At 38.4% G+C, this 253,685-nt stretch overlaps 3 protein-coding genes and 1 long non-coding RNA gene across 20 annotated transcripts; all 4 read right to left on the reverse strand.

Annotated features, from left to right (window-relative positions):
• Positions 1–68,844: 68,844 nt before the first annotated feature.
• Positions 68,845–73,586, reverse strand: eif2s1a (eukaryotic translation initiation factor 2, subunit 1 alpha a). The gene is made up of 7 exons (XM_056245640.1): positions 73,434–73,586; positions 72,924–73,171; positions 72,760–72,839; positions 71,671–71,822; positions 71,355–71,559; positions 69,150–69,293; positions 68,845–69,008 (listed from the first exon to the last, which is right to left on the reverse strand). The coding sequence occupies exons 2-7, from the start codon at positions 73,162–73,164 to the stop codon at positions 68,883–68,885; spliced, it is 948 nt and encodes a 315-aa protein (XP_056101615.1). The 5' UTR covers positions 73,165–73,171; positions 73,434–73,586; the 3' UTR covers positions 68,845–68,882.
• A 1,161-nt stretch (positions 73,587–74,747) lies between these two features.
• LOC130080324 (uncharacterized) lies at positions 74,748–75,396 on the reverse strand. The gene is made up of 2 exons (XR_008806665.1): positions 75,237–75,396; positions 74,748–75,185 (listed from the first exon to the last, which is right to left on the reverse strand). It is a non-coding gene; the product is annotated as an uncharacterized LOC130080324 (long non-coding RNA).
• A 998-nt stretch (positions 75,397–76,394) lies between these two features.
• pals1a (protein associated with LIN7 1, MAGUK p55 family member a) lies at positions 76,395–108,910 on the reverse strand. 2 transcript variants are annotated; one of them, XM_056245641.1, is made up of 15 exons: positions 108,755–108,910; positions 91,772–91,897; positions 88,715–89,225; positions 82,985–83,193; positions 80,496–80,573; positions 79,930–80,079; positions 79,673–79,834; positions 79,406–79,483; positions 79,127–79,310; positions 78,942–79,013; positions 78,795–78,866; positions 78,258–78,425; positions 77,958–78,160; positions 77,556–77,666; positions 76,395–76,985 (listed from the first exon to the last, which is right to left on the reverse strand). In XM_056245641.1, exons 3-15 carry the CDS (start codon positions 89,160–89,162, stop codon positions 76,809–76,811), a joined length of 2,112 nt encoding a protein of 703 aa, XP_056101616.1. In that variant the 5' UTR covers positions 89,163–89,225; positions 91,772–91,897; positions 108,755–108,910; the 3' UTR covers positions 76,395–76,808. The 2 variants fall into 2 exon arrangements, with proteins under 2 accessions (XP_056101616.1, XP_056101617.1); XM_056245642.1 differs by lacking the exon at positions 91,772–91,897.
• Positions 108,911–109,510: 600 nt separating this feature from the next.
• On the reverse strand, positions 109,511–217,317 carry gphna (gephyrin a). Of its 16 annotated transcripts, XM_056245643.1 has the most exons (28): positions 217,183–217,317; positions 186,617–186,695; positions 177,065–177,122; positions 175,370–175,462; positions 173,031–173,125; positions 172,833–172,899; positions 168,004–168,276; positions 167,438–167,554; positions 163,182–163,313; positions 150,718–150,759; positions 147,821–147,895; positions 142,202–142,264; positions 140,322–140,364; positions 140,102–140,239; positions 138,000–138,155; positions 126,313–126,405; positions 123,820–123,875; positions 123,169–123,288; positions 121,205–121,263; positions 119,046–119,199; positions 118,844–118,965; positions 116,908–116,995; positions 116,191–116,264; positions 115,065–115,129; positions 114,541–114,642; positions 111,210–111,313; positions 111,021–111,117; positions 109,511–110,928 (listed from the first exon to the last, which is right to left on the reverse strand). In XM_056245643.1, the coding sequence occupies exons 1-28, from the start codon at positions 217,244–217,246 to the stop codon at positions 110,795–110,797; spliced, it is 2,763 nt and encodes a 920-aa protein (XP_056101618.1). In that variant the 5' UTR covers positions 217,247–217,317; the 3' UTR covers positions 109,511–110,794. The 16 variants fall into 16 exon arrangements, with proteins under 16 accessions (XP_056101618.1, XP_056101623.1, XP_056101619.1 ...); XM_056245648.1 differs by lacking the exon at positions 167,438–167,554; XM_056245644.1 differs by lacking the exon at positions 150,718–150,759.
• Positions 217,318–253,685: the final 36,368 nt, after the last annotated feature.

The following is a 253,685-nucleotide window of genomic DNA, read 5'->3' on the forward strand; positions in this document are numbered from 1 at the left end:
CTCAAAAATCGCTAAAAATGGGCTTCAACTGTCTCAACTGAGTTCCAATGAGATGGCTCTGTCCACTTCTTTTACTGTCTATGCGTTTTACCCAAAGTTGAACATTCTTCAACTCTAGCGACCAGTAAAAAACACCGAGCTCTCAGCGCTTCAGCGTGAAAAAAACGCCCAGCGCCTCGTTACGCTCATGGCGTTTAAAATACGCGGCGCTCCCATTGAAAACAATTGAAAAAATATGCCAGGCGCGTGAAAAAACGCTTTAGTGGACACACGGCCTAAGAAAACTTAACATACTGATTTTTTTCCCCCAAATGAGTTAAGAGCAAACCTGGCTCCACAGCCAGTTACATCAGTCATTTCCATCACACAGTTATCTGTCATGAAAAATGAATGGGTTCAGTTCAGAGTTCAGAAAAATCATGTATAGATCCGGTTGTGACAAACAGTTAAGCTATTCATTAGGATGTGCTACCATCGTTATCGTTATTGTCATGTCCAATAAAATATTGGCTGTGGGACAGGATTTGTGCTTAACTGGTTTGGGACTGGTTTAGAAATCTTACACTGTCTACATTTGAATCAAGTTTTTTTTAAATGTAGATGTTTTATGCCCATTTTCATGCATTGTTTTATAACTGTCCAAACATTCATAACATTTCGGAAGCCAATCTAATCTACAGTATTAATGCATCTGAATTTCATTTCCAAAATGATTCAACATCCGTCCTTAATGAGGGCAAAATTTTGTCATCGTCGCTACAAAACTCAGCTAATTATCTTACATGCTGCTGAGAGGGCAGATGATGACATCATTGATCGGAACAACAACTCACTGCACTGTCACTTTGTAGAATATCCCATGGTGTTTTTTTTTTTTTTTTTTTTGCTTTTGTATCACTCACCTTTAGAGGATGTGTGTGAGAAATGACAGATTTGATAGGGCTGTGCTTGTCTTTTTGTCAAGCAGGGCAGACATGACTAATCTAAGCCTGCCATCTGGTTAAAGACATGGCCCCTGCTGTCGCCTGTATTTCCCATGACTCCTCACCGCTCCTCTCCCTGCAGAGACATGTCCGGAGAGGTCAGAGGTCAACCCCGTGACCTGCAGAGAGGCGTTTCTCCTGCTGCTCAGAGGTCAAGTCCCCTCTGTATCCCACCGTAGCCTGAAAGATGTCAAAACACACCTCTGCACGGGTTTTAATATCTTACAAGGAAAGGTGGAGTGCAGATAGATAGATAGATAGATAGATAGATAGATAGATAGATAGATAGATAGATAGATAGATAGATAGATAGATAGATAGATAGATAGATAGATAGATAGATAGATAGATAGATAGATAGATAGATAGATAGATAGATAGATAGATAGATAGATAGATACTGATTGATTGGTTGGTTGATTGATTGATTGATTGATTGATTTATTGATTACATTCAAGGTTTAAGGACAAAGGTTTATAGTAGTCTCAGGAACATGAGGTAACTTTTGGCAATGCCAAGAACGATTACAGACCAAAGTATTTTACAATATTCATACAACATGGCAATGACATCATTTCTTTTCCTTTTTGGCTTGGATGCACATCATTGTATTGCCTCCCACATTCACTATTTACAATGAAATAGAACACAGAACACTGTAAAAGGAATTGTGCATTTAAACATTCTGTCTTTAAACAAAGAATCTGTTCCAATGTTGTTTTAATGTTTCACTGTACAGTCTCGAAGGTCATGTTAATGATAAATAGAGGAGTATTCATTTCACTCCTGCACAGATTCCATTGGCATTGAGCTGTCTTTTGTTAATGTTCATCTCGGGTTCATCAAGATTTTTTTTTGTGCATTCTTCAGAGACTAGAGAAGATTGGTAGGTAGCTTCAAAAGCCTAAAACAATTCTGTAAGGTTTGGTATGCTTTCTGTAATTGTACTTCCAATACAAGCATTATTTACATAATACTTTAATAATAATAATTCATTCATTCATTAAAATGAATTCGAAAAAAAAAAATACAAAAAGCACAAAGGTCCAACGCCAAACATGAGCTTATTTGTCATGGAGTGACTTCCAGAAATAAATGCTAATAAATAACTTTATTTTTAGCGATTCAAAGAACATCACCTACATCTTTACCATGGGGCTCATACGTACATCTTTACGTATGAGTCAGAGCAAGTGTTTGTAAACCATTTGTTGAGTGATTTAGGCATGAGCATGTTTGGGGAATATTCAGTGGATCATCCGTGCTCTCGTAAAGCACTTAAAAATGTAAATGAAAATAGTGCTCTGATCGTGAAAGGTAACATTTGTACTATCCGAAGCTTTTAAACACATTATTGAACAAAAAGGAACTGTGAGAGAAATAGAACAATACCCTGGAGATTTTGTGCGCAATTATGATCATCAGTGATAGACCTCATTCTCTTTCAGTGTTTGCAATTAGGCTCCAGCTGCTGGGAGCTGCCCTGTCCCGGTAAAGAAGCCTGCTATCACCTCCCCCTGGTGCAGTTACCCATTACAACCCCCCATCACATGTGCTAGAGAATCACAAAATGCAAAGAGATGTGGAGAAAGTCTACTCTTTATGCAACTACTTTACACATAAATTAGCTGTTCTTATTGTGAATTATGAACTGAATACAGCATGTTCCCCTGGTATAACATGATTTAGCCAAGTGGGAAATGTTCCTGGATCAACATCTGTTGGTGTTTGAACTTCATTTCTGTTAAATAATCAAAACCATAACACTTTTCCAAACTCAAACCATAACCATAACCTAAAGGCTATTGTAGATTAAATCTGATTTGTTAATCCACTTTCCGGGCAGAGAGTTCTAAAATACATGAACAAAGCTATCCGTTAGCATTTCTATTTTATATACTGAACTATAATGAAATGTTAACAATAAATTTGTTTATAAATGTATTTCGTCAGAACACGCAGCTCATTTTGTAATGGCTGCCAGTGGAGAAACAAGCTGTTTATAGAACCGGTCCTACTCAACTCGCTCCGAACGGGATTCGAACTGGGGTTTCTGGCATGGGAGGCGGGTGTGCTAACAAGGAAGCTAAAGACCGCAGCCGGTAGTGTCAGTCGCTAGTGTGCTTCTTGAGGCCAGGGGAGTGAGGTTTACACACAGCTTTTGTAGTTATAAGAGTTTGTAGTTATAACATATGCCCGGTTTCACACACAAGGCTTAAACCTAGTCTCTGCATGTTTGAGCTGTTTTAACTGAAAGCCACTTTTATTACAGACCAATTAAAATATGTCAATGCCATTGTTTTGTCTCAAGATGCAAACCAGTACTGTTTTTTTTTCAAAAGCACGTTTATAAAAGCTACTTAAATTTCCTAATTTAACTAAGGCCTAATCCTGGCTTAATCTAAGCCCTGTCTGTGAAACCAGGCCATAAAGTACCAGCAGGGGTTAACAAACATGCTTACCTTGACCCCTTGGTTTGATCACGTTATGGGAGTTGCACAAATTTTCACGCCAAAGATTCTGTATTCTCTTTCTTCTGAATTTCATTTTGCTAATTACTTGTTATCTTTGAAAGATAGAATGCATTCATGTGAAAAATATCTCACTAAAAGGATGCCATCTTATTAAAATACTTTCTGCTTTGACTGAACAGCCTTACCCTTTTTTTTACCCCTCACAAACAGGTCTGGCATGTCCTTGGTAACAAGTTGTTGTTATTCTGTATTTGCGGCCCAGGCAAAGAGCCTTCACATGTCTGAAATTCCCAGGTCCGCGTGTTGCCAGGCTTCAGCTGCGTATCGAGCGGCAGGGAGGTGTTCGCTATGGTGACAGGCTCCTCTCTCCTACAGAAACCTGCTCACCGTGGTCGTCCATTAGTCATAATGGCGTGGAGGCACATCGCTCTCATGCGCTATCTTGAAGCGAAATAAAGGAAGCAGGTGTGGGCAGGAAATTAATGTAAATCCATCAGTGTTCAATTAGGCCTGCACACAAAACAAGAAGGGGGGAAGAGCATCCAGCTCCAAACCAACGGCAGCCCCTTTTCTTTGTGCGAACACAGGCCGCCTTTCACTTCATCCGTCTCTTTATGCCGGAGACAAATGGAGCTAACTTTAATTATGAAAAAATAGTTGTATGAATTTTCCAGGTGCAGCTCTTTTCGCGAGCAGCCGCGGTGGAGTTTTTCACCATTTGGCTGTCAGCGTGGTGTCATGTGTAATTCTGTATGTGTGTGTGAGCGTGAGTGTGTGCCTGGAGGGGCAGAGAGCATTGGCCCTCGGTGCACAGCCTGAAAAAGCACTCTAACCTAATTTGTTTCTAATTACAAAAACAGGAAGTGCACCTGCCATATAGCAGGCCTCACTGGCCCCAACCAATGCAGAGAGCACAATGGACTTTTCAACTGTTGTTGTTGTTATTAAATTGGGAGAATTTACTTTAAAGAAACTTTTTGGATGTGTAGCATTCTGATTTCACGGTAACAACACATAGTACATTGATTTATACATGGGGAAAAGGCATCTCTAAAGGCTGATTATGTTATAAACAGGCATCTAGACTACATATTAACATGTTTTTAACATAAATAATAACAAGAAATGTTTCTTGAGCACCAAATCAGCATATTCCAATTTCTGAAAGATCATGTGACACTAATGGTGTGTTCACACCGAACGCGAATTTAATTATTTGCGCGAGTAGATTACATACAAAGTCAATGCAAAGACGCGAATAGACGCATCATTCGCGCCGGGCGTTGCGAATGACGCGAATTGAGCGAAGCGTTTGCCGCGAATGTCTTCCGCGCAAGTTGAAAAATTTGAACTCGAGCGAATGTTCAAGCGTCTAACTAGACGCGTATTTGACGCTCTATTCGCGTTCGGTGTGAACACACCATAAGAGTAATGACTGTTGAAAATTCAGCTTTGCCATCACAGGAATACATTAAGCTATATTTTTTAAATATATTCTATAATTAAACATATTTAAATAGAAAACAGTTATTTTAAATTGTAATAATATTTTACAGTATTACACACATACATGGAACAGATCCTGTGAGGGCTATTGTGCATTAATGTAATTATCATCCACCAGAAGAAAGTTCTGATTCATTGGAATAGCTTAAATGAAGCGTCACAGCTCATGTAGTCTTTGAGAACATTACAAATCTGATGTAACTACACTTTGAAGAAGAGAATAGAAGTGACCTACATCTCACCTGACGACAGAAAGCTTTTTGCCAAGTCTGAGGCAAGAACACGTGAGCCAAAATCGCAGGGTTTTGTTTTGAGATGTTACACTGATTGCTAATTAGCACATGACATCAGCAAAGACCAACGAATCATTTAAACAGATAAACAGACAGTGAAAGTCAACGAACATGAATATATCACGTTTCAATCAGTGTGTTACAGTGATATCAATGAAAACAAACCCAGTTAGGGCTGGCGCAGCCGCACCGCTGAGGTCATTGTTTTTCATCAGCTTATATGAATGATAGTTATGGCTCTACTTGCTCAAGTATTCCTCTGGCATCACCGAATGGATGCTGTTAGAATATAACGGTCGCAGTGACAGCTAATAGCCCTCGCTTCGCACGAAAACAGTTATTCGTCAGTCACGCTAAGGTGATATTGATGAATTAGAAGATTATTAATTCATTCAGCGTTTGAAGAACTCATCAGAGACACGCTGTTAATTCCCACTGTGAGGTAATAGAGTGGAATACAGTTTGTTTTCAGTGGGACCGGGTTGTGGGGACGTTGCCTGAAGGTTGTATCTGGCTTTAATTGCTTACCAAGGGCATATCTGAGCACTGAGAGAAAGCGAGAGCGACTCACCGCTCACATCTATTATCAAAGGCCATGGGAAAAGGGTCGCCAAACAGTCGTGCCTGTCAGGCCTTATCAACAGACAAATCCCCACTGGTGTTAATGGCCTGGCTTTGTCTGCCTTTCATTACATTAACTAACAAGGCAGGAGCTTGTTCCTCTAATGTGTCACTTCCTGTTGCATGCTTCTCTCAGGGCAGGGGGTTAGATGGCCACAGCCGGAAAAATTCCACAGATCAGAGGAAACATTAGCCTGCCTCTTTACTAACCCTAAGGACTGAAGGGCGTGTGCCAGGGAAACGCTGTGCCCTTCTCCGGAATGCACTGTTCCTGAAAAGCTGAGGTTTTGGATACTGTTCCTGCACTAATCCTTAATTAGATTATCCAACGAATAAATTGACACGATATCTTCTTATTCACGCACAAGCACGTTTCTAATTTGGAAAGAGACTATTGCTAGCACAACAGCACAGCGGTTTTCCCCACACGAGTTTTGAGCATGCAACTTTCATCTTAGAGCATTAGAGCCAATACTGGCCTAATGCGATAGCAAATTTAACAGGAGCTTATGGAGGATTCTTGCATTGCAAGCAAGAGGGCTATCTAAGCGGTGACAGAAGCCACGAGAGCTAGCGGCTGCGTCGGTGGTGGGTTGCAGGGGGGGAAAGCCTGTTTGGCAGTCTAGCTGCTCGTAGAAGGAGCAGGTCAAGTTATTGGCGAAGAAAGTGCTGTGTTGCTATGGCGACGGGAGATTTTCTTTCCTAGTGTCCCGGGGTTAGGGCGCCATCAGCAGTGTGAATGTTGCTTAAAAAGCAGCGCAGTTCAGCCCCTAATCGCCCCCCATTTATTTTTGGGCTCTGTAAAGTCTGCCTCGGGCTGCACAACAAGAAATCAGGAAATACAGCTGTGAGGACAGCAAAACCACAGAAGACGCAGCCAGAGTGCATAAATACGTTCCATTCAGCAGTTCCATTAATAATTTACAGCAACTGACAGCACCGAATCGGAGGGGATGTTTATCATTTTCAAATCGTTAAAAAAACAGCAAGTAGTTTGTTGTTTATTGGTTCCTATTATATAATCGTAATAAATTTAATACGACAGGAATTTTGATGAAATTTGGCGATCGTGAAATTTCCTTCCAACCTTGATTAAATCTTTACTGTACTGAAGATAAAGCTCAGTATTTCTTGTCGGACACATTGCGTTCGGCATGAAGGAGGGGGTGGAAGGGGGAGGGTCTACAGTATGGAAAGGAAAAATCCTTTGGCAAGCGCAATTAGCGCATGTGGATTTATGGTGCCAAAACGACTTTATTTATGTTTGAATGGCAGTGCTCAGTTCAGGTTGGCACAGATTGTCAGCCGCACTCGCTGGCTTCTTCCACCCATCACCATGTCCCCTTGGTGTGCCCTCACCTCCTGCTCAGAGTCTGGAAAGCGGGAAGAGGCCTGTTAACCCCCGGTCTGTGCTCCAATAACCAATCATGAACTTATGTTTGAAATACGAAGCATGCACTCAACAAAGTCGGAGAAGGTATTCGCGGTCACTACGTCACACTAAGCAACATGACATCATGACTTTGCGTAAACATACACGCCACTTTCAATTCAAGTGGCGTGTTATCTATACGCATTTTGAGCTATCCGCGTGTATGTCCACGCCGAAATCTTTTGCGTGTATGTCTACGCCATTAAACGTCCGAGTGATTCCGCGTGTATGTGTACGCCGTTAAATGTCCGAGCGAAACGAAGCAAAATCTATATTCTACATCTGTGGAGCGAAATTTCTTTTCCTAGGATGGTAGGAGAAGACTCATAAATGGTATTAACCCCAGTGACGGGTAGGTTTAGGGACGGGGTTGGGGTAGGTCATATATTTATATGTACATAATACAGTAATATAACGTTAAGTCAAAGGCGTTGATAAACACGCTGAAAAGCGATTATGCGTGTTGATAGCACGCCAAAAATGGAAATACGAATTGGCGTGTCATACATACGCCATTTCATGAGATCAGTCTGCACTAAGGATACGCATGAGTCATCCGATAACTTCTTTGGCTCAGTTTTTCTTCTTCTTTCTCGTGTCTGGTCTACTTTCGCCTCCTCTGTGTTGCTTGTTCAGGCGCCTGCCAGGGCGATAAACGTAGTCATTCGGTGCAGGAAGGGTCAAACTGACACATCTGTTATCAGTTGAAAATAGTGTATGAGAGCATGTTCCAGTGTTACCCATTCCAGATCATTCCAACTTGGCATTTGATATATACGTATAATTTATACTAGTATGTTTTTATACATCACGGCTAAGTTTACAGCCTTTAAAGGAAGAAGGCTCTTTTACCGTAGGCCTGTGGAGTGAGGATCTGTAGAGGCTCAACTGAAGATCAGGACCGCCTGGGATCCTTCAGCACGCTGCAGCTGGTGGAGGGGTGAAGGAGGATAGAGCGGCCCAGCCCTGGCAGTCTCAGCAGGAACAGATAACAGCTGATACTGGGACTAATTTGGTAATGTGCAGTACCGCTGGATGACGTGAGTTGCGGGCTGGTGGTGCCGCTGATAAAAAGCATGCCAGCAGAGATGAGTCCTCCTTGGGATGCTGGTCGTGTTTTTGTGAAGTGGATATGTTTATGTCTATCCACAGACAGGGCGGCCATTTATAAACCTACCTCAGGATTGGTCTCTGATGTGTCTTTAAATGTTGACAAGACCTTCCAAATGTTCAGTGTTCCTGCACCTCTGATTTAAAAAAAGGGAAAAATACTGGCAGTTTGTTTATCAATCTGTTTATGTATGCTCCAGTCATTTTTATTTGGTCAATATGGTCACTCTTTAGATTAGGGTCCAATAACTAACTATGACTTTTGCCTCTGTAAACTCCTAATGACTGCTTATTGATAGTTAGTAAGGTAGTTGTTAAGTTATTGGGTAGGATTAAGGGATGTAGAATATGGTCATGCAGAATAAGGCATTAATATGTGCTTTATGAGTACTAATAAACAGCCAATGTCCTATTCATGCTAATAAGAAACTAGTTAATAGTGAGAATTGGACACTAAACTAAAGTGTTACCATATACATTTTTCAATTAACTTATAATTGAATAATATATTAATACATAATTAAAAATTGCATTTTAGTGTGACTCCCTAATTAAAAGCAAATATTTAATAAAAATAAAATAATCAGAATTTTTTCAAATATTACAATATTATTAATTTCAATCAACTATTATAATTTCGATTTGGTGTGTGACTCGCATTTATGTTGCAGTTGTCAACACGCTGGATGTATTAAAGGGTTAGTTCACTCAAAAATGAAAATTCTGTAATTTATTACTCACCCTCATGTCGTTCCAAACCCATAAGACCCATTCATTCATCTTCAGAACACAAATGAAGATCTTTTTAATAAAATCTGAGATATTTCTGTCCCTCTATTGACAGCCTACGCAACTACCACTTTCAAGCCCCAGAAAGGTAGTACAGACATTAAAGTAATCCATGTGACTCCAGTGGTTTAACCCCAGTGTTATGAAGCGACATGAGTGCATTGTTTGTGCAAAAAAAAAAAAAAAATATTAATATTAATTTCCAACGTGCATTCATGCAACATCTGCTCTCACATCAACACAACACGCATGCGTCGTGGTGCTCTCGTGAACCGGAACTGGAGATTAATATTTTGTGAATAAAGTGGTAAATTATGGGGGTTTTTTGTGCAAACAAAGTACTTACGTCACTTCATAAAATTGAGGTTAAACCACCGGAATCACCTGGATTTATTTTTATGATGTCTTTACAACCTTTCTGGGGCTTGAAAGTGTCATTTGCGTAGGCTGTCAATGGAGGGACTTAAAGCTATCAGATTTCATCAAAAAGATCTTCATTTGTGTTCTGAATTTTCTTTTTTGTGTGAACTAACCCTTTAACATTTATTTACATGCATTCTTCAACATTTACAGTATTACATTTTTTTTTAAGTATTCTGTTTCATTCTATGATTTCCTCGACTTTATTCTATGATCTCCTAACAATCTCAGTTTAACCACTGTGAGGTTGCTCACTCACAGGACGTTCATTTGCAGAGCCATTCTAATTCTTTTCTGATGGGCACTGGCTTTGCATTCAGAGCCAGGAAAAGTATTATGTTAATAAATGATACCGCTGGAAGAGTGAGAGTTTGGAAATATACAGGGATAATAATAACAGCATCTGGACTCTGGACAGTGTTATTACCATTTAAATTAAGGCCCTTGAGCTGAGAGCCTCTCAAGTGAACAATCTTACAGTTAACTAAGCACACATGAAACCACGAGGCCTGTTTCTCCCCGTATATTTTTCATTTATTATTTTTTTCACATTGAGGTTCATTTTAGGATTACTCTCAACACAGCACGGCACAGAGTGCCATGATAAAGATTTATATTTTGGATTATTGTACCATATGTTCACATTGCCTGTTTAACCCACAAAAGGGGAAGGCATTATGTAAATACCACGGTTGTCAAGGGTGACAGATTGACATTACCCGACAACAATACGCAACCCCGCTCTTACGGCTGAAAGAGGCCGGCCTGTCTCGATGTAAATAAACCTAAATAAAAACTGCTCTCAGAGCAGTGTTGGAAAAGTCACCCATCACAATGACTGGGAAATGTCTGTGTCACATGTGCTATCCAAAGCAGACAGATACACAGAGCAGCAGTCAGGCTGTAGGCTTGGCCGGCGCACAACAGCAGACATTACTAACGTTCCCTTCAGTCTGTTCAAAAATGCATTGGAAATCAAAGCGCAAGTAAGTCTCGAGTCTCAGATCTTTTCATCAGCGCGAGCTGGTCATGGGCATCCTCCACCAGATGAGACATTATATTAGCAATGCAGTGTAGTTTCATCAAAACACATCCTGATTATTCATCCAAATGATCGGGATGGCTGGGAAAGCGGCGAGGAAAGGTACCTGCTATAACATCCGCTTCTGATTTGTTTCTGAAAGGCTTGAAGTTTTAGATTAAGCCCGGTAAAGACATGTGGCGTGCACCGGCCAATCTACACATGGATCTGTGCTCGCTCTCTGCAAAGCCAACAGGCAGATCTGACAGCAGCTAACTAGCACCCCCTTTTGAAGTGATCGCATCTGGTCGTAGCTGCTGAGCGTCTGAGCGCAGGGGACGAGTCCAAACGGGATGTTTTTCCCTTTTGCGATTGCGATCTTTGAAATATCCATTTTATAAAAAGCCAATAGTTCTGTCATTTAGCATAACAGTCGACGTTTTATTTGTTTCCTTAGACATAAAAAAAAGAAATTGGCTTCTACATTTTCAAATAACAAGCATAACACTTCCTGTTCTTTCCTTTTGAACCACTCTGAAAGTGGAGGAAGTCAAACAACAGACAATTTCATCACTGCACACACTAGTTCAGCACATTGTGTGGTCAGATAGCGTTCCCATGGGTGTAACTCCTCAGCGGACGGCGTGTAATTAATCCCACGCAAACACTCATAACCCTTCTCTCCGAGGGTCTGGGATCAGAGCAGGAGCGCGGCAGCTATCAGCCCGCTCTCCAGGAGCCGCTTTAGAGAGCGGCCTGCCGGGGTGCGGATGGAGCCGGGGCCCCTGGGCCACCGAAGAGCAGTATGGGAGAGTTCAGATAAACAGCTCAGACAGGATCATGGGTGAACCGTGGGGAAAGGACTCGTTTTCGTCTCTCTTTCTATCCTCTCTCCACTTGTCTGAGCACCGGAGCTCCACACTATAGGGCTCGTGTGTGTGTGTGTGTGTGTGTGTGTTTTCACAGAGTTTGGAGCTGCTGTAGGTCAAAGAGGAGACTGGCGGGCCGGGGGTGCAGACGGGCTGGGCGAGCGTTAAGCTGGTCAGGTGCAGCGCCACCAGTGATCATTAGGGTTACAGCTGCTAGGGCCAGATTGTCTGCTGCCTGTGCCGGGCGAGATGTCTCACCCTGGGAAAAAGAGTGAGCATCTGTCTGTCCTTCCCCGTAGACACGAACCTCCTACCAGCCTGTCCAACTCAGCCCGACTGGTAACAAGGTCACCTATCTTTTTTTTTTCTCTTTCTCTCACTCTCTATCTCACTTTTTCTCACTGTGAATGCTGTTAACCGTTGCTTCACTGCCTAGTTATCAGGTCAGAGAGGCACAGTTGCTTTAAATCCATTTCTTTGACAGAAATGATTGCATGAGATTAAGGAACAAAAAATTAAGTACTGGAAATAATAATAAAAATTAACGCTGTCAAAAATTTGAATTGCAATTAATCTCTCTAATTAAAAAAGTTTTTTTTTTGGAGTTAGCACATTGCGTTTCGAGGAAACCAAATAATATTCCTACTAATGTTTAGCAAAGACCCTGCTTATAGCATACTTAGGTTTATATAAGCTGAATTTTCAGCATCATTACTCCAGTCTTCAGTGTCACATGATCCTTCAGAAGTCATTCTAATGATGATTTGGTTTATTTGAAAACAGTAATAAATTTGTGGAAAATTTCAGGATTCGTTGACCAATAGTTCAAAAGAACAGCATAGGTTTCAAAGGTTAAGACCTTTTGTGAAATCAAAAATGTCTTTACTGACACTTTTGATCAATTTAATGTGTCCTTGCTGAATAAAAACATTAATTAAAGTTTTTTTTTAATTACTGTCCCCAAATTTTAACGAAATGTAAATGACTATGGATGATGTGTTTCAATCATAGGTGATATTTCACTTTAATGAATGATTAAATTACATTTATCCGTTTAGCAGACGCTTTTATCCAAATATTACAATTGAGGAATACAAATGATTCATCTTAAGGAGGCAATAACACAAGAAGTGCTAATACAAAGTTTCAAATATCATTCAGAGTTGTACAAGCTAGAACGGGAAGAGATTAAGAAATAGTGAAAGCATAAAAGTTTTTTTTTTTTTTTTTTTTTCAGCGGGATGCAGTTAAGTGCTCACGGAATAGATGAGTTTTTAGTAGGATAAGGTTGGGAAGATCATTCCACCAGCAAGGAACAGTGAATAAAAACGTTCTATAAAGTGATTTTGTGGCTCTCTGTGATGGTTCTACGAGTTGCTGCTCACCTACTGAACGCAGGGTTACATACAAGTGGATACTTTTGTTAAATGGATTTACTTTTGTCTGGGTTTGATTTCTAAATAACTTACCTGTTAAGTGGGTATTTTTCCATGATTTACTGATAAACAGGTGCAAGGGACTTTTATGTGCATCACATAGAATGGAATAAAATGAAATAAAAAATTGATTACCGTTGTTAAAAATGCTTTAAAACTGAAATGATTGCATGCATTAATACGTTAACTTTGACAGACCTAAAACACGGTGATACATTTCTTTAAACAAAAAAAAACAGAATGTCTCTATTAATGAGGCTTTCGAAAAGTTATTAGAAAACATTGTTTCTGTTATAAATAAATACCTCGTGTATTTAGTCAGAGGCAACAAAACAAGCAAGGTTATAACCCTGGAAATGAACAAACATCACTGTCACTGGGCCAAAAACCTGAGAATCCTCAAAACAAGTGCTAGGATTTGCTCCTAATAATCCTCTCAGCATATGAACACATCTCCATTGTTGATTATTTTAAGATTAACTGGACTCATAATCTCAACTAAAGTGCATGAATTGATGGATTTTAATCAATGTGATTGAGTAGAATGTCATAATGAAAATCACATCACAGCCTCAATAAGCCACAAATAGCATATGGCCGGCTATTAATCTGTCAAATGCAAGATTCTGCAAACATACTGGGGAGCGATTAATCAACATCGTCAAAATATGCTTTTAAGTCAAATGATGATTTTAATGGACAGCAGATTAAAGCAGAGGTCATCCCTGCTGCTCTGGTGGCAAGAAGTCAAACACCAGCTCTTGAACTACTGAGAACACAGTCTGAACTTATGAAGAAAACTGCTGTTTATCACCTGGATTTGAGCGAGAGCTGTTTGAAGGGATATTTTGGAGAGTATAAATTGCTTGGGCTTTTATGAAACAACGACCTGTAGGCACAGGGCAATGTACAATATAGCAAACTGTGTTAGACATGCACATATGTACTACATTAAATAAAGAGACAGAAAGTGAATAAAGACGAACCCCAATAGAAAATACTTTGCATTAACTTGGAGTACAGTAAATACCATGGCAATTGTTTACCATGGAAAATGCCAAAATACCATGGTATTACTATTTAGACCATCCTTGTGCCATGGTACAACCAGTGCTTTTTTGTAAGGGATGCAAAGCGAGTGGCAGAGAGAGGGAAAGAGAGTGAGAGGGAACACAAGACCAAACAGGTGTGACTCCAACTTTCTGCCTCACAGGAGAAAATGAAGCGCTGTCAAGGACACTGCACCTGTGCTATTGTCTGCAACAAATGGCTTTTAAGTGCAAATTTCTGCCAGGCTTAAAGGAGGGCTGTGGCCTTTGCACTTATATTCCCCATCTGAACTCAGACAATCTGCATAATGGGGTGGGAATCAAAATGAGGCTCCACAATGATTCTTCAGTGCTATGAGAGGAACACACGACACATCATCCCATCCTCAAACACTTACTGCCATACATACTGCATCTGTTTCCACACTCTTATTTCAGGCATAGAGGCATAACATTAGACATATGAATAGTTTGACCAAAAATGACTTTCTTTCACCTTACCTTGTAGAATCTCCAAGCTGTTTCCCTTACATATTGTGATGTTGGATGGTTTATACTGTCAGCATCTACAAAAAAACGACAAAAAACACCTTGAAAGTACCATAAAAATTGGCAAATATCATTGATGTTGTTGCCTAACACAGTCTCATCCCAAGACGTCATATGACTGACGCTTTTGACCATACGTCAACATCCGACGTTTTAGGGTACCCTTTAACGTCAGTTAGATGACGATCCTAGGGCGTCATCTCACTGACGCTTTACCTTTAGCGTCAGTTAGATGACGCGGGTAGGGTTAGGTCTGGGGTAGGGTTAGGACATGGGCGGCGCTAGGGAGGGGCTAGCAGGTGCTTCAGCACCCCCAAGAAAGACCAAAGCACCCCGATAGCACCCCCTAAAATAATGTCTGGAATCAATTATATTCAAATATATGTTATTTCGAGATATTAAGTCGTTATTTCAATATAATATCTCGGTATTTCGACATAATAACGGCACATTTCTGTCCCGCCAAAGCCTTTTTTGATCGGTGAGTGATGTAGAATAGAATGACTGCTGCGCTTGACAGGGCGCATCACGAGCAGAGAGAGAGAGAGAGAGCCCCGCCGCGCGCGCGCACTCTCACGTCTTCAAACACTTCTCGCGCATATTAATCTAAATCAATTGACACTATAGTAAAAGGTCGGAAGGCCGCAGTTTCACGTGTAGCATTTGGAGATTTGTTCTCCTGAATTACCGCGGTGTGTGAATTGTGCTTAAAAAAAAAAACACGTTGCCTAGCTTATCGTCTCTAAAAAGCGTTCCGCCCATTCAGCTGACCTAAACTCCAGTGATTAAATGTTTTCTGTATTGACGTCAAATCTTGTGTGATGTCCTAAACTGCCGAGATAATCACAAGCGTGCCGTCGACGTCCACTAATGACACGTCCGATACGCAAACGAATGACTCATTTTAACCATTCACTTTAATGAATAGTTAAAACAACTGACATGTCCAACACTGAACTCACGAGACCTCTGAATCGGTGTATAAAAAATCGGTAACACTTAATTAGATTAGTTAACATTTACTATTAATTAACTGCACTTCAGCATTGTTAATGTTAATTGTTTCAATATTTAGAGAGTCAGGCCCACTATATGTGTGTTGTAGCCATTAAATAAGCGCATTTAATTTCATTTTTGTTAAAATATTATAATGTTTTTTTGTTGTTTTTTACATATGCTGATTATGAAAATTGAACAGCATGAGTAAGATGCGCGATATATCGGAAGATATGATGGGTCAGACATGATTTTGACCACTAAATTTACATTTACACATTTACATTTAGTCATTTATTTTAGCAGACGCTTTTATCCAAAGCGACTCAACTGAGGACTAAATCAAGCGAGTCATCGTGAAAAGGCAAAAACAACGCAAGAAGTGCATGCTCAAAATACCAAGTTCGGACATTGCTCAGAGTAGCATAAGTGAGGATTTAAAGGAAAAAGTTTTTTATTTTTATTTTTTTATGTTAAGTATAAATTAAGTTTTGTTTTGTAGAAAGCCTTTTTTAAAGTGAATTTCGTTTTGTATTAATTGTATCTTAATTTTAATCAATTTTTCATCAACCAATTGAGTGGGTATAGCCTAAATAAGAAGCACATATAGCAGACAATATGATAAAGATAAGGAGGCGCGGGCGCGATTGCATTGCACGTGAACTGGAGCACATCTCATCATAAATTTTGCTCATTTAAATAATAGTGTGTGTGTGAGTGCGTGTGTATATATATATATATATATATAGGCTAATTGCGCAGCTCCCCCTGTCAATGATCTAGCACCCCCTCAGCACCTGTGTTAAAAATTACCTGGCGCCGCCCCTGGGTTAGGATTAGATAGCGTCATCTAACTGACGTTAAAGGGTACCCTAAAACGTCGGATGTTGACGTATGGTCATATGACGTCTTGGGATGAGACTGGGCTGTGTTGCCATACGTCTTGTGGACAGTGGTGACGATGTTTTAATGTTTTGCACTGAACGCATTAGTAAATGATGACAGAATTTTATTCTCCTCTTTATGGGGTGAACTAAACCAATGTAATTTCTAGTGTAGTTTAGTAGAAGTGCAACTAAAAGTGTGGTAGTATATGCAGATGTCTATAATTTGAGGGTATACGAGATATTATAGCTATCATAAAATGGAGCAATAAAATACATGTTTTTGTCCATAGATAAACAATACACAGGAGAACATATTAACAGAGACAGTATAAGGACAGTAACTCCATGGAAGTATTCGCAATACACAACATGACAGCTGAGGCAGGAAGAGCCAAATGTTGACAAAAATTCAGCTCTTTTTGAATAACACACTATTAATGCCACTACTTCTGAAGTATGTATTGTATGCAGTATGTGACTTTCTGTATATATGGAAGACATAGGCAAACATGTCTAGGATATGACCCAGCCCTTAATACATGTGCTAAAATGTGCAGTACTGTATTCCACAATGTAGTGAGCTAGGCTTGACTTCATTTTGAGTGTAATGAATGATCCAATGTCAATGTTAGTCGTGATTTGAAACATCTCCTTAAAATTGAATTGAGACATGGCCTGTAGTGCAAGCGGTGAGCGAACATCTACACCACCTGACCACCTAGAAGGCGATCGCGAATGAACCAATGGGGCAAGGGGGACACACTATTAACACACACACATGTTTGAGACGGCCCTGTGCATGTGCGAATTCAAATCTGGCTTAGATCATTATCCGATGGTGTATTTTCCATTTGCAATGTTGTGTCATTTGTAAGGCTTAATGCATCAGCTGACAGTTGACGGATACAAATTAACATATTACATGAACAAACAAAGGCTGTTGAATAAATAAATTGATGCTCACCTCTGCTATCAGATTCAGTTCATAGATAAATAGTGTATGGAAGTGCTGATGCAAACTCCTCTTGCGTAGCTCAGAAAGTTTAACTGAGAAAGGCGGAGAACGAACGTAGCAATCTCTGAAATTGGAATGAACCTGTGATGCCCCAGGATATTTGAAATAATAAGGTTACGTCTTAGAGGTGGGACATGAATGGAAGAGGTTCTACTAATGGCGTATTCTCTCTTTAATGTGTTGCTAACGTGTTGCATCAGTTTTCACTGCGCAGGTTTGTTTGCTAAACTGCGGGATTTGTACCTTGATGAAATTCTGCTGAACGAAATCATGCATGAGCCTGTGTTGTTTGTTTGGTAGTTCAGATGAAGAACAGATTCAGTCTCAAAAACATGTTATGGTGGTCCAGCCCTTTTATGAATTAGAAAGAAGTAGAATTGCTGTGTTGTTTTTGAGAACTGAAGTAGCTGTGTACTTACTGAAGTACTGTGATTCTATGTGGTCTATATTAAGTTATTGTAATGTTGAACCTTTTTTTGGAGGGGTCTGGATAGCAAGATTTTTTTTCAAAGGGCTTAGAAGAGGTTTTCATCAACACAGACTCGACTTTATCTGCATCTTGTTGAATGCCGGTGTATCTAGAAGAGTCTGAGTCTGGCTTCACTGTATTGGGTGACTCAGCCCTAGTATGATGCTAATGGTTTTCCTGCGGCGGTCGCATCAACACCTATGTGCTGCAACCAGACTGCAACAATGACACGACGCCGAGAGCTTCACCTGAGCTCACTGTGAATTTTCTTCTTACATACCACCTATGAGTCATTTCTGCCATTCCTGTGGCTTTCCATATAGCAAGTGAAGCTTATATTGAGAACACTAATTCATTTTTTTTTTTGTCATCGTGTTGAATCACTTGAGATGTCAGGTGGCTGCCAAAAATATCATGCACATTATTCACTATACAGGTACATAATTTAGTTATATAATGATTAATGAATTTTATTTTTTATTTCCACAGTTCTCTAACATTTAAAGAAATTGTAATTTGGTTATTTGACAAACTATATACAGTCAGTATCCAACTTTTTTTTCTCACCACCAAGATTTTAGGTTACAATAGGGGTAACTAGGGCTTGTTGTCACACATTTAAAAAAATTATTTGTCAGGATAGGTTTATTTTTAAGAAAAAAAGCCAGCTTCTGTATAGACACGTACCTTGAAGTCTTACAAGAAATACATTTGAATAAATTCACATTATTTGGGGTAGTTACACTCTAACTATGTCAAAGCTGTTTGTTTTCAACAGTTTTTATTTTACACAAACTGGGTTTTAACACAGTGTGTGTGTGAGAGATGTTTTGTTTATCCTTAATGTGTTGAGTATTATAAATGGAAGGACCTGTACAAGTATGTAGCCATGAATTGTAGATGTGTCACCGCATGTCAAGGACCCTTCCCAGAGTATTTGGATCTTGTTTTCTTTGTAATGTCTTTCAGATCCAAATGAAAGCATTCGTGTGTGTGTGTGTGTGTGTGTGCGTGTGTGTGTGTGTGTGTGTGTGTGTGTGTGTGTGTGTGTGTGTGTGTGTGTGTGTGTGTGTGTGTGTGTGTGTGTGTGTGTGCCTTTTGAAAATTAAAAAATGCAGAAAGTTTTCTGTGATGTCAAGGTTTAGGGGTAGGGTTAGTGTTAGTGTAGGGGGATAGAATATACAGTTTGTACAGTATAAAAACCATTACGTCTATGAAAAGTCCCCATAAAACATGAAAACCTGTGTGTGTCAATTAAAAAAACACAGAAATACGAAATTTAAAACATCATCTTGATTTTATGTGTTTTTTTTGAATTTTAATTTAGATTATAGTTAGATTATTTTAATATACTAATAATAATTTATTTATTGAAATATTTTAAGTCATTCTGTGCCCCCCTTGGGACTTTGAATAGCACAACTTTTAATTTACTTTATTTATTATTTGTACCCTTTTTTATTAAATTTTTATTAAATCCATTTGAAGTTCACTTAGTCCTGTGGTGATTCTGAAACTTACAAATATTAATGTAGTCTTTTAATTAATACGATGCATGTATAATAATAATAATAATAATAATAAACCTCCCTTAAAATACCTTGATGAACACAGCATGATACACTGCAGGCTGCTTCTGAACCAGCAATCAATTCTCAACTTCCATTTTTACTCTGAATGAATTCATTAAAAAGCCTACAAGTTCTTGTGTTAAGCAGTAGTGGCTCTGTAGCAACTGTCACACTGACTAAGCCTGCATTTCTACATCTATTCAGCACTCGAGAATTAGTTAGGCTTATCTACTTGAACTTTCAAACTCTATAAAGATTTTCACACAAATACTTACACTGGCAAGACAAATAACGACGCAAACCCTGAAGTCTTGTTCTCAGCTAAGGTAGATTATGTGCTGCTGCTGTGTGGAGCGTCTCCTGGGATACTTTGGATGCAGAGTAATAAAACTCTTTGCGTGATTGTGCCAAGTTGGGACATCTGCTCACCTTATCACAGATAAGTGGGGGTTTGTCCCAGCATCTGTTAGAATTAATCCATTTTGCAAACACAGTTATCCTAATCTCCTAAATATGCCCCTTGCACATCAGCGATGCACAAGTTTTGCTCTTTTTTGGTGTTTTTTTTTTTTTGGCCTATTTCATGTTAGGCTAAAAGCGAACGAAACAGTAAGCCGGTGTCCAAAATGGCTCAAGTGTGCGGAGGCCTTTCAGCGTACCTACAATCTCTGTATGCATATTTATGAGGCGCCCTCTTCCTTTTGTTGCCTGCCTAGTCAGCAGTCACAAAACACATGGTGAGGGTTGGCAGTGCCTTGCCTAGGTAGAGAGGGGCGGTGGACGGAGGCAATGGCAAGAACCGGGACCTGTGAGGGCTGACTGACGTTTCCATCTGTGGCGAAGGCTGGTAATTATCGGGAAGAGGAGCGCCCGCAGCAGCGCGCCATCTGCTAAGGGGGAAACGGCTCAATGAGGTATGATCGGGCTCCGCAGCGCCGCCGTGCCATTGCCTGATTCTGACATGAGGGCCTCGCATCTGCTGCAGACGGGCCGCGGCCATGCCACACACACATCCACACACATACACGTCTGGGTGCGAGCATCTGAGGAGAGCAGCCAAATGCCCTCTGTGACCCAAAACTCCATCTCCTTTTCACCTCTCAATGCCTACCCAGCCTGTGCACCCCACCACTTAAACACATTGAAGTTTCCACACAGCTGTGGGATTTTGTTTGTGGCTGGTTCGACTCCAAATGCTGTTAGCAAGTGCATCAAAAAGTACCCCAAAAAATAAAAAAAACTCTCTAATCGTGTTCATTTCAACCTGGTGTACCATAATGCACTTTCAATTGCATGCAAACAAAGAAGTTTACTTTTAGGCATTTGGCAGACTCTTTTACCTAAAATAACTATCGTTGCATGCAATACATACATTCTATCAGTTCATGCATTCCTTGGGAATCACACTCATGTCATTGGCATTCAAACGCGCATACCTATAGACTGAACACGTAATATGCATGTGCACGCCGTCAGCGTTTTCACAGATTCACGTTTTTGAAGTTTACGCAGAGAAAAGGTTTTCAAAATGTTTCAAGGTTTGCGTTCTTGAGCCACCAGGCACTGTTGTTGTGCAAATGAGCGGGCCGGAGCGCATTAAGGGTTTTCTGTTAGAACGGTGTCATGTACGCGGGCGGCCCCTAAGTAAATAACTAATGATCTTTGCAACGGAAGTCAATCAATCAAAAACTTACTTTAGCTGGATAATAACTTTATTCTAGAGCTGCTGTAAAGCCAAAACAATCTGTTACTTTAATTTCCTATTATCACTGTAAAGCTGCTTTGAAACAATCTATATTGTTAAAAGTGCTATATAAATGAAGGTCACTTGACTTGGGTTTGTACATTCTACTTTTTTAGCTACAGAAAATGAATACAACAAGGTCAGTTAATGCAATAATTGTCAGTGTGTAAGTTCTTATTTTTTGGGACATTCCTCACCAAAAAATACTGACAAAAGTCTACACATTGCCACAGGTGTAACAGAAGCCAGCTAGTAAGAACTGTAGGTAAACCTCACTCCCCTGCCTTCAAGATGTGGGTTGGCACTGGTTCAAATCCCACTCAGAGCAGTTACGAGTAGGACCAGTCACATTGGTGCCATGACCAGAATTGAAGTGAGGTTAAGGGGGGTGGGTGTAATGGAAGCCAGCTTGTAAGGGTTGTGCAGGTAAACATCAAGAGGAACGCACACTTGCCACTAACACTAGAGGTTGTGGTCATTAGTGTTCTTATTAGATGACTTCTCATGCAGGTTGATGCTGGTTTCAATCTCTCTCAGAGCAGTGCGAGTAGCACCAGAGACATTGTTGTCGTGACCCGGATGGGGTGAAGTTTAGGGGGTGAGTGTGACAGTGGCCAGCTTGCAAGAGTTGTGCAGGTAAACCTCACTCCCTTGGCCTCAAGAGCACTATTAATTGATGCAAGAGGTTGTGGTCTTTAGCGTCCTTGTAAGCATGCCCACTTCCAATTGACGCTGATTTGATTCCCGCACAGAGGGGTGTGAGTAGGGCCAGTTACACAGCCAAAGATTGCATAGTGCCTTTAATGAGTGCACTTGTGAACGCCTTAAAATGACATGGGAAACTCTGTGGTCTTCAGGACTACATTAATGCACCAAAACAACACATGCATTGTTACTGTTCCTGGAGGCACACCAACAGTGCACATTTTGGATTAATTATATGACCCTTCCATTTCAGGAATTGGAGTCTCTACTAAAGAGTTGAATCAGGTGTGTTTGATAAGGAAGACTTCAGAGATGTGTACTGTTGACATTCTTCCAGGAACAGGGTTGGGGAAAACTGACATAGACTACTTTTTAATGTATTTTCTTGCACTTTTTGTCCATTTTAGAGCTGGACGCCCCAGTTCCTATTCACTTTCATCGCATGGAAAATAGCAGTCTGGATGTTCTTCTAGCTAACTCTTTTTGTGTTCAACAGAAAAAGAAGGTTAAATGATTTTCAAATCACATGAGGGTGAGAAAACAATCCCTCTATAGTCTGAAACATGCATGAAATTGGTCATGACTAAATAGAAGAGCAGAGATGAAGATGTGGATGTATGTCTGTCCTCCAGTAATACAATACATATGTAATAGAATGCTCATCTGTGGAGCACAGCATTGTGGGGCTCATGGATCCTGGTGATGGAGCTTTACAACACTTCTCCACCTGGCAGGTGCAAACTCCCCCCTCTCTGTCCAACTCTGATCGCTTTCCCCACACTGCCTGCAGACTCACTAACATCCCCATTAACAATGAGCATGCTGTACCGGCCTCCTCAGGGGGCCGCAAACCCATGATGAGGATCCATGATGTCCCAATGCTATTATCTATAAAAACAGCTGCATGTGTGCGTAAAACCCAGCATTTTCTATGATTTTATAGAACTTGCATAACACAGTAAAGGTTTTCAGTGTTAAAATACAATTTAATATGGAGAGAAATTGTAAGTTATTTGTGTGTTTATTTCACCACAAAAGTATAAACACTGTTACTATTAAAACATTGCTCTGTTTGTTTGATCAGCCAAATACAGTATTATTGGCTCAACCAATGGTGTGATATTGGGGCCGTGGCTATCTGTTTGACTGACCAATAGTAACAATTTCTGGGGAATCCTGTTTGATAAAAATTTACAATTCAAATGTGTTGCCACTAATGGTTCACAAATAACAGACTTCAGCTTAAAAATATATATTTCCTTGTCGCTTTATATTGTACGTTTTGATGTCTTTCCTGGAGACGGGGACGGATGTTTGTGTTAAGTTCAAGTCACATCATTTTCAAGAACAAAAAAATTCCTAAAACATATTTTTGCCTTGTCTTCCAGTCAAAATATCTAAACATCTTTTCTAAATATTTTAGACTTAAAACTTGTTTGTTAAATGTATGATTAAAATGATGATTTTTCAATAGGATAACAACAATAAACTCTTATTTTAAGGATGACAACAAGACTAAAATCCTGGAAGAAAATTATTTTTTTTAATGGAAAATACTAAAGCTAACTTCAAAATGACACTATGCATATTTCTTTAAAACATTATTCGTTTCAAATGCACACTGGTCTTCATGTCTCTCTTTTTCAGAAATCTCTTTTGTTGTGCCTTGTTAAAATATAACTTTTCTAAACTTACACCATGTTTTCTCTTTCTTCCAGGCTGCTACTTCCCTCTAAAATCTCTCAATATTGCAGAAGCTCTTTTCACCTTTGTGAGTCTGTGTTTTCACGCTGCACTTTAGTACTTCTGGTCCCATCTGTGGCTGAATAAAAGAGGAGGAAATAACCTAACTCTCTATCACAGGAATTTGTCAGACTGTTTGGACAGATTGGTAGAATACAAAATGCAGTGGGGAGCTCTGATGTGGTGATAAAGCGCTCCCCTTTGATCGAGCTTTGCCTCCCCCCTCCGCAACGCACATGTGCATGTCAAAGTCAGTTACATCATATACCGAGAGACGGGATGCTAACCACGAAATTGACAGGATTTTTGTCCTGGTGTAGCTTTGAAATCGTTTCCCCTCATTTTTGTCATTGTGAGAAAAGACAAGTTTTGCTTCTGATCAATGCAGAGAGGTTTTTTTGTGCCTGCCTGTACGTCAAAGTGAAGAGAGAGAAAGAGAGAGAGAGACAACACATGTAGTGTGGTGAGCAATACAAAACTACCGTTGAAAAACTATTTCCACATGTAACATTATTTCATAATTAACGTCTAAAACATTTGCTTGCGAGAAAAAATTGGAAATGTGACTTTTCTCTTTTTGTTGGAGTGGCTTTTTAGATGTTGCCAGCACTTAGGAGAAATTCACGACAGCATCAACAACGGCCGTCTCCCCATTCAAAAGCATTAACTCTGTGCCATGTGTCTAACAAACAGAGGCCATTCTACAGCCCTTAATGACAAGGCAGGCGCTCCTCTTGCCTCCCTCTCCGCTGTTCAAATTGCTCTCCAAATGAAGTACAGCTGTGCCGACCAGGTGCTGCCATGCCTTTCAGAGAACAGGAAATTATCAAATCCCCAAATTCCTCAAACACAGCAAATGCCGGCTGCCTCTTCGTATCTGTGGGCTCTTATTTGAGGCGGGTAGCGCGTGTTGCCATGCGTGCACTATGCATAGATTACTGCAGCTCTTGTGAGTGCTTTCGGTTCAGATTAGGAAGACTTTCCTTGGAAACCGTAGAGCAGAGGTTGGCAACCTTTTTCACCATGAAATACCATTGTTTTAATTTTCTTGTTTATTGATCTCGTTAATTAGGGGCCAAGTATTGAAGGTGCGGCACCTGTTGTATCTGTTAGTGTTCTTATTAGGGGCCAAGTACCGAAGTTGCGTAGGCACCTATTGTAATCATTAGTGTTCTTCATCTTCTTTTTCCTCTCTTGGAAGCCCATAGAATTAAAAGAAACAAAATTCAGTTATCCTCTTATTTCTTGGCTCAAAACAATTGGCCAAAAAGTACCAATAGTTCCAAAAAAACTACTTTTTCGAACTCCTCCTAGACCGTTTGTAAGATTTCCATGAAAATTGAAGCAGATCTTTTTCAGACCATACAGACAAAAAAAAAAAAAAAAAAAGTTGATTAGCCAAACCATTCTCAAATAACTCTCAAACAAATTCTACTCTACGAATTCTAGAGCACACCAAAATGGAAATGAGGCCATATCTCTGAAACGATTAACTGTGTTCCAAGGTCCTGCCAATATCCAGCAACTTCACACAGCCATTGAAGAGGAGTGGACCAACATTCCACAGGCCACAATCAAATAATTTTTTTTTTCTTTTTTCGGGGGGATACCCCCCGAACCCCAAGACTGGTTGCCCACTGAAGCTAAGCAGGGTTGAGCTTGGTTAGTACCTGGATGGGAGTCCTCCTGGGAAAACGTGGTTGGTGCTGGAAGAGGTGTTAGTGAGGCCAGCAGGGGGCGCTCACCCTGTGGTCTGTGTGGGTCCTAACGCCCCAGTATAGTGATGGGAACACTATTGTAACAAGCACCGTCCTTCGGATGAGACGTTAAACCGAGACCCTGACTCTCTGTGGTCATTAAAAATCCCAGGATGTCCTTTGAAAAAAAGAGTAGGGGTTTAACCCCAGCATCCTGGCCAAATTTGCCCATTGGCTTCTGTCCATCATCATGGCCTCCTAATCATCCCCATATACTGACTGGCTTCATCACTCTGTCTCCTCTCGACCAATAAGCTGGTGTGTGGTGGGTGTTCTGGCACAATATGGCTGCCGTCGCATTATCCAGGTTGATGCTGCACATTGGTGGTGGTTGAGGAGATTCCCCCTTCCATGTAAAGCGCTTTGAGTGCAGAGAAAAACTTCCTTTCTGCCATTTTGATTTTCTTTCATTTCGAACTCCAGACTGTTTGTCCGATTTTCACCAAATTCAAGTCGGATCATCTTCAGACCATTTTTTGGACCGTTTTCGTATCCCGCATCACCGAATTTGATAGCATAATGCCAAACTGCTTCTGAGGCTTTATCTCTGAAAATAGTTGACATATTGACACCAAACTTTATGTGTGTAATTGTCACCCAACACTGACCACACCAGATCAGTTTGGTGCCAGTGCCACCTATTGGTCAAAAGTAATAAGCAATTATGTCACGTTGCAAGTGATTGGCTGTCCGAAATCGCATACTCTCTTGAGTAGGTAATTATTTTGACTAATAACTTCACGACCGCTAAAAAAGTATGTTCTATATAGTATGAATGTGTGTAGTATAAATGTAATCCAGACGTACAACATTCGCCATATTGTCATTATTATGTGACCTACCAGCATCAGTTACGTAGCTTCACTGCCATTCATAAATCCTCTCCCGTGGCCTCATGGGAAAGTAAAGTGCCCAATGTATACTCACTTAAGCATCTCGCCAGTAGAAGTAAGTCATCCGAGTACTTTTTGCCTACTCTTTTATGAGTACTGTGAATTCGGACATACTTATTTTGTCACTTACTGTTTTTCGCCTACTATATAGTATGCGATTTCGGATGCAGCCATTGTATTTATGGGCTTTCAACCATTTTGCTTAAAATTGTCTCCTAATGTCTACTGATTTTTGCAGTTGGTCTGATGCTCGCTGCCTTGATTTTTAGCTCCTCATTCTTCCTCTGTGGTGCTTGGCCCCTTGATTGCTCCTTGCAGATATATTTAATATTTGGTTCATCATTTGTACTTGCTTTTTCTTTGATTTTTTCATTCTGTGGTAATAACTTTAAGTGCATGTCTTCCCTAAATTATGCAATTTTGAGCATAATTGTATTTTGCATGTAGAACGATTTTTTATTATATTCATCATATTTGTTCTGCATTGTGAAACACCGTTCATGGTAATATCTCACTTATACGAAGTATTATTTTTTCAGCACAAAGCAGCAAAAATGCAGACTAAGCTACAACACTAGCGTGTGACCATCCTGCAGTTTACTTTTCCATTGTGTTGTGCAAATAGTTTATCTGTGCTGCACAGTTCAGTGGAAGCATTTAAGCTCATAACTGTATGAAACAGACTGTGTTACTTAGGGAGGACCAATTAATCTAATATTAACTTTTAGTGCTTATTTGCCAGTGATGACCCTAAGGTTGTTGACCCCTTTCCTTCAACAGAGGTTTACAAACTAGGGTCAGGGGACATCTAGGGGTGTCACAAGGGGGTGCTAGGGGATTCACATGTATGTTTAGGCTTTTCAAAGTTAATGTGTGCACTTAATATTATTAGTGAAATGGCTTTATTTATATCTGATTATGAACAAATAATTTTGTTGTCTTTATAATATCACAATTAATATTTTTCTCACATAGTATAAAAGGGTTTACATGAAAACAGACAACTTCCTCAATATATAAGCTATCGTCATATTTAGGGGGTTTTGACATCAAAAGTTTGAATACTCCTGTTCTTAGAATACAGAATCTCAGATTCTACAGTGACTGAATTTGAAAAAAAAAAGCTAAATAAAGTTAATTAGCTATCAAATCTACACAATAACCAATGTGGCATTGACAAGTTTCATACACACTGCAACAGATTATCTATTATAAACTGTATTTTGTTTATCACATCACTCAAAAACACATCTGCATATGTGTTAAAAGTTTTTTATCTCATTATCTTGTGCTTTACCGGTAGGACCAGCTTTTTCAAGTGCGCACTGCACTTTTCACTACGCCTGTGCTTGAAATGTCGAGAGCAAACATCACTTCCCCCTTTTCATCCATCCGATGTGTATGCTCAGCTGTTCCAAAGGTAGAAAAAGTGCATGGCCTTGTGCGCAGGAGAAGTACAGCTGTCAGTGTCTCCATTAAAGTCCTTATTCATAATACACAAAGCATTTCCACAGCCTGGCTTCATATGTGCACCCCCAGCTGGTCTCCCACCTCAGGCAAATCCCATTCAGGCATTGTTCCAGCCAGATGTGCACTGCACATCATGGCTTCTGGGTCAACAGATGTTAAAGGTATACAGGGAGACCATCATATGCAATAGAAAGATGAAAATCAGTGTGTTACAACTGTCATGTTATCATAAAGCAGAAAATAAACTCATTAACTCTTTCCCCGTCATTGTTCTCCCACCATTGATGGAATTTCATGGCAATCAATGTAGGGGGCACTATTACGCTTCATCTGAAAGAGTACAGAATCTCCGTCCAGATCAAACCACAGGAGAAGAAGCAGAAACAAGCGATAGAAGAAGCATTAATGCACATGTAAAATAAATAACACGATCACCAAACGTTAAACAGCATATAAATCAAAACTGCCTAACGTTACTTAATCAAATGTCGAACCAGGAAGAGGTATAGGGCTGTGCAAGCTGTGATGGTGTTGAGGGACATGATCTACTCGGTCTGTTTTGATTCTCTCAGCTTCTTGTTCAAAATGTAGTTTTATTTTAAATTTTATGAAACTTACCCACATTCAAGTGTTGATTAAAAAAAATAAGGCATGAAGTTAGTTAGTTTTTTTTTTTTTTTTTAAGCAGAGGCTCTTCTTTTGATTTATACTACTTTTGAATGCTTGAATCTGATTGGTTGGCAAACGTTCTAAGATGTGCAATTATTTTCAGGGAAACGCATGGCTAAAGTAGTTTCAGACCGCATTACAGTTCTATATCACTTACATTGTTGTCTTTACAGCCTTCAACAGCTGCAAAATAACCAAAACCCAACGACACTGACCAAGCAAATAAATATAGTAAACAATAGAATAAAAAAATACAATTTCTCACTAGCGAGGTAATAACAGCGCTGTTCTTGGAGCAGATAAACATATAGTTTCGCTATTAGAGACGCTGCTGTTGATAGACAGACTCAGGTAATTCACATTCGCATTCGCATTAATAACTGCATAATAGTCTGCTATCAATGGCTCAAGCCTTCGTTACTAGCTCTAAAATGACGTTTGAAATTAGCAACGGGGTCTTGGGATGAGATGCGTAAGAAATTAGTCCTATACACAAGAGTGCTTTAAGGACAAAAACCTGACAAACGTCTTGAAATACATCATCTGAACAATGTTTTGAGGTGTGTTAACCGTATAGAAGTGAATTTAATTGACTCCAGCCCGTTGAATTATTGAAAAATAATGCACAGCCAAGCTGTAACAGCATTACCACCTCGGAAATATATCAGCTAATTTGACCTTTTTAGGATACGCCAAGGTTAGTTCAGGATGCTAAATGTCATGAGGTGTGACTGCCAAAAATCATTCTAAATGAATAATTAATTACATTTGTAAAAAATACTTTGGTAAATATATTTTAAAATATATTTAATGTTTTTAATAATTAAGATGTGTAGACATTACACATTCAAGTAAGGAAAATATACACCACATGACATTTGACACGACGAGTCATTAATTAAATTAAATTAATGACTATAAATAAATAAAAATTACAATGCTATACATTTTTCCAAAACCGTCATGTTCCGAGTACATTTCTATGACCTTGGCACATGTGTTTTTAAAATATATTTTTAAAATATTCTTCCTTAACTGTACCATAGACAGACATTTGTCAGATCTTGCACTTTCTCTACTCTCAAGCGCTGAGCTCATGCACATGTTTCCTTCTTTGGCATTTATATGCCTTTCTGGCACTCGTGCCAGGGTCAGACAATCCAGGTGGATGCCCGACTGATCAAGCTTTTTAACAGCCAGGCTTACTGGGATCACAAGATGCGCCCATGCTGGCTTTCATGTCCCCTTGTGCAGTTGAGGACGACCTGAATTGGAGATGAGCAAACCCCTGCTGAAACCAGATAACCTCAGATGGGCAGTCTCATTCGAAGACTTGGCCTGCGCTGTGCCTCTGAAAAAGAACGCAAACTCTTTGAAATGCAGAGCTCCATAAAGAATTGAAAAGTAGGAGAAGAATCAAAGGATTGCGATTGGAAAGCAGGGAGCGAAAGTGATTCCTGAATTAAAGATGAGGAGGAAATGTGTCAGGTTCTAAATGCCAGATGAGAAAGAGGAAATCAATATGTTTTCACACAAACAGAGACCATAATTCCTCTGGACGTTATATTAGATTTATGAGCAGGAGTGTATGATGCATGTAGAATCTGATATGGAGAATCTCGTATTCAAAATCGTTCGGCTGGTACACGAGTAATCAAACTTTCAGAAACGCATCTTGCTTATCGGAAGTCTTTCTCTCTTCTCTTTCATCCCAGCCAGAAAAGGACAGACAATGGCAGCAGTCCTTGTGAAATAAATAAAGGGGGGGAATATTGTAATGCGGTGCCGACAAAGCGTTCTGGTGATGGTGGCAGCTGATGGCTATTATGTCCAGGTGGCCAGGGTTGCGCCAAGGCTCACAGAAAAAGCCTCCCAGCTGCTGGGATTCTTCGCATGTCAATTAGGGGAAAAGGGAATGTGTGTTTGCAGGTTTCACAAGGACACGCGGCACTCCATTAGTCATATTTGGCGAAAATGCAGAAAATCGCCATTGTGATCCTCAAACTATGGAAGGGGCTTTAAAGTAATGCAGGTGCTGCAAGATATTTTTTTAATGGAATGCACTCAGAAAATATCACTATTACCTGACGGATCATTGGGTTAGTGATTTAGAGGGCTGTGGTCGGATGTTTGTTGAGCTACTTTCAGCCTGTCAATCATTTAGCTTGGAAACCCTACATGGGAAGCAGGAAGTTTAATGCTATAAGTAACTTCATAAGCAGGTGTCTATAATAAGTTGGTCATTTGAACACCGTTTTGCCAATGTTGCTTTTGTTTTGACAACTTTGAACATACTGAGAAGACGTGCTGTAGCTCTCGCTCCATCTTCGGTATCTTTGTAGGGTGGCATTTTGGAAAGAGGGTCGAATTCGGTGGCTGGATCTGGTGGAAGCTATTTTATGTTCTACAGCTCTTATATGTTCATCAAGGACATTGTGAGTATTATGAGTATGAGTTTGTATGTCATAGCAAAATATTTCAACTCCCATTAATAAGTTGACCAATTCAATCTCAACTGACCTTCAATAAGCTTTGCCCCCCTTGGTTACTGCTGCTAATTTTTATAGAACATCCTATTTCAATCTGAAATGTTCATGAATAGCATGATTTTTAGTAAGATGCTCATAAAAATTGGATAGTATTCTTTTTGTTCCTTAAATTAATTGAAAGAATTGTACCTGTTGTTTTTTATTTTTTTAAAGAAATCAGTCAATTATGCAGTGACCTGATTAAAAACTGCAGAGACTATGACTGTTCATGTTTGTGTCGACCCTTTGTGGTTGTATAAAAAATGAAAAAAGGAATCTATACCGGTACATTTATTAATATTGCTGTACCCTTTATATATTCCAATTAAAATATATATATATATATATATATATAAATATATATGTATATAAAGAAAACTGCAGGGACTATAAATCAGGCAACTGAAAAGAAGCATTATTTTAAAGCAAACATAAATGAACAGAACTGTACCTAATGTTCTTAATGAGTAAAGGCTCAATTACAGTAAGCTACTGTTCTATAGATGATCAAACTTATCTTTGTTGAGGAAGGAAAGCGGTCAATCCAGTGTTTCTTACTGAATCCTCTTTACACAGCAAGGGAGCAAGATTCATTTGACTGCTTCAAATTAATCACTTTGAGCGATTCATTATGTGATCTGGCTCACAAAAGTGTGATTTATAAAAACACAATTACAAGAAACAGTCACAATTTGGAGATATAAATTCTGAGAAATAAAGGGACAATCATGATCAGTAAAGTCACAGTATTTTTTCTCACATACAGACTAAATACAAACCAAGCCATGAAATGAGTTTAATGCAGTAAGAATGTGAGCAGGAATTTGCTATGCATTTGTTTTTGCATGTGGATAAAATACCATTTCTTTCCTTATGGCACTGTAGATTCAACTGTAGGAAATGATGGGAAAATCACAGAATCCTGCGCACTATCTTACAACATCAAACTCATTTCAATGGCTTGCTTTCCCAAAGACCGTACAATGCAAGTTCTCTTTCACCCTTGGATATCTGGTAAAGGTCGAAGTATGCGTGGATGTTAGCCGTTACCCTGCTATGCCTGCCATTTTAATAGCATGCGATGGGGTCAGAGGGCAGCGAGCGTGATTCAGTTTTCATACTCCGTATCGCACAGCCGGGTCTGTCGGTGTCTGTACGCGAGCTGCTCTTCGCATTCAGCCCTGACAGGCCTGGTGTAATTGGCTCAGGGAGGTGAATCCATAATCTCGTGAGTGGCACGTTCTTCGCTACATTTTGACATCAAAGGTGAGGGAGAGGGTGTGTGTCACAAGTTGCCATAAGGAGTAACCTTGCTAGAGGCCAGAACCGCACATGCGAGGTGTTTCTATTTTTGCCTTCAAATTGCGTATAGCACTATAAAACAAGAATATTTGGGGGACTTAAATTTCTGGCTGCGTCTATTAATTTGTTGTATGAAAACACAAGCCGTTGACATGGGAAGTGAGCGGGTAGTTTTGCATATAGAAAAGCCCACACAGAAAGCGTATAGTTCCATATGGCGAAGCTGGACTTGTCTTTCTCCTGGCCAAGACATTTGAAAAGAAACGCGTCATTCCTCGGAAATTCAGTCTCCACTGCAGCACACAGATGGTTATTATGGAGATCCACATAAATTGATTATGTTGGAAATTAACTGTTGCTGTCAAAGTCAGCCGCCAAACCTGTCCCAGTGTGTCCCTCTGCCCGCTGATGCATAGGATCCAGCTGATGAACCAGATGTTGCGTCGAGCTCTTCATTTTAAGGTCAGCGCAGACGTGTTGTGGCGGTCCTTACTCCTCATCTTGCTTTGTTTGGTAGGCTTGTTAGCATTGTGTGTTTGTCAGAAATAGCTATATGTTTCACTGTGAAAGAGTCAAGATTGAAGAGCAATCTGATGTCTATTCTAGCAGATGTGAATCTATAGTGCATATTAAGAGTATGCAAACATATCATCCCATCACTACTGTCTGTCATTAATTGCTCTTGATACCATAAATGATTGCCATGCCTGCACATTTGAAATTAATTTACACCAATCACTCAGAAGCTTCTTTAAGTTGAGTAGGCATGCTGTTTTTGTACTAGTCTAACTTGTGGACCAACTAACTATGCGGTTTACAAGCAAAGGATTCTGGTCAACCTGCATGATCTTTGTGGAAGGTAGTAGACCAAATATCTCTTGCTGTTTAAACTAGTTGAGAAGTTTGTTGGGGGACATCGGCACATTAGGGTCACTGTGATTTTGCCAAAAACATGTTCTTGGATCAACATATTTTGTTGAAATACACACACACACACACGATTTTACCATGTCATAGAATGTGTGCTAACTGCTAATTTTAACTACAAATATTTTTGACACTTCAGTCAACCATTACGAAGAAGTTTATTCAAGTGTGCTATTAGTATACTTCTTTTAAACTAAAAATAAGAAAGCATACTTTCAGTCTACATTTTATATACTCTCAAAAATATACTTTATGTACTTCTCAGAAATATACTTAAAATTACACTTAAGTGTACTTGACTTATACTGAGAGAAAAGTCCAAGTATATTTGGCCTGTAATTGTACTCAATCTTTTGATCGAGATATACTTAAACGTATAATTAAGTATTCAAAGTATACTTGGCTTGTAGTTGTGTTAACTCTTTTGATCGAGTAGCCTATTAAATAGTTTTACATAGTTTTTCATATACACTCACCTAAAGGATTATTAGGAACACCATACTAATACTGTGTTTGACCCCCTTTCGCCTTCAGAACTGCCTTAATTCTACGTGGCATTGATTCAACAAGGTGCTGAAAGCATTCTTTAGAAATGTTGGCCCATATTGATAGGATAGCATCTTGCAGTTGATGGAGATTTGTGGGATGCACATCCAGGGCACGAAGCTCCCGTTCCACCACATCCCAAAGATGCTCTATTGGGTTGAGATCTGGTGACTGTGGGGGCCATTTTAGTACAGTGAACTCATTGTCATGTTCAAGAAACCAATTTGAAATGATTCGAGCTTTGTGACATGTTGCATTATCCTGCTGGAAGTAGCCATCAGAGGATGGGTACATGGTGGCCATAAAGGGATGGACATGGTCAGAAACAATGCTCAGGTAGGCCGTGGCATTTAAACGATGCCCAATTGGCACTAAGGGGCCTAAAGTGTGCCAAGAAAACATCCCCCACACCATTACACCACCACCACCAGCCTGCACAGTGGTAACAAGGCATGATGGATCCATGTTCTCATTCTGTTTACGCCAAATTCTGACTCTATATACCATCTGAATGTCTCAACAGAAATCGAGACTCATCAGACCAGGCAACATTTTTCCAGTCTTCAACTGTTCAATTTTGGTGAGCTCTTGCAAATTGTAGCCTCTTTTTCCTATTTGTAGTGGAGATGAGTGGTACCCGGTGGGGTCTTCTGCTGTTGTAGCCCATCCGCCTCAAGGTTGTGCGTGTTGTGGCTTCACAAATGCTTTGCTGCATACCTCGGTTGTAACGAGTGGTTATTTCGGTCAAAGTTGCTCTTCTATCAGCTTGAATCAGTCGGCCCATTCTCCTCTGACCTCTAGCATCAACAAGGCATTTTCGCCCACAGGACTGCCGCACACTGGATGTTTTTCCCTTTTCACACCACTCTTTGTAAACCCTAGAAATGGTTGTGCGTGAAAATCCCAGTAACTGAGCAGATTGTGAAATACTCAGACCGGCCCGGCCCGTCTTGCACCAACAACCATGCCACGCTCAAAATTGCTTAAATCACCTTTCTTTCCCATTCTGACATTCAGTTTGGACCACACCCCTAAATGCATTGAAGCAACTGCCATGTGATTGGTTGATTAGATAGTTGCATTAATGAGAAATTGAATAGGTGTTCCTAATAATCCTTTAGGTGAGTGTATAGTCTTATGAAACTTACATTGTTTGAAAATATTGATTAGAATATTGAATATCTAATTCTGCGTATCTGAATTTTTGTGTAGGTTAGTCCACTGGTAGTGTAAATAAGAATTTACTTGAATTCTACTTTACTCTTTCCCCACCATTAACAACATTTTTCAGCTTTTCACTGTTATAGGGGGCGGTATGACACATCTTCTAGTACAGAATCTCCGGATCAAAACACAGAAGAAAAAGCTGAAACAAGTGATAGAAGATTGCTCACTCAAATGTAAAATAATGTGATCATCAAACATTAAACAGCATGTAAATCAAAATTGCTTAATGTTTCCAAATGAAATGAAGCATAACCCATGAAGAGAAAACGACTGTGAAGCTTTGGGGGTGTTGGACTCGATCTACTCCATCTGTGTTTTGATCATCGTTCTAAAACTGATCAAGGCGTAATCTTTGACACAAATGAGATTTTCTCAACTTTTTTGTTTAAAATGTTGCCTTTCTTTATGAAACTTACCAACATTCAAGTGTTGATAAAAAGGATGAATGAAGCTAATAAAATGTTTTTAAAATTAAAGTACAGTTAAAGGTATTTTTTCAAGTATAAAAAATAACATTTGAACATAGTATAATAGGCATACTGCAAGTGCAAAAATAATATATAAATAGTAAACTATAAGTATAATGTTAAGTTCACTTAAAAAAAAACTAGTAGTTTACTGAGAGTATACTTCAAAGTGTACTTTCATAAACTAAAAATTTGCTACAAGTATTAAAATAGTAAACTACTAGTATACCCATAAGTTCACTTGCAGTACAAATGAGAAACGTAATTATAAACTAGTTGTGCTCTTAAAGTTTACTACTGTTACACTTATAGTACAATTAAATGTATACTTTTATATACTAAAAGTGGGCCAATTTAGTCCCAAGTGGTATTAAAATAGTACACTTACAAGTTTACGACTAGTACATATTGACATTTGTATACTTACTACATAATGTATACCTAAAAATATACTTGAAAATTACTTAATAAAATGAACTTGAAGTATACTTCTTTTTCGTAAGGGAAAGCTTCATTTCTTTAAGTTTATATTTGCCAGAACAAAAATTGAGTGCTGCTTGGTTCAGTTAGAACAGGGATTCCCAAACTTTTTTGTCAGACGACAAAAAAGTACCCTCTAAGATTTCAAGTTAATATTTCAATTATATATGAACGTTGATATTACTGCCATAAAAAAAAAAGTATAACAAGTGTGGGATTTGACGTTTAACGGTCACTGCTGAGAATGGAGATACAGATCACTGAATAAAGGTTTGAATTTGGGTCTGTTCCTTGCAGTCGAATGGATTCTGTAGATTTAGATCACAGTGCACAAATAAAAATTTTGGTGTATTTTATGGTTCTATTGTCAGTCACAGCATCGGACTATACTGAGAAAACGCCATTTGTGTCCCACAGAAAAAAATATATGTATTACATGATAAATAATGATTCAACGATTACATAAATGGAATTCATTTTAAAGTGTATCTTGTTCAACATTATGTAATCCTTCAAAACGAGTTTGCAGCAGCAGTCACACAGAACAGAGCGAAATGTTATAATTTCATATTAAGTAGACGAGTATGCTGCGTTTTTAACAAATGCGACTGAAAACATAATGTCATTGATATGACAATTGAATGCAATAGAATCAAGATATTAATGTCACAATTTTAATATTCATAAAAAAGGATTCGTACACATTTGTACATCTGTAAAATTTTACCTTTTAGTGCTGTCAATACGTCAATATTGTAAGTTTGCATGTGTATGAAAACGTAAGTAAATGTATGTGTGATAGAACCACACTTTACATTAAAAATACATACAAATACACATGAGATTACTTAGGGTTTGGACATACTGGCAGTCCCTAACCTCATGGAATTGGTTTAGCTAATAATGGCATGTTGGACCACTCAAAGAAACAAGTTTCATACATCAGTGGAGGAAAATACCTTTAAAACACTGAGTCTGTCATGAAAAGAAAATGTTTCTTGTCAGTGTTTCTCCTCCAAACACCTAAAATATCACAGCAAAGCAGCCATCTGCAGAACGCATTCCAGCCTTTTAGTGAGCATGCCTTTATCTCTGATTGGGGAGCGCAGGCTACACTCGCCACGTCTGGCAAAAGATGGAGTTCGGGCGCATGAATATGGATGCTGTCAGGTGTAAAAGAGTGGGGCTCTGTGATGCAGTGCTGTCTGTGACACATCCTCTGCTCAGCTCCCTGCTCCAATCACACCCCAGATGTACCAGGACTGCTGCTGCTGTCACTCAATCTGCGGCCCACGGAGTCTGCCAGCAGCAGGAACCTCGGTCCATACAGCCCAGCTCTGATAGAAGAAGACACAAAAGAGCCTTACTCAGTTTGGGCTTCCAAGAGCTACAGGGGTCCCCTTTTAAATTAATTAGAGGGAGATGATGATAAAATTAAGCTTTAGTCATCATGGAAAATCATACCGTGTTTGTTGTCACAATATATTTAATATAAAAGATCTTTTTTTCTGTAGTTTGTGGATAGGAAATGATTGGGAGTAATTTCATTAGTATTTACTCAGTGTTAGTTTTATAAATAAGAACTATGTACAGATGAAATGAATACAGTATAAGCCTGTTTCTCCCGCAAAGTAAAGAAAACAAGAAGGTAATTGCAACATTATTTATTGTAATGGCAGCGGATTTTGCTCGATCTGAGTGCGGCCTTTGATACAATCTCACATTACATCCTTCTAGACAGACTGGCCTCCCTTAGAGTTATGGGCACCTGCCTGTCTTGGTTTAGATCATATCTTTCTGGTCGCACTCAGTTTTTACAACTCAAAAACTTTAGATCTAAGCCATTGCAAGTTACCACTAGTGTTCCCCAAGGCTCATTGTTGGGCCCTATTTTATTTATTATTTATTTACTGCCCCTTGGACACATTTTCATGAAGTACGGTATTTATTTCCACTGCTATGCTGACAACACCCAGCTTTACCTACATACTATACAGTCTTGCTGCTTAGGTGAAATTAAAAACTGGTTTTCATCAAATTTCCTTAAAATCAATAGTGGTAAAACTGAAATTCTCCTGGTAGGTACAAAATCTAATTCTCTGTGACTTGACCAGTCTATAGTTTTTCCATCCATGCAGGTTAAAAGCCTGAGTTTCGTCCTTGATAGCATCCCTATATTTTTCGTCACGCATCACACACATGACCAGCGTCGGCCAATAGTGAGCCTGCGTGTGACGTGCAACCTAGAAGCTTTGCGCAATATCACTACTTGAAATATCACGGCCCACAGAGAAGGAAATGATTAGTTGAATAAAGTCGTTATTTTTGTTTGTTTTTTTGCGCACAAAAAGTATTCTCGTCGCTTGATAAACTTAAGATTGAGCCACTGTAGTCACTTGGACTATTTTAACGATGTCTTTCATAACTTTTGGGCCGGTCAGTTTCGATCCCTTAAGAAGCCTATATGGAGGAGTGATCCAGCTCTCAGATTTAATCAAAAATATCTTAATTTGTGTTCCGAAGATGAACGAAAGTCTTACGGGGTTGGAACAACATGAGGGTGAGTAATTACTGACAGAATTTTCATTTTTGGGTGAACTAACCCTTTAAGTGTCTAATGTAGCCTATATTATAATATGCTTTGTCTATTGTTGTTATACTGATGTTTTTAGAAAGATTTTTAAGATGACCTTGAGTGTTGTGAAAGGCGCCTATAAATAAAATGTATTATTATTATTTATTAAACTTATTATTAAATCTTTGTTTCTCATAATTGCGACTTTATACTTTATATTTTGCAAGACTCTGTTTCCTCATAACACGGCTTACAATTGTCAAAATTGAGATTTTATACTTGCAACTGCGATTTTATACCTCTTTGTGTGACTTTATCAAACTTTTTTCACATAACTGCGACTTTATTTCTTATTTTAAACTTTATCTCATAACCTTTTTTTATTTTACCCTGAGATGAAAATGGGCTTTGATACCAACAGTCACCAAGCATATTGAAAGTACACTTTTCTTTTACCGCTAACCCTACTCCTCTGCAGCGACTTTTCACATAAAAAAAACAATTTATGAACTCAAGTTTCTTTCACTTTGCTTGCAGAGATCTCAAAATATGACCTTCTTCAGTGTGCAAGTAATATAATTTTCACTAGACATCTGCAGAAGTCACCTTGTTGTGACATTGTCATTATTTAGTCTTCTGAAAACTTCTTCAGTTTTTGTCTGTTTTTGCAACATCCTTAATCATGTAAATGTATTTCTTATTTTAAACGTTGCCATAAAAATGTTTTTATTTTTTACTCTGAGGTGAAAATAGCCTTCGATAACATCAGCCACCAAGACATATTAAAAGTACACTTTTCACTTACCACCAACACATTAACATTTAAATACCTCTGCTGTGAATCTTTTCATCAAAACCAATTTATGTACTCAAGTTCTTTTACTTTTGATTGCAAAGATCTCAAAAGATGCCCTTCTTCTTTTAGCGCAAGTAATATAATTTTAACTTGACAGAGAATGTATCATGACCTTGATTACGACTTATGAAAGCAACTTCTCTTCTTACAGTTTTTTTTTTTTTTTTTTGTGCCTAACATCCTTGACAACAATTCTGGAATAAGTTAAGTCTAATTTGTGGCTTTCTCAAAAGTTTGAAAAGCCATTTTAACACAGTTTACAGAAGTTGATCTCACCCATAATCCCTTTGGGTTTTTTTTTTTTCACACTGCTTTGTGAATCACCACCGAGGATACGGACGTCTATTTATTGTGTGAATAAAAAGATTAGAAAAAGAAGCTTTCTTTTCTTTTTTTTAATGCGATGTTAATGGGATGCGACACAAAATATGAAACATAAGTAGATGATGCTCTGCAAACCCAGATGGGGCCATTTAGCCTCTTTAAAATATATGAGAAATTAAACATGCTTGTAGGGGAAAGAAATGTGCTTATCTCATTTTACAAAGCACTCCTGTAGAATATCTGCTAGTATCCAGACGAAAGGAAACAGAAGTGAAACAATGTCGAGATTTTGGAGCAATGTGCACTCATTGTTGCCTGAGTTAGATTAAAAATGAGAGGGGGATGAGGGCCGTGGGGGGGGGGGAGGGGGGGCGTGTGCTTTTTCTCCGTGATTCATACCCCGCTGTAAAAGGCAAAACTCTCAATTCCAGTATATCAGAACCAAACACCTTGGCTGATAGACGCTGTGAGGTGGAAAATAACGAAATGAAATTTTCTGTGCTTAAACGGCGAGAAAAGAGGAAAAAATAGAAGAGGGGATATTCTCCAATCACTGCGCCACCATCCCTCTTTGTCCTGAGAGGCCTGTTTGCCATTCTGCACGATTAACAATATTATCTGTACCTGCCCGCGTCTGCCGGCAGGCTGCATGCCATTGTGTTCTCGTCAGGGGTGAGCGCCTCGGGCCTGGCGTGACACTGACGCTGGCCCGTCAGGTGCCACAGGGTTGGCTTCTCCCAGGTGGGACCGAGCTGGCATTTTGACCGACTCCTCGCAGGGAGGGGGTGTAGAGACCCCCGGCAGGACAGACTACAGGGGCAGCAACTCCTTCACCACCTGCCCAAAAAAAGGTGTATGTGTTTGGGCAGTGGTCCCAAAGGGTGTAGCATTTGTACAGTGTGTACAGAGCTCCATCTGGCTCTTCTGTCTGGAACAGAAAAGTGTGCAACGAGCCACTCCTTTTGTGTTTTATAAGCATTCGGATTCATTTATAGGTATTTCTGTTGAACATAGTTTCAGCCTTGGATGCCTGACAGTCCGTTCACTGATGGTCAGATGCATATCACACACAAACACATCGCAAGTTCCAAGCTTGGCTGCCAGCTATGCATTTTCCGCCAGTCAGGTAGATTTATATCAATGTGCCAGGAAAAAAAAGGTATACTGAGCTGGTGTGATCAGCGCTTCTGATGAGGAACATCTGCTTCAAATTTCAACGTCAAATTTCTTAACATTTAACATTTTAAGTGTATAGTAGCCAGAATATGTGACATGCTCCATCAGATTGTCGCTTTCAGTTGTTTTTTGTTTTTTTTGGGAGTGATTTTGTGTTTTATGCAACGTGTCTTTTTTGAATTATTCTGTATTGCTTAGATATCAATATTGGCTGTCATAAAACATTGTTCACAAACTCTAAAGATTCTCAGATAATCATTAAAAATGATTTTCAGAAATAGGAGATTTTAGATATCACTTACAGGTTCCATTCAAAAGTTTGAAATTGGGACAAATTTTAAGGTTTTGAAAGTCTCTTATTCTCATAAGCTGCATTTAATTGGTAAAAAAATAATATTGTGAAATATTACTATTTTAAAATGTAATTTATTTCTGCAATGGCAAAGCTGAATTTTCAGTATCATTACTCCAGTCTTCAGTGTCACATGATCCTTCAGAAATCATTCTAATATGCTGATTTGATGCTTAAGAAACATTTCTTATTATTATTTTTTTTAAAATTGTGTGTGGACTATGATACTTTTTTCAGGATTCTGCAGCTCCAATGCAACACTGCAAGATAAAATGTGCTGTTAAAACAAATCTCAAGCTCTCTCTTTTAAAACTTGGGCAACACGGATCCCTCTAAAAGTACTTTGATCAATTTAAAAAACAATGCTCTTTCTCTGTTTCTACCTTTCCACTCTCTTTCTTTGCCCACTCTTCTATTCACACAGAATAATTGACTCAGCTGCAGTCTTTGTGATATAATAACCAGTTCACCTCACTGAATAACATTTCAGAAGCTCAGCCCCAGCATAAAGCTAATTGTTCCTGAAAGAAAAAGAGAGAGCCGTGTGTGTGTGTGTGTAAGCAGTGATAAGAGTAGACGCGACACACTCTCACTGCAGGCCTGTGTGTGTGCTGAAAATGACATTTATCTTCACAGTGAGGCCTGGCCCTCCCTGTATGCCCATATAAAAGGAATAGGCTCCAAGCCACACTGTATTTTTTCTTTTTATTATTACTTTTCAATAACTACAAGGTTTCTTTTTCTCTCCCTGCAGGCCCAGTCTGGGATCCTGCTGAGCTCAGATAGGCAGTGTAATATTCACAGAACCTCCATTTTCTTTCTTCCCCATGAGCACTAGGGTTATTTCGCCAGACAACTTTTCATTGTCTTTCTGAACTGTATTTTATTTTTTTCAAAGCATGCTTGATGGATATACAGTTAAAAGGCCTTTATAAACCCTTGATCATTAAACCATTCTGGAACATATATGTTGTGCCTACATGGTCTTTAATAACCCACCAGTAATATTTTTAAACAACATTTATTTTTCATGGGTTTAAATGGTCTTAAAAGAGTTGAATTACTGACTATAAATGAAAGAGCAGATGCATATTATAAATGACATTTTACAGCCACCATATTTAGGACATTATATTATATTATATTATATTATATTATATTATATTATATTATATTATAAAACATGCATTGGGAAATTTCCTTCCCTTTTTTCAATTAATGACAAAGACAGGAAGCGTATTGTGCTTTTGGAACTTTATACAACAAAATGAAGGTCAAAGAACATTCAATCTGTAACTGATGCTATATCAATACAATCTATTCAAAAATGAATCTTATTTGTCAATGTTGAAAAGAATTGTGCTGCTTAATATGTTTGAGGAACACTGGTCATTTTTTCAGAATTCTTTGATGAATAGAAAGTCTAAAAATAGCATATTTTATTTGAAACAGAACGTTATATATATATATATGAATGTTTTTGCTGTATTATTTTTTTTCTTCTTTTTTTTACTTTCTGACCCCAAACATTTGAACAGTGTATTTTAGACTGATTTCTATTCTCAGACAGTGATGGGAAATGTGCTTTTGGCTTACAAATCTGTAGCCTCGTAAACCTGCTTAATGAGAAGAATTGTATGGCAAGTTTTATAGCTGTTCTTCATTAACAGCCCAAAGACGAGTACAGACTCAATTTTTGTCAACTTTAACAATTAAAACTTAATTATGGCCCATGCCAATTGGCTTCTGTAATGATTTTTTTTATTGGCACGCCCCCAACTCAAAGAAAATCTTATAATTTGATAATTACGACATTGTGATGGCGTTCATATTTGCTCATCTCGTAAATACTGTCCTTCCAATATTATTGTGTCACAAGTTACAAGAGTCCTTTATTGGGCATACGTCCAAAAATAAATAAATAAATAACATTCACAGCTTTATCACAGAATAAGTTACCTAAGAATATTTAACAACTTCAATAACTCTGAGTGATTCTTTTTAACCTGTCTTTTAATCTGACAAATAAGAGGATAATTAATGTAAAGTCTCTACTTTTGTTTTCCCAGTGTAATACCATCCACATGGACAAGACCAAATTGGTAGTGTTGCACTTTATTAATGTTGCCTGAATTAAAGTATTTGTTTGAACATTTTACAATACTACAGTTGGCTCATCCAGGGTTTTTTTTTCTTCTTCTTTTTTTGATGGGAAATATCTCTGGACTACTTCATCTCAGATATTGGAAGCTCTATTCAAGCCTATGGGGGATTTGGGAAGATGTCCCTGGAGGTGTCATGCTTCAGTTGATTTCCTAATTTTCTTAAATTTTTTTTTTCCTTTTATTGCTTGTCTACTGTATCACACAACAAAACATGTCCAGTTGGAAGGGGCCGTAAGTGTTTTCTTCTTCGGCAGTAGGTCTCTTTTGGCTCAACGATATGCATTTCTTACTCTTCTTAGTTATTAGAGATAAATTCTTCGCTCCATTTCTTATGCCCTCTTGTCTTTGTATCTCGCATCCGTTTTAGTCTTCGGATTTGACCTTGTGGGATGTTCCCAGTTTGAGAATGGATGAAAAAAAAAATCCTCTGGGAAAGTTTTTTTTTTTTCTTATCCCACATTTTGAAGTTTAAGATGTTATAGTTAGCTGTAAAGTAGGTTCTCATTGCCTGGAGGAAGATATGATATTGGGAAAATATGTAATTTACAAAATTAACTCTAAAGGGGGCACTATTTCTGGTCTCAAGTCTAAAAACTGCAAATATCTTATTACTCATTATCTTCCTTACATAGCCTCTTCACACATGCATCTACAGGAGAATATTGTGCAGTCGCCTTGCAGTCTGTGCTGAGATTACAGGTTTATTACATTTGCAAGAACATCAATCTCTGTCTGTATTTGAGGTGTGTGTGTGTGTGTGTATGTGTGTGTGTGTGTGCGCGCATGTGTGTGTGTGTGTGTGTGTGCGTGTGTGTGTGTGTGCGTGTGCGCGTATGTGTGTGGTGTGTGTACGCACGCATGTGTGTGTGTGTGTGTGTGTGTGTGTGTAGTGTAGACAGCTGTGAGTGGGGGAGGGGGTGCTGACACTCATGAGCTCGCTCACAGCAGAGTGGGAGGTGTGAACAGGAAGTACCGCCCAACCTTCTCTCCGCCCAGCAGTCCAACCCCCTCACATCCCAAACTGGATACCATTGGAGAGAGAGTTTCACCGGCAGGGTACCAGTTTTGTCTAAACTTCAGGTTCAAGTAAGGACTGCTTATAGGAGAAGCTTCAAAGATAATATAATTGGCAAAACCTCCCTTGTTGACATTGTTCATTTTTATTATCTTTGGCAGAGATGGCATTTGTTAGACTTTAAACCTCACAATTGCAACTTTATTTTAAGCAATTGTGACTTTATATCTTACAATTCCGACTTTATATCTCACAATGTAACTATTTAATAATTGCGACGGTGTTTCTCATAACTGTGACTTCTCCTAACTTTATATCCTACAATTGCGTCTTATAACTTTACATCTTACAATTACAACTTTGCATCTCACAATATGATTGTATTCAATATTGTATTCAAAAGTTGAATCCTATTTCTTAATGACATCTCAATGTGATGTTCTAATGCACAATTGCAATTTTAATTCTCTTTCATTTTTGACTTCAGTTCAAGTAATTGTGACTTTGTATCCAACAAATATGACTTTATAACTCACAATTAGGTATTTATATCTCAATGTTACTATATAAAGGTGAAATATGTAAGATTTGTTATGTTCAAATACATTGTTTATTGTTCATTGACTACTATTAGTATGCCATTCATGTGTCTATCTCCCCCAAAAGTGTAAACATTGAACCTCCCAGGCACCGTCAGAACATTGAGAGCGGTCCGATCACATCCGCCAATCACTTTCCAGCTCAACCTAGCGATAGTTTGGGGCGTGGCTTCTGTAGCAGGCTAAACCAGAGGGTGTTTAGCCGGTGTGGGACCAACCTTTAAGGATTAAACCAGTCATGAACACGTCAAAGCGAATGGGGTATTGGGATGCTACGTGCTACAAATGGACACTTCAGTACCATATAGCATATGTTCCATTCAGAAAGACTAATGTACCAGTTTATAATGTTAACTTAGCCTCAAACAGTTGAGGCACGTCATGTCAAAAAAATGCACCCGGTGCAGATACGTTAGATGGGATTATTATAAGCGAGATGCTCGCGATCACTCTACACAGACTGTTAGCCTACTCAGTTGCTTACTCATGACACACAGACACATAGCTAAAAGTATTCCTAATATGTTGGACCTTTTATTGAAAGTAGCCTACTTTTACCTGTTGAAACATGCCTTTACAAGCAACTGTAACATCTGTATTCGTCATGTTTGAGTTGGGGGAGAAGCGACGTGCGAAAGGAGCATTTGCAAGGTTGTTTGAAAATATACTTTTTGTAATTCCACTGGCTGCCACTAGTGTCGCAGAAACTACATACTGCACCTTTAATAACTGCGACAGTGTTTCTCATAACTGACTTTATATCTCACAATTACGACTATTTCTCGGGAATGCGACTTGAAATATCACAATTGCAGCACTATTTAACAATTGCGGTTCTTTTTCTAGTTAAATCCACTTAATGTCATTCCAAAGAACACTGTGGTGATATTGGATATTTTATTGATTGGATGGGCCTAGTATGACTGCTGTGTGTAAAATAGCATCACATCTTTTACATAGCATTGTAATATCTAACTTTTATGAGCAGGTTTATGGGGTTCTTGGCCTTTACCGATGTGGCATTTTTTGACCATGGAGGTCTGGTGACAGTTCAGAGCAGCGATCTTCCCCTCTGTTTTCCTCTCATCTTTCTCCTTATCTTTCCACACGCCAGAGCTTTTAGGGGCTGCTGGATCTGCATGGCAGATGGGTGCCTTGCTTTTACATCTCACTTGAGGGATGGAAAAAACAGCGCAATCTGCGACCCACAATGCAGCATCAGCGGAGCCGTGCAAACGAAACAGGGAATCGATGCAAGGGCACAGCCCAGATTCTTAACAATCCCTTTGAATCCCCATTTCCCCCTGCCCGGCCCTTCAAAGTGTGCCCAATGTTTTATTTATCCGATGGAGGGAGGAAATAAAGAGCCCGGCACAACAGAGTACCCCTTCTGTTTCCTGAAAAAGTCGGCCGTTATCGAGAACGAGGGGAGGGACGGTGGGGATTCGCACATGTCTTTGAGAAAGAACTACAAATCCCAACAGGCTCGGTGGTGGAAACGGACCAGCTGTCCACGGTTTTGCAGATCAGATCCCGTTGTCTTGATTATGAAATCACAAAATAATGAGGAGTAAAGTGCAGGCATGAGTGTTTTCTCCTTTGTTCTTGCTTTTGACAGAAGTTATTTTTCTCCCGTTGCCTCCAAGCTGTGGTCTGCGGTTGCCAATGTTTGGTGCAGGACTGCATTTGTTCCCGCAGACAGAAGAGAAGACTCGTGGCCTGCCCTGTTTAAAGCTGTCATCCAACTCCCGCCTTGTGTTTTATTCAATTTTGACTGCGGCCCATACGCCTCCCATACCAACTGTCATCATCAAAATTGCAAAAGTCCAAAGCAATTAGACTTTTTGGAGACTCTCGGTAAACTTCTGTTGTGTTCTCGCATTATATGAGATAGATAGATGCACTACTTTATGAAAAAAAAAGACAAAACTTAATAAAAAAAAAGGAATTTGAGTATTGTTCTTGCAAAGATTCATAGTTGACACTTCCAATTCTGTCTAGTCTGAATATGGTATGTTAGTCCCACTTTGCAAAAACTGACTTGGTACAATTTCAGTCTGGCTAAAGCAAATTATTGCTTCAGTCTGACAGAAGTCGAACTTTTATAGTCCGTTTAAACACACTTACTGATGCTCTCACAAGCACCAACCATGACTTCCAAAAAGCATTCCGAGTTGACTGCCATAATGACTGGTTCATTTTCTAGTTTCTAGACAAATTTGAACTTTTTACGACACAGCAAATGAGCAAATCACAGCAGGCACTGAAAGCAGGCAGCATTGTCAAAAAAGATTTAGATATGAACAAAAAAGCTGACAGTGTTAATATGGAACCAAGAAGAGGAGCGCAACCTGGCATTCACTCAAATTTTGCACCTGCACCTTAACAAATGGAGCTCTCCTGTGTGCCTCTCTGGCTTTCTCTGACTCCATCTCTCATTTCTATTCAGCAAAAACTCTCATTCTGCCCTACACCCAGGCTCTGGGCGACATTTTTGGGGTGTTTCTTCTGCTCGGTGTACTGAGCGTGCGTTAATTTGGGCCCATCCCTGAGGAAGCGCAACAATGAAGTGGACCTGTTTGGGAACGCAGTGCCAAGATTGGGGTATGACACAGCGAGGAGTTAGAGACACCTGGTCTGCCTGAAGGGCGAGCGGAAAACTTCTTCCCCTTTCCCTCGCTCTGAGAAAACAGCTGCTGATCAGCATCTCACAGCCATCTTACCATACTGGCTCAACCTAGGCCATCAATCAGCCAACACCTCCTGGGTGAAAGAGAGAGAGAGAGAGAGAGCAATGAGCAATACCTCATTTACTTTGGCATAGATGTTCAGTATTCTTTCACACGAGTCTCACATCAGTTTTGATGGTCTGAGTTTGTTGACAGCTATTCAAGAACTCTTGAAATCGTTTGATAAGCACAGTTCCATCCTGTGTTGACGCAGGACCAGTTTATATATATATATATATATATATATAAACCAGTCTATATAGTGCATATATAAACTAATATTATATAATATTATAATATATATGTTATATTTTGAATAAGCTTTTACATTTTTATAGTTTTAGTTTCAGTTTTAATAATTTTGTTATACTTTTGAAATTTTTATTCATTTTCTTTTAATATTACTATTTGGGTTTAATTAATGTTTATTTCATTTTTAGTTTTTATTTGTTTTTAATTTTAGCACTTTAATTTAAACTTATTCCAGTTAAACATTTCTAATTTTATTCAGTTTAGGTTTTTCATTTAATATTTTTATTTTATTTTATTTCAGCTTTATTTAAGTTAAGAAATTTTTTACAATTTCAGTTTCAGTTTAGTTTTAGTTAATTATATTAATAATAAATAAGTAATAAATAAATAAAATAAAAAAAAGATCAACTTGATTAATAAGCACAAAAACACAGCAAACAAAAATATTTTTTAATATTTTTTATATCTTCACGGTTCCCTGTGAAGGGAACGAGACGCTGTGTCGCGTTGCCAAATTCCAGGCATACCTGCGCGTCTTCCTAGAAATCAAAGTTGATGACGTCTAACGCAGGCACACTTTTATAGTCACTGACTTGGCCAATAGAATTGCCGTGTTTTTACACTTCAGACACCGGCGCACACTAAAGGATTTCCCATAGCATCAGCAACTAATCAGTTGATTACATTAACAATAAATTTAAATTTTTTTTATCAAAACACTCAACGCTTAAAAGTGTGATGATGAACAACAAAACTCCTACTAACACAGCAACTCAAACATACACAGCAGACACAGTGCGAAACCACTTTTATCTCAATTCACATTCTATCCATACTGCAAATCTCTTAAATCACATTAAGTCAAAAATATTATGCCAAAGGTCCTAGGATGGTGGATTATTTCTGGTGGATTTTCAAATTAAGCATGCTATTGGGCTATTTTCAGGCTAAATGAGCTAATGTATGGCACACAACCCCAAATGTGAGGCCAAAGTTGGCACACGAGTTCTTAAATGTATCAAATCATGAAATTTTAGGTAATGAAATTAGCACGGAAAGACTTAACATGCAACTGCAAACACTATGTGATTTGAGTGGTTCATACTTTTAGTGTGTGGTAGGGATGTGAATTGCTGTCACAGTCCTCAACTTCTTTCCATCTGTAGTATGTGCTTTAGAACTTTCAGTCCTCGATGCAAGTGTGCTAAAAGAGGGAACCCTCTAAACGTCTGTCCGTCTTTCTTCTCCTCTGACGTGTTGAATAATGGAAAGTTGCAGGAGGAACGCTTCTAGGCAGAGACGGTGACATACGGACCCAGACACGTACTCCGGCACACAACTTGGTCAGCACAGATGAGTTGTGGGAAAACAAGCAGCTGCGGGAGGAAGAATGGACCATAAGGCTCGACCGCTTGCCAAATTTCATCATCTATTATGGATTGCCTGAGAAGCGTTCTCCACTGCGACCGGGGGCATGTCTGAATCACATGCAATCGCAAATCCGCACCGAGCACAGAGATATTGGAGATGTGCTCTGAGTCTGCCTAGCTTTATGGAATTTAACATGTTACTACAGAATTAAAGGATTTAGATGGTTGAAATGTCTTGTATTGAAATACCCCTGCAATTTCAAATCAGATATAACCCAGATTTACTGACTTACTGAGAGATTTATTGCCTGTTTGCTCAGAATGATAAGTAGAGGATAAATCTGATCAATTTATTAAAATATAATAAAAGCATCAGAGCAAATCCAAATTGATCTGAGCTCTTTGAAAAGATACAAAGCAAAAATTACATGCTACACGATTTGGCGCTGTCCTTTTTTGTTTTAGAATCCTGAAATAAATATGTTTGTCTTTTGCCCCCTAATAAAAACAAATAATGCATCCGTATCATGGTACAGTGATAATATCAGACAGTTATCAGTCATGGTACTTTCATATACATGACTAATATAATACTGATATATATATATAGTTGTTGCACCATTTGACTTTGATTTGGCAAATGTTATTTATATTAATATATTAAACGGTTTTGTTGAAATTTGTTCTCAAGAAATAAAAGAACATTATGCCAAACTGTTTAATAAGGTTAAATATATATAAATATTCAGGAATATGCCAAATGAACACTAATGTGGTACCCTAAATAACTTGGGTTCCAGGTTAATAACTTATGATATAACAATAGTACACGTTCAAAAAAATACCATACCACTTTTTTTTTGTTAGTGCTATTCCAAAGAATATTGCATCATTACATGAAAAGTCTATATATCTCTAAAGTAAAATCCCACTCCATCAAGGCAGATATATCCCTACCGTTCATTATCTACAGCACGCGAGCTCTCTCGTAAGAAGCTGAACTAAAGCAGTGTCGAGAGTTTCTATATCTTTTCTGAGGGACCACTTTGGCAGGCACCATCTCCGCACAGCAGTCAATTGCCTTGTAAATTACGGGGCCGGGGTAATAAAAACTGATTTGTATATCATCAGGAGTGGAGAGTGTGTCTGTCTTGTAAATTTAATTAAACAGCAGGTGCAAAATCAGGTCATATGGCTTTGATGTGCCCCATGTGAGAATGACAACCAGACAAAGATTCTAATATGGGCAGCATTTACATATTTTTGCATGGGCGCTTTTACATTGGAACAGCCATCACCTTGTAGTGCATCGAATCCCCCCCCCCCCCCCCCACCCAAAAAAAAAAATCAAACAGGATTCAAATGAACCGTCACCTCCAATTTTAATAGATCTGCACCAACGTTTAAGCTCTTCTCAACAGCTTTAATGTTGCATAAATGCACCTATTATAGTCAGCTCACCCGTACTGAGACGCTTTAGCTGATACAAGGCAAATGATCAGCTCATCGAATACACAAAATATGTAAATAAAGTCGAAAATATTTAGGTCTGCTATCTGCGCACATACTAGGCTTCCTCTCAGGCTTGCAAAGCAGTGAAGCTAGAAATCATCCTTTTATTGGACGATGTGACCTGTGACATCAGTCCCGCCTCTGTCCCCACAGGACCCCATTGATTTGATTTGACTTGCAAGAGGTGTCAGAGTCTGACCTGATGGCAACACCCATCTTGTGCTTTTACTTTCTACTTTCTTGTCTTTTTTTTCTAGAGGAGGTGCTGGATAATTACCACCTAGGATGTTGCCATCTGTGCCGCCTTTTCACGGTCTGTTAACTTGCCTCTCAAAAACTTTTCTGGTGGCAAGGGCCACACATGTAAGAGAGTGCGCATTCAAGCATCATTAAATCCTATGCTAAAGAGGATAGACTCTACTTATGGCTCAGAGCAGTATGTCACGCCGCCTCAAAAAAGGCCGTTGGAAAATCAAGTCCCAAAAATGTAATAAATTCAATGTGTTTTTGAACATCGAGGTCATGTTAGCGCGATCCAGTCCAGATCGTGCTGGCATGCGCTGTCTTTCCAAAGTCAGTCTGACCTTATCCACCTTATGTCCAGTTAGGCACAAATGTGTGTAATAAATGTTGATATCCGAGAGCCGTAACTTTATTGTTCTGTCTTCTAGAGCGGCGGAGATCAAGTCTGACCCGACCGCCAACAATGGCGGTGTTTTGTTGTGGTGGAAATCTGTTATTAACAAGCTGTCGGGTATTTGTACTGACAGATTCTTTGTGAAAGCCTCACTTAGGAAACCACAGTGTCAAGCTGAGCAAGTTTTTAATGAGAAATGCCAAGCAAAACACGGCACGCTGCTGCAGTAGCGAGGATGGGTACAGGTGCATGGCTGGAAGCGTTAGATGGCTCAATAGCCAAGAGAGAACATATCTGTGTTCAGGATCTCCTCTGATTATTGCCACACATCATCAGAGAAATGAAGCAACATCAACACAGGTGCGTGGCAGAGGGTTATGGGAGCCAGTTTGACACGTTTTGTGAAAGCTCGTGCTGTTTTATTGCTCGGGATGCTTGCTGCGCCACGCAAAAAAATCCAGCAGCGGTACATTATTTGATATGAAGCAGTTCATCAAAGCTATGATGAAAAAAGAAAATATTACACCAGAGAAATAATGATTGTTTTTCTGCTTTGAAGGAAGTATTTAGTTATGCTTTTAGATCACGTGATGTAGTTGATAAAAGCAAACAATCACAATTAACCCTTCGCTAAGCTCCACCCCCTCTGGTTACTCTTGCAATTGCAGAGTTGCAAGAGTAAAAAAAAAGTTTACAAAACATCCCATAGGAATTAACTGGAAATTAAAATCGATTGTATATTATTCTTTCATGAGCTGGAGTGATTTATGGCATTGCAAAGCATTTTTATCTGCTGCTTTTCTTAAAGTGAATGTTGCAATGAAATGAAAGTAGCGGCAGATCGCTTCTTCTGTATTGTGACTTACATCCGAAGTGAAATGGATTACAATAAAAAGAATAAAATGCAGGGCAGGGACTTGGTTTTATGCGTCAGTTGTTGATTGAATGTTGAGATGTGGGCGTGGTGGCACTCAAAAGTAGAGGCAGATGAATGCAAACGGGGAGTGGCGGGGTTTAAGCAGACAAAATGATTGGAGAAGTCCTGCATATGTAACCAGAAAGAAGTCTATTGTTTCACTGGAAGATCCAGTTATGACATTTTGATATAAATAACTTTTTTTTTTAATAAAAATTAACCATGTTGGATGAATCGTTCACAGTTTTTTTCATGACAACTTATTAATCACGCAGTAATACGATTAAAAACTGTGGACACTTCAAAACAGAATCAAGTCAGTCAACTGGCAAGAGAAAATAATTGTGAACAGTGAACAGATCTGTTCCTACCATTCCTATGACACATTCACTATGGTACTGCAAACTCTTTAGTTACTAACTCACTACAATGACCTGAATCAACACATAAAATGAAATTATGTTAAATAAGTCCCATTAATTGACCTTGGAGCAATTTTACAAGTTCTTGCATGTTCATTTAGGAATGAAGAGCTACACATATTACAACACGAACTTCTCAAGACTTGTTTAAAGAATAAGAGAAAACCACTTATATTCTCTCTGGTTACCTTTTCTAAGCAATTTTGCAAGATAAGATAATTCCATAAAACTGTGTACAAAACTATCAAAAAGAGCAAACCCTGCTAAAAGAACTTGATTAAACCAGCTTGAACTGTTTTACTGGTCTTTCAGCATCTGGTTAAGCAAGATGTTTAGCTGGAAAATTACCCAAATCCCCCTAAAACCAATTGTCAATCAGCTAAGAGCTTGAAAATGGCGAAACGGCAATAGTTATTAAGGTATGATTGGTCCGTAACGTTTGAAGGTGTGGCTTTGTGAAGGCTCAGTTCACAAGTGTGAAGGCTCGAAAATAAAGATGAGCTCACATTGATTCATTTTTCTCCATTAAAAAAGATCCAGCTCTAGCATATGCAATAAATTCCTCACCTACGCTCCAGTCCCAGGGTGTGTCCATTGATTTATATGGATACACCTAAACAGTTCTAACCCAAAACACCTACGAGTCCAATAGAAATGTCATGAGCGCAGCTGAGAAATCTCATAAACTCAGGTGAAACACTCCAGGCATCAGCCGTGCAGAGCACCAGAGTCCTGGAAGCAGACCTTTACTATTGACAAACATGACAGTTCCTCCTCATAATGAATATTATCTAGCTGCAGCTGTTGTAGATAACATACAAGAGGGCTTGATGTGTTGGCAGATTTGTACAAACAAGTGAGTGAAAGCTACATTTGGAACGCTCGACTATAAGCAACATGAGGACAACGACTCAAACCTGGATTGTGGGTGAATCGGGCCAACAGCATTAGTGCTGGCAGCACGTTTGCTTGCGTAAGCTGAAGGCTGGAGGGGCAGGTCAGGGGAATGTGTTGTGTCATCTGTAGGCCTGAACGCGTCTACACTGCACTACAGACCTCAATCCATCATCAACCTCATCATCTTCCTAATTAACTTTACTCCCCTGTGGAGACAACCCAGCAGCAACATGCCCTCATCCAATCAATCCCGTCATAGACAAACCCACAGCAATCTATGCACAGGTATGAATGCACAGGTATGAATGAACAAATCAAAGGTTTACTGAACTTATTATGTTCAACACATTCCCAAAAGTGGTTTTGTGAAGCAGCCAACATGGTTCTACAAAGGTTCTTGCTTTAAAAGATGATCAGAATTTATTTTTTGTAAAGATTTTTTTCTTTATTGTGATAGGATAGTATAGAGTGGACAGGAAGCGAGGTGGGAGAGAGATGGGGATCGGGAAAGGTCAACGAGCCGGGATTCGAACTCGGGTCGCCCGAAGCACAACAGCGTTATATGTCTGCGCACTGACCTCGAGGCTATCGGTGCCAACAAAAGATGATCAGAATTGACTTTGTGATGTTTATGGTACTGTGTCGTTCAATGAGTAATTCTAGTGAATGTATTTCATTATTTTAACTATTTTGTGGTGGCAAAAAACTGAGGGATTATTTTATTTGCTTCACTTTCCATACAAGCAAATATTTACAAATATTTAAACATGTTAACAAAATCTTCCAAACGTTTCATGACTTCTGGAGTCTCAGATTTATTCAACCCCTTCATGGCAAGCATCTTTAGAACTTAGTAGAACACCCTTTTGCTGTTATGACCTGCTGCAAATGAGATGTATAACCAGACACCAGCTTCTGGCAGCGTTTCTGAGGAATCTTTGCCCATTCCTCATGTGCAATGGCCTCCAGTTCAGTAATATTCTTGGGTTTGCATGCAGCAACTACCTTCTTCAAATCCCACCAGAGATTTTCTATGGGGTTCAAGTCAGGTGACTGTGATGGCCATTGTAGAATCTTCCAGGACTTCTTCTGCAACCAAACCTTGGTGGAATTTGAGGTATATTGGGATCGTTGTCCTGTTGGAAGGTCCAATGATGCCCAAGTTTCAGCTTCCTCACTGACGGCATGATGTTTTCTCCTAGGATTTTCTGATACTTCAATGAATCCATCTTGCCTTCCACATGCTGCAGGTTTTCAGTGCCAGACGATGCAAAGCAGTCCGAAAGCATCACCGAGCACCACAATGCTTAACTGTAGGCAGAGTGTTCTTTTCAGAATATGCTACATTCTTCTTCCTCCAGACATACCGCTGATCCATAGGGCCCAAAGGTTCCAGTTTTGTTTCATCGCTCCACAGAACAGAATACCAAAACTTCTGTGGCTTATTTATATGATTTTGAGCACTTTTCTTGTGCTTTTTGGTCAGTAGTGGTGTACATCTTGGAGTTCTGGCATGGAAACCACGTGTGTTTAGTACTCGCCTTACTCTGCAAGCTGAAACCTCAGTGCTTGTTGCCACCAAGTCTTGCTGCAGGTCTTTTGCAGTCACTCGAGGGTTTTTCTGAACCTGCCTTCTCAGAAATCTGGTTGCAGCCGTTGATAGCTTCCTTTTCTGCTCCGTCCAGGTAGTGTTACCACTGTTCTTTTAACTTTGAACTTGCGAACTATGCTTCCAACAGTGTCTCTAGGAAGATTTAGTGCCTTTGCTATCTTTTTGTATCCTGTTCCTTGTTTGTGAAGGGCAATGTTAACTTCTCTTAACTTTTTGGACCATTCTTTTGACCTAGCCATATTTTTAACAGTCAAACGTGACACTCAACAAACCAAGCCAGTTCAGATATTTCATGTGTTCTAGCTCAAGCACACCTGGTGCAACTAATGAAGCCCTTGATTAGTTGCATCAGGTGTGCTTGAACACCTGTTTAGCAGATTTATGCTGTTGTGAGGGATTCTATTCAGGGGGTTGAATAATTTTGAGACTGCAGACATCATTAAAAGTTGCATTTTCAGTTGAATTTGGGAAAACCACATGAAATATTTGTTGTGTTGAGCTATTTCATATACTTTTGTTTGATTTGTTCATTGCAAACTGCTGAAAGTCTGTAAATGTTGCCAATAAACCTGATTTGCAGTGGAGTTTTAATAATTTTGATTACAACTGTATTTCTTTACCACAGAGCCCAGCACATGATATGCAGAAGAAAAAAACGATTTTCCTTTGCCACAATTTAAATAAAATGAGTGAGCGAATTAGTATACCGGGGTCACAGTGGTGTAAAGTATTTGAGTAAATGTAATTAGTTACTTAACTTAAGCATTTTTTGACTACTTTGTAGTTTTACTGAGTATCAAAGATATTAGCAACCTTTTCTCTCTATTTGAATACATTTTTGAATAAGTTTATGAACTCTTAACTCCAATAAAATTGTGATGAGTGATGCAATTACTTGTTACATTTTGCATGGCACATAACTTTTTCTGCAGCAGTTTATTTCTGTTATAAACAAACAATATCACCATGTACAGGGCATTGAAGGTACTGTATCTTGTGTGTTTTGTCCTTAACCAGACTTGCCAACAAAGCTACTTTACATGAATGTGAGTACATTAGCAGGTAGTTGCTGAATCACAGGTGTTTGATTTATGAGATGAGGTCATGACTGTAGCCGGTGCTGAGGCAGAAACCAGCACATCCATTGCAAGTAGACTTTGACTAGTTAATTTTACTTAACATTATTTTATTGTTTCCATTATATTGAAGATAACTTTTTGAAGGATATTGGTTTACGTATGGCCTTTTTGAGCACTAGAGCTTGAGACTTCAGTGTTTGTAGATGTTTAAGAGGCTGTTGTGTCGACCTTGATTTATTGCAGCTTGATTTATTAACTGTTTCTTATTTTCACTGGCATGTCTCTTAGGTGTTGATGAGTATTGCATTTATGAGCCTACATTCAGTAAAAGTAAAATATAAGTACTCTTAAAATCAGATACTCTATGACTTTTACTCAAGTGGTATTGAAATTGGTGACCTTTAACTTGTAATGGATTCATTTTCACACTTTTACTCAAGTGTGGTTTTCTGGTACTCTTTACACCTCTGGTTTAAGAGGTGTAAAGAGGTCATGGTTTAAGCAAACAGAGGAACAAATTCTTAATTCGTGACAACGATCTTGTTTTGTTTTTTTCCCAACACATATCTTGCTGGGATCTGTACTTTTCAGTTACATTTCACAATAAAGGACAACTGCAGAAATGAATAAAATCCCCCAATCATTGTTTTTCAGTAAATAATTACCATAGAAAAAAATAGTTTAGCTCTTCTTTCAATTCATCATACAGTGGTATACTTAAAACAGCATGATGTATAGCTTATCAGATGATTATTACACTATATGAAACATTAGGCTCTTGTTACAAACAGAAAGTCAGACACTGCAAAAAATGTAAACACAAATATCAAGTTAAAAGCAAAAGAGTGGAATTGATCTGTTGATTCTGGGAACATGTCAAAATGTAATAGCAATATTTATAATGAATTGAAATAATTTAGTTGTTTATTTACAATGTCAAATATTAAGATAATAAATATAAAATACAATTTTATTACACTAATAATATTAATAAAAAAAGAGAAATATTAGTAGTCTTTTTCTTAGAAATCATCTGACAGGAAAGGCTCGAATCTTTCGTAATGTTATTTATTTAATATTTTTTGACAGTATTGTAGTCAAAAATGAGCATTCCAAACTTGTTTCATATAAATAACTTTTTGAGCCCATTTTGCAGCCAAAGGCCTTCTGAAACTTGAAGACATGTCAAGCTATCTTAGAGCTTCTTTTTTAAACTTTTATCTCAGCAAGTATATTAATTTGTGCAATGTATAGCTGTTACATGTGTGTATTTTTTTGTTGAGTTTCAGGTGTAGAGGCAATAACAGTATAAATAGGTTAAGCAAATCCCATGGTTTTCCGTGGTTACTGATACTTTGGTTCCCTCACTTGGTAGACTCGTGCACTGCAAACACCCCATAAACAGGGAACATCACTTAGTGTTGTGGGTGACATATTTATGCTTTATGTTTTTCTAATCCATCCAAAAATCAAATGATGAAAAAAAAAATTAAATTATAAAAATGAATGAACCCTGAATTACAGCAAAACGAGACAGAATCCACATTCAAAAAAATGAGATGACCTAAAACAATCTTAAGAAGTGATAATCTTACAGAAGGGAGCAAACCCAATGGCTAATTAATATTAAAGGTGATAATGAAGGGATTATTTTTCCAAGACTATAAGCAAATGGCTCTTAATTACTCTCTTTCTCACACACACTTTACGCAGCCTTTGACGCAGCAGTGACAGAAATAACCCCTCATTAGCAGTTAATCATGTTAACCTGACTGAGTGTGCAGTGATGGGGAGCTAACTTGATTTTGCAACAAGAGATTGATTTCTTACAATTAAATGAACAGGTGCGACGCATGTAGATTTTCAAAATTAAGAGTTCGGAACAATCTCTCAAGTTTATTTCAAACAGACATTGCTAAATAGCCATATTTTCCTTCTTTACAAATAAGATGTGAAAATTTCAGTGACTGCACATTTTTTTAATTCAAGTGCGTGAGACCTTTGAGTAAAAAGATCAGCCTCCAAATAAAGTTTCTCTTTAATGTCCTAGCTTAGCACATGACACACTAAATATGAGATCATAAAAGGCTCTGCAACCCTCCACAAATATAATTCTGTTCAGAATTTTTTTTTAACTACAATATTATTGTGAAATATTATTACAATTTAAAATGTTTTCTATTTCGAGATTCATTCCTGTGATAGCAAAGCTGATCCAGTCTTCAGTGTCACATGATCTTTCAGAAATCCTTCTGATATGCTGATTTGGTAGGCTACTCAGGAAACATTTATTTTGTACCACATCACATAATACCACTCCATAGATGATATAAATTCATAAGTGTTCGTTTAGAGTCCTGCATTAGCAGTTAGTCATTAGGCCAGATGAAAACCACCTAAGGGTTAGGCTACTATAAATCACAATCATCAGTCCAGATTCCTAATGTACACTCACCTATAGGATTATTAGGAACACCATACTAATACTGTGTTTGACCCCCTTTCGCCTTCAGAACTGCCTTAATTCTATGTGGCATTGATTCAACAAGGTGCTGAAAGCATTCTTTAGAAATGTTGGCCCATAGATAGCATCTTGCAGTTGATGGAGATTTGTGGGATGCACATCCAGGGCACGAAGCTCCCGTTCCACCACATCCCAAAGATGCTCTATTGGGTTGAGATCTGGTGACTGTGGGGGGCATTTTAGTACAGTGAACTCATTTTCATGTTCAAGAAACCAATTTGAAATGATTCGAGCTTTGTGTCATGGTGCACTATCCTGCTGGAAGTAGCCATCAGAGGATGGGTACATGGTGGCCATAAAGGGATGGACATGGTCAGAAACAATGCTCAGGTAGGCCGTGGCATTTAAACGATGCCCAATTGGCACTAAGGGGCCTAAAGTGTGCCAAGAAAACATCCCCCACACCATGACTGAGTGTCATGGTTATTAAAGAGAAACTTTATTTATATACATTAAAGAGAAACTTTATTTGGAGGCTGATCTTTTTACTCAAAGGTCTCACGCACTTGAATTAAAAAAATGTGCAGTCACTGAAATTTTCACATCTTATTTAGCCAGCAGCCATATCACCCTGTAGCCCAAGACTGGTTGCCCACTGAAGCTAAGCGGGGCTGAGCCTGGTTAGTACCTGGATGGGAGACCTTCTGAGAAAACCAGGTTGCTGCTGGAAGAGGTGTTAGTGAGGCCAGCAGGGGGCGCTCACCCTGTGGTCTGTGTGGGTCCTAACGCCCCAGTATAGTGACGGGGACACTGTACTGTCAAAGAGCACCGCCCTTCGGATGAGACGTTAAACCGAGGCCCTGACTCTCTGTGGTCATTAAAAATCCCAGGATGTCTTTCAAAAGAGTAGGGGTGTAACCCCGGCATCCTGGCCAAATTTGCCCAGTGGCCTCTGTCCATCATGGCCTCCTAATCATCCTCATATACACTAATTGGCTTCATCACTCTGTCTCCTCTCCACCAGTAAGCTGGTGTGCGGTGGGCGTTCTGGCGCACTATGGCTGCCGTCGCATCATCCAAGTGGATGCTGCACATTGGTGGTGGTTGAGGAGATTCCCCCTTCTATGTGAAGCGCTTTGAGTGCCTAGAAAAGCGCTATATAAATGTAATGAATTATTATTATTATATTATTAATTACACCACCACCACCAGCCTGCACAGTGGTAACAAGGCATGATGGATCCATGTTCTCATTCTGTTTACGCCAAATTCTGACTCTACCATCTGAATGTCTCAACAGAAATCGAGACTCATCAGACCAGGCAACATTTTTCCAGTCTTTAACTGTCCAACTTTGGTGAGCTCTTGCAAATTGTAGCCTCTTTTTCCTATTTGTAGTGGAGATGAGTGGTACCCGGTGGGGTCTTCTGCTGTTGTAGCCCATCCACCTCAAGGTTGTGTGTGTTGTGGCTTCACAAATGCTTTGCTGCATACCTCGGTTGTAACGAGTGGTTATTTCAGTCAAGGTTGCTCTTCTATCAGCTTGAATCAGTCGGCCCATTCTCCTCTGACCTCTAGCATCAACAAGGCATTTTTGCCCACAGGACTGCCGCATACTGGATGTTTTTCCCTTTTCACACCATTCTTTGTAAACCCTAGAAATTTTTGTGCGTGAAAATCCCAGTAACTGAGCAGATTGTGAAATACTCAGACCGGGCCGTCTGGCACCAACAACCATGCCACGCTCAAAATTGCTTAAATCACCTTTCTTTCCCATTCTGACATTCAGTTTGGAGTTCAGGAGATTGTCTTGACCAGGACCACACCCCTAAATGCATTGAAGCAACTGCCATGTGATTGGTTGATTAGATAATTGCATTAATGAGAAATTGAACAGGTGTTCCTAATAATCCTTTAGGTGAGTGTACATGAACCCTAACATCAGATGAAATATGCTTTTGAACATTTGACTGAATTTAGGTTTCTAATGATCTTAAAAACCTTTAAATCCTCTTTATATTTAAATGGAAATAAAACACAATACAACGTTCTTTAACGTTCATGCTTCCAAAAGGGCAAAGAAAAACACTAGCACACTACCACACATAAAGCAGCTGAAAATATACAGCACACTTGTACAAAAAGGAGCACATTAAATTAATGACTACACTAAAATAATCATAAAATATACATTTAGCTTTGAGCTCTGAATGGTATAGCTGAGCTGAGTGATTGAAGTGCAGGTTCCAATAAGTATTCTCATGTGAGCACAAAACAAGCTGCTCTCATGGTCTCATTTAGCCAGACAAACTTGTGTACACCCGCACCAATACAATGTACAGAGTCAGCGATATGACTCTCGAGTGGAAATTATGGCAAAGGTACTAAAACAGCTTTATATAAACATAAAACTACAACTACACAGATCTGCAATGTTGCCTTACAAATGCTCAGAGGTTTAAATGTGCATCTTAAAATAAAAATAAAACATTCAGGCTGACCAAATGAAATACATGTTGGATCATCTATAGCTACATGTGCAGCTGGCTCTTTCCTTCAGATGGTGGCACCTTGTCTAATGACATCCACACTTTTTTTTGTTTTTCGATTAAAAAACAACAAAAATGTCTGTTTAATATCGTAGAAGAAGAATAAACGCCCTTATTCTGACTGTAACTATACAGGTAAGCTTTCTAACTATAAGGGTTAAGCCTTCTTACAGACTTAAGTGTGATCCAACAGCGCCATCTTTTGGCTGGAGCTATAGTGAGTCTGAGCGTGACATTTACGGTGACCCTAACATCACAGGTTTAAAAAAAGGAAAAAAAGAAGCTGTTTTCACCGTCTATGGTTTCCACTGAGTTTTTGTTGCAACTTGCCAATTTTCTCTGCAGTGGGGAATTAAACAGTGAAATAAACCAGTATGACAGTGACGCACCAGGCGTAATGCAAACTGGTCCTTCCTGCATAGGCTACTGTAGCCTATATCAGCCTTATAAAACACAAAAATTGCGAGAGGAAATATGATTGTGATTTTTAAATGCGTTATTTAATGTTAAAAATAATTTATAAAAATATGCCCCAACCATGATGTTTCACCATTTTCACTATTTGATAGAAAATTAAAAGAAATTAAAAGCTTTCTGGATTTAAAAAAAAAGAAAGTAGGCTACATTTTCTATCATTGCCTGCACGAAATCCAAGATTACCCATGGGTATAAACATTACTGATGACTTTTTACCATGGTTACATCAATATTACTGGATTCATCAAAAGGGCACCATGTAATTTTCGGCCCTCTAGTGGTTAAAAAACATAACTATGCATTCTGCGGAAGAACATTGGTTGTGCTTAGGCTCTGCGTGACTGCGGACGAACATGTACATTTAATTACATTTCATTTTATTACATTTTCCTTAAATTTACATTTAATCATTTAGCAGACGCTTTTTTTTTAACCGCTTTTTATCATTTTACAATTAAGGAGAGCAATAGAAGCAGTTAAACTGATGCGTCTTTCTTGAAAATGACTACGGACTCAGCAGCTCGGGTTGAGTTAGGCAGGCATTCTACCAGCAGGGAAGAGTCAAGGTAAAGCTCATAAACCACTGGCTTAATAGATAGCCTATAACCAGTTTAGATGGAAAGGATTTTAAACTGACTAGAAGAGGTTACTGTAGCTATACCCTTTAATAGACGCTTTATTTTAACTGTCTTCTATACCCATCCTTGGAATTAAATTCCAGCACAGCGCTACAACACATAATGATATCTCACAATAGATTTGACAGTGAACTCTAGAGAGCTAGCCTGACGGCGTCATACTCAGATTCTAGTCAGAATGTGAGTCTGATACTGCTCCATTTGGGCTGTGATTATGGGGTGTGTTGGTCTTTGTGAAAAAAGTGCAGATACACCAAAGTATGATTAGCATACTTGAAAGCAGTTTTTACCAGTATTTGATAGAGATCTACAAACCTTTTCACTCTGCCACTGGAGGCTCCTATGGACGATGCATTATCATGCATACTGTAATTACCATAATAAGAGAGCCATGTTTGCATTTGTGCCACCCTGACATGCAAATTGCTAGACAAAAGTTTTTTTATTATTATCTCAACAGCTTTAAATCTACTGAAATCTATAAAATCTGTTTATATGAAAGGTTAAAATGATGTCATAGAATTTTGTTTTTAATTTTATTATTCTTTAGACACCATTTTAAATAGTTTTTTAGACTGTTCATTTGTGCGGACAGTTGCACAACCTGACATTTTGGGCGGTTTAAGATAACAAAACATAAAATATGTATTATTTAAATGTACTAAAAATGAATTTAAACTAAATAGGTTTTATAGATTAAAGTGATTTATGTCATGAATTTATCAAATTATGTCAAAAGGAAATAATGCACTTGGGCACTTAGGAAATTATGTGTGTTTAAAAAAACCTTTAAATCATGTTTTGTTTTAAAATTAAATATATGTCATGTATCAATTTATATAGTAATAAGTGCATGGGTATTCAAACATTAAGAATAATACAATTTTACTCGTTTGCAATGGATTTTTTAAGACAATCACCTGTTTCCTGCAAGTATACTGTCCTTGTGAAACCATAGTGAACATTACGTGATACCCTTAAATAACATACAAGTTTAAGAACACAAAAATACTTCAAAATAACTGCAACACGGTCTTTAACCAAGGTAAAGTTAGAAATATGTTAACAAAGGCAGGCAATGCTGGTTGACCACAACAAACATTACAGCAGATTTTTATCTTTTAAAAACAACATTGCTGTAACTACATACACATACTACATGTCAATGTATTATATACATAATTGTAAACAATCCATTTATTGACTATAAACTACCAAAAATCACAGTTCTGCTCTCTAATTCCATCGATTTGAATTGGCGCCGAAGCACTTCCTGGAACTATCTGAGGTCTACGCGAATCACGTGACAATTAAGCATTTTGAACTTCCATTGTCGCAACTCTACCTCTGGTTCAGGCAAGGGGGGAATCCACCAGCTGGAAACTGAAGCTTCGCTTGGGGGCCACCATTGTAGCAGACCATCACCTGCTGTTAGCATTCCATTGACTCCCATTCATTTTGGCGTCACTTTGATAGCGAATAACTTTACATCTGAGGCGTCCAAAGACTCCATTTGTCCATTATTTATTTCTAAAGAAACACGACAATGTATAAAAGGCTCCATTACTTTGTATCTTACGTTATGGCCCCGTAGAAGCCGTTTTTGTAAAAATGGGCTAACGATTGCCTCATAACCACGGGACTCTCTGTCGCACAGTAGAGAAATTACCGTATAGACAGAAGGAGAAGCTCGTAGGCAATCTTTTACTGTCTATGATGCAATCGGGTGGACATGGAGGCATAAAGTCAAGGGAGAAGCCCATAGATAAAGAGTCCATAAAAGCAACGGGACAAAATATTTCAACAACAGATTTGTTTCAGATTTCAATTCAGATTTGTCTTGGCACAGCTACTAGAAGACTTACAACTTTCAGAACGGTGGCTCACGTCACATCTACGTCGTCAAGCTCAGTTTGAGCCTCCGCAGTACGCTTGGCTATCAGGAAGTGAGTGCTTCTAATGGGCTTCAATTTTCTCAGTTGAAATCTATGGGGTCTCTATCTGTGTCCATTTCTTTTACTGTCTATGGGTTCAGGGATACCCTCTTTTACTGTCTATGGGGCATACTTGCTTCACAACCAAATGGACACAGCGACCCCATAGACTTCAACAGGGAAAAGTGAAGTCAATTAGAAGCACTCTCTTCCTGATGGCTGAGCGTACTGCACAGGCTCAAACTGAGCTTGATGACGTAGATGTGACGTGAGCAACCTGTCTGACAGTAGCTAGTAGATGTGCCAAGAGGAATCTGAATCATTCCCTTTCGAATCTTGCAGAGACTGAGAGCGAGAGTAGGAGCTGTCCATGAGGTAGCAGCAGGATCAACTTTATGACTCGCTATGGGCTTCTCCCTTGACTTTATGCCTCCACGTCCCCACGATTGCCCGCGAGCTTCTCCTCCTGTCTACACGGGCGATAAGCGATCGTTGGATTTAATCAGCTCGATTTACTGCAATGCTTTTTTCCCCTTAGTTGGTCAGAACAAAAGTGGATGTTACTTACTTGTTCAGATGACATTTTCCGGTGAAAATTATTATGTTGGTCATACTTCCAAAAAGTATAATCTGTGATTCCGAATGACAGTATCCACACTGGCACGGTGACTGACAGCCGCACATTCTTCTCAAAACATTGGATTCATCTGTGCTGTGCCGAGACACAACCCACGTAAAGTTGATAAATCCGTGAATAACTGCAATTGCAGATTTGGCGATCAGAGATGGCGACAAAGAGGAAAAACTACGGATTGCAGCTTTAATATCACCTTAATTGTATGTATAGCATATAGGGTTACCATCTTTTTTCCAGACATAGAACAAACTGTTACAAATCTGGTCGGGATTTCTAAAATGTCTTGGCACACACATGAAGAATAACAGCATCTTCAACAGGTTTGATAACATACACTTTGACATGGAAGCGAGTGAAAGTGTCCACGTTTAATCACATTCACTTTAATCACAGTAACGTCCAAAAAACAATGTTGACAGCAACAGAAACAAACTTTTCTATTAAGAGGTGATGTTTCCCCCTATACATTGATTTCCTGGGGCATTTTTTCAAACCTTATTAAACAAGCATCATCAGAATTTCTAATTTTCCCGAAATGAATCGCTGCTTATTTCCAAAATGAGTCGCAACTTTTTTCCAAAATGAATCGCTACTTTTGTCCAAAATGAATCGCAACTTTTTTCCAAAAAGAATTGCGACCTTTTCAAAAGTGAATTGATCCTTTACTTAAAATGAATCGCTACTTTTACCAAAAATGAATTGCTAGTTTTTCTCGAAAGTATCGCTACTTTTTCAAAAAGAATCGCTACTTTCCCAAAAGTATTGCTACTTTTTCAAAAAGAATCGCTACTTTTCCCAAAAGTATCGCTACTTTTTCAAAAATAATCGCTACTTTTTCAAAAAGGAATCACTACTTTTTCAAAAAGAATCCCTACTTTTTTCCAAAATGAATCGCTACTTTTTTTTCAAAAAGAATTGCTACCTTTTCAAAAGTGAATTGATCCTTTCCTTAAAATGAATTTATTTTTTACCAAAAATAAATTGCTAGTTTTCAAATTGCTAGTATCGCTACTTTTTCAAAAAGAATCGCTACTTTTCCCAAAAGTATCACTACTTTTTCAAAAATGAATTGCTACTTTTTAAAAAAGACTCGCTACTTTAAAAAAAGAATCGCTACTTTGAAAAAAATAATTGCCACTTTTTCAAAAAGAATCGCTACATTTATCGAAAAAAATTCGCTACTTTTTCAAAAATATTAATGTAACAAAATAATAATGTAACAAATGTATAATAATAATAATGTAACAAATGTATAATTACATTGTAATAAACGTTTAATTACATTGTAATAAACGTTTAATTACATTGTAATAAACGTTTAATTACATTGTAATAAACGTTTAATTACATTGTAATAAACGTTTAATTACATTGTAATAAACGTTTAATTACATTGTAATAAACGTATAATTACATTGTAATAAATGTATAATAAGACTGTAACAAATGTATAATTACAACCTTGAAAAGAATCGCTACATTTTTCAAAAAGAATCACTACTTTTTTCTAAAAGAATTGTTACTTTTCTCGAAAATAATCACTACTTTTTCAAAAAAGAATCGCTACTTTTTCAAAAAAGAATCGCTACTTTTTCAAAAAGAATCGCTATTTTTTTAAAAAGAATCGCTACATTTTCAAAAAAGACTCACTACTTTTTCAAAAAAGACTGGCTACTTTTTCAAAAAAGACTCGCTACTTTTTCAAAAAGAATCACTACTTTTCAAAAAGAATCGCTGCTTTTTCAAAAAAGAATCGCTACTTTGAAAAAAATAATTGCCACTTTTTCAAAAAGACTCGCTACTTTTCAAAAAGAATAAAGTAACAAATGTTTAATTACATTGTAATAAATGTATAATTACATTGTAGTAAACATATTAATATGTAATATTACATTGTAATAAATTTGTAATAAGACTTTAACAAATGTATAATTACAACCTTGAAAAGAATCGCTACATTTTTCAAAAAGAATCACTACTTTTCAAAAAGAATCGCTGCTTTTTCAAAAAAGAATCGCTACTTTGAAAAAAATAATTGCCACTTTTTCAAAAAGAATCACTACATTTATCGAAAAGAATCGCTACTTTTTCAAAAAGATTAATGTAACAAAATAATAATGTAACAAATGTATAATAATAATGTAATAAATGTATAATTACATTGTAATAAACGTATAATTACAATGTAAAAAACGTATAATTACATTGTAATAAACGTTTAATTACATTGTAATAATGTATAATAAGACTGTAGCAAATGTATAATTACAACCTTGAAAAGAATCTCTACTTTTTTCTAAAAGAATCGCTACTTTTCTCGAAAAGAATCGCTACTTTTTCATAAAGACTCGCTACTTTTAAAAAAAAGACTCGTTACTTTTTCAAAAATTAAATCATAGATCACATTTCTTATGGCTTCCCAGTTAGTATCAGGGTCTGGTGTGTCAGGAATGCTCTGCAACTTTTCTTCAAGCCTGCTGCAGTATCTTTCTCTTGAGATTTGGAAGCTTAGTTTTGTGAAGGTCTTATCATTTGGGACTGTTTCACATGACAGTGTAAAAGGCTTTGGTTCAATTTATATGGATGACAACTAGACTGTGATCAGTGTCAGTCAGCTCTGTGGTATGTACGAGTGTTCATGACTTTTCTATGTTTCTGCTTCACAATGACAAAGTCCCCACAGAAATTAATGTATAAATAAATGTGGGAATAAATAAATGTAGCCAAATACATAAATAAATGAAAAATACATGTGGATAAAAATACAATTATGCATAAGGATATAAAAGTATAAATACTTATTTTTGCATTTCTGTGTACATTTATTTTCTTATCGTCATCTTTGGCATTCCATACATATGGCGATTTATCTGTTCAATAAAATAATTACTCATCAGCTGAGTAATAAAAACTTCTTGTCCGCATCACTTTTACATTTCAAATCCCCCAGTTTTTGGCATCTCCAAAAAAACATTACCAGGAGACTCTCCTCTGTTCTGCATTTTTTAATTCAAGTGATTCCCAGGAGGTTCAACCTTTCTCACTTGCTGTGACAAGTAACCTATGCCACTCACACGCCATAGTCACACACGTCTAAGTAGCCTGAGTAACTTTTCTCTATTTACAGATATGAAGAGACACACACAAACAAGTGACGTATATATGCAATTTCCCTCGAAAACCATTCTGACAGGTCTATAAAATAAATTTAGCCAGGACAGTTATCCTTTGTAAGATATCTAAATGTTCATATTACATGTAGCAAAATAACACAGGACAAACGCTTTGGGAAAAAGAAGATGCTTGTTTTTATTAGTTCTGCATCCACAACAGAGGGCTCTGATAAAGAAGTAAACTGGTTGGTTGTCTATATTTTGTCAAGAATTACAGAGGCTCTTGATCACGAACAGCATCTTTCTTGAATAAGGCTGGAGACAGAAAGGTCACTTAAAACAACCACAATGTTGAAATAGTATCTATATTAATACATCCAAAGCAAAACTCTAGTGTTCATGGAAGGAATTCCTGCAACAACTCATAAGATAAGCAAATGTCCATGAACATAATCCACTTTCACTGCCTGCTACAAGTGGAACATAAAATTCACCCTTAATCTGCTTGTTATCATGGAAGCAGCGCTTTCCATCAATGCCTTTTCAGTCCTTTTGGTGCGATAAACAAATCACTGTAAAACTCAAGTCTCCTGAATGATTATGGAAATGCTAAGTTTATTGTCCATCTTCAAGCTAGTCATCGGTCTTGGCCTCCATCTCCTCTGCATCATCGTCTCCGTCCACCTCGGCATTCTCTCTCTCCAGCCGCTCTAACTGCCGAGCCAGTTCTGTCTCATCTGTGTCCGTCACGACTTTTGGCTGCGGGGATATTGAAACAGGTCAAAGTCAAATGCTACATTCAAGACAGCAAGATTTACAGCAGCATACTGAACTATATCTTCAGCTAGCAAAGTCTCCGGGCCAGAATAATGGGAAATCGTGACCCGTATAATTTCTCACCTCCATCTGAATGTTGAAGACGCCTCTCTTCTCTTCGATCTTCTCTTTAATGACAGCCATGGCTTGATTGAGCACAGAAAGGCCCTCTGTGCGCTCCAGTGTGGTTGTGGTCATAACGTAACGCGGAGGGGCAATCAAGTTGATCTGCAACAAAAGCAATGCAATAGTGAGCAAGTATGGATCACTAGGAGGGTTTACTGGAAGGTTTCATTTGTTTTTTTGTTTTTAAAAAGTTTGCATTTAAAAACTAAGATGTAGGGAAATATGTACTTTTTACTTGATTTTTAAAGACCTATATCTAAAATATTATACCAAACTACTTCAGATTTTTTATTCTTTTAATTAGAGATGCACCGATTGATCGGCTGGTGACCGGAATCGGCCGATTTTCATGTGATCGGCGACCGGCCGGTCAGTCTGACATAATCCGATTTTATGCCGGTCAAATGCACCGCATGATTAACATCGCGCAACATCAGCATCACACGTGCACACGGAACGCGCACATGTAGGAAATCTCGTGAATTACGGCCGTTTCACACCGCAAGTGGGAGCAGCGCGTTTTTTTCTTGTTCGGCGTGCTTGTAACTCAACGATTGCAGTCACACCGGGAGCCGGAGCCGTGCGTGAGCGTGAGCGTCGAGCAGGAGCGTCGCGTGAGCAACAGTTAAGCGCGGGTTTCGGCGCCGAGTCTATTTTAGCTGCCCTCAATTTAAGTGAAAGCACTCTTTTGATGGACAAAATTAATATGATTTCATCCAAAAAGTGCCCAAAATGCACAGAATTTGCATGACTGGTGTGTTTTAACAAGAACTGAAGTAGGCTAGACTATGTCAGAAAAGAAAATGAAGACTAAAAAATATTTATAGAAAATGTACCCATTTAAACTCGTTTTTATTATTTCCCAATCGTTTCCCTGCACATGCTCCACTTGTCCTCTTTAGTCAGATGAGAGAAGAACTGTTTGAGATATAACTTGCCATTGATGTACATGATTGCAATAGGCCTGTGTGTGTGTGTGTGTGTGTGTGTGTGTGTGTGTGTGTGTGTGTGTGTGTGTGTGAGAGAGAGAGAAATATCTTTATACTGCAAGGCTATATTTATATATTATTTTATTGCCATTACCTGTTTTCATACAGAAGTTTAGTTTGCTAAATATATCAAATAAAACGGCAAATAAAACTTATATCTATATCTATCTATATATCAAATTTTTTTAGTTGGATATTGGATGTGAAAAGGAAATGGTTCCATAACACTGCACTTTAGATGTGTGTGAATTTCCTAGCCTAGATATCTAGACGTACCCTAGCGGCAGCGAAAATTATTTCGCAGCCAGTGTGGTCTAGCAACTCTCCATAGGCTTTTGAGCTGGAAAAACCAAAAACTGGTCGGGCCAATCACATAGTGTATAGAGTCGGCGGGCGGGCTTAACACAATGACGGCACAGTTCATGACGTTCCGAGTGCGTGATTTCCCTGCTACTTGAAAACAATGAAGATGCAGCGGTCTTTCGAATCGGCTTCGGCCGCGACTCTGGATGACTTGGAGTTAAGAGAACGTCACTTAAGTCATTCCTAAAAAAGGAAGATGTGTTCGGAGTTTTGACGACCTGATATGGCAAAAGTTTAATATATCAATTAGCTCCGCTGGTGGAAGAACGCATGGGACTCACTCATCCACAACCGTTCGTTGCTCTGGTTGGTTGTAGCGCTGTCCTATTGCGTGCCGAGGGATTTTGAAAGGTAACCGTTTATCCCGCCCCTCGGATTGAGACATGTCAATGGAGAGTTCCCAGACCTAACATCTTGATGTAGGTCTGGCATGCCAGGCTATGAATTTCCCACACCAGGAGTAATTTATATAGTTCTATTTTATAGCGATTATCTGTTCAAAAAATGTTCTATGCAAAATGTTCTATTAAAGAGAAGATAAATAAATATTTGTGTGTGCTGTAAAGTGGTTTGAAAAAATGAAATCGGAATCGGCTAAAATCGGTATCGGCAGGTCAAACTCAAGGAAAATCGGAAATCGGGATCGGCCTAGAAAATTGTAATCGGTGCATCTCTACTTTTAATGAGCCATTTTTACACCCCACCCTAAAAATATCTAAAAAATGTAGAAATTAAAAACAATAACAAGGTGTATTCAAGTCTCTGTATGTATGAATTGCATTTTTGAATAAATGAATATATCAGTTTTTACCTTGATTGGCATGCACTCTGTTGAACACGTCAGTCCAGCCCTCAAAGCTTCTTTCACTGCATCGATGCCCTCATAGCCATAGCAGGCCACCTCAATGTCCGCTCTTATTTTGACAGCCTGCGGAGTGAGTCGTCTGTTGATGTTGTCAATCAGGACGGCCCTTTCCTCCTCCGTCAAATCCAGACAATCTAAAATGGATGGGTCCCTACACAGAAAAAGAAACCACATCTTTATACAGACGTTTTAAAGTTAAAAACCTCTTTACAGAAACAAGGTCGTTTCATAGCCAATGGTTGATAGATGCATGCATACTTACGACACAGCCTGCTTAAAGATGTCATAGGCTCCGTATCCAGGCCGCTTGTACTTCTCATCGAACACCCAAGCAGTTCGCTGGTACAGACTCTCGAGCTGCTCATCTTTGGTGTACTCTAGGACTTCAGCTACGTGCCTCAAAATGCTGTAAACCTATAACAAACATTCGGCATCTATGAAACCACTTTCTCAAGTGAGCAGCTGGTCAAGGTAAGCCGCCTTTGATTATGTAGAGCTTTATACAATACAGATTGTTTCAAAACAGCTTCACAATAATAAACAGGATAATAATGTAAACTTCAAATATAAGACAAATATAAAACTGCTGCAAGACAGAATTACAGAAGACAATAATGTCATTATTCAGTTCAAGACAGTGTTGATTCAATTCAGTTCAATATTTGTGTTAATCAATAATGAAACTAGTTCAGTTCAGATATAAGCAGCTCTACAGAAGGCAATAGAGTCATTATGCAGCTCAAGTCAATTCAGTGTTGATTCAATTCAGTTCAATAACAATATATCATGTCACAATATATCACAATACAAAAACAAAACAATCTGTATCGAGTAGTTAACCCAAAATAAAAATAGCTGTGTGAGTATATAATGTATAATAATGCAATGGGGGAATATCTGTGGATCCTGATAATGCCAAATGTCTCATGTTACTAGTAAAAAGTGGCCTACATTATTTTAACTATATAGGCAGTGACAGAGTGCAAGCATATTCGTCTAAAATATTTCTGTATATTTCCAGCTTCAGAATCATGAACATTCATATTCTCATGTCACCATTGTCCTGTGCATTGGGTTACCAGCACCAAGTCCAACTCTATTAATTTAAATCAACAGTACATTGTTTTGTTAACCTTTACCATATGTCTTGGAGTATTACAATAATATCACATTGTGAGTTCAGTATCGTGATATGTATCGAATCGTGACGTGAGGGTATCGTTACACCCCTAGTCATTATCCATCTATCTCAATTCAGTTCAAGGTGGATAATACTAAATATTAAGAGTCTTTTAAACCTGGTCAAAGTGATCAAAGCATATTCACCATTAAACAGGTAAGGCATACTCACAGTTTTAGATTTTGTGAACTTGTCTTCGCATTTAATGGCCTCTTCAGGTGAAACTCTTCTTTTGGATAAATCAATGTAGCCTGTGGAAATGTGGATATCACAGGTTAAAAATAGAAGATGAATGGAAAAAAAGCAAGAAACTTACATTTCAAACACAGTCCCACCTTTCTCCTTATCCACACGAATGACAACCACACATTCATTGCGTCCGATCCGGATGAGTTTGTTGATGGATCTGATTCGTCTCCTGGAGAGCTCGCTGAGCAGGATCATTCCCTCGATGTTGTTGTACTCCAGCAGGCTCACATAGGCGCCCATCTCTGCTATTGACCTGACATTGACCATCACCACATCTTCCACCTCTGGAAACCTGTGCTGGTAGAATCTACAGCTGAGTCCTGGCATCTTGAACCTGGAGGAGCGAAAAGGTCTCATGTGAGAATGCTGTCTATGTAGAACGCTCACTAGGTTTTAAAACACAACCAGAGGATGTAGAATGAGAAAAGCTTCTTAGTTAGACGGCTTTTTATATGGAAAACTTCAAAGTGTGAAGACTGGAGGCTTTAACCATTATTTTAAACATACGGTAAACTATACAATATAACTGACAGACTAACTGATATGAGAACAATTTAGCACAAACCACACTACTTTCTGCCACAACAACCACTTACCGATAAACAGGAGAAATGTGTACAGGAATTTAGTCAACGTCCTTTATTTGATGATGATAATCTAAGTGCATAAATACAAAATAAGAAGTAAGAGAAACGGAAAAGCGGCGTCTCTGCTCGCTATTTCATCAGCATGTTGAAAAGCAGGCGGAAGAGGAAGTCATTACTTTTGTTCGCGGCTTGTTAAGTTGCTCTGTACCGCCATCCAGTGATTCGGAGGCGCACTTTCTTTTGGTGATAACGCGTCAGAAAATATTTGATTTTTTTTTTCATTACATTTTTCACAGTAAATATTTACATTATGTAAACACCTGTTATTCATAACGAAACTATTCATGACATCACACAATGTTACTTATACTTAAAATTAATATCTTGGTACTTATCGAGAGTGGTTTATGGCTGATATCCAGGTCACATTGTTTGGATTTGGAATTTTCTTATAGGCTACTTAGTTATCATCAAAGCCAGATTTTTTGTCAAAATAGCAAAACAGTTTTGAAATATTATTACACTTTAAAATAACAGTAATATGGAGGCTACTTTATTTCATGACAAATCATTACTCCAGTCTTTAGTGTCATGATCATTCAGAAATTATTCTAATATGCTGATTTGGTGCTCAAGAAACATTTCTGATTATCAATGTTGAAAACAGTTGTGCTGCTTACTATTTTTTGTGGAAACTGTGATAGCCTATTCAGGATTCTTTGGTGCATAGAAAGTTCAAAAGCATTGGTTTAAAATATATATATTTTTGTAAATATGTAGAAATCTTTATTGTCACTTTTGATTCATTTAATGTATCATTTCTGAACAAATGTATTAATTTCCTTCAAAAACACTTTATTTTAAGATGTCCTTGTTACAGTGTAAGTGTACGCCTAGTGCTGAGTAATATTTATTAACAACACAGACTTACTAAATTATTATTTTTTTTTTTTTTCATGACAATTAAGCACAATTTCCTCACCAATTCCAATTTCCTTCCTGGATATTTTACTTTTGAGTTTGTAATTCTTATTACTGTAGCCTCATAAGCATAGTCCAATGAAATTAATCTTGGCAGAAAAGTACAAAAATGTGGAATACAGTAGAACCGTGAAAGACTACTTCACAATTTTACGTGGTATTTTAATTCAGTTTGTTTTCCAACACTGTTCTCCTCTAGGAATGAACAGTTGAGGCATAACACCTTCGATTTTTTAAAATATTTTTTATTACTGGAAAGCTGATGTTCTGAATTTAAATAAAATGTTAGCACTGAATCTTCATGCACTAATACAGCTACCATCACAAACAACAAAAGACGAACACTATTAATCTGGGCTTTAATTCACTTGTATAATTCATACAAAAACAGTTGAGAAGGAAAGGTGATTCTTCTTTTACATTCATTAATTCTACTTCCAGTTGACTGGCATGTAACTAGATCACATGAGACACAGCGGGTTACCGGCTTCGTCCACACTCAACACAAACCAAACTGTAGTGCACAAGAGTAAAAACCTCAACGGTGTGTTTTCCTAGTGTCTGAGCTATTCTGTACATTAAAAAAATATTTAGGTTGTTTTCTAAATACACACTGATTATCTCAAGAAAAAAAAAAAAGTAAAAACAGTTCTGCAGAACAAATCTCAGTAAAGCTGCTTGCAGTGTGTGCTTGAATCAGCTATGGAGATAATACTTGCCTGCAATAACCAACAGTCCTTCCTTTAAAAGAGTTGTTATCAATCACACACACACACCCTTCTGTCCATCAAGATCAAGAGTTCTACACTTCCAGCATTTGCACTCACACACCCCAAAATCCTGCATTCACAAGCATACCATCAACACACACACACACACACACCTCACCTCAACACAGAGCTGATGTTTCATACTTTTGATCATCCAAAGTCTAATGGGAGAATCTCATGAAACTCGTCCAGGTGAGATTACGCTCACAAAAAAAAAAAAAAAAAAAAAAAAAAAATTTGTATAAAGAAAATGGAGCCTTTGTAACCATATTATTGCCACAAAAATTAAGCCGTATTTTTTTTTTCATAAAAAAGTCGGATCATTTTATTAATTATTTTCAAAAGCGATTCAGAGAGTGAACAGTATTTTGACAATAACAATACACACCATATGATTTTATAAGCGCAAATTAAGGGTACAAGAAATATTTCATGAGAATTTGGAGGAAAATGCTTAATTGTTAATATCACAACCTAAAAAGATTTGAATGCTTAATGCTTTTCTTAAAAAGAATGAAGCCTGTTTTTCTTTCTGATGTAGGGTGAACTATGACCAGGACATGTTCTTCACAAGTTTCATGAGACCCTAATAAATGTAGAGCATCACCACAAGTTAAAACACAAACCCTTTGCTCATGTTGAAATGGGTAAAACACAACACAGAACATTCAAATCCAATCAAAAACAAATCACAAAGGAAACATTTTAAATTGTGCAGAAGCATTGACTAAGACTAGGCCGTGCTGACGCTCAGATGGTGAACCTCATAGTATTGCTGTCAAATACTGTTTACAATACTGGTTACACTTCTGAGTGCTGGAAGTGCATGTGAATACTGAGACAGAGAGCATAGACTTAAATGTAGCCACTTACATATTGCAGCTATGTTCAGATGTGGCCTGGCAAACTCTCAAAAAACCTGAAGTTTACTATTAAACTGTCATAATCACAGTGCTGCTTGCCATAGGAACATTGAGGCAGCGCCACAGGGATAGAAGGCATCAGTCGCTTCAAGAGTTATCCCTTTTGGTGTCTTGTAAGGTTAAAAGAGTTGTTCAGACACAATGGGCACTGAACTCACTGCTGGAAGTTCTGGTCACATCGGACATCAAAGGTTAAGGGTGAAAAGAGGAGGAAACAGAGTGCACAAATGTCATTGTCCACTAATAATGTCAGGGAGCCCAACGTGTTCTGGAGTCTGAATATCTCACTGGACTTTTAGTACAGTTGCTTTCCCGCAATGCAAACCCATCTCTACATTTGTCCAAAAACTTCTTTAAAAATACATATAGAATATTTACAATCATAAATAGTTATCAAAAGCAGTATAGAAGCCCTAATTCTACTGCTGCACCAAGTGCTGGTAACTCTCTCACTGGAATGTGGCTAAACGGACTCAAAAACACACCACAAATTATGACATAAAAACTCATTCCCCCAGCCTGCCGACAGTGCAGTGCAGACAGACACTTCTGTCCAGGTCTGAGGGGGCGTGGTGTCCTTATCTAGTGTCCAATCCTGGGGTGTGAAAACAGCGGTATTCAGTCAACTCTATGAAACCCGAGAGTGTGTGATTCTATCTGCTCTTCATTTACATCCGTCTGTGGAGGGGTCGCTGTGAGTGGGGGTCATCTCAGCGCAGCCAGGATGAGGGGACCCACTGAGGTTCAGTGTCTAGTTTATTGATGAGACGCAGCAGCTCCTGGTAGGCCTTGTCCAGGTCAGTGTTAACAATGGCGGCGTCAAACAGGTGGCCGTAGTTCTGCTCCATCTCCCGGGCCTTCTCGATGATGTCTCTCAGCTCCTCAGGCTAAAACAAGAGAGAACAACAACAAAAGTGTGAAACCAAGAGTATGGGAGTGGATTTGTAGTCTAAAGGTGGGTTCACATAGAACATGTTTTTGTGTTTAAAAACGCGAGACAACGGGCAGGAGAATGGAAAAAAGCACAAGGGCCGCATCCGAAAGCTTAGGCAGCTGACTTATTCCCTCACTGCCATATCAGGCAATGACTTTGAAGGCAGCGTTTGCACACAAAGGTACCACACGAGCATTACAGTTTAATTACGTACAACTAAATAGAGGGAGCTTTGGAGCGAATATTTAATCACTACAATACTAATTTCTTTATTTTTCAAGCTCAACTGTCATCAAATGGATGAATCGATCAGATGAAGGTTGACAGAATGTGACGTGATCATTGGATTCAGACATGCCTTGTTGCGCCTCTACCTTTGTATGCAGCATTTTTCAGCTTTTAAATGCAGCCAAAGTCTCAAGATGATGCAAGCACAATGGTCAAAAGCATCTGACTGGAATGAGCACGGTGGAATGCTATAACACATTCTGTTAAGAGTTGATCCTTCAGGGTCGATGTTTACCTTTGGGTTTTTGTTGTCTTTAGCTAAGAGGGCTCTCAATCGCTCCTGGGATGGAGGAGCAATAAAGATGATGTAGGGCTTGAGGTCCGAGCTGCGCAACACTTTTAAAGACTAAAAAGAGAGAAGAAAATAGTGAGTAACAAGATTTCTAAAGGAAATGCATGTGGTACTTGCTTTGCAAAAATGGCAAAATGCTAGGAAAGGGTGCTCCTGGAGGGCCATCTCCCAGCAGAGTTTAGCTCCAATCTTAATTAAACACAACCTAAGCCAGCTAAGGTCTTCAAGATCACTAGAAACATCCAGGCAGTTGTGCTGTAGCTCAACTCTGCAGGATTGGACGTTTTAGGAGATCACCAGGCATTGTTGCACTGTTTCTAAAGTGTTCTGAGTGCTCCATCTCACCTGAGTGTGTACACACAGTAGGCAGATTTTGCCCGTGTTGATGACTTGTCGGACCGAGTCTGTGCTGGTACCGTAGAGGTTCTTTTCAAACTCTCCAGACTCTATGAACTTCCCTGCTGCAGAGTCCATCTCAAAAACCTGACGGGACACAAAGTGGTAGTCGCGGCCATTCACCTCAATATCACGGCGGCTTCGTGTAGTGTCTGTGGCAAAGAGAGTTTCTTGTTCAGGACTTTACAATAAAATAGGCTGATAAACAATAATAAAAAAAACAACAATAAAATGTTTTCAGACACTTACGAGGAACAGCTCCAGCAAACCTGTCCGGCTCACTGGAGAGGAGTCTTTGTCTGAGCTCATTTTGCCCACAGTTCGGTGGGCCGATTAGAGCAATGGGCCGTTTGCGATTGGCTGGCTGGTGGTATAGTGCCATCTCTTCATATGTGAGAATCTCCTCATTATCAAAATCTGCAAAGCGAGAGGAAACACATTAAGCCCAAAGTATACTTCGGTTTTTATGCACACAATAGGGGTGCAACGTAAATTTCATCATCAGCACAATAGACGCATACTGCACGTGCACCTCGCGCTTCTGCAAACTCTGTGCACTCAGCTCGCACATACACCTTGGTTTTTTGCACTAATTGCATATTTGTCAACATGGACAGTTGTTACACAGTCGAAAAAGAAAAGGATGCGACAGAACAGCAACAACAAACTACTGGAGAGGGTACCAACGAGCACCTGATTAAAAAAAAACCTTTTCATGGTTTATAGGGGTCTAGAGACCCCTCAGTACGTTCACTTTCATTCCAATATTTGTCTGAAAAGACTCACCATCATTTTTGTTAGCATTGTATTGCATCTTCTTTCGCTTCTTCTTGTTCTTTTTAGCACACCAAAGTTTTCCTGACAACAGAAGATGAGTGTTAATAAGAATTAAGAGCTGTGCACGTATGCGTTTAGGAGTGTTACAACCCTAACCTGATTTCTCAGGCTCTTTATCCTCCTCTATGGTTTGCTTCATTGCCTCTCTCTGCTGCTGGAAACTTTTGCCTGGACGATCAAATGAGAAGACATGCAAGTATTAAAGTTAATGTAAAAAAAAACTAGATCGAATTATTTAAACACAGATCTGGATCCACAGAATAGTATGTGATATAGGGTACCAGGGACCAGGCCAGCAAGAGGCTGGTTGTCTTCGTCCCCGTCTCTGTAGGCCTGCCACCAGTTGGGGTCGTCTTGGCTGATTATGTGGAGGATGTCTCCCTTCTGAAAGCACAGGCCGAGCTCTCGGCACGGCACGTAGGGGTCATCTGAGGGGTCGTAGTCAAAATGCGCCTTCACATGCGTCTGGGTGAATATGGAGATATGGGTTTAATCATTAATTAGTTTTTGCACTGCTTCATTTAAACAGCAATTCATTTAGTTCTGAGTGAAGGCCTCACCACAGTCTCTTTAATGGGAGGTGGTTTGATCTGCGCGCTGGGGATGAGGACGAAACTGAGTACGCCATGCATGTCCGCCTGTGAACACAGCAAAAACAACCTAAAACATTCAGAAAACCTTTATTTTGTAAGCAAGGGTATAACAAAAATGTTCCGTGGCCAAAAAAAAAAGCATTTGGATACTTAAGTAATATTTTAAAAAATGATTTTAGAACAGACTTTTATGTATTTTTGTTCTTCCTGCCATCTTTCTTTAAAATTAATTACCAGGATATCGAAGACCTCGTTGACGTCTTTGCCACGGATTTCCACACCGTTGATCTCCAGGACCTCGTCTCCTTCGTGCAGGAGGCCACTGCGTTCTGCCGCCCCTCCTTTCACAATGCGGCTGATGACCACGCTGTCCATATCGTTTCTAACTGTCGCTCCCTGTATAAATACGCATGTGCACATTAAGTCAAAATGTGTCAAAAGTCAAGAAGTGCATAATATGGTGAGAAGAGGCAGTGAAAGAACGTCCTCACCAATGGGACGTCCTTGGCTTTCTCGATCCGCACGATTTTGACAGTCTCCCCGCCCCACTGGGTGAGTGTCTCACTTGCATTGAGAGAAGGAACAAGAGGCTCCAGCTGCATCTCTTGTTCAGCCACACTGTCATGGGCCATCATAAGCGCCTGGAGGATATAGAGAGCCAGAGATGATGGGTTATATTCAGGATGAAAGCCACTGAGTTCTGCAGAGTAGACATGAGCCGGACCTAAACGTCATGTTGAGTTCAAAGAGCTCAGGCTCTCGGACAGGGATTGTGATTACAGCTGTGAGCATCTGCACAGCAGCATAGAGCAGTGGTTCTCAAACCTGTCCTGGAGTACCACCAGCCCTGCACATTTTGTCTCCCTTATCTATCACACACGATTCAACTCATGAGCACATTAGTAGAGACTGCACGACCTGAAATGGGTGTGTCAGATATAGAAAGACATACAAAATAAGCAGGGCTGGTGGTACTCCAGGACAGGTTTGAGAACCACTGGCATAGAGGATACATGGGGGAATGTGAGGGATGTGTGTACATGTGATGGTGACAGACCTGCATGTGAGATGTGGTGAGCAGGCTGCTTAGCTCAAGTCCATCCTTCTGTGAGCTGTTGTGCATCATGACCTCGACCTGTGAGGACAGATTCAAAAACATCAGATCATTAAATAAATACAACTGCTACATTAATCATGCTTTAAAGTACCTTGTACAGTGATGTTGTTACCAACAAAGTACCAGAAATTAGGGCTCCTGATTTCAGCAGGTTTTCTTGGTAACGCTTCCTTTTACAGTCCTGTTACCCATGTACATACTATGTACGTATTATAGTAATTACAATTACTGGGTAATAACTAGGTACTAACCCTAAACCTACCCCTAACCCATGTACTTACCTTATATTAGCCAGTACTTTCTAGGTAAGTACACTGTAAGTACACGTAAGTACTGTACTGTAAAAGGAAGCGTTACCGTTTTCTTTAGGTTTTTGTAAACACAGTACAGCTTTGTATCATGGGTTAACTTTAGAGAAACCGGGGCCTCTGAGAGGTTTTTGAAATTATCCTACAGATACAAGTCATTGTAGTCTGCTACCATGTTCAAAAAGTATAAAGGGACATTTTTGGAGAACTTTGAGAAACACAGTATTTATGAGACAATGAGATCATATTTAAGATCTTGATAAGCTCTGGATGAGATGTGCCCACATTTGAATAGACAGTCCACTGCCTCTATCCCATGAGAGAGAGTGTTACTGTGAGAGAAGAGCACAGGTCAGTGGATCAGGGTCTTAATGACTGTGAAGGACAGAGCAGCTCTCTGTCTGTTATTGTCCTGAGAGAACCAAAAACAACAACCATGAGTTTATCAGGCTCTCATTAGCACTTTCCACAACAGTGATTCCAACTAAAGAGCCTTTTTACCAAACATCAGCTTCATTTGTGCACATACTCAATCATTTGGGTAACTATTAATGTCAGATCATCCGAACAGTCCTTTAATCAGGGTTATGATTATGAATTATGCGTGGTGCCATCAGGCAATGACACTGTCATTACGTCATTTTCCTATGATTAATCAAATGCCATTGACACAACTTGATTATACCTTTATTATACCAACGAACAGACAAAACAAAAGTTGCCAATGTGCATGTTTTATTTTTGTACACTGGCTACAGGTATTTTGGTAATATGGCACAGGGGCGGTTAACCAGGAGCCTGAGAATGGTGTAATCACTTTATTTTTTTAGAGAAAAGAGTTGGGTGGGGTGTGTTAAGTAATCACTTATGTTCCATCAGCTTTACTAACCACTTGTTGACACCAACAACATACACGCAATACAGAAATGCACTGACAGCTTGTGACTGTATGATTATAATACTGAACTGAATCTGACCGTGTTGATGACTGTGATGATCATTCAATACAACAGGAAACAAATAGTCTGAAATTGTTCTTTGATGCGAATTGATTTCCAGGCTGTGTTCAATCAATGTAATGGAAGCATCAATAAATGAATAGTTAACAATAGAACACACATTTTGCAATGTGTCATTTCACCTCTCTCTTTGTAAAAGTGCTTCGAAAAAAAAGGTCTGAAGCTGTTGTGCTTCACAGATACAGAGAGTTTCTGTGGGTCAAAATACACTATTGATCAAAAGTTTGGGGTCGGTAAAAGTTGTGCGCAAAGTGGAATTATCAATTTAATGCTTGCTGAATAAAATTATTACTTTCTGTATGTGAAATATTTGTCCAGTGAAAATATTCTGGATTTGTATGTTTTATGATGGGACCTTGAACCTTTTATGGACTTGAAAGGACCATTACAAATATTCTCCTGATCATTTTTCCCCCCCTCTCTTCTCCTCTCTGTAACCCCTGATATGGCGTTAACAGTATATGAACATAATTGTATGTGATACCCCTAGTGACCTGTTTGTTCTGTTCTTTTGAATGTGTTCAACTAAAAGCATATATATATATATAAAGTATTACTTTCTTTAAAAAAAAATCTTGCTGACCCCAATTGTTTTGAATGGTAATGTAATTCTCCATCTACATCCTGTTCATCTCAGTCAAAACACAAGACCTACATTAGACATGGAGTTATAGGTTTGGTCATTTTTCATGAGGTCCCTAATTGCGATAATGAATCAACTATCCCACAAACACTTTTTCAAAAGCTCCTTCACCAGGTGGAGGGTGGTCACAATCATGTGGCTCTCTGCACAAATTATGACATTATGTCCACAGACTGCAGGATTTAACCAAGAGTAATTTGACGAAGCAGATGCAGGCCTTGTCTTTTATGTTTTCAAGCATCTATCCTTTTTGGCCGTCAGAGAGGAAAAACCCTCACATTTTTTGTTTGTCTGGCTGCTTTTTAGAAGTAGTAGAGATATTCTAAAGCCATAAGTGTCAGAGCACTTCTTATAATTGCAGCATCCATATTTACAATTCATGCATGTTTCCTGCTCATCCTAACACTTTGACTTTGTAAGGCACTCCTCGATCCATGTATGTAACAAAGTGGCGCTCACCTCTTGTGCGAGGCTTTGTGCGTGATCCGTCAGGGGGTAGGGAGGGCTGGGCCGGTTCATATTGTGGGCCACGGCGTTGTGAATGTTGAAGGCTTTCTGGAAGTCAGGCTTCTGGACCAGCTGTAGAACCAGCTCCACGTCCTCTTGACTCTGAGAGTCATTTAAACTATGCTGCACCTGCTTGAGGGACATCAACAGGTCCTCCAGCTCTGAAAGTATAACACCAACCATAAATTCAGTCTCAGGTATGCTTACAGATCACTCATGTACTTGAAAACACCCTGCCACTAAAAACAGAAGAAACAGTGACTTGACCCAGGAACAACAGTACATACCTCTGAATCATTCACCCGGAAAACTGGTGACATGGCCTCTCACAAAGACTCCCCCCACTGAGCATTTTTACTGTTCGTCATCCACACTGCACAACGTTTGAGTAAATCACAGATGTAATTCAGCTATTCTAATGTTGTCCTTGACGAACCAAGTTTTAGCTATGCTGTAATTCTCCTTTATAGCGTCTAATGCCATAATGAGAGAATGGCAAGACACAATAGGAGTGAGAAGTGGGTGTGTTTTCTTTGTGTGGTGTGTAATGTCTAAGTGGGTGGCTAATAGAGGTATTAGTGTGGACAAATCAAATATTTTAAGTGTTGCCTTTGCTTTGTCCTTGACGGGATGTATTTTAGAGACAATTTAGTGCCACAAAGAGTTTTGGATAGTCCAAAAAACGCATAGAGAGAGCGTGACAAACAATGCAGAGATGAACTGGAATACAAACTAAAAGGAAAACCGAAGAAAAACAAGAGTGGTCTGGGTCAGAATGTTTCATAAAAGGCTTTTTAATTAACCTCCCCCTCTGAGGGTCCTCTTCTCCCTCCCTGAGGAATTCCACTCACACATCCCTCAGCCATGACTTTCAGCAGCAACTCCAAGTGCCCCTCTCATTTGCACAGTAACTCATTTTGTTCTTCCTTGCCATGCATGCTGGACTTCCCCTAATGGAGATCTATTCAAAACCAAGAATTCACTAGAAGAGCTGAACATGTGTGTCTGTCCAATCTAAAGAATTAAACTCCAGTGAGAGGCTTCATGCAGAGAGAAGCTAAAGAGAAGGAATATGAGCTTGTCTTGTGAGGAAAGCAAAGAAAGGTGAAAAACAGATTTAGAAAATTCGGCTAAAAGGATATTAAAATAGTGGGGCATATAAATGGACTTTTGTCTTCATTTAGTTTCAAGTCCAGTGGCTCTTTGGCTCTTGAACACTCTTAGTCATCAGAAACACGGCGCTTTGCCTCCTCCGAGAATGACTTCACTTATGCATGCTGATTTTAGCAGTCAAGAGCCCTTCAGTAACTCCGATTCAGATTCAACCTCTCATTTCCATAAATGTTACTTGCTTTTTGTCACTTTTTTGATGAGATTGTGGAGGGCAATGGATGACTTATCTTTCCTGGACACTGTTTGGCTTTTATAAAAAGTCTGAATGTCATTGTAAATAATACAAAAAACCCCAGCATGATATGCAGACTATTATAGTATTTAATAATATTTTGAATTAACTTTTAATATTACATCTTCAATTTTGATTTTAGTAATTAACTTTTTCATTTCTATTTAGCTTTGTTTTGGTTTTAGCATTTCTAATTTTCCATAAAGTTTTTCATCTAATATCGATATTTTATTTTATTTCAATTAATGAAAATGACTGATGATTTTTAATAGGTTTAGTTAACATTAACAACAATGATATTGCCTGATTTGTCAGTCTTAACACTAATGAACAGTAGGGATGTGATGGTGAGGAAATTTTCCCACTAGTTAATTGACGTGTGACAACACCGGTAATACCGGTATTGCTTTTAAAGCGCTTATGGTGCATGACCACTGTCGCGGAGCAGAGCGAATGTTTCAGTTAATTTCTATGGAAGTTGAGCCTCACATTCAGGCCATCCTTAAAAATATTTTGGTTTGCAGTAAAAAAAAAAAAAAAAAAAAAAAAAGGGTCGGTAGGTAGGTCTATATTTTTTTTTTTCAAGATTCAATGTAAAAAAAAAAAAGGATAATTTTGGTCATGGTGATTACGTCGGTATGAATTTAAACAAATTTGCATATTTTGACGTCACTGACTGGGTCTTCAACCCATGCCTTCAGGCGCACCATTGCGAACCTCATTCTGATACATGTTATAGACCACAAACAATTTGAAATCTTTGTAAAAAAAAAAACATATTTATTGCATTAATTCCAGCTGCATTAATTTGGAAAAAAATAGGCAGAATCAAAAAAAGAAAAGAAAAAGGAGCCACTAGATTTCAATGAAAGTGGATTTTCAGAGGGAAACAAATAAATTAAAATGACTTATCTCACCAGCGCCGCGCTGACCAATAAAACAGCGCGTTTGGCACCATTCGTTTACATTTGACCCATACAAGCCCCCTTTCTGGTCTAGGGGCAGGAAAGGAGGGTAACAAAAAGTTGCAGGGAGAGAGTGAGAGATTTGACCCATAAACATCTGCTATTATTAACGGAAATCAGTGAGGTCAAATGGCTAGGCGCATTGTAGGAAACTATAGGCCGATTAAGTAGTCCTAACATATTATGGAATGGTCGATATTCTTTTGTGCTATTTAGTACATTTCGGTATGGGATGTGCTGTTTTATTGGTCAGCGCGGCGCTGGTGAGATTAATTCGCGCCGCTCTGACCATTGGCTGGCGCAAGCAAACACTTCTCCCTGCGCTGTCGAGTCTGTCGCGCTCGCGCGTCTCGGTCCATTGAGCCACGCAGATTACAAGTCAGCGCAGCGCGAACTCTGTAACTCACCGCGCCGTTTCGTCCCCCTTTCGGTGTGTTTGGCTTCCCATACTTATGTGTGTTTGTTTGTCAGAGCCTGCAGTTGCTGTGTGACGCGCGTTCGCGGTGGGCATATCGTGACGAGCTGAACGCGCTCCGAGAAAAGGCCGTTAACATCGATTCCCTAATTCTCCTATTCCCTATTTGACCATTAAGAATTTCGAATAATGAGCGTAGGCTCATTATATAAATGTAGGCTCATACAGACGTATTTCAAAAGCAGCCGCGCCGCAGCCATCATCACCGAGCGCGAACCATTGACAGTGAATGAAACGAAGCGAACGCACAGGCCATAGTGTGACATGCGTAAACCAATGGTGTAAACATAATCATAATAGATGACGCCACGGGTTTTTATTTTAAAGAAAGAACGTAGCCTACGCAATTTATATTCACAATACTTACTATAATAAATTTATATTATTTTATTGCATTTGTATTAGTTGTTTGAAGAGTAAAAAAAAAATCGGTCGGTCTTAATGCAAGTTTACAACCGGCAAGTCGGTCGGACTAAAGGGAAAAATAAATAAATAATTTGGTCGGTCCTAATTTGACAGGGTCGGTCGGGTTACGGCAAACAAGAATATTTTTAAGGATGGCCTCACGCACGAGCGTGAAGCTCAACTTCCGTATGAATGAACTGAAAACACTCGCTCTGCTCCGCGCCAGTGGACATGCACCATTATGAATGGCTGTGCGCATTTTACTTTCGCTTTCGAATTAGCGGCAATTCAGGGGCGGCAATTACTTGAATGGTGGGTTCTTTATTATTCATAATAATGAAAAACACAACAACAAAACAGTACAATGACAAACTCGCTTATATTAAACTTAGAAAGTTTATTAACAAAACGAATAAGCACGGCATACACCATGCAGATAAATGAAATCTGACTCCTGCTGCTTATCTGTGCTGCGACTCTTGTTTGGGTCACGCTGCATTGAGCAGTCGCGTTCAGTTTTTAATTGTAGTGTCTGTTCCCTAACTGAACTAATTGATTTTTATTACAATAAAAAAATCTAAATGACGGTGCCGCGGTGGGCAAGTGATGTAACCGGTATTGCAGCTGAAAACCGGTAACTAGTGATCGACAGATATATCGGCCAGCCGATATATCGGGCCGATATTTGCGGTTTTTACGTGTATCGGAATCGACCGATACGCGGCTGCTGCGTTCGCCGATAGTTTTTTCCCGGCATTATTTATAGACAGGCGTCCACAGGCAGCTCTGTGCTGCTGGAGACGCTGCAGTTCACGTGCAGACCCTGCACTGTCCCTCCCCCACTAGCAGAGTGCAACCTGCGCTTCAAGATAACGGTAACTTTTAAACTTTCAAAGCATCTTTTAACTGTTTGACTGCTGAAATATTGTCAAACACTTTGAAAATGGAAACACGTTGCTCTATAACTGTTATGTGGTTGCAACTATATAGCTAAGCAAGTTTGTGGGTCCAAATGGAAAACGCGAATGACTCGTCTATAAAACTGCTTGCTTGCCATTGTATTTAGGGAGCTGCAAATAGCTGTAGGCTATCCGTTCAGTATGCATTAGGGCTGTCAATGAATATTCTAAATACGAATATATATTCGAATAGTTTAAAAAAACTGAATTTTGAAGGTGAAAATTAATATTCGAATGTGGAAAAAAACCGGTATGCGAGGAGAGCGTGAGGGTGAGTGCGAGAGCGAGAGAGAGAGTGCGCCTGCGAGTCCGGGCGAGCCAGAGTGAGCTCTGCGGTCTTGGCCATTAGTTGATTTACTCGTTTTTTTTTGTAGTAATACGTTGTCAAATATGTTTAAACTCAAATAAGCTACTTAATACTAGTAGTTATGTCTCTTTGTATTAATTTGTCCTGTTATTGACGTAATGCGCGTCATTGACCAAATGCACGACGATATGTTCAAATATGTTTTTTAGAGGGAATATACAAACGCCATTTGAGCAAATTTGACAGCCCTAGTATGCGTACGGTAGCTGTTACGAACACTGGTCATAGGATTAAGTAATACCAACGTTGTTCCGTGCTTTTTGTGGGAGATTTATTCAGCGACCACCTGGCTGAGGTTTGGACGCGTGTGGTGTGTGTCTCCCTCGCCATCGCAGTGATATTAGAGACTAGACATGCTCATTTTATTTTATGTAGAAAAATTTAAACCATGGCAGTAAATAGTTTGTTACTTTTAAAATGAAGTACATTGTGCACTGTGCACTTTATTATGCTGGTTGCTACTGTGTGCAATAGTGTAATTATTTTATTTATGCTTAAATATTTATTTTCAGCAGTGAACTTTTTTTTGTTCTACCTCATGTTTTTAATATTTGTTAAATATTGTTTATCTACTTGTTCTTGTTCTACCTGACATGTTTTTACTATTTGTGAAATATTGATTTTTTTACGTTAAATAAATGTTACTTTTATTAAATTGAGACCTGTAACATTTGTTAACATCATGTCATTTTTATGATGTAAATTGAGGGAGCAAAATGTATCGGCTCCAAATATCGGCTCAAGAAAATCAGCAGCCCGTATCGGTCATCGGCTAAGGCTGATGGGGAAAAAAATCGGTATCGGCACTAAAAAATCCATATCGGTCGATCCCTACCGGTCACACCAACTATCGCAGCAAGCCTAATGGACAGATGACAGAAACAAGGAGGAGAACAAAGGGGATTGAAAACTGGAAATGTTGCAAGCCAGATTCGAACTTGTATCACCCACATAGGCACCATGAATCAGTATGTATGCTTAGTACACTAAACGCTAGGCCACGGCTCAACCCACAAACAATACCGCTGCTTGCTCTGCATGTCATGGGTGGATTTATAGTAGCAATCTTTGGAAACAAATGCTTATTAGCAGTTTATTACACCCACCTAGTAAAGCTGGTGGTGCGGTGAGGCTCTGCAGACCACCTATGGAGCCACCGGGACCTTCCATTTGCTCAAAGGTGGGGTTATCGATGCCCACCTTGGGATTCTGGGAAAGTTTCTTGAGGCGCATGGACGAGTTAAGGTCGAGTTCCTGCCGGTTGCGGCCCTCTTCCTCTCGCCTCCTGCGGTCCTCCTGTTGCTGGCGAATCCTTTCCAGCTGGGCGCTGCGTCTGATGGGCAGGGTACGAGCACCCAGCTCACTGGGACAGTCCACCGCCATCTCCCTGTGCCTCTGCACCACCTCCTCCAGCATGTCAGTGCCTCCCCCGCCATCTGACTCAGTCACATATCCGTTCATGTGGGAGGTGGTCATCATGGCTGTGTGTGTGTGTGGTGAAGTGTGGTGTGAGTGTGTGTGAGGTATGAGGGTTAGGAGGGGTGCTTTCTGCATGGTGTGAGGGCTGATGCCATGACAGCAGGGCTGAGGTCAGTAGCTCCGGACAGAGAGCCACACCTGGAAGAAAGGGAACTGCGGTTAGAGGAGTCTTCCACAACCAAGGATATTTTATGTATATTTAAAAATATTTGTATTCACAACATGTATATTATGCATTATCTATTAATTTACAATAACACCAAACATTTTTATGGACAAACTAAGTATTAAACCTAATTCATAATTTCTTTCAGAACTGTTTGTGCTACAGACATGAATGATTCATCAAATCATGTGGCTTGAGGAGAGAGCTTCTATTACTAAGGGATTAGAATTATGATTTTCTTTTGGCATACAATGAAACAAAACAAAACAAAAAAATCCCATACACTTGCATAGAAGTAGGGACTGATGTAATATCTAGAGACTAGACACATGTGGCTGAATGATTAATTGAAATGAAATCAAAATGGCAATATGGATTAGTCCAATTATCAAGTGACAAAGTCTGTGATTTAATTAAATAAATATATGTGCAGTGCATCTATCTAGATGTTTAGTCATTTAATAGCCTGGTTGACACCAGACCCTTCTCAGTTGTAACAGAGTGGGTCTGGGGAAGGTTCAATCACAGCCCATTTCCAAAGGGGCGTCCCCAACGGTCACTCAAAAGCCTCTGGGCTCAATTGGATAGACCTAAAACCAATCAGAGCGATCGTCATCGTGTAAAGCCCGCCTCAACGTTTGTGATTGGTACCTCAAATTGGAAAAATTGGAAATGGGCTACAATGGGCTCTTGGCCAGAAGGACTTGCAGAGCAAATCTCAAATTTGCCGTAAGTTTGTCAGGGTTTTCCCAGGCTAGTAATTTAATTTTGTTTTTTTCTGGACAGTGGAGATTTGATAGGAAGTGGAGGAAGAGAAAGGGGGAATGGGTTTGGGACAAGACTCAGACTGGACTCAAACACGGGTCCCATGAACAAAACAGCCATGATGAGCAAAGCAATGATGATTAGGAGTACTTGATTATCCACTAAAACACAATGCATTTACAGAACACAAAAACCTCTATGCGGTCACAGCAGAAATTTCTCTTTTCTTTATTATTGTACCCTCATTCAACACAGCTGATTAATTACAGTGCTATTTATGGCATTCAGTCCAGTATGAGTGTACAGTTATTTAAAAAGCTGTGTCAAAAAACTGCACAATACGATGACGAAACAAACAAGCTGTCCTCACGTTAAAGACTCAGAGCGATAAACAAACAGCCACACGGTCCTCTTCTCCACCGTAGTGGCCTTGTGGTTGTGAGTGCTGTGTCAGCTGTCTGAGACAGGCCAGATCACTGTTATCTGCCCCTTTATCATCCCCATTTCAGACAGCTGACACTTTTCAGAAAACCCCAACTCCCTTTTTCAAACCCCCAACAAGACCTTGCAGATGTGAGCGGCCCTGACCCTTGACCCCTCAAGCCTTTCCTTCCATCTTCTCAGACAGTTTTCAGTAACAAACAGCCCTGAGTCATGGCTCTGTCACTCAGTGAGTCAGGTGATGAGGCGCGCATTTGAGGGAGACGCTGGAAGAAGAGAGTATTCACGGAAGGATTTAGGACTGAAGTGTTTGCAATCGACTAGATACCAATGTTCTACCACTGAATTATGCATGAGACAGTGATACCACGTAAAATGGGAGTCTTCTTCCAGAAAAACCCATCCCATAGGATAAAGAAAAGACTGCACAGTGAGGATAATGGATAACCTTTGTCCCTTCATCTACCCCTCCTCCATTTCACTTTCCTCATTCCTCACTTCTCTATCTACTCCCATTATGGGCACACAATATGAGAACCAGCCCATGCTGTGATGAAATATCATAAATATAATATTATGTATCTGACCTCCTGACAGGTAAGGGTCTTATATGGGTAAGAAAATCTGAATACTGAAGTGACCCACATTAATATTGTATGTTTTTTTAATGAATAACAGTTTTGACCAGCATTTCCATGACTTATTCTAAAATTATTATTATTATTTTTTTACAATAGTGTTCTTGAAGGTTAGTTTTCAATATTCTTAAAGGCCTACGCACTTCACGTGGGCCTGAAGAGCTGCAGGCTAATTTTAGGAGTGCTAAAGGCAATTTAATAACTTTTCAAAGTTCAGCCTGCCCAAACGCATTATCTTATCTCCCATCTTGTTGGAGTCAGTAAATAAAGCAGTGCTGATTACAGAAGTTGTTACAGCATAAGTGGTGATGGCTGAGATGAAATCACTGGAGTTTCTGGGAAACTCTTGATTCACTCTGCCTCTCAGTCTGACCTCAGCGGAGCCTTCTGTCTGATACAGAACCTCTGTTATCTTTAACACTATCCCTCATTTAGTCTAGCTTCACTCCTCACTAATGGACTGCTCCCCTCACTTCTGCCATGCCCTACCTCAGTTTCCCCTCCTCCCGTTAAGACTGCTCTGAGATATCTGTGCCGCACGACTGCCTAACGCATTGCCATGACAACAGCTTTGTCTGTGGGCGGGAGGTCCCAAGGCCTGAGAACCAACGGAGAAAAACACAAAGAGGACACACACACACACACAGGAGGAGAAGCTACACGGGGGTCCTCACCCGTGTTTGCCAGTCAGCCCAGGATAAGCCCTCCAGATTGTAGCAGGGTCTCCTCTCTCGTCAGTTCTGACCCGTCTGCCTCCTCTATTCCCCTGAATGCTAAAAGTCTGTTTCAGTTGACCCCTCCTGAAATAGAGAGAAATTGTGAGTGTAGGTGACAGCATGACCTAATTTACATATGGCATTGAGATCCGTATCTGTGATCCGATCACAAGCTGATGACACTTAAATGCAGGTGACCACAGTGCATTTTTAGAGTAAATGCTAATCTGTCCTGATTTGTCACGGACAAGAGCAAAGGACTGAATAATCTTCAATAAATGCTAATAATACATATAAACATATGCACACACTACCAGTCAAAAGTTTTAAATGTTTTTGAAAAAGTCTCTTAAGCTCAGCAAGGCTACATTATTTTGATCAAAAATAGTAAAAAACAACAACAACAAAAACCCAGTAATATTGTGAAATATTACATTAACAAATTGTTTTCTATCTTAATATATTTTTAAATATAATTTATTACCCTGATTGCAAAGCTGAATTTTCAGCATCATTACTCCAGTCTTCAGTGTCACATGGTTCTTCAGTAATCATTCTTATATGCTGATTTCAAGCTCAAGAAATATTTCTTATTTAGTTCAAAAATATATATTTTGTACCATTATAAATGTCTTTACTGTAACTTTTGATCAATTTAATGTGTCATTGCCGAATAAAACATTCATTTATTTTCGTCCTTTTTTTCAATTTCCAAAGAAATACAGTTGATAATAATAAGAAATGTTTCTTGAGCACCAAATCAGCATATTAGAATGATGTCCGAAGGATCGTGTGACACTAAAGAGTGGAGTAATGACTGGTGAAAAAGCAGCTTTGCCAATATAGATATTTTTGTTTATAGTTCCTGCGTGCCTCCATTATAATTCACACAGCCATCTCTGATATCATCGTTGTGCAGTGATGGAGCAACAATCCCATAATGCACACGGAAGGAATGCAAAACAGCCTGGGAATGACATTCCTCCGCAGACCAGACCAATATAAGAGCTTGTGAACGTCTGCATGCAAACGCTTTCTCATGCAACCTTAATACCTGATTACTAGTGTAAACCGAAGTAAAGGTTACATTAAGACATAAAAGAACAAGAGCTGAAAAGCAGGGCTGCTGTGAACAGAGATTTATTTCATTAAGACCTCTAAGCCACTGTTGTTTGTTTGGATGCAGTTGTGCAGATATCGACAGGAGAAAATCCAATTAATCTTTCCTATAAAAAGATAAGAGGATTGTAGCCTTACACCTACACACAGATGTAGCTTGAAAGTAGCAAACATCCACGTGAGCGCCACACACTCCCTACATTCAGATACTCTTGCTGACGTCATTATGGTCTTTTCCACCCTGCTGGCCACAGATAAGAACAATCTTAAGGCCGCCTACTACACCGCACCAGAGACAATAAGCAATACTGAGCCAAATCAAACAATCCCCCTGACAATGCCAAAAAGCCCCGTACATTTACATAACAGACATCTACCTTTCATGAGAGTGGCTCAGATGGACGACTGAGGTATAGTGCTGCTGTACAGGGTCCAAAATTAACACTCAACAACAGCCAGCTGAAAGGAAAAATTGCCTTTGGCAAGGAAATTTATGGAGTTATTGAAAGGTTGGCCACAGTTTGTGTTTAGAAAATGCAACATGTTTTTAAATGGCAATACAAAAATGATAGTCTGACCTTTGCCATTTTTTTTTAAATCTGGCATCGGTGACGTGAGCAAATCAGGTCTGATCATATCAGAGACATTACATGCACAACTATGTTATCGTATAGGCTACACACACATTGTAAATACCCTATTAGACTATTTTTTTTAGAATCTCTGTATTTTCTATGATGTGGGCTGAATTGTTTCAGGGCAAAATACTTTTGAGTCAAAATCTGCTAAAAAATAACAATTTATCATGTATACTATAAATGTATCATCTTTTATTGGAAAATGTTTTTTAAATCACCTGCCAAGTTTATAATATATTTTAAATCAGCATATGAGAGTCAAATTGGACAACTACAGTGACTCATCTCAAGATCACTCATTTATTTAAAAGTGAATCTATTTCCAAAATTATGAAAAAAAAAAGATCACTCAAGAATAGAAATTGGTGAAAATATTCAAATCAGGAATATCAGAATGCATAATTTGTGCATAAAACGTCCTTCAAAACCAAGGTTTATTTTCTTTAGCGTGCAGTGTGAAGTATTTCACTCGGTTCCCTGATCATTCAGATTCAATTTGCGAGTGAAGAAAAAATGTATACTCACTTGCCAAATTTTATTTTATCTTATTTTGTATTATGCAAGTTAGAAGTTGCAAGTTCTACGTCTCCGTAGAAGCCGCTCATGCCGACAAAATCTCCCTCATCTCAGAGAGCGATGACACATTCAAAACATCCGGTAGTGTGGGGTTTCCAGGAAATGCATGTACTCGCTGGACCTCTGCTTCTCGTAAATACTTATTGTATTGTAAATAATTATTATTTATTTCTTAGTGATTGTGATTGATTGAGTATTATGTACTCGCCGATGTTTTTAGTTCTAATATTCCAAAAGACAGCCAGCCTAAGTTTTTCACGTATGTGATAACATGCATAAGGGGTGAACTATGTTTGATTTTGTGGTAATTATAAAACGTGCTACTTTTTGCATAGTTCATTCATTATAGTTATTTTACGGAATGTTTATTGTTACGTTAAAAGTTATTTTGTGGCTTAAATAAATTACATGTTACACACAGACGGACATGTTTGGCTTTTTACATTTACATATTTCACATTCAGCTGTCGCAAATTCATTTGGTATTCCATTATTACCCAGATTTTGACTCTTTTCTCAAACACCACATAGTATCGGTTTACCTTACAAAGTCAACGCACCACCCAGCCCTAACAGGTTCTTTATACTGTAAATGTGCACTGTCAGGAAAAGGACAGCACTTATTGTCCCAGCCTTGCAGCAAACCACTCTACAAGCACATTATTATTTATTGTTTAATTTTTTTTTTTTTTATGTATATTTATTTAAATGTTCAAGGTTCATTTCAAAGTTACTTAATTTAAAATATTTTTATTTAAAAGGCAAAAAATTTTTTTTTTTTAAACGAACAGACGCTGACCAACGGCAACATACACTTTGTTCAGTTTTGTCAGATCTGCGGTCGGCACTTGTTTTCGCCCATTGAACATGTTAAATCGACGACTGCTGGGTCGTGGAGTGTCTGAGAATTGACATACTGTAATTTGGTGATTGTCTGCATTGGTCACCACCACCTGTGTGTGAATTGGCCTTAAAAAGTAACTTGCAGACTAAAATAATAAAACAACATAGGGCTGGGCGATATGGCTGAAAACTGTATCACGATATCAGTGTTTCATATCGGTCGATATCGATAATTATTGATTTTTTTATGACCCATTTAAAATAAGGACCAGGAGAAAAAATATATTACATTTAAACATTTTTATTTTAAACTTACCCTTCCTCTGATTACAATCCCAAGACAGAAATGTCAACACAACCATGGAAAACTCAAATAATTAGAATGTAAACATAAGTCTAAATTCACAATCAGACCGGCAAACTCCTCAGAGTAAAAAAGGTGACAGTGGCGCGGCGGGACGGGGGTGGTGGGGGGTTGTAATCGTACGTGCCCCCTGCTTGATTTCTTTTTTGAGACATCACGGTTCGGTACGATTTCGGTACAATGGAGTAAAAAGCAAAACAGAAATATATTAGGCATTTTTATAAATGTCTTAAGCCTCGTATTTTTTAAATAAGTTTTATTAATAAAGGCATAGAACCAGTTTATTTATAGTGCACTGATAATAGTTTTATGTAATTGGTTTATTAATTAAACTAATAAAAAGATAGATATGAGATATGTTTGGTAATTGTACCTGAATGAATTCAAAATTAATTTGCTATATTTCAGATCAATATATTTGTTTTCCTTAATTTTAATTAACCCTAACTTTATTCTCATCAGAATTATAAATAATTGATTTCCGTATAAAATAATCTACCAACATATTTCACTTTCTTTTTAATCAATGTGTAACTTAAAAATAAACAGATTAGTGCTCTGTTTTGAGGACAAGAAATAAAAACCAATGCGATATGATGAATGTCCAAAAGATGGAACACACAGACTGTTTTAAAAAGGGTTGGATAAATATGTTTTGCTTTTAAAACGGTGTGTGACAGTTGTAGGTTACAGTTTGACAAGAAATACAGTGTGACAAAAGCACAATGTTGTGTTTTATTGCGAGTATAGGCCTACACAAATATAAGTAAACACTTTGCAGACTGAATGATGTCCTGTATTAACAAAATGACGGAGTATAGCCGCGTTTCCACCGCAGGAACTTTACCCAGGAACTAGGAACTTTGGCCTGGTACTCGGTGTGTTTACACCGCAGGAACCAGGGTCTAAATGAAGTTCCGGGTAGATATTTCCCCCTCCGAAAGTCCCTGCTCGCGAGGTAGTACTTTTTCAAAGTTCAGGAACTTTCGCGGGTGGGGCTTGTGCGCTGAACATGCTGATTGGTTGTGTTCACGCCGCATTATGATTGGATAACTCCGCGCAGCATTTTATTTTAACCGGAATTTTTAGAATCTATTGCAGTTCGTGGCTTCATGCAGTAATGAAGTTCCATGCAGTAAGAGTTGTCTGTCTGCAAATATGGAATTTAATAAAAATAAAAAAGGCAGCTGGACCGACGACGAGATTCAGGCTTTATTAAGCGTATTTGCGGAAGAGAAATTTTCTGCGCGTTCGTCCCAGCCTTCTCACGGTCAATGTCCGCAATAGCTGATAACATACGCTGTCTAATTTTAGATCTAACGTTAGCATTACGAGCTTTCTGAACACGCTTTAGTATCAGTGCTCGTCTCTTTTCTGCCGTTTTGTTAATTACCTGGTTAGTAAACCAATACATCTCAAACAACTGCAGCACAGTGTGAATCTCTTCCATATTTATTATAAATGTGGCGCTCAAAACTGATTACTGTCTTTTACAGTCTACTGTCCGTCACAAGCAAGCAATGAGCAGTCGCGCGCAGTTTACCCGGTACTTTAGACCGCGATGTAAACGCAGAAAGCTACCGGTCTGGGGCAAAAAAAGTTCCTGGGAAAAAAGTTCCTGGGACAAATTGTTCCGGGCAATTGCGGTGGAAACGCGGCTTATGTTTTTATGTCTCCACTGTTCGATCGCGCCCGCGTGTCTCTCTCTCTCTCTCTCTCTCGCGCGCGCGGAGTCGGACACACACACACACACACACACACACACACTCCAGCATTGAAATCTTGACATCGCAGCCTGTTCATTATGCTGTGTTCACATCAAACGCGAATAGAGCGAATTATCCAATAATGTTTCGCAACTCTAGCCTGCATGGCATGCAGATGAAGGGCACTCATTTTCTGCTTATCAATCGCCGGTTACTGAAGAGGAACCCAGCAGCACGAGACAACGATTCTGCAACATGAGTCTGGATATGGCGCAACCAAACTGACACGTTACATGATTGCCTGAGCGTGTCACTCCCTACGTTGCTAGGTTACCAGAGAGCGCGTGCCTTTGATAATGCAACCAAACTTGCTTCGCAACCTGTGGTTTCTTCCGACGAAGAAAAAAAATATCGAACGTTTTATCGAACACATTTTTTATTGATATCGATCACGTGTCTATCGCGATACATATCGTTATCGTTTTATCGCCCAGCCCTAAAACAACAATAATGTTTGTTTATCGCTAAACATCTTTTGCAGTGTTTTGATAATACAAAGATAATAGCTTTCACAATTATCAGGATATAAAAATTCAATACTTCTGCCAGGCATTTGCAGGTGAGCCAATATGAGGTCATTCTGTACCCTGAGGCTGTGCAAGGCGGCTTAATTAATGCTGTTTTACAGATTGTGCACACGTATGAACACAAACACGCTCACACCAATACAGACTGTCTTAACGATGTTTCCCCTTCCCCCCTACTTGATGACACAACACGCAGTGGAGAGCCTTAAGACTGAAAAACATATAAATAAAGCTTTAAACCATCTGCTGTTCAAGAGCTTAAGTAGCCTACTTCAAACCCTCCTGTTCCATTCAGCCACTGGCTGGCCACGACTCAACTACAGCTCGGCCAAGCACACTAAGCCTCTGGCCTCTTACACAGGGAATAGGGACATCTGGGCTCTTACTAAGAATCTGCCCTTTACACTGATGTAGTAAACCAACCCAAATCCAAACATTAGCCTTTATCGGCTAAATAATCAGGCTGATCTCTGATAAATGCCAAAGGGAAGGCTAATATTTCCCAGTGTGGAAGACCAGGGATGAGGCGAGGTAAGAGCACGTTTGTGGTGAATGCAGGTGTTTCTAGCCAGAGCAGGTGCAGCACGGCTGGCCCGAAGGCAGCCAATGAGACGCGAGCATTAGTGGGCACTGTGTCAACAACCCTGTTGTTTTTCATTCCACCTGGGAAACGTTCCCTTACAGATACTGCGGCTGTGAACACACTACGCAATACAGATAATGGCCTCTCACCGGTCACATTCCTGGCAAGATTTTGTGATAGAGTAGTTTCGCTAATGTAAACGAAAAGAGAACGTAAACAAGGATTGTCAAAGTAATCAGATGATACTGATCAACTGACTATTATCATTACACTAGTTCTTCTAATGGCTATCATTTGAGATAATCAGCCACTAATAATAAAAGATTAAAAGCAATGCAAAAAACCCAGACAAAAATGACAGAATGCGGTCATAAAAATGGCTATTAAAGACATAGTACACCCAAAAATTTGAATTATGTAATTATTTAGCTTCATGTCATTTGAAACCCACAAGACTTTTTTTTTTAATTCTAAACACAAATAAAGACATTTTTAATGAAACCTGAGACATTTTTGTTTCTCCATTTAAAGTCCATTCAACCGAAACCCAAACTTTGATGCTTCAAGAACTCCATATGAATCGAGCGGTTTAATCCAAGTCTTCTAAAGAGAGGTTATCACTTTATATGATAAACTATTTAATTTAGGCTTATTTTCACATATAAAAATCGATCAATGTACATACGTAAAGCACAACAAATATGGTAAATGGAAGCTCAAATGTGCTTGCTTAACTCAAGTCGCCATTCCCTAGTAATGGAATTAATTAATGCAAATTTAAAAAATCTCTATAAATCTATAATTGTAAATTTCAAATATTATTAAAGTAAACAATCTGTAATAAAATAAGATCAAACAACAAGCAATAGCACACAAAAATTAAAGATTAGAGTGATTGGTACAGAAATTTAATAAAGCAATCAAATGTAAAATACTGTAAAACGCTGTATTAATTAAATATAGATGAATCCCTATTAAAGTTACAAAAGTTGTTCAGTTAAGAGCAGTTAAAGCTCAGCAGGCAATGAAATTATATCTGCGCTAAACTTATTTTTTGGCTCTAATTCAATAACATCCGAGTGAAATTGTACAATTTACTAGCCATTGGCTAATTGAAGACACATTTAGTCGCCTAGCATGAAATTGTAGAGGGCTGAAGATGGATGAAAGTCTTATGGGTTTGGAACAGCATGAAGGTGAGTAAACAATGACAGAATTTTTTGGGTGAACTATCCCTTTCATCCAATTCAAATTTCAATACTGTCTATTGTGACTATTCTATAATTTTTAAATAATCTGCACATGCTGCTTGCTTCAAAGATGATGAGTGGCAATTCAATCTGTCAGTAAGAGTATGGTGGCTCACTATACGAGTTATATATATAAAGCTCTTATGGCCTGTTAGCTTAAACAAACAGCAAAGAGCTCCACTTAACATACTAAATAAAATGCATTATTCACATGAAGGATGAGACTTGGCCCGGCACAGGATGAACCTGTTACTCTGATAGACATGAAACAGCTCGTCCTGAGGAGTGGCAAGTATGGAAAACAGTACCTGAATTCTGCGACAGGGAGGGACCGGAGCTCCTTTCCCGTCAATAGGTTTTATAACTATCTGACGGTATAACAAAGCTCTGGGGTCCACCACACCTTTACACTGAAATAATAATAACAAACTAACTGACACCTCACAGATACGAATCTTTCTCATCAGAGAACTGGAAAATGCACAAGAGAAAAGCTGATGTCTGCAAAGACATGCAGGAGATAGGGAAGTTGGACAGGCCGACACTTCCATGGCTGTCACCGTAGAGGAGAAACAGACCAGGATCGTTATCTTCTCCAAAGCTCCAGCTCAACATTCCAACACCCAGTGTTTGCATACAAAAAAACAAAAAAATCCAGATTCCAGGCTCCTAAGAATCAGACACGTACCACTTAGTACCAGGAGGGAGAGCAATGCTGGAGAGAGAGTGGAAAAGAGAGGGAAAGAGACAAACAGAGGGAAAATATGTGGATACAGCATGGTATGTAAAGGACAACACCAGCCTGCAGGGATAAATCACTTTTGGCCTTTTTAGTGCAGGAACAGAAAATAAAACCTGCACATGATCTTAATAAGTAAACCATTCTACTTGCCTTCAGTCGAAAACTTCCATAGAAGACATTCAAAAAAAGTCATGTGCATGGAAATGTTTGGAGAATAAATCACCCAATAGACAGACAGGTGGAAACAAGACTGCAAGGCTCCACCTCTCAAACCGTGAGAAAATCAACAACATACACCATTTTCTGAATACTAGGGATGGGTACTGAAACCCGGTACTAAATGGGCCCCGGGGCTAAATTATAAAAGACCACAGTACCAATAAGCTCCGGCCTTACAGGTTCTGCTGTCGGTAGAGAAATTAAGAAAACACACATACTATTTATTATTGCTATATAGATGTTATATCGCATTAGATAAAATTAAACCATTTGTCTGTGATGCATTTTTCCGCAATCTAAACAGAATTCAAAAGTCCCTGCTTAATTAGTGACGATGGCCGAGAGAACTAAACATTCAAACGTCTGGTTACACTTTAGGCCTGTGATATTAATTTAATTTGAGATTTTGGCTTCCCATTTGGTTTCCCAGGTTAAACCATTAAGAACTAGAAAGGTTCTGTCTAGCGCCACTTCCTTCCCTTTCACAGCGGTGCGTTGTCATTTGTCACTAAAACCTAAACTTAACATCAGAATCACCACAATCAGTGATTGGTGTAAAATGCAGTCTCTAGTGTTGTTAAATTGCAGGATGTGTTTGATAATAAATAGAGCTATTAAAAGTACAATAATCCACGCAAGAGAGAGACACTGTTTCCAACTTCAAGACGGCTTTCTCTGTGTGTGCTCCGATACGGAACACAACTACACAAGCAAATTATACTTTAGGCTATGTGTGCACGTTTAAACTATCAAATACACACAAAATATGACAAAAAACTGCTTGGAGAGTATGTCTTAAATGGGCGTAAATAGTTGGGAGAATATATATGATGTGTATTATTAGATCTGCATTCTGGCCGCAGTCTATAAACATGCTGACGACTGCGACATTAATGTGAATCAAACAATTAAAGGCAAAGAGAACATTACTCACAGCTCTTGAATGAATAGCTTTAATAAGCATTAATCTATCAATTTATACAGTGAAAACTATGCAGTGATATTTTACATTGTATTACTTTATTAGATTTCTTTTGTAGGCCATATTACTTACCTGAACAGTATGTAGATCATCCTGAAATTAAAGCACTATTTATTGCTTTTTTGTATATTTGTTTTATTGTATTTGTTTGTTTGCACTTCGTTTCTTTGTTCTTGTTCTTATTGTGTTATCTTGTGTATTTAAAACACAAAAAATGCCTGCACACTGGTCCATTTAAAAATAGATGTTTTATTTTCGTTTAGTTCAAACATTGCTGTTTCTTTTGCTATAGATATTAATTTTACATTTCAGAATATAAAGCGATGTTAATTATGTTCTTAATTTGTTTCTTTTCTCTTTATTTTAATAAAAAGAATATAACAGAAGAACCGATTAACAATACCTTTAAAGTACCAGATCGATAAGCATTATCGGTAAGAATAGTAATACCGTTAAAACATTAAAGATACCCATCCCTGACGCCTGTGCTCAACTGTCTATACCGGCATGAATGTCCGCATGTGATTTGTCTGTCAGAGATGCACCGGTCGACTGGCCATAAATAGTAACCGGCTGGGTTTTTCGCTTTATTTTGGCCAATCTCAATTCCGGACTTGTGCACAAACAGCAATGCAATCATTTCCCAAAATGTAATTTGTGTGGAAAATTACAAAGTCTATAAACAGGATGTTAGCACAGGCCAGAGACGGAACACGCTGAAGACGGATGCAAAGAGGAGAAGCTCCCTGTTCTCATCGCAATGCCCTAAATATTGGAAGAAGAATATAAATATTGAATTGGGGGTGGGAGTTTATATGAATGTATCTCTAAAGGGAACTGACTGTCTTCAGAAAAGTTTCGATAGCAATTTATTTTCCTTTTACCTCTGTATAATGCCTGTCTATAAGCACAGCACTGCTTTGTGTGTACAGTGGTAACAAAGGAAACACTATTTTGCTGCTGTTCCATAAGAGTCACTGTCGGAGAGTGAATTTGCATGGTCTGCCAATTTGCTTGTAAAACAAAATCGCAATCGGCAATAAAAATGGTGATCAGAGCATTCCTAGTATTAGGAGTCATATATTTTTAATCACACCACATTTTTGCACCAAACATTTGTCCAGACCTTAAGACTGGATTCACCCAACTTTTAACAGGATTTTTGATTGTTTGTAGGGTCCTGGCATTGCAACTTTAAAAGATATTAAAGAACTCTGTTTAAGGTGGTCTCACATAGCCAGACCTTCAGCTTACAGCAGAAGTAGACAGTCCATCGATGAGCTGATGGTGACAGAGTACCTGCCCCTAAACTACACTATGGAAATAAGTGTATTGTGGTTGGTAATTTTACATGTCAACCAGACGGTATCTTCCTGTCCAAGTAGGCAGCTCTTGACAAGAATAAGCTGTGAAGAGGTCCAGACATTCTGCCGAGAGTCAGAGGTCTGGCTACACACTAACATGATCCTATACAGCCTAATAATACAAAGCTTCATTAAGTTCACCAGTCAATCAGACAACCTGACTTGTTGTCTGTCTGTATTTATATTATATGTTATTTTGGAATCCATAGTGAGAACAAAATTATCAACAAAAAAGGCAGCAGAAAAATATTTGCAATTTTGCAAGCTTTAAAGTGTGCTGATGTGTTGCAATTTATAGCACTGAAAGCCTATTAGGCACAGTGCTGGTGATCGGTGGCTCATCCACTCTTGACTGGTTGCTGCACCTGGACCAGCCTGCAATGACTGAGAGATCTGACCGACCCCAAACGGAATCAAGAGATTAATAAGGATTCCTCACAGCTAGCACTAGCCAGGTGACAAACAGTCAAAACAAACATTTCACACAACTGATAAGTTTTCAAGTCGATAATTTGAGAGCCATATGCTTTCTTTTCAGGGGTCATTCGTTAAAACACTCAGGGACCAACGTGTTGTTATTGTTCTTTACAGGCCCCCTGAAAAGTACTGGGAAAATCCAGGTCTAGACAGAACAGTAGCCCCGCGGCATTTTGTGTGTGCACTCTAGGAGAGTTTTTGGCTGGTTTATTCTTAACCGTGGCAGTCCATCAGAGGTGGTGCTTGAGAATTCCCCAGGGGACACAGACGGGATACAGCAGTTCTGTACACTGCTGCCAAAGGTACCAGCCTCTTCCCGAATACCACAGTCCATGAGATAAAAAGTCCTGTCTAAAGCGACTCAAACTCGCAGTGCTTTCAGATGCAGCATTTACTACTGATCACAGAGACACTCTTCACTTAGAGTGTATATATTTATTGAATTAAAATATATTTAAAAATAGGTTAGGGTTTATTTCATAATCGCACTAAACCAAATCGTGATTTCGGGTTCATTTTAATTAATCGTGCAGCCCTACTGTCTACACCTTCATACCTCTCTTCCCACATCAATGCATCACACATATCTGAGGCCCTGTTAAACTTTACACCTGGTATTAAGATGCGTTTTGGTCGATCGGATCACAAGTAGACGAGGGAGACAAGTACCTGTTTACAACTGGTGTTTTAATCCGTCTCTTTTGTCCACTTTCAACCACTTCTGTCCTGATTTCTTTGACAGGAGAGTCTATGTGCAGTTAAATGCACGGGCTTTTACAGATCTTTTGATCTTGGCTAATGGATGAAATAAGCTCATGCAATTTACATGCAGAGAGCAGCAGCTTTCGTTTCTGCTCTGATATCCATTAGGGATGTGCGAGACTATTCGACTATTAAACGAAACTGCTGCTGCTGCTAGTCGACTTTGCTTTATATTTTTTACAAAGGCTATGTTTAAATTACCATCATGTTAATGTTACATTTTAAAGTTAAAATATTATCTTGAAAAGTTTACTATATCTGGAGCGGAAAATAAAATAATTTAATTTAACCTCAGATTTTGAAAGCGTTCGTTTTCTCTGTGGCACTCGCGGCGGCGGGTTCAGAGAAATGTCCACTCGGAAGATGAGCAAAGTGCGGGAGTATTTTGAAAGCTTACACAAAACCTTTCCGTTTTCTTCTATGTCATCTATACATATTCTATGCTTTCTAAGAGGCTATACTACCGGTTATGAGGGGCAATACGGTATGATATTTTATATCGGATTAAAGGAGAAACATTATGACTAGGTTTAGTCTATTCGACTAATCGGTTGCAAAATTTTCGTTTAAACGTTAATGAAATTAGTCATTGCAAATATCCCTAATAGTCGCAAGACCAGTGTGTGCGAGATAGAAATCAGGAATGGTGAGAGAACATTGTGCTTGCTGCTTGGTAAGTTCTTTTTTCTTTAAACCAAACTTGGGTCTTCAGCCGACAAAGTTTAGCTAAATCCCGTCTGGCTAGCACACTTCCCATAATGTTTACGCATTAGATCAGAAGGCGGAGAGCAAGCGGTCTTTTGTTTACACTATCAAAGCAATCCGGTCAAATGCGTTTTCGACTACCTCTGGAACTGGTCGAAAGTGGACAAGCTCAAAACGTTTTAGACCCTGTTAACACCTGTATTTAGCGTTGTCCACTTAGCATCTTAATACCAGGGGCCAGACCAGTTGCACAAACTTAGCCACTATGTTAAAGGGGTCATATAATGCCATTTTTGTACAAGCTAATATGATTCTTTAGGGTCTTACTTAAAAGTTTGTAATATACTTTAATTACAAATTCTCATTAGTATTGTAAGAAAACACTTATTTTACTTGGTCAAAAACAGCTCTGTTTTCAGCACGCCGTTTCAGTGCATATGACTTTAAATGATAATGAGCTTCGCTCACCCCGCCTCTCTGTTCTGTGCATACACCGTTTGTAACACAATAACACAATAACCATAACGCGTTGTTCAGTATAAACGTGGGATTATGAATTATATTGAGAACATCATACATAGAAAACATGCCGTAATGTACCCTAAGTGTAAACCTTAGACGCATTCATTGTGAAGCGTGCAGCTAGCGATTTGCAAAGATTAATATAAATATTAATATAAAGTTTAATAAAACGTTACACTCACATCAGTTGTTCTAGAGGTTCAGCAGGAACACGAATATCTGGTACCGATCCTTTTTTCATGAGCAGCTTCTTAGCAAAACCAGCTTTATACTGATCCTCCTTATAAAGCAGTCTGCTGAGAAATGATTCGCGCAAACATGAGAGCATTGACGTTGCTCGTGGGGAATATTCCCTTCGAAAACAAACTCAGCCACTGCGTCTTCAGCGGTTCGGATTTAGGAACATTAAAATGACTGCTGTGTTTCGTTATTACACCCAAGAACAGAACACCACAATCGCTTAGACGCCATTCTGCTCATAGACAGTGCTCCAGCATATCAACAATGACCGCGCCGGTCCGCGCAGACTATGATCGCAGACTACGAGCGAGGGCGGGTCAGTGTTGAAACGTTGCTGTCAATCAACAATCGTGGGAGGGGCTTCCGAGCGTGTGACGTCACAAGGTCGAACGGCTTGATTTGAGACAGGGGAAAACATATAAGGAGATTAAAACAAAAACACTGGATGGATTTTTATCATTTTATGATGGTTGTGTACAGGCACTGCCAACACACATTTCAGTACAATCAACTTGTAAAAGTGCATGTACCATTATATGACCCCTTTAAGACTGTATCTTAAGAGCAGTTTATGTAACCAGGCCACAGATGTAGCCTAAACAGAACCTGAGAATGAGGCTGAAACACTTGAGACTATCAGCCTACTTGCTAGTTCCACACAGAACTGTAAAACATTTGCTGATAACATTTGATGCTGGTGTTTGTCACTAGCGTGGATATTAACTTAGTGCATGACCAACACAGGTATTTCGATGGTTAATGCAATCCAACAAAATAAGGCTGAACACATACAATACCATTCAAATATTTGAGGTCAGTATAAGCTTATTTTACTTTTATTCAGCAGGATGCATTAAATTAAATAAAAATTTAGATTACAAACATTTATAATATTACAAGTTAAAAAAAATGCTGTTCTTTTGAACATTCTATTCATCAAAGAAAAGAAAAAAATCCTGGGAAAAAACATTGATAATTATAAATGTTTTTTTAAGCACCAAATGAGCATATTAGATTGATTTGTGAAGAATCTTGTGACACTGAAGACTGGAGTTGGCTGCTAAAAGTTCACTGTTGCCATTACAGGAATAAATTATATAAAAATAATTTTAAAAATGTAATAATTTTTAAATTGTACAACAAACAAATGCAACAACAACAAATGAAAAAGTTATTTTACACATTTGTTTTACACTATAATAATAAGAATAGAAATTAATTACTACATTTAATAATTATTTGGATATAAATGTAATTATTCTGGATATAAATATTTAAATCCATTGATAATATCTTCAAACCGTCTCTGAAGAGTCGCACCGTTCTCTATGTTCTATATATCCAGCAGGCCATCAGATTTCATCAGTCTGACAGGCCAGACTCACTGAAGGAACGTGGCAGTGAGGTAATATGATTCTAGAGCGTGCTGGCATTAACACCTCTCGCTCTACTCTGAAAACAGATACTGTCTCCTTGAAAGAAAGCCCATCTGATCCAGAGCCAAAATCCTCCATCATCCGTTATAACATCATTTATTTGTGCAGTAACTCCACACCTGTACCAAGACTGCCTGCCATAATAACCTACTATTATTTATTGTCATCAACAGCACTGAATAATTTTATGGAACAATTGATCTTCGACTTAAGTACGCGCATCAAGAGCAGGGAAGGTTATCTCTGTGACTGTGCTGCTGATAGAGGTTACCTACGGCCACCTCTGAGCTGAATTATATCACAGCATGCAGTGAACACTTATCTTTAAACAACACAGAACAGCCAGCTGACTCGCAGCTTGTGATCTGAGGAAATGATAAGATTGTCAATTGTGCTCCTAATAATGGAATCACATCCAGCCCTGGCTGGGATTGTACTTTTGGTGACTTGGCAACATAAAAAGGTAGGCTACATCTACAACAAACAAAGCCAAGCCAAAATGTGTTGACACAGTGAAGCACTTACAAAGTCTATGGGTCAACTGTCACACCCCCATATTTCACATTATGTAGGCCTACATTAGTCAACACACACACACACACACACACACACACACACACACACACACACGTCGTCACAAATACTGTCAAGAGCATATTTAATCCAGAATATTAATTGAAACTCACTCCATAAACAAGTAATTAAGGTGATATGATGCTCTCCAAGTGAGGTAAAATGATTTGAGTCTATAATAAAATATAAACATCAAAAGTGTAGACAAGTTACACATAAGTTACTATAGTCACTTTGTGTAAACTTTTGCAGCTAGGAACACAAGAATAGATCAATAATTGAAAACTCGCGCTTTATTTCATCTCCTTTACTAGCTCATCAAACTGTCAGAGTCCATTGAAAATTCAAAAAGGAGGTTGATAAAATAAACCAGAACACTTAACAGTCAATTTTATTAGCACATAAACACTTTTAATATGCCTAGTAAACAGCCCAGTGTGTCTAGAGTCCGAGACCATTTTCATCAATGACACAGGCTCTTAATAATCCACAAATTATCAACATAAACTATAGATGTCTGTAATATGACTGGTGAAATACATCATTCCCCTTCACTTCCCTTAGGCAATTCAGTCGTAAAATAAAACGATAACGCCCTTTCCATGTCAGCTTTGATCCATGGTATCTCAGTAATCACACCAGAGAGTATGACGAGTTCGCGCTATCAGATTTCTGAACCTTCCCGAAGGCAACAATGCGACATTTGTGCCCTAATGGCTGTAATGAAGGTAACGTTAGATGGACAATGGCAGTCCGTGTATCGATCAAAGAAACTTCTAGGCAATTTCAACAGGTTGTTTAAATCCATAGTTTTGCCATTTTAAACATGTAGCTTCATAATCATTATTACTTAATCCAAACCAGCAGGGCATCTATCTCAAGACCTAAGTGAACTGCCACTTTTTGGGCGTAGAAAGCGCTTGATGCCTACAAATGCTGTCTAGGTAGGCAGCTCATTAGGTTTTGAGAGACAGCCGTTGTATGAGCTTGGCGTGCCCTCAAAACTAAACAAACAGTGAAACATAGAACTTTTAAATCTTATAAACTGTCTCTTGAATGTCTATAGAGCTTTATTTGATACAAATGAGAGTGTGTTTTAGGGCTATGCTGAATATTTGCATTGCTAACACAGCTAGCTGGCCACTTCCCGAAGTGCAGCGCTGCTTTCTTTCCCAGGCAACCTGTTGCAAACAACACTTAACTTACGCCGCGTTTTAACGGCCAAAACAACTTGAAAGTGTCGCTTAGCTTACCTCTTCAGTAAGATGTGCCGTTCTTTTAGTCCAATTAATGTAAAAATACTCCAACAAAAGCGGTTTTGTTCACAGAATATCACATTAGATTGTTGTCATGTTGTGTGACGGGTCGCTGTGGCTAGAGACTCGAGTCTCGGTATTGTGTGTGTGAGACTGACGGAGAGCGGCTCAACAGCGCCTCCGGCAACTGCATGAGACGACGCTTCTGATTGGACAGATCCACCATGCTTAAACTCCACCGTCCAATCAGGTGTGGTTTTCCTTGAGAACGTAGAGTCGATTACAAACCGGTCGGTTTCAATTGAACCGAAAGGATTGGAATTTTTTAAGGCTTGTTCAGGTTTTAGATTGTAACCACTTTCAATGTTGTCGTTTTGGATCTACAATAATATTGTAGATCCAAAACGTTAAGTAAAAAAAAAAGAAGCATAGACTTATGGTATAGCAAATTGTCCACTGTGAATAGTGTACATTCAGGTATTCACCTATTTTTTTATTATTTATTTTTACAGTCTATGGTAATCACCTAACTTGACAAACTGCTTTTTGCCTGCTATATTGCCTAGTATGTCGATCTTTAATAATGCTAAAAGTAAATAGCTTATATTTCAAGAGAGTATCAAAAAATATATTATTGAATATTTATTAAGTTAGTACATATTTAAAAAAAGAATATTTAAAAAAATATATTTAGTAAATAATAAACATAAATCATACATGCATGAAAATAAATGACAGATATGGAGAACTCAATCAGCTTTCAGAGTTTATTTAAAAAAAGAAACTGAACCACATCTTTACATAATGATCAAGAATTTTAATTCTCGCATTAGATCAGTATTACAGAAAATGATATTATAGTACAGAGTTTTTCAATATCTTTTCAATACCATAGTATATTCCTTAGGAGTGCTGGTCACTTGTCTGTACAATATCACTCTTGCATTTTTTTGACTGTACATTTTATGTAATTTGTTTAAAAAGGCTGTCAGCACTTAAATAAGCTGTCTTCATCTTCGAAGTTAACAAATAAAAGTTTCCAGGGAGCTCAGCCTCTAGGATTGGGCTGGGCGAGTTTAAATGTAAGGGTAGTGGGTAAAATAGAGAGTAATAAGGGCAGAGCTATGAGGGCCAGTTTATTATGAAGTATGTTTCAGACTGAGGTAGCCTGTAACACAGGACATGCCTCTGTGTGTGCTGAAGTAGCACAGACTTTACACAGACCCTCACCCATCATCGTTTTGCAAAAACGATCCGTACAAAGTCTGTGATATCGGCGACACCCGCTGCTTTTCGGCGTCATGACCACAAGACCCACCCCCCCCCACCCCCCCCACAGCCCTGGCTTTTGGCACTGCGCACATAAACACGACTCACAAGATAAACGACAAGCAAAGCGGTTTTGTAAACCCTTTATGAAGCATAATGAAGTATTTATGGAGCATATAATACTAAAGGGAAAGAAGCTGGGTCACCTTGGTGCACTTTGAGGAGAGATGAAAAGATCCAGCTCCCGTCGGGGATCCAAAGGGGTCCCCGCTGTCATTTTGAAGAGCTTTTCATTCCTCAGTGACACATTTTCTACCGATGAGAAAATAAGCTTTCTGATGTAAGTGTGACAGGCGCCAACAGCTGTCTATTAAAATGCTACGGCTATCTATAAGTTCTAGCATTGAACACACAAAGCAATTGCAATGAAAGAGAACAGAGTTGCTTAATATGATAATATTCATCATTATATTAATAATCATAATAATTATAACAATATATTACAGAATAAATCTCTTATATTTCATATATATATATATATTATCACTTTAAAAGGTATAATATTTTCTGTCTTTGAAATACTATGTCTTCGAAGTCGTATTTTCATAAATTTCACATATTCGTCTGTTCGAAATGTTGATTATACTGGATCAACTTCTCCCAAATCAATAAAAACTAGCTGTGCCGTTGCATATTACAGAATAGTAATGATATGTGGACATGCACCACTTTCTTGCTCTATACTTGGTCTGTCCCCTTAAGATGACATCATAGCCGTCCTATGACCATGACGTCCACGACTTCACCCTTGTGCAACTCCACGTATTGCTCTGTTTTCGGAGGCAACATCAGAAGGCCGTTGGCACTTCGCATGCTCATTAGCCGACTACTCATTTGGTTTCCTGAGAAACAGAGCAGGGAATTGCTATTTAGCATACTGATAAGTTACTTATAGCATGTGTCTGTGAATATACACATAACTAATTATGTATACCTGTGCTCTGTGCCCAGGGAAGTGGTTCCTGGTGGTGCCATGTCAGTATACAGCGATGATATTCTGGACGTGGATCCAACTTTACATCACATGACAGCTGCGAAGAAAAGGACACACACTGATGACATCCCAGAAGTACAGAAACACAATGCAAGTCACAAAAACTTGAGCTTTTCTGGCTGTGCTCACCCTGGCTTTGATGATGGTGGGCCGTGGGTCCAGTATCCCCTGCATCTTTCTTAATGCAGGAATGACAAAGAGGTTACAGGTTACAACAGCTGACACTGGGTTACCTGAGAGAGAAAGGAGAGATGACTGTTGAGGTGAAGACTATGGCTGTGACTGTGGGGTGCAGAATCTAAACTGTGGATCAGTAGTAGATAGGAAATCAGTTCTGTCTCCTGATAAAGCACCACTGATGTCTATAAAGCAATTTAAATTTTGTCATTTATTTACCCTCATGTCGTTCCAAACTAGCAGAATGTTTGTGCTGCTCTTTTCCATTCATTTCATGTATACAATGATCAGTGGCAGTCAAGCTCTACAAACAACAAAACAGCATAAAAGTACCACTAAAAAATGTCTAAAGTCATGCAATAGGTTTCCAAGAGGAACTGACAGCAATTTTAATCATTATTTGCTGAAAATATACCAATATCTGCCATCTCAAATCTAATTATTGTAAACTGCATTCATACGTTTGGGTTTGGTAAGATTTATTTTATGTTTCTGAAATAAGTCTGTTATGCTCGCCAAGGCTGCATTTATTTGATCAAAAACACAGTAAAAACAGTAATACTATCTATTTTAAAATGTAATGTATTCCTGAGATGGAAAAGCTAAATTTTCAGCAGCCATGATTTGGTGCATTTCTTATCATTAACTACGTTGAAAATGGTTGTGCTAAGTAATATTTTATTCGAAACTATATTAATATATATACAGTTGTGGTCCGAATTAATGCCACCCCTGGTAAATATGGGGAATCACAATATGAAATAAATGTTTTTTCTCCAAAACACGTTGGCCACAATTATTGGCACCCCTAGAATTTTTTACGAGTAAAATATCTCTGAAGTATATTCCCATTAATATTTACCTTTTTTTTTTAGCACACCAGGGTGACTAGGAACATGAAATTGTCTAGCTATGACTTCTTGTTTCACAGGAGTTTAAATATGAGGAAACACAAGCTAAATTCCCTTAATCATCCATTACAATGAGTAAAACCAAAGATTATAGTTCTGATGTGCATCAAAAGATTGTTGAGCTTCACAAAATAGAAAGTGGCTGTAAGAAAATAGCTAAAGAATTGAAAATCCCCATTTTGACCATCAGGGCAATAATTAAGAAGTTCCAATCAACTGAAGATGTTACGAATCTGCCAGGAAGAGGACGTGTGTCTATATTGTCTTAATGCACGGTGAGGAGGAGAGTTTGAGTGGCCAAAGACTCTTCAAGGATCACAGATGGAGAATTGTAGAGATTAGTTGAGTCTTGGGGTCAGAAGCCTACCCAAAAAAAAAAAAAAAAAAAAAAAAACCTACATCCCCAGATGTTGTTTGGGAGGGTTTCAAGAAAAATCCACCTCGCTCGTCCAAAAACAAACTCCAGCAAATTCAGTTGGCAGACATGACTGGAACTTCAAGTGGCACAGGATTCTGTGGTCAGATGAAACTAAAAAAAGAGCTTTTTGGCAGCAAACACGCTAGATGGGTTTGGTGCATACAAGGATAAAAAGTACCCCATGTGTACAATTTAATATACTGTTGGATCTTTAATGTTGTGGGCATATTTTTCTGCTGGAGGTCCTGGACTTCTTGTTCAGATACATGGCATCATGGATTCTATCAAATATCAACAGATAAAAAATCTAAATCTGACGCCTTCTGCTAGAAATCTTATAATGGGCCGTGGTCGGATCTTCCATCAGGACAACGATCCAAAACAAACATCAAAATCAACACAAAAATGTGTTACGGAGCACAAAATGAAGCTTCTGCCATGGCCGTCCCAGTTCCCTGACCTGATGAGTGGAGTGAACTGAAGAGAAGAAGCACCAACATGGATCTGGGAATCTGAAGGATCTGGAGAGGTTCTGTATGGAGGAATGGTCTCTGATCTCTTGTCAGGTGTTCTCCAAACTCATCAGGCATTATAGGAGAAAACTCAGAGCTGGTATCTTGGCAAAAGGAGATTGCAAAAAGTATTTAATAAAAGGGTGCCAATAGTTGTGGCCAACGTGTTTTGGAGAAAATAATGCGATTTACCCCCCACTTTCAATTCTTTTACCTCACTGAAAGATTCCATTTTTGCAAATTTTTTTTAATGAAAGATCAAAAGGATAAACAATGCAGATTTATTTTTTACAGCCATTGTTGATCATATTTACCAGGGGTGCCATTATTTCTCACCACAACTGTATATTAATTATATTACATTCATATAAATATATATATATATATATATATATGAATATATTTATTTTTCAGGATACTTTGATTATTTTAAAGTTCAAAATAACAGCATTTATTTGAAATAGAAATCTTTTGTAACACTTAATATATCATTGCTGAAAAAAAAAAAAAAATTTTTTTCAAAATAAGGTCATTCAAATTAAAAAGAGCAGAATAAAGATTTTACTAAGCTTATTTTGTGTTCTTTGGAAAAAGGAAAGTCATACGAGTTTGTGACGAGACGAGGGTGAGTAGACGATAACAAAATCTTCATTTCTGGGTCAACTGCCCATTTAAAGAGTCTTTTTTTATGTCAGAGTTCAGTTTGTCAGGTTGGTGTGAAAGCTACACTCATGTTGATGATGCAAATGTACATTTGTATTCGTGTAGATTGCGGAGCCCAGTAATACTGGGGCTGGGGGAAGGAATTGAACTCTGGTTCGGACCAAACCAATCAAATAAAGTAACCCAAGACTCTCTGATAAGACAAATGTGTAGCACACTACTGAAATCAGTCAAAGAAGAGTGTGTCGAGTGCAGAGGTGCTGCACCACATCAACAGGAAGGGAAGAGGGGCATTGAAAGCAAAAGGAGGACAGGACTATTTCAGACAAATAGCAATTTCAAGACACTAAGCCACATCACGGTACACAAACGGAAGGGCTTTGAGAGGTTGCAAAAGAACTAATAACTACAAGGAGTGCCATGGACGCAAAAAAAAGAAAAAGCAAAAACACAAAGCTTCTCTCAGAAAACAGAACAGAAAGCGTCACATTGGAAAATCAGAACAAAAATATTATTTCCTATGTTTCATTTCATTGTGTTTTAGAGGTTGTTAGATTAGACAAGGCTTTTTCATGTTTTATTAATATCTTGTGTCCGTAATAATTATATCATACTGGTCCCAAATGAGCCCAAGTGCACTAAAAAGAGATTTCGTGTTAAATCCTGTTCTGATTTCGAAAACCAGTTAATTAGGGTTTTGTGTCAAAATTTCAAGTCCATTTCCGTTTTCTGAGCGCGGGCTGAAGACAGGGCTTATTTCCTGAATTAAGAGCACCTACTTCCTCGTGGGGGAGGAGGCACAGGCAGTCTGCTGGCCTCGCTGTCACTCAGGGGCACAGTCTCCAGAAGAGTCGCCCCTGTGTCTCTGTAGGTGAAATTACCTTTAAAGGGGAATATAGAAATTGCCACTGTCACCACTGCCTCGACCACCTGGTTTTTGAAGGCACAAGGTGGGAGCACAGTGGGCTCGGGATGGGGGCAAGCCTGGGGAAGCTGATCGGGCCAGTGGGCAAGAAGGGAAATGTAGGTTTGCAGAAGGGTACATAAGTGGGTAACCGTGGGCTGATTATATTTAATGGAGAAGGGACCATTTAGTTTGGAGATGGTACTATATAGATATGTAGGTTTATGTATATACTTAGAATAAGGGAAATTGTTCTAATTGGTACAATACATACATGGGGAAAACAGGAAACTCAGTCACCTGGGTTTGTGTATGTACGTGTTCTCATTTGTGTAAAATGAGAACATTTTTCCTGTCAATACTTCTCTGTTCGCATGTCGAATAGATGGCGTATTGTACCTGGAAGGGCGAAGATCAGCTTTCTTGTACCGTCAATGTCTAAGGTGGCAAACGTAGTAGGCAAACTGAAACAGAAATAGAATAAAGCTTTAATATTCGGAATTCCAGGGAAAACCAAAATCATTAAAAACAAAAAGGGTTATTATCACAAATTATTACACGACTCTCTAAAACACTTAATTCTGATTGATCATTTAGGGCATTCGGCGATCAGAGATCACACTATAGACTCAAGCTCTTTTGGTTTATACTAACGCCACTGGCATCATCTTGTATCTCAGTCATCAATTGTAGTGAAATCAAACTCAAATGAGATGAATGCCACAAATGACCAATCAGAATCAAATATTCTAGAGAGCCATGCAATCAAAACTGGTGTTATTAACTAAATCTATTAAAAAAAAACAATTACACAAGTCAACAAAATATACAACATTGTTCTAGTGGTTTTTGGATATTTGAATCCAAAAATCTTACATATTGTGCCTTTAAGCTGAAATAAAATAAAATATAAATGTAAAAATAAAATAAAATATAAATATGAGATGAAAGACAAACAAAAATTAAAATGTTGACTATTTTATTTAACTGAAATAAAAATACATTTCTATAAATAAATGACTAAATACATGTATTACTAAAAATACAACTGAAATAAAAATATTTTTTTAAACTAATAAAATGACAAAAGCACATTTACAAATTACTAAAACAAACAAAAATAAAAACTGAAAAAACAAACAAAAATAAAAGTAAATGTAACATAAAACTATAGAACTATATAAATAATACTAAAAGAACACTGATATAAACAACATGTAGCTCTTTTTCTGTTTATTTTGCTTTGTCTTTGAATCAGATTACATGCCAATGTTCAAAAACCATCTGATGCATATTGCACACAAAAATAGCAAGAGCTGAAGAAAAATGATTGGCAGGGTACTTTGCAACTTTTGGGAGTCAGGGTGCAGTGGTTCTTATCAATATTTTAGCTTTGCCAAAATTTTGGAGTTCATGGCGTTAAACACTTGTAAGAGTTTTTCGGCAGAGCACAACCAAATGCCTCCCCTCATGTCAGTTTACGCAAGTCTAGCTCTGTATGACTAACACTGCTTCTCTCACTCACCCTGGCTTCATAAACACTCGACCGAAGTGGATCTGGGCATGGAGGTCTATATCCAGCACTTGCTTCAGGTAGTCCTAAGTAGGGAAAAAAGAAAAAGAAAACAGACGTTAGTGGCGCGTGTGTGTTTGCATTTCTCCTCTTATGTAGTACAACAACACATCTATCCCCGCCTGGTGAAGTGAAACATTGGGTAATTAAAGAGCTCTAATTAATAGGGCGGAAAATCAAGAGCAAGAGGCGGTCAGTGCACTGCTGCCTGGGCAAAGACCCAAAATAAAAGGTCAGATTAACAAGTGTTGCTTTGTGGCAAAAAACAAGCAGTAACACTAGATGGCAGTAAAACACACGGTGACCTGTGGCATAAGCTCTTAAAGGGTTAGTTCACCCCAAAATGAAAATTCTGAAGCCTATCGAGGAGTGAGACAGCTCTCAGATTTAATCAAAAATATCTTAATTTGTGTTCCGAAGATGAACAAAAGTCTTACGGGGTTGGAACAACATGAGGGTGAGTAATTACTCACAGAATTTTCATTTTTGGGTGAACTAACCCTTTAAAGTGTTTTGATCTGAGATCTCTTGGCCTTTGGGTAAGCCAATGGAATCCTCTCCTTGACATGAAGCAGATTGATCTGTGAGGCCGCATTCCTTTATTGAAAAGCTCAGACATTTCAAGCATGTGACCTTGCATACACTTCCAGACAACTCCAATCAACTGACCTTCTCACCCATGGACACGCCCCCGGAGGTGATGATGACATCAGCACGACTAATGCCCTCGTTTAGGGCGTTCAGCAGGTCGTCTGGGCTGCAGGGAGAGTTAGAAAACATGTTCATGCCAAATGACTTCCATTTTCTCTTTGCCACATCCATTACTGGCATATTGGTTGAAAGTGTCAAATGTTTGCTTACGCCAGGTTCACACATACTTTATTTCCCGTGCCCTTGTTAACAGATTATAGCATTCACACCGCACACGGATGCGGTCCGGCAATGTGTTCCAGGAGTAGTGCGTATTGTTTCCGCACTGTCTATTAAAGTGACAGTGTATTGTTCACATAAAAATGAACACAAGGCTTTTTGCCCAGAGTAAAGCAAGGGAAACTACACCTTACCTCATATTTAGATAAAACAAGTCGTCTCTTCGTAGAGGTGGAAAAACAAACTTCTTTATGACCCGCATTTCTTGTATGTAGATTTAAATCCCCAAAAAAGGCATGAGTCACTTGTTTAGTCAAAGTGCAAGTTTCACTTTAAAAGAAAAGTATGTTTAAATGTTATCCCACTTTCTTGAGCAACCAATGTATAAAACTAGAAGTAATGAATTGAATAATATATTGTTTAAATTTAGTGTACTTAAACGTGAATAAGTCTATGAAACGTTGCATAACTGTAATGTGTACAAAGAGAATGACAATGCTGAAAAAGCATTTTCAGTAACAACTTCTTGATTTGAAATAAAAATTACAAATAAATGTTGTGTTTGTGGTATACAGAAAAGGATCAGTTGCACACTGCAAACGTGTCATATGTGAAAGCACATGAACCCGTGCTGCTTCTGCACTGCGTACTGCAAACGGAGTATGTGTGAACCCGGCGTTACACTGTTGCTAGTGCAAATTGAATGCAAGAAATAACCTGAATTTAATATTTTTATTCATCAAGGACACATTTAATTGATCAAAAGTGACAGTAAAGACTTTTACATTGTTGCAAAAGATTTATTTGAATCTTTTTTACATCGTCACAAAAGATTCAAATAAATGTTGTTCTTTTGAAATTTGTATTCATATAAGAATCCTGAAAAAAAAGCATGTATTACAGTTTCCACAAAAAAATTAAGCAGCACAACTGTTTTTAGTATTGATGATAAGAAATGTGTCTTAAAAACAAATCAGCATAATAAAATGATTTCTGAAGGATCATGTGACACTGAAAATAGGAGCAATGGCTGCTTTGTCATCACAGGAATTAATTACTTTTTAAATTATATCAAAAGAGTAAAGTTATTTTAAATTGCAATAATATTTCACAATATTACCGTTTTTACTATATTTTTGATCAAATAAATGCAGCCTTGGTGAGCATAAATCTTACTGACCCCAAACCTTTGAACTTTTTTTTGTTTATTATTAATATTTAACCGGCAATACTTCAACTGAAAAAATAAAATAAAACACCTGTTCTTCTGTCCTTCCTTTTTTTTCTTTTTTTTTTTGATAGACTTCATTGGATATGTCAGCAGAATTACATAAAGCAATAAATAATACATTTCAAAATACACAATATCTTGTTATATTTTATATTTATACTAAATGCATTAAATACTTCAGTCAAACTCGTTTTTAATCACTTATCACTGAAACTTTCAATGTAAACCTATTTGTAGTTGCTCCTTATACATGTTTTTGTAAACATCCTTACAGTATATGTATGTGAATACAAATAATGGTGGAAAAATACTTCAGAGGACTGCAGGAAGTGCTGTCGTTCGGTAAATTCTGCTGAGACGTTGTATGATCCTGTATCGATTCTAATATATGAGCTGGAGTTTCAGAGGCGTGCTGAGGTTGGAAAGATTTAGATATGTGCAAAGCTGACTGTGTGAGTGTGTGTGCGTGTGCGTGTGTGTGGGCGGTAAAGGAGGGATGCTGACTTGTCTCCGACGATGCCGAGGTTGATGGTGGGATAGCCGTGCTCCTGAATGGTGGCCAACAGTGTGGATCGGTTACTGTCCCTGATCTTGCCTGGGTGGAGGTCATCCTCAGGGTTCAACAACTGCACACATAAGCATATATAAACACGTTCAAACTCGTTTTAAATGACCATGAGCAAAAGAGTAACAAAGCGTGCCCTACCTCATTGCCAGTGGACATGACTGCTACAACTGGGAATTTCTGCACCTCCACCTCTGTGACTCCTACAGTGGCCAAGAGGCCGATCTCAGATGGACCCATGTGAGTGCCCTTTGCCAACACACACTCTCCACGCTTGATATCATGACCTATAGGCCTGTGTGTGACACAAGCAAGTGACTAGACTATAACATCAGCCTTTAAAATACCAGTTTACATTATTCTAAACAAATGAGCCTGATTAAGAATATTCACATCAAGCATCAAACATGATATATGTACACACACACTACCGTTTAAAAAAAAAAAGAAATTAATACTTTTATTCAGCATGGATGCATTAAATTGAATAGAAGTAATAGTAAAAAAAAAAAAATCTTATTTAAATAAATGGTGATTTTAAAATATATCCAACTAGAAAACAGTTATTAGGAGCCAAGCACCGAAGGTCTAAAGGTTAAAATTAACAATAAAAGGTTTTTGATAAAAACCAACAGTTCTCAAAAAACGCACAAACGAATTCGACAAAATAAAAATGGATGTGAGGCTATATCTCTCTGCAACACTTGAGCGTATAGAGACTTGAGACTTGGTACATGTCATCACAAGCATAGATATCCATAATAAAGGCTAGATGTCTCGTCCGCGCTGCTGGCGGCCATCTTGTCACAGGCAGCTCGCTCACTCGTAACATTGTGTTTTAATGGTGCATGTATTTTTTAAATAACCATAACTTGCTCAATTTTCTACCGATTTTCAAACGGTTTGGTTTGTTATAAACGTCAGAGATGTAGTTATGACACTGCACACTTATGAATAATAAGTGTATCAATAAATAATCATCCTGAATTATAGCCACGTTAATAACGTTTGTAAGAAACCAAACCGCTTGTAAATCCGTCAAGATTTCAACGAGATAAGAGTATTTGTGTTCGTGCTGATCACTCATCTTACATCAGGTACCACAGAGCCTGCCAGAAAGCTTGCCTGTGACAAGATGGCCGCCGGTGATGACGATAGAGACTCCGCCATAAGACATCTAGCCTTTATTATGGATATCTAAGATCACAAGCATGAACTGAGGCTATCTGCAGCGTTTTGGCACAGCGCCTCTAACTGGTCAAGAGATATAAAAAAAATAGCTATTTTTGCTTATAACTTCTGAATGGTTTGCCAAAAATCAACAACGTTTGATTCAGTTGAGTAAACAGAGTCGAACAATATCTAATGTTCCTATATCGCCTATTTTGGATGCCGACCATTTTTAATTTTGACGTAAAAAGCTCTATTTTATAAACGTATTGTCGTATGGATACTTACAAGGGAAGTGTCATCGGCACTGTGCCCTGAAGGTACTCAAAAAGTTGAGACAAGGCCACCTTGTGGGCAAAAGTTAAAATGAAAAAAAAAATGCTAATAGCTATTGATTTATTTTAATGTATTTAATGCGTTTTGATGAATTTGATTGCGTTTTGATGATTTTTTTTTAATTCAATTTGACTTGATAGATTCCTTGAGTCATTGCGAGAACAATGATACCAGTTATGCCATTGTTGGTCAAATTTCTTTGAAAACCTTCTTTTTCAAACTCCTCCTAGACCGATGGTCCAATTTTCACCAAAATTGGCTCAGATCATCTTCAGTCCACATTGGCAAAAAGTTATTAAAAGCTTTTTGATAGACAAAACCTTTATCAAATAACACATCAACAAAATTGTTGGCATTATGCCAAGCTGATTCTGAGGCTGTAACTGCACAATACTTTGGCGTATTGACACCAAACTTTGTACGTGTCATTGTCACCTCACACTGACCACACAATATTAATTTGGTAACAGCACCACCTATTGGTCAAAAATGAAAAGCAATTAAATTGTATTACTAGTGATTGTATTTATGCTCTTTCAACCATTTTTCATGTTGTTGTTGTTTAAATGCAGAGGCTCTGTTCTTTCTTTAGATATATTGCATGTTCAAATATTCATACAACAAAATGTTATGAGGATCAAAAACTCTGGAGTTGGCTGGCAACTTTTAAAAAAAAAATGCGGTGAAAGAGCTAAGAAGGGAAAACACAGTAAAAATCAAATTAAAAAGTAAGTATTAGGTTTTTTTTTAAAAAGTCTCTTTTTCTTGAGGAAGCAAACTACAGTCCAACTCACCTGATATCCTGTCCTGGACGGGCCTGAACCAGGATCCTCACTTCCAGCTCCTCTGTACCCTGTAATTCATAACCAACCATGGGTTGGTAATTCATAACCAACCCATAACCAGACACCTGTATACTAATGAAAGACACTGGACTTTCATTTATATGCAAAGTTCCTACACACTTTTTAGAAGGTTGTATGTGTTGTGTTTCTTGTTTTATCCTTATTAAAACCATAACACAAAACATTTTTCCTTAAATATTTACCTTAAAAATCCTGCTGTATAATTTATTGTAATTATATAGTTGTAGATTACTTGTGTTTTTTTTTTATTGTGTTTTTTTAATAAATATATATATATATTTTTTTTATTATTGTCTTTGAACACTTTGAAGTTTCACTCTCGGGTCAAAATACGTGAAAATTGCCCAAAGAAAGTAGCTAATACTAACAAAATGGGCAGCATCCTCAAAAGGTAGAAATTACTCAAAATTAACCATATCCCTAAAATAAAAGCTTTTGTATTTTTAGTAGGGCTGAACGATTAATTGCATTTGCGATAATATCGTGATATGCTGAAACGCGATTTTTAAACCGCAAAGGCTGCGATTACACTCTGGTCACGTGACACGCGAGAGAAAAGCAGTCTGCAGATGTAGCATCAACTTGGCACGCTACGCATATAGGCCTGGCATATACAGGAAAGAACAGTTTATGTTTGATTTTATGTGATATTATGTTGTAATATATATATATATATATATAATTAATATATAATGTATAATAATATATTCAGAGAATTTCAGACTCGAGTCTGAGCTTATAGTTTTTAAACAGATGCGTGATGACGCTGCGTGTGCTTTAGAAACAGCCGTATTCTGCCTCTCTCTCTCTCTCTCTCTCACACACACACACACACACGAAACCGCTCGAACCTTACGAAAAATAATCTTTCATAAAGTTCGGAAAGGTTTAGTTAAGCGAATTACAAGGACATTCGCGGGCTTTATCGCACTGGTGGCCGCTTTGCTTGATGTTACTCTTGCAGTTCGGGGTCTCGCCCGCCGGAATTTTCCTCACAAATGCTCTACTAAGGCATTATTTATGTCTTTTGGAATGCAGTTGGCTTATATATTAAAAATATGAAAATCACTGAGAAGGCTGCTTTCAATTTAAAATACTCACGCGCGCTTTGTGAAGAGCGCTCGCGCATGCGGCTGTGAGCGACTCATTGGTTAATGTACTGGCATCTCAAAATGCTTTTATGATGCGAAATGAATGTAAACACGGTCAGTCATATCTTAAACCAACAGGACAAACCACATCTTATATTTCAAAAGGGATCTGTGCACTAGTGTGAATGCAGCTTATCGTATCTAAACTGAGAAGACAAATCACTCACAGCTCTTGAACGTTCAGACAGCCATACTTTTAAATACTGAAAGCACTCTTTGTTTATTGCTTGTAATATGTTTGTTTTTCCTCTTTATTTACTAGCTTTTATATTTTGAAGCTATATTCGTTTATATAGCCCATTTAAAATTCTTAACATGTTTTTTTAATAATTATTTTTAAAAATACGTATAATTACACAAATAAAGTTTTTAACTGTTATTAATAATATTAATTACGAAAAAAAAGTATATCATGAGGTGCCTAAAGATTCCCATCCCTACTATACAATGATTTATTGCTTGTCTTTGTCGAATAATACAGAAGATAAAGAACTTAAAAAGTAATCGCATATTAAATCGCAATCGCAATATTGGTTAAAAAAATCGCAATTAGATTATTTTCCAAAATCGTTCAGCCCTAATTTTTAGAATACTTTTACTTTTATGAATACTTACTTTTATGAGTAAGTTAAAAGTTATTTATTAGAAGTTTCTATTTATTTATTTACATTTATTTAGAAATATTGTATATTAATTAAAATAGTAACAATTATTTTGTGCTTGAGAATGTGATATACTTACGTCTTCAGACTCTCGTAGCAGTTCTGTGTCTTCTACTTGCACTACAGCGTCTGCACCACATGGGATAGGAGCACCTGTCGTCACCCTCATCACCTGGCCTGGCATAACTGTGAGAGTGGGCTACACACAGAAAAAGACCCTTCACCACTGTATCAAAAAAAAACATACATGTGTACAGCTTTGGTGTGGAAGCAAAACACTGATGTTTTGTCCTTCTGATACTGGGTTAAATTGCATTTATTCACATAAAATAACATATACACATACATAGTACATTGCTATCTGTATGGCATCAGCTGAGAAAGCAACAGTACAACAGAATGACCCAAGACACAAATGCAAACACACACACGCACTCTGTGGACGTCAGCCATGAGCACTGGAGTGCTGGCCTGCACTCTGCTGCACACAGCCCACGGGGATCACCCCCCCCCCCCCTCTCTCTCTCTCTGTGTAATGCACTCATTAAACACGCTCACTGATTCTGAGTTTTCTTGCCATCTGAGCACACAAGTCTCCTGCAGATGCAAGGTGCCAGTGCAAAAGCAGGCATTTCCAGGGTATGTGTAAGGAAGAGAAACTCAGCATGTTCACATCAGGTTTTCATGGCACAACAGTGTAAGAAGACTAGTGAGTGTTAGCTTAACTCACCTGCTCCCCAGCCTGAGACTCCCCGATGATGAAGCGATCACCAGGGCCATCAGCAGCTGAAAAACAGTAACAAGAATAACTCACAGAGTTATTTTCAGCAGGTTTACAGGTTTGGTGAATGAGATTCTAATGGTAATAAGGTTAAGAATAAGGTTGTTATATCCAGTGGTGGAAAGAGTAATAAAATATTCTACTCAAGTAAAAGTACTACTACTTCAATGAAATTTTACTTAAGTACAAGTAACAGTACTGGTCTAAAAATCTACTCAAGTAAAAGTAAAATGTAGCCCATTTAAAATTTACTCAGAGTAAAAGTTACTGAGTTACTTTTTTAACAGCGGGGGTGGGGTGGGGGACTCTCCCGTGTAGGCTTGTAGGAGATTTTCACAGTATGATAATGTCTCAGAAAATATCACGGTTTACAGTATTAATGAATTATTAAATAAACTGAATTATTAAATTATGGTTATTATTATTATTATCATCAGTTAAAATGACAGTTAAATTAATGAAAACAGGGGGTTTTTTTGGTTGAAAAAATGCTTTTTCTATAACAAACTTGAAACCATTTGTTTGTTTTGTTTATTAAAATTTCAATAAAACATGTCTAATCAATTAAATTCAATTATTGATAATGAATTAGATTAACAACTTATTTTTTAACATTAATAATTTATTAAAATGTTTAAGAATAATATAATCCTATGAAATGTATTTTATTCAGAAAATTAATGTTTCTTTTAACGATTTAATCCAAATATATTATCAAAAACGGTGGTAATCAAATGTAAATTTAAACTTGTGTCCTTTTATTTTTTGGAGAAGCGCTGCAAAAACAGATTTACTAAATGAAACCATGGACAAAAAAATATATCCCTTTAAATAATGTTTAAATAAAATGTATTATTATTGTTGTTATTATTATTATTTTGAGAAGTACGTTCTATTGTAGCTATGCCTACAATAGTAATATATTTCGGTTAGAATTTCTCCTAGTAAAACGTACTTTTATTTTGACATGTTGTAGTGAAGACCTGTTTCAAAGTTTATTTGACAATGGTTTTTCTCAATTATGAAAATGCTCATTAGGCGTTCTCTCAGAGCAGCTCTGGAAATGTTCATGAATTCATATCCTCAAATGGTTTGTGAGACGCTGAAAACACCATGAACGTTACGCGTACTTGAGTATGTAGTAGACAAAGCGGCGCAGCTCAGCAGAACAAATAGGTTATATATTTACATGCAGTATTTTTGTGCTTAACTATTCACAGACCATGTCGCGATTGGATTTATTGCACAGTTCTACTTTCCATGTATTTATCCATCCATTATTTTGCGTGTTTTACGTGACATCTGCGTTGTAAATTCCATTTTCATGACTGGATTCCGGGATTCCCTCTGCATCACGTAAGTCATTCGGCCTTAAGTTATACTAATCGGGACATAGCCTAAGTTACCTTTATCTGCAGGAGGGATGGTGTCCTATGTATCCTCCTTTTGTAGCCACTTTGCGTCCACATTTTTTGCAAATTGGATATCTATCCTCGAGGACAACCACGCGTTTTTTCTACAAAGTATTTCCATACTGGCCATAATTCGCTTCACAAGAATTCGAGGGCGCTTCACTTTCAGCTTTCAGCTCAGCTGGGTCTGCGTCACCTTTCTTGCGCGTTTGTTCTCCCGCCCTTCAACCAATGCAGTTGTTTCCGGAGAGTGATTTTTTTTTTCTCCCTTGTATTATTATTTTTTACTCAGTAACGGATATGATTTCAAATGTAGCGAAGTACAATACTTCAGACAAAACGTACTTAAGTAAAAGTAAAAGTACAGATTTGAAAAACTACTTAAAAAAGTAGAAGTACACAAAAAAACGACTCAATTACGTAACGCGAGTAATTGTAATTCGTTACTTTCCACCTCTGGTTATATCTTATTAAGCGTATTATGATAAAGTATTATGGGTAAAAGGGAAATAATCATAAGTTCTAATGAATATGTCAATTACACCTTTTTTATTGGCACAGTGCAGGTGCCAATTTGGCCCTGTTCCAAAAGGTGGCGGACCGGAAAATCTGCTCTTTAAACTTGGTCAACTTGTTGTTGAACTGCAAACATCATATGTGTGAAATGATGTATATAGATTTGATTGGTTGATGTATCTACCTCCTACATATATACATTTAATGGTGGTATAAAATTACCTTGGATGTTAAAACTTTCTCAAAATGTTTGTTTGTGTTTGCAGGCATTTGTTTGGGCAATGTGAACTACCCTGAACACTAAATGTGCAAATGTATGTTTATGGGCAGGTTATATTATATATAATCAGTTATGTGATCGCTCTGCTCTTAAGTCAGTATAAATGCGGTACAGACTGAGAGAGGTTGGAAAATCTCCAGACCGAGCACGGTTCTAGCAAGTAAGAAGCACCATTTGGGTGGAAAAGGGGTAAACGAGACTGATTGTGTGAATTTGGCAGAAACTGGTAATCACCTCGAACAGCATAGCCATCTTTAACTGATGCAGGGAAAGGAGGCAGGTTGTCTTTGGCGTAGACGTCCTGAGCCAGAACTCGACCCATTCCATCTACAAACAAAAAAAAATCTGATGAACTCATACAATCATGAATACAACAACAAAGAAAGATAACTTCCTTGTAAAAGTCAGAAAGGGAAAATGTGCCTAGATCAGAGGCCAGCAAAAGAATGCAAATGCATGAGAAAGCAAATGCACACATGCAGCCAGACAACAGACATGAACAGAGGGATGTAAAAACAAGGACAGTGCATATTATGATGTACACTCTCTTAACTATTTTAATAATACAATGAATGCATGCAAGCTAACAGGTTAGCATATTAGCTTAGCATACTGCTAATTGACAAACATGTCGCTAATTGACAAACCTGCTAGCCTTGCACATACACTCGCAAAAATTATACACCATTATTTGTAGTAGCTACAGTAGGTACTCAACCAGAATGCCTATTACCGCCGCGACTCGTGCCGCGGCAAATCCACCGCGGCAAAAATAAACTAGTCGCATTTCAAAGTCCTTCGCGAAATGACCGCCAGGTGGCGCAAAGGGGCATTTAGCAAAACAGCCGCAATTGCCGCATTTTGAAACGGGCTAATGTCAATTAACAGTAAGGATGAAATAGTTGAGACTGATTGAATATGTAAAAAATAAAATAAAAATAAACAAACGAAAGAGAATAGAACAAACCATTAGAACAAAAAAATAATAAAAATATAAATAGATTAACCTATAGGCTAACAGATTCAGTTAAATTAAACGAAAGCAAAACGTAAAGTAAAAGTAGGCTACATTTAAACAGAATATAACAAACTTTTAGAGCAGAACATTTTATGAATCAAAAGTTAAAATAGGCCTCTCTCGCAATTAGGTGCAATGACGCTAAACTATTGAGGAATGAGAGGATTGAAGAGCGCTTCTCTCGTGTGCGCGCACTGACTGCTGAAATACCGAACTTCTGGGAAATTTTCAGTGAGAAAAGTTGTGGTCGAGTGGTAGAACTTAGGTTTCAATAATTTAGATGACACGGGTTCAAATCCTGTCCAAACAGGGTAGCCTATTTATAAAATACAATTCCATGCATTTCCATTTTACACAAAGGAACAAATATTATCCAACAGATTGACTGAATTTATATCAATCTGTATAATAATTCCAATCGTAATTTCAAAAGCAGTTCTGTAAAAAAAACAGAAAAAAAAAAACTTCATGGGGTTCCATAGGCTACGTTTTTAAAAACATTGTGTAACAAGGTGCTATATGCTGGTGGGGGATTTCCCCCCAGTAATCAATGCTTTGCCTAATTCACCAATAGACCATATCAAATATATATATATATATATATATATATATATATATATATATATATATATATATATATATATATATATATATATATATATATATATATATATATATATATATTTAAAATATGCAACACGCACGTTTAAACAACAAACAATAAAATCTGAACCGGCGCTTCTGCTCCTGTATTGAGAGATAACATGCAGCGCGTTTCAGTTACGATCCTGGTTCCAGTGGCCTTAATACATTCATGGCTTTTCAAAATGTCACAAAGCGTTTTGAGATGTTTTTGAATGAAATATTGAAGTTTATAATTAAGTGTTTTGGCACATCACGCCGAGTGGCGCTACGCATTATTCTAAAGTCGGGTTTTATTCTGGCATGTTGAAATAGAGTTCAACAAACACGGCGGCGCTTTCACTTGAATTTATTTTTTCTCATAACAGCTAAAAGAACTTTCTAGGATAGAAGCTACCCTACTCCGTAATTTTTGGTCATACAGATAAGATATCATCTTTTAAAACAGTAAAAGGTCTACAATATGCTAACGATAAAACGTTAGCCGAGTGGAAGAACTTACGATTCAATCATTTAGATGACACGGGTTCAAATCCCGCACAAACATGGACTTTTGTCAATTTTATATTAGCCTATTAATGCATTTTATATCCTATTATTAATGCAGAGAGATTTGTCTAGTTCTAAAACTCTGTTATGCACCATATAGGCCTAGTTTTTGCTTATATTATAAAATAAAATTGCCATGCATTTCCATTTTACACTGGAACAAATAGTATCCAACAGAATGACTTAACATCTAATACCAATCGTAATTTCAAAAGCAGTTCTGTAAAAAAAAAAAAAAAAATTATATATATATATTAGGGGTGTAACGGTACATGTATTCGTATTGAACCGTTTCGGTTCGATGCTTCCGGTTCGGTACGCATTCAAACCGAACGATTCCTTGGACCATTTTTCCTGCCGACAAAATTCGCGCTGGCGCGATCACCACAACGTTGCGCAACATCAAATGGCAAGCGTAATGAAAGCGGAACGAAACTGCGTTACTCATTATGTGCTTCACGGGTCGTTTATCAGTTCGGACCAGCAACATCTGTGCAGCGCGAGCCGATCGACTCGATCAAGCGACACTGTTACAACACAGCGCTAAGATCCAGTAAAGAAAACATTTGAATTCGCCACTGAAGTAATAACATTGCTGCGAGATCTAGTGAGAAGCATTCACATTTCTCCGTTATTAACCGTAGATCTCTATTAGATCAAACAGCGCTGACGTGGGAACCAGGAGAAACATTGTGCCGTGAATGAACTAGTAATACTTTACGTCCACAGACCAGCAACATTCACCATGGATTTAATATAGTAACACTCACTGTAACCAGTTTGGCTGGAATAGTGAAATGCTTTCAAGTACTTCACACATCTTTTTCCAGCACTTCAAACCTCAAATATTATATAAATAAATATAAGAGTTCAGATGCAAACGCCTCTAAGTGCCATTTGAAATTTTCTTCTAGAATGATCATTTTTATGAAGCTTGTATATTTAAGTTCAGTAATTTCACTCAAATGACAATTAATAGGTAATCTTCATTGCCATTTAAGTGAAATTACTGAACTTAAATATACAAGCTTGATAAAAATGATCATTCTAGAAGAAAATTTCAAATGGCTTTTGCATCTGAACTCTTCATATATTTAAATGTTATTTTTAATGTGATGACCAAAACATTATTTGTTCATCCTTCAAAGATGACCCCCATTTATAAACCTGAAAGTTTCAAGATGTAGGAAAACTCACACTTATTTAAAAAATATTTTTTTCTTTTAACAAATAGGAAATTTCTCTGGCATTTCTTACTTTTTGCTGTATCGAAAACGTACCGAACCGTGACTTTAAAACCGAGGTACGTACCGAACCGTGATTTTTGTGTACCGTTACACCCCTAATATATATATATATATATATATATATATATATATATATATATATGTATATGTATATGTATATATATAGCCTATATAGCCTATTTTTTGGATTCCCTACATTGAGTTTTTATTTAAGCAAGGTGCGATTTGCCAGGGGGGACGGGGATTTCCTTCTGGTCTAAACATCCCTGCTTCTGCTGAATTATTTTAACCCCCCACCCCCTTCCTCCGCAGTAATCAGTGCTAATAGGCTTAGGCTACTTCACCAATAGACCATATAAAATATATAAAATAAAGATATGCAACAGGCACGTTTAAACGACAAACAATAAAATCAAAACCAGCGTTTCAGTTACAGTAGCCTACGTTCGTGGTTCCAGTGGCCTTAATGTAGGCCCTATGCACGGCTTTTCAAAATGTCACAAAGCGTTTTGAGATTATTTTGAATGAAATATTGAAGTTTATAATTAAGTGTTTTGGCACATCACGTCGAGTGTCGCTATTTTTCTAAAGTCGGGTTTTATTATGTTGAATTAGTGTTCGACAAACGCGGCGGCGCGTTCACTTGGATTTATTTTTCTCATAACAGCTAAAATAACTTAATAGGCTACTAGTAAACTTTTATTCATATTAGGCTAACAAAATTTTTGCTGTCGTCTCTGTCTCCGGGAACTGCTCGTCACAAAACTGAACCGAAAGCCGAGGATATACTTAAACATGTTTAACTATGTGAGCGCTTAGAAATGAGGAAAGGACAAGGCAAGGGGAAAATCTCGCTCTAATTAAATAGGCTAAATCGCCCTGAATTAAAATGTAAAAACAAATCAAATAATTTATTTGTCGAAATGTTGCGCTATTGTTTCATTTAAGTTCATAATTATTCTATAAATGTTATTTAGTTTAACAGCAGCACAACTAAGCACTGTGGTTCGAGATTTATTTGAATAAAAAAGAAAAACTTATTGAAATTGAATGAATTATTGAAATTAAATATTTAGTAATAAAGTTTCATGACAGAAATATCACTACATGTAGCTCACATTATTTAATTCCTTCATTATCAACACTTTAATAGCCTAATGCTAATGTCTAATAGCGGTTTAAGTGTGAATTGCGACTTCTTGTTTTAAGTCAGTCTCAGATTCAGAGAGCCTGTGGGGGTTTGGAGGGACAGTGGCTTTATCGTGCGTGCACAATAGGTGTTAATGTTCGTCTTTCATATGGAGATGTCGGATAGCCAGCCCAATGAGCAGGCAAAGGCTAAATTCTTTTAAGGATAAATCTCTCGATGTGTCCAAATGTAGGCCCTATATCTTATTTAATTATAAATATAGTGTATTTTTTTTATTTAAAGTTTTTCACACAAAATTTAAATTAAAGTGTTCAATCCAGTTGTTTCAACTGTTTTTATAAAGTTTTAGAATGTTTGAAGCAGTGAGTATGATTGTCAACAATCTGGCATTATCTAAACGTTAACTGTTGACGAAACGAAGCAGATAAAGAGCTCTTTAATTCAACCTCGTTTTATTGTAAGTGAATACAACAAGGCATGCTGTGTCTTTGAAGCAACAAAGGCAAAATCATTTGTTACTGGTTTTTTTATTATTATTTTTTTGTAGGGAGACAAAATAAACTTTGCTAAAAAGAGATCCAGCGCAAGAGAGAGGCAAAGAAAAACACATGTTCTTAATTTATGTCGTTTTGTTCGTTTTGTACTGTTTTAATTGTTTAATTAAGCTGCAATTTCTTTGGCAATACAAATTTAAAATATTGCAAGAATAAGATTCTGTGTTTCTTATTTTGCATCGCAAAGGAAATAAACTCTAAACTCAATGCAACCAGCTGTTTTAAACAAATAAACTGTCCCACTTTATTTAAACCTTAAAAATGTGCGATGGGGTTTCATACTTAATTAATTTTAGTGTTCTTTTACATTTTCATTTGTTTTTATATTGAAAGCAATACTATTTAGTTAGTCTGTTATTTTGTGTAGCCAAGTCAACAAAATCAGTCTTTTCTGATTTGTTCAATTTATGGATCTGTTTTGAAAAATTTCTTCCGTTGCTATGGCCGGGTATCACTGTCTATCACCTCAATTTCGTGAATGATTCACAAAACAATAATTTAGCAGATTAAAGACAAGCTTCATTATTTTCATTTTCTGACGCGATCAGCTAATCTTCCCTCATCAGTTTTGTCGTGCAGCGGCTCTACTGGAATGTAGCAAATTTATGTTGTAATTTGCCATTGATAATTTAAACAAAACTCTTGACTTTACATAAGTAAACAGTTAATGAACTCAACTCGCTAATAAACAGTTACCTATTTAAGCATCAAGAACGGTAAAACATAAACGAATTCGGCCAACAGCAAATTGGCTCCATGAGATTCGATCTCAGATCGTTTGAAGCGTAGTGTTGTTGCGTTAACCGCTGAGCTATCGTCTGAACGCTGTTAAACAGTGTATTATGCTCTTCCAAACCCTCATTGATAGCCTAATATGTTTCGGTTGCAATGTTTTATGTTGAAATGTTTTCACTATTTATTCAATTTAATTTCAGTAGGCCTATTGTGATTATGAATTCGTTTAACTACAAGTTTCACTTGAAATCATCTGTTACCAGCTTACAATCGCTCTGAATGAGCAGCGGCTCTGCGGCAGATTATGCAATAGAGAGAATAAACTGACACTTTTCAAAGTCTGTAATTGTAGCGCCTCTTAGCGGTAAAAGGCAACAAATACACACCAGAATTTTACCGCCGCGGGAGCGGCGGCGGTAAAAGTATTATTCTGGTTGAGTACCCACTGTAGCACTGCTACAAAATGATAACCCATAATAGTGAAATAACATCCCTAACCCTTGAAAACGTGAGGAAAAGAATTTTAATCTATCTTTATATAAAGTAGATTTTTTTTCCCCTCTTCAAATCTTCTTAAATGACTGAAAAGTTCCTCTAATTGAGAAATCAGCCATCATTTCAGTGAATCAAGCTAACCAGTTTGTATACTATCATAGCATAGCAGTCGTTGAGGCTACTAACTTTGTATTCAGCTAGTCAATAAGCTAGCTAGCTTAGCGTACTGCTAACTGATAAAACTGCTACCCTTGCACATTTGTAGCTAGCATAACCCACAAAAGTCATTCTGATGATTTAAAAGAATATCTTTAATTTGAAAAAGTTATTTTCATTATCTAGAAGATTTTTTTTTTTTTACAACGGGCATTACAAGAGGGGTGTATCTCAACCAGCTCCCTAGTTCAATAGTCAGGGCACTGATCATGAAGGCTGCCATTTTAAGCACTGTGCAATAGTAGCTGTAATATGTACAATAATGTATTTATACTATTCATTAAGAACTTTGTCAGTGGTCGAATTTTACACATTTCATACTCTCACGTGAAAGCACACAAATTCACACATAGCCTAAATTAAGTTGTAGGAAAGGTGGATGAGAGTGTGCCCTGAAACACAGATGTGCCATTTCCTCTGAACACCAAACATACACACTTACACTCACACACAAAGCCTGAGATCTCTTGGGGGAGCAACAAGCGCCCTCCCACACATGAAAAGAAGAAGAGAAAAGAGAGATGACAGACAGAGAGGAAGAAAGAGGGTGAGGAATAAAGAATCGAGAATCGGGGAGAGCCAGAAGGAAAGCAGAGAGAGAGAGAGAGAGAGAGAGAGAGAGAGAGAGAGAGAGAGAGAGAGAGAGAGAGAGAGAGAGAGAGAGAGAATAAAGAGAGACAGAAAAAGAAAGAATGAGAGAGTGCAAAGGTGCTCTTGTAGAGATAAAGCAGGAGAATGAGAGAGGGAGAGCGAGCTGATGCTAATGAGGCCTCTCCTCGGTTGGAGGCTGATTAGAAAAGACTTATTTCTCTAAAACAGCACATCTGACGAGGCTCTAAATATAGCGCGTGTCTGGATTGGGAGATCAAACAGATGGGGTCTGTGTTATCTACACACAGAGATGAGTACTCAAGCGCGCATCACAGAGCCCTGACAACCCAGTCACCGTGAAACTGCAATGATTCCCTGCAGCTACAATACAACAAGCCCAGTTCAACTCAACACAGCCGAGCACAGGCCCGTAAACAGACCACATGTAAGCCTGGAGTCCATACCAAATGCTGTCGTCTTGAAATGAACACTAAAAAAGTGCTCCTAAAACTGAGTTAAAGTTATCTTTGACTCAATTAACATTAAACTTATGATTTTTTTTTTTTAGATAATACTAATAAGCTTGGTAAAGACACTTAATAAACTTCTCGTAACTTCTAACCAAAATATTTTTTTTTGGGAAAAACTTGGTTGTTCTCTAAAGAGCATTATTGAGGATATTTATAATAAATTGTGCACATAAATTCCATATATTATAAATAGAAAATATGATATGAGAATTTGACTATATATATATATATATATATATATATACACTCACCGGCCACTTTATTAGGTACCCCATGCTAGTAACGGGTTGGACCCTCTTTTGCCTTCAGAACTGCCTCAATTCTTCGTGGCATAGATTCAACAAGGTGCTGGAAGCATTCCTCAGGGAGTTTGGTCCATATTGACATGATGGCATCACACAGTTGCCGCAGATTTGTCGGCTGCACATCCATGATGCGAATCTCCCGTTCCACCACATCCCAAAGATGCTCTATTGGGTTGAGATCTGGTGACTGTGGAGGCCATTTTAGTACAGTGAACTCATTGTCATGTTCAAGAAACCAATTTGAAATGATTAGAGCTTTGTGACATGGTGGAAGTAGCCATCAGAGGATGGGTACATGGTGGCCATAAAGGGATGGACATGGTCAGAAACAATGCTCAGGTAGGCCGTGGCATTTAAACGATGCCCAATTGGCACTAAGGGGCCTAAAGTGTGCCAGGAAAACATCCCCCACACCATTACACCACCACCACCAGCCTGCACAGTGGTAACAAGGCATGATGGTTCCATGTTCTCATTCTGTTTACGCCAAATTCTGACTCTAACATCTGAATGTCTCAACAGAAATCGAGACTCATCAGACCAGGCAACATTTTTCCAGTCTTCAACTGTTCAATTTTGGTGAGCTCTTGCAAATTGTAGCCTCTTTTTCCTATTTGTAGTGGAGATGAGTGGTACCCGGTGGAGTCTTCTGCTGTTGTAGCCCATCCGCCTCAAGGTTGTGCGTGTTGTGGCTTCACACATGCTTTGCTGCATACCTCGGTTGTAACGAGTGGTTATTTCAGTCACTGTTGCCCTTCTATCAGCTCGAACCAGTCTGGCCATTCTCCTCTGACCTCTGGCATCAACAAGGCATTTCCGCCCACAGAACTGCCGCTCACTGGATGTTTTTTCTTTTTCGGACCATTCTCTGTAAACCCTAGAGATGGTTGTGCGTGAAAATCCCAGTAGATTAGCAGTTTCTGAAATACTCAGACCAGCCCTTCTGGCACCAACAATCATACCACGTTCAAAGTCACTCAAATCAACTTTCTTCCCCATACTGATGCTCGGTTTGAACTGCAGGAGATTGTCTTGACCATGTCTACATGCCTAAATGCACTGAGTTGCCGCCATGTGATTGGCTGCTTAGAAATTAAGTGTTAACGAGCAGTTGGACAGGTGTACCTAATAAAGTGGCCGGTGAGTGTATATATATATAGAGAGAGAGAGAGAGAGAGAGAGAGAGAGAGAGAGAGAGAGAGAGAGAGAGAGGTAAGAAAAAGAAGTTAAAAAATACATTTTTAAAACTATTTTAATCTATCCTTTAAAACTAGATTGATTAGTTGCTTTTTCTAATTATATATTTTTTCCTCTTTAAATTCATCCTAAGGGGTAAAAAAAAGAATCAGCCATAACATCAGCCAATCGTACACTATAGTTCAAAAGTTTGGGGTCAGTGAGATTTATTTTATTTATTTTTTTGAAAGAAATTATCTAATCTATTTATCAAAGAATTCTGAAAACATGCATCACAGTTTCCACAAAAACATATTAAGGAACACAACTGTTTCCAATTGATAACTATAAGAAATGCTTCTTGAGCACCAAATCATTAAAAACTGGAGTAATGGCTACATTTAATATAATATACATTTTAAATTGTAATAATATTTCACAATATTATCATGTTTTTTCTGTATCTTGGTCAAATTAATGTATAGCCTTGTTGAGGCTTGTTAAGATTTGAAAACCCTTGTTTCCAAATCTTACCAACACCAAACTTTTGAATAGTGGTGTGTGTCGACATAGATGTAGACAGCAATATCTGCAAACCTATTGGTTATTATTGGTAATTTATATCGGTCCATTAGAAACTCTTATACATCAAAATCCAGCAGAACAGGCTCTCACCTCAGCATACTCTAAATAGCCAATCTTCTCCAAGGCTGAGACCATTTATACATTTTAAATTCATTTTATTAACCGAGGTGACAGAAAGAGGTTTTAAAACAGACAGCCGCTCATAACTTACACCCATCTTGTTGTATGAACAACGCATTTCCAAAATTTATGAGTGACATTACTTGGCTGGGTGAGGATATTTCCTCTATTTACGCTGATCTGGACCTGCCCTCCTTGTGCTCGCACTGAGCTGAAAATCAATCACTTTTATCTGTCAGGAAACAGTGAAGCTCTACACACAGTTACTGATAGATTGAAGGCACAATGTTTGAGGTGCTGGTGGGTTTTGTCGGAAAAGCTTGTGTATTGAATGTTTGCTTTAAGTTGTTTTTATTTTTACTGTTGGATTTGTATGCAAGCACACTGACATATCGAACCATTGCGTTCACTGGCTTCAATAGCAGCAGTCATGGACAAATGATCTAGTACGCAAAATGACAACAAAGCTCTTCAAAACTAGGCCATTCTTCATGGATAAAACAAACAGATACAGCCAAACATGGAACATGATTCCGTTGACTATGTATGACAACCATGCCATGTCCAAATCAGTGGAACAAGCTAAAGGAAAACAAAAGATTCCAGTGAATCACTTGCCTCTTATGAGCTGAATCCCAATTCGATATACTATCCGTAATAGTGTCACATTAAAGAAGTATGTCAAAAGGTACTCAAATGGCATACCATTTCTGATTGGATGGATCATTCCATGCAATGCAAGTGGATTTGTTTGCAATGATTCACTGATGTAACATCAAGACACGATTTTTGTCACAATTTTGTACTGGCTTACTTCATACTTAAGAGTATACAATCAATGGCTAAAATTGTCACATTATACTTTGCATACAAGTATACAAAAAGTATGCAAATTGTGATTCAGCAACACTCAGCTCAGTCAAAGAGTATAGAAGAACAAGAGGCGAAACTCTGATGCTTTTTTGGTAACAGCCACTAGGTGGCGCTTCGGTAGCGCGGCCGCCATTTTGGGGTGAAAATTCCAACTGGAGTTACTGGACGATAACAGCTTTTTGAGGTAGTTTTTTCTTGCATTAGTGAGTATTTCCATTGTATGCAACTTTACACATTTACTACTATTATTAGTTACCAACTCCACTAGGTCTGAAATATATTTTGTACGTTTTAATCCCCTGGATCATGCTACAAACATGATGATCGCATAGAACATGATGCATTGCTGTGTCCGTTATCCTATAACTTTAATTGCCACTTTGGACAGTGGCTGTGTTTTTTTGTTTACATGGTCTTGCTTTAACGGTCATTAATATAAGATAGTACTGCAAAAAAACAGTTTACTGTAAAGCTATTCTATTGTTGTTATATATTTCTTGTCCAACATTTACATTTTAGTACAATTACATTTATTTGCTGAATTTATTTATTTCATTGATAACTTATTTTTGTATGTAACGTTATGTGTACCTCCTGGGAAACGGTCTAACGTTATTTTAACTTTATGAACTGATATCACTTTATTCTTACCTGTCACACTAAATGTGGAGAGTAATATAATTAATTAAATCCTTCAACTTCCCTGTCTCAAGTTATGTGGGGGGAAAAGCCTGGTTAAGTAGCGACTTCTTTTTAACTGCTATAACGTTAACTGTTGTGAGTTAAAATAATCACCTAATTATTTCAACCTAAAAATGACCTCTGCACTGTCGCTTTCACCCCAAAATGGCGGACGCGTAGGGCTGCTGCTGGGCGCTGGTGTTGCAATGGAACGTTCTATTGGCTTTCACTTCTTGTCAATATACGTTCTTTGGCTCAGTCCTTGACATGAGTATCTTTTTCCACCCTCTCGTCAGTGGCAGCAAACAACTCTCAACCGCCCCCTGCTGGTCTGGAGGTGAAATGGCACTGAGGCATGGATGACTATTCCACACATTACTGGGGCCGGATGAGCATCAGGCATGCTCGAAGGTGTGCGCCGGACATGAAGGTGCTGGGTAAGGTGCTCACTGACCTGTGTCAAACTTTGGGGCTTGTTCGGCACTGGCCAGGGCTATACTCTCTGCCTCTGCTTCGGCGCCAGTGCAGAGAGGAATTTTCCGCCAACTTGAGCCAGTCTGGCGCCAGACGCCTTTTCGTGCTGGAGGGGCCAAGTCATCTGCATTGGGCCCTGCCAGACGCATTGGGCACATTACACTACCACATGGGCAATCCCACTATCCCCCACCACATGGACCGACATTAACGCCCAGCTCAGACCTGTGTCTTGGTGGCACAATTCACATCCACATGCAAGGGTGGCTGCTCTGTGTTAGTGATGGCCATGAAAAGTCAAAAAAGAGCCATCAAAAAGAATAGCATGGGCTAAACTAAACAGCTTTTGGTGCACTGACCATAAAGTACATCCCATAGTTTTTTTTGTTTTTTGTTTGTTTAATCTAACCAGTGGGACTGGACTGCTCCGGATGTTCATGTGAATTGAGTAACATAGTTTTTCCGAAATTCAGAAAGAAGGCCTTTACGGTTGGATTTGTGTGTAAACTGATCACAGGATCTGTCTTCAGATGATCACAATGGCATCAAAGCTTCAGAGAAGGTCAGCGAGTTAAAAAACAACAGAGGACGGCGAATGGGACGAGCAACAAGATTAAAGCTAGAAAGATGGAGAGATGATGGGGTGAAAGAAAGAACGAACAGATGTGTGACAGATGAGGAGCTACAGGAAGGAAAGATGAAAAAGCTAAAGCTGAAAGCCTGCAAAGCAAAAAGCTTGGTGACTATATGCCTTCAGCACTTACTGGCCTATATACACCACAGTCCAACAGCCAATGAGAACACAGTTTGGTATCATAAGAGGGACAGTACTACATGTTAAAAGGATAGCCCACAAACAATGAAAATTCTTTCATCGTTCATTCATCCTTGCGTCTTTCAAAATCCATTTGACTTTCCTTCTTCCGTGGAGAACAAAAGAACTTATTCATGACAGCATGTTTCTATAACAAAATGCTCTTTACAATAATGAAAGTAGTCATATGGAGTATTTTTAAGATGTTTAAGATGCATGGCTCTTCAAATTACATTGTATGAAAAAGAGTAGCAAGAACATTCTTCAAAACTTACTGTGTGTTCCATGGAAGAAAGAAAGTCATATGGATTTGTAACAACATAAGGGTGAATAAATGATGACAATAATGCTGGTTTTTGGGTGAACTATCCCTTTAAGGCTTATTCACAACATTTTTTTGAATGAGTCTGAATTTTAAATACTAAAATATGCATGACAACATTTTTTTAAATGAAACAATTCATCCTTGTGAACTCCATGCAGAGTCTGAAACACTATAGTGCAATGATCCATTGTTGTTTTTTAATTCTGTTCTGATCATTTTTACTGGTTGTTGAACAAATTAGAAGGCAATCAACAACAAAAAAATTCAGAGAATGACGTAAACAGAAATAGTTTAGACTTTTTTTTACGATAAGTTTGTAAAATGCCAGTAGTTTATAATAATACTAGTAAAATATCATGTTTCTCAATACCAATTTCAACGCAAAAAAAAAAAAAAGCTAGAGAATACATCCCTGTATTTTAAGGTAAACATATATATATATATATATATATATATATATATATACACACACACACACACACACACTTTGCTGTTCATAACAGCTACTAAAGTTATTCAGCCAAGAGCAGACTCTTTCTTGTTTATATTGTTGTTTGATTAATATTAATGACAGTTGCGGGTCTAATAGGCTGAATTTACACTGCAAGTCCTAATGCACATATTTCATATTTGATTTGATCACATTTTTGCCCCACCTGTTCACGTTCACCAATATCTCACCAAGATTGATCAATGACAGTTGCGGGTTTAATAGGTTGAATTTACACTGCAAGTCCTAATGCACAGATTTCATATTTGATTTGATCACATTTGTATCCCACTTGTTCACGTTTACCATTTCACCAAGATTGATCATTTTAAAATACTTTATTAATATTTTTGACATCCCTAGTTTGCGAATATATTCTCTCATCTGGTTTAACTTTGTGGGATCAGGCATTTGGCGTAGTTTAGGGTTGGTATGCGCAAACAAAGAGCTTACCTCTGTAGTTGATGATTTCGGTACCCAGGACAGGAGTCATCTCTAGCACAGTGATGAAGGCCTTGTCCATAGAAGTGAGGGGAAACGGGGACATGCGGTGTCTCCGAGCTACCTTGGTGATGTCCACTGCACTGTGACCTGATACAAAGAGTGAGAATTTACACATGCTCTCAAACGCATGTGCACAAACATTACTGATAATCCACAATCGGTCACCCACTTGCTCTCAGGATGTTCTCCTTGCTGCTGCATCGTGACTGCACCTACAGATATAGAGAGAGAGACGGAATGAGAGGGAATGAGGAAGAGAGAGAGAAAGGAATTGGGAAAAGAAAGACAGAAAGACATGAAGAGAGTTAGCACACAAAAGGAGCCCCATCCTCCGTCCAGGAGAGTTAGCATTCCACTGACAGGGTTCATAAAGATCAGAGTGATCATCTACACATTCAGACAAAACAACCAAAATAAACTAGCTTGAAAACAAACAAACAAACTGAAAATAACATTTTCAGTCCTACTGCCATTATTATCATTATCATCATGGACTTAATGCTGAAAATGCTTAATGCATGGACTGCAAGGCTGAAAATTTAAGTGTTATGTCATGTTAGCACTCTAGTGCCCAAACCAACCCGGTTCCAGAATCGTATCTTATATAACAGACATTAAAGTCAACATGAAACATTTTAATCCTGTAATGTGATGCATTTTAGAGATGCAGTTGTGGGCATTTCCTATCAAAACATTGAAGTGGAAATTTTGATTGGATCCACACAAAACACTATTGTACAGCTTCGGAAGACATAAAATACTACTTTTATGGTACCTTTATTTTTTCATTTTACTGCTCAAGTAATGCCACATGAACAAAAAATGTAGAACTTGCTTTTATCCATCACAAATTGATTGGATCGTGAAAATTGGGTGTAAAAAACAAAATGGGGTTTCTGTCTGCTTTTTGACTGGAACTTGAGGTTAAAGGTCAAGTTTAGCCTTAAAAGCATTTCGACTTATCCCATTGATAATTCTCCTTTTTCAAATCCAATGCTATTTTATATGGTTATGTAATATTTTTGAAAAGTTTAGTTTCCTACAACAGTAGCCTAGATGTGGCCTACTTGATGTCAGATAAGAACAGTCAGTTCAGAGGCCATTCATTATTTATTATTTACATATCTATTAAAATATACATTTATTTCAAAAACAGTCTCAATTTCAAGTTGACTTTAACATCTAGGAAGCTCCATAAAATAACACTACAAACACTCCCTCCCATTCAGTTTAATTTTGACCCCCTTTAAGCTGAATTTCTCTCAAAATTAGCCATGAATGTTTTAAGATAATAATAATAATAGCAAATTTGATTATACATTCAGCTGTAACTGTGGAATCTACCAATACAAAGTATCATAAAGTATGGAGTTCCCTTAGGCCAAGAGTAATGGTATGAGAGGGCAATCAAATTCCATGCAAAAATACACATTGACTTGAGGCTATAGTGGCTGAAGTCTATAGATATTACGTTTTTGATTTACTGCATGAAAGCGTTAAAACAGCCCTTTATGTGTCCTTCGTGCTGAGACGCAATGCCCCTGGCCTATAGGGGGAGACACACAAGCAAGTCCCAAATCCTTTCTACTCACGATCCAGTTACAACAGACTAGCACCAACACGACAAATCAATGATCGACACAGAGCAGAGAGAGAGAGAGAGAGAGAGAGAGAGAGAGAGAGAGAGAGAGAGAGAGAGAGAGAGGAAGAGGAAGAAAACAATGAGGCGCAGCTCACATACAGCAAACAGCAATAAAACACTGCATCTAAATGGAGATAAAACTTAAAAGGAACGGAAAAACAGGAGAAAAAAGATCTAAGAAACAGAACTCAATGTCCACAAGAGACTCCAACACACCAAACGGCTAATAAAACAAAGAGAGCATTAGAAAGAGCAACGTCTACAGACAAGATAATGAAAGAGAGAGGAAAGAAACAAGACAGGGAGAGAGAAGAAGAGTGTAAAGCAAGGAGTTTGGACTCCTGACGCAAAGCAGAGTTTGCGGATGGAAGCAGCTCCTTTTTTTTGCGTGGGTTGGGAATAGTTACTCGCGAGTCGAAGGTCCTATGGTTCCTGCGATCATCTTTGAGCCCCTCCAGCCTAGAGTGGAGCTTTGGCAATGAACAGAAACAAAAGGGTTTACAACAGACAGAGCAAAGGAGAAGCTTTGGGAGACCAAAAAAAGAAAACCGAATGAGTTTTAAAGGCTCTCTGAGACAGCGCTCGCTCAGTTTACACACAACAAGCTGAGATGACAACGAATGAGCACTGAGAGGTGAAGAGAGATCTGACTGGACGTCATTCGCTCCTGTTTCTAATGTTTAGGTGGGCATTATGCCGGCCAGCCGGGAAGGTTGCACAGGTTAGCGAGGAAGAGGGGTGCGGTGAGGCACAATGTCACTCGGCACGCACAGTTAGCGAAATCACATGGCACATACTGCACTTTTGTTCCAGTGAGATTTCAGAGGACACCGGAAAAAGACAGTGGTGTTGATTATCAGTGTGCTAATGGCCACCAGAACAGTTTAGAGTTTGCACAATGGATGGATGGATGGATGGATGGATGGATGGATGGATGGATGGATGGATGGATGGATGGATGGATGGATGGATGGATGGATGGATGGATGGATGGATGGATGGATGGATGGATGGATGGATGGATGGATGGATGGATGGATGGATGGATGGATGGATGGATGGATGGATGGATGGATGGATGGATGGATTGGATTGGATTGGATTGGATGGATGATTTAGTTGCACTTGTTTTCGAAGTACTGAATGCACTAAAACAAAAATTGTCAACTAAAATACAGGCAAGTTTAAGATAATTTGTCATAATTCAAGATACATTTAATTTACTGAAAGCCCTGTTTAAACTTTGTGTAATAATACATTATAATCATTATTTCATAGATCCTAGAAAACCATACACCTAGAGTTACTGCAAATGAATGAATGAAATATGAATAATTTATTTAACACAGTTAATGAAACCGTTTCAGTTTCATTTGTTTTCTTTCTGTAATTCTGTAATCCCATTACTTGATGAATACAATATAACTGAATGCACTACACTAAAAAAAAGTAGCAGTTCAAAGTTTGAGGTTAATCATGTTAACTAAAAAAAATACTATAAGATTAACTGTGATTAATTTGTATCAACTAGCAGCCCTGTATATACTTTAGGTATAATAATACATTATGAGTATTATTTATTAGATTACAAGTTATTGTTTAGGTTATTTAGATTTTAGAGAGTCTAGATTTAGATTTATCATAGTAAGTAAAAGGATCATAATGAAAACACAAAAAAATGCTGCTAAAATGCAGAATAAAATATCAGGCCATAACTCAATGAATTATAAGATGATTAAAATAAAATAATTATTTAAAAAAGTTAATGCACTTAAATAACATTAAACCGGTTCAATCAATTATTTACTTAAATAAAAATCAAATAAATAAATCAAATAAACCTTGTCTTCCCTTAAAAATCCAGTAGTATTAGTTGTATTAAAAAAAATGGGCTAGTTTAACTACAGTATATCAAACACAACAACACAAACATGCAGATCTAAGACTGGTAGCATCCCGTTAACCAGCAATCTTTAACCAAATCCTGTACAGGCAAGGAAGACTGTACATCCGTGGCACTTTTTATTCTTCCCCTCCTCCTATTTGTACATCTAACATCCTTTCATCAAAAAATAGACAGCATGAGCTCATAGTGAAGATGACAGGTAACCAATGATCACAGGACGGTTGAAGGAATGGATGGAGGCAATGAAAGCAATGCAGCGATGTCACGTCTCTTTAAATCAGAGTGGGACCAAAGAACTTAGTGGACTGAAAACACACTCTCACAAACAGACACGTCCTCACACACACATAGGGTGGGGAACGATGTGTCAGCATACGGGCAGATGAGAGTTAATCCCTGACCAGTGAAATGAAGATGGAGTAATTGGGAAATAGCAATGGGGAATGAATTATTAACAAGAGAGTGTCAGGCCCAATAAGAGGAACTCCGCTCTGTGATTAACCAATCAGAAATGATTGATAAGACAGTATGGAAACTAACATCTGTAATGCTGGTGAGCCATTTTATTAGCTCGGAAAGAGGGATGGAGAAAGAGAGAGAGAGAGAGAGAGAGAGAGAGAGAGAGAGAGAGAGAGAGAGAGAGAGAGAGAGAGAGAGAGAGAGTGGTAAAAAGAGATACTGTATTCCAAAACTTAGTGAGCTGCCTAACTAGACAGTATTTTAAGGCATCATAGTAACACTCCTGACATGAAAGTTGCTCCAAAAGGTAGGCAGAATAATTATATAGGGCAATTAATTGATTAAAAACAATAGTCAACCTGATTAATCTCAAACTTTGAATTTGCATAAATTCCGCATCTTATTTTATTTTAAAGTATATTGTATTGTATTGTATAAATTTTTTTGGTATCAGTGTTTTTTTAAAGAGAACCTATATTGCCCTTTTCTAAAATCTTTCATTTGTTTTGGGGGTCTACTAGAACAGGTTTTCATGCTTGAATATTAAACAACACATTATTTTTCAGATATATTAACATTGTTGCAGCACCTCTCTTCCCAGTCTGTCAGTAACGCTCTGTTTAGTTCCTGTCTCTATGAAGCCCTTCCTTCCGAAAAACGCAATGTGTTCGGATTGGTCGGCTGGACCAGTGTGTTGTGATTGGTCAAACGCTTCGAGCATGTTTCGGAAATGTCACGCCCCTCAACATAACCGAGTTTCAACCATAGACTGTAAAAAAATATGGACATAGTGTCCGTGACGTCACCCGTAGGTTTCTGAAGAACATTTATGAAGCCCAAAGTGGGTGGAGCCGGCCTTCGCCATCTTGGTAGCGCGTCACTCCCGGATAAAAAAATGGGCAAAAAAATAATAATTTGGGCAAAAAAACGGGATTAGCTGAGGTGACGTTACGGCAGGGCTAACAGACAGCAGACAAACGGCTATAAATGACAGCAGTGGCAATCCACCTGTCACTCAAGTGGCCACGCCCTTAATTATGCAGAATTTTAAGGCTTAATATTATTTAAACGGATGAGTTATACAAAAATTCACCCTCCTCACAGTTGTCATGAAGGGTAAAATTAGCTATGTAGACAAAAAACACTTTTTGCACCAGGCTGTAAACACTTTTTTTTCTGCTGTAAAGTTGGGCATTTTAACATAGACTGACTCTCTTTTGCAGCCTGTCTCTAGCGGTCAGTCGATGAATTGCAGTTTAACCCTCTGGGGACGGATTGGGCGGTACCGCCCAAAATGGCATACTTTTACAAATGTGTAATTATCTTAAAAACTATTAATGATAGAGAGCTTCGGTCTTTTTTACCGTCTTCCTCAGATTCCACTGAAAACAGTGATACCCGGCTTGTAAATATACACACTTCCTTGTTGCGCAATACCACTATGTAAAAGGCCAATGAAATCGATGTTGTTTGGCAGATTCCGCGAACAACAACCAATTGAAAAATTGCCGATGGAGAAATATTTTTCTTACCCAATCAGAGGAAGGTTACCATGAGGTTTCTAGCAAATCAGAGGACTCTGTAGCCTTGCAAGGGGTGGTACTATATAGTTAGGGATATGATGCAAACAGCGTTGAATGGAGAGAAGGAGAGAGAGCGAACGGAGGCTTACGGAGTGGATTATCAGAGATTTATATGAGAGAGAGACAGAACAATTATAATATATATATATATATATATATACACATACATACAATTATAGCATTATTTATTGTTTTAGCACTTTTATGATGGCAAGCAGTAAACGATTTACGGTGGAACAAGCTCTGGAACAATCACTGGAGAGTGACGAGGAGAAAGCATTGCTTAGAAAATTCTAAGCATTCCTAAGAAAAACGCCTGGGACTATTTGTAAATAAACTTAAATCTTTCATTGTTCTTTACACATTTTATTTAACGATTACACAAGTCTGTCAAGCTAAAGGCCAATTTATACTTCTGCGTCGAGTGTACGCCGTAGTGTACGGCGTACGCTACGCACGTAGGCGACGCCGTCATGAGCATTTATACTTCTGCGTTTAGGTCTGCGTTGCTCTGCAGTACAGCGCCGAAACGCTAGTTGGCGGCGGAGGGTTTTAATGTTCCACTGTGTTTAGATTCCTCGCGGCAAGAAGAAGAAGATTCCTCGCGGCTGTTTTGAGTTTAGGTTACTACAAGCAATGTCGACTGAAAGAGAGCAGATCATGTTGGAGTTGGAGCTTATCGAGGTGGAAAAGGTAATTTTTTAGTTTTTTTAACAGTTTCGCTGTACTTAGAATTTAAAAATGGCGGGCGGTGCAGAAGAACACGCCGGAAATACATAGGAGGAAACGCGATGCTCCCAAGCCGACCAATCACAGATCTTGCGGTCCGCGTCGTCGCGACATGTAGTTACATTTTTGAGGAGGTGCGCGTCAGGTTACGGCGAAGGGTACGGCGTATGGTACGCGTCTGTGCGTATGCTACGCCGTACCTACTGCGCGCACCCGACGCAGAAGTATAAATTGGCCTTAAGGCTTTGACAAATATATTTTTTGTTCAAAAACTGTTCACTATTGTTGTGTGATGTGTGATTTTCAGAAATAAATGACAAAAATCTAATTTCCGTTTTTGAAATTCTCTAGTTTATAGTTCATTTTTCACTCATACTTCCTTTATAAACACATTACATGCATGCGTATGTTATCTTAGGGTCTTCTGAATCCATAGATACCAAACACATAGTGTTCCATCTCCATTACATATTGGTTTATAAGCCCAAATGTAAAAATAGAGAAAACGGACCAAAAAGGGCTTAGTCCCCAGAGGGTTAAGTCAGTTCCGTGTTGGTTTCAAGAGAGAGACAGGAAGGTTGCCGCTTGGTTTCAACACACTACTAACTCAACCAGGCCTCACCCCTTTATTTTGCATGCGTCTGGGGCGGGAATTATTTAAATTAGGAATATTGTGACATGTTCTTTCCCGGAAGAAAACTCAAGACTACAATCAAGGCGTTTCAGGGAGTTCAGAAACAGTGCTTACTAAAATAGAGAATAACTCCCTTTTTAAGTTGTCCTTTGTAACTTTTCAGACCTTTTTTTCATGCTCAAACAGCAACATTACACTCTAAAGAAATTTGTAAAAAAGCATAACAGGTCCTCTTTAAGAAAAGAAACCATTAGCTAGATTAAATTAGCTAAAAGTGTCAACTGCATTAAATTAGGAATATTTAATAATTAATGGGGACTTCCTTCTAAAATAACTAATTTGGCCAAATTGTTAGAAGCGAGAATGCAGAAATACCAAAATGCATTGCAACAAACAATCAAAAATAGCATAAAAGTCAAGAAAGATGTTAATTATAAATATATTTAATTAAATAGCAAAACTTCATGTGAGGAGCGCTAAGATAGCCATCTTTGTAGTCGGTAAAGCAAGGTAGGTTTTGGAACAAAGTTAGAGAGAAAGAGAGATTGTTTAAGACAAGAAGTCAAAGCTATAACAAAAAGTGCCTTGATGCTACATCAGAAGGCTGTGGGCCACGTGCAACACTCTGAGGGAAGACTCTGGTGCATTTTTGTATGTGTGATTGACTGAGTGCTGACTTATGTGAAGATTAGGGGAGAAAGGGATATCTGTTTACCTGGTCCAAGGTAGAGTACCTTGACTTGAGCGTGATGACCTCATCCAGGTGAGCCCTGAACTCTCTCCGTGAGGCCTGGAGGAAGCCACAGGACAGTAACTCACCTGATACAGCCTTGCCCGTCAACAAACACACACACACTTCACAATATACACTGTCACAAACACACACTCTAAGGATCATCTAACACTGATATGAAAAATATGAGGGGGAATCAAGCGAAAAGTCATAACAGCAAAATAATCCTACTACTTCTACTACGCAACCAAAGAGGAGCAAAGCAGCTGCAGCGTGTCTCTGTGTGTTACGCCGATTTTTCATCTGATCTCTAAGAACAAAAGAGGCTTCCGTGGATAATGAGCACTCATGATTGTATTAAAGCTCATTTCTAGAACTCCTCCAACTTTGTGAAGCTGGAAGTGTTGCAGAAAAGTACAATATTATGAGAGATAAAAGTCTTTAGTCTGGAAGGACAAGCGTGTTTTTGGTGGTTTTTAAAGCTGCTGTAAGCAATTCAGAAATCATGCTAACTTCTGCCACCATTCCCCATCCTATTATACACTCTCGACAAAAAGCCGCCCTCCAAGGGGTGAATCTCATCAAATCTTTCAAGAACATGTCTTAATCATATCATATCAAAAAAAGAAAAAATATATTATATTAAAGGGGTCATATAATGATACATGCACTTTTACAAGTTGATTGTACTGAAATGTGTGTTGGCAGTGCCTGTACACAACCATCATATAATGATAAAAATCTATCCAGTGTTTTTTTTTTTTTATCTCCTTATATGTTTTCTTCTGTCTCAAATCAAGCCGTTCGACCGTGTGACGTCACAAGGTCGAACGCCCCTCCCACGATTGTTGATTGACAGCAGCGTTTCAACACAGACCCGCCCTCGCTCGTGAGCGAGCTGTCAATCATAGTCCACGCGGACCGGCGCGGTCATTGTTGATATGCTGGAGCACTGTCTATGAGCAGAATGGCGTCTAAGCGATTGTGGTGTTCTGTTCTTGGGTGTAATAACGAACACAGCAGTCATTTTAATGTTCCTAAATCCGAACCGCTGAAGACGCAGTGGCTGAGTTTGTTTTCGAAGGGAATATTCCCCACGAGCAACGTCAATGCTTTCATGTCTGCGCGAATCATTTCTCAGCAGACTGCTTTATAAACGAGGAGGGTCAGTATAAAGCTGGTTTTGCTAAGAAGCTGCTCCTGAATAAAGGATCGGTACCAACTATTCGTGTTCCTGCTGAACCCCCAGAAGAACTGAAGTGAGTGTAACGTTTTATTAACCTTTATATTAATATTTATATTAATCTTTGCAAATCGCTTGCAGGCTTCACGATGAATGCGTCTAAAGGCCTGTTCACACCGGGACGAATTTCGCGCACGATATTCGCCGACGTTTAACGCCTCGTGACTAAACAAAGGGCGCCAATGTGAGTGTGCACACCGACACGAAAAACGCCACGCGTAAAAGCGTCATTTTTAAAAAAACGCCTCGGGTTCGTTTTTTTGGGTTTGAAGCACCGCGTCAAAAACTATCCGACCAATGAGATTGGCGCTTTTACTCACGTGTCTGGAGCTTCTGAAGTTACAGTAAAACACAACTTGGGGGCGCTCAAACACAAAACAGTCTTGGCGAGCACACATACGCAACGGCGAAGAAGATATACGCCAAGTAGAGTCTACACTGCCGAGGAGAAATAAGACGAGGAAGATGCAAGGCAAGATGAATGTAGAGCTGCTGGTCTCGTTGGTGTCGGAACATAAAGAACTATATGACAAACGCGACAACGACTACAACATAGGACTATTTCTGTTTTACATTAAGCACCATCTAATGTCAGGGAATGAATTGGCATGTTCACTCGGCTCATCGTCAGCGAAAATTGCTTGGGTGTGAACACAAAAAACGCGTTGAAAAACGCTGGCGAATAACGCGCGCCGATATTCGTCCCGGTGTGTACGAGCCTTAAGGTTTACACTCAGGGCACATTACAGCATGTTTTCTATGTACGACGTTCTCAATATAATTCATAATCCCACGTTTATAATGAACAACGCGTTATGGTTATTGTGTTACAAACGGTGTAGCACAGAACAGAGGGGCGGGGTGAGCAAAGCTCATTATCATTTAAAGTCATATGCACTGAAACGGCGTGCTGAACACAGAGCTGTTTTTGACCAGGTAAAATAAGTGTTTTCTTACAATACTAATGAGAATTTTTAATTAAAGTATATTACAAACTTTTAATTTAGACCCTAAAGAATCATATTAGCTTGTACAAAAATGGCATATATGACCCCTTTAAATAATATTTTTGGAAAATTACTGTAATGTGAAAAAAAACAATGATATATTATTTAAATGGTATTATATTATCTCTATATGTTGTACAATTAACAGTATTAATGTATCATGACAACACTTGTTGTCTTTAATATATTAAATAAATAAAAAACTACCTATTAAAGTAATGAGAATCACCATTGAGAATAACAGAAAATACAAAAAAACACTAAAATAATGCAATAATAATTTGATGATTGGTGGTATTTCATAAAAAATTGCTTACAGCAGCTTTAAATATTTTTTTTAATCAATCATAAAATGTTCCACATATTATGCTATACATTTGTCTAATTACTGATCACTTTATCCTTATTTAAAGACAGAAAAGTTCACAATTCACGAGAAACTGATGAATTGAAGCACACACACAAACACACTCTCAAACACACAAAACAAACTATGAGGCATTTTGGGGGTAAATAAATGAACCGATGAGACAGACTTGCTTCACAGGGATGAGTTGTGCACGTGTGAGGTGTGTGAGCAATGATTGGCCGAGTCTCTGAGAGGCGGCGCAGTGTAAAACATGCTGTACCTCTGTGACACTATAAGTGGATGAGCAGGAGGTGAGCCGGGCCTGGTGTAGGGAGAGAGGGAACAGGGAAGAGGAGGGTTAACACTGCAGCCACAAGCAGGGGGAACACATATAAACAGCATTCCCATCATTACAGCGGCTCACAGGCAAGTGCTCTACAGGGAGAGGACACATTCAAGACACAGGTGGCAGCAACCCCACTGCCAGTTTGACTGGACACAACTGCACACGTTTGCCAAGACCTCCAGAGAGAGATTATCTTCAAACACAAAATGAAACATGCAACAAACTAGTTACAATGATAGCTCGCTGACAAAAAAATAAAAAAATAAAAATAAAAAAGTGAATTCTGTCATCAATGACTCAAATGCATATCATTTCAAACCTCACTGACTTTCTTCCTTTAAACACAAAAAGAGAATCTCAATTTACTTACTATCGTTTACTATTATGGCAAATGGCCAGTATTTCTCTTGCAGCATGTCTGCTGTTGTGTCGCATCAGAAGAAGAAAGTCATGTGGGTTGAAAGATATGAGAGTGAATGATGATGGCAGAATTTTCATTTTTTGGAAGAACAATCCCCCAACAATTTTTATATTTTGAAAGAGGATAAACGATGGACAACAGAATCCTTGCTCTTTTAAAATAAAATAGTTTAAACATACTCTAAAACTCACAACACAAAGCTTCATCTCTCCATTTAAGAAAACTAAACTGCTTTAAAAAAAAAGGTAATTCTGAAATAGTCATGGTTATAACATCACAACATAACATGACCGCCAACATTTACATTTATCAACGCCCATTCAGCAACTCAGCCCACTCTGATGAACGACAGTGTGAATTAGGCTAGTATTCTCACATTCAATTAGCCATTCATAACACAAGTCAATTAAATACAGAACTCTTACAGTAGCAGGTACAGTAACAAAAACAGCCTGTTTAATCTCACTGTTTTTGGTACAGTGTAAGATTCTATAGAAATGTAGAACACGGTCACTTTAACACAGACTGCCAATGTAGCTGTATGTGTCAGAAGATAGGTACATGTCTAAAACAGAACTTAAAGAATGAGATTAAGGATGGATTGACGTGTGAATATGAAAAACTGAAACTATGGTAATGGACACACAACTGGACAAACGCATACTTCGAATTAAACAGAACCAGTCAAGTCTATAATGTACCAATACGTGTCCTTGAAAACTTGTACCAGCCTTTAACCCAATAGGCACACACACACAAAAAAAATGAAATGCAGAGGCACTGCCAGATACAATATGTATCTCTTCCACAACTGCCACACACCTGTCACATTCAATGACAGGGATGTGTAATCGCCACGGCAAGCGTGAGGGCCTGTTCTCCCCTTCAGCTGACCTTCAATCTCCTCTCCATTCATCAATGGAAGAGAGAGAGAGGAGGTGGGGGTGGGGTGGGCTCGGGAGCAAAGGGTCATTGGCCTGTCAATGTCCATTTATTACACTTCCAGAGAGGTTAAGCCAGATACGCTGTCTCTCAAACTAACACACGCAACCTAAACATGTTATTAGTGTTTATGTGGCTTAAAGTGCCTTATTTCGGTTACCCCAGTATCCTATATTTAACAATTTCTGTGTGACATTTCTTCTTTTTGATTATTCATAATAAAGGTCCGCCCTGTTTACACCTAATATGATACAAATAACACAAAAGCATAGAATATTGGTCTCTCCAGCACTTTTGAGAGCTATGATAATACATTTTAAAACTGAAACGGGCATTGCAGAACACCTGTCCCACATGCTGACGGGCGAGGTTGCTCCCCTCTTGCTCTCTTTAAAAAGTCAACCCATTTCAAGAGAACAAATGCAATCATACTGACAGCAAACATGCCCAGCGACGCAGCCAGTAACGTATTGCTTTCGATGAAAAACCTTTCATGCCAAACCTCCACTTAAGCAAAAGGGCATGGGAATTTTGTCTTCATGAAAATTATATTATTTTGTCATCATGACTTGTTGAGGTATGATTTTCAATTTGAACAGCCACATAGTTACATAGGCCTATATAGCCAGCGCATAACCCGACTCCTACTACACTTAACATAAAACCAGAAAAAGTGCAGTCACAATAATGTAATGTCATTTTGGTCTTTATTCATATAAAACAGAGCAGAAAGCAAAGGGATGGGATCGGAGAGGAAGTGCGAACATATTAGGCTTGTTCGACTTCATGCAGCTCTGCGCAGACCGATCGCCGGCTGACTTGAAGCAGTGCATGCCGGTTAGAAATTTTGTCCGACTTGATACAGCGCCGACGCCACGTGACTGTGACGTATGCCATCAAAGTAGCGCGAGAGCGATTCGAGAGTAGCCGGAGGACTCAGCCAGCGCAGCTTCTCAAGAGCGGCTGCAAGAGCTCTGATGACGACACAGCTGTTCCACGATTGGCCGGATTCACCGCATGACAACGATCACGTTTGTTTCGTGTTTATTCTCACACCTTTAGTTCCACTAAAGCTCACAAATCAGTTTTTTATAACAGTAAACACTCTTTTCATGTAGTCGCGATGTTATATTGTGTCATGTTTATCAAAATAAAACTGATTAAAAAACGTTGACTCCACTTCATTGATATAGGCTTATTTTGAACTTTATTCTTGTTCAAACAGATGCTGTATGAAGCAGTAGGCCTACATAAAGTATTGAATGAAAATGTCTCTGAAACATCTGTGTATTTTGCAAATATTGCATTTATTTCACTTCAGCTGTGGTAAAGTATACAAACACCACGTGATCTGCCATGATGACTGACGTAATTGCAGCAAACTACGGGAGCCACAACGTGTCCGGCTTCATATCTCCGTTTGCAGCTCCTCCCCGCCTGCACGCGGCAACTCTCGCCGATCAGTTACATCCAGCCGCAGCCGATGTCGAACACACCTAATGTGTTGGAGTGCAACACAAGAGGCTTTTTTTTAGGTTTAGAAATGGTCAGGTTTAGGGTAAAACATAAAAGTAAAAAAAATATATATATAATTTAATAAATTAGAATTAAATGTAATAAATGTCATACTTTTTTTAGACATGCAAATTGATAAAGATATTTGATAAAGACACTATCAACGGTGAAATGAATCTGCAGCAGTCAGGTGGGGTACAGGTCAGTGCTTTTTCAGTTGTTTACGATCATTATTATTGTAATGTTATGTGCTTTGAGACATGCGCTAGTTTAATGCCGTCTCTCATGGCGCTTTTGTTTGCTCCCTGCTGTGTTATGAAGGAGGCGTGGCTTTGGAGACGCTCTGAAGGGAGGGTGGGATCTTATGCTTTCAAAGCTAGCTCGCTATTGCTAGTCTCTCTGAAAATTGCCTACCCCTCCTTTAATTACAGTCTCTTTTTTATGTCTGTTGTTGAAAGCCCCTCCAGGTGGTATCCTTAGTCAACCCTATCCCGCAAGCACACACTAGTGAACACACCACACACTCGCCTCAGTGAACACACACGCTGTCCCTCTGACCATCCAGTGAAGCAAAGGGTGAGCTTCAGTCTGAATCTATCTGTCTATATCTCATATTGCTGTTATCTCAACTTATTATACATCACACACATGATGGGAATCACCAGTGATTAAGAGGTATGATACCATCATGTGTATAGTGTCATAAAGTGTTGTTGTTCTTATCATATATGACACACTGAGTGGGTCAATCTACAATAAGTGTTGCAAACTACATCTGAGCAAATAATATACTATAATAATGTATATTTGTATTATAACATAATATGGTAATTTATTCAATAATATTTGTGAAATGCTGAATAATGAAAGAATATGAAAGAATAAAAGACACATATTGCACAATTAAAGTTAATTCAAATTGCAAAGGTTGAGAACAACCAAGTATTGTAATTTAATTCAGTCATACATTCTTTTTTTTTATCTGACATTTTTAATGCCAAATTTTGAGGCCAAATACTTGGTGTCAGAATTTGTTGCAGGATGTTGTTGGAATTTTTTTAATGACTGTATTGGAACGGAAACATTGCATCCACAGCATCTGTTATAAATCTTAAAGCTCCAGTCCTGGATTCTGATTGGTCAGTATGTTCCAGCTGTGCTAAAATTCATGATATGGTTACAACACCTATAGATGCCATCTTTTAGCATTTGTTTACATGTCATATCTTAAATATTTAATATTTGTATTATATTATATTATAGTTATTGTAATAATATAGTATTTTTGTGTTTACTTGTCAGACTAAATATTCAAGAGCTAACATGTTTTGCATTATATTATATTAAAAACTTAGGATTTTTTGTAATATCTAATTTATAAAATGTTAAAAATGAAAAATAAAAATGCATGTTTTTACATGTCAGACTCGGAGGCCGTTTACACGACACTGTTTTCAACTAAAAATGGAAAACTTTATGCGTTTTGGCCATTCTTTTACAGGACAACAACGTTTTGGGGGCCTGAAAATGCACATTTTAAAAACGGGGTTTAAAGTGCACGTTTTTGAAAACGATTCCGTTATCGTCTCTGTGTAAAATACCGAAACGAGAATTTTTGAAAACCGTGACGTCATGCACATGCATGGGCGGCGCTAGGGAGGGGCTAGCAGGTGCTTCAGCACCCCCAAGAAAGACCAAAGCACCCCGATAGCACCCCCAAAATAATGTCTGGAATCAATTATATTCAAATATATGTTATTTCGAGATATTAAGTCGTTATTTCAATATAATATCTCGGTATTTCGACATAATAACGGCAAATTTTTGTCCCGCCAAAGCCTTTTTTGATCGGTGAGTGATGTAGAATAGAATGACTGCTGCGCTTGACAGGGCGCATCACGAGCAGAGAGAGAGAGAGCCCCGGCCGCGCGCACTCTCACGTCTTCAAACACTTCTCGCGCAGATTAATCAAAATCAATTGACACGATAGTAAAAGGTCGGAAGACCGCAGTTTCACGTGGAGCATTTGGAGATTTGTTCTCCTGAATTACCGCGGTGTGTGAATTGTGCTAAAAAAAAAAACACGTTGCCTAGCTTATCGTCTCTAAAAAGCGTTCCGCCCATTCAGCTGACCTAAACCACATTTCAATAAACGAAAAAACGTATCCAGTGATATGTTTTCTGTATTGACGCAAATCTTGTGTGATGTCCTAAACTGCCGAGATAATCACACAAGCGTGCCGTAGACGTCCTGACACGTCCGATACGCAAACGAATGACTCATTCTAACAATTCACTTTATTGAATAGTTGAAACAACTGACATGTCCAACACTGAACTCACGAGACCTCTGAATCGGTGTATAAAAAATCGGTAATTAGATTAGTTAACATTTACTATTAATTAACTGCACTTCAGTTAATTGTTTCAATATTTAGAGAGTCAGGCCCACGTACATATGTGTGTTGTAGCCATTAAATAAGCGCATTTAATTTCATTTTTGTTAAAATATTATAATGTGTTTTTTTTTTACATCTATGCTGATTATGAAAATTAAACAGCTAAGATGCGCGATATATCGGAAGATATGATGGGTCATTTTGACCACTAAATTTACATTTAGTCATTTATTTTAGCAGACTCTTTTATCCAAAGCGACTCAACTGAGGACTAAACCAAGCGAGTCATCGTGAAAAGGCAAAAACAACGCAAGAAGTGCTCAAAATACCAGGTTCGGACATTGCTCGGAGTAGCATAAGCCAGACAAGAGGATTTAAAGGAAAAGGATTTTTATTTTTTATGTTAAGTAGCTATAAATTAAGTTTTGTTTTGTAGAAAGCCTTTTTTAAAGTGAATTTCGTTTTGTATAAATTGTATCTTAATTTTAATACATTTTTTATCAACCAATTGACTGGGTATAATAGCCTAAATAAAGCAAATATATAACAGACAATATGATAAAGATAAGGAGGCGCGGGCGCGATTGCATTGCACGTGAACTGGAGCACACCTCAACATAAATTTTGTTCATTTAAATAATAGTGTGTGTGTGTGTGTGTGTGTGTGTGTGTGTATATATATATATATATATATATATATATATAGGCTAATTGCGCAGCTCCCCCTGTCAATGATCTAGCACCCCCTCAGCACCTGCGTTAAAAATTATCTGGCGCCGCCCCTGTGCGCATGTGTATTACTTGTTCACTTAGCGTTTCTTTACAAAGATCGCCAACTACTATAAAACTACAAATACATACAACTATATAAATATGCATACAAATACAATCACCAACTACTGGCCTGGCATACAGCGTTTTTAGTTGTTTTCGCAGATTTCTGTGAACGCCGATCGTTTTGACAATGTTGTTTGTCTGTATGCGAAAAACGCAAAGGAAAAACGTTCTTAGTTTTTTTTAGTACATCGTTGTCATGTAAATGTAGCCTAAATATTCTGTCAGAGAGATAGCCTGTTTTTGCTTAATATTACATTACATCACAATACATTACGTTACATTATATTATATTATTACATTATATATTATTTACAATAACATTGTGTTGGAACTTATTCATGAAATGTCTGTTATAAAACTTCTGAGAAAATAGTGTCTTTATAACGAAAAATCCAAAGTGTGTAAAAAAAACAAATTCCCCCTCCCACAAACAAACACACACTATGAACATGAGTGCACATGCACACACAACAAAAACAAGCATACGTACACTTGCCCAACAGGCAAACACGCATAGTTAGTGACAGAAAGAAACAAATATGCACAAGTCATAAAGGAAACGACACAATTCTCCCTGTAAGCACCTGCACCCTGGAACTGTTGTACATTTGTAAATTTGGGAAGCACTGATACTACATCAACTACACTTCCAAACAGTGGCATTCAGAAAGCCACAGTAATGTATCCTGTACGACCACATCAGACCACTGCAGCTGTTACAAAACCAAGTGGCTGCTCCTTACGCTGTAGATCATGCTGCACCCTGAAATCCCCCTGTCCCACGATCCCCCTCGGAGTCTATCTGAAGCCCTACTCACTTACACCCCACACGCACACCAAAACAGACACGTGTATAACAAAACAGAGTGACGCATCAGAGAGGAGAAAGACGGCGCTTACCATGCTTTATCCTGGTACACAGAAGAATGCCGCAAGTCTCCCGTGCACACACTGACACACGCACACACACAGTCACACACACACACTACACGCATGAAGCCAGAGAGAGTGTAGGAGGAGAGAAAGAGGTGGAGTGAGACAGCATGCAAAAGCGGAGGATGAGTAAAAAACCACTGGGATCTAAATTTGGAGGAAGTGCAACCACAGATTTGAGGGATGCACGGCATAACGGGGTTGACGGCTGTGTGTGCGGTTACGGAGTGTTTTCTGAAATCAGATCGGCTCAGACGAAGCATGTGAGTGGGTTAAGAGAGGGAGAGAGAGTGTAAAAACATATTATGCATTATTACCTCTGTGTTTAGTGCGAATGGAGAGCTCACAGCCAAACAGGGTCTTATGTAACAGCTGGACGATGTGCTGAGGGAATGCAGTGAGCATATGTATGTGTGTGTGTGTGTGTGTGTGTGTGTTTGAGTGTCTGTGTTGCCTCTGGCCGTACTGGATGATGTATGCTCGGAAAAGGTTTTTAAATCACACGCTGCTTTCACACTGCACACAAATACAATTTGGCTTCACATCCGATCTTTAGGCCTGATTGTTATTTTGATGAAATAGGAATTGTTTGTTCAGAATGTTAAGTTTCAGTGAATCCTCGTTGTAACGATTTTAGCGTCAGCATGGTTCTAAAAGTCTCTCTCATACAACAAGCTGTCAGCTTGGAAAGAGACGACTGGAAAACTGGAATTTAGCCTCTGCTGATGTCTACTACCCCATTCTGCTGACCAGAACATAAGCTACATTTTATGCATTCATGAATATATTGTGTGCAAAACTGCTGATTTGTTCACTACACAGTGAATGTCACATAGTTCACTATATAAGGAAGGAGTCAAACAAAAAAGAACATATCCAAACAAAGGTTTGGAACGGCATGAGGATGGATTTTTTTTATGTACTATTTAAGCGCCTCTGTCTTGGAAAACAAATGGTTTTGGGAAGTCAAACAATCCAGTATATATAATGTACAGTATAAAGCAGTAGAGCTGCATGAATCGGGATAAATTGAGATTTTTTTTTTTTTAAATAGAGATCAAGATTCTCCCACGATTCTGAATAGACAACGAAACAAAATAACATGTAATTTACTCGAGGTTCTGACAAAATGTTAACTGCTGTGGTCCATTTAAAAATATTTAATTAATTTTAATTAATTATTCAAAAACAAATCTGTTTGAATGAATGATTCAATGACTCACTCAAAAAGGTCACTTATTTTATTACTGGATAAATCTGCATCTTTGAATAAATTTCTCGAATGAATGATTCAATGACAAATAGATTTTTTAACAGTCGCATTTCACCACTTAGACGTGATATACAATCTTTATTTGAAGCGTCGAGTTATGAAAGGTGACAGACATCAGTGTTTATATCCAAACTATAAACTTTTATTCCAGTACTTCTGTGATCATTTGAATTATTGTAAGACAGAATGAATGTGTGGTTGAAAAGACTGTTTGTGAAGCTGTTTTATACCTACACGACAACTGCTCTCTCTGGGTCAGCGGCAGCGTAAACGCAGATTTGAATGTTTGCTGTGATCGTGCTTGTCAAAGGTTTAATAGACACAGGAAAATAGTTGTCAATTAAGAATAAGATCATGTGGGTGTTTGAATCGAGATTGCAATCTTTTAATTTTAGCCTAAAAATGTGAATATTCGAAAGTGATTCACAATGATTAAAAGCCTCATTATCCTAAAAATGTTAGGATGATTTTATGATAATGAGGCTTTTAATCATTGTAAATGTCTGTTCATGGGGTTATTACATGTTAAATGTATTTTTGGTTTCCTATTTTCATAAAACGTATGTCTGTCATCTTGTATTAATTTACTTGCTAAAATAATAAGTATGTTGTATCTTAAATCTAGGTAATGGTATATTTAGTCCAAAGTATACTTCACTTTTACACAAACGCTAGGGTCCACACTGTACATGTGCAGCCCGATTCTTCTAAACGGTTGAGTTATGACATTTTGATTAAGAATTATGAGGTCAAACTTAAATGAAATGCTCAAAATAAGATCAATGCCATGCATTTAGAAAACAGATTTGTATTTGATTACAAATTTAATTTGGCCCCTCTATGAATGTGAGCCCCACCACAGTCTCTGTTTCTCTCTCTCACACACACACACACACACAATATCCACATATAAATTCTCCACATTTGTTAACCTGCGATAACTCTATTTTTCCAGGTCTGGGAATTCCCCAAATGCTCAAGCTGGTAGGTACACTGCTAAACAGCGCATGTAACAGAGTACACACACACACTTCTCTGCACGTTCTTTACTGTGTGTAGCATCTAACTGTTAAGTGCCACCTGACACCCTTGTTCAGCAACTAAAGCCAAACTGCCAGACACTTGTCATAAAAAACAACAGTCAGCAGAATTAAAACCCAGCCTGAGGTCAACACTGAAGCTTAGAGCACTTCATTGGAATTCTGCTTACCACAGGCTTTCACATACATCCTAAAAAAAATATGATATAAAGAGGCCAAAACATTTCCATTATATACTTCAAGCACTTTACAGACCAACTTTCCAGTCTGTTAGACAAATACTTGTATCTATTAAAAGGAAAACACAGTTGTAATACACACTGTGTTCACTAGAGGGAGACAGAGAAACTAGTGCAGCACCACTAATTACTTATTCTTATTATGTTGACAGATTTCACGCACACATGACTTATGTGACCCACTGTCTCATGAGCTAAATGGACACACATACAGTGGTCCTGACGCATGATGTCCACGTCATCAGGGCCAAAATAGGAAACACACACTAATACTATGACACTAAAAAACAATTGAGAAAGAGCTGAAATCAAAGTAACTTGTCATACACTCCACAACAAAATGTAACTTGTTATACACACAAAGAAATGACTACATTCAGAAAACAACTCGATGGTCTACACCAATAGCACTTTCCATTCAAAAGTTGAGATGCGAGTGCATGTTTGATAATGATGTAGCCTGGTTAAAACCAGACCATTCTCAGTTGTAACTGAGTTATGGTCTGGCAAAGCGTCATAGACAAATCATTTCCAGAGGGGCGTCACCAACCGACGTCGCGGATAGACCTAAACCCAATCAGAGCGATGAAGGAGATGACGTATGCAGAGCAGCAGAAACATCTCCGAGTGTTGTTCTTTGCTCGGTTTCTAACTAAATGGAAACGTTCAAATCGCTTAAAACAGACGCGATAGCTGATTCGAACGAGTGATGTTCGACGGCGGCATCCATCTTTGTAATGTAGGCTACAAAATCTGCTTCAAAATCCCAGCGCTGTTGTCATCGTGTAAAGCCCGCCCCAACGTTTCTGATTGGTGCCGCGATTTCGGGCTTGAATGAGCTCTTTGCCAGACTAACTTTCAGAGCAAATTTAAATTAGCCGGAAGTTGTCTGGGTTTTCCCAGGCTAATAATGATGTATAAAGTGACCAAATTCTGACACGCACCGGGTAGTTCTAGGAACTAGCCACCAGGGTGGTTCCCCGAGAACTAATGGTTCCCCTAGGAACGTTTTACTGGTTGCATTCGCACCGCCAGTGGGAACCGGTAGGGACTCTCAAGTGATGTAAGCCGCGCTTGTTGTTGTGACTTTTATTTTGACGGCGCAGCAGACTTTTATTTTGACGTCACTGAGATCGCCAGCCAGATCCTGCCCTGAGCACACAGCGCTCGCATTCTCCGTGTTCATTAGTTTATGGTCTGTCTAACAGTCCTATATAATACTTTATTAGATAGAACTGTTATACATAGAAAGTAGACAGTAATGAAAAGTTATTAGCGTATGCTGTGTGGTTGATGTCCAGTGTTGCTAGCTGAGCAGAAATACATGATCACGTTTCGCTTGGTCCCCTCAAAGTTGTGTTAGATTTTCTCTTCCGCGTAAAGGTTTAGAGGCCCATCTATCACTGTTTTTCATGTTTGTAGAGTTAGTTTGTTGAGTAAATATATAGGCTACAATCTGTGTGTTTACGCAGCCTTTTTAAAAATGGCGGGTACTGACATTCCGTGTGCGTTCGGCTAATCAACACTAACATCACGGATAGTTCCTGTAGTGCTGGTTTAGACCCTACTCTGATGTAAGAGCTAAATTAGTTCCTCCAAAAGAGTTCCTAGAACTAAAATCGTTCCTAGTTCCTTCGGTGCGAACACGTCAAAATCCAGGTACTTCCGCCAATAGTTCTAGGAACTATGAAAAGGTTCCTTCGGTGTGAAAGCCCCTAATGCGAGTTAGGCCCTGTTTACACCTGGTATTAAGATGCGTTTTGGTCGATCGGATCACAAGTAGACGAGGGAGACACATTCCCGTTTACACCTGGTGTTTTAATCCGTCTCTTTTGTCCACTTTCAATCACTTCTGTCCTGATTTTTTCGAGGGGAGGGTCTTTGGCGGGTAAATGTATGTGATTTTGCAGATCTTTCGATCTAATGGGCAAAATAAGCTCGCGCAATTTACAAATGAACGCGCATGGAGACAATGGAAAAAACATACGGAGAGCAAGAGCTTTCGTTTCTGCTCTGATAGCAGCAAGACCACACTGAATTCTGGGAGAGAACATTGTGATTGGTACATTTTTCGTCTTCAAACCAAATTTGGGTCTTCATCCGACAGAGTTTAAATCCAGTTTGGCTAGTGTGCTTCCCATAATGTTTCCGCATTAGGTCAGTAGGTGGAGACCAGGTGGTCCTTTTTGGCTGTTCGAACGCATTCGACAACATGAGCGTTTACAGTAATAAAGCAATCCGGTTGAATGCGTTTTCGACTATCTCTGGAAGTGGTCGAAAGTGGACAAGCTCAAAACGGTTTAGACCCTGTTAACACCTGTACACCATAGACCAGCGTCGTCCACTTGTGATCCGATCGACCATCTTAAACGCATCTTAATACCAGGTGTAAACAGGGCCTTTAAATAACTGTTAATGCTGCAAAAAAAAACAAAAAAACACCCAAAACAGCTCCTGAATATCTTAAAGAAAATAATAACAAATGTTATGAATTAATAGCCCCTTGCAGAATTCATCTAATCATACCGTTGGATCTAAAACAACAAACTGTCAACCGCTACAGGAGGAAAATCAAATTGGCCAAACTTAAAATTCAGCCAGTGAAGAAGCCCCGCTTCTCCTCTCACACGGCCCAATGAGCAAAGTCACTGCTGTCTGGAATGCAAAGCAGTGTGTCAAGCAGCCAATGAGATGGCAGCAGATGAGGATCCAGCCATGGAGGATACTGAGTGCATGACGAAACAGAAAGCTGAGGGGAGAAGGAATGGTGTGAATAAAGGAGAAGGGGCGGAGTCTTACTTTAGGGGTGGGGCAGGAGGCAGTGGAGAGGCGGGACTGCTGAGCACAAGGAGACTCTGAGGGCGTGGTGCTGAGAGAGGCGGTGTCCCGCGGCAACACCTGCACGCCTCGTGAAATGATGGACTCTGGGATCTGGAAATAGAAAACCGTGACAGTCAAATTCAGTAAAGAATTGTCAGAATTAAGCATTTTCACTTAAATAGTATTGTTTACACTACCATTCAAGGGTTTGGAGTCATTCAAAATTCATACTTTTATTCAGCAAGGACACTTTAAATTCCTCAACAGTGACAGTAAAGCAATTTATAATGTTACAAAAGATTTCTATTTCAAATAAATGCTTTTCTTTTGAACTTTCAATTTACCAAAGAATCATAAAAAAAACAAGGTTTTCACAAAAATGTTAAGCGGCACAACTGTTTTCAACATTGATGATAATAAGAAGAAATGCTTCTTGAGCACCAAATCATTATATCAAAATCATGTGAGACTGAAGACCAGAGTAATGGCTGCTGAAAAAAGCAGCTTTGCCATTATAGGAACAAATTGCATTTTAAAACATATTAAAATAGAAATTGGTTCATTGAAATTGTAATCATTTTTCCACAATATTTCTGTTTTTACTGTATTTTTAATCAAATAAATGCAGCCTTGTTGAGCATAAGAGACTTTCAAAAATGTGAAAAAATCTTAATTATTCAAAGCTTTTGAATGGTAGTGTATAATGATGTAAAATGGTTGAGGAGGACTACGATATTTTAGTTAAACTGAAATTAAGTCATTAAATTTAAGTAGAAAAAGTAAATTAAAAAAACTAAATAATTATGTGTATATATACTGTATAATTATTTATTACAAATATAAAAATATATATTAAACAAATTCTATATCATATCTAATAATTTTTAATGACACACATATACATCTTTTTTTATAAATATAAAATATTTATTTTATTTATTTAAAGAAATGAAACCCCTGATCTTTTACAACAATCTAATTTTTAGTCGTTAACATGACCTCCATATGTGTTGGCTGGCACTTTGCAAAGCATTAGCCAATCATAACACTGCTTATTTGCATATAGAACTCTCAAAGGCACAAGAGAGGGGTGGTAAATAATGTAACACAACATTAAACCTTGATTAACATGGATTTTCAAATCCTACAGAAGCGCATAATATGGCCCACTAAATGTCTGCAGAAAGTATCAATGAACATCCACGACGAAGACAAATATTTGAAACGCCATGATCTATCAGAGTGATATTTGTTACTGTATTCAGACTGTGACTCTCTGCCTTTGATCCAGCAGGCGAGTCTTCGTGCAGTAACAAACTGCAGCTATGCTGTCTGGGAGAACCGTGGTGGGATTAAGCAGGAGTCTGATGGGCAGAAGGGCGAAGAGCGCAGGGATCTTCCACAGGAACGCTGGGGCTTAACGGAGCACTAATTAACACTGGGGCTAAATCAAGGCCTCGCAGGAAAGAGCAGCTCCACAAGCGCTTTAATTACCCAGCGCAGAAGCTAACCCTGCGCTAATAATAGCATTCGACTCAACCTCTGCCTTCCCAGGAGACTTGTGCTACGAGCGCTCCCTGTGGAGAACACAATAATGCCAACCTGCATGACCCCATATTAATTACTATATAAAGACAGCTAATACAGGATATACACTCAATCCTCTGCTATCAGGGAAAAAGCTTTACAAGACCAGGCAAAGCTGAACAACAAGACAAATATTGCTTACTAGATAATAAACATGATACAAGGCACTACAGAAAGACAGTGAGACGTGCTTGCCAGAGCAAAACTAAGGTGTTGTGGGTGGTTGCCAGGGTGTTACTTACTGGCAAATTCAAAAAAGCAAGACCTCGAAGTGCCAAGTCTATGATATTTTGGTCTCTAGATATAGCTGTATGTCTAAATAAATAAACAAATAAATAACTATATTACTCATTTACATACATTATATAAAACTTGAACTGAATTAACATTAAAAAGGTTAACGTTCTAAAATAAATTCTCTCATGTTGTTATTGTATTGTGATGCAAAATCATTCAGATTAATGAAAATTAATTAAAAAATACATTTAAAAAAAATAACATTTAAATTATGAATGAAATTAATGTTAAATGCCTGGTTTGCTGAATTTTTTATTATTAAATAATATTAAAAGAGATGGTACAGGTTTACACGTATGTTTATATTACACAATCTACACAAAAGTTAAAGTGCCCCTATAATGCTTTTTCTGATATTTCCTTCCATGTAGCGTTTAATATAGCGGTTTGAGGATGTAAAATGTCTGCAAAGTTTAAAGAGCATGATAATTAAAGTTATTGTCTACCAAAAGAAAGAACCAATTCAGAACTGCCTGAAACGAGTTGCCAGTAATTCCAGCCTTACTTCCTGCTCAAACCTATGTAGATTTGTAAAACAATGACCCCTACTTTGACCCCATCCTTAAACACTACACTATAGCCTGGAAGAGCTTGGTTCATGATGTAGAAATGTCGAGAAGACGCTGTTTTCTGTCGCGGGAGTAAATCCACTTTGCATGCACTTTCAAAGGATGAGGACTTGAATTGATACGGTAAAAACTAACACCATTGTTACTGTTCATATCACTGTGTATTAGGGTTGGGTACCGAAACTCGGTGCCAATAGGGAACCGGTTCCGACGTAAACGGTAGTAACCAGACCGAATAAGAAAGAAAATTTCGGTGCCTGATTTCGGTGCCTAACTTCATTAGGCACACACGCGCACACACACACACACACACACAAGGTCTCTCGCTCTCTCTCTCTCCGCCGTGCGTGTGCTACACAGTTTGGAGCACAGTTTCTTCTGTCTCGCATGCGCGCTCTTTCTCGCAAGGTTTGGCTCCATTTCACGTGTAAAATTACGTGTCAGAACGCCCTCTGGGTGTGCCGATAGTCTGAATCCCATATAGAATCAAGCCAATTCATTGGCTGATGGCGCCGCATCGACGCACTTACGTCGTCATACTATGCTGTCGCGCGCGCGCCATCTGCTCCTCAGATTTCTCTGCCGAAAAAGGAAGCTGGTCGGCAGCGCGAGAAGCTTGGCTGCGTCCCGTTCCCTATTGAGAGATATGTTACACCAACCAGAGATGTTCTCTTTCATAGGTTCTCTCAACGCTGCGTAGCTAAGAAGCAGTGGATTTGTAGGCTGCTGTATCACGTGCCGTTTGAACTGACGCGCTACAGCGATCTGTCACATTTCAAAGAGCCAAAACGTTATTTATTGTGTGAATCTCGTAAAAATATTGACAGAATCTGACAGCTGTGGATTTGTTCCATATCAAAAGTAACCTTCTCTGTCTTGTCTGTCAGTGTCCTCTTTGTCCGCGATTTTTCTGTGTGAAAAGGGTCATTTGCGTGAGTCTCACGGTCAATGCGTGAGAGTTGGCAGCTCTGCCTGCTAGTAATCTCTATTAATCTCCAGTATTATTACATTGTTTGATACAATATTGTTTCATTTGATATTATGTAAATATGAATTTTTATTTTATATTGGTTTTATTATTACCATATGTTACTTGTATTTATATTGTTTAAAGATTTAAGTTAATATTGTGTCCAGTTTGGCCCTGTAAATTAAAGGGTATTATTTTTTTGATAAAGTGTGTGCGGTTTCATTTTCTTAAGTACCGATTTAAGAACCGTTTAAGCACCGGAACCGTTTAAAAAATACCGAGTAGGTACTGGAATCGGATAAAACCCAAACGATACCCAACCCTACTGTGTATACAAGTGCTGAGGAAGCCTTCGGAGCTGAAATTCAGATATGGTAATGGACGTTTGGTTTCTGCAAGACGTAGGCCAATCAGAGCAGAGTTGGCTCTTGGAAAGGAGGGGTTTAGAGAGACAAACTGTTTATTGAACTGCTTTAGACACGGTGAGAAAATAGGTGATGCTGCAATGGAGACCTCCAAATCAAATTTACGAACCTTTAAAATAGCATAATAGGGGCACTTTACATTAATTCAAGACTGCAGTAGATAAGTAGAAGAAAGTAAAAAGACCTGGAGGAGTCAATTATTTAATATTTTGGTCTTTAAATATGGTTTTACGACTATGGAATGTTTTTCCTGTTTTTTCATTGACCAATAGTAATAGTGACAAATCATGACATTTCATTTCTATGATTGGTTGTGAAACTGGATGTTCAAAAGGGCCAATGGAATATCAGGAGAGGTGAATATGGATGGAAAAGTGGGTGTCTTACCGTGTCGCTGCAGGAGCAGGTGAAATGGGAGGGAATGGAGGTGGGCGGGATGAAGCCACTCAAGGGCTGCCCACCTTTCGCCATGAAAACGGCATGGCTGGGATGAGACTTCATGTTCTGATGATGAATATGAGACATATAAACATGACAAAAGACTTGACACATGTACACACAAAACACAAAACATGAATTAATGGAGCATCAAGGGCAAGAGATGATGAAAGAAGGGGTAGAGCGTCATTTTTTCAATGTCAAAATTTCAGTTTTCCTTCTCCTATAGGAAAACCTGTTTGAAAGCAGTTGCTGCCAATCCACTAGTGGCACAGAAATGACACACTTTACCTTTGAATACAATACGAAATTACTTTATTAGCCTATTTAATGCAAGTTTATCTTCATAAAGTGATTAAGAATGATTTCTTTTGGTAATTTTTTATAATTTAAAGAAGAGAAAAAAACAATCTGATACAAAAACATATCAGTGAAATAAGCCAGTCTTAGATATTAAAAGAACAGCTTGAGCCAGTTTGAGTGTTTGAGACCAAATAACCATTAATGGTGCTCACCTTAGCAGCAATAGCAGCTGCTGTGATGTGAGAGGAGCCGCTGTCCTCTGTGGACGCAATGCCACTGTCCTTCTTCTCCTCGTCCTCTTCCTCACACTGCACACCCTTGTCTTCTGTCTGCTTGTGTGGGCTAGTGGTGGGTGGAGGGGAGAGGGGCGGCGGAGGGGATGGCAGGTCCTCTAGAGCGTCGTGTACCTCCTTCACCTTCACTATGGCGTCCCGTAGCAGGTCTATGGCGTGGGGCAGAGCGGGCAGGATGAACTGGAAGCACTCCTGTGAAAAGGGAGAGAAGAAACATGTGAAAGAATGAAACAGCAAGAAGATCTTTCAAACCCAAAACATGTTCCTTTCATATCAATGAGCTCATGAGCAGCTCAATTCTACAATAATGTGACAAGACAGTGGACAAGCAATAGAAATATGAATTATAAACGTACTTATAATTCATTCAATACTGAAAAGAACTTAAAAAATATATAAATATCTTTAAACAATAAATGAAATTTAATAAGTAATATAACTTGCCCAGTATTTGAGTGTGTAATGTATATTTATTATGAGTATCACATTGGTAAATGGCAGTTACTAATAGGCAGTAGGCAGGTTTCAAAGTTGTGGAAAAGAGCCATTAATTTAATTTAATTTAATTTAATTTAATTTAATTTAATTTAATTTAATTTAATTTAATTTAATTTAATTTAATTTAATTTAATTTAATTTTAAAAACAAATCAAACATAACATAAGTAAACAGTACATAATAATTTATATCTTAATTAATTAATTAATTAATTAACATAAATACAGAATATTAAACTTAGATAAATAGAATCAAGGTTAAAAAGGTTAAAATAAATTATTTCATTCTCTTATTATACTGTGTGATGGAAAATCTTATTGTCTGACATTCGGGTGAATAATAAGAAATTATGATTTTAACAATAAAATTTAAATATAAAACATTCCGGGGTTATTATTATTATTATGGTTTGCTGAAAATTACATTATTTTTTAAAAATATTATTACAAGAGATCCAGCTATGGTATCGCATTATACATGTCATTAACGAATCAACACACTAGCTAAAATAAATGCCTGACTGCAGTAGATTAATGATTGACAATAAGTATTTTTCTAATCCATTTGATTTTTCTTATACAATATTTGACATTAATATTTGTATCATACAATATTTAACATGTGCTTAAAAGAGCTTAAATAATATTTAACCTGAGCTACTCCTTTAAAATTTGAACAGTGGAATTATAAAAACAAATTAATCTGTTGTATCTGTGTAGTTCAACTTTCTCCAGCTCCTAAGCGTCAAGTGTACTGTTTAGCAGTAATGCGAGGTCTTTACGGCGTAAATCCCTCTTGTTCTCCTCCAACGTAATGGGCCACTATCTATCCGAATCCCCTAATAGGATGACATACAGGCCCAACCTATTGACACTAACTTAATGGAATTTCTAATACAGTTGGACATCCTCCATTTTGAGGCGATGAAGTCCGATAAGGACACAGCATGTGAACTTAACACAGGTGGCCAAACTCGATTGCTCTTAAACCACATTTCTTAAGTACTTCTGACAAGAGACATTAATAATAATGAAGGAAAGGACGGCAGCGGGGATGGAGACCGGTCCAGGGAGGGTTGATGCGGTGGAGTGTTTCCCCCCGCAGGTCTGATGTGGTTGCATCTCTCCGTTTTGGTGACTCAGAGTTAAAACGAAGATTAATGTGTGGAGACATTAGAAGTCCATAGGCTACTTCATGTCCTCTTGGTGCATGTAGGAATGGTCTATTTTTGTCTTCCTGGTGCAAGGTGAGGCACATGTGTGTGCGCTGCCACTCCAGATCAGAGCGCGCTGCTCTGTAGGAATAATGGCACCTGCGCTCAAAGAAAGAGTGATGGGCAACTCAGACACGCTGACCAGACAGGAACATGCCAATATGGATGTGTGATGTGAAGCCACATCACTGTAAAAGCAGATGGACACATTTCACGTCCAGTTTCCTCGAGACAGCAGTAGAAACCCCAACAATGTAGCCCTTATTCAGAGCGGAGGCATTATACGACATTTTGCCAGTCACTTCACTTGGTTTCTATTTTGTTGTGTTCAACAGATCAACCAAAATCAAGCAAAACAGGATTTAAAAACCAAACAAAATACAAAAGGTACACTGTGTACTTAATGGTTTTCATAAGGGAAATAACTATAGGTCTGTCTTTAAAAGAATTATGTTATCTTTAAAAATCAATTTATGAAATGCGGAGAAAATTAAAAGGATTTGACTGTTCAGGACACCTGACTGTTGACTCTATAATTTTTTATTTTTATTTTAAAGAGAGAAAACAAAAAATCTAAGTATATTGTATAATTTCCAATCAAGCTATCCACCTTATTCCTGACGACCTTACTGCGATTTGAATTATGGGTGGCACTTCCGGTTTGGGGAACCTCCATTCAAAAAGGCTGAAACGAATCATTTCAAATCATAAGGTTGCCCTACAAATAAAGCTGATCCGTCGGTTTGACTGGATGAGCTGTCAATTTTCCTTCATGATTTAATTTCAGACATCATGAGAATAACGTTATACTTGGTATTTTAACGTGACATGCCAAGAGCTCTTTTCAGTCTCTGCTTTCTTTACCTCATGATGATTTTCTTTTTTTCCTTTGCAATCCGCTGTAAAAGTATGAAAAAGGACAACAAATACGGCACATTTGTGGTCTGTTCTCCCGAATTTAATTTACGATATTCCATTAATAATTCACTGGAATGCACGAAGAATCTCTCGTTATTCTCCTAAAATCCTCACGTCTCTTTCCAGGTTTGTTCTCACAGGTAAACGCAATTTATAATCTGTCAAAATGACGGAAATCACTTTGATATAGTGTCACGTAATGTTGAAGTTAATGAACATTTTTGATTAAGGCTTGTTATACAATACAGATATATATTTGCCTACTACAGTGATATTTAACCAAAGACTCGCGCTTTTGGGGGCTATTTTTGGTCTGTTGAAAGTAACTTACCTTGTTGATTCTTTTAAACTTTTAAATTTCATTTTAATGTTCGATGGTTGAAGGATGAGTCGATTAATGTCATCTCATTGTGACACTTTTTTAACGTATTGCTTTCATAGAGCGAGCATTTCACTGATTGTTTACAGCTTAACGGAAGTTACACCCATAATTCGCACAAAGCGTCATGGGGCGTAGGAATAAGGTGGATATAATTTAGTCAAATTACACATAAAGTGGCAACATGTTAGTAAAGGGGTACTTAACCGATGGCAAAATGGGCTTTCAATAAAACTTGGCTGCCTACACAGTAAAAAAGGTGGATTGTTTTTTAAATTGGTGTTATCTGACTAGAGAAAACAAAGAAAAGAAAACTGCCGTTCTGTCAGTTCCCGAAGCAAAACGCCGTCACGTGCAGGTAAGAAAGCTGTTGCCATAGTGTTACATTTTGACCATAATGCATAAAGACATAGTACGATACAGTTTTCAGTGATAAACCTACCACTCTTAGAATAACTGTTTTGTTAATAACCCTCTGTCGATCCGACTGTCTGTGGGCGGGGATACAAAAATGCTGAAGTATAATCAGTTTTTATGAAAACCCTGGAGCTCTCAAAAGTTTCTCTGTCCAGGTAACACAGAGAACGAGTACACATTGTTCATTTACATATACTACTGACATTGTAACAATACAAAGCTGGTGTAAAATCTATGAATTTATACTTTAATTGTGTGTATTTAGAATACATAAAATACTAGCTATCTTAATTAGCAAGGAGTTGGCTATTTCATTCATTTATGTATTCATCACATAATAAAACTCAACAACACATCATATGAGATGTAGTGGAAACATTCAGGACTTTGAGAAAGTGCCCAAGGTTAAAGAAACACCAATTATGTTTATTTTAGCACTTCATGGCCCTTTGAAGGTTGTTTGTGTTTCCCATTCTAGTGCACACTGGGAACACGCATTCCCATTTTCTCAGATGTGCTGAGGTCTGTGGCCCTTCCCCGTTTCAAATTCTCTCAGTTTACTTAAACGGTAACAATTTTCCAGCATCAAAGCTCTTCCTGAGAACATTAGCGATCTAAAGGCGTTGCGGAGTTTCTCTGTGGACCGGTGTCTCTCTCTCTCTAAACCTTTAGCGTTGTGGCCTGGGTCTGTCTCCATTTTAAAAGCAAGAAGGGCAAACTCAGTCCAGAAGCAGAGTCGCTGTCACAGAGGAGGAGCTGGGGATGTGAGGAGGCTGCTTTTATGGGTCGTGGACGTGGGATGGAGGGTGCTTTTATTTAGGAAGGGAGAGGGGGAGTGTAGTCGCTGAGCTGGACTGAGCATAAAGGGGTTCTTCAAAGTTTAATCCCCTTATCGGCTCGGCTTCTGGACTTCAAAGCAGCAGTGACAGCAGAGTTCTCCGTGGCTGGGGCTGATGGGTAATGGAGATTAATACCACGGCCCTATCAGCAGAGCTGCACGGGAAGTAGCTCTAATAGGATTGGCCACAATGTTAACACGGTAAGCGAGGGCGAACGTATATGTGAGAGGTGAAGGAAGGGGAGGGGCGTATACTCATTCTATATAGCTTTTTACATGGCGATTTTTTTATTTAATTTATAATTTTTATTTATGTAATGTATCATGTATATATATGATATAGATTACTCCTACATAAATAAATACAATTTATAAACAATAAAAGCAAGCGCTTATATATTTTATAGATATTTCAGAATAGTTGAAGACAAGGAAGTGATCAGAATACTTATGTACCAAAAGACACACACACACAAATAGCTTACCTGTGAGCCCTTCTTGCTCCCAGGTAAATTAATGATGAGGGTTTTGCCTCTTATTCCACATACGGGTCTACAGGAAGGAGATGATTAGCATTTAATCCAATTAGTATTCAAAACACATCCTTTACACTTGTGTGTTTGAGATTGAAAGGCAGAGAGGAGGAGTGAGATGAGAGGACATGTCTGTGCATGTGCATTCACCTGGACAGCATGCCGAGTGGCGTGACATTTAGGGAGCCCATGAGCATTGCTAGAGCCATCCCTGGAGCTTCACGCTCGATCACCTCTCTGGTGGCCTGCGGACGACAGAACACACACATATATAAGCAACAACAAGTTCATAATCCGATGTCAAAAGCACCAGTTTTTGGAGTCAAGTCTTTCTACAGTACCTAATTGGTAGATGAGTGCTGTTTTTCTTGGTTCCTGAATAATTACTTGGTTTCTTGAATAAAATCATAAATTCAACCTGTTTTCTGACAGAAAGCTCTCAGATTTCATCAAGAAGATCTTCTTTTGTGTTCTAAGGATAAACGAAAGTCGTACGGTTTTGGAACGACATGAGGGTGATTAATTAATGACAGAATTTTCATTTTTAGGTGAACTATCCCTTTAAGAAAAGTGTTACGCTGAATTTTTGTGCCATCTAGTGGTTTAAAAGAGAATAAAGTCAAATGCGCCTTTTACCCCGGTAAACATTTTAAATGCACAGGCTTATTTTTTCAACTTATAGTAATACACCCATGACATCAAGCAGTACACTAGACATGGAAGGCCGGAAAGGAAGAGTTCACCAAAACCTAAAAATTCTGTCATCATTTACACCATCATTTACTGTCATCATAAGATTTTTTTTTTTTAATGTTTCAGTGTCTCAGTGGTTTTTTGACCATTCAATGAAAGTAAAAGGGGTCCAATGTTGTCCAAAACTCTTCAAAATATCTTATGTGTGTTCCTCATGAAAAACAAAGTCATACAGGTTTGATATGACATAAGGATGAGTGAATGATGACAATTATTGTTTCCAGGTTAAAATAAATAGCCTATATATAGGGGGCCTTCAAATATAGTGTCCGATAGTTGCCTTCGAGTCAAAAATGATCATGTAATGACTGCATGTTTTGTCTGTGTAAGTGCCACCAATTTTGATCAGTAAATGTACAATTTTCTTAATTTGGGCTCATACATGCTAACAGGCTAAGCTAATTCATCATTTAGAGCCAATTGTTCTTCACAGCACAGCCCCGTTGCTGAGAATCTTCACTACGAACACAATTCCAGTGGGCCTTTGATGTCTCTACTCTTCCATCTGAAATCCCCGTTCACTGAACCCTTCTCAGCCACCCAAGGGACACATATCCCTCCATCTCCACTGTCCCATCCCGGTGGAACACACACACACCTGCACACAGTCTACTCAAACATACACATTCAAGAACACACGCAAAGTCAGAAGAAAAGTGCACAGGAGGGAAGGAATAAGAGGAAAACGAAAGGGATCTCAGGCTAAAGGAAGGAGATAATTTCTCTCCGACGTGACGCACTGTGCCCTTGGAATTGAATGACACTTCAAACACTCACATTAAAAAGGATAAGGAGTGCAGGGTACATCAAAAAAAAAAAATCTACACAGCATCGTTCCACCAGGCACAATCCCCACCAGACAGACTCCCATATGGATATGCACTGTTTCACTCGTACACATCAATTACAGCACTTTTGTGTGGAGATCTGCAAGTACACTACACACGCATATTTTCTCCTTATGGATCAACTGACTTTTATGAGTCAGTTCACTTTAGTAAATCAAAAACATACTGCGCAACCACAGTGGTTCATCTGCCAAACAAATTACTCTTTTGTATATATAATTGGTGTTGGTAAGATTATTTTGAACGAAGTCACTTATGCTCACCAAGACTGCATTTGTTTGATCAAAAATTTATTATTCTTCTATTACTAGTCTTCACATGATCCTTCAGAAAACATTCTCAAATGCTGATTTGGTGCTCAAAAAACATTTCTTATTATCAATGTTGAAAAAAAAGTTGTGCTGCTTAATATTTTGTGGAAATAATTATACTTTCAGGATTCTCTGATGAATAGAAACAGCATTTATCACAAAGATATCCTTTGTATCATCTCTTTACTGCAACTTTTGATTAAATTAATGCGCCCTTGCTGAATAACAGTATTAATCTCTTCTTTCTTTCTTTAGACTTACTGACACAATTTTGAATGGCAGTGTTTATAATTGTCAATTATATATAAAATTATAAGACCGTATTTATGCCACTTCTAAAAAGACTAGTAAAGCTGTTAAAAAGTCATTAAAAATAAACTTATCGCAAGAACTGTTTTTCATAAGAAAGCATCAACCAAACAGCATGCATGTGAATGTGAAAACACAATGCCCAAATATACAGAAGTCACAATTTCTCTCATTCTCATTCGGACTCAGAAAACAAGGACACATGGGGGTGGGGACAAAAACACACACTCACATGGACACAAACACAAACAGGTGGGCTCCCATGTACCTCAGGCGTGACATCACGGGGTGCAAAACCCGTTCCACCGGTGGTCAGAATCAAGTTGAGCTCCTTCTCATCGCACCAGTCCACCAGTGTCTCCTTTAAAGCGTGCACGCACACACACACACACACACAGAATAGCAACACAAAACATTCAGCAGTAATTCTATATAGTGCAGAAAGATATATTTGTATCCCTCAAACTACTGGTTCAACATCATATCAGCTATTTTGGGCATATAGTCTGGCCTGATAAATAAAACATCCATTTTTATTCTGCTGTTACCAGCAAAAAATATCATATACAGTGGCTCCGAAAAGTATTTGCACATTTAAGCCATTGCATCATTGCAGCAATAGACTTTTAACCAACTAGTCCTCCATGGTGATTTTTAGTGGATGTCTATCTCAGTAACCACATGTGAAGTTCACCACATTGTTTTATCATTTAAAGGGGTCATATAATGGTACATGCACTTTTTCAAGTTGATTGTACTGAAATGTGTGTTGGCAGTGCCTGTACACAACCATCATATAATGATAAAAATCCATCCAGTGGTTTTGTTTTAATCTCCTTAAATGTTTTCCCCTGCCTCAAATCGAGCCGTTCGACCGTGTGACGTCACACGCTCGGAAGCCCCTCCCACGATTGTTGATTGATTTCAACACAGACCCGCCCTCGCTCGTGAGAGCTGTCAATCATAGTCCGCGCGGACCGGCGCGGTCATTGTTGATATGCTGGAGCACTGTCTATGAGCAGAATGGCGTCTAAGCGATTGTGGTGTTCTGTTCTTGGGTGTAATAACGAACACAGCAGTCATTTTAATGTTCCTAAATCCGAACCGCTGAAGACGCAGTGGTTGAGTTTGTTTTCGAAGGGAATATTCCCCACGAGCAACGTCAATACTTTCATGTTTGCGCGAATCATTTCTCAGCAGACTGCTTTATAAACGAGGATCGGTATAAAGCAGGTTTTGCTAAGCAGCTGCTCCTGGATAAAGAATCGGTACCAGATATTCGTGTTCCTGCTGAACCTCTAGAACAACTGAAGTGAGTGTAACGTTTTATTAAACTTTATATTAATATTTATATCTTTGCAAATCGCTTCACGATGAATGAGTCTAAGGTTTACACTCAGGGTACATTACTGCATGTTTTCTTTGTATGACGTTCTCCATATAATTCATAATCCCACGTTTATAATGAACAACACGTTATGGTATTGTGTTACAAACGGTGTACGCACAGAACAGAGGGGCGGGGTGAGCAAAGCTCATGATCATTTAAAGTCATATGCACTGAAACGGCGTGCTGAAAACAGAGCTGTTTTTGACCAGGTAAAATAAGTGTTTTCTTACAATACTAATGAGAATTTTTAATTAAAGTATATTACAAACTTTTAATTTAGACCCTAAAGAATCATATTAGCTTGTACAAAAATGGCATTATATGACCCCTTTAAAACTTCACAAAATTCCTTGATGAAATGTTTTGCTTAAAGTGGATTTAATATTTGTTTTGTAATGCAATGATATTTATACTTTTTTCCATATCTGAGCTCAGATAAAATCCAAGTGGTCCATGTTATGGATAAGAGTGCAGCACTAATACTGGCCTCTAGGGGACAGTAGTGTGCAAAGGTGTGTATGGATGTGCATGTTTGCCTCATGGCCTCACTGAAGGGGTGAGAGGAAGCATTACCTTGATCTCGTCAATCTCATCAGGGACTATTTTGTATGCAGAGATTATGCCTCCGAGCCTGTGGGTGAAACACACAAACGACAACAACCGTTAGTGTATGTTCAGTCCCAACAGCAGGGGAGAAACAGGGAGCGAGAGAGGGGGAAAAAACACAATGTGACAGAGTGCAGGAAAAAGAAAGAGCAACACAATGCCAGAGGTACCAGAAAGCTGTCAAAATACATCCCCACACACTCCACCCACAACCGGAATGACAGTTAAAGAAGAAATTTCTTTCTTTCACAGGGCTCTTGCTGTTTTATTCACTTCTGCATTCACAGGGGTGACGGCTCACTAAGGATCAAATTTTGACAGCGCTGTTTTAGGCCATAAAACAGGTGGATTACCACAATAGCTAGGTTTCAAGTACAAGCCTCCTATATAAACGTAAATTTGCACTCAAAACTTTTGAGCAAACCATGTTCAAATACTGAAGTGCAGCACACACTAGTGGCGGCTCATAGTACTGCAGCTTGCAAAACAGAGACAGGCAGCTCAGAGACAGATAAAAGCACACTTACCATTTTTGATTTCGACAAACAAACTTGTACATTATCCAGCTTAGTGCATGATTATATACAAAACAAATAAACAAATTAATATTTCATGTCCATTTAAGTTTAAATTATGTTATTACGTGAGAAGAAAGGTGATACAAGACGCAAACTATCACAGCTAAGTTGGAAATCAGTTGCCGGATACAATGACCAATTAAACAGTTTAAAGTTCTTTAAATATTAAACAGGACGCTATTAAGGAAACAGGGTGAACGGGATCGGGAGATGATGCAAGTCGGACTCAAACTTGTAACGTCTGTGTGAGCACCACGTCTTGACATGTCTGGACCGCAGAGCTATGTGTCCAACTAAAGAGGCTAAAACTAGGACAAACTGAAAAGATTTAGCAAAAATCTCCTTTTTCAGTTTGGCTCAGGACTGGTTTTCTGGAGCTTATTTGTATATTTGGGGCTCTCTCACGTTGTTGTTTTGTCTCTACATTTTCTCTTGAATCACCTCTATCACTTCATCTAACTACTATGGTGTAATGCCCATAAAAGAGCAAGAAATAGAGAAAAAGAAAGAGAGAGAGAGAGAGAGAGAGAGAGAGAGAGAGAGAGAGAGAGAGAGAGAGAGAGAGAGAGAGAGAGAGAGAGAGAGAGAGAGAGAGAGAGAGAGAGAGAGAGAGAGAGAGAGAGAGAGAGGCAGAGACTAAAAGAAGAATATGCTGAACACAAAGATGCAGAGCTCTTTAATCCGGTTGCCAGGGAAACCGCTGGTGTGTGAAGATTGGGGGTTTGGAAAGAGGTGCTTTAAGACGGAGATGAGTTTGGGATTTCAACCTGGGTATTTTGTTTGTGTAAGTGAGTACACACATGCACATACTCGAACAAAGGAAGGCGAAGAATGCTGAATTTAACTGAAGCGTCTTCTGAATCTGGACGAAACTGTTCGATTGTGGCTTTATTAATGAATGTGTGGGTTGGGCCTGTCAGTGTCAAACCCAACCAAGTGTGTTAACGTGTGTCTTTGTGTGCTGATTTAGTTGAGGTTTCAACCTGAATGAACCCTGAATAAAGCCATCACACACTATTTTCAACTTTAAAATCTCTGTGGTGCAGTACATGGATGCCACGAATAGCCACCCATGCTCAACTAAAGAGACAAGGATTTGGAATATATAGGGATGAATTTACTAACCAGTTGAACCTCTTTTACACAACATTTCAGTGCATAAAACACCACGTTATTCAATTATCATCTGCAATTAAAGGCACAGTATGTGGTTTAAAACAATAACAAGGACATAGCTTGAATGAGCGTGGAATCATGGGAGTTGTCATCTTCTCCTCCACAGCCGATGGAAAGCAATCCGACGGGACTCAGGCAGATATCATGTTCATGGATGACCTAATGTATTAAAGTTTCATTAACGTTACTGTGGTATGAAGCAGGGCGGGACCAATAGCAGAACGAGGACGGTGGCGCGAATGCTAATGAGAGACACCTGCACGACACACCTCCTTCTTTCATGAACTTGTTTGTTACTTTGTTACAGTTACGTTTGATCACTTACATTTCACATTATTTTATTTCATTTTATTTTATTCTAATGAAATAGCCACAAGTGCTTAATTACTACTCCTATGGGACACTTTATTTGACAAAATAAAATTGTGGGGTAATGCAGCACTGTCTTACTAGGTCAAAACAATCATACTAAAAATACATTTAAAGCTGCTGTAGGTAACTTTTGAAAAAATGTATTTGCTAAAACTGTCATTATGTCCTGACAGTAGAATATGAGACAGATAATCTGTGTAAAAATCAAGCTCCTCTGGCTCCTCCCAGTGGTCCTATTGCCATTTGCAAGAAATACACGCTCCCAGTCAGAAACAACCAATCAGAGCCAGGAGGAATGTCTTAGCAGTGTAAATCACGCTCGTGTACGCGCAAGAGCGTACCGTCGTTCAAACTCAAGATTGCCGGCGTGCTGCAGCTGTGCTTATGACGGAGAAACAACCTAAACTGCCAATTCTCGAGTGACACCTGCTCATAAAACAGAGAGGTAAAAGGAAAAAGACTGATGACGATAAACAAGCGAAAAAGAAAGAATTACACAGAGCCCATTGACTCGGTGTCAAAACTGTTGAAAGTTATGTTGATGTGTTCGCTTGTGGCTGGTATGAGACACTTGTTGCACACTGCAGCAAGCTAGATCAATATTACAATGAGTACTTAATGTGATTAATGTATTAAATTTGTGGTGAAAATCAAGTTTTTAAATGTTGGTCTATGTGGTGTTTTTAATATTCTTTAAGAAAAACCATGTGTAAAAGTCAGCACCACTGCTGAGTATTTTCTCCTTAAAACTGCAGTGAACCAAAGACGTCTCAAAAATGCAGTTTGAAATCGCTGGTGTTTCTGTCGTCACAAACTACCTTGTAACCAATCACGTCAACGTGTGATCGTCAACGAGTGGATCTCTGAGCTGGTGTTGAGTGAGTGCAGGCAGGGCTAATTTGCATATTCATAGAACCGTGTATACCAAATGAGGCAAGGGGGTAGAGTTACATTCAAACTATTTTAAAGCTTTTATTCTTATTTTTTTAATTATTTTTAATACCATTTAAATGTCATTTTGGTGATCAAAGAGGAGTTTTAATGGATAAAATTATTGACTACAGGGGGACTTTAAGTAATTTAAAGGTGCTCTATGGAACTTTTAGTGGCCTCTAGTGGTGATGTTTCAGATTGCAACAAGAGCGCTCGTGCTCGTGTGCGTGTGCGATCTCAGGAGCGAGCATTCACTACCGGCCACACGGAGACTTTCAACGCAACGGCGAAAGCATCACACAACATGCTGGAAACTCATGTAAACTCCCACTGCAACGTTACAATAATAGGCTACTTTTATCAGCTTGACGTTGAACTAATGCTCCATGCTCGTACCATGATAACGTTACATTGACTGCATTTAGCCGGCATGTGGTGTTATCTAGTATAGCCTACGGTATTTCACTAACTATTCGTGTATCTTTCACCAGGGGCGTCATGCAAGCCAAAATTCTGGGGGGGCACAATCTGAGACGTTGCAATTGTTTTCTGACGGGTGATATGGATCATGTTAGGAGGGGTCAGGGGGGTTTCTCCCCCTGATTTTTTTTTAATTCTGGCTGCGAAACATACTATTTCAATGCAGTTTGGGAGGGACAGAAATACCTTAACGGAGCTAGCAGCAACCCTCCTCTATCTGAGGACTAAGTTAAAGTATGTGTATCTGTGCATTATAAGATGTTTTGAAGGCCAAAAAAACTGGATACAAACAGCTTTAAAACCATGTCACGCAGCTGATTATTTTTCTCTCCTCATCTCCATCACACTTTTTCTCTTTGTTTTTCTCTTGCCCTGTCTCTTCCCCTCCTAAAGTTGAACTTTGACTGATAGGCTTTCCATTTTTGTCTGTCAGTGAAGAAAGTAAACATAGGGTCAACTGGTTGATTTATGAATCATTTTCTCAGACGAGTTACTGAAAGCTACTAGGAAAGCTAGGTAGCCTAACTAAGTTTATTAAATTCATTCACAGTACATATTCATTATTGATCTTATACCTAATACAGGGCCGTAGACAGGGCTTTATAATCAAAGAGGTCCTAAATTTGAGGTGGGTAGGGGGTTCAAATTTTTATTTCTCTGATATGTGCATTTCAAGACGTTTGAAGGCCAAAAAAAGGATAAGAAATAGCCTTAAAACCATGTCAGCGGACAGTAGATTATTTGTCAATACCTGCTCTCACTTCTTATCCATCACTCTTTATTTTTCTCTCAGTCTCCTGATCTTGCCTTCCCCTCCTAAAGCTGAGCTTTTTTAATTTACTTAAGGCTACAAATTGTACTATATTAATTCTCAATATGTATACATTCATTATTAATCTTGTGCCTGACAAGGAAAACGGCTTTTCCCCTCACAATGACAGTAAACTAATTATTAGCCATTACGAGTCACGTTACATAGGCCTATTTTCAGTTCAAAATGGCGAAATTAGACAAAAGTATATTCGTGTGCCTGATTATTTTCGTCATTCGTTTAACATTTATGAACTAAAAAAACTGTCAAATATGAAATGTTTACTTTAGCAACTTACATCTCGCACTTGACTGTACACTGACTGAAGCGTCGAGTGAGTCTAAAATTCGCGCTAAGCTTCTGTGAGCATAAAGCCCGCCTCCTTTGATTTCATTGGCCATCTCAAATATTCTGACATTGACGAGCAGTGACAGACCAATGAGGCTCAGATGAACACACACGCGCGCACACACACACCCTGTCCTGTGTCCTCTGTTTCTGACGTGCGCTCTGCTCGGCGCCGCTGCGGATTGAAGATGAACAACGTGCTGAATCTGATTATAACAAGTAATTTAAAAAAATTATCAGGGAGGAAAAATCTGAGGGGGCACGTGCCCCCTCACTTTGAATGGGCATGACGCCACTGTCTTTCACAATCAACAATGTCAACATAGGTGAATGTATAATAATGATAATGAAAACGGTTAGTGAACTAGACTGAACAATGTCAGTGTAACAGTAAGACAGTAGGAAGTAACATTACTGTACTGAACGTGTCTGGAAATGTTTATTATAAACAATATGATAGTGGGATGAATTACGTTATAGCGTAACGATCTATAACGTAGATCTAGTACATAAAATAAGTATCCTAAAGCACCTTTTCTTATCCTGGAACAGTCTTTTGTATTCATTCCATGTCTCATGTAGTTTACCTTGCTATTTCATTTGAGTTTACTAATAATTCAAAAGCTCTGCCGATGTTGATCCGTGTTTTCGTCCTGAGCCGATCAGAATCACGTCTGGCCTGACGAGCTTCAGCAGATAAAACTTTGTTTAGTTTTTTATATTTATGTGGAGATAGTGTTGGGAGTGTGTGTTGTGCAGGAGGCAGGTCGTTTTGGGGTGTTATCAGACTCCATATCGTCAGCTGCAGTGCCGTCGCATAGACTGTGTATATAAGGAGAGAGGCTCGGGAGCGCGCATGCACGTCACATCCGATGGATTTCGCGGTAAATCCGACCCGGAGACTTCACATATAAATATGAATATTGGCCTTCAGAGGTAATAGCAAAACCCGACAAGTGGATCATTGTAATGTGTGATTACAACCCCTTCACACACAGGCAATAAAAAAAGGATTCATTTTAGAAGAAAAGTTCCATATAGCACCTTTAATTATTGTAACTGCCTTATTTACAAAACTCAGCACTACTTTCCTAGTGCAGTTACCATTGCGATAAACACGTCTGCGGTAAACGGGAAGTTAAAACAAGTTTTAGTGAGAAGAGACCCAGTAAAGTAGCCTTTACAATGGAGCACTAAGAATTCTGCAACTTGTGTTAAGCACATATATTCTAGACTTGTTTGCGCAGTTACCTGATTTGGATACAGTACGTCATGTATTGAATTTGATGTCCTACTTGCACCCACCGAAAATACAGAACAGGCAGACACTATAAGACATAGGTGCTTTTGCAGGTGATGCAGTTTCAAATATGGTCCCATCCCAATCCTCCCAATTTCCAGTCTCCTCTCTACTGTCATTGATAAGGGTGTCACGATTTCGATTTTAAATCGAAATCGATCGAAATTAATTCACAATCTCGAACTTCGAATTAAAAAATGGAATCGTCGATGCTGCCACGCCCCCATGTCACGTCCGGTCGGCGTGCCAAGCGGAAAAAAAAACACGCGTGTTGAAGTCATAGATGGTTGAAGTGCTGCGAGTCTATGGTCAACCACCTCTAACTTAGCTACAGTCATTCAAAAGATAGTATGGCAACTGCAGATGCAGGAGACCCATCGACAGAACTTGAACCCCCTCCTCTTTCATTGAAGTCGCAGGTGTGGAAGTTTTTTGGATTTCCAGTGAGTTATGTTAACAACGTTCGCGCTTCAAAAAAGCCACAGTTTGCAAGTCTCGCGGAAGTTTCGAGTCTCCTGCATATTGATAGCGGCGCCCTGATGCACGCAAATGAGTTAAAATCTCCCGGAATCTAGAGTGTGCGAGCAAGAGCGCGCATGCAAGACAGAAAAAACTGTGCTCCAAACCGTATAGCGTGCGCACGGCAGAGAACGAGAGAGCGAGAGACCTTGCGTGTGTGCCTCATGAAGCGCATGTAAGACAGAGAGCATCCTGATTGGCTGGTTTCGGCTTTAAAAATAAATAAATGTAAAAATCGAGAATCGAATCGAACCGTGACCTTAGAATCGAAAATTTAATCGAATCGAGGATTTGGAGAATCGTGACACCCCTAGTCATTGATTTAACAAAAACTTATAAACAGACCACTCTGGCGAGTTAATAAATAACTGTCTGCAGGCCCGTTGCAAATAAAAGTCGGTTTCATAAGGAACTATAACCTTGGTGACACTTTTCTGCTCTCAGCTGAAGACACGTTCATTTCTGTTTCTCAGGTGTGCTCAGCTGTCCCTCTCTTAAACGTCTGCATGTTCACCTCTCTGTAGGTGAAGACGTCAGAATCCTCTCTACCCAGAGGACGATGAGCCACGCGTGTCCCCCACTATGATTATTTCAGCTCTATTTTTACCACACCTCGTTAGTAAAACTGACAGCTCTTTCAATGAATCAATTCACCTGAGCTGACAGAGCACTGGAGATGGAGCTCACCAGTCAACAGACAACACACACATTCATTATCCATCAATACTCTCTGAAGTATCTCTACCTTCTGGCGGCACCCCATGCTTCTCTTCCTCTCTGACACCTTTCAGAGACCTACATCCCGCTGTCTCTGTCGCTCCACTGACCTTGTCGGGGTACAAAGATTTGCTCGGTACAAAGCTTTGTTTTTTTATGCTAAAGTAGAAACAGAGGTGGACAGACATTGCAGGTTCTGGTACAATGTAGTCTTCGAACAATTGGAATTTCTTTAATTCCTGATCCATCTATGATGACCCTACTGCTCAATCCTCTTTACCCATAACAGCACCAATAACCACAGATATATCAATTACTAAAATGGGGCATTGTACACTTGCTGTCTGAAACCAAAAGCAGCTTCTTTTAAATGACATAACAGTTAGCGTTTTCTGAAATAAAGTACCTCCCAAGGAGGAAACTAGTCTTTCAAAGGCACTCCAGAAATCAACAGATTGGTGCATCTTTTTAGACAGGTTGTTAGTGAACATTGGATGTGCCTTGAGGCTTTCCAACCTTCGAATTATGCCTAGAGAAGACAGCATTTCCACAGAGGTGGAAGGACAATGAGCTCTTCTTCTTGCTGAAAGTCTGTTAAAGAACGAGAAGGTTTCTCAAAGCTCGAAAGGTCTCCGCTGAAGTATACAAGAAGTAGCTGACATTCGAGAGGCCGATTTAAGTGAAGAGTCCTATCTACACCTATTTGCAAGAGTGCATGCAGACATACTCTGCACTCAAGCACTCATAAATACAGTCTCCAGCAGTTCAATCCTGCATGTGGTCATTTTTGCATGACCTTTGACGCATGACTAAAGAAAGTAAATATGCTACTTTAGCATCTCATATGCACAGTCAAAAGTAGATACACCTTTGATGTAATCGACACTATAATAGACACTTTCACTAACTGCTTACGGTCTACACAAATGACATGAAATAAAAGAAGTCCTGTTTATATATTAGTTAATCTTATGGACCCAGATTTTTGACCACCGACAAAGTCTGGTCCACTTTGAAGCATATTCTGTCCAAAAACGTCCTACCTTGGCCATTTAGAAAGGACAAGTTATTGCTTATTTAGAAACCTCTGCATTCGGTTTCATTCAGACAAGGGACAAGGGCCAAACAGAGTTGCTTTTTTACAAACCGATTAAGGATGCTCAAGAGTCTTACTTACTTGCTAGTCTCAAAGGATGCTCAAGAATCTTACTTACTTGTTAGTCTCAAATAAAAATCTTAAATATCTTTCAAAGATCTGATGCCATAAAACTAACAAACTTAGGCAAACCCAGCAATAAGCTGTTACTCTGAAGCATTTATTATATCAGCTTGATACCCTGTCAAGAAAATCTTGCTTCCTGGAAAACTGATAAAAGTCTGTGCACCTCAATTCCTAGAAATTGTATAGAAGCTTTGCTTCAAATTTGGTCGATTTACAGAATCAATGAAGTTTGCAACAATGCATGAAAGGTAACGCAGACAGACTAAGTAAGAAATTGCAGCTGCTGTCCTCCTTTGTCAGGGATGGATTCTTGGGCCTTGCACCAAATGCTGACCTACTGTAAACACTCGCAGTCTTCTAAGTCCAAACATTGGTCTTGGTCGTTGGGTAGTAGTCCTTATCTGTGTGGGCTCGACATTAGGCCACATTCAAGGGCACAAAGGGACTGTAAAGTAGAGGTCTTCACAGGTCCACTTGAATCCGAAAACCCGAGGTCCGACCCGAGCGGGTTCGGGTCCAAAACTTCGACTAGTGCCTCGGACACGGGTCGAGTTTGGTATTTGTGGCCTCAGGTCTCGGGTAATTTGAAATAAATGTGCTTTTTTCTACTGGACCCGAGAAGACCCAAATTCTTTTAAACTATGTCGGCCATTTAACAAAATTTTATTATTAAAAAAGAAATTCTATTGAAGAACAATTCTTCTATGGTCTCGTCTCCAATTCCACACATTGGTCTGGACCATTGGGTAGTAGTCCGCATCAGTGTGGGCTTAGCATAAGGCAGCATTCAAGGGCACATAAAGGCTGTAAAGAGGGTTACAGTATTGTCTCGTGGACATCACAAACACACTCAGGTGACAGCAATCACATGTCCACAAGACCGCAAATACATCAAGTGCAGAATTTGGGACAACGCCTTTATCTTTAAGAAGGACATCCATCCATTCAGCACAGAAATACAAGGAATGGGAAACCTGTCCGGAAATGTCCTATGATCAACGAGACTTGATGCATGGACAGTAGTATTGTACAAAGCCAATGTGTTTGTGTGTGAATCACTTACAAGGATGGGTCATGGACAAGATCTTTGAGGTTGATTCCACTGCGGTCCTCGGCAAGGTTTCTGAAGCAGCTGTCACTCACTGCAGACAGGAGAGAGATGGAGGAAGGACATGAGACATAGGAAAAGGGAAGAGAAAAGAGGAAAAAAGCACATTATTGCATGGGAATAATATAATGCCCTTTTGCGGACCACAAATGTCTGATTCCTTAAACGTCACGTTAGTCCTGAGGTTTGAGAGAATATGAGTTATGTCAAAACACATTACTCAACAAAAGCACGCAACTACAAGCGTGGAGAATCATACTATCAGGCCTTCGTGTATTCCATGTAATGGAAGCCACACTGTTACACACCAGACAGTATTAACATTACTGTTCTCCTCTGCGTTGTCAACTTCCTCTGTGATTTTACAACCTGTTTGATGGTGAGCAGAATCAGCACCGCTGATAACCATCAGCTCAGCACCAGCAAAAAGCTCCTAGTAGTTACAATTACAACAAAGGGTATGTATTATTGAAAACAGGATTTTTCTTGCTCTTTCCCTGTTCTTTTTGAACTATGTACACATATTCAACATGAACCACTTACAGAAACTGCTGCAAAAAATCTGACATTGAGAAATTGTCATGGTATTGATCCCTAAACCGTAAGCTTATTAGCATATGACCAACCATGCTTACATATCAATGCCAATTTAGAATTCAGTAACGTGACAAACCTTGATGAACATAAGTGAGAACTTGAGTGAGAAAGTGTCGAAAAAGATAATGAAAAACTAAACGATCACTGTTTGTGGTGAAAGATATCTTGGCCAATGTTATTATTGGACTTCAGGGAAGAAAAACCAATACAAAAGTATAGACTATATAAGTGTTTTAGTCGAGACCAGCTCATTAGAGTCGGAAACCAGGGCGATACCTGAGTAGGTTGAGTCCCAGTCAAGACCAAGTCCAGGAAAGAGTAGAGTATGAGTCTGAATAATTCAGACAGTGTAAATATGCTTTCCATTGAGGCAAATGAACCCTAGTTTCACGTCAGTGTCACGCAAACCTCCGCAATGCACACACAGTGTGCTCTGGTCACACAATTCCACAGAGTGGAGTCGGCACAGAGAGACCACAAAACAAGTCAAGACCGAATGCCCTAAAAGCTCAAGGGTCCATGGCAAGACCAAGACCATGAAAATATAGTCAAGATCAAGTCCAGACTCGAGGACTACAACACTGCACACTGTGTTTAAGTCAACATTGAAACCCCATTAAAACCAGGTTTTACTGTGCATGTTATGCCAAAGAACAATATCTTTTTAATGTTTCATCAAAATATAACAACTTGCTCTGCCTCTAAAATGACTTTTTAGGGTCACCAAGCTCTAATTTTTCAACCACCAGCCATATAGAAACGACTATTTATGATCAAGTCCCATTCTAAAAAAAAAAATTCCATTGAATATCATGCTTTACCTAGAAATATGCGCATTACCGAATTAAGAAGGTTGCAAATAATAGTAACAGAAATAATAGTAATTTCAACAGCATTGTGATATAAAAGGGTCCAGTCTAGCTCAAAACATGTCAAAATCTGTGACGAGGGAAGAGAATGACCCGTGTTGTGTAAATAAATGATAAAGTGCTGCCATTCACCGTCACATTCTCCATCACGCACAAGGGCTCGGTGCAACACTTGCTTCATAATTGCAGCATTTTCTCACCCTTCTCTCTTTTCTCCTCATCTCTTGCTCTCTCTGTTCTCTCTCTCCACCCTGCTAACCCTTGATCTATAAATAGGCTGGTGTTCCCTGCAGGAGGCAGGAGAAGTGAGCTCTCCTCAGAAAGGCGGCAAAAAACTTCTTGTCACAGGCACGGAAATGCAATGTCTGTGTGAGCATGAATGAGGGTGAAGGAGGACTGTTCTGCCGATGCATCATATACAAGTGACCGTTTGCTTGTGTGTGTGAGTGAGTGAGTGAGTGAGTGAGTGAGTGAGTGAGTGAGTGAGTGAGTGAGTGAGTGAGTGAGTGAGTGAGTGAGTGAGTGAGTGAGTGAGTGAGTGAGTGAGTGAGTGAGTGAGTGAGTGACTGAGTGACTGAGTGAGTGTGTGTGTGTGTGAGAGAGAGAGAGAGAGAGAGAGAGAGAGAGAGAGAGAGAGAGAGAGAGAGAGAGAGAGAGAGAGAGAGAGAGAGAGAGAGAGAGAGAGAGAGAGAGAGAGAGACACGCAGCAGTTGGACCATTTATCAGAGATGTTAAGGCATCAGAATGTTAATGTCACCAGAGATCTGCCCAGCATGAGTGGAGAGGAGAGTTGTCTATTTTCTCAGAACTGCTAAAGAGCTACACTTCTCAAGTAAAGCATTGTTAAGCATATCAATTCATTGTTAAAGTCATTGTTCCTTTAAAATATTTTTAAAAATCTGGCAGTAACCAATGGTAATACCATAATATATATATATATATATTATATATATATATATATATACACACACTCACCTAAAGGATTATTAGGAACACCATACTAATACTGTGTTTGACCCCCTTTCGCCTTCAGAACTGCCTTAATTCTACGTGGCATTGATTCAACAAGGTGCTGAAAGCATTCTTTAGAAATGTTGGCCCATATTGATAGGATAGCATCTTGCAGTTGATGGAGATTTGTGGAATGCACATCCAGGGCACGAAGCTCCCGTTCCACCACATCCCAAAGATGCTCTATTGGGTTGAGATCGGGTGACTGTGGGGGCCATTTTAGTACAGTGAACTCATTGTCATGTTCAAGAAACCAATTTGAAATGATTCGAGCTTTGTGACATGGTGCATTATCCTGCTGGAAGTAGCCATCAGAGGATGGGTACATGGTGGCCATAAAGGGATGGACATGGTCAGAAACAATGCTCAGGTAGGCCGTGGCATTTAAACGATGCCCAATTGGCACTAAGGGGCCTAAAGTGTGCCAAGAAAACATCCCCCACACCATTACACCACCAGCACCAGCCTGCACAGTGGTAACAAGGCATGATGGATCCATGTTCTCATTCTGTTTATGCCAAATTCTGACTCTACCATCTGAATGTCTCAACAGAAATCGAGACTCATCAGACCAGGCAACATTTTTCCAGTCTTCAACTGTCCAATTTTGGTGAGCTCTTGCAAATTGTAACCTCTTTTTCCTATTTGTAGTGGAGATGAGTGGTACCCGGTGGGGTCTTCTGCTGTTGTAGCCCATCCGCCTCAAGGTTGTGCGTGTTGTGGCTTCACAAATGCTTTGCTGCATACCTCGGTTGTAACGAGTGGTTATTTCAGTCAAAGTTGCTCTTCTATCAGCTTGAATCAGTCGGCCCATTCTCCTCTGACCTCTAGCATCAACAAGGCATTTTCGCCCACAGGACTGCCGCATACTGGATGTTTTTCCCTTTTCACACCACTCTTTGTAAACCCTAGAAATGGTTGTGCGTGAAAATCACAGTAACTGAGCAGATTGTGAAATACTCAGACCGGCCCGTCTGGCACCAACAACCATGCCACGCTCAAAATTGCTTAAATCACCTTTCTTTCCCATTCTGACATTCAGTTTGGAGTTCAGGAGATTGTCTTGACCAGGACCACACCCCTAAATGCATTGAAGCAACTGCCATGTGATTGGTTGATTAGATAATTGCATTAATGAGAAATTGAACAGGTGTTCCTAGACATGTGCCGGTATTCGGTAATGCGATAAATCGCGGTAATGAATATGCACGATATTGTTATCGCGGGCACTTCAAAATACCGTGAAAAATAATAGATTCGAATTTAGACTTTTAGAACGCGCATTAGCTTATTTTCCATCAACCGCTTAAACTGCGTATATGCTGCGCAAAACACGTGCGCACTCTGATGTAAACAATCCCCACATGTATAAGCACTGTATGCATGCGGCGCAGTGCGCACTCTAGTCTAATGTAAACAATCCTCACATGGAGTAGAAGCATGGCGGGAGGAGGAACGCTGCCGACGATTGCAGGGCTGACAACTCTCACGCATTCAGCTTGAGACTCAAGCGCCTTTCAGACAGGACGCGGAACACGCGCGGGGACGTTTTGTTGCTGCGTCGACCAAAGCACGCCTGGGTCAAAGTTCAAAATAGTTCAACTTTTTATTTGCAAAATAGCAAATCGCGTTGTATCTGAAGGGCAACGTTGAACCCAGCGGCCAGCACCGCGCATTCCGCGTCCTGTCTGAAAGGCGCTTTACTCAGTTGACACTTTTCACACGCTCTCACGCAGAGAAAAATCGCGGAGCAAAGAGGACACTGACACCGACAGACTAGACAGAGCAGGTTACATTTGATATATATATATATAAAAAAACATTCAGCTCTTAGGTTCTGTCCATTGTGACAGATCGCTGCGCCTCAGTTCAAGTAAACCGATCATCTGTTACTTTTTATTTAAAGATACAGTACAGCGAGGAGTATTTGGCTAAATATGTGCATATTACATATTTATTATATGTTTACTTGTCATTACATAATTGTTATTATAATGAAAACCGCATTGTATTTCATTTCTCTCTGTATGTTTACAGCATTGTGAGATATTTTTTTTTCTTGAGAAAAATTTACATGCAGACTGTAGCCTACCTAATATTTATCCAAATGAGTCAATATTGAATTAAGATTGAAATAAAATCCAAGAATTTAATTGAATAATACAAACAGTAGCCTACCAGTCATTGTACCATGTAAACATTGTAACATGTTGTCGCTAAACTTAATAAAATTGTTTAGTTACCATATGTTTTGAAAATCACAATTACACATTATGATGCAAGTTGTTTAGATACCCACAATCCATCTGTTTCTCTTGAGCAATTAAAATATCGTAATACTACCGTATACCGTGATAAAAGCTCAATCAATTAACCGCAGCATAAAAATTTGATACCGGCACATGCCTTTAGGTGAGTGTATATATATATATATATATATATATATATATATATATACCATTACACAGATTTAAACATTCACATGGTATTCCAAGGAATTTAAAAAAAATACTACGGTATTTGACAACATATGACTGTTCTATATAGGAGAATAGGAATGATAATTAGTTGACTTAACATTCGCCCAGAAGCTGTAACTGATTTGCTGAAAAGCAAGTAAGTGAATGTGGCCATAAGTCACTGATTCAATAATTACATCGACTGTCAGTTTGCAACCAGTTGACAAAGGCTTCTGCTTGGTTTTAAATGGCTTCGTTTTATATAGCTGGCTGCAATTCTTTTATTTGTACTGTAAAAAGAATATCTCTGAAAATATATTATGTAAATATAAAAAATATATCATTATATTATAAATATTTAATGATTATATAATGACACCTTACAAAAATACTGTAGTGACTGATGGTTGTACCATGGTATTTACATGAATTTCCAAAGGTACCGAAAAATACCATCATTTCATTATGAGTAACATATGGTAATGCATATCGTTCTGAATGAATACACAATTCAAATAGAGTACAATGGTATTTACATGGTACTCCATGTTACTTAAAATAATTATTTAGTATAGTATTACTATAAAATTTTGAGATATGAACTCAATATGTACTATATATACATACCATGGTATTTACATAGTACTCTAAATGTACTTCAGAGAAATTCCAGATCTTATGGTACAGTGATGTAACAATTGTTAATACCACAGAAATCTGTTGAATTCCACAGTACGCAGTGATTAAAAAAACATGCTAATACCATGGTACATGTACAAAAATCAAGAAATTAAAGGGGTGGTTGATTATGATTTCACTTTTTTAACTTTAGTTAGTGTGAAATGTTGCTATTTGAGCATAAACAAAATCTGCAACGTTACGACGCTCAAAGTTCAAAGCAAAGGGAGATATTTGCTTTTAAAGAAATCGTTTATTAAAGGTGGGGTATGTGATTCTCTTTTTTGTACATTTTTTCAAAATAACTTGAAATCCTATTCCTAACCCACTTACAGCCACTGAGTTAGAAGCACTGAAATGAAAATTAAAGGAGAACTCCGGCGCGAAATGAACCTTTGGTCTAATTACACATTGTTACCTAGTCAACCGTTATCTGAGATTTGTTTTCATAATTATCGAATGTAAATAGTTTTATCTCTAAAAACAGTTTAGCCTATAAAGCTAGTATAACGCTAGTATATTGGGCATAGTGTAATGACAAATAAAAATCGCTTGTTAATACCACTAACAAGGCTGAAAATAGCCCCACACTAACACGGTAGCATAATGAGGGTCCCTACCTTCAAACCGAAACATTGAGAACTTTGTAAGTGTCCAGACAGTTTAATAAGAAGATATTTTAAACATACAGTCAACTTCGCGTATACAGGCAGAATCCATCTTTGAAATACAGCCTTTACCAGTCGATCTACGAACGCCGATCCAAGTGCGCTGGTGAGATGTGAACGAGCTATAAGTTGTGATAAGGTGAGCGCGAACAGCAGGCTTGGATCGGCGTTCGTAGATCGACTGGTATATTTCAAAGATGGCTTCTGCCTGTATACGCGAAGTTGACTGTATGTTTAAAATATCTTCTTATTAAACTGTCTGGACACTGACAAAGTTCTCAATGCTTCGGTTTGAAGGTAGGGACCCTCATTATGCTACCGTGTTAGTGTGGGGCTATTTTCAGCCTTGTTAGTGGTATTGACAAGCGATTTTTATTTGTCATTACACTATGCCCAATATACTAGCGTTATACTAGCTTTATAGGCTAAACTGTTTTTAGAGATAAAACTATTTACATTCGATAATCATGAAAACAAATCTCAGATAACGGTTGACTAGGTAACAATGTGTAATTAGACCAAAGGTTCATTTTGCGCCGGAGTTCTCCTTTAAGCAATTTAATCATCTGTGGAACGGGCAGGACTCGAAAAACTCCAGCCAATCATTTCCAAGACCACCAGAATCATTGGACAGTAAGTCCGTCAATCAAACGGTTGTACCACACCCCCCTCCCCCCAGCACGCGTGACCCCCGTCGAGCGCATACTCAAAGTTTGTGACGCATGCGCATCTCGTCAGTAAAGCCGGTTCCATCATTAGTAGTAAATCGTCATTACAATCTCTCGCGCATCTGAGTTTTCGCTCGTGCATGATTGCGCGTCCATGTTCTTCGAATGGGTGGAGTCAGAGCCGGCGTTGGAGGAAAGAAGGTAGAACCATTTGAATTGTATATTTTCAAAATCTGCCGGTCGTTTTCCAAATCACATACCCCACCTTTAAGGACTACAACAAACGGCTGGAAGGGACTACACAAGCTTCCTATCGGGTTAGTGACATCACTAACCCTAAAATTTACATAAACCCTGAGTCCATGGCCCTGTCCCAAATGGCACACTCCTCAGAGTCCACACTTCGGTGACGTCATGTAGTGCAGACCTATAGGGCCCTTAGCGCGAGTCCGCGAGGGCGCATTTAGAGGTATTTTTGGGACAGACTCGATCGCCACGCCGGAAACAGGAAGACGGTCTGATTGTTGTTAAGGACAGGAGCTACAAGTTCGGGGAAATATGCTGCCTATTGTTGTTGTGTTTACATATGACTCAGTAAAGCCCTGACATTCTGTTCTATTTATTTAATGAATCATAATGCGATCGTATTATTAAGCTCGCTATTATTAGCCTATGTTTGAGACATCAACCACTGGTCGATGATCATAATGTTTGTATAAACTTGTCATAAAAACCGTAATGATAATTACACTTAAATATCTTCTTCTCAGCCATGTTAACAATTGTCCGTGAGCGAAATCTCCTCCCATCCGTTGTCTGATTGGCCTTTCGCAAGGATTCCTGGGTAGTTAAAGTGCGTGGAGCCTGCATCTATCCGGGCTTCGCGGAAGACCGCTTCAAGGGTACAAAGGGGGCGCTGCTGAGCACACTTCAGAGCGTTAAAATGCTAAATGGGATGGCCTACGGACTCGTAGACTCGGCGAGCACGCGCAATTTAAGTCCACGAGACCGAAAGTCCGCATAAAGTGCGCCATTTGGGACAGGGCCCATGTAGAGAAGAGGTAATAGGATTTGCTAACACATGAGCAGTTCAAGCTCCGCCCTCTGTGCCGGGGGCAGCAGCTCATTTGCATTTAAAGGGACACACACAAAATTTTAACATGCTATAAAAAATTATCTGTGTGGTATTTTAAGCTAAACCTTCACATACACACTCTGGGGACATCAAAGACTTATTTTAAATCTTGCAAAAAGGGGCATTATACCACCCCTTTAATGTTACATTGAATTCCTTTTTAGTTAATAGTGAAACGAAAATAAAGTATTATATCAAATAATGTAAATATAAAGGAATTGAACACCACCAATTCTAAAGTCACACAGAAACGGCATCTTTCAAGCTCTGTTTGTAGGAAGGCGCGCACACACAGACACACTTGCTCTTTCTTTCTACCTCATGTCTGTGACTCACAGCTCTGCAGACGGAAAAGTCTGTCTGCATGGACACTTTGGTGAGGTGAGAGTTTCCCTCTCAGCGTGAGACTGTGTGTGTGTGTGTGTGTGTGTGTGTGTGTGTGTGTGTGTGTGTGTGTGTGTGTGTGTGTGTGTGTGTGTGTGTGTCTGTGTGTGTTGCCTGTGGCTGTGCGTAGGAGTTAGACTTGCATGAGCTGAGCTGGTGTAAAACCCTGTCTCGTTAACCCCTGCCTACATCCAGAGAAGACATGTGGACCTCAAACACCACAGGTCCAACACCTGGGAGCAGATAAGCCCAGCTTTGAGCAGCAAACCTCGGTGGAGCAGCATTCCCTTTGAAAAACCCTCCTGCTATAAAAGACTACATATAGAAACGTCCGATACTAAAGCTTACAGTACAAGGACAAGTCTGTCTCCGATTGGATGATCAGCTAATCCAGTTGGTTCATTTACTTCCTGGCTTGTTTCATCCCACTTCTAGTTTTTCAAGGTTTATTCTGATACCAAGTAGCAAATAAGGTTGAAACTTCCATTTAAAAACTCTTACACAACTAAAATATTCTTACATTTTCTGAACCATATAGGAGTGGTGTAAAGTTGCTGTAGATTCCGGGGCATTCCTGCGCAGTTGCTAAGGTCTCCTGGGTGGTTACTAGATGTTCTGAGCAAAGGCCCCATTCACACCAAGAACGACAACTATAAAAATAACTATAATGATAACTATGAGTCCACACCTGCGGACAATAACATTGTTTAAAAGCCTGCTGCAGTTATACATGTCATAAAGTCACCATGAAATCAAAATGGACAAACAATTATTGTTTAAAAAATAAAATAGAAAATGATGTGTCATCCTAATATTTAATTTAAATTACTTCCCCTCCCTCTTGCATCTCAACATCTTTTCTCTGATGACGTCTTTACGGGCGCGAGGGCGGGACATCCTGTCACTCACATGTGATCACAGCAACAGCAAACCACAACCATCCAACGATGCAATCCATTCCCGAAGGACAAAACCAAGTAAGTCCTTCTTTTTCTTGGTGGAGAACCCATTTCAGTCAGATATATACTTCACAATAGGGAAGAAATTACTATTGCAACCAACTTTAAATGCTTTAAATGCTCGAGCTTTATAAATTCAGGTGGATTATAATTGGCTGTTTTTTTTTGTTTTGTTTGTTTGTTTGTTTGTTTGTTCATCAACTAGAAAAAAAAAGTAATTCAGATGATTTTGCTTCTCTGTGTCCTTCTCATTACATCTGTGGTGTGGCCTCCGCTATTCTCATAGAATTAGAGAGATTATTAAAACTTTATAGTTACAGTTTTCATCATTGGTGTGAACTGGCCTTTAAAGTCGCGATGAAATGGAAATAGCAACAGATCTTTTCTTCAGCATTGTGACATATATAGTGTGAATGTAGGACACGGACTTAGTTATAGACATTAACTGTTAAATAAATGGAGGCAGATCGACAGAATACGAGCTTGCAATCCATTGTTAAAATGGGTAGGGGGGCTTAAGAGAACTAAATGATTGGGAATATCAAGTAATGATATTCTGATTAAACATTTAAAAAATAAAATATCAATAAAAAATAGATCGGGTGAACTTTTATGTCATGCCATCTTTGAAAAAGCTTTTTTTTTATCATGTCTTTATGATATTCTAATAGCGTTCCTGTGGCCGTGACACTAGCAATGCCAACTTTATGGGTTAAATTCCCAAGAAACACCTTTAATGTAAGTCACTTTGGAGAGTGTGTGATTTTATTCAAGTGTCTAAGTAGAAAAATGGTCCTTGGAGGCTCAACGCTCCACAAAAAAAAAAAAAAAAAAAAATTCACACAATACAAGATCATTCATGTTCTTAGCATAAAATGTTCCAGAACCAGGTATGCACCAGAGTTCAATATCTAGTGTTAGTGGGTACTCTTTTCAAATATGAGCAATAGTAGCTTTCTCAAGCACCACTAGCAACATGACTTAGAGGCGTTTGCTGTCTTCAGATGTGTGTCCAATCAGACTGAAGAATGTGTAACATCCTGCTGACCAATCAGAGAAGCCCCCTAGACCAACTCCCCAAGAGCAACGTTATACATTACTCACTCCTCGCTCTAGATTTAATCAATGACTATCTCTACTGCCCCCTGCCTCCACCTTCATGACTATGCAAAACTGCTCTGGAAACATGTAAAGATGCAGAAAGGAAAAGGACTTTCAAGAAAAGAGAGAGTCTGTGTTGGTTTCAGGTGAACTCCATTAGATCAGTGACAGGAACACGCTGATCCCCAGGCACGTAGTTAAACAAGCTGGACAGGACAAGTTGTGTGTGTGTGTGTGTGTGTGGGGGGGTTGTGATGTTCAGGAGAGACGAAAGAAAAGCACAATGGAATTCAAATCTGTGAGCTGCATTTCAAAGCACCTTTATACACAATGTATCGTATGAGTCTACAAAAGCTCAGTTTCTAGATAAGCATTTCACAAAGGCAAAGGAGGGCATAGAGAAAATGAAAAATATTTTATTTAGGGGGAGGGTGCAGAAGGGAATGTGGACGTGTTCTAGAGAGGAATGAGGAGCATCTAATTAAATCATTGAGAAAACACTAACATCATGCATCAAGATATATATAGAGTCTATATATATATATATATATATATATATATATTATTCACAGGGATGTGACTTTAGCAAGTTTTTTCATCTTTAGCCATGCATGAAAACAGGAATGATCCCTAACATGTTTGAACCTTCCTCATGAGTATTAATTAGGTGGCTTAACATTCACCTGGAAGATAACTGATTTGTTGAAAAGCAGGTGGGTGTGGCCATATTAGGGTAACCACTCAGTGATTGAATATTGGCAGGCAATTTGGCTTACTGCGATTATGAAATTGCAAAGGATGTGATTTTTTTATTTTTTATTATTAAATAAATATATGCAAAGCCTGTTAGTGAAGAGCGGCTCTGTGATCAAATGCTGCTCAAACTCTGAAAGCACTGCGAGCTTGAGTTTCTTTTAACGTGCATTTGAAAGAGCAACAGGCGTCAAACATCTTCCTAAACTTGTAATGCAAAGCATTTATAAACCTGTTGTCCAACAAAAGACATGTAATAACATGTTTTACTCCAAACTCACTTCATAATGTCAGTTGAGTGTTTGAAATAACTTCTTCTTGTAAGCTGATATGGCTTCTTATCATTGAATAAGGCAGACAATATATTATCGTATATTATTCTATAGAGTGATTAAGTCTATGTCGATTAGCATTGCATTATAAATATACTTATTATGCTAAAAAAAATACCAGAGGCTTGAAGAACAGTACTAAAACACTTTTGTATTGTACTGTTTACTGCCTTGACCCCTGTGTTTCCACTGTAAGTGCCTTATTGTGCGTCCCACACTGCTAAAAAAAATTGACAGCTTAAAATAACACAAATATCGGTGTGGAAAAAAGTATATAAGTGCTTTAACAAAATGACAAGCCGCACTGTTCTGGTTTCCCCATAGTAAGTACATTAATGTAAATAAGTCAAGCATTTTCTGTAATTGTATTTAAAAAATGTTCCCTAAACATCAAGCACTTCAACCAGAAGATCATCAGACCTCACTGGACTTCTGCACCAACAGAATGCGCTTTAAACATTCCATCATGACGTTCTGCGAAGTCAGACTTTATAAGAACACCACCCTGATCTAAGTCTGAGTGAAGAGAAAAAAAAAACACGAGTTAAAAGTTGCCCTCGTCGTCTCTCTCTTTCCAGAGCAGATTAATAAAACATCATACACAGCAGCTCCACTGCTAACTTACTTAGTCAGCAAAATGTAGCCCATCTCTCAATACTGAACACACACACACGCATGCAAACAACGGCAAGATCACACAATAACAAAGCAAGCACACACAAAAAGAAAAGAAATCATACTGTGAAGAAGCGAGTGCTTTCAGTCCGTCTTTTAAAAATGTTCAAGTTCACAGCGACGATCAAAGTCAAAAAAAATATTCACAGCAAGACCACACTCGCATCTTAATAAATGATTATGTGAATTATGATATGGGTGAATCCACGAAATGGGGGATTATAAAGCTGGAAAAAATTTGAAAAAAATACTAATTATAAATAGCTGGCAACTTTAATTTGTTTAAACATACCAACAAACAAAAATCATTTCATGTTGTTTTCTTTCATAATTTTTGACCAACTTCTCCTTGTTAAAGTTAACTGTTATTAAAAAAGATTTATCTTGTTATATGACTGTCAGTAGGGGATTACCATGATTTAAAAAGGGTATATATAGATATATAAGCATCAGATTGTCTTTATAAGCAGCGCCTTTTAGTTTCATGACCTTGAGAGGTTTATAACGTCAACTTAAACTAAAACTTACCACCCTGTTATGTTTCTGAAGGCATAATTATTCATCAATGTATATTAAAACTAATCAGCTTAGCAATGCAATTTGGTAAATGCATTATTTGTCTGATAGAATGTTTAAAATCTTACAAAAAAATCTTCACTTTAATCAAACTGCAAACCAACACATTTTATAAATTAATATATTTTTCTTTTCTAGTTGCTCATGATTTCTGGATGAAGTTTTCTAAAACATTTAGGAGAGGCAATATTTAGCCGATTAGATATTTTAGAGACAAGCATTACTAAAAGAAAAAAGTATATTCTCTAGAGAAATACCCATGATTTAAGATTGTATTACTTTCCGTGACTTTTCCAGACCTGGAAATCACAACTATAAAAATTCTGAAAAATTCCCTTATAAACGAGATGAATTAGTCTTTACCGTGAGTTTTTCCATTTTAATTACTGTGAAATAATTCCACATTTTTTTCCCCAATGGCCTTTTTTTATATCTGTGAGATGGGATTGTCCACCATTATTAATATTTCATTTCCAAGCTAATAAATATTAAGGAGAGACTCATTCAGGAAGCCGCTGCACACATAGAGAGGAATCTCAGCACTCGTCTCTTTAACTCCCTCCATCCTGCCACTCCTGTCATCTTCAGCTCTAACACTCGCCAACATTTCTTAAATCAAAAGACACAGATAGTTCATATTGCAGGCTACATAAGGGGGGGGAACTAAAAACCAAGATTCAGAATGACAAACAGAGATGGATAAAGACAGATGGTCAGTCAGGAAGAACAATGGGGAATGATGAAGGGATCTGAAGACTGAAGAAGAGAATAGGGGAGGTGTAGAAGGAGCGACTGAGGAAGAGTTGGATTAGGGAGGAGAGCGAGAGACTGTGGATGAGAAGAAAAGGCATCAGAGTAGATAAATGATGAACAAGATGAAGCATACATCCTGAGAGAGCAAGAAAGAAAGATAGAGAAAAGACATCAAAAAAGAATGAAAGATTTAGATTTACAGGGGTATGACGCAAACCCTTACATCCAAAACACACAAACACACACACACACGGCTATTCCCCTTGTGAACGCTGGTAATTATCTTAAAGCCCACTGCTGATGACCCCTGTGCTTTCATTAGCACTTTTGCCTCATTTCTGCACATACAAGCACACACACATACACATAGAAACTAAACGGTTTACTCTCCTGCAAGACGTTCATTAAGAGCAGAGCGGTCACTGTAACACATATGAAAACAATATTTTGGAGTTCCTCTTAAAGAGATATTACGGCTTTAATATGAGTTAAGGTCTATGGGCAGCATATGTTATCAATTATGAAAAAAAAAATATTTCAACCCTTCCCTTTTTGTGAAAGCAAAGAATAAAACACACAGAAAGTTATGGACTTGCAATGGAAGTCTATGGGACAAATACACCAACTGACCCATATAACTCCATTGTAAGAGCATTTCAGTCTCACTTTTTTTGTTTGTAGAAAAAAAGGCTACCAAAGTGACTGCTTTTTGCTCCAATACTGCTGAAACTTGCATTAAAACGCACAAAGAAAGATTCAAACTTAACATAAATGACCCAATGAAATCAAACAACTTTTGTGGGCCTGGGCCATGTTTGCTTTAAAGCTAAATGCTAATGTACTCATAAAAAGTCAACACAGGTAACATCACACTTTAAAAATGAACAGTTTTTCTTTTCTGGAATAAAATTGTTCTCTGGTTACCAAACAGTTTGGGTGACCACTGCATTCTGTTATATGGACAAATAACATTTCTCAACAAAAAAAAAAGAAAAAAACGTATTTTGTGTTCCACAGAAAAAAAAGAAAGTCCCACTGGTTCGGAACCACATGAGGGGGAGTAACTGACAGAATATTTTAGGAAAACTCTCGCCTCCACCTCATGGCCATGTCAAACTTTATTTCCAATCACATGGTCTCTACTCATGAACATGTCCCTCCTCCTATTACCATCTACCTTATAGCAATAGCAAGTAGCAAATCATGGTTTAAGAGTCTGACAAACTAAATGTTAGTGGCTACTCAGAAAAAAAGAGCTCTTTAATATCTTGCAACACAACTTCCTTTTTTAATAGGAAACAAGGCCCTTTAAAACAGAGAAATGTGTTGGAGACGTGGCCTAGCCAGACGTGCTAATTCAGGATATTGCATGGCTTTCCATGCACTCTCGACTACTTCTAAAAATAAAAGTGGCAAAATCCCAAAAATATAAAGGCACCAGGCTTGAATCACCCTCAGAGTGACGGAGTGTAAAGCTTCTCATTAATTCTCATAAAAAAACATCATACTCCGATCTTTTCTCGATTAAAGGGATAGTTCACCCAAATATTTTAATTCCGTTATCATTTACTCACCCTCATGTCGTTTCAAAGTCATAAGACTTCTGTTCATCTTCAAAATAAAAATTAAGATATTTAATGAAACCTGAGGGATTTCTGTCCTGAGAGATTGGAAAGTCCATGCAAACAAAAATTTGACACCAAATTTATAAAGATATTGTAAAAGCAATCCATATTAACGGAGCGGTTTGATGTGCTCTATGTGTGTTGATTAAAAGCCTAAATTAAATTGGTTTATCATATAAAGCATTCATGTCTCTTCAAAAGACTTGGAAATAACTTGATTTGCTTAATTCATATGGATTACTTTTACTATGAATTTATGAACTTTTTGAATTGTTGAACGTTTTGGGTGAATAGACTTTTGACAGAAATCTGTTTCAAAGATGAATGGAAGACTTATAAGTTTGGCACAACATGAGGGTGAGTAAATGGGTTGAACCAACCCTTCAAACCAGGGGTTCTCAAACTCAAACTCAAGGGGTCCTCAAGGTCAACTTTCCTCAGAGTTTTGCTCCAACCAAACCCCAACCCTCTTTCATGGAAACTATGTACAAACCTTAATTAAACAATTTAATAAATAATTAAAAAGGAATTTATACCTGTATGATAATACACTGTACCCACATTGGACCAGCAGTTTATAAAATGGATGGATGGATTAGCTTCGGGCGCCATCAATTGGCGAGACGTGGGAATTCCTTCGGCGCAACTCTGACAGTGCATTATGGGTATTCTCCAGCCTAGTGTTTCTCAACTGGTGGGTAGCAAGAACGTTTTGAGTGGGTCGTGGACTGTGTGTGCGGTCAAAGAAACAAACGTAAAATTCAGTTTTTTTCAAATCCAAGACTTTTATTTTGATGTTGACACTTCTGTCAGACGCAATTTAAGTAAAGAGTGCCTGTGAAAAACACATTGTCCCGATTCAGTATCTGCGGTCAGATGAGATGTTGTCAGGCTATATGTTAGTGCATTATTCAAACGTTATTTTTGTAACTTGTTACGACATAAAAAGTCTCTCACCTCAGAAAAGCAAACTTTCCTGTCCTATTAGACATTATACTGTTCCCATAGCGTGCACTCTTCATTTGCATGTGCAAATGCGTTGTCGTGCGCTGTATAGTATCAATTCATTCTAAATAAAATGCAAAAGAAATTACGAGCATGCAACGTCATAGTTATATGTTGTCAATTATTACAGACTGATCTCATAAAATGGCGTATGTATGACACGCCAATTCGTATTTCCATTTTTGGCGTGCTATCAACACGCATAATCGCTTTTCAGCGTGTTTATCAACGCCGTTGACTTAACGTTACATTACTGTATATATAAATATATGACCTACCCCAACCCCGTCCCTAAACCTACCCGTCACTGGGGTTAATACCATTTATGAGTCTTCCCCTACCATCCTAGGAAAAAAAATATCGCTCCCCAGATGTAGATCTACATTTTGCTTCGTTTCGCTCGGACATTTAACGGCGTACATACACGCGGAATCACTCGGACATTTAACGGCGTAGACATACACGCAAAAGATGACGGTTCGTTTCGGCGTGGACATACACGCGGATATCTCAAAATGCGTATAGATAACACGCCACTTGACTTGAAAGTGGAGTGTATGTTTACGCAAAGTCGTGATGTCATGTTGATTATTAAGTCATGGAATTACCAAAAAGTACCAATAAATTACGTAAACTGCTACGTCATGTGTAAGCTGGAAAGACTTTTGCATGCAAGTAGGCTATTTATTCAATTCATCAGGAGCCGTTGCCATATGTTTCATTAACAGTTCATGTTAGTATTATGTATTTACCATGGTAACTGTAGTTTCCATAACACCAAAATGCCACTTTAATTTCACTGTGTTATTTTGTATATTTTTTACATTTCTATAGTGGCTCATCCCAACTTACTAACTTTATTGTATTAACAAAAACTAGTTTGCTAAGTGCGGTGCATTATAGGATTAAATGAGTACACTCGATAACGTCCACTATGGTTTTTTACACCAAATGGCTGTCCCTTCAAATAGTGCCCTATTAAAGGTTTAGGGGCCCATTTCAAACACAGCCCAAGACAACAAGAACTTCCTGTAGGCCTAATGTTGCAGACCAATGTGTGAAAATAATTTTTGGGGACTGTGACAGCAGGACTGTCCTTCACTAGACTGACACTGCGGATGAAGACAGTCTGCTCCAAAATGTGAGAACTGTAATCCCCCAATCCAGCTCTGCATCCGAATCGGAAGCTTAATCTGCTGCAGGACGACTCGCAGGGTCTCACACCCCACGCTGACTTAAAGGTGCTCTTTTCATTCACTTTGTGGATTGGTGTGTTTTGTGAAACAATGAAAGTGTGATTGCATCTGATATGTCCAGGTAGTTGGGATCACCCATGATGAACAGGAAGATCTCAAGCATGACTAATGATCCAAAGCTGCCCGTCTACAATCACAAGAAAGACCGAAAATGAAGTAAAGCAAAGAGACGGAGAGATAGCATGAATTAAGAAGATAGAGTTTGACAGAAGTTGAGTTCTTAAGACAGATGTCTGCGGACTCATCTCCGCTCCTGCAGGAGTTTGTGAATCCCGCTCACCAAAACGCATCAGTGCTAAGATCATATCAGAGATCTCATTATGTTATACTACCAAGTTTTGGGGTTTTTTTAATTTACAGAAACTGACACTTTAGACCAGTTAAACTTGTTTCATTATAAGAGAAATAATTAAATCAATAGAATATATTACCATTATCGTCGTACACTAATTTTTCTTTCTAATACAGAATTGCCACTCTGAAGCAAGCCAAGCATCAATGCTTTAATTAGCATTTGTTGTTAAATCAAAACAAATTGCACTGCTTTCGGTTATTTGAGAGCAGTCGAAAGTTATTGTAGTACGGTTGCGCAAACTAAAGACGTCTCATTCTACATATGCACCCAGAGCCTGGATTCATTTCACCTTTAACAGCATTAAAGAGAAACAAAAGCCTGATATGAAAAATGCAATTTTTAAGAGATGCCATATAAAAGCCTTATTGCAGTTTAATAAGTCCTGATGTTCTGTAATACTTTCCGTATTTCTGCATATTAAAGGGGCTGCAACTGTACTGCAATATGACCCGAGAAATATGAAGATTATGACGGTATTGCGGGATCCTTGGGATTCACACCCCAATAATTAATAATAATGGTGGTGGTGGTAGCAAAATGTTTGCAGTTTCAGACCCAAGTAGGTGTGTGACCTAGCTACACTTTATTCACACTGAATGGTTTTTGGAAAGATCTGAGCTTTCTACTCATCAAAGAATGCAGAAAGAAACTTACCACCTTGGCTTTCTCAGGACAGGCACTGCACTCACAGAACTCTGAAGTAATGCCGACACAGAAACACATCACATATGCTCTGAAACACACACTCCAACAGTTAAAAAAACCCGTAAAGAGCAGCATGTCCATTTGATCAGCGGTGCATTCCGGGGGTTCCTTTAGCCGTAGTTGAAGGGGGTCTGTGATTAATGTCTGTATTCTATTATCTAAGACGCTGCAGTCACACTGTGTCCAGATAAGGCTCGAGTTAAATTATTCATCCAGACACGAGCCAACAGAACACAGGCACATTCAGATGGGAAGGCATGTTTAAGAGAAGAGATCATTACTGAGACACTTTGGCAGATTCTCTCTCTCACACAGTCTGTTTCCACCATATGGGCCTCTTGTACTGTTACTGATACAGTTTCTACCTCACTGTGAGAAGTGTTCCCGGAATATAACCAAGCTGTTCAGGCATCAACAATAAGGATTTTTTTTTTCTGCTGGCCCAATCGATTTGTCACTGATGGTTCAAAAATAAATAAATATATAATTCAGATTTAAATGTAAATAAATAATTTATTTTATCATCATTTATATTTGTATTAATCACATTTTATTTACTTTTTATTTAGTTCAATATTATTTAATTCACTTTTTAAATATAGCCTATAAATAATAATAATAATAACACTTTATTTTGTATTCATTTATTTTAAAATGAGTTTTATATGAACTTTAAAAAAAATATTATAATAATAAATTGCAAATGCATTCATGTCATGGTATACTATTCGATATATATATATATTTTTTTTTTTACTTGCCAAGTGTCCTGTGCTAGACTAACAAGGACTAGTCACAGAAAATGCATATTGTTGCCCTATTGTTGGTTTGATTGCTTCTATTGCTCTCCTCACTTGTAAATTGCTTTGGATTAAGTACATGATGGTAAATGGTAAATGGACTGCATTTATATAACGCTTTCGCAGACCCAATGGCCACCAAAGCGCTTTACATTTTTGCCTCACATTCACCCATCCATACACTGACGGCGGTGTCAGCCATACAAGGCGCCATCCAGCTCGTCAGGAGCAGCTAGGGTTAGGTGTCTTGCTCATGGACACCTCGACACTTGGTCAGGAGGTGGAACCGGGGATTGAACCACCAACCTTCCGGTTTGTAGACAACCTACATGAACCACTAAGCCACTGCCGCCCTTAAAGGGTCCTAAAGGGCCCTTGATCTTAAAGGGGTCCTATTATGCTTTTTCCTTTTTTCAGCTTTAGCTGTGTAATGTTGCTGTTAGAGCATAAAAAATATCTGCAAGGTTACAACGCTCAAAGTCCATTTCAAAGGGAGATAATTCACTTCAGCAGAAAACACTTTTCAAGAACTACAACACACTTCTTCTGATCTTGTGAAGTCACAATGTCACTCACTTAAATAATCCCCGCCCACAGAATATAGAAAAAAGGGGGGCGAGGCCTGGATGAGCTGCACTAGAGAAGTCCTGCTTCAGCAGCGTCTTATTGCCATGTCAAAGAGACATTGTTTTTTTCACCCCGGTTCCAAAACCCCTTTGTTTGGCCTTCCTGTGGCAGACGAACTTAGAAAACAGTGGTTAAAATGTATTATTTTATCTGTGTGCTGCACATTTTACGGAGGACAGCTTCCAGAACCTAACTGTGCGTTCACACCACCTCCGGCAAGAGCGTCAAAATGTCCGAAAGTCATTCATTTTCAATGTGAGCCGAGGGCGGTGCAGCGCGTCTTGGACAGTGAGCGCGGCGAGGAGAGTTGAAGTCAGGTCAACTTTATGGTAATGAGCTATGACGCAGTTCGGCGGCAACCAATCGGAATGTAGAAGTCCTCCGCTTGAGAGGATTCCAGAGAACGCAGTCCTGTAAACTTTGGTTCCGACCACATTAGTTCCCAAGCAAAATGGAGGAGAGGTTGATCATGTGTATTCGATAAGAAGGCGCACAACACTATTTATAGGCAACATTTTCGCACTAGAACGCTTGTTTTTCAGCGGGAATGCAAATTAGACTAGCACTTAACCATGAACACAAAAGCCACACCACACAAATGGCTTCTAATTGCATTATTTAGTTAGCAAACATGTCACTAAATTGTTAAGTTCTTTCCATCAATCAATTTATTACTTTCACATTTAAAAGATTTCATGAGGTCAACTTATACCTTACTTGTGGTCAGTCTGCACAAATAACGATCAACATGCTTGTTTGCTTTGCGGCCCCTTTAAATAAAGTTTAAAAAAACTTTACGGGGAGAACGAATTTTGACGCTCTCGCCGGTGGCGGTGTGAACGCGCAGTAAGAGAGTACAATGTCGGCTACGCACAAAAGCTTCTCCTGAAAGACGGAGCAATTCCCATTTTGTTGGTACGATATTTTTTTATTTTTTGTTGTTTGTTGTTTTCTATTAACAGTTCCAATTATAGGTTTTATGTTGTTGATGTAAACAAAGGGCAAACTGTTTGGCTCCACTAGCCTGCTAGCTAACATTACAGTGTTGATGTAGTTTAGCTTTTGCCTGTTCACCAATCCTTAGGAACTTACCACTCTGAAACGTCCTGTAAAATCTGTGCTTGCAAAGGTTCTATATTTACCATTCCATTTACCGTTCCATTGTTAATATTTACACCTGAGCAGATGAAACTTGCGGTTATGATAAGGGGCGTAACATTTCCAGAACACACTAAGCGGTTCGCCAATCACAACACACTGGGCCAGCTAACCAATCAGAGCATATTTCGGAAGGAGGGGCTTCATCGAAACTGGAACTAAACGGGGTGTTTGATACAGAGAGGAGCTGCAATAATGTATGCATGTCTCAACAGGTAAAATTAGGCAACTTTCACTTTTAGCGGTGTTGCTATGTGTCATGAGTAAGCAATTGAGTAGGCTAAAACTAGAGCGACCACGAGCGTCTCTCTTATAATAAACCCATCCAACACGTTGACGTGTTCATGACCCGTTTCATCATGACAGATCTGATCGGACCACTCTCCGTGTTTTGATGAAGCCTAGGAGGCTTACTTTTAACACTTTAATGGGAGAAAAACCCATGACTGGCTTATGATGAATAGTAGTAAATAAACTAAAGAGAATTATTTTAAGAAGTATTTTAACTTGAAAAATCTTACATACTTCACCTTTAAGAAAGGCTAAACAAGAAAGAGTTATCTGTACTTCCTGACTAATGGAACCTTTCGTGCTTCCTGAGACTAAAACTCAGCCCAGGCAGGGGGAACAGTTGCATAAACAACATAGCCGCTATGTTAAGACTGTGTCTAAGAAATAAGTTAGGGTTAATCAGTCTTACTTTTTCGGATTCAAATTAGACCAATCTACCTTTTTCAAGCAACTGACTGATAAAAAAAGTTATGACCAGTCTTAAAGAAAAGAAATTGAGAATGACTAACTTGTAAGACTAGTCTTAAGGCACCCAACACACTACAAGATAACCGAGACGATTTTGGACCCAATTCTCCCCTTCAAAAATCCTAAGTATCTTGATGATCTTTGATTATCTTATCAGATTTTCTTGTAGTGTGATGCGTGTTAAGAGTGATTGAATCTGCTCGGAAAAACGTCGGGCCGCACCGATCTCAAGTCGTAAATATCCAACATGTTGAATTTTTACGATCAGAAATCCTGTTGTGTGAGGGGAACCCCGAAGACAAAGCACTCTTTGTCACATGGAATGAAATTATACCAAATCAGAAAGTGAGCTGACGGAAGCATAACACGACTTTATCCAGACGGAAGCATAACACGACTTTATCCAAACCTTTTACTTTTTTCCGTGAATTTTCTGTAAAAAGCAGTCCAAACACTATTTTCATTTCTTCTTGCCTGTTGTCTGCCATGTTTGTGTACTACAAAGTCACATTTGACCATGAGAGATTTTGCAAGATTTCCCGTGGCATGTTCACAGTTGGGAATCTTGTTGTTTGTGAATGGAATCTGTTAGTGTGTGGTCTGCTGTCTTGGCAGTGGCACTCCACATGCTATAGGAACAAAACTGTTAAACCTATGATTTTTTATTGACATGTTTGCTGTCTCTCACATTTTGAAAATCTGATAAGATTTTTTAAAATCTTTTAGTTTGTGAAAGCCTTAAGCAGTTTATACAACCGGCCACAGGTTCTAAACAAGCTGATAAACGGATAGCCTTTTTCAGTCTAACAAATAATATGGGCATGTATGGCTGTGATATAAGATATGCAAATAGAAAGGCATAATAAACAGCTTAGAGAGCTGGAGCTAAAAATTGATGCGCTTTTTATGGCGATTAAACAGAAAACAATACGAACCGTGTCAGGCCTTGCTCCATGGGGCTGGTGCGGTGAGAATAGCTCCCTGAATACAAACACGTGTACACGTTCACATCACTAGTAACATGCTCACAACCATGAAAATATCTCAAAAAAACTAAAAAAAAATATTTTAATTTTTTTTTTTTATTAAAAAATCACCCAGCATTAAGGAACGATAAAAACTACACAATTAAACCACGTTTGCTCAAACAATCACAAAGCCATGTTCTCAATCTATTCCACAAACACACAGGCTTTCTCTTATGTATTCAGAGTTGTATGTGTCTAGCATTGGACAGAAGTGTGTTTGGAGTGCCGTTGACAGTGGAGGGGTGTAATGAGAGTAATGATTAAAGGCCGATTAAAACTGCATGAGGATTATCATGCTCATTTTCAGCCTCTGCTGTGCTAACTATCAAACACTGCTGTATTTCAGCCACTGCGCTAGAATATCCTTGTGCATGCATTCGTTTTATACACATTCTTATATGTGGAATTTAAATCATTGATTTTTAATTGGTGCGCAACACTGCTTTGTGTGTGTGTGTGTGTGTGTGTGTGTGTGTGTGTGTGTGTGTGTGTGTCTGTCTCGTGATCTGGGCTGGTCTCTGAACTCTAATGGTGGAGCATGATAAATATATGACCAGCCATGAACTCCTTCAGAGATCCATTTAATCAGCAGTCAGGAGGCCAGCGTGAAAAATACACCATTTCAAGGCCAGCACTCAGGGCATCATGGGACAGAGGAGGGCAAAGGTCATTTCTTGATCATTAAGAGCTGAAAGAGGCACGAGTTTGCTGAAATAAAAGTCATAATCGGAAGTGAATTATATCTTGTTAGGCACTTAGGCTGATATATTGTCATACTGAAATGGATCTCTGGAGCATTTGAGCATATAAATATCTTATGAATAAGCAAAATCCGTTTCTCATTTACATAGATGTTTATAGAAGACAAACTATTTTTAGCAGATGCGTTTATATTGAAACAACTTTATAGTGTTTTCTTAAACGTGTAATTGGACCAGTCAATATTTCACTATAGCAAATACTAAAAAAAAAATATGACCAATGATTTATCATCAGGGCTGAGCATTATCCAACAAAACAAAAAACATATATGGTGTGTATATTTCAGAGAGAAAAGCCCTTATAATTCAATAATACAGTAAAAAAAAAATGTAGCAAAGAAATTAGTAAAAAAAGAATTTACAACATTCTTCACTAGGAATTATATTTAATTTAAAACACACACACACACACACACACACACACACACATAAGTTTATCTTTACTCTGAAAAATGCCACAACAAAACTTTATGGAACATGGACATAAATCAAGGTCTATTAGCACTTCTGCTAAAGGACATTAGAGATCCTTTAAATAATAATATAAGAAAGAGAATTCAAAGATTTAAGAGTTTACTTAAAACAAATGAAACGTGGGTGCCTGTGACGTCAGCAAACAGGCCAGTCTGGCTCTATGAGGGTTATATACACTGTGTGTGTGTAAAACACACAATATACCATCTGCAATGAGTTCACACACTCTCCACACACTCTGAGTGTAAGTGGGAAGTGAAGCATAGGCTAGACGGCATGGTATAAATGTCCTGCTGGATCATATTTCCCACTGCTCCAAATCCCCAGCAGGACACAGACACAGAGCCAACACGTTCATGAGCCATTACGCATTTATGAATGAAGCTTGTGGTGTGGTAATAGAGGCAGGCCTCTGAGCCAAGTTAGCCAACCATGCTGGAACACACTGCGAGAGGACAGGAGAGCGGTCAGTCACTATAGGTCAACCAATAGCAGAGTGGGAAATTGCGAGATCTCAGACAGGTGACCTTCTTGAGAAAAAAAGTCTTCAATAAATGTGTAATGAAACAATGTTAAAACCATTTTGGAAATTATACACTGTTAATTTTGTGTGTAATTAGGTGCAAACAAAAAAAAACTAAATAAAAGAATAATTGGTCTTTTTGCGAAAGTATGCTCACATGCACAATTATTCTTTATTTTGGCTCTTAACATTAAACACAGCCAAATAAAGAATAATTTGGCATGCAAGTATGTTTTATGCTAAATAAGAGCCAAAATAAACCATTTTCATGTTAGAATGTTTATGTTTAAGTATGTTTATGCAAAATTATTCAAATTATTATTAATAAATAAATGCTAGCAAGCAAGATTATTCTTTATTTTAGCTCTTACTTGACACACATGAATGCAAAATTATGTAAAATAAGAGCCAAATAATTGGACATGTCAGCATGTTTTATGTAAAATAAAAAAGACATGCTTATATGCAAAACAACTTTTTGCTTTTTATTTGTCAAAAATTGGCGTGTATGCATAATCACGTGAAATAAAAACAAATTAAATTTTATATGCACGCATGTCTTTGTAATATAAGAGCCAAAATAAAAATATGTTTGCATGTCAGAATGTCTTTATGTAAAACATTTGCAAAAATAATGAATCATTTGTAATCATATTGTAATACCCAAGGCAAGCATATATGTAAAATAATAACCAAAATAACTTTGCATGAAAGAGTGTCTTAATGTAAAATAAAAGCCATAAAGAATAATTTCTCAATAATGAGCATCCTAACGTTTAACTGTAAATCTGTGAGTAGTACTTGCTTAGAGAACCTTCCATTTCAATTCTGTCTGTTCTAGTTGGACTAAGTGGGCCCCTTAGGCGTTTCAAAGAATATATCATTGCCATGGGGGTTACACTATAGCCGAGACTTACATTAAGTATATCTCAGCACAAGCTATGGCTCTCTAAACGGCAGAGAGATGCTTCAAAGATAATCCGCTTCAAAAAGAAATTCTTGTGCCCATGCTGAGAGATCTGAGCTCTAAACATATGCAGATAACAACTGCAGTGGATTTATCATGAGCATGCAATTTCATCTCGCCCACATCTGGACAGAAATCCCTCGATGGAATAGATTAATAATCCGCTAAACTGAAGATACCTTCAGCATAATGCAGTTACCAGAAAGAGAACTGCTTTCGATGGGTCTCTCTGGTTGCGCCGTATGACAGCTTTGTTACCAGATACACGTGAAACTTCGTCCGTGAGCATGCAGCTTAGTGCTTTTTATGGCAAAATGCCTCAGGAATGATATAGTATTAAGTCACTGTAGGTCCAAAGACTTTCAACATCCTAATTAACTTTGAAAAAATGACAGTGATCTTTAAAAATACGCATACATATGCTTCTATGGTGACGCCAAACCTAGAATACCATAAATGTATATATCATTCTGAAGACATTTGTCCTCTACGTCCCAAAAGGGTAACTACAGTCAGAAAACGAGGAGCATAAATCCACAAAAATGTCATCCATGTCACCATGGAAAGGAGTATTCGCATAAACCACTACATAAAAGCGCACATTTGCCTTCAGCTTTGATATCTATCTAGCATACGTGCCGTTCTGAGAACAGCAGAACACTGACCAGAATGCTTTGTTATCTGTGTTCTCCGGGGCTGATCTTGTCTGAATTTTTAACACCTGTGAAATTATGCCCCTGTAATTCAATACTGATGGCTTCGAAACGATACCTGGGGACTGACATCTGAACTATCTTTCATTAAGGCTTATTAATGGCAACCGTTGACGTAGAACTGAGATTAGCTCTTGGCAGAGGCCCATGTCTTTCAAATACAAGATCCTCTATTGCCTTTAAGTCTGGCACATGAGTTCCCAATTGCTATTCAAGTGTCTGCTCCCTCACCACTGGAGGGTTTCTGGAGGTGTTAAAGGGACTTGAAGTGTAAACTTTTGGAGAGCTGTTTGAGTGTTAGCACAAAGATACCCTTCACAAGGGTGCTAACATGCTCTGACACCACAATGGCCTTGAGGAACTACATCTGAAGGTGGATCTCAAGACAGGAGCAGCTTACTGGTGACTAGAGATGTAAAAAATGCAACAATTTGATAATAAAAAATTCAATACAACGATTACGGTACTTAAATGATGGCTATAACAGAGTGTTATGACTATAATAGAGTGCTGCAGGGAAAACATTTTTGTATGCCAACCCGGAAGTTAGCATCACCCTGGTTCCCTCGACAAAAAGCCAATCGGATTTTTTCCAATGACTTTTAGACAACTACAGAAAATAAGCTCTGTGCGGCCAACAAAAGTTTATGATACTTGCATGTCTTCACAAATGAATTCAACTTTTAGTCATTTTGAAGCCTTAATGCAATCGCCAGAAGTACAAATCTAAAGTTAGGCTATAAAGAACTACTCCACGATCACATGACTTCAACACCCCCACTTCTGACAACGTTTTGTCTTTATTTAAAATCTACAAGTTAAAAAATATGAGTTACAATGGTTTGTAACACATTGGATATTATAGTAATTTTAAGAATTCTTAATTTGTGGCCACAATATCTATTTTTTCCCGCATGTCTTGCACAGGGATCCATACAAAGTAAAATCCATTTGGATACTAAAAAAAATCCAGAACACAATAATTTCCTGTGTTTGAGGAAATAAAGCCCATCAATGACAGGCATGTACCTGACTTCAGTTTATTCGCTGAAGTACGACAGCTGTTCAGAAGGAGGAGCCCTGCCCACACGGGAGGATCACTCTGAACACCTCAGAGACAAGTCCTGACAGCATCCACAGCCGTGAATGTAACTCTGATGCTGGCACCTTTGAATTGAAAGATGAGAGCTGGAGAGGAAATGATCTAAAAGCTTGGGCTTTCTCTCTATGTGTTATTTCATGTATCCGATATCAAAAAGCAACCAACGACTTACCGATAGATGTGTCTAACCCTCCATAACTACAGCTCAAGCAATCAGAATGAAAAACGCTTGGTTGAGCAAACCTGATGAATGCAGTAAACATATGGCATTTACAACACATCAAATTTGGTCCAAAATCACAAACCCCTTCAGGAGGCGGTTTGAAGGATACACAAATATTTTACCATTTTATAAAAACCAAAAGCAACACCCTTCCAAAAATCCAAGCCTTTGAGCTCAGCATTCAACCAAAACCTTGAGACTCATGAGAATTCTGCATTTGTCTTTTATATGCATTCATTATTTCCCTTTCTCCCCTAAAATGTTCCAGGCTATGAATGTTATATGTAAAACATTCATAATACCAGACAGCATTCGGAACAATGATAACGTTCTGGAAACCACTCGGATATCTGCAGAGCATGTCTCGACTGCCACCCCAAAAATAAACACCAAAACAAATCAACTTTGAATAGCACAAAATCTCTGGTTTCTAACTTAAATTCTTTTTTAATGCCATTTTAATGCATCAGTTTGGAGACCTGTTAATTTGGAAGCCCCTGTTATGAAACTTTCTATTATACCAATTTACAACATCTAAAACAAGGGGTCAAAAGGTTTTTGCCCTGTCAATGCACAACTGTCTAGAAATGGCGATGTGTCACTCGCTCACTATTAAGTATGCACGTTTCGTATTTCTTTGTGTTTGGTCCCATTTTCGTCTCACTCTAAGGCATCTATACTCGCTCTTGCTCCCTCCTTTACACACACACACACACACACACACACACACAGAGCTCCTCATCAATAAGCGTGCGCTTCCACGAAATGCCCCTACACAGTGCAGGCATGCTAACCAATCTCCTAGAAGGGTTTGCCGTGACTGCGACTAATGATGGACTAGATCAGCTGATGTTAGTATAAGAGAAAGGGGAAAAGGGGGGTGCTTATAATGTCCTCAGGAAAATCCCTCTCACCTTTTCAAATATATTTCTGTTACGGCTCCACATAGCTGAGAAAAACGTTGCGACAAGCACAAATATGAGGCTGACAGCATTTCAGCACCAAAAAACAGTGGACAGCACTCTCAGCCAGCAGTCATGCTTATACAGGGGTGCGTGTGTGGTGGGGGGAGGGGGATTCCCACACTGTTTTATGCCATTCCCCCTCGCAACAAGCTCAGAGACTCGTGCTCACAGAATAGGCTTGCGGAAGCACGCCGAAAAGAATGTCATGAACATGTGACACACTGCAAAGTCATTGACATTTGCATTCAGTCAGTGTGTGTGCATTTCATCACTTGTGATCCAAGTCCAATTCATTTCCATGAATCGGTTGCTTTAAGCCGTTTGTTACAAAGAACCAGTTAAAAAAATGATTCAGTGATTCTTTTACATCATCATGTGATCCGTGACATCATTGTGTGGTATTACATGCTCTAAAATGTTCCAATAAAACCATGCAGTTATATAGTTTGATAAAATTGCCATTAAGTTAGTGTTATTAATAAGGGTGATTTTAATAACAATAAATTAATGCGGTCACATTTATTGTTGTTCGCCGAATTTTCAGGACTATATCCAATTATTTTAATTGGAATCAGTGCAAACAGGAATTTCACATGAGCGCAAAAGATTTCCTCACACAGAATTCACAATGGGTTCAAGTTGGTCACACAAGTTTGCAGTGTGGACCAATAGAGAGCTGCTTGGTTTAAAAGCGATTGCTACACTATATATTGAGAATAGATCACACCTGCAAAATTTCGCAGAAATGTCGCAAATGGGACTGCATAATCATGCATGTTGACAAAAACGTTCATATAGGCTAATCAATTTAATTAATTTATTTACGGAACTCTGCACATTATTTATGAGTGGAAAAAACTGTTCTCGAATCAATGAGTTAATGAGTCAGAGTCGCTAAAACAATCGATCAATTCGACTCGTTCTATCCGACTCGCGAACTAATTGTGATTGTGAACAAGTTCATTATAAAGATCTCTGGCTCAAAAAAAAAAAAAACATTCGTTCACGAATCGGACATCGGTATTCATCACTCATCACTTATTCCCTCCTGCTCCCGAGGGGAAGCAACGGCAGCGATATTTAACAGGAAGGCGGCTGCTTCGTTCCCCTAATTTTAGCCAAAATTGGGGTGGCGATCAAAGCAAACGATTCACATGCATACACGAGAATAGGCTACTACTCAATCGCGCGCATAGTACAAGCCATTTTCGTTAACCCTGAAAGTCGTGTTTCAGGTGCATTTCTAAGTGGATCTATCTATTGCACGAGACGCTGTATATATTTAGATATCACCGTGCATGTGTACAAATAAAGACTCGAAGCAAACCAGAAGCTGAGATGCTGCTGTGCAGAAATCCATGAGGAGGGGAAAAAAAACACACTGCGTGACCAACTCCAAATACCAACTCGTATCTACATAACAGCACTATTCAGCAGCCACACACGTTAATATGACCATAAACAGACATATGGCATCGATCGGAATGTTCATTCACAGATATAAGAGGGTTTTCCAGCTATCTGCTTTATGTTATTTGGATGTCTTGCGTACAAGCTATGAATAATTCATCACACAAACTGTTGTCTTGACACTGAGCTGTGCTGCATGACAGACCAAAGGCAGATCTCACAGAGCCGGATACACTATCGCATATGTGTATAAATGAATACGAGAATATATAGATAAATAAACGCACAGCTTTTTACAAATGAGTCGAGGAACGCGAGCGATAGATGGGCAGAACTCGCTGATAGGAATCACCACCAGCACGACTATCAACAGCGGGCAACAGCGTGAACGGACAGACCAGCACGAGCGACGAGGCGTAAAAGGAGCTAGTGTCATTTCTTATTTACCTGTCAATATTCCAACTCGGATTTGGTGGTCGTGGTTGGTTAAAATCATCCCGTCCGACGCCATGTTTAGCAGCGCTCTCGCCCGCACTGACAAGCCTGAGCAGAGCCGAGAGACGAGCGCATCGAACTCGGGGGGAGGAGTCAGGTGAGAGCAGCCGAACTCTGAGCACAACACAGAAGATTTGGCAAAGTTGCTGGTGTTGGTGTACAATCAATAATATAGGCTAGAGTTTACTCTCAAGTCGCTTTTTTCTCCGAATGTAAGAGAAATGACTGGATAGTGATGCTCTACATAGGCTAACTGGTGTTTTAGGCCTACTCAGTCCTCCATGAATGTGATGAAGACCGGAGTGCAGCCTAATCGATTTTGTATAACGTAGCTGCTAACGCTATTATTTTAAAAGTCGTCAAGAAACAGAAGATGCGATAGTCTTTTCTTCCCTATTGTGACTTATATATCCGAGTGAAACGGAGAAAGAAGTTAATGTAGGGTGGGACTTTCTCTTGTGATTGACAGGTTGTCCTGCCCTCCCGCCAGTAAACACGTCATCAGAGAAGAGATGTCAATCAAAGATTACGCGCGCGCGTGTGTGTGTGTGTGTGTGTGTACAAACAAGAAATATAATTTTGGCATAATTTTAAATTCTAAATAATTGTATTCCTCTAGCACCCCATGAATTTCATTTTATATTCAAAATGGTAAACAGGAAATACAATGGAAACGTATTGGTAACCCGTAAATGTATAGGCTATAGCCTAAATGAATATATCTCAAACTACTTTAAATGTTGTTGTTGTCCTGAAAATGTTTAGACAACAATAATACAGTATTAGGCAAAAAGTATAGCCTATAAGCTTGACATGTTTCAAATATGTGTTTCATAGTTCGTAAAAAATGATTTAAATGTATACATACAATGATTTATTAGTGTGGTTTCTTTTGATGCTTTTTGTATGGGTTCACAGTGTGTGGAAAAAGCACACTTGTGCCTTTTTATATACATTTTATTTGTTTGAGCTTGAAGGGGCAAGATAAGGAGTAGGCCTATCCCAACAATATGTCAGTTGCAAAGATTTACAACTCCATTGTTCTGTGGCCTTTGGCATTTGAAAGTTTCAGTAATAGCTCACATTTAGTTTAGTTTAGAAATCTTTTATTATTTATACCCCTTAGCAGTAGTTTGTTCTGCATCGTGGAAGTTTACCACCACAAGACAAACAAATTCACAACATCAATTATACTTTAAAATACAGGAAAAAAATAACTAACTTTTCCTATTTAAATTGAGCAAATTTATAGCACATGGTACAAACGAAAATTTTAATGTGTCTCCTGTTTAGGCCTCCAATTAATGTATAATTTAAATACATTTATTAATTCATTCAGGATATCATTCTGATATATTCTGAGAATCTGATCAGTGCTACAGATCTGCATCAGGACGTTTAGAGTAGGACTAAGGGATCATTAACATGACATGGATTTTTTTTAAATTATTGTAATATGTTCCTTGAGGTTCACTTATAATGTTAATAAAGTTTTTTATGTGGAAAAAATGATTATTTTCAACCTTCATTCTGACCCTCTGTCTGAAAAGATTTGTTTAAAGGGATAGTTCACCCAAACATTATTCCAAACCTGTATGAATTTCTTTTGCTGAACACAAATGTAGATATAGAGTTGATGGGCCCCATTGACTTATAGTATTTTCCCCCCCCCCCACATAAGTCAATGGGGCCTATCAACTGTTTGGCAACTATCTCTTTAAGGCTTGCCAGTAAATGGCCACTGTTATGATTGGCTAACATCATTGCATAGGAAACAGTATCACTATTGCACATGAGTAACATTTTCCTTATAAAACTGAAATTTTTATAAAAGCATTATGAAATCATTTACTTACGGTTTGTGATGCAGCTGCTGTCAATAGAGCTGACTGCTTCATCTTTCAACAAAAGTTTCTATGCAAACTCTCCATTTTCTCTCGCCCCCTTTGTTGCATGTTCCGGAGGCAGTTTATGTAAATTTTAGGATTAGTGATGTCACTAACCCCATAGGAAGTTTGTGTAGTACCTTCCGGCCGTTTGTTGTAGTGCTTAAAAAATGATTTCTTTAAAAGCAAAAATCTCCCTTTGCTCTGAACTTTGAGCATCGTAACTTTGCAGATATTGTTTACGCTCAGACAGCAACATTACACAAAGTTAGATCATAATCAACCACCCCTTTAAGCTTGATTAAATAAATGTTTTGTTTAGAATGAGGATGACATTTTAAGCTATGAAACTTTTTATGGTATGATCTTATATGTCAAAAGATCAAGGCAAATTAAATTTTTCATGTCATGACCCCTTTAAATCTAAAACATCTCTGCTTAAATGTTACTCTGGTACATTATATATTATGAATCCCACTCAAAAATCTCCAATTTTTTTATTGTTTTTATGTCATTCCCCTTTCTTCCTTCCAGCACACAATGACATGATGGTCAATCACCTTTAGCATCCCTATAGAGATCATTTATTAAAAAAATGATTCGGGTTCAGTATAAGCACAATCGACAACATTTTCACGATATGCGTGATTTTTTACGTGAAAAAATCACTTACTAACCTGTCCTGTGTGAAGTTCCTTCGTTGTCATGACAATGCAACTCCATAAACCCTAAATTATTATACAAATTATGATTTAAACAGCTTTACAGCTTAGATAATACACCATTTTCAAGAAAAGAATTAATGTAAGTACTTTTATAATATTATAGGCTTCACATTTCTGCTTTTAAATCCTTGAAAAAATGACCCCATTCACTTTCATTGTAAGTGCCCCAGAGTAGCTTCGATATTCGCTTCTCTCGTTTTTTTAGAAAAGAAGGGAGTCTAAATTATTTAGAATTAGTTCATAAATGCTGTTGATTTTGCTTAACTTGAACTGAGTCTGGAATATTCCTTTAAGGGTTGATGTTTAGTGATGATATTATTGGAGTGTCAGAGCGGGATGGATCCAAGGGAGTTGGTACCTGTATCAGAAATTAATTACACACTTTATTGCATCACAGAATCACAAGCTTAGATCTGGCACTAAGGTGCAAAGCTCCAGAAGAAGCACTCCAGCTTTATTAACATGTGCACACGAGCATTGTGGGGAAAAAACAGGGAAGGCTGTGGGGAGGCTTAGGTCTTGTCCATTAATAGACATGAATGTTTGCAATGGTGTTATTAGAAGAAACCATTTTCTGCTGTTGCAAGGATCATAGGGAGATTTTCAGGCAAGCACAGCTAAATCTAGATCAGCGCTCACCATGTAACCCCAGGATGTCAGACTTTACTGGAGTTGAGTGAAAAGTCAGCACGTCAGCACAGGCCTCCTAGGAGGACAACGGCTCTCTGCGGGTCATTATTTAACCATTCTTATTAGGCAACAAGCTCAAGCCAACAAAATGAGCAGCTGTTTTCTGCTGGCAGAGCACAAAAAAACACAGCACAGAAATCACAATCTATCCTCACATCTCAAAAATATATAAATCAAATGCAAACACCTTTGACTGCATTGAAGTCTGCATGGGGTTGCACACTCCCAAACGAATTGTGCTCTATAGCAGTCTGTGGTGCGAATGACACTGGTGTAAGTTTGTTTGAACATTTTTGGAATAAAAACAATTATTTTGTCTTCATAGTGCCAATTTCACACTGTTTGAATAATTTGAAAAAGTTACAGCTTGGTTAAATTAGATATTTTATGTATTGATAATTACCTTGAAATTTATATTTACCTTGATTGAGGTCTTAAATTTAATCTCAAGCTCTTCACTGACTTGTTAAACAAGTACAGTTAGATAAAAAAAACTTTATTAGGGACAAAATTGACAAATATTGTATATATTTCAAGTTTGGAAGGCTGGTTAAACAACACATAGAACAATACAAAAAAAACTATTTATACATGAGGCATTTCAAAAGTAGCAAGAGTAACTGATGAAATTTAGATAACAAAAAAATGTTGTGAAGAAAGGTGAAACCTGCTAATTGATAATAATTTAAAATAAATAGCAACTCCTTGGATGTAAACAAGTGTCAAAAGTTGAAGAAACACCCATGTAAAGATGTTTTATGGCTCTGACATCACTTTCAGTATATTTCAGTGTCTTCATGCATGACCCTCCTCTGCTTTACAGAACGTGTGTGCATTACTATAGTAACACAGGAAGGTCTTTCACTAGAGCTGACATGAACACTTCCAGCTGTTGGCACTCTGTGAGGAAAGCCTTTGCACTCTTAGATGAGACGGCTCTCCAATTCACACATACTGTATGCAGGCAGAATTTTAACCAACCTGAATTCCAAGTAGGCACTAGCTTGTGAACCCTCTTCCCAAGACCGCTCCACTCGCCCATTCTCTCACCTCCCCCATCCTCTCAATCTCCCTGTCTTCCTCACCAATGTCTTTTCAGCATCCCCCCCCACTCGCCCCCCTCTCTCTCTTGCATTAATTTCCTTGCTGGTCCAGGCTGGTTAGTGCTGGTTTAACTGGTGCCAAACCTGCACAAAAGATGGAGGACAAGGAATGACATTTGGCTAGTTAGGCTAATTAAAGAACCCTTGTGGAAACATTAGCATCCAAAACATTAATAAAAGCTTAGACAGAGTTTGGGTGAATCTCATGAAGATTCAATGAAGATTCTCTGAGAATTTATTTTAATTAAATAATTTAAAAAATATATATATTTAAAATATATTCCTTTTAGTCTACTACTAGGACCGTTGTATTGCATTGTGACATATTTTCAGGACAATTTAAGCTCATTTTACAGTATAACTCCGTTTCCATTACTTTAATGCAAAAGTCTCCGTATATACCGTATATGTAATAAAAACTCAAAGCAATATGAATATGAATATATATATATATACACTACCAGTCAAAAGTTTGTAATAGTTAATTTTTTTAAATGTCTTTGAAAGACGTTTAAGGCTAATAGATCAAAAATGCAACAAAACAGTAATAACAAAATGTTATTACAAATTAAAATTACTCTCTGTTTTATTATATTTTATTATAAAGCTGAATTTTCAGCTGCCATCACTCCTTCAGAGTCACATGATGCTTCATGAACTTTTGACCAGTATAGTGTATAAAAATCGTATGTGAATCATATATTATACAGTGCATTTTATAGAGTTAAATAAGAATATTACTATACAGTATATCTATATGTTTTCTATAAATACTTTAATTGAAACACAATTTAAATTAACTAAATAAATATAAAAAATAGTATTTGCACAATTCGGTTTAAAATTGGCTATTACAATGACAATGACAATCATCAATAATATAATATATAAATAAGAAAGGCCATAATATATACATTAAAGTAGTGAAAACTGGGGGGTGTAAATGTAGTTAAATTAGTCCTGAAAAAAAAAGGGTGATAATATAAAATGATATTTTCTTTTGGTTTTGACCTGGACATTTCTTGACGGCTTTCATTCTAAAAAGCTACTGTAGTATCATGATCATTTTAACATGATGTTCATATAGAGTCAAACTCAAACGGGCCATCTGCATTACCAGAGATGATGGACTGGATAAGGGATTGTGAAGGCTGGTTTAAGTGGGCTGTTGGAGAAATTATACCACAGTCCCAATTTCTAGCAGCACTGCTCATATATTCCAGGAGGTAAATGAGGATGGCTGTGTGGTTACAGAGATTGAAATATATTCATTAACTTTTCCCTTTTTGCTAATATAAGCCTTTTAACGCCACGCATCCCTGAAATTTACATTTAAATTAAATTGACTGGGGGCCAGATGAGGAGGCACCCTAGATCAGGCCCCTGGGGTGACTGTTATTTACTGATCTCCTCTTCTCGTTGGTCAGTCTCCACTGCATGTCCCCCTCCCAAACCCATCCCTTGCTTTTTCCCCCTCTCCCATCGCCCCAGTGATGGGAAGGACACAGGCCTATGCCTTTAAGACAGGCTTTCAAAAATTCCTGTCAAGAACTTGCGAAGACCCGAGCTTAGAGATGTGTCCGCTGACAGCTCGTGAAAGAAGACTACATGTCTGGAAATGGAGCGGATGACATTGTGACACGCGTGTAGTGGTGAGCGGCGTGTTGAAGAGTCGTCGGGGGCAGGAGGGGTCGACCTGAAAGGTCACATCTTCATTACTGTCACGCGCACGCGTGCACACACACCTACACAAGCTCTTCGGTCCACCCCAGATAATTCCACAGGACAGAACTGAAGGTTAACTTCAATGAGAATCGATAACCCATTTATGCTAATGTCAGCGTAATGTGCGTTTCCAGCGAGTATGACCTAACCGAGTTTGTGCTTGAGGATCGGCCTGCCACGCAAAACGCTCTCCAGATTCATTTTTCATCTTAGCGTGTTTCGGCTTAGCGTCGGTTTCTTTGTAATTGGATTTCAGGCGAATTACAGCCAGCGAGACAAACATCCATCGCTGGACATCGCTCTGATTGCAAAAAAAAAAAGAAAAAAAAGTGAGCTTTGGGTTGATCAGAATTCATTTCCCAATTGATTTGTTTGAGCAGGGGAACATAAAAGAGGGGAAGGGGTTTAGATGGAACCAGTGGCTGTCATCATCACATGTCTTGGAGTACCAACATATCATTTTCATATTGTACACGCTTTGCCACAATGAGTGTCATTTTATTCAAGCCACAAGGATAATGCAACTCAATAATCACCAGATCCCAGTGAAAATACATAGATAACTGTCTCACCACGCAATTCAATAGCATCCATCTATCCAAACCACTTTATCCTCTACACGGTTGTGGGAATTCAATAGTATTTAACTTTGAATTTCCTTTTGAATTGCACAGAATCTATGTTTTATGTTTACGTTGCTTAAGTAGGCCTGTTAAAGGTTTGAGTGGCACTGAGCACTGATTGGAAAATATCAAATACCTCGACTTTGTTAAGAATTTTGATTTTGTTTTTTTATTTCTATTTTATTTTCAATGTATCTTTTCAGTTTAGGTTTTGTTAGTTTATTAGTAATTGTTAGTTTTGGCTTCAGCGTTATTTCATTTGTAGTTTCGTATTTATAGGGCTGCCAAAGTAAATGTGTTATCTGGCGATACATTTCTCAACACAGTATGGTGTTATTTAGTGGCATTTTCATTTTCAATTTGGTTACATTGTGGTTTACATACCATATATCAAAAACTAAAATTAATTTGTGGCCATTTATCTTTTGGAGTCATAAAAATGTATCTCAGTTTAGTTTTATTTCTTGTTATTTTTTATTTATGTTTATTTAATTTAGTTTTCATTATGCTCATATAACTGCCTCACAATGCAATTCAATAGCATTTAATTTCAAAATTCCCTTTGAATTGCCCTGAATCTATGTTGTATGCTTTGAAGCATGTTTTGCTTGTGATCTGATAGAAACCAAGGGCGATATTAACACAGAGTGGGACATATCCTCCCAAATATTTAGATTAATGGTAGATCAATATGGCCATTTCTGATTCTCAAATGTTGCCACCACAATTCTGTATTTCATATTACAACCATACACAACTTATCCTTGCCAGGGTTATTATATATATTTTTTTAAGAATTAATTTAAGAATTCATGCTTTTTTAATTTATATTTTATTATTGTCAATTTAATGTTTCATCAATTGTTTCATTTCAGTTTATTTAATAATTTGTGACTATTTCTATTTCTATTAGTTAGTTTTAGAGCTGTGAAAATGTATTCCAGCTTAGCTAAATTAATGAATTAATATTAATATTTACTCATTTTTATTTGATTTCGTTTTCATTAACAATAATAACACTAATCCTCATAGAGATCCCCATTTCCAGCTAGCAAACTGGTAAGTCAATATGACAGATCACACGGTTACATCGGCAGGCTGATCAATGAAGACATCCAGCTCGTTAATATTCCACGTCTCCATGTGACCTGCTCACCTCCGACGCCTCCTAACCTGACAATACTGTGTGACCTGAGCGCCCTTTGAAACGATCAGCAGGGGACAGCTAAAAGGCTCCGTAATCCGATAAATAGAATAAAGGCTCATTATTCAATTCTCAACAATTAAGTGTGTCTATTCTATGTAATCAAGCGCTGAGTAAATGTTTCTCATATGAGGCCCACCTCTCACCTCCACCCAGAGCGCACTCATGCAAATGCACGATTAAAACGAGCCATTACCCTTCCAGAATGCAAAACTGTCATCCTATTATCATGACTAATTGAGGCTTTATAACATGGTGTTGAGGTCTGTTTAGACAGTGACTCTTGTCACAACAGAGAAAAATAAAACGGTGCAACTGTGGAACATGGCGGCAGGGTGTTATTTAAGTAAGCGCAGAGAGAAGATTCATTTTTAAATACAACATCTTATTATTTGGATAAGAGGTTGTGTGTTAAAGGCCTAACTCATGAATATTAATTATGATTTTAAAAAAACTTTTTTTTACTCAAATGAAAAGTCAAGATTTGTTTACTGGAATGCTGTTTACACAGAAGGTTCACACATCACTGAATTGTGCTGTGCTCTCCATCAGTCCTGCAGGCTCATTTTGCAGTGCCACACTGAAATGAACAATATAATTAGCCAGTAGATGGCAGCAGCGTGCTGATAAAAGGTGTTGGGCCTGGAAGGTTACGACTCCGGCATACCTGTTCATGCCAGCCATTTATACACTTATTTGTGTAGCTTCAGCCACCATTTTGGCATAAACTGTGCCACAATCATAAAATGAAAACTGCATGAAAAAAGCACTGGAAAATTAAAAAAAGCCACTCATAAAGGCAAATGAGGCATAAGTTATTTCACAGACTATGGTGATAAAAAAGCAGTGCCAAATAGCCTATAAGTGAGATAAAGATAATCAACCATCCTTGATTAACTCAAGTACATTAAAATCAATTCAGATCTCTGATGGTTTTATGTCGAAATAGTACCATCTACATTTATAAGGTCATGCAAATCTTTATGGCTCAGATCTCAAGTGCTTGATACCAGACGTCCATAACCTGTTGAGCTCGAGATGGGCTACATCTGCAGGGTCGCCAGGGGCACGTTCAAGTTCAAAACGGTGCGCAACGTTTTGCTACGGTTTCCGGGTTGAACGTCATGTTTCCTGGAAACGGCGTGCACCGCGGTGTGCAACGGGGTTTGATGGTTTGATATACGTTTTCTCTTGTTTGGTGGGTGTGTCAGAACTGCAGTCCAATCAGCAGCAACATAAAGCACGCGGTATTAAAGTGAACTTGCACAATGGGTTCAAGGAAAGTAATTTACAAATCTGTTCGATGCAGCTATAGTATACGGAACAACTGAGGATATTAGAAGACATGTTTGTCGTAAGTTTTATTGTAAAAATATAGGATATCAGTATCAACATAATAATGTAGTTGTTTATATGTTTAGCTTCATTGCAAGTGTATGACATTTTTGTATAGAAATAAACAATGGTAATTAAGTGATTTTCCTAAAAATGAGAAAGAAAATGCAGGGTATTAAAACAGTATGAACTACAAATAAAGTCAGTATGAGAGGCTAAATAGATGTGTTTTAGTCTGAATTATGTAAGATGTGTGCTTCCATTTCAGTTTCCACAAATCCCTTCACTCGATTGGGATGTTCTCTTGTGTTCTTGGCGGCAAGTGCAGTAACTGTAACATCGGGCATATTTTGTAGTATTAAACACATATTTATACCGACTTCATCAGGCTCCGAAAATTCTTCACAAAGAATGGCCTTCTCAGCTGCCATTGCAACTCTTGCGTCATCAGAACAGTGTGTTCAACGCATCACCGTTTCTGTTTAAAAAACGTTGTGCAACGTTTTGTCGGGGCTGAACGCAGCCCAGGTTTCACGTAACAAAACCAGTCCAATTGCTATTCAAATCCCCGCCCAAATACGACCAAAACTAGCCCAATCACGTTCCGTGGTGACAAATCAATTCCTCTTCGAAATCGGGTCTCTGTTAGGACCCCAAGTTACTTTTAATAGGTGGGTAGGCCTACTCTCTTTTGCGTCTGATTACAATTCCAACTAAATCATGTTATGGTAAATGAAGTTTGAACTATCTTATAATGACAATAATGTCTGTATTAGTCAGCTTATGTATTAGCACAGCATACAGATACGATATCCAGTTAGCAGGGAAAGTGCAAGTGCGCGTATAAACCTTTTTTTACAGTCTATGGTATAAACTAAGCTATGACACACATGTATTCACAATCATCTTTATTAGGGTGACCAGAAGTCCCGAAAAATTCGGGACAGTCCCGAAATCTAAGCTGTTGTCCCGAATCCCGAAACCGGCCTTAAAGGAACCGTATGTAAGAAATGTATTTCAATTAATCATAAAATGGCCCTGATATGTCACTAGACATTAAGAAATCATGTTCATTTCGAATACTTATATCACTGACAACAGTAGTCCGGCCAGGATATTGTCATTTAAAAAGTGAGGTTGCAGCCCTCAACTAGGGTTGCCAACTGTCCTGAATTAGCCGGAACGTCCCGATTTTTGGGCCTAATTTATTTGTCCCGATCGGGACCTCTCTTGTCCCGATTATTGAGTGCTACGCTGATCTGACTGATACAACAGCAACACGACACGTAAATTAGTTGAAATCTCCTAGAATCTAGAGCTGCGCATGCGAGACAGAACATAGCCTACTGTATGTGCGTCAGCGCCAAACCGTGTAGCGCGGAGAGAGAGGGAGAGAGCGAGACCTTGACCCGTGACCTTGACCCCCCCCCCCCATACCTGTCAAGTTTTGGATTTGAAAATAAGGGAAATTTTCCGGCACCCACCGCGTGCAGTCCCAACACCCCAACCAAGCTCCAGTATCCCTTACATTTTAAGACAGGTGTTATAGCCTAAATGAAAACACACACACACACACACACATATATATATATATATATATATATATATATATATATATATATATATATATATATATGTATGGTATGTATACTATAGGGTATATATTAAGAGCATTATTTAAAGGCTTATTTGCATTTTCTGTTCATTTAACATTGCTTGTCTTTACATTTACATTTTATTTTCATTCCACACATTATTTTCATTTCATATTGCTTTTCTTTTACAGTTTTTCTTTTCATTTGCAGTTTTTCTTTTCATTTCACATAACTTTTCTTTACTCTTTTAGTGAGTTATTGAACAAATTTGTTGCAGACTTTGTATTAACTGTTTTGGAAGGAGTGTATTTGTGGGCTGGGCCAGAGTGGTTAAGTTTACATGAGAGTAGAGCAAACGGTTCTGTTGTCTAACGTCATCCTATTCTCTGTAACAATCTTGCGTGTATGCTAAACACCCTTTCTCGTGCTGATCATTCCTTCCCCGTGTGAGATGCTAAAGTCGCAGTTACAAAACTTACAAAACGCGTGACTGTCCCCCACCCTGCTCCTCCTTCAGAAAAGTAAATTCGCTATCCCATTGATCGCGGTATTTGGTACATGAGGGTTTTGGTTTTTTGGCTGGAGTGCCTTGCTCTGTCTTAGTGTAGATCATCCGATTTGTTTGTTTTTTGTTTCCCCCGCGTTGTCACTCATCATCTGACCTCACACACTAACCTCGCGACAACTGCCACCGACAATACCTGTAGTTATCGCGAGGCTATAGTGACAGAGCTCAGATTGGGATTTTTTTTTTTTTTTTTTTTTTACTCCGCCAGGGGTATTATTATTATTCAATAACGCAGGTTAAAATACGGGAGATTTACGGGAAAATCCTAATACGGGAGGACGGCGGGAAAAAAGGGTAAAATACGGGACTTTCCCGGCCAAAACGGGATACTTGACAGGTATGCCCCCCCCCCCGTCAACAAAACCGAAATCGCCAAAATATAGTAATATGTCCCGCATTTTTCTTTTCGGAAGATGGCAACCCTACCCTCAACTGATGTTGATGTTGTCATGTTGTGTATTGGTCTGATGCGCCACCCTCCACCTATCTATCAATCACGAAGTCAGTAGTGTTGCGGCATCCGGGTTGCCAGCTCTGCTGTAGTTACCACAGCTGCAGCTACAAACATGTCGGATAAACAAATGTCTAACGTTACGAATCCAAAAAAACCTTGTCAGGGCTCCAGACTAACTTTTCCACAGGTTGCACTGGTGCTACCAACTTTCTCAGTTGGTCGCACCAGCATATGATTTGGTCGCACCTTTTTTTTTCTTTTTTTTTTGCTACATGCCATGGGATTAATCAATGCATGCTGATGAATAGTGGTTTTAATGGACCAAGGCTAGCAAAGGCTTTCTGGGTTGCAGCAGAAATACCTGTAATATATTAATTATCATTGCCAAATTTCAGGATTTTCATGGATTTTGGACAGTAATTTTAATCTGTAATTTTAAGCATTTTACATTTGAATTAAATACAATCTATCTATTTACATTTGAATCATATTCTATCTATCTATCTGTCTATTATCATCTTTCTATCTTTTAAAAATCATTAAACATTCAAATGTATGCATTACATTTTAAAAGATTAGAGTATTATAATAAACTGATACAGATTTTTCGTTATCAAAGTTTATAGTTGTAACAAAAAGCAGAAATCTCACACTCCTTACCTTCTGCATTTTATAATAATTTCCTTTTCCTCTGTCGAGCGATCATGAGAGTAATCGCTCGACAGAGGAAAATATAACCGCTGAAAAGACGTAGGAAGGGGCTCGGTGTTTCGTGAGACCATTTTTATCATTTTTATATGCCTTAATTCGTGAATTCGTAATTGGCGCGTTTCACCATCAGTGTGCAATGCGCTTGACGTCTACGTTCGTCAATAAATAAACTGCACGTGTCTTGCGGAAGAACATTGTAGACGGAACTTCTCTCCGTTAATGTCTATGGCGAGTCACGCAGGCACTGGGCTACTCCGCAGCCGAGACGACCCCGGGATAAAACAGTCCGAATATAAACACTTATTATAGGTGTACCGTAGTGATTCAGAATAAGTCAAAAACACGGTTTGGAAAATGGATTCATGATGTAGCCTACTCGTTCATTTTGAACATACGTTACGGACTGCAGCAGCTGATACAACGGCGTTCTGTTGCTCAAGCGTCCACTCGCACAAATGCGACCACATAACATTTTAACTCGCACATTCTCAAAAAATGGTCGCATATGCGACCAATTTGGTCGCAGTCTGGAACCCTGCTTGTAATGATTCCGAAATACTTAGTGACAAAGTCCGAATAAAACAAGGATTTGTATAGGAGATGCCTTTGAAAGATGGAGACGGCTGAAAACGGAGAAGAATCCTGCTGGATCCTGCAGCCTATCTGGCAACCTTGAGTCAGGGGGAGGGGGAGGGGATACACCGCTCTACAGTAATTTGAAAGTGATTGCAGTACCAGTTTTGACCACAATCTTACATACGGTTCCTTTAATTGTCCGAAAATGTACTAAGGCAAAGTCTTGATATAAAACATTAAAAATATTAAAAACTGTCAGTGGAAGTTGAGTCGTCCTGCAGCCAGCCCCCTCAAGTTGCAGCAGCCGCAGCCGCGAGGACAGTGAATGTGCAGGCAGGCAGTCTAAAGGCAGTTTTTTTACGCGCGTCAATTTCGCTCTTGACGCGCGAATGGATTCAAAGTGTTCACGCGTATAACTAGACCTGGGTAGGCGCGAATTTGACGCGCTATTCACGTCTGGTGTGAACGCAGCATTAAAGGAGTGATTGATTGGTCGCGTCACTGTGTGCAAAAAAATACTTCGGCCGGGGCTTAATGTCTGATGTCGGGTTACACTTGAAGCAAATCATCTACACAATTATTTAGTTTTCCTATTTAATGACCGACAATTTAGTTGTAATAATAATTTTGGCATAAGGCTTATTAGTGTTAGGCTATAGCCTAAAAGGTCTGATTTAGGACCTTTTAGGCTATAGGACCTATTTGGTTCAAACCTGAACCAAACACATATTTTTATTCAAAGATCAACAGTCTGTCATTAGTCTTTAGTCTGCCACAAAAAAAAAAAAAAACAACAACATTAAGATCATGAACTCAAATGTCATTGTGAAAAAAAAAATGTGTGGTTCAGGTTTGAACCAAAACATATTTTGAACCAAAACCTGACATATTGAACCAAAACCAATACCCCCGACACCAAAATTTGGTAATTTTTAGTTCTAAATATTAATTATTGAGTTAGGCCAACTTAATTTTGGAAAAATTTAAATTGAGTTGGGCCAACTTAATTTAGGTAATTTTTTATTCTAAATATTAATTATTGAGTTGGGCCAACTTAATTTAATTGAGTTAGGCCAACTTAATTTTAAACTATTTTAATTGAGTTGGGCTAACTCAATTTTGGTCATTTTTAATTCTAAATAATAATTATTGAGTTGGGCCAACTTAATTTAATTGAAATAGGCCAACTTAATTTTGGAAAATTTTAATTCTAAATATTATTTATTGAGTTGGGCCAACTTAATTTTGAACAATTTAAATTGAGTTGGGCCAACTAAATTTTAGAAAATTTTAATTCTAAATATTAATTATTGAGTTGGGCCAACTTAATTTAATTTACTGTAACATGTAGCCAACATATTCAAATTAAAATTAAAATAAAAAGAACATATGCATAGTGCGGCCTTTCTCCTTATTTTCATTTTTTACATCTTCCACTACAGAATCTCCGGATCAAAACACAGGAGAAGAAAAAGCTGAAACAAGTGATGCTCACTCAAATGTGAAATAACGTGATCATCAAACATTAAACAGCATGTAAATCAAAACTGCTTAATGTTTCCAAATGAAATGAAGCGTAACCCATGAAGAGAAAATGACTGTGAAGCTTTGGGGGTGTTGGACTCGATCTACTCCATCTGTGTTTTGATCATCGTTCTAAAACTGATCAAGGCGTAATCTTTGACACAAATTAGATTTTCTCAACTTTTTTGTTTAAAATGTTGCCTTTCTTTATGAAACTTAACAACATTCAAGTGTTGATAAAAAAGGATGTATGAAGCTAATTAAATGTTTTGTAATATTAAAGTAAAAGGTATTTTTTTCCCAAGTATAAAAAATAACATTTGAACATAGTATAGGCCTCCTGCAAGTGCAAAAATAATATATAAACAGTAAACTATAAGTATAATGTTAAGTTCACTTAAAGAAAACTTGTAGTATACAACTACTAAACTAGTACTTTACTGAGAGTACACTAAAAGAAAACTTGCAAGGATACTTGCAGTATAGAACTACTAAACTAGTAGTTTACTGAGAGTATACTTCAAAGTGTACTTTCATAAACTAAAAATTTGCTACAAGTATTAGAATAGTAAACTACTAGTATACCCATAAGTTCACTTGCAATACAAATGAGAAACGTAATTATGAACTAGTTGTGCACTTAAAGTTTTCTACTGTTACACTTATAGTACACTTAAAAATATACTTTTATATACTAAAAGTGGGCCAATTTAGTCCCAAGCGGTATTAAAATAGTACACTTACAAGTTTACTACTAGTACATATTGACATTAGTATACTTACTACATAAAGTATACTTAAAAATATATGTAACCGGTGGCTCGCGACACCAGTTGTAAAATCTGTCTGCGTTGTGTAGCGTTGTTGAGAAAGACACGGGACAACAGGTGGCGGTTTCACTGGATTTACTCTGATATACAAAACATAAGACAGCAGTCTGAGTAAATCGCCCTTAAATTGCTTTCTAAAACAAATGAGATGTACATTCAATCACCATGTGCTTTCCTCTCTACACATATAGGCCAAAGTCAAAAATATAATTTAAATAGGGTAAAGTGATAAAAAATAACCACACAGATAAGTTCAATAACTTAATACACATAAATTGCAGTAAAGATATTGACTCAAAAGCCACAATTAAAATAAAGATTAATTAAGATTCACAGGAGCCATAAATAACTCACCTCTCCAGTGCATTAAAGGAGAACTCCGGCGCAAAATGAACCTTTGGTCTAATTACACATTGTTACCTAGTCAACCGTTATCTGAGATTTGTTTTCATGATTATCGAATGTAAATAGTTTTATCTCTACAAACAGTTTAGCCTATAAAGCTAGTATAACGCTAGTATATTGGGCATAGTGTAATGACAAATAAAAATCGCTTGTTAATACCACTAACAAGGCTCAAAATAGCCCCACACTAGCACGGTAGCATAATGAGGGTCCCTACCTTCAAACCGAAGCATTGAGAACTTTGTCAGTGTCCAGACAGTTTAATAAGAAGATATTTTAAACATACAGTCAACTTCGCGTATACAGGCAGGAGCCATCTTTGAAATACAGCCTTTACCAGTCGATCTACGAACGCCGATCCAAGCCTGCTGTTCGCGCTCACCTTATCACAACTTCTAGCTCGTTCACATTCTCACCAGAGCACTTGGATCGGCGTTCGTAGATCGACTGGTAAAGGCTGTATTTCAAAGATGGCTTCTGCCTGTATACGCGAAGTTGACTGTATGTTTAAAATATCTTCTTATTAAACTGTCTGTACACTTACAAAGTTCTCAATGCTTCGGTTTGAAGGTAGGGACCCTCATTATGCTACCGTGTTAGTGTGGGTCTATTTTCAGCCTTGTTAGTGGTATTAACAAGCGATTTTTATTTGTCATTACACTATGCCCAATATACTAGCGTTATACTAGCTTTATAGGCTAAACTGTTTGTAGAGATAAAACTATTTACATTCGATAATCATGAAAACAAATCTCAGATAACGGTTGACTAGGTAACAATGTGTAATTAGACCAAAGGTTCATTTTGCGCCGGAGTTCTCCTTTAACAATGCCAAGAGGAAGAGGAGGAGACAAAACAGGAAATTGTGTAGGCTCATGATGACATCACAGCAATTAAAGGGGAAAAACACTCATTTCTCAGGCAAGTACCAGATGAAAAAAAACAATTTTGTGTGAATTATAATAAACAATACATAAGTTTTAACAGTACACTTTCTGTACATGCAGGGCCGGCGCTCCGCACACGCACATCACGCGCTGCGCGTAGGGCACCAAGTGCTTGGGGGGGCACCAAAAAATCTGGGTCGTGAAAAATCATCACAATAGGCTACTAGTATAAATAACAAATAAAATATGTCTAAAGCATGTTAATATACAAAAGCAATACAAAAGTAATATAGGCCTAGACCAAATTAGTCGAGAAAAAGGTGAATCTCATTTTTCGTCTCCCTCTGGTGCCCCCCCCTTCCCCACCTCCCAGTGGTCTGTTCGATTATGCCTCAATCAATGTCAAATTTGGCAGACACCGACCTCAGACATGGCCTCGGAAAGGCACCAAGAGTCGGGGGCGAAAAAAGGAAAAAGAATAGACAGCGGGATGATACTCGCGCGTCGCTTTGCAGGTAAGACAATGTTTTAAATAAAAATGTTAGTTTTGTAGCGCGGGCGCCCTTGCGTCGTGTATGCATGTCCAGGGGGGCGTCGCCAGTAGTGCAAATGAAATGATCCGGGGCTTTTTTAGCCCTGCATGTTGAATCTTTTATTTTAACGGGGGTCCGGGGCTTTCTCCCCCAGACATTTTTTAAACTTGGGCTGTTTAAGATGCAGTTAGTTTGTTTGAGAAGAAAAGGAAGACCGCTTAGATACGTTTTTTCGTTGTTGTTTTATGCGGATAATGCGTTCATTTTCAAGAGTTTCACAGGCCAAGGCCCAAGGGCGACATCTGTTGGTGAAACTGCAATTAGAAAAAAAAAAATACCCCACAATCTCAGTGTTTGTATATTTTCATATTCACAGAGTTGTCAAATTATTAGGGCTGGGAAAAGATTAATCGCATACAAAATAAAAGTTTGTGTCTACATGATATGTGTGTATACTGTGTATAATTATTTTGTATATATAAATACACACACATATGCACGTATATATTTAAGAAATATTTGCATGTATATACTGTATATATTTATATATAATTTATATTATATATAAATTTAAATATTTTATATATAAATAACAAATATTTCTTAAATACATACATGCAAATGTGTATTTATATACACTACCGTTCAAAAGTTTGGGGTCAGTGAGAATTTTTTTTTTTTTTTTTTGGAGGAAAGAAATCAATACTTTTATTTATCAAGGAATAGTTAATTTGATTGAAAGTGACAGTAAAGACATTTATAATGTTACAAAAGTCTTTTGAACTTCCTATTCATCAAAGAATCCTAAAAAAAAAAAAAAAAAACTGTACAACTGACAGACCAACAACTGTTTCAACATTTGATAATAATAATAAATGTTTCTTGAGCATCAAATCCTCATATTATACTGATTTGTGAAGGATCATTTGACACTGAAGACACTGACACTGGTGATGCTGAAAATTCAGCTTTGATCACAGGAATAAATTACACTTTACTATATATTCACACAGAAAACAGCTGATTTACACTGGAATAATATTTAATACTATAACTGATTTTTGTTGTATTTTTAATCAAATAAGCGCAGCCATGGTTAGCAGAAGATAATTCTTTTAAAAGTATTTAAAATCGTACCGACCCCAAACTTTTGAACGGTAGTGTATATACAAAATAATTATACACAGTACACACACATATATCATTCATGTAGACACAAACTTTTATTTTGGATGCGATTAATCGCGATTAATCTTTTCCCAGCCCTACAAATTATGTACAGAATTATTATATTGTGCTTCATCAGACTAAGAAATTCTGAATGGTTGTTATTCCTTGGTTGGGTGAGGGGGTGAGTGGGGTGGGGGGGCACCACTAAGCATTTGTGCTTAGGGCACCCAAATGGCTAGCGCCGGCCCTGTGTACATGTTACATATAGTATACTTCTTTTTCGTAAGGGTACTGATAGCAACCCGATATCGAGGGAGTAGGCCTACCGGATTTGTCGTGACACCAGGGAGTAAAAATCGACTTCAACCCGCTGACTAAAAAAACAACCCGCTCAAAAAAACCTGTGGCAACAGTGTAAAGTAGCCCAATGCCGTGGGAAAATCGTGGATGGCAACACTGACATTAGCAAGAAAATACATTTTGAGAGAAAAAAGAGGGGTAGGTTTGCACCGTTTTAGCTAGGAACAGTGCTTGTGAGGTAAAGGATATGCTTGAGGAGGGAGGAAACGAAAGTCTAGTGAAGTGAACAGGGTGCCAGATAAGAGTAAGAGCCATGCTGTGATCTGTGAGCTGTGAAAGCCTAACCTCACTAGTCTGAGTGCTCGCTCTTATGTCCAAATTTATAGCTGCGCCCCAACTTAAAGCGTGATATTCTTGTGCGGTCATGGGATATAGTTGGGTTACAAGTGCAGGTCTCATAACGCACGATGAGCCTCGGCCTGTGAAAACACCCCTCTGATCTTTATTATTGTGTTACTGAGAAAGTGTGAGTGCAACCTGCTGTACTGAGGTAAGCTCTGTAATTATGAACACTATATCTCTGTGTGACTCCAATTATCCCTCAACATGTAATCTCTCTTTCTTTTCCTCCCTTTCACTCACTCTTTAAAGTTACAAGAGTCACAGACTTATAAGAAGGATGAGCAGCGGGAATGGGAGAGTAGATGAAGAAAATATGCTGCTTGCCCATGCAACTCGCCACAGTGTGTTGCTAAGCTGTTTTGAATGTTTTTAGCACACTGCTAAAAACACTCAAATATAGCATGTGGTTGGTTGCCAATGTCCGTATTTTTTGGATTTTGCAATGCGCTACTGTGCTCTTGGTGGCTGCTGGGAATTTCTAAGGTGTTCTGAGTGTTTTTAGCATGTTGCTACGTGATTACTAGGGTGTTCTGGGTGGTTGCCGGGGAATTATTAAGGGGATTTGAGAATAGGCAGTTGCTAGAGGGCTCAGGGTGTTTTCCTGGGCATTGTTTAGGTGTTTCTCTGTGAATGCCAGGGTGTTTCTAAGGTGGTCACAGTGTTTTCACAGTCATGTTCATTTTTTTGTCAGCTATTGTTTTATTTAGTCTTAGTCCTGTGTCAAATGTACTTTTCAATTTTTATCACATTTAGTCAAGTTGCAAGTAAAACACTGTATAGATTTAAAAAATAATAATCTGGCAACCGCATGCATGATGAAAGCTCTTAGCGGCTTGTAAAAAACAGTCTGTAATTTTTTGTCAATTTTTTTTCCCAACAAAAAGAAAAAGTGATTTTGGTCAAATAAAACATTTTTTTAACTACATTTTAGTCTCGTCTTTTTATGTCAACGATATTGCATGTTTATATAGTCACAGTTGTCGTTTAATGACATTGGTGTCGTCGCGTCATCGTCTCATCTTAGTCATGGAAAAAAAGGTTGTCAACGAACATTTTTTGTCATAGATTTCGTTTAACAAAATTAACACTATTGCCATTATTATTAAGGTTTTTGGATGTTGCTAGCATTTTGTTGGTTGTTGTTGGTTGCCAGGGCATCACAGTGTTTTAGTTTTAGTGCATTGTTATGCAGTTGCTTGGCTTTTCTTGGTGGCTGTTGGCCATTGCTAAGGTGTAAGGAGAGTTTTAGCATGTTGTTTTGCAGTTGCTAGGCGTTACTACTGGTGGTGATCATTTAGGGGTGGATCAACAATGAGCCTTGGCACTCATGTGGATTGCAAGCGTTTGAACTTGTGACATTTCCTGATTTTGAGCCCACCTGTTCCCCAAATAATGTAGCTACTGTCATCTCTTCCCTGTCCAACAATCAATTAAAAAAGTAAAACCAAACATTAATTAACCAAATGTCTATAATAGGTGTAAATGATTTAGCATGTGTTCAAATCATATCCATTTATGATTTAGAAGTAAAGTTCTCTGATCTGTAGATTAGCACTCAAACACTTTCATATTTCACAGATGGTGATACTGTATATTACCATGCAACACACACACACACACACACACACACACACACACACACACACACACACACACACACACACACACACACACACACACACACACACACACACACACACACACACACACACACACACACACACACATGGAGAGGATGTCCATCCCATCTTCTTTGATCTTCTGTCTTCTGCAGGCTTACAGAACAGCAAAGGGACCCTCAGTTTTTGCATCTGTAGCGAAGTGGCCAATTACACTTCAAAGTAAAACCAAGGTTTTCTTTTTTTTTTTAAACGCACCCAAAAGGGGTCCCCCTGGCTCTTTTCCCTCTGCTCCCTGTTTTATCACATTCCCACTCTCTCGTTCTCCCACTCAGGTACATAGACACACATCTACTTGGCATGCAGCGGTCTTTTAATACCATCAAACATTAACAAGAAAGCTTGACAGACCAGGTGTTTGAGTATTCTAGACAAGCTCACTGAAGCCTCTTTCCTACTTACTTTCAGGTAACAAATTTCCTGGCAAACTCATTTAACCGACCCAGCTCTGACACTCTGTGGCCAAGTTGCATGGACTTTTTCCAAGCAAGTCGATATGCAAACATGAGAAAGCCAGGAAGCATTCAAATGGAGATGGTACTCCAGAGGCCAAACCATATTTATCAGTTCATCAGAGGAGACAAATGAAAAAAGACAAGCTTTATTTTGCTCCCATTATTTGATACTTGCAAATGGAGCGCTTCCCTCCCATTCTGTCCCTGTCGCAGTGAAACAAAAAAGCTTTTTAGTTGGGAGGAATTATTTGAGATAATGTGTGTTCTCCCAGTGAGACTCACAACTGATTTAACCTGGCTGCGAGTTGCCGTGGAGATACGCGAGGAGGGCGTGCGTGAGCGTGTGGCGTCTCTCTTGGTTGCTGATGGGAATAAAGTGGAGAAATAAAGAACATTGAGTTTCTAATGAATCTGTGCTGCACCTCCTCACAGTGTGTGCAAATGGAAATAATGTCTCCAAACAGCCCAGGTGAAATTCGGCCTTGTTTGACATTGTTGCAATCATATAACATTACTTGAAAATTGGGTGTGGGTTTGTAGGGATGTGTAGGTTTATACTCTTACTCTTATTTGAAGGGGAAAAGTATCTAGTTCACTTTAAATTCATACTGTTTCGGGGCTCAAAAGTGGATTTGGATCTCTTTTTGGTCCATTATAGTTGTGAAGGCCTCATTGGGTTTTTTGAAGCATTCACATTTAAACTAATCGTGCAGACCACTTTCAGACACAAAAATAAGGCAAGTGTGAAAGCACTTAAAGAATCACTTTCATTTCGTTTAATCAGCATCTTTAGTTAGTAGAAATACAGCAACATTTTTCATATTTCCATAAAATTCACAATTTCTTTCAAACCAAAACCGTCATAGATTATTAGAAAGAATCCTAGAATATTATCAACCCTGTCACAATATGTTTGGCATTCATATACTTTTCAATACTATTTGAATAGAGAAGTAAATTAACCCTTAAATGCATACCTCGGGTCTTTAGTGACGTCATTCACTACCCTCTTCCTTATTCATTTTTTAAAGTTAGACATCAACCTTCTTAGTTTTCCTCAATCAATTCATTCTAAGCAATATAAAAAATGATAAAAGATTGCCTGTTTTCGAAAAAAATTATATAGGGTCGCTAACGACCCGAGGTGTGTATCAGTGTAAGTATATTTTTTTCTGCACAACAATAATTGAATCTTTGATGACTGAATAAGTGCAATTCACCTTTATTTATCTGACTTTAATGTCTGATACGTCTGATTAATGAAGTGATGCTTCACTCATAGTTGCCGCAGGCAGAAAACAAAAGAATAGGAAGTATCATCAGCAAAACCTGAAATGGCTCTGTAGCAAATTAGCTCTATGAAATATTAATAATCAATCAAAACTTGTTTTAATTGATTATGAATATTTGGATCAGTTAGTCGGGTTAACTTGATGTAGCTACATTAACATTACAACCAATTACTCGGTTCATAGCGTGAACACTCAATATTGGTTATTCATTTCTGGGGCATGGGAAATGTCTTTCTTACTAAGTACTACTAAGAGCAAGTAGTCAAGATCTATGATTAGTGACTCCAGATATGAGCTTGAGACACGGACAACTTTACGTGTGACATGAACAAGACTTTATTAACTAGACTAAACACTTAAACTACTTATAACATACACATACATACATGCATACAGTTTACCAAGGGAAAGAGAGCTGAAGCAGAATACAGGAAAACAAGTTATAGCATTGTTTGAAGTTCAGCAGATCAACAGCCTTGAGCAAACCATCAGTTTAGTTCTAACACTCCCTTCTTCGAAAGGGGTAAGGATACTTAATGTATCAAATAATGAGACTAAGTTTGAAACTTGCATGTCTCGCCCATTTGAATTAAACTGTCCTGATGCAATGTGTTGAGGCTCCAGTTGATCTTTGCTGATGTGGTCTTGATGAGAGAGAACCAGTGGGAGTCAGAGGATCTTTGGTGAATGGAAAGACAAGGCCACAGCCTGGCGCAAGCTTGGGAGTCCTTGAGGGACTTCTAGTTCAGCATCATCTTCACATTAGGACTTCTCAGGAAGGATCAAGAGAGCAAGAGGCTAAGAGAGAGCAAGAGAGCTAATCTTGTGATCAGTGATTTTTAAAGTGTGAAGATGTCGCACCCTCTGGAGGTGCGTGAGCCAATACGAAGCGGTCCCTTTGGAGGGAGTTTTTACCACCCTTTGTGTTCTAGCAGGGCATTTGAATGTTTAATTTCATTGGGTGTCTACGAAAAGAATCTACAAGATTCTTATAATACTAATGCGTCATAAAGTTAGCAAAATGTAATGTAAATTAACAAATGGGGGGACGAAGATTGGAGTTTATAGAGACTAAACATGCTACACATATGATTTTGGTTAAAGCTGCAGTCCGTAACTTTTTTCAAGTTAAAAATAATCCAAAATAATTATTTTAAAAAAAACATATTCAGCCAGTGTTCAAACCTATCTGGTTGCCGTAGCTCGATTCAAAACGGTTAGCTTGTAATAATGATTTTAATTCCAGTGGTACTGGTGGGTTTCCGCGGGAAATTCGAGCATGTCTTTGTGTCATTACGTCACATCTGTACACATAAAGAAGGAGTTTCGGCTAGCCGGCTATACTGACGTTGAAGGTGTGGAGATGTAGAGATGTATAGCCTTTTCTCGCAGCACTTTACATAATTTAACTTATGGCGGATCCAGAAAGATCCAAACGACAATCATCAGTGTCAACTGGAGATTCACCAGTTATAAAACCCAAAAGACTTCGTACTTCGGATTTAAAGTGGCTAGAGAAAGACAGCAACCGTCTCATGTGAACACAAGGATAAACATCGGCAGGGCTTTTGAAAAGTGCGTGAAGGGGTTCAAAACGGAAGAAGAGACGCTTTTTTCTGCTGGACAAGTAAGACATTTCAATAGTTCAATCGTGTAACAGTACCACAATTGTTTACTTAATTCACACAGTTATGGAGTTTCCTTTGTTGTGCCTTTCTCGTTTAGCTATTATGGAGAATATGAATTCTGAACTACAGGTAACCATAAAACACATTAAATCACGCAATGCTGATGTTGTTAACATTAACAATTTGAGAACAAAGTAGGCCTATAATTTGCACGGTTCGACATGATAATCGATCGTTAGATTTAATCAGCGCGATTTACTGCAGACAGTGCAATGCATTTTTCCCCTTAGTTGATCTGAACAAAAGTGAATGTTACTTACTTGTTCAGAGGACATTTTCCGGTGAAAATTCTTATGTTGGTCATCCTGTACTTCCAAAAAGTAGAATGTGTGATTCTGAATGCCAGTATCCACACCGGCGCTGTGACCGACAGCCGCGACGCGCACTCGCCTCACAACATTGTGTTCATCCGCGCTGTTTCATGCCGATGTACAACTCACGTAAAATTAATAATTCCGCGAATGACTGCAATTGCAGACTTCAAACAGAGATGGCGACAAAGAGGAAAAGCTACGGACTGCAGCTTTAACCATAGTATGCAAGTCATGTTTCAGACCAAAATAGTCTAGAAGAGAGAATGAAGACATAGGCCAAACCACATAAAAGGAAAATCATGAGATGGAAAATTAGATACATGTTAATACATTTATCACATGGTTATATACAGTATATAGAATATATAGGATTAAAAATTGTTAATTTCTCCTTCTCAGCAAGAATTAAGTGAGAGTCACGATTCCCTGCACATTCCTTTTGGTCGTAAACTCTTATCAGTCTTAAGGTGTCCTGTAACAATGGGTTCTGCCAGAGTTGGATTGATTTGGGATGTTAGTTTTTGGGGGAAGTTCCACAGAACTTGGGAGAGTGAGTTTGCTGGATTATTCATTACATATAATGAATAATTTGTGTGTGTCTGATTGGTCCAGACGCTACAGCTCAGTGATTTACTGCAGAGCAAGTACTGAACGCAATCAAATATTAGTGTCTCTGTCACTTGATGGTGGATCTGGTGAAGAAGCTGTCAGCGATCAAAGTAGGCTATTGATTTTGAAGATGTTGAAAATGATAGTTTGAGATGGCGAATATGAGCCAGATGCTGAATGTACTGGGAAATGAGGTCTGATGAGGACAGTGATGATGGTATAAAACATTTGCTGAAACTGAACCCTTCCAAGCTCTAAAAGTTAACAAAATATGCTTTATTTAATTCTTCTGTAATTGTTACTCTAATATCAGGAGAGTTTTATATGATCACGACAGGTAGAGATCCATCCGTGTTAGATATAGATCTGGGCCGCTAAAACCCGAATATGTAATCATGAATTGCGAAATATTCATGTATTTAAGGATTAATATTTAATGTATCAATAATTTTTGACACATTTTTAAATTACACATTTTTGGTGTGTCTTCTAAAAAAATAACATTTATCATAATTATAAAAAATTACGCATATATTAAAAAGGTTTAAAACTATAGCTATAATAAACTAACCACATTAGTATAAATCATTACACATATTATACAATTAATATTGCTGCAAAGAATCTTTTCTATAAAAAAAGATCATTACATGGATTTAATCAAACCTATAAAATGGAAAGATGAACAAGTAAAGGAAAATGGGTAGATGTCATAAGGACACACATTACACCCAAATGCCATTGTATCCTGAGAGTGACCCTATACTGTTCTCAACAGCACTAATCATGTATTTAAATCCGTTTCACCAGAAAAGCTTATTATTACCATATATTGTTACTATATGGATTTTCTTTCTTTCTTATTCCCTCATTTATCCATCCACCCATTCATTCCGCCATTGAACTTCCCCAGGCTATTTTCCGCTGCATTGTTGCAGGTGCTCTTTTGCCGTCTATAGGCGTAATGAGACGGGATCTGCTTTGTTTCTTTTAAGCAGCATTGTATCTACCTGTCCTTCCTAACCTATTATTCCCTTTTGCATTCTCATGTCACACTTTTTCTTTTCTTCCCTACAAACAGACCCACCCAAACACACACACTCACAAGGTCCTTTTATATCTGTCTGTGGACTCCACCCCAGTTTTGTTACGTTTGTCGCTCTCTGGTTTCTTTTTAACTTCTCTGCATCTCTATATTTCATCATCCTTACACCTTATTTCCTCCCTCCCACACGCTCAATTCTCCTATCCCTTTCCTTGTCCTTTATCTTTTCTTTGCTTTGCTTTCATCCCTACTCTCTACTTTTCTCACTCTCATTCCACATCAATCCCTCTTAACTAATCACCGATGATGTGGAGTTAAATATGGAAATGAGGTACATGCAACAGGAGGGGGAACTTACTCCATTTAAAGCTCGCCCGGCCGTCCCATCCATCAGTCTCCCCGGCACGGCCTCTCATCTCTGCCCCGTCTGATTAATCATCACGGTCACATTACAGAGGCAGCGTTATGTGAAATGGGCCTGAGGAATTTTAAAAAGATTCAATTTAGAGTATCACTCCTCATCCGTTCCCAATAAATGCCAACGTGAGCATCATTATGGTGCCCTTGTTAATCAAGATATAGAGAGAGGAAGGATGAATCAGAAAGGTGCTGCTTAATTTAATACTAAAAGACTTTATGGCCAATCCACCAGATTACCCTGTGTCCACCTGAAGGAGTATGTTGGATTTTGGGTAAGATATAAATACAACGATTCAATTATATATAAGCTAAGGTGTTTTTCTCCTACTCTGGCTGCATTTAGCATAAAATAGCTCTGATTTGATGCTCTCATTCTAGTGTCCTGACAGTATTTGTGACATATCAGTCACTTTGTTTTGAAGGACTGTATCTGTCTTTTTGACAGACGGATAGATGGATAGCACTGCATTCTATAGTTTCTATACAGTGCTGTGCACAGTATGCAGATGTTCTTCTGTATGTGTGACTTATATATTAGTCAAAATGTCCAGTATAAAACAGAGCACACTGCATAAAATATTGTCCCACAATGCAGTGTACTCAATTTGAAACTTCAATTTCCAGTGTGACGAATAAACCGGAAGCAATATCAATGTTAAATTATAACATTTCCTTCTTGACCCATGTATTTCATCAGACATGTACTCAAAACTTGATTAAAATGCAAAGGATATTTATTACTCTCTGGAATAATTTGCTTCATGTCTGGGTTCTGAATACTGTCTGGATTTAGTTCAAATGTTCACCTGATCATCCAGTTGTGTCAGAAATTATTAGGCTTTATATATTGAATACATTTATAGGCTATATATTTATGTTATATATACTAGAATTCAAAAGTGATGTCCAGGGGGGTATTTGTTTTTAATGACCCTACAAGTTCGATTAAACATTCAAAATAAGTGGAAAATATTTTATATTTTTGAAAATATTTTAAAAATGAAGGATGAAAAAAACCCCACTGAACTTAGTTAAGGTATTTATCTGACTAAATGGTTTGGCAAAAGGCAAACTACAGATACAGGTTTTATTTTACTATACAAAAACAAAAAGGCATAGAAAAACAAAAAGCTCACAGGAAAAAGCATATACTACACTTGCCTTGTCTTGCCTTACAACTGTTTTTAGCACATACGGTTTTACGGTTAGATGCTGTGAACACACAGTACAAAACAGGGACATCCGAGAACAGGACACCACAAACGGGACGTCTGGCGACCCAGTATTCCAATTGGAGATTTAGCTGGCGGAAACACTCCGTCTGTGCGTGTGTTTTTGTGTGGTGTAATGGAGACCGAGGGAGATAGACAGCTTCATCATCTCCTCACAGTGTCTCTCTGTCCATATGTTCACCAGAACTAACTCAGTTCACTACATCGGGAATGAGACGCTTGGAACAGCTGCTGAAATTGAGTATGTGTGTGTGTGTCCCAATACATATGTCAACTCGGAGGAATTATTCATCAAAGTGAGAGCTTCTGCACACTGAGTGTCAGCATTGGTTAGGTGATTGGATTCCGTCTAAACTTGGCGAAGGAGTTCCTCCCACGGAGGCGAGAGAGACTTTGTTTGTCCTTTCTCTCTAACGGTTGGGGGTGTCATGGATCGTGGTGTTTGTGTCAGCTGAGCAAACAAGTCCATTTAAGCCGCTTCATCAACATTGGACAAACCAAATCGAGCCCAGGCCAGACAAAGAGACACTATTGACTTAAGGTCAATACGTCAAAAATATCTGATAATTTCACCTTTAATGACAAGGCAAGATTAGTTCAGGTTGTAAAATGTCATGTGGTGTATATACACTATAAAGTTTACCTACAAATATTTCGAAAAATTCCCTTAAATATAGTAGATCTGTATCATTAACACGTTCATTCAAAGTGACTTCCAGTACACTTATTACAAGGACAGTCCCAATCAATCATCCTGGAGTTAAGTGCCTCGCTCATTGACACAGCAGCTCATATCTTGCTTCTTGCAAGTCTTGAACCAGCGACCTTCTGATTACCAGCCTTAAGCTGTAGCCACTGCACCGCATAACTAAAACAATAAATCATCTTTAGCAGATGACTCCGTGTCAGTCTGCCACCCTTGAGCCTGCAAATGATCAGCCCAAATTGAACACTGAACATTGTCCGAGGGAAGTTTCAGAAAAGACACGTAGAATGTCTCTGTATATAAATATGGCTAATATGTGACCTTATTTGTGCTCTGTTAGAGTGGTTGTACTCTACTAGATCCATTCTAATCAAATGAGAGTCTGTAATCTGGAAAAGGAGCGTATAGCTCCGTTAATTAGAGCTATAACCCCATTTTCTCTGGTCGTTTGCCCCAGCAGAAATGAACAGACTCAAATCGAATGATTTTATCATGGGAAATGAAGCTTTTGTGCTTGTTGAACAGCTTTGTCTGACATCAGAGTTTAATTGGAAGACACCGCACCGCATTACACATTTCCACTGTGTACTGAGACTAGAGTATAGTTTAAAAGGTGTTTTATTTTTTCTAACAAATTATTTCTTTTTTCTACAGCTTTTTAACATTAGTCAAGGTTATTTGTACCATCAAATTTTAAATGATATAAATTAGTATAACTAGTTTTGACATGACCAGTTTTTACCCTCTTTATTTTGGCTGTTTTGCATAAGCACTGTTTTTCCATGCATTTTGCGTCATATGCCATCGATTTCCAGAAAAGGTGTGTTACATTATAGCTGTGTCATTTCTAAATGTACTTTTTGTAAACTGGTGCTCTTCGCTTGAGGGTCAAAAATGACATTTTTTTTTAATCATTTCAATGAAAGGAATGTACTATATTTTAGTTCGATAATGATTTTTATGTAATATTTTGTATTTTTAGGGGATTTTATGGTACTAAATTATATATATTATTCTTTAAACATGAAAGAAACTGCCAATCCGTCAAAAATACTTATACTTAATACATATAAAAATACTTAGCTTTGCGGTGGGGCCGCAGTGAAAATCTGAACTAAAGAACAACAAAAAAGAAAGAAAAAGAAAATCTTTATCGTTATGTACCAAGCCATTTCTAAGTCTTTTTGGATTGAGGGGTTCTGGAACGTACAGTATGTTTCCAAGTGCAAACTCATTTGTTTTAAAAGATCAATAAAACACACAGAAAGCCCAGGGGGTTTGCAGAGACTTCCCTCATGCAGTAAAAGGGTCCTCCGGTGGATCCCGCGGGGTCTCAGCACTGCAGAGTCAGCACAGCCCATCTCATTATAGCCTTCACCACAAGGGCAGACCGCTTCTCCTTTATCACTATTTCAAAAAGCCCATCACAGGACCGCAGACGCTGACAGCTCTGCAACAGCAGCTCTCCATCCTGTCAGTCAGGAGCTATTACGGCTCCATGTTTGGCTGGGTAGATCTGGGCACTGTCCCAAAGAACATCTTTAGGAGTCGAGCCCAAAGAGCGAGTTTCAGCGTCCATAGTGGGCCAGCAGATTGCCTGAACACGAGCCTCATCAAATATTCATCAGAATGAGGCCCTCTCGTGTCAGATCAGCAGGAGAAGAAGGGAGAAGATGTCTTTCATTCCACACATGATAGCAGAAATGAAACCTGTCGTTTCAAGCTCTTCAAGGACATCTCCCATCCAGAAACACTTGAATCTGGCCTGGTTTAACAATCTGAAAAGGAGGAATGTTCTGAACGTCCTCTGTCTACACATGAGTACTTTGAAACAGTATTGCTAGCACACTAATATGAATTTAACCCTTTACCTGTCACCCCCCCTTTTGATAATTGACATTAAAATGCACTATACAAACTTAAATGGTTGTAATTCAAAAATGCTTTGGAATATAGACCTAAGTTTGGTCTTGTTTTATTGTAAAGCGCTTTGGTGGCCATTGGGTCTGTGAAAGCGCTAAATGCAGTCCATTTATAACTACTAAAATATGTGATATAATAATAATAAAAAATTATATATATATATTATACTTTTTAGAGGACTTCTTACTTTACTTTTTAAAATATAATTTTATCTTTTTTATTGACAAATACTAGATTATGTTTTATTATGAACTTTTAGCACTAAAAACCAAAGTTTCAATTATTAAAAGTGCGTCGTCTTTTTGTGACAAAGGTCAGAAACTCCTGTAATGACGTCGATTTTTTGAGGGGCACTCTTGTCATAAATTCATATATTACTGTTCATTCATAATTTGTGAGAAAAAAACAGCGCTAAAATATCTGTTTAGGAGTCTTAGACCTTTCCAACGATATATAGTTTGTCATGACTAGATTAGGATTTAATAGTAATATAGTGAAGTAAATTTAGGTTGCCCATTCAACTGCAGTTGAGATACTCTTTTGGAACTACATTGAAGCAAAGTAAAGGGGCAAAATATGTGTTAAATATGTAATTATCCTATTATATAATTGAATTTAATCAGAGCCAAAATAAACAATTAATATTTTATATACAATGAAATTTATAAAAATATATAAAAACAGAAAACAATCATGTTAAATTGTAAAACCTATTTCATGATATTATTCTTTTGGAAGGAAAAATGACACCAGTGAGTAATGCATCATATTGCTATATGCACACATTTATTCAGCAACAGTTGCTATTGTTCATGTGGTCGGAAGTCACCAGCTTTCATTAAAAATGAATAACGTCAAGGTGTTTTTGTTGCTGCAAAACTCGTTCGAAAAGGTGGCATGTTATTGTAAAAGCTGCAGTGTTATGCAGCTGAACTACTGTCACTACTGATGAATGTAGTTAAGTTAGTAGTGTCTCTACTTTGACTTAGTTACTCCCCAACGCTGCTACACACAGAAGCTCACACAAAACCCCTTACACATTGTGCACTTCATCAAAGTTCGTGTCAGTCTTCAGAGCAAACCTTTTGGAGCGAGCCTCTCTGTTCCTCTAAAATATTCAGACTCCAAGATTCCTTCAGCTTAGCTAAACTCTGCCTTGTGCCGAAAGAGACTCCACAAAAATAAGGCTGTTCGTCAAATAAAATATTTAATTGTGCTGGTCAGTTTTTGGGATGAACACATTAATACATTACGTCCCTTTTTAAATAAATAAATAAATTATCAATTTTGGCAGAAATATAAATACCAAACTAACAGTTACTTCTGCTTGTGTTATTTTTTGAGTAGCTTTAGATAAACATTTAGTAAAAAAAAATTAAATGTACACATTTCTATTTCAAATAAATGCTTTAAAAGACAAAACACCAAACTTTCTCCTCAAAGGATTTCCAAAACAAAGTATCACGTTTTATAGCAGCACAACTGTTTTCATCAATGATAATTATAAGAAATGTTTCCTGAGCACCAAATCAGCATATTGAAATGATTTCTCAAGGATCATGTGACACCAAAGACTGGAATATATTTAAAATATATGAAAACGGCTATTGTAATTGTAACAGTGATTTTTGATCAAATAAATGCAGTCAAAAAGAAAAGACAAAACTTTTACACTTTAATATTAAAAAATAAACGTATTCATGATTATATTCCTAAAGATTTTTTTCATTTTCTATAGCATGTTTACTGATTTATTCATTATCTTACTAACCTAGACCTGCACAAACATGCACACACAGCAAAGACAGAATATACATTGCTTATCAACCAAAAAACCTGAGAAAAACACTAGATTTACAGTTTACAAACTTCATTGGGAGCCCATGGGGACAGTCCTGAGATACCAGCTGTGGTCACCAGTGACTGAGTTCAACAGTACTACTCTGTGTAATGGCTCTTAAAGTCACAGCGCGCTGAATAGACCACTCTTCAAAACTAGCATTACACACCTGTTGCATGATGCCACTTGAACACTTGCCATATTTTTGGCCATAATATCCCACACTGATTTAGATTAAGATTGACTGTATTGTGACTCTAGGATCAATATTTAATAAAGGATGCAAATACAATTAAAATGCAGTATATTTCTCCTCCATTATTTCCTTGTATTTTAAGGAGAGGATATAAAGGTAGGAATGGGATGTTCTTTCAGGAGGAGAGTAAAAATGGGTTAAACACTGCTGAAGGATTCTTCAAAAAGAAATGGAATGATAATAAAACCCTCTCGTTTAGCACACCTAACACCCAGCTGCCCACCGAGCCATTCACACACCATCACACAGGATCTCTCGTTTTAACAGACTCATTATTCAGCTCTATCCAGGCGGCAGTTCCAGCAGCTGAACCAGAGAGGACCCTGGGAAATCAAGCTTTCAGAGGACTATTCCCTCTCCACTGCTGCATCACTCTCTGTCACACACAACTCATTCTCACTTTTCATCCAAAGACAAAGCTTTCTCGCAGTTCTCAGGCGTTTATTACTGCATAGACACACAGGTGTGAATGACTTCAAATACGGCAGATAATTGTTCAAAATTAATATATACTAGGGAGAGGTAAAAGGGGAGAATGAGAAAATGTACTAAAATTAGGCAAAATGGACAATACAGAAAGTTTTTTTGTTTTGCCACTTTAACTGAGAGGGCGATAGAGAGGTGACAAAATGCGGAAATATAAAACAAGCGTCGTTGCGTTTCGTCGCAGATATTCTCTCAGACACAAGCGGCCTTCCCTCAGTCTGTTCACTGACCGTCTGCATATCGCAGTGCATTTTCAAAGTCAGGGTACAGGTTTTTTTTATCAGTCCAGGAAACAAATGACTGGTGAACACGGACTTGTGGAATCAAATCAGTAAATCTCAACAAGCAAAACTGTACATTCCACTGTGTTTTAATTTTCCAATAATATTCAATTTTAGTGCTTCCTGTACATCCTTTTGCCTGTTTTTATTTATAAAATCTGTATTTTCATATATTTTATGTTAAATGTGATAGCAGTTTATCCAACATATCTGATAGTTCTCACTTCATAAACATGGGCAATTGTGCTTCAAGTGCTTTAAAAAGTAACACTGAAGTAGAGTAAGCAATATACACTCACCTAGGATTATTAGGAACACCTGTTCAATTTCTCATTAATGCAATTATCTAATCAACCAATCACATGGCAGTTGCTTCAATGCATTTAGGGGTGTGGTCCTGGTCAAGACAATCTCCTGAACTCCAAACTGAATGTCAGAATGGGAAAGAAAGGTGATTTAAGCAATTTTGAGCGTGGCATGGTTGTTGGTGCAAGACGGGCCGGTCTGAGTATTTCACAATCTGCTCAGTTACTGGGATTTTCACGCACAACCATTTCTAGGGTTTACAAAGAATGGTGTGAAAAGGGAAAAACATCCAGTATGCGGCAGTCCTGTGGGCGAAAATGCCTTGTTGATGCTAGAGGTCAGAGGAGAATGGGCCGACTGATTCAAGCTGATAGAAGAGCAACTTTGACTGAAATAACCACTCGTTACAACCGAGGTATGCAGCAAAGCATTTGTGAAGCCACAACACGCACAACCTTGAGGCGGATGGGCTACAACAGCAGAAGACCCCACCGGGTACCACTCATCTCCACTACAAATAGGAAAAAGAGGCTACAATTTGCAAGAGCTCACCAAAATTGGACAGTTGAAGGCTGGTAAAATCTTGCCTGGTCTGATGAGTCTCGATTTCTGTTGAGACATTCAGATGGTAGAGTCAGAATTTGGCGTAAACAGAATGAGAACATGGATCCATCATGCCTTGTTACCACTGTGCAGGCTGGTGGTGGTGGTGTAATGGTGTGGGGGATGTTTTCTTGGCACACTTTAGTCCCCTTAGTGCCAATTGGGCATCGTTCAAATGCCACGGCCTACCTGAGCATTGTTTCTGACCATGTCCATCCCTTTATGGCCACCATGTACCCATCCTCTGATGGCTACTTCCAGTAGGATAATGCACCATGTCACAAAGCTCGAATCATTTCAAATTGGTTTCTTGAACATGACAATGAGTTCACTGTACTAAAATGGCCCCCACAGTCACCAGATCTCAACCCAATAGAGCATCTTTGGGATGTGGTGGAACGGGAGCTTCGTGCCCTGGATGTGCATCCCACAAATCTCCATCAACTGCAAGATCCTATCCTATCAATATGGGCCAACATTTCTAAAGAATGCTTTCAGCACCTTGTTGAATCAATGCCACGTAGAATTAAGGCAGTTCTGAAGGCGAAAGGGGGTCAAACACAGTATTAGTATGGTGTTCCTAATAATCCTTTAGGTGAGTGTACGTATATATACACATACGCAATGATCATAACTGAAGTAAAACTTAAACAGTTAGGTTTATTTGCAGACATGGAAAGAACACAATGCATAAACAGGTAAGTGATGATACTTGAGATTGTTACTTGAGATTGTTAGCAGATGAGTATTAGTATAGTTAAATGGTAAATGGACTGCATTTATATAGCGCTTTCACAGACCCAATAGCCACCAAAGCGCTTTACAATTTGCCTCACATTCACCCATTCACTCTCTCATTTATACACCGACGGGCGACGGCAGCCATGCAAGGCGCCATCCAGCTCGTCGGGAGCAGGTGTCTGGGGTTAGGTGTCTTGCTCATGGACACCTCGACACTTGGTCAGGTGGAACCGGGGATTGAACCACCAACCTTCCGGTTTGTAGACAACCTACATGAACCACTGAGCCACTGCCGCCCCTAATTAACTTTGAGTTTTGTCCAAAGCACCAAACAGATGTAATACTGTACTTTGTTCAAGGGCACAAGGGTAAAAGCTCAGAGACAAACCCTTGCATGGATTTTACCCACACCTTTTCAATTACCAGCACAGATCATTACCAGTCAAATAAGCCTTTGTTTTTTCGCTGTGCTAAAAGAGTTGACACCATATGAGCTCACCAGAACAAAGTAAAGCTGGACCACTACTGACAAAAAATAAACCAGCAGTATGCCTGTTCCAGTAGGACTGTGGAATAAATCTCCTCAGGATCCAACAAAAAACGCCCACCCACGAGGTCTTTTTTTTTCACCCATCATCCTTTTCAGCTTTGTTTACGTCTTTATCCAACTCATTCTTTCTCTGCTGTCAAAAGCAGCAGTTCCTTCATACACCTTTTCTTCCTTTGCTTTCACCACATATTTATTCAAGTGTTAGAGAGTGACACCTTAATTACAGCAGATGACCTGCAGTCCCAGAGAGAGTAGCGATTCTTTCACACTCTCTTCTCTCGCTCACCAACTGCTGGACAAGGTTATGGCCAGTCTTCAGCATTTTATAGGGTTTATTTTTATGTTCAGCCTAAAGCTGAAAGAAATCATTATATCATTAAACACGTCAATTTAATTGCTTAATCTTCCAATCAAATTGGAAACAACAAATTTAGAAGTGATTAAAGACCCATTTAGGTTTAAGTGTATATGTTTGTTAATTTTTTTTGAGTTTGCAATTAAGGCCCTGTTTACACGAAAACGATTCCGGGTGAAAACGTAATAATATTTTATCGGATGTGCCTTTCGTTTACACGGCGACGGCGTTTTTGGGGCTTAAAAACGCAAAAAAGTGAAACCACCCTCCAAAGTGGAAATCTTAAAAACGCTCCACCGTCGCGTTTCCGTCTAAACGGGTAAAAACGCAAATCTGCTCATGGCGGCTCTCGTCGCGTACGCATTTACGTCACAGGCATGCGCCAGTACAGGAAAATAACAACCAACATGTCGGATTATTTCCATACG

The sequence above is a fragment of the Rhinichthys klamathensis genome, unplaced genomic scaffold, assembly GCF_029890125.1.
Source record: "Rhinichthys klamathensis goyatoka isolate OS25496 unplaced genomic scaffold, OSU_Roscu_1.1 h1tg000032l_1, whole genome shotgun sequence".
NCBI lineage: Eukaryota > Metazoa > Chordata > Actinopteri > Cypriniformes > Leuciscidae > Rhinichthys > Rhinichthys klamathensis.

Bases quoted from the DNA above. Each gene is read 5' to 3' on its own strand.
- gphna (XM_056245643.1), bottom strand. From the start codon at position 217,246: ATGGCGTCGGACGGGATGATTTTAACCAACCACGACCACCAAATCCGA. The intron at 167,555-168,003 runs GTGAGCACCATT...ATTCATCATCAG, and splicing joins CAGCTGCTATTGCTGCTAAG to AACATGAAGTCTCATCCCAG. The intron at 123,876-126,312 runs GTGATTACCAGT...ACTGTTTTTCAG, and splicing joins AGATGGCTATGCTGTTCGAG to CTGCTGATGGCCCTGGTGAT.
- pals1a (XM_056245642.1), bottom strand. From the start codon at position 89,162: ATGCAGAAAGCACCCCTCCTAACCCTCATACCTCACACACACTCACAC. The intron at 78,867-78,941 runs GTTAGGGTTGTA...TTCTGTTGTCAG, and splicing joins TAAAGAGCCTGAGAAATCAG to GAAAACTTTGGTGTGCTAAA. The intron at 78,161-78,257 runs GTAAGTGTCTGA...TCTTTGCCACAG, and splicing joins GTTTGCTGGAGCTGTTCCTC to ACACTACACGAAGCCGCCGT.
- eif2s1a (XM_056245640.1), bottom strand. From the start codon at position 73,164: ATGCCAGGACTCAGCTGTAGATTCTACCAGCACAGGTTTCCAGAGGTG. The intron at 71,823-72,759 runs GTGAGTATGCCT...TGTTTGTTATAG, and splicing joins AGTTCACAAAATCTAAAACT to GTTTACAGCATTTTGAGGCA. The intron at 69,294-71,354 runs GTAAAAACTGAT...CTTTTGTTGCAG, and splicing joins CAGAGTGCATGCCAATCAAG to ATCAACTTGATTGCCCCTCC.